We start from the raw sequence: 279,873 nt of genomic DNA on the forward strand, positions 1-279,873 counted from the left end.
CTCAAAGACTTTAGCGTCATCATCCCACAAGTAGATTTGCGAGAAGGTGTAGTCGCTTCCGAGCGCCAGGTAGTAACGTCCTTTGAAGGAGAACGGCTGGAGGATCATGGAGCCTCGGGAGGGCAACGCCTGGACCTCTGCAAACTGCTTCGCACCCCAACGCAGAACTTTGGAGTCTCCAATGTAGCGCGTCATAGCCAGGTAGAGTTCCTCCTTGATGCGGAAGTGCTTCACAGCTACCACGTCCTCCATGGCCGGGATCTCGCCCTGCAGCACAAACCTCTGGTTGCTCCGGCTCCACTGATAGATCACAGGCACCTGAGAGCGGCTCGCCAAAATAAGGTGCGCCTTCCCGTCCAAATCCAGGAACTCTGCATCTGTGTCGCGGTACCACTCGTGCAGCGACTGGAAGGAGTAGAAACCCTTGTCGTTCCATTTGTAGAGCGTGGACAGACCTGCTTTGGAGCTGTCTGCAATCACGAAGAAGTAGTCGGAGCCAATCTGGAACGCTTCAATGTCATTAGGTTTGGAGATCTTGGAAACCTCAATGTCCTGGAACTTGCTGAACCTGCTTTGGTCATCATCAAACTTGTAGATGTGTGATCCACCAAAGAGCTGAGCCACGATGACAAACACTTCATCCTGGATCACGACGGTCTTGCACCCAACGATAGACTGACCTTAAAGACAGAGAGGAAGAAAGGAACAGGGCGATAACGTAGCTGTAAACCAACCCACTGTTCTGGGACTGTTAAAACACAGTACCTGTAATGTTGTCATAAGTCCTGAAGTTCATTTCTATGTGGTCCCACTGGAAAACCATGCAGCTCTCTGTGCTGGGAGCAGCGATAGCCACATAGACGTCGTTTTTATAGCTGAACGTGTCAACGGAGAGAGACTCGGACGCCACCGACTGATGGAGGACGAAATCTGTGGACGGTGCATCCAGAACACTTCATGTGGAGGTCCCCTCTGCATCGCTTACTGAGTATATCTGCACCAACGTGGCTGAGGCCAGCTAGACGTGAGGCGGGGCCAGCCGGCTCAGCTGTCACTCACCCGTCGAGACGCACTCATCGTGCAGGCTGCTCATATCATTCAGGCGCTTGTCCTTCACTTCCTCCGGTGCAACGCACACGACATCCGACACCGTGGCGTTGGTGGTCTTCAACCACGTCATCAGCCACTTCACGCGACAGTCGCACTCAAAGGCGTTGCCTCGCAGGTCCCTGCAGGAGAGGAGAACATCATCGACAAGCCGAAAACAACATGGCGGTTCATCAGGAGGAGAATGGAAATGAAACACAGGAGGAATTCAGGAGGCAGATCACACAGATGTCACATAGTGACACGTACAGCTCTATCAGTGAGTCCAGATCAGCAAAGAGCTCCCTTGGCAACGCTTTGATGTTGTTGTTTGCCAAAGACCTGGAAAAGCAGCAAAGAGTCAGTTAAGGCAAAACAATCTGATATAAAAAAAGATAATCCCAAAATCTTTTTAAGGCTCAAATGAACTGTTGATTATTTCAACAGTGTTGTTACTAATCCTATAAACAGTTACAGTTGCTATATATTAACAGCACTGTGCAGATGTTGTACATGTTTAATATTTATTTATTATCATACAAATGAGTGAGGTCCCGGAGTCCTCTGAAGGCATATCTGGATACAGTCTCAATCTTATTACTCTCAATGAACCTGTGGCAGAAGAAAACACTGTTCAACATCACAAAGACAAACATGCCTACAGGTGAAAGTGAAAAAACATTTCTCAGGGTCAGAGCTAATCTTATGTTGTCTTTCACAAATCATATTAGCAATAAAAGTGTTTTCTTCAGTGAAGGAGGTCAATGACCGGGTGACCATCGTGACCAAATCCAGGTAATCAGACCAACAAAGCAGTTTTGTGAAGTCTGAAGGAGATTATACAAAATATAACTGGATTGAAACAATATTTGGAAAAGCATGACTGCACAAGAACTATTTGTTGAGCCACGTTGTGTTTAAGTCAGGATCCAACTATAATAGTTGCACAAGATCTAAGTTATTTTAGTGAGTAAAACCTCCTGGCTGTTAGTCATAGAGACGCCACCAGGGGGCGAACTGTTGCTGCTGTGTTGTGAGCTTAGATCTGATCCAGTTATATGTTCTTAGATTACACGCATAACATGTTTATTCATTACTGTTACAACACAAAGAAAGAGTGGAGCCACTTACAGATACTCAAGGTGTGGAAGGCCAGAGAAGGCGTCATCTCGAATAGTTGTCAGAGAGTTGGAGTTCAGAAGCCTGCAATAAAACAACACACACAGCAAATTACCTCACGATTATGATTCAGTTTGCACAATCAATGCAGAAGTGATGGCCCCCGGAGCGATAAAGCAGATGGATGGGTTCTGGTAAGTACTGTACTCCACTGAAAGCACGACGCTGGCTTTCCATTATTCATCTCCAGGTGTTGAAGCCTTTTAAAAGCCTCCTGCTAATAGCTCCACCGCTCCAAACAGCCCTAAAAGGTGCATTACTGTACCAGAGTTAGGACAATGCACGAGAAGAAATGAGTCACTGGACAGTTTCACCTGAGCAGCATCAGCCTGATTCATTCACGCTTTATCATAAGGAAAACAACTGATCTCCACCACTTTTTAATTGGCTTTACAATAAGAGACATGACGTGTTTAACACAGTATAATTGAGCGTTCTTACAGCAGCTGGAGGGATGGCATGTGAGCAAACATGGCCTCTTTGACCTCGGTGAACGTCCCGTTGACGATGCTCCTGCGGGAGACAAGCGGCAGCGGTGAGCGCGGAGCCACGAACGGCCGCTGCTCGGTTTTCACGGCGGCGAACAGCAGAAACAGCTGGAAGAAAAGTTCCGCGGCGTCAAAGGCCGCGCGGGAGGCTACTCACAGAGAATTGATGTCGCCGGGGGTGATCCGCGACACATGCGGGGAGCCCACGCATATGACGGACTCCTTGGAGCAGCTGCACGCTGAAGGGCATCGGAAGCCCTTCTTCACGTGCGCCGGCTGGGACAGGCAGCACAGCGACGCCGACAGCAACGCCCAAACCTTGAGAGCACGCAGCATCTTCCCGGTCGCGCGCGCATGTGTGAGCTCGGCTCGAGGCAGATGGCACCGCGCGTTTCCACCCTGCGCCATCAAATGCTGCACTGGCTCCCTGACATCAGCAAATCAGCAGCTCCCCTCCGACCGCTTTAATTATTTATCGCGCGCGCGCTCCGGGCGGTGTGTGTTGGTTCAACAACCACGCGCCACACATGACGGGACTGATGGGACGTCACAGCCAAGGGGGGTCCGCGAGACGGGATGTGCTGCGTTCACACACACGCTCCGGAGCAAACGTACGCTGCTCTATAGACACGCAGACCAACATATTCAGTCCTTCACAGTCAGATTTATTATATTTAAAGTCTGTACCATCCACATTGCGACCACAAACTAATTCTTTGCCCTGTGGGATGCAAACGGCGCTGCGCCGGACCCCTCCTCCATAACTGCAGCACCATGGACAGCGTCTCTGTGGCGGAGCACCTGCACAATGCTGCTGCATGTGAAGTAGACAGACCTGCATCAGTACCAGCAGCTGCACACACATACACAGAAGAACTGACATATGAAATCCTGAATAAATATGAATGTTAGATTCCCCTGAGAACATCATAAGGACTCTGCGTTGAGGGACTTTACCACGTGCTTCCTGAGTCTGACTCTTGTTAACGCTGTCCTTTGCTCCATCACGACTGAACTTCGCCAGGCAGCAGCCAAGTCACGGGTAAAAGGCCATTTGTCATAGACGTCCCTGCAGCACTTGGTACATGATTGAATGAAGAGAACAGAATATGGGTGTTTTTTAAAGGCAGCCTATTTTGGTGATGATGGATGATTTGGGTTTAAGGTAAAAGGGAACTATAATTACATCTCCAACTAAACACTGAACAATCAAGTAACAGGCTGATTACGGACCAGAACAGAAGACTGTGGGATGAGCTGGGCTGTGCGGTGGTTTCCAGTTGAACACTTCTTCTGATTTACACACTGCAGCAGACTAGATCAATAGACAAGGGCCCTTTAAGTTCAGCCCAAAACATTTTGGAAATTTGGCAAAAAAGGTAAAGGATTTGGGACCTGGACTGAAGAGGACACACTTGCTTATTAGTTGCAGAGTGAAGCCGTCCCTGCTCCACGTGCCACTGATTACATCTCAATTCTGAGTGAAGTCATCATCATCATCATCATCTACTGCCACCAATAAACACCGTACCAGCTCTGACACTTTATTCCAACAACGGCTCGGTGCTCGAGAGAAGCGGAGGCGTGCTGATACAGCACTCTGCAGATTCTGCTGCTGTATTGGTTGGATCTGCTGCTGCACATGTTCTGACCTGCAGAGAAACGGCGTAGCTGGAAAATGACCCTTTGCTGATGCCTGCGCAGCAAAACCTGAGCACACCTGGATCACACAGCTGCAGCAGCGTGTGCTTATGCAGCCACACACGCCCTGAGCCTTGATCATCTGCAGCAGGCGACTGTGAGGGCAGGAAGAACATTAGCAGCGCAGCATCAGATATATATTAGTCGTTGACATGCTCAGCTCCCTCAAAACATCTGAAATGAGCAAACACAGAGATGGGACTGAAATTTTGCTAGAACACGATTTGTAAACAGTTCCTGTTCCAAAGGAATTAAATGTTTGGACCTCATTAATCATCGGTTACTACTTTCTGCCATCTAGCTTGAAAACACACAAGCTAATCCGATACACCCAGTTTAAATTGAGTTAAGGACTCAGAGACGTTTGTATTACATTACAACACACTGCGGCAGACATAAGGCTACTGAGAGACTCCGTCCCAAAATAGAAACTGGGAATAACCGCTCATGCTAAAGTAGAAGCAGACGACATCCAGCAACTGCACCACAGAAACATGGCTTTAATTTGAAATAAAGTGATAAATCGCTTGTTATTTTCAGATCATTCGTTTGGTAGCGTCACATCACAGGTCCATGACCATATGCTCCTGCTTGTCTGCAGATTGTAATTACAATAACTAATGATTAGCAGAGGGGTGAGTTAATGAACCACATCAGCTCGTGTCTTCCTTTATGCAGGAAACACCTGTGCACAGTTCCACCGCCAGCTGTCGGTATTGAGCTCCTCATTGATAATCCATCAGCCATAACCATTCGATGCAAATCAGCAAATTCAAGCAGCGGATGAAACAATGTGTTCTTCTTGGAACGTTCTCGCAGCCGTATCATTCTCCAGCAGCGAGCTCCTGTCCAGACGGGGGAACCGTGGGAGCGGCATCGGCCACTTCCTGCTCCCTCCTCAGCGTCTTCAGGCACTTGTCGAGCCGTTTGATGCAGAGCGAGACATCCTCTTGAGTGATGCCCACGGCCGAGGCGGCGTTGAGGTAAGGGCAGGGGTACGACTCCGAGTGTGACATGAAGCCTCGGAACGTGTGGCCATTCACGGTCTGCTCATTGCCCAGAGGCACCACCCTGGAAACATGGAAGACCGACTTAAGACACTGGAGCAAAGGCAGCTTCCAGCCAAAGCAGCAATTACTTCATTCCTTCATATGGCACAAGTAATGAATCATAAAATAGGATTACAATGAGGTCAGATTTAGGAAGCTAGTGAGTAAGAACATGATCATGATCCGTTTTTATGACCTGATCTTACTGGAAGGATCAGATTCTTCAGTGATTAGTAATATTAGCACATTGTCAACAATTGAATCAGAGCTGGGTTAAAAGTAAAACTGGAACTAGTATCAAACTCTCTACTGTAAAGAATATGAATGACTGTAAAACATGGCACCCAGTCAGCACAGATCAGAGTCTGTAATGTAAAATCAATCACCGGCTCAGTAATAGGTCCATAGCAGGAGAGAACAATGCCCTGCAATAAAACAGGACAGGGGATGACTGTAAATGTAACATGTTTGTTCTCAACACTAATAATGTCGCTAAACGTGATCAGTGTCACTGAAGCATAATCTTGTTAAACATGTTCCAAAACGGAGAGATTTGAATTTGGGCCAAACTCTGACCTTGGAAAAAAGCTGGGTGGAAGGAAGCAACGCATGAGTGCGGCCTGTTGTTAATGTGAGGCTACATGTGCAAAGCACAACAAAACAAAGAAAACGTGACACAATGACCCAAATAAATCATTCCCTCTGGATTTGTAAAATATTTAAATGAAACACAGTGTCACAAAAACGCTGGAACTGAAATAACTGAGACAAGACAAAGCAACAAAGCAGAGTTTTAAAGGCTTCATAAGCTTCATAGTCCACATACTGCAGCTACCAGTGCTGCGGGGGAACATGGCTGCCAGAGCTACAGCACGTCAGGCCTTTATGTCTACTGTCCCAGTGGAGGCATCGCTCTGTGAATCCTAATGAAAGCATCCTGTTAAATCAGGATGTAACCTTGATAGGACGACCGGTCTAATCATCTAGAGTAGTTCCCGCTCCAACGTATGCAGCAGATCCATCTGCTTGATTGCTGATTTGCACAAGCCATTATGTCTGACAACGCACGGCTCACGCCCGCTCGTTAGTGAGGAATCACTGGGAGGTCCGACCGCGTCCGGGGCCTGTCACGTGTTCATACCTGGCTCCCGACACTTGGCGGGTGAACAGCATGGAGCCCAGCTGAGTCACGGCCCTGTCGCCGCCGGCCTGGACGCCGTCCAGAGACATGGCTGGAGGAGAGACGAGACACACCCACACACACAATGAGACGAGTGAAGGAAACGGATGAAGGTCACACACCAGACGTGCTGAACATGAGCTCACCCAGAGAAATGGGGTTATGAGGGGTGTGGAGCAGTCGTTCCCCGTGTGCAGAGGCCAAGCGCTTGAGCTCCTGGGCCAGAAACGAGTACAGCTCCTGTAGAAACGGAACAGGACGGAGCAGAGGCCCCACAGACACACACAGACACACACAATCTATAAATAACAGAACGATTCTTCTTTCACACACGGCCACAGTCTTATTTTAGCACCAGCAGCAGCTTGGTTTTTATTGCTTATGCAGCAAATCCACCCGCAAGTTGGCCTGGTCCGTGTTCAACCCCCCCCTCCCCTCAGCGAAACCAGCGAGTCCACTCCCTCAGACCGCCACACACCCACCCACCGCTGGGATCAATTAGAGAAGCGGGAGATGAGGAACACGAGCTCGGAGATTTTAACGTCCTCATGTATTAAACATGCTGACAAAGCGTTTAGTTCAGGGGTCTCAAAGCGAGAATGAACGACTAATAAGGATTATGAATGTGGAACGCAGACGTTGTGAAGAACCTCCAGATTCGTCAGTGCAGCAACACACACACGCACACACACACACACACGCGCGCACACAGGCACATCCGTTAAGGATGCACTTCTGCAACAGTGGGCGTGTGTCAGCGCTCTCTGCTGACTCATACTTTCCAAACCTTAAAAGCATCGAGAGGGAAAATATTTTCTGTCATGAGTCGAACACAAACGCCCCTTTGGATGATGTCAAGTGCACATCATCCACCTCTGTGTGTCCCTTGTTCTCCAATAACAAGGGCGGCTTCATAAGGAGGTGGAGGGGGGCAGTGGTGGAGACTCTGCACACAATGAGCGAGCGTGATGACTAACCCCTGTTTTGACCAAACCATAACCGCTTTTAGCATCAAAATGTTTGCTACCAACATTTAAAAGGCATTTCCAGGGGATACGAGGGAATCATTCACTTCTGCAGACGCTACGGAAAACAGGTCCTGCGTATTAATTATGCATCATGTAGAACGGGAGAAATCAATGAGCCTTTATGATGCGTGGTCACATGAGACCAGAGGAATCTCCGATATAAGCATTTCTGAAGTGGCCTGGTAGCTCAGTTGGTAGCGTGTCGACCTCGGAAGGCAAAAGGTCTGCGGTTCAATCCCCCGCCTCGGCATCAGGTGTGTCCCTGAGCAAGACACATTGCGCTAGCTCCCCGAGCTTTCTTTCTTTCTTTCTGCCGTAGAGTCACTTTCACACTAAAGGGACTCTGGGTGTTGTTCACCATCTTGTGTCGTTTTATTCCTACTCATAATTACAGAGAGCGAGTCATTTATTTGCGAGTTCTCCTGAGACCCGAGTGTCAGCAGAGACTCATGTGGTCTGGTGCTTTTACAGCAGTCAGGAGGTGTGTGAACGCTGCAGTGTCTCTGGTCTAAAGAGGCGGATGCTGCATCGTGAACCACCTGGGGACGTTCTCTGAAACTCCACCATCAATTCAATGTTGCTGTGGCGTACTCCCCCTCTGCTCACTGCTCGTCAGCGAGGCTGCAGGGGAAGCACGAGGCTAAATGGTGTCGACACAGCAGCAGCAGAAATGACATGAAACATATGCATGTTGACTTGAATGCACGGCTGATGGTGCAACCAGCGACGCTGCTCTGAGAGCATCAGCCTGATGCAACGACCCACCTCGCTGTGTGTCGGGCTCACTTCAGCCCTCTCAAAGACGCACGCTCTCACCTTCCTGTCCGACAGGAGCTTCTTGTAGCCGCTGGCGCCCAGAGTGAGAAGGGTAATGAGGACGTCGAGGGAGGGCGACGCAGACGCTCGACCTGAACACAGAGAGCCAGGAAGTCACAGGAATTAATATCACATGAGCTGCGAAAACCAAAAGACAAAAAAGCATCAGTACTTGAAAGGCTGTGAAGGTGAAGTCGTGTACGATCAGGTTTCTCTGATCTGTGCAGTCAACGATGACGGACCGGGCAGGTATTCAATTACAACTAGATATAGTAACACCGCAGTCAGAAACTCAAATATCAAAATTGGCCATTAGATGAAAAACAGCTTGTGTTTTTTTTTTTACTTGTTGACTTGTTTTTTTGTCAGTTTTTTAATTGAAGGACAGCTTATCTCCTGCAAGTAGCGACTGCTTGCTGATATTAGGTTACTGAATCAATATAATGTGTTATATTCAACTGGAAAATGAGGTATAAACACCTCAGACTTTTACACCATTGAGCCACACAACCACTGAATGTCTTCTGTAGTTTATTTGCTGCAGATCCAACAAATTATAAAATGTAAAACTCATTATACTCACTGATTTACATAACAGGTGCATCCAACTTGACTAAACGCCATCCATCATGGACAACCCCTCCCACCTCCTCCCACCCCCTGCACCACTGTAGCGACTCTGACCAGCTCCTTCAGCACCAGACTGTTACACCCCCAGTGCAGGAAGGAGCTACCGCAGGTCTATATATATGATATATATCTATATATATGACTATATATGACTGCAGTGATACACAGTGTAACTACACGGTGTGCTCCTTTATTTTATTGTTTGAGTAACTTTATGACGTGCAATATTTGTACATAAACTTTTTCCAAACTTAAGATTACCTATTACTTAATAATTGACTCAAATTTAATTTACACCTTACATTTTCTGCAGTTAATACTGTTGTTTTTGTTTTTTGTGCCCCGTGTTTTTGACTATTTTGTTTTTGTTGTGTTTTTGCTGCTGTAAAACAAAAGAATTTCCCCATTGTGGGATCCTAAATGTTTGAAATCTAGACATGCTGAAGACAAGGTAAAACATACAGGACAGATGCACTGATTGTCACCTAGTGTTTAAACATATTCAAAGGCTGAGACTTCTGCTTACTGTGCCTCCCTGACTTCATAAGCATGTACATAAATAGACATGAACACACGGCCACTCACCTGGGTACATTTTGCTTATCTCCTGTATGAAGGACTCGTCAAACCCTGCGATTATGGCGCCACCTACTGGAACCATGAAGTTCTTGTCCAAGCTCTGAACAAAGGCGTCGATCCTCCCTACACGAGCTCCCTGATGACGGACAGTTCAAGACAAAAGAATTAAGAAACCTGCACATGTCACTTGAAGACTGATTCAGAGCCCGGCTGTGGTTCCAGTCACGCATACTTGCTGTATGAGGTGCATGCACTTGGACGACTGGACTCCATATGCGTTGTTGACTATATGTGGAATGCTGTGTTTGGCACACATCGTGGCTAGCTCTTCAATCCTGCAACGACAGACGAAAAAAGTACAAACTAATATGAAAACTTATATTATCCAGTGGTAACACACACAAAGTCTGGATAGAAGCCTTGTGTTACCTGTCGGGCACCCGCGGGGCAAAGCAGGACGTCGTGGAGTGAACACACAGGATGTTCTCTGCTCCGAGCTCCTCGATCTTGTGCTCAATCGCTGCCAAGTCTGTCCTCAACTCGTCCCCTTCGAGCACGTTCTCCACCACCACCGGTTCAAAGCCTGACAATATCTGTCTGGTGAGTTTCTGTCCATTTATACGAAGCAGTAGCAACCGTGAATGTAATCACCTGCTGTGATCATGGCTTTGAAACAGGACTTCTGGTCGATGCGAGGCCAGATGATGTAGCGAGCCTTGGGCCTCCGATGGCGAAGGGTCAGGAAGCACAACGTCAAGCTCATCCCAGTTGCCATGGGAACTACAAAGCAGCTCGCCACACTGCGAACCCCTGTGAAGAAACAAGAGGTCGACGTCCAAACTTTGGAAACTCTGACAAGACAGAGTTGGACAGAGTTGTCTTCAGACTACTACAAACTACAGCTTTTATTAATAGGAACACTAGAACCTCGACTGTAGGCGTTACCTGGATGCCGTGTGTGGGAACGCAATTGGGTTTTACTTCCCTTATTGAGCCCGTCTAAGTCCGTTTGACTGACACACCTGCAATTTTCAGGATGTCCAACACGACTGAGTTGGTGAGCTTGTTGAGAAGACTGGAACCTGCAGCTTTAGGCTGAATGGCAGCGATGTCACCAGATCGACCGATGCCATGGATCAGCCTGCACAGAAGGACATCACAACGCGACACGTTAAACTGTCTGATTATAAATGCCGTACGATTCAAACACAAAGACAGTACTATCAGACGTGAACCTGTAATGTCGTCTGGCCACGAGGCTCGACGCCACCCGACCTTCCCGCTCCCCAACGCCACAGTTGCCCAGGAAGTTGTTGCTGTCCATCACAGCCAGCTCGCTGAGGAACAGCTCGATGGTGCCTTCGCTCCAGCCTTCCTCTGGACATTTCCCCTGCAGCGCGCAGACGCAGACAGTGAGACCAGCTGTGTGCAGTGCCTTTGAGCAGAGCATGAGGCAGCGGTGGACTTCACCTGCTCCAGCAGGAGTCTGATGAGCTGCTCATGGCTACGGCGCGCCTGGGAGCCCTGTCGGATGTAGGACGGCAGCACTATCTTCTCACTGAGGGCGAAGTTTTCACTGTTCATCGCAGCCAAACACAGAAACCTAACAAAACCATTAGATCAAAGCACAAAACGTTTAATGCACGTATTCATAGACGCTGTCTCTCACTGCTTTGACAGAAGTTTCATATAAACATGTTGGACTAATATTAAGCAACACAGAGGTTCAGTGACTCTATTTACCTTTCCAGGTACAGGTCAAAGGTGGCGACAAACACATTTACTAGGCTGCGATTAATCGGAATAACTTCTTTATATTATGTTGTGCCCGTCTCTTCATTTTATCTCTGTCAGCTGCATCACCAGCTCTGTTTCCACGCACAGAACGAGTTGTGGCGTTGTAATACCACATCTCAGCTCAGATAGCTGCTAGCAAACTGTTAGCTCACTCTGTTGACCTTAGCACTAGGGCCGCTAGCAGGGGTGCTAAGCTAACATCGCCACGCGAGGAGCAAGCACGCGCGACCGAGCAGCGTAAAGAGAAACCCGTTGTTCGGCTTCTTTACCTTCACGTCTCACGTCGTCAAACCGCCTCCAGAGGCTCAACAGGTGTGAGAGACGCGCAGCTACAGGAGGAAGCGCGCGGTCACGTGATCGCCGAGCGCTGGTCATGTGACCGTACGTCATAGCTTCAATTCATGCAGTTTCGTGGAAGATACCGTTTTCGAAAAAAATGTCATAATTGAAGAAAATTTCTAAATAATAAACGAAAACAAATAGTGTAAAACAACAACTTTCTTTACTCTGAAACTGTGTTTAAAAGTCTAAAGAGCATGAACACAAAAACACAGCAGCATTTAATTTTACATCAACCTATACAGATGTGTTAAGAAATAATTTGACTAAATTTTCACAGCTGTGTTTTTAGAAGCACCTGAAATGTTAAGTGAAGAGAACCAAAGCTACAGAAGGTTGGAAGCACAGACCAAAATTGATAAAGGGAATGTAGACACAAGGTCAGATGTGGGGAATTAAAGTAGTGCAAGTGCCGTGATTTTACACAACGTGAAGTGAACATTATTGAAAAGGAAACGTTCAAAGACTTGGAAAGTATTTATTGGAGGTATGCATCATGGAAATCACTCAAACATTCAATATCATGCTCAGTTTACTGTATGACGTACTCAGAAGGTCTCAGTATTTAACCTCCACCCTCACTTCCCACAACATAACAGAAATTATACAGTTTTTTATTCTTTAACAAAAACAAATGTGCTAATATTATTATCGTCAAAAGACCTTTCAGCACTGAAATAAAATACAATTAAATGTGGCATCAAGTATATCTTAAAAATGTGCTGTAACACATTTAATTCACTATTATTTAGAATATTTAAAATAAATTACAGCACTATTTCACATCACACTGTTGTGATTATGCTGAAATTCACAAGAAAAACAAATTTAAAAAGTACAAAATATGACAACAAGAAATACGTTTTTGAAAAAAAATATTTTTTTAAATATAAATTCAGCAACATCACGTTGTTTCTGTTACAGGCAGTCCATTCTTTTCATTTAAAGGTAACATGAATAAGCCCTGCATGCACACACCATGCGTTCAGAGGGAACAAGCAGAGTTATATCCGCAGAGAACCTTCTTCCAGTTTTGTTGACTTTTTGCTGCAAAGGGAACAGAAAGACGGCAATTTGATGGCATAGCAGGGCTTCAGACTCAACAGCTATGCCAACATCTTGCCTTCCCTCCAAACCCACGTTCACTCTACGTTTGCCCCTTCATGAAGTCAAGTGCACTCATCTTGTCCATTTTAAAACGCACGTGGCTCCACTTGAGACTGCAGCCAGACAAATCCACATTGATCCAACAGGTTGGTGCACATTTAAAGAGGGTCCCCGCCTAAAAACGTCAATGTAACTGCTTCACTCTGAAATACAACAATTATTCTTACTTTATTTATTTACGGTGAATCCTCTGCTTTACAATTACTACAACATACATTCACAAGACCCTAAATCAGGCGGACACCAAACAAGAAAACACAGCCATTATCTGATTAAATATTAATTTAACGACGACGTGAACCTAAAATTACCGAAATCTCCAATAAAGTGAGTAACGGTCAAACATTTGCAGGCGCGTGCCCGCCGCTTCATTGGCACGTCTACCTGTGGAGGTGTGTGGAACAGGGACCACGCGCGTTCGACCCTCGGCCGCTCGTCCTAGATCCAAGTGTCCCGGCGCCGGGCGTCAGCAGAATAAAAACCAGGCCGAGGGCGGACGACAGAAGTCCGCCTTTCGCCGCCCACTTCTGCGTAGACGCCGTGAAAGCGTGTGTGCCGCCGTTCACACGCCGGTAGGTGTGTTCGGGATCGGCCCCGCGGCTTCCTGCACCTTTACGCGCGAACCAGGAACGTAATTGACCTAATTTCGAACGTGCGGACACTCACCTCGGGCAAAAAGGAGACGGATCCCGCTAGAAACCTGTCAGGAATGAATCTCTCACCCACGAGCGTAGTGCTAATGATCCGCGGAAGAAGGGTCCAATTACTCACGGAAGCGCCTCAAAAGGCGTCTGCCTCGTCCTATTCATTAATACCGAGTGTTCACGCACAGGCTGAGCAGGCAACGCCCATAAAGTCACAATTTTCTAGTCATAGATCCAGTTCACCAGAACTCAGACCTGCTGATCCACACATAAAGTGCAGGATCTGCTTAACTTGTGAATCACTCCCAGTGATTCAAAGGCGTCTAGACCAGCAGCGTTCGGACAGGAAGCAGCGCGTTACGACCCTTCATCTGGCAGCGCCTCGTGCCAATGCGGACGAGGGGCGCATTATGACTGACACAGGTTTTCCCCTTAACATCAGCACGTGTTTCAGATCGGGTGCTGCTGGTTTTTCACATGGTGGCACGTTGAAGTACTTCACTTTGTTGATCATTCCATTATTTACCTAATGAGTCCTCGAAGGGGACGCTTTGCCCTTATTGGAAACCACTGAATTAATGTTAATCAACATTATGGTGGATCATTTGTGGTGAAAGGCTCATGCGATCATCTGCTGATGAACCAGTCGTACTGTTTTCCTTTTCCACATCTTGATGTTGGCCGCAGCACGTTTGAGTGAATGACTCACATAAGGTGTCAGCATCGGACACACCTGTCAACTCCCACAGAGCAAATAGTTCAAGATTACAAAAAAACGCACCCAATGACAGGACGCAACCGGGTTCAGGCTTCTGTCCGTACAGTGAACGCCTGTTTACAATGGTAACCGCACTGTAAACACAAATGGAAACACTATTTCAACCAAAAATATCCCAATTACATGTATTCTGATAAATTATTATTAATCTATGGAGCAATGAGAAAAATTTTGTTATTTGTTATGTTGTTTGGGTCATTTAAGCAAAAAAAACACCAAATTCTTTCCCTAAAAGTGCAAATGAAAGTGACTTTGGTGACAAAGTGAGTAAAGGAGACTTTTATGAAGCGACAGTGTAATACAAAAAATCAAAACAAGTTCCTGGTTTACCACAGTCTGACTTCATACTGCTAGACTTTCTCCTTATTTGGCTTCTTCTGTTCCTGAATCAGTTAAAAAAGTGTCAGTGTGTTTCATGACTATTACAGAGAATTATTCTCTTGTGCTGCAAACCAAAACCCTGCGCCAGACGCTCCTCGGGCTGAATCACGGCACCACATGTGCAGCCGTGACACAGATGAACAGGAGCCTGTGATGAGACGCCGTGGGCTCCACTGAGGCCTCTTTTGTTACAGAGTCATGGAAATGACTCCCCACCGACCCCCCAGAAACAGCCAAACACGGCGCTTTTGGTGATGACTGGTGCAGTCTGAGATATTTTGAAAGTGTCCTCTCACTGCAGCAGGACTCCACGCGTGGCCTGGAGTCTCCTCTGCTCTGTTTCTGCTGAGTCACACCCTGTAACAACGGGCGGTGAAGTCACTGAGCAAAGTCTGACCTGAAGGTACGTCAACCTGCTGAACAAGCGCTGCTGCGAGGCCTCACGGACATGTGGACTTCATTACCTGCTAGAAAGTGAGCTGGTGCGTTTGGCAAACGGGAGCTGGAGTCAGAAACCCCGCAGTCGCTGCCTGAACCCAGACTGATTCACTGATTCATTGTCCTGAACGTCCTGACTGACTTCCTATGCAAACATAAGCTCAGCATTCATTAATATTGGATCAAATTTCATGTCATGAAAATCTGAAATTAAAAAAAACTTCTGGAATAGAACTTAATCCCCTTTCTCTATTATTATGGTCATCTCATGTGTATTATTAAAGTTATATTAAAGTTATTAATAACTTAAATATTATTTTTACAAAATTTTAAAAGTCAAAATTAAAATTAAAATTAAAATTAAAATTAAAATTAAAATTAAAATTAAAATTAAAATTAAAATTAAAATTAAAATTAAAATTCATCCATCCATGAATGGATTAAGATTTAAATTTAAATTTAAATTAAGTAGTGTATAAAACCCCTACTATTAAAAAAAATTAATATATTTTTTTCATTTTTGGAGTCTCAGTTTCTAAATGAGCTGAGTCACCATTTACCTTTTTTGAATCATAACTTCTAAGAAAAAAGAAAAAACCTCTACAAAAAAGATCTTATATCTTATAAGATCTTTTTAAAAAAAATACTAAATATCTGTTATATGGTTGTGCTTATTTTGTGAGGAACAAACAAGATCTAAATTTATTATTATAAATAGGAAAATAATGCAAAATAAAAAAAAACACACCATAATATCTTTAATCTTAAAAATGTTGTTTATTAAAGGTAGATGTCAAGAAACCTCATACGCATGTCAACAGTAACACAAAGCTGGTGGAGGTTTAACCTAATCAATCCTAGTGATTCTATTGGGTCACTGGAGTTGTTAATGTGGGTGCTGGTTGTGTACTGTAACTGACTTTATCCACTTAACATACTGTTGTGTAATTTATCCTACAGAAACATTCTCTACTGATTTCACATTGTATTGAAATAAAAAAAATCTTATCTCTGCAAAGTCGTCATGATTATAAAGTACAAACGAGTATTATGTAAAGTAATACACTTACACTGCACAACTCAAATGACCGAGCACAAGCTACTGCTTTAAAGTAGAAATCTAACAGTGCATCTAGACTTGTTGAAGTCTAGACTAAAAACGCCTTGATGTGGCTTGAATTAGTGCTACACAAGCTTCATCCTACACACTGAGAAAGACTCACCACTCGTCCTCATGTCCATCCAGAAGCGTCTAAATAATTCTAGTGCTCATAATTGGCATGTGTGAGATCTGCTGCTGTTCCACCAGTGATGAGTCGGCTCGACTCACTGCAGCTGCTCCCAGCGCGGACGCACACGGGCCGGAGCTGCTTCCAGCGAAGTCTGGGAATGCTTGGAAACCTGAAATGTACCTGGGAGAAAAGATCAAAGATGCTGTTATGGGTAATTATATGGGATCTGGAAAGTCCTGGTGCACAATGTGTAGACAGGCAGTTTCTCCTGAAAATGTTCTCAAAGTGAATCGATGACTGAGAAGTGTGGGAAACTATGACGAAACACCTATTGTAGGTCACAGTTCGCAGGAAGCACCTGGGGGATTCTGTGTTTCCCTGGAAATGATGAGCCTCCAGCGGCCTTCCTTAGAGGAATTCTGCGCTTGTCTTATCAGGAAGCATTTTCACCCACATCAGTTGTGTCCCTTTCCAAAACCCACACTTCGCCGGTGTCTTGAGCGGATCCTGCAGCAGATCCAACACGTCACAAAGCTCCATGTTGAGTAAGTGCCTCCACTTTTGCCCTCCAGCCGCCTCTGGGGCTTCAGTGGTGCGATCTAAGAATCTAGAGATACTGTAAATGCTGAAAAGTCTGTAGTGAGTCAATGTTGAATCACAGATGCAGTCGGAGACTGGAATCCTACATCTCCTACAACAACATTATTATGATCCTAACACACTAATCCGTCCTGACCTGTCTGTGTAAAAACAGTCGTTCCGGGTCCTTTGGGGGAACCACCTAAGTCTGACTCATGCTGTGTGTTTCCAGTTAATTTAAGGGAACTAGAACAGTCTAAATATAAACTAGACACTGGTTGGAAAACAACCACATAAAATACTACGGAAAAGCAAAGGTTGTGTCATTCAATAGAAACCAGCTTGAAGAAGTGGGTGGATAAATTAGACGAGGTTTGCGTCACTGTTGCTCGTGTCACGTTATAGTGTCAAGACGTGGCCACAAGAGGGCGACACACTCCACGACTCATCCAGTCGACGCAGGAGGGAAAAGGTTAAGAATAGGTTGGATTTATTACAAAAAAGAATTATTAGTTGATATCAAATATTCATTCCACACGTAGTAATATTAAACAAACCAACACTTGTTTGCATATTTGAATTATCATCTTTATTAGTTTTATTATATACTTTCATTTTATTCTGTGTTTTTACAGAGACAGGTTTCTTTTACACATATAGATTATATGGTTAATTTGTATCTGTATATATGTACACTTTAAATAAATCTTACATCAACACCAAGAAAATAAAACATTTACAGTGCAAGAATGTTCATGAGTGGTCGACTTTTACTGTCGCTTACCCTGGTAAACCACGATTGAAGCTAAATATGCGAAATTCATTTGATTATTTTCTTTGTTTCCTTAACTTTGATGGTCTCACACACGTGTGTGCACTCACAGGGACGAGTTAAATGGCCAATGTGCACAGGAGAACTTCACGATGCACATGAGTGATGAGTGAATCCACGCGACTGGATTCAGCAATGATGAACTGGTTTAACGTAGTGATTTCAGTTTATACTTTTATTTTGGAAACTATGAAGGCAGCAGCGCTAAAGTCTAAGTTCGCCTGGAGGAGGCATTAAAGTAAATAAAGCCCTTGTTTTCCTGCCAGTAACTGATCAGACGTGTTCAGATTCACATGCACCACAAAAATCCTGATTATTCTAAAAATAGATGCTACTATGTGACTTTTTCTCCAACACGGTAGCAGTGTGATATTAAAGGGCCACAGCATTGTGGGTTTTTTCCATCCGCCGTAAAAAAAAAAAAAAAAAAACTCAATGAAAATCAACAAAAGAGTTAATGGTTGCAAAAAATGGGATTTCTGTCCATTTACAAAGAAAAACCAACGAGTTCTTGGTGCTTCTCTCGGAATGGATGCATAAGAGTGAACATACTGTATAGAGTTTGTCTAAGCTCAGCTGTACAGTCAGTGGGTAACCAGCCCAATCAGTGCATGCATTTGTTCAACACACATTCAGAGAATCTATATACTATTCATTTACAGTTAGTTCCTACGAAGCTGCTGTACAGGTAGGGTTGAGGTACGGGGGTCGTGGGCGAGCGTCAGGCTTAGTCAACTTCTAATGGGGGGGGGGGGGGGGGGGGGGGTGAACAGGCAGGAGGAGCATGGCCACGACACACAGGATATTGCTGTTAAATCAGTGGTTGCACAGTCTATGCAGCTTAAAGAGAGACCGCGAGTACAGTGTCTATTATAAAACACAAATTTGGTTTTCGCAGTTAAATGCAAAATACTGGTAGTATAAACACGACGGGTTAATTAGGTGTGAGAGACCGATGTGCGACGACAGACTGCACACATGCACACGAAAGCACCTCGGGTTAGAAAAGAAACCGCACGGCCTGACAGATACGGCTGAGCACACGCGATGTCGTCTACGCACGGCGCTGTGCAGTAAGAACGTCTATGAAACAGAGTTGGAAAAGTCTACATTTGGTCAACACCCGCTTATACGTCGATGGGGATTATTCGCCTCCAAGCGCATGGTTTCATGCAGGTGACTCCTTGAATCTACGACGGAGCCCCAGGAGCTGGACTAGTTCTACTGCACTGACTAAACGCTGCTGCGTCTCACGTTTTCTTCATGGAGCGTTCATGGGGCTGACGTTTCGCGGGTGTCGACGCTGGCGCTAAACGTCCTCTCCTCGTCCGTCGGTGCTCGTGAAGCATGAAAAACTGTACAATCAGAACCTCAGTGTGTCCAGAGGCAAAGAAAAGGGCCCTACGCCTACTAACACTGCTGCAGGACATCTAATGCGGCTGTTTGTCGTCAGGGCTCCAGAGACTCAGACACTGAACGCGACATTCAGCTGTGACAGCGACACAGGGAACCTTAAACCCACTCGGGCCAAGATCAATTAGCAAAAAGTTGAAAAGAAAAAAGACATGAGTCCATCTGGCCAGCGTCCGACAGGAGCTCAGAGAAAAACGTCCACCCGCAGCTTTCGCTCCTGCAGACGGTCGTTCTCCTCACCTGCACCCGGCGGTGTCTCCATTCCAGCTCATCTAGTGACACTATAGCATGCATAATGGTTATCTAACCCCAAACCCCCATTACCGCACAATTAATGATCATATTAAATGAAATCCACGCATATTAGGCCCATGTGAAGCCAGACAAGTCCTGGGTTAATGGCTCGCTTTTATAAGATCCACTCGTCCGGCTCTGCTCATTTTTCTTTTATTCTCGGGTTGAAGCATCACAGGGGTCAGGGGAGCGTGATGGCAGAAGACAAGGGTGGTGTCAGCGGCGATGAAGCAGAGGAAATGCGCCCCCGGCGGCCGTCAGACGGACACCGGGCAGGTGATGACCTTGTCCTCCAGCATGACGCTGACCACCACGAAGACGAAGTACAGCAGGAACATGATGAAGCCCAGCAGCTTGCTCATGCGCCACTTGCAGGCGGCGATGGAGATGATGACGAAGAGGAGCATGAGGAAGAGCAGCACGATGGCGCAGAACAGGCCGTTGGAGCTGACGGTCACCGGCTCCAGACCCCGGAACAGGGACCAGAGGAGCCAGGGGAAGGGCAGCCTGCAAACAAACGAATGATATAAAGAGTTAAAGGTTTGTCTGGGTCTTGTATGCGTCATACACAGACAGCAGACGTACCCCACAGTGATGTCAAAGATGTTGGATCCCACGGAGCTGGACACAGCCATGTCACCAAGCCCCTTGCGTGCAACAATAACGCTGGTGATGAGGTCAGGGATGGAGGTTCCAGCTGCTAATATAGTCAGACCCATAATCTCCTCTGTAATCCCAATGGTCTCTCCAACCTGCGTGAAAAGAAAAAAATCCAAGCTTTGGGGTAAATAAAACCTAATCTTTTGTTCCAGCTATTTTTAATTTCCCTGTGATGCCGCGGAGCTGATGGAGGTGACAAACCTCCAGCTCCAGACAGCAGTAATTGTTTATGAGTGGGTGGATTAAAGAAGCCGGTTTCATTTTAAATGTCAAGGATGGGAAATTGAGAATAAACGCGGCGGCTTCTTGCCTTTGTTTTTGGACAAGGATTATGTGAGTTTGAAAGCGTTATTGCGGCAGCTGGACTGGAGCCAGGATCACGTAACGTTCAGCTGTGTGTGTGTGTGTGTGTGTGTGGGGGGGGGGATACCTGGTGGGCCCACCACACCATTAGGTATGAGAATCCTGCGATCCAGGAGATGGCTCCCAGGAAGGTGATGGGGAAGAACTTCTTGGACGACTGAAACAGAAGAAGGGTTGAAGAGGCTTAGCTGTAGGTCCAGACTCGTCTAGTGGATGCTGCGTTTCCCCGTCCACCCCGTCTGCAGAGCACGCACCGCTTTCCTGACATCAGGCAGCGTCAGCCACAGCGGGAGGACGATGGGCATGATGAAGAGGTAGGTGAAGCGCTTGCGGCAGGATTCCGGCCAGGACAGGCTCAGAGGCTGGTCCTCCTCCTCCTCCTCCTCGGCCTGAGGGGAAACCATTAGGAAATATTTATCAGGAGAAACAACTGTTTATTTGTAGCTGTCACATGAGGGCGTGCACCTAATTTAATCTTCCATTTGGGGATAAATGTCGGGCGACGCGTTCGCGTGCAAAGAAATTCATTAGAATCCCAGCGAGTCCCTGGGCTTGACTGGCCTCATCTGGATACGCTTCTCCATGGCAACCGTCCCGAGAGGCAGCGCTGAAACGAGCACTTCAGCGCAGAGAGGACGGAGTCTGAAGTCTGGTGGCGGTGCCAGGCTCAAGGGCCCTGCCTCTCAGGGCTCATGGCTGCAGCCTGATTGGACCAGGAAACAGTGTCTGCCTCTACAACACTAACACTCCAGCCTGCTACTAGTGCATTCGTTATTACAGCAGCGCTTTCTAATCACGTCGCGGGTCCCTTTGTCTCCAATTACCAGCAGCCGTGGGGACTTCAGGGGACAGGTCCTTACATGTAGATCTGAGCACACACACTGATTGCTCTCCTGCCCCTTTGGGAACGATGCTAGCGAGGCTTAAAAAAGCAGAAGGGTGCAGGTGGCACATGCAGGACAGATGTTACTGACAGATGCTGCTGAGGAAGGCATCATTTCTACATGAAAGTCCCATCAGCCTTAATGACCTCGGCTGAGCGTGACTGAGAAGGAGGCAGAACTCTTCAAACATGGCTGCTGCATGAATCATGAATCGTGCATCACATGGAGCTCATCCTGCTGAGGCAGCGACTGCCGCTCAACGCTGCCTGGTAACCTTGGCGATCAGAGGCGCAAACAAAAGGCAGCGCGTGGATCGCTTCTGAGTAGAATAGTGATTACGCCTCGTCTGTCGGCTGCGCCGCTTCTCGTTAGACGGCCCAAAACGACAGCGCGAGGCTTTGTGGAGCTTTCCAGACAAGTCCAGTGCTTTTCAAGGAGGCCTCTGTTCCTGTGTTGATGCCAGAGCTGCCAAATACGTCACTACGCCGCAGTTTCTGTGCTGCGCTTTGATGGATATGTGCTCCCACAGCGCAGGTGTTCCCTTGGTGCCCAAATGCCAGGTCCTCGGGGGCCCCTCCCGCCCCGCGGCGCCTCGGCTGGCAGCGCCGCCACCTCCGAGCTTAAAGGCACTGACTTTTAGCAGGCACCGCGGAGCCGCGAGGGGAAGCGTGACATTTGAGCTTTTTTTCCTCATGCCGGAGGGAACCGAGCGCGCTGCCCTCTGGTACGATGCAAGGATACGAGAGCTAGAAGCAGTTAAAGCATGCTCACCAGCCTTATAAAGTGCTGAGTTAAACCTATGAGTTGATCTGAAGCTATAGGTTTGAAGTAGAAACTTTAAAAATGATGATTTCTTGTTGACGATGAGCACACAGATACTCAGTTCATCGGTTTTTACTTCCTGCAGCTCAGTCATTTCATGTATTCGTTTCAGTTGTGATAGAATACGTAAAATGAGTCATAAGATCCTGTCGGTTGTGACTTAAAGAAGTGATTAGACGCTTTACAGCCTCATAAATATTCAAAATGTGTGCTGAAAGTAGAAAATCCTCAATATGTTTTTGTAAAAGGACAATTTGTTGAGTCACTGACTGAATGTGCTCGTAATTCTTTATACAAAATGAAACATGATAGAATTAGCATCAGCTGCATGTTCGCTAACCATTCATATAGTGTGTGCTTTGACTGGCTGGCTGATTCTGAGCCTCTCAGCACAGTCCTCTAGTGTTTAAACAAGATATGAGCCAAGAAGCTGCTGCAGGTATTTTTTTGACCTTAACCGTCCCCTTGTTTCCCCGTCGTGGCTGCCAAGCATCCAGGAGGAATTGAACAATTAGCAAGACGGGGCCTCTGGCAGTATACGAAGGTGTGAGCTGTTCCCAGCTACTTCCTGGCTACCACAGACAGGCGCACGGTGGGACAACCTGCTAAAAATAGCAGCATGTGTGAATTAGGAAGGCCAATAATCGCTCAGCTCCTCCAACGTCGGTGAATCACCACCTGCAAGAGGTGTTTCTGTATCCAATCTATCAGGTTTCAAGGGTATGATGTCTGAAGGAGGATGCGCTGGTGCGGCTGTTACAGCATTAGGGGAGAAATGACACTTTCATCAGTATTATTAAACCGAAAGTAAGAAATGACACATATCTGGAATCATGTTGCACAGTGTTTTAGCAGTCCAGTGATCCATGGCTGCTGCTGAAAGGCTGTAGACCGTGTCATTTTAATCCTGTTGGATGTTTGGGAAGGTGATTACCACAAACGTAATAAGGTCAGACATTAAGATATTACAAATCATACAATATAGATCTGTGTGTCTTGTGGTGCACCCCAAGGCTTTGTCCTAGTCCCCATTGAACTGTCGGCACCAGGTTGAAGAATCAACACACTACACAGCTGACACTCCACACAACTGCCACTGAGTTTGTTGTCTCTTTAGTTGTTATGCTAGGAGCTCTGAAGAAGCTCTCTGTGAAGAACCTCCACTTAGACCCTGGAAACAAACCAGGACTTTCTCATGGTGAGGTCTCACCATTGCCCTGAAAGCTGTTCAGAGTTGACAAATTTCAACACTTAATGCCAGTAGCAAAAATAAATTCTTTTTATATTTATTTATATTTAAAAGACCCACAGCACATGGTTCTATCACAACTCTTTCCAATTACTGGAAGTCCCTTCATGTGGGAGTCAATCAGTCCTGTAGACTCCTTGGTGCCAAGAAGAGCCACCGTACTTTTGTTTAAACTCTGCATGAGTCGCTTTGACCTGTGTGACCCGTCTCCTCCACACCCAGAACCCTCAGATCCCCCAATCAGTTACTTCCCTTTGTTCCTTGGGCTCAGTCAGTCCATCCAAAACAGGTGTACGAGCCTTCTCTTGTTGTGCCCAGCCTCTCTGCCAGGAATCTATTACTGCTTTAAAACTCAGCCCACCTTTAAAAATCTGCCTTTCAGTCTCTTTAAATTTTAATGTCACCATAAAATTGCTTCATCTCGCCTGTTATAGCCGTATTTATGTACCTGTGTTTTTAATTTTTAAACTGCATTCCAGATTTTCCTCTGTGAAGCACTTTGGTCAACTCAGACGTGTGCTCTAAAAATACCTGTTCAGTTTGGCCTGATTTGACTTGTGCTTCCATCATTACATGAAGAATGGTCCAAGTTCTACAGCTTTTTTTAGGAAAACATATTCCTCTAGGATGTTTTCGTTCTTTTTATCTTAAGATGACAGGCAGGAGAAAAACTTCTGGAGGTTACGCTTGGTCAGGGTTAATGTAATGACCGGCGCTCCCAGCTGTTCCACATGCTTCCATCTCAGTGTGGAACTTGGACGCACTGCCCTCGTACCCCACGACCGTCTGCTGGCCCGGCTGACTGCTGCGTCCCACCCTCATCACTCACGCCGGCCCCACTGCTGCTGGTGCCACATCCTCCAGCGCCGGCGTCCTGGCGGCGCATCAAACGCGCGTGCACGCGTGTATGTGTGTGAGCGCGTCGGCTTCGAGCGCCCAGCGGTGGCGAGCAGCAGGTGAGTGAGGAGCGTGATTACAGAACTCAGTGGGAGTAGGCGGGTCTTTGGCAGGTCTGGCTGAAGATGGAGGAACTTCCCTGAGTGCATGCTGGGAAATTATCAGCAGTAGTGACCTGTGCCATAGCTGGAGCAACCTTTGCATCAATCACACTCAAGGTGGAACACAGGCACCGATGAGAGGTGTAAAATATTGACAAATGTCTCTTTAACTTTGATACTGCTGCCTTTTCATCACACAACCCAGCTAGTTAACAAGCAGTATTATAAACAGTGCAGTTTGCAGTTTGTCATGTGTATAAATATACGGGTACTCACCGCCTCTCCCTCCTGCCCTGCTGTGCCATTCATGGGTGGTGGCACCTCCACTTCCACACTGGAGCTGTTTGGAAGGTTCTTGTCTGCGTGAAGTTTTAAGAATAATGACAGTGAAACGCACTGAGAGGAGCACCAGCTGTTATTGCCTCAAATAGACATCGAGGTGTTAGTTGTTGTGACGTGGAGGGAGGTGAGCAATGGCAGGTTCAAGGTTAACCCTTTAGGCCCAAACTACGGAAAAACACCCTGCTTCAACACACACTGAAGTGTGACACACTGAGCGCTACTATAATTTGGCTCAACACAACTGTAGGTGTGGAGATGGAGATTCACCATTGTTTGCTAGTGACCCACTTCCCTTCATCAGAGGCCAGACACAAAGTATAAAGAGCTGGAAGCCATGTAATCAGATCACAATCTGTAATTGCCTTTATTCCAAGGCTGGTGGTGACACCTGAGACTCGTCTTGCCCATCGTCCAACACATGACATCAGTCCATCGCACGTATCCAACAACAACAAACAAGAGGCTCATCAAGATGCGTGACGGCCGAAGAGTAAACTACGCTGTGATGATTACCAGTCATGCACTTTTATTGAGATGCTAATATGTTAACGCTGCGCTGTTAGCATAATTTTACATTGTTAAAAAATATCTACGTCGGCTTTGATTCTGCTGCTCTGTCTACTCCCAGTGATGAAAGCGCTTCCTCTGGCCCCTTGTTTATCCTTTGGTCCAGCGCTCTTTGAAGTGGAAAAACATCTAAATTACACTTGGCAGTGACTGTGATTGATTCAAATACAGCTTGAAGACAACACGTAGAATCAGTCTGGCAGTTCTTGATAATGTCACGCTTGCTTAACTTCAGATTTGTAGCCCATGGAGAAGTTTACCTCAAAATTATAGAAGGAACATACCAAATTGATCTTTGTGATTAATACGCTGGAAATGAATAAAGAATGATTTTACATTTGGAAAGAAGTTTAGAGAAGATTCATGTGTCCCCAATATTTCTAAGCAAACTTTGGAGACAGCAGCCAATAAACAAATTGATGAATGTAGAATGAAGCCTCCTGCTGCTAAAACCATGGCCAACCATCACGCTACAGATCTGGATTGACTAAGACGGGTCGGGCTACTTTGAAAAGCTGCTCTCACCAGAAATGCAACTCTAAAGAGGAAGCTCTACGTTGATTCTCCGTAGCAACAGAAAGCGTCCAGGCTGCTACTAGAGACAGCGAGACGACAGCAGTTGCAACAAGCGTGAGTTTCTTGAAGAGAGTGCATGTACGTGTGCATGAGTGGCCGGCCCTCAGTCCACACCTTCCACTGAACATGTCAGGAGCAATGTGACGAAGGAAATCCAGCAGCGACGACTGCAGCTAAAGTCTTACTTCCAGCAAGACTGAGTAAAATTGTTACTATCACAATATAATAATAAGCTAAAGCGGAGGTACAGTGCTGCAGCCTCTTGTCATCTGAATAATGTTCAATGGAAGTTTTTGGAATTGAGTTTGTGCTTGCAACAAACTCAAACCAACCAAAGGAACATAAATCATCCAAGGCCTTTTACCTGAACAGCTGGCTACTCCATTGGCCTTCTCACTGTCCTCCACCTGGCATTTTTTCTTAGCAATCTTGTGAAGGATAGACGCCTTCTCTCGAAATTTGCCTGCAAGAGAATCGCCACAGGTGTTAAATAACGACAAAACGCTGCAGGAGGCAGCATCTTCAAAGCCCCTTGGCCTTGCGTCGGTCAGAGCTCCTTGGCCGTCACCTTTGACCCCGGACAGGCCACATTAGGGCGGTGGCTTCACACAAATCTGCAGTAAGTGTGACATAACGTATCATATACTGATGACTCTGCAATGTCCTGGTTCTGGGTGGAGGCTACGCCAGCAGGATGTCAGGTACACTTCTCAAATCGGAGACTAGCACAAAACGTCTGGGAAAAGCTTCACAGCAGTTAGAACATGGCTTGTATCACTAGCATCTGCATTTGAGCTGGATGCACTGTCCTGCCTGCATTTAGGTACAAGAACTTCGAGAACCTAAACAATGTGTAAAATCATCGCTTCAGTTTTGCTGATGACATTTATCGACTCCATATCGTCGGTCATGCTGAGACGCTGATGTGACCCAACAGACCGTATTGAATCCAGTCATCGGCTGAACATGACCTTGGGGGCTTACATAAGCAGCGGCCTCTTATTATAAATAATGGCTCACGCAACTCGTTTCCGCCTGTGTCGTAATGACCCGCGATGACTGACCACTGACTTCCCACCAGATCCCCAAGGCCTGAAGTCCCCCAACAACAACAGCACAACAACAAACAACAGTTTAATAGAGACGAGGAGAAGTCAGATTGAGACGCAGCCATCATGTGGTGCAGGTTTCACTGTTGATATGAGCATACGTTGATATTTGACGAAGGTCGGAGTAGTCAGAGTAGCTCGGGGGGCGTTTTTATTCAAAACCAGCCTCTGTCGCAACTACTTTCGGATCATTAGATGTGCTGTCATGAATCCTCATTTAATGTCCCCGGCCTCCTGTGCGTGTCAGTCATCGCATGCATGCCCTGCCTGGTCCCAATCAGCCCGCTACGGTCGATTGGAAAGATTTTTGTCCTTTTCATTTTAAGAGGGCACGGCTGATTTGTCGGTGGCTGACGCGGCCGCGCATCGATACATACTCCACCCAGCCATGTCAACACCGTCTGTGACCTTCTGGCAAAATCATTAGTCAAGCCAAGTCACTGCCATCCCTCCTCCTGACTCCTCACACCCGACATTTCTCCATCGCTTCGGCTTTTCGCACTCATCTATCTTCACCAAACACCATCTTCCTCTCACTTTGTCTTTTGGGTGTTTGGCAACGCGCGGCCCCTTCCCACGTCTCCCTCTCCCTGTCAGTCTTGCAAGAACACACATGCACACGCAGACACACACATACGCATCCTGTACGTTTTTACAAGACACCATCCCAAGCTCCGCTGCTTGACTTTCACCTTAGGCAATAACTGACACCCGTGTTGCGTATGGTGTTAGGTCTGATTATGCAAACATGGGCGTGCGATGATCTCTGCTTGAGTGTACAAGTAGCAGGGTTGGGCCTCTCGCTGTAATTATTCAATGGAAATTCTTTGATGCCAAAATCAACCCCAGTGTGAGGGTTGGAATAATAGCTGTAGACTACTGCCCCATATCGCTATGTTAATGAATGACAGCAGACATCAGGGAATAAAAATAAACATGACAAGACAAGCAGCTTTAGTTAAGACTACTGTGATTTAACCCAGACCTGCACCCTTTGCACCAACTGAGATGATATCACTTCTATGACGTAAAAATTAGCATCAGATTTTACTGCAAACATCATCATGAGAAAGAAAAAAGGGCAAAGCTTATTTACTAATTAAGAATAAATCTATTGTAATTAAAGGCTGGTTATTTAGTGTCTGCAGGAGAAAACATGGTTCGTGCACTTTTACAACCACCCAATTTGCATAATGATGCAGAGACTGGCCCTTCCTTCGCCATGTTACACAGCTCATTTTCCCTGTCAGCGCTGCCTCTTACGCAACCACGGGGCGGATGAGTCACCCCGGTTTGCCAAATTCAGCATCTTTCGTCTTACGCGTGTGCACCCGCTGCTGGTGCAAGTAGAACCCAAAGTGAGCGCCGAGGTGATGCATCGCTCAGCGACACAGATGGGGCCGGGGGACAATAAGAAGAGATGAAAACGAGTGTTTGCTTCTAGGGCAGGTGTGTGTGTGTGTGTGTGTGTGTGTGTGTGTGTGTGTGTGTGTGTGTGTGTGTGTGTGTGTGTGTGTGTGTGTGTGTGTGTGTTTATGAGGAGAAGAAGCGCTGGGTTTGTCACAGAATCAAATAAATTGCTAAATTAAAAAACGGAATAAAAATCCATAAAAACACTGAACACAGTAACAAGCCACACGTATGTACGATAAATGTTCTCCAAATAAAACGTTCAAATGACAATAAAAAGTACGAAAACGGCACGAGCACCATGATTTGCACTTATGTCAGTGAAATCTCAGAGAGGTTGTTGAAACGTCAACTCAAAAGTGTGCGAGCTGTATGTCACAAGCAAACAAAAGAATGGGAACGAGGTGCTTTCCATGAATAAAGGTGAAGGGACAAACCAAGAGGGATGACGGCAGCTGACGCAAATGTTCAAGTAGTGAAAACGTTCAGGCTTACCTTCCTCAGTCATTGAGTGATAATATTTTAGCTTTCCATAAGTCCCAAGCTCTACAACATCACAGCAAAAGGCAAGGGTAAGGCAACGAACACACAGAGAAAAGGAAAAGAGTGAACATGACAGAACAAGACAGGTCGGCTGCTTCTGTAGAACACACTGTACAAACACAGGAGGGGACACAGGAAGGAGCGTCTCTCTGAGTCGGCACTGCACCGGTGCAAAACAAATGAAATGCATCACCACCACCGAGTCTGAGGAGTCTGCCATAGTAGAAGAGTTAAGAAGAGAGGGAGGGGGGGGCGATCGATGCGCCGCCGACACAACAACAGGCGCTTTGTACAATGATGTGTTAAAAACAAACACAACAGTTAAATTAGAGTTTACTGGGTCGACATGCAACAAAGAGCATGAGTCCTCTTCTCCTCACAGGCCCGACGGTCCGGCCACTCGTTCCCACAGTGTAACCCGAACAATTCATTGGATTCCCTTACTGTAGCAGTTCTTTGTGCCACCGTAAACAGGCGGTCAGCACATCTGCATGATGAATTAGACAGGAGTTCAAAGCTGCAGCAACAGCTGAACAGAAGACGCCGGACCACGGGACTCGCCCTCCCACGCCGCACTCTTCTGCCTGCTTCAACAATAAATAACTAATGACTTCAGGACTTTTTAGCATTGCTCTCGTCTGTCTACGTTTGAGAAGTATGGTGTTATTCTGTCCACAACGAAATAAAAGGACTCTACGCTGCATCAGCGGCACAATGTGTGTCACCAAAACCTGTGCATTAAATCGTTACTGTATTCTAATATGTGACGTTAAACCTGTAATTCCCATAATCCTCTTCGGTAAATCACTGCCTCCACTCCACGAAGTCTAACTGCATCACAATGAGCATTTCTTCTGTGCGATGTGACAATTGCAAGAGAAACTTGGGCGAGTGCATCACCAACCGTTTGCATATCTTGAGACCACTCGACTCGCGGAGAGCATGCTGGTGAAACCAAACACTCTCCGCTCCGGCTGAATCACTGCCTCATCTCTGTAATTCCTGCTAAGTGGATGGACCTCGCTGATCATGTGGAGGCAGAATAATGAGCACCTTTACGGCTTAAAAGCTTCTCGGACAAACTTTCCTGTGTGATGCTATGCAACTGTTCCCTGTAGTTCAGCCATCATTTGTCTGCTCTGCACTTGAATCATGTTTGGTCATTTGTGTGAACTGGCCCTTTTCCGTCCACTACAGCACATGGTTCATGTAGTAGGTGTACAGTAGAGTAAGTACTGTGCATGTCCTCAGGCCCACATGCACTCACACGGAATCCAACAGAGCCCGACAGTGGGCGACCACTCCACTCGCATGTGAGAGGATTATGGTGTGAATCTCATGCCAAATGTGAGACTTGGCAGCCCTGCAAACACAGTCTAATGAGATGAACACGCATCCCATCGCGGCGTGTCGTGCTGATCTGCTGCACTTTCAGAGAAGCGCCTCGGCCCCGTGTGATTAGGTGATTTGGGTTTGAAGTGCACCATCGCTCGGCCGCCCCCCGACTCTGAGCCGCTCTGAGGGCAATTAACCCACGGCGCACGCTTGTCTCTTTGCCCTCTGCAGCCCCACAGAGGGAGGGGGCTCGTGTTGTTTACCAGGGGCCATCTTGTCCTTGTGGCGCGACCTCCAAACCTCTGGTGAGCCGCGCATGCCTGCTGCGTCTGCTGGGGGTTGGGGTGTCAGGGAAACTCACAGTCTGTGCCGGAGCGGAGAGGCTTTTAACATTGATCCTCTCCCCCCGCCGGCGCGGGGGGGCTCAGAGGGGGCGGAAGGGGCTGTGACGCCTGTGTGCTGTATGACTGCGTTCGCAGGGATGATGGGTGCCTGGTTACGTAACACACAGGACGTGAAGTCATCTAGCAAAACTAAATTATGGGGACAAGTTTTAGGGCGGTATCTGCTAGAGGTACTCTGAACAATGGAAGTGAAGTCACTCCTTTCAGCTTTCCCCGTCAGGGGTCGCCACAGCGAATCACTCGCATGATGGGCAGGTTTTTACGCCGGATGCCCTTCCTGACGCAACCCCTCTCTGAGGGGGTTGAACCCACAACCTGGGCAACAGGAGTGCAAAGCGCCACAGCCGGCACAAACAATGGAAACATCAGGTAGTAAAGATAAACGGGATAATTGAACGAAAGCAAATGGCACAGAATGTCAGCTCTTTACATATAAACATGAATAGAAATCATATTGGCCAAGTGGTTCTGTGGGAGGGTGGTGACAGTGGGTGCGTTATCGAATTATAGAGATCAATGTGGGCCTGGATCATCGCACAGACAGGACTGCAGGGAGGGCAGGAGAAGCACCAGATGAATAGATTAGCCTCTCACTGGTGCCACATACAACAGAGGTCAAGACCCGCTTCTCAAAATGAGGAACAGATCAACTTTTGTTTACGGCCTCTTATTGTGAAGTGGAGAGAAACCCATCCTGCCTCGCCTCACCCGTCTCACCTCCCCACGCCTTACCCTTGTGACCTTCTCCCTCTCCTCAAGGCTGCAAAAGAGGGAGTCAGCGAATGTGTCCCACTCTGAGCGGCCACGTGACGAGCAGCTCTGTCGCTGCATCATCCCCCACGCAGCGGCGATGCTCATACGGACGCTGATCGTTGTTCAAAGCGAGTGCAACTGCAGCTCTGGATGTGCATTTAGTCACCACCGAGCTCAGGCCCCGGGCGACAAATCTTATTGAAGGGCTTGAGCCGAAGCCATGCGCACAGCCTGAATCTGAAGGCTTGTCTCCGTCAGCCTGGGTGAGTTCAGACGGCAGAGTGAGAGCCGCCCCGCCCTCCCCCCTCCCGTCTCTCTCTGCAGTTCAATATTTGATGCTCCTCCTAAGTGATATTGTTTGTATCTCCACACTGATGGGAAGGATCCAGAACTAACTGTCCCAGAGTATTGCAATGCCAAGTATTTCTGAACAGACTCTAAAGGCTTATTAAGCATCTACTTCTTTCAAGGAGCATGTGAATACTTTAATTGCCAATAGTCTGGTGAGAACAGCTAATTGCAAAAGGCCATTAATTGCTCTGTCAAGCTCCTATTGACTCCAAGTCCTGACGAAGGGCATGTGAAAAGGGCTGAGGAAAGAGCAGACGCCTAGTCTCCGTCCTCCCACTGCACACATTCATAAACCAAGCACCGAGCTGTCAAGTTGAGAGAATTAGGTCATGATACTCCATCTCCCTCCTGAAACACGTGTCTATGTCTGCAGGGCGAACACGCCTCACAGACATCCCATAAAACACCCAAACCTCTAACTCTGGGCCTCCACGGGTTTGCAGAAGGAGTTAAGACAAAGCTAAAAGGAGTTCATAAGAGGAGAAAGAGGATTAGGGACAATGGGGAGGGGGGGGGGGGCGATGCAGAAATGGTCACAGAGGGATTCCAGGAAGAATACATCCACAGAAGCGAATGAATTATTTGCAGGAGAGTCTGCAGGGATGGACAGTACAGAGTTGACATACAGCACAGCGGCGCCGGGGACATGTATACATAGGGAACACGTCGGGCAAGAGCATTGCCTCCAGGCTGTTGGAATGAGAACAAACAGATTTTTGGGGGTATAGGAGATACAGAAATTTGAGAAATAACTCACCAGAGTCAGCAAATTCTGAGGAAACAGTAGAGGAAAAACAAATAGAAAGACAGAAACAGAGACAAGATAAATCCATTTTGTTTGATAGGAGACATTAAATCATCGATAGGCGTTATTTCAGTATGAAGGCACAAGAAGCTCATCTTCTGTCATGAATTTCATTTAGGGAAATCTGTGTTTTCCTTCTTGCTGGGAGTTGGATGAGTTGATTGAATCCACTCTCATCGATCATCATGTCAGCATTTGCATCCAGCTCTGATCAAGAAGGGAGACAATCATGTTCCCAAAATACCCCACTATTATCTTATGAGTGACACGTGCCGGAGCGCACACATACTCTGACACCCACAGAAACGAATCCTGGTTTTTCCCGCTCATAGAGTGAATATTCACGAGCTAGAAGCTGGATACAAGTGGCTTAAATGTTTGGCTAAAACACTAATTAATTTGAGTAAAAGCAGGAAAACGACCCAAACACAGTGACACTTACACACTCACTTTCTGTCAGACTATCACAGAGCTAAAAGTGTAACGAGTAAAACCGAACCCATTCCTGGCACTAAACAACGTCAGACTTCTGCTCGGAAGTGCAGGCGACTGTGTTTTGAGAGCCGTCGATGAAAAATGTATGGATGGAGTCCTGCCAGCTCCCTCAGGGCCCCGCTGAGCTACACTTAAAGCCTAAGAGCACGCAAGGACAAGCAGCGCCGGCTTTGTCTGCGATGGACGCACCTGTTCTACTAAATGCTCCTTTGTAGCAGCGTTGGTAAAATGTGGGAATGGGAACTGATAAACGCGATCCACACCAGTGCTGTCGCTGCATGTTCAATGGTTTTGATGCACAAATGGAAATTTACCAATAATAAATTCAAATGGAAGCGAGGTCTGATGTGTGCCTTTTGTTCTCAGCGTGGTAATTAATGCTGTCGTGGTGTCGTGTCTCACTGTGCTGCATTCGTTTGCAGAGACTCATCAGCCAAACGAGCGAACGCTGCGTCCTCGCGTTTCCTGCTGAAGCAGAATTTACACGTTTACACTGCGTTACATCACTTATAGGAAACGATCTCTGTTAATAGAGACCAGACCAGGTTGATTTTATGCACAATCCAGTCATACAGGTCCAGTCAGTCCACCCTCATCAATGCACTTTAAAAGCCCCTGAAAAGGCCCCATGGCCGCTAGCTCTAGCTAGCAGGGTGGAGTATGTATGACCCTCCGGTGCACGTCCACGACTGCTCATAGACACTTCCAATCCTCCAGCAGGCTATGATTTACATTTTAATCACCAAGATGGAAGGATGAATCCTCAGAGTCGGGGCGCCTTGGATTCAGTGTACGACAATGAGTCGATGCATGTTAATGGGCACTTTAAGTGTATAAATCCTCTCCTGAGCTGAGTCGCTCTGAGCTCGGCTTTCAAGGAATGTAACATTGTTTGGCGACCGCATGGCTCTGTTGGTTGTTGGCACATTTACTCTGTTTTGTTATGTGCATATAGTGAAAATGATGCTTTAAATTCAACCTACAATGATGATACACAATTCCAAGAAACCTAAAAAGAAAAAAAAATGTTCATGTTACATAATCCAGTAAGCTGGCATCCCATATTAATATTTATTTTTGGGGATTAGGTTTCATCACGTCATAAGATGTTTCTTCCACACCGAAGCTAAAAATACAAGAGGCTGATGACTAATTCTTCGAACCCTCCTCAGACCCGTTGCCCATCCGTATTAAGGCAGATTTTTCATTTTCTCTCGTATCTTTCCGATAGCGGGGACGCTACGCCTCCCCCTCGTGCATTAACATATTCATCGTCTGCGCTGAACACTGACACTGCCATTTTACATTTCCTTTAGCTAAGCTAATAGGCCTTCATCATGGATTAAAGGAAAATGATCTTCCAGCTCAGCTGTGCACTGACACAGCTCGCCTTCTCCTTAATGGACTATCTTTAAAACTGGATCTATCCAGTTTGTGAATGCACCATAGGGGCACGGAGCACATGAAGTACTCGCAAATAGAGGAGACCTGTTTTCATATGGATCCAGTAAATGATGATTAAAGGTGAAGAACGTTATATTAACTTCCTCCTTTTTGATTTTTATTGCAGGAATTACGTAATTTTCAGAGCAAAAGACAAAAGAGATGTTGAGTTTATTGCAAAATCAACCTGGAAACAGAAACATTTACGAACAGTAAACGTACAGCAGCTCCTTCCACTGTTTTACCTTCACTTAAAGGATCCAGCGTGTGAATCATGAGCTGGAAAATGCTGTTCCTCATCAGGCTGTTGTGCAGGGAGGCAGAACTACCTCCTCTCTGCAGCCGGGGCCTCGCCTGCCAAAGGAGAAACAAGGTGTCAATCAAACGCCCGACGCCCGAGATGGGGCTAATTATGTACGACATGTTTTCAAAGTCCAATAGCTGGTTCTTCAGGAGGAAAATGTGTCTGTTTAATTAAAACACTCCTCTGAAGCTATTTCTACACCGAGAGCCGGAACCGTGGCGATTTGTAAGCTCATTTATTTTACCACATAAAGGTACTTGTTCTTTGATCCTCACATGTTAATGACATTTAAGCTCCCACAGAAGGCTTCGCGTTGCTGGAACATTTGTTAATGCGTATACGATGCTCTACCAACTTCAGTCGTGCTCCTGGTCAGGATACGACTCCGTAATCCTGCTTTGCATAAACCCCCCTCGTAGCCCGGCTTCTTAAAAATATCCCATGCGTTTGTGACAGGCGTTCACAGTTAAGGTGGCGTCTGAGGCTTCTCCTCCCCAAAACAACCCCCCGTCAAGGTCACCCCCAGCAGCCGGAGCCCAACTTGAGAGCAGCGGGGAATTAGGCACCATTGCAGGTGGCAGCTGCTTGAAGTGTGTTCGCCTTCGGCTGCCCACAGGTGACACGTAGGCACAGGAGGTGTCGGCTTCTAATTCTCAGGCCCATATGGGTGTGAGTGTGAGGAGGGGGGAGGCTTGTGTGAGGTCTTGGAGATCTGGCTTCTCGGCGTGTCCCTGAAGATTTGTCCTTCTGCTGCTCGGTTTGATCGGCTTCCTTTACAATTTGGATGAAAACCAAAGCTTGCGCTAGGAGGCTCGGCGCATTGGCTCCTTCCTCGATTGTCTTGTGCGTGATGTGAAAGAGTTGCAAAAGAAAAATTAAGAAAGACACACGGGGCTTTTTTCACAAAGGGTGTCTGAGGGTTAGCGATAACGGAGTCAACACTTTGTTCATGACGAGAAAGAAGCAAGTTACGCTACCACAGCTACACAAACAGGGGGACCAACACAAAGGCAGACAGGAAGCGCCGATCCGACAGGACCTACCGACAGTTTGCCGTCATCCTCTGGTGCCCCGGGACTCGTCTTCTCATCCAACACACAGAAGAAAACATAAAAGGAGGGGGAGAGGGAGAGAAAGAGAAAAACAGGACACAGATGTGAAGCATGCTGCTCACAACCACACAGACGAAATGAAGAGACGCAGAGACACAGTTACAGAGATGGCGATGACTGACTGTGATGCGAGTGGACAAGACTTCGGGGACAGATTCCTCCCTCTGCTCTGTCTGACTACCGCTGAGCAAGAGCTGTCTACCTGTCCTCGAAAATCACTCAGAAATGTCATTTTGATTTCACTCACGTTAGTCAAGAATGTCACAAAAACACCTATCAGCGTTTTATGATGACACAAAATCAACTTTATAATTAAACAGGTTTGAGTCACCTACTGCCAAAACTCCATATGGTAAATATAAAACTAGCTAGTAGCTAGTAAGCTTAGCTTTGCACAAAGGAGGCTAGTCCATCTCACTACGGCATATTTATGAACGTGTTGCATATTATTTATTTACATGTATGTTGTTCTGCATGTTTACAACAGTAGGACTTAGTTTAATATTACAACAACTCAACTGGCTCAAACTCAAATTTTTCAATCTCCAATATTAGCTTATAGTAGTTTATTATCATTATTATTTCAGGATTATAAGTCACAGACCAAACAAATAGGGACAAGGGACCGAGTTTAAGGACAAGGACTAGTCTGACACTGTGGGACAGGACGTTAGCTTCACACAACAACCGGAAACAGAAGGAAACAGCTAACATGAGACGCACAGTAGCTCCTTTATATCGCCAAGGTGTATCACATGAGCGATAAGCTCACACCTTGTCATTTTTACAATTCTTGATAAATGCAAGAAGGAGATGATTATTACCTTCTACCTCGATAACTTGGTTTAACTCTGCTAAACTGTCTTTTACCTGGAGCTGGAACATGTTTAATCTTCTCGTCTAAAACACCGTCACTCCGTCTTGACGTGAATGGTGAGAATAACCTATAGCTTTGCTGAGCAGGTGTCGTTCCTGTCGGTTTTAATGTGCTAACTTTTGCTGGTACGTGCCAGATCACACCGACGTGACTTCAGTCCTTTAACAATCACTCGATTCTCTGCCATCAGCCTCAGCAGGCGTTTCTGGCTTCTGCAGCAGTAACTATTTTTGAAACAAAAGCTTTTCACTGAGCTGAGCGGCACTCACTCACTTTGTCTTCACAAACGTGTGTGTGTGTGTGTGTGTGTGTGTGTGTGTGTGTGTCAGTCACTTAAGGCCTCTAACACAAAGCTTTTGTTCAGATCTTAGCACCAGCTTTGTTCTGCAGCCCACAGACAGAAACGTGAAGGCACATGCTGATAAAATACACACAGACAAAAAGTGCAAAATGATCGGGTCTGAGCTTAGAAACGCACAATTTAAAGACAAGGTCAACCCAAAAAGACACTCAACTCAGATTTATAAGGTAAAAGCTTGCATGGATGATAAAATTAGATTATATTATTAAAAACATTTCATTTTTTGTGACTTTAGTTGTTTCTGCTTGATTATTATACAAAATGTAAACTAATAAAATCAAACCTCTCAGTTTCAGTTCAAAGACTGGTTTCACCTTGAGAAAAAGTCAGTGGTCGCCACTGTGTTACCGTTTCTGCTCAGCAGCTCATAATTTGCCATACATTTGGTTTGCCACAGTATAAATGCAGAATAATTACAGCAATGTGGGACCTAAAATTAAACATTTGCCAAAAAAAGGCTAAGCAGAAGCTGAGTTAATCCACAGATTTTCCACAGAGCTATTCGACTATAACCTCCTTTATTCCCCATTTCACATCTTCAGGGTAATTCCTCCGCACACTTCAAGTATAATTATTCTATTTCACTCCCTGTAACCCTCCTCAGAGGCAAGTCAGGAGGGTTAGGAGAGAACAGGTGAACGTGCCAGATAGAGATTACAGCGTAGGCCTCTCATTAAGCCAGCGTTAAATATTATGACTAATAATCACACGGGGTGATTAGTATGTTCTCTGGAGTTTGTGTGTTCTCTAATACCAGCGGATCTGCCTTCCAGTTCTTACGTAACGTCACATCAGGATCGTTCTTGGAAGCGGATCAGCTGAGAGGGATAAATGTCCCTCTGCAGCCGCATGCATGTAACAGCATGTTATGGAGAATTATCGATGAAGAGCGTGACATCATGCAAAAACACTTCCGCTTTCACCAGACTAATTGCCTGCGGCTTTAGGAGGGACTTTCGGAGGAATCTGGTGAAGGAGCTGAAAGTCCCCACATTCAGACATGAACAGTGGATTATTAAGTCTCCGCATATGCAATCTGAGAACACAAAGGAGTTCATTTCTATAGAAACTTCATTTTATTTCAAAGCTACATTTTATGTTAATTCTGAGCTTCATCTTTCAAATCATTAATATAATGTTTCATAAACACTTTCCTAAAGTTATCTACTTTAACTAACCACATACTGAAATAAACAACATCAGGTAAGTCCCCAAAACCCGAGTAACATGACTGGAAAAACATCTAATGCAGTGTTGACATCCAATAACGAGTAAACAGAAACCACAATAGTAAAATTAAACTTATCAGGAAGACAATTCTTATTTATGTATAAAGATTTTTTGGATTTGTTTTAATTTAACAAACCACTGATGTTATAGACTATTTTTTTACTTTACTAGAGTTTTAAGCAAAGTTATAAGCAAAAGTTAAACCAAACCAAGCTAAGCTAAGCTAAGCTAAGCGGCACTAGGCAGACATGAGAGCATAACACAGTATCGGCTGGTCTAATGTATGTGTGTCAAACGGTCACATGGAGAAAAATCATGCACACAAACCTAATATTAATCCAATCTAACAGGTGACAGCTGTTTGACAGAATTAATCGCACAGTAAAGCTGCAGTATACGTGCAAATGCTATAAATAAAGCATATGTCAGCTTGTGCATGTAAAGATCTGTGGAATGGAGCCGCTCTGGCTTGTTAGGCAAACTTGAAAAGTGAAATCTTGCAGAGCTCTGGGCGTTTGCCTACACATGCTTCCATTTGGCAGCCCGTCTGTCAGGACGTGACAGAACTCCCATCGAGACCCGTCCGTCTAGCTTCAAAACTGTTGAGCAGCATCTCTCTGTCTCCCTGGCTTCCTTTCCCTCCCTGTGACAATAATGACGGTCTTCGATGAAGGGAGGGGAAGATGCACCAGTCAAGAAGCCATCCACTTGCTAATTAGTAACCCCTTCATTTTTCTAACAAGCAGAACTAATTACAGGAGCTGCCACGACGCTGATTTCCCAAAAGGCAACGTTCACCAGGACTAAGTCAAAACTGCTTCCTCCTGTTTTCTGTGAACCAATCGCGCTCAGGCTTTGTGAAGACATACTGCTGTGTCATTTTGGAGACTGAGCAGAGTCACAAAAAGCTCAGTTTGATTGTACGATTGTTTTCTTACATTCCTGTAAGGTCCCTTTGACTATCTAACTAACCTGAATTAATACTATATTCCTTGTGATCCAATTTGCCAGATCAGAGCTGAGACTGCGTCTGCTGCCTTGTTCTTCAGACTGTAACAGACAAAAGTTTCTTCTGGGCGTCTGTATTATCATTCAGCAGCGTGTCTGCTGCTTTCATCATTTTGTACAGGGATAAGTGCACTGGTGCCGATTCTGTTATGATGTCCAGATCCCGTAGGACTTTTACAGTGAGAAGTGGTTCCCAACACAGATAACAAACCCTAAATTCGATCAATGACCGTGGTCCAAACAAGTTGCCCCGAGCCTTTTGGGCAGCGCTGCTTTTTTCCAGGTACCACTCATGAGGTCACATGTCTGCACCAACAGCTGTAGCAGCCTGGGTTAGTTTGCGTCCACTGATGAGGTTTGATTTTCGTTTCCTCCTACTGTACCTCTAGCTATTCAAGCTACCATGACGTGGTCATTTCTAATGCATCACACACTGGGACACTATTAATAAAGCAAAGGAGCACAGTCAGATGGAGTCAGGTCATTATCCGAGGTCGACATTCGTCAAACTGATCAAGACGTTGTGTATTTGAACAGAAACACAAACACACAAGCTGCTTTAACTCAATGTCCTACAGCAGTACAGTACATGAGCCTTTCTCGGAAATACAATAAAAAGGTTATTTGCTTCAGAAAGGCTCAGTACTTCTATATATATGGGTCCAGTAAAGCTGTATTACCCAAACACGAGTAAATACTGCATTTGCTTGGGAGTATTTTCAGCTGTGGATTAATACACAGATGGCGTTCTAGTGGAATTTACAACAGGAGGACTGTGTATGTGGGACTGACTCAAAATAAACAAGTGTCTGTGTTGATTGTAATGAAGGAACATGTCGCCCAGTGCAACAGTGTGACTCACTGATGTGTTTTTAATAGAGGAACAGTGGCGCTGAGGCGCAGAGGAATGAGATAGTTCAGGTTGTTGAAACGGAGACGGCACTTTTTAGTGGGATCTATCGGCTGATGGTTTGGATCTTAAATGAGAATAAAAGAAATACGGGCAACGATCAGATGTGCCCTTCAGTCCAGTGTCAACAGGCAGCAGCTGTTTGGGGCCAGTTCTCCCATCACTACTTCTTCACTTGTTCCCTTGCTGTTTATCTGCCCATCTGGTGCAAAGAGCACAAACAGAAGCTGGCGTCCCATCGTGAGGGGGTGGAGGTGGACTGGCTCTGGCGTGGAACAGGGTGTGACCTTCAGGTCACCTTGGCGCCGCTGACTGGGCTGGAGGGGGCAGCCGCATGCATCACTCACTCGTCAGGGGATGACATAACAACTGGTAACTCTCGCATGAGAACAGAGGAGGAGACGCTCTGAGCGGATTCGATGAGCCCCAGAGCATTTCCTAATTAGCTCATTAGAGGCTGTCTGATTGCAATCACTTCCATTTGGAGAGTTTACCCCCTCAAATTTGGTCTAAGATCCTCACGCGATGCTGCCTCTAACTCAGTGCAGACTTTGCCCTGAATTTCCCTATTTGCAGGTATTACTGTACGTGGTCCATGACTGCGCTGCTGCCGCGCTTCAGAATCCGCCCGAGGAGGTTTGTACGGTAAGACCCACCAGACCTTCCACATACGCCTTTTATTTTTAACTCGCCGGCCTGCGTGTGTCACTGTATACGCCCACGAGATAAGGATCCCGGTGCCCTTAACATGATGCTTTTACAGTGCAGTTATATTAGCTAATTCAACCCTGCCGTCAGAAATAGCCCGTGATCAATAAGGCTTTCAGTTTCTTGCAAGCCTCCACATTTCACCTTCTGGCTCTCCCACAGAGCAAAGCAAAGCAGCGCTCTCTCATTTCAGGCTTTCAGGAACTTCTTTACGTCAGCGGCCGACATTTCCGCCACTCGCACCTCGACCTTTGAGCTGATATATGTGTGGAAATAATTGTATCACTTGTTGTAGAGATTATAATGAAATAAACTGGGCACCAGCTCATTTATATCTGCTGATCTGAAATAACTGTTTTTGAGTGGAGTCAGCATCTACTGGAGATATTCAGGCTCTCACACGCACTCTAAACATTAAAGACAAGCACTCAACTGACCCTGTTAAGATAGACTCCTCCGTGTGGGCTGTAAAACGTGGTGGCTTTGAAAGATCTATTTCTGGAAACCACTCTGCACTTGTGGGACGACTCGGGTTTTGACCCAGCGCTTTCTATTTAACCCGTCCCTTTGTTTCCTTACATTACTCCAGGTTGGCCGCGAACGGAGTGGATGCTGGAACAGACGCGTGTGAAACCGAGGCGCAGCTGTGGTGCTACTCTGGAGGCTCGGCCCGTGACTGGAGCCGAGCAGAAGACGAGCGCTAATCGCACGCAAGAAGTCACAGCTTGGGAAAAGACGGTGAACCGGGCTAACGATGCTGATGGAGGGTTTTGCGTGTTCCATTAAAGTCCCTCGCTCAAGAGTAAAGTACAGTTCTTGTTATGTCTGTAGGTGATCTGTGACCTTTAACCCCTGATGAAGACCTACAGCTACAGGAACCACTCAGAATGGCATAAAAATCAGCTGTCAGACATGTAGACGACGACTTCACCTGGACTCAATGCAATTAATGTTCAGGAGGCTAACGAGTAAAAACGCTGCCGTAAGAATAACTGTAGACGATGACACTGGTTCAGTCCTCCCAGCTTCAGTTTGCTGTGTGGATTTGTTTCTTATTATATTTTGATTGTCTGCCGTAACAGCCCAACCTCTGAAACAGGCTTTACAGCAGCTCCGCCCTCTCCTCCGTCCCCACAGACAAGGAGCCACAGCTGGAGCAGATGCTCGTCGTCACCGTGGCGACATCAAAGGCGTGGGCTTCATGTGGACACGATTGGAGTCTGGCCCCGTTGATGCCGACTGAGCTCCGGTGCCAGAAAGGTTCCGTTTCCCGCTCTGCGTCGGGAGCTGCTGTAAACGTCTGCAGGGACGCGTGACCCGCTCCCCGTCAGCACACACTACGTTTCCACATTCAGCTATTGACTGCCAGCTCGTCTTCATTCAGGCGAAACCAAGGTCACTTCTACAACTTCCCTTCTAAAGCATAAAACCGTGAATATCCTCGCTGCTTTCATTAAGATACAGAGCACAAATCAAGGACAAGCCATGTGCATGTATAGACGTTAGCGGCTGAAATTCAATTTGAAGCACATCGAGCTTTTCTCGCGGTGAAAAATCCAGCTCATGTTTCAGAAACTGTACTTTGGTTCCAACCAGTTGCTCCAGGAATTAACTCGACAACTGCACAAAATTACCTTGATGTGCATCATAAAAGACGAGAAACCTGTGAAGCGTTTAAAATAAACAGCGCTGCCTGCTAATACAACACAGGAGGCTGAACTTCGCGGTGATTGTGCTGGTGAGAAAACAAAGGCGCCGCGAGTCAACACCTGCTCGTGACGGCGAGCAGCATCAGCACCGGTGCCTGGATGTCCAAATCCACAGGGAGGGAACACAAACAGCCTGCTCCCTCAGTAACTGATCTTTGAAGCGAATCCTGATGGAAGATCTCGCCTCTGTGACGCTATTTATAGCCCGGTAATGCAGGGGGGTCGCACCTTCCATCTCAGCAGAACCAGCATCTGCCTCCATGAACGGCAGCTTATCCAGGCGATAACAGGCGTCTGATGCTGCGGCTGGATGCAGAATTCTCCTAAACTCAATCCACAGACGCTCATTCCTTCAATGTGTGACACTTACTCGTCCAATGTCAAACACAGAAGGGTTTCACGTATTTGAGTTTTAGCAGATTATGTTCTGGTTCCCTTCAAATGACAAAATGACTCAGGCCTCGTTATCATTGCTGACAAACTCGCGGCCGGTGGTGGAACCACAGTTTACAGCGCTGGTTAATCTGATGTGACTGAGCGAGTATTGTCAAACGCAGCCAGTCAGTCCATCAGCCACACAATGACACAGGCCACAGGAAAACAAGATAAAGCTGCGCCGGTGGACCCGGGGAGGGCGGCCGTGCAGATGATGGAGGACCCCTCTAATGCCTGCACTGCCCTCTTTAAAAGGAAATCAGAGAACTGTACCAAAAAACAAAGTGGACGGGGAAACGGAGAGTGGCGGAGATGCCAGCGCCGATTGGCATCGTTCACTGGGAAGGAAAAGCAAGACGACGGGACGGAACGACAGCTCCGGCCTCCAGAGCCAACGCCGGCACACGCATCTGTTGCTTCCACGGCAAAAAAAAACCGACGGCTGAAGCAGAGAAATGAACCAGTGGAACTCACACGCCTCCATCTTGTGCGACCTTCACCTGTGTCTGTCGGAGGATTCACCGGCGAGGGCGTGGTCGGACTCCGGCCGGCCTCCCTCACACACACTGGACCCAGTAACCCAGTGTTCTGCCGTCAGAGCATAAGCCCTCACGGCCCCAGACACCAGACTAAGAAGCTTAGCGTCAAGAGAACGAGCAGCAATTAGGAGCGTTCGTACAGTTGTGTGAGGCCTGTTTGACCTTTGCACCTGACGAGGCCGAAGGTGCAGCACAAGCCCAACATCCGATGCTTTGAACACAACCAGATGTTTTGATGGATTTTTAGTAGATTTGCATCATTAAAAGAGTTTCAGTAGCCGACACCTGCTCACTGACGCGGAGGATCTCATCAGAAGCTGCTAAATGCAAATGGCAGCAGGTTAAATGTCGGAGGAGACGCGGTAGCAGAACCAAACCACGGTGCTGCTTCAAACTTAACCAGCAGCTGAGAGCTCTTTGCGCAAACAAAGGCATTAGGCTCCAACCAGGTCACAACTAATAGGCAAATAGGTCCCTTCAACGTCTGGAACAAATAACTACGTCAATGCTGTGAAGATGTGACCACTTCCAAGCTGCAGGTCAACAACACGTCTTGAACATTGTGAATAAACCCAAAGGAAACAAAGCGTGTTTCATTCTAGCTCAGTCACTGTTAACTGGATTACTGATTACTCTGATAAGGCTGATCGTTGAACGGCTGTTAAACAATGCTTTTCAATATCCTTACACATCATGGGGGGGGGTCCATCAAATAGTCATTCAGGTTCTGCCTGCACCATTTAGCGCTTTGCCTGGAAGCTGAGGTAATGTTTCCAAGAAAAGAAGAACCATCTATTTTTTACGCTGCCAACAGCTAAAAAAGAAACAGGAAACACACAGAGCAGCAGATACAGAGTGAGATGAAAGGCAGCAGCCCAATGGTGACTTCTAAATGCAGAGCATCTCGCTGCTGTCAATGTTAGGCTCCCAATCTAATTCCACGTGGTATTTATAGCCTGCGTGGTGGATGGCCGGCTTTCAATTACGCAGCCGGCCGCTGCACAGTCCTCCGCTGGTCGCAGCGCACGGCGAGGACGTCCCGCCTCCTCGGAGCCACGCGAAGCTCAGGGAAGCCCCGCGTCCTCAGGCCGCGAGCCCCGCGTCCTCAGGCCACGAGCCCCGCGGCCTCAGGCGTCAGGTGGCGTCCTGAGCGCCGCCCGAGCAGGGCGTCCACCTGAGCAGCACCTGAATGCGGCGATGCACCTGAACGCGACACTCCACCAGAACGTGGCGCTGCACCTGAACGCGGCGCTGCACCTGAACGCGACACCTGAATGCAGCGCTGCACCTGAACGCGACACTCCACCAGAACGTGGTGCTGCACCTGAACGCGACACCTGAATGCAGCGCCGCACATAAACGTGGTGCTAGACCTGAAAGTGGCGCTGCACCTGAACGCGGCGCTGCACCTGAACACTAGCTTCTTCTCCGTGTTTAACGTGTTTAAACATTCCCAGAGCCAACGCTTGATTAAAAGGCCGCTTTAATGATTGTCTTCTAATTATACTCGTGCCTTCAGAGTTTTATTCACCCTGCGCAACCACACACAAGCTATAGAGCAAGCGCCTACAGCAGCAGAAACAGACCTGGCCTCATTTTCTGCTATTTTAATTCTGTATTTCATGTGTTTGTTTTGGGAGTCGCACCCACGGAAGTGTTACCTGAAACGCAGAAGAGACGAGAAGCTCAGTCTGCGCCGAGCGCTGGGGAGATGAGACGTGATGGCGGCGTTTGAACAACTCATCTGTCGTGCACTACTCATCAAAAGTTGTTTGTCAGCGCGCGCACGCACACACACACACACACACACACACACACACACACACACACACACACACACACACACACACACACACACACACACACACACACTCCATTGCAGCTCAAGGTCACCTGATTCTCCACTTGCACTCAGCCCTCACTCATTTCTTGGCTCTGGGAAATTTATTCTTAATAGACACTTAAATGTGTTTTTGCCCGTTTTACCCTCTGCTTCCAGAGGAAACCGGGCCGTTGGCTTCTTTGCCAGTTCTTCCCAACATTGTGTAACCTGCTGTTTAAATACCCTTTATGTACTCAGACTAAATCCCGATTTAATGAAAGCTTTACAATACAACTTTCCCAAAAATTAATTTCCCTCTCATGTCAAAAGGAAATCTAAATCCGTCCGGATAATCTCTACACAGGTATCAAATTGCACCGCAATGTCTTTTGCCCTCGAGTGTCATTGAGGGGCAGGTTGTGATGTGGCGTCGTGCAACGACTTCTGGGATATTTAATGCTAAACAGACTGAGCTGAGTGGACGTACAGCGAGAACCTTCATCCTGAAACCACTGAACCTACAGTTTTCTTTCACACGTTTACAGTGTGCATGTGCAGAAAATAGATTTTCATAAGGATTTCAACAGACGGGACACAATTTGTGGAGCTTAACCCAGAATTACACATTTGAATGTACTTTAATAATCCTGTAGGAGAGCTATGCTGTGTGGGTTAAACCATGGTTAGACCCAGCGTGTCCCTCATTCTGAAGCTCAGAACCAGCTACAGCTGCCTTGGGTTGGTCAGTATCAGTGAATACTGATGGATGACTGAGCAATCGACACAGCAAACCTGACTTCACGCGATGACATTTGACACAAACTGGCATTTTCAGAGGAGATGGTGGTGGAAGGAGGTGGGTTTTGAACAGTATTTCTTGGGATCAAGACGCCAACTCACCTTTGGCTGTACCTCTACTTCTACCACTTGGTTCTTGTTCATGCAGTCCTTGACGAAGCCCTCCACCTTGCTGTTGAACTTCATGAAGATCACGTAGGTGGCGTAGGCCGAGAGCAGCGAGATACTTTCCCACACGGAGATAGAGTTATCCAGGAAGAAGATGATGAGCATGATCAGATCCAGGATGTAGAAGGACACGTCGCGGAAGAGCGGCCACCACGTCAGGTTGAGGATCTCCTTGGAGAAGATGGCGCACATCCCGATGACGAAGAGGATGTTGAAGACGGCGGAGCCCACGATGGTGCCGATGCCCACGTTGCTGTGGGAGATGAAGACGCCGATGATGGAGGTGAAGAGCTCCGGCGCCGAGCCGCCCGCCGCCATGAAGGTGGCGCCGGCCACGTCGTCCGAAATGGAGAGCTTCTCCGTGATGACGGTGAGCGCCGGCACGAAGAACTCGTCGCACACTATGGCTAAGGCGATGAACATGTAGATCATGCCGAACATGTGGAGCGCCACCGCTCCCTGGCGCCTCTGATCGAGGCTGAAAAGGTCCCGCGGGTACTCCCCCTGGCTCTCGTTGCCGTCCGCCGTGGATCTCAAGGCTACCGGCATGTCGGCCGAGTCGTTGGGCTCCATCTGCTGCTGGGTGAAAAGCAGAGTCCTGTGAGGGGCCGACTGGCGGGGCGGCGGCTCGCTGAGGCCCGTGGAGCTCCAGGTCAAGGCACTGAAGGAGACAGCACTTAGGGCCACGAGGCTGAAGACGAGCCCCAGGACTCGCACGGGCCTCAGCTTCCTGCGCAGGCGCCGGTGGCTCTGCCGCTTGCAGGCAGCACCCGGGGCCGCTCTTCGCTCCAGTGGATCCATGCCGGGCCCATCTGAACCCATCTCTGTGCAGCTTGTGGGATCCTCACGCGGTGGTTGGGTGTGAAGGAGGGACGACAGGTTTACCGGAGACAACGCATGCTGCTTCCAGGTTCAAACGAGCTGAAAAGGCTGTGGGTACTTTCCGGGGTCTGGTTTGCCAAATGATGTCTTCATATTAGCCTCTGTTGGCAAATATCAAAATAAAGGGATTATTAAGTAACATGGAATGGAAATGAACAGCAAAGCTGCATGGAGGACGAGTGACTGTGACACTAGACATCAGCAGCACGAGTCTATGTATCAGCCACATTCAGTCAAACATAAACAGGTTATTTTCTATTCCATGAAAGCGATGCATTCAATGACCACAATAGAAAACCCATATAATGCACAGTCCTGCTTTAAATAATGAATGATCAGTATTTGGAATAAACCACAAATGTTTCCATCTAAATTATCGTCTTAACGCGTCTATTCCCAGCGTCGGCTCCATAAATTCATTTAGTTTAAAACGCCACTCAAACTTCTTCGCTCGTTCGCTGCCGATTAAACAGTCGGACTCTGCGCCCGTCGGGATCCTGTGGAGATGAGTAAAACCCGGGAACCTGCTGATTTTACCTGCGAACGCATCCCGACCTGCGAAGGCCGGTTCACGGACATCACTTGGCCGCAGACAGGGAGACACGGCGGCGCTCAGGTGGAGACGCTGAAAACAGCCTGTCCTGTTTGCGCCTGTCGCTCTGCGCCCCGTCGCACAACTCTTCCCCGCCTGCCCTTCAGTAACGCCCGCGACCTCAGTCATACGAGGCGGACCACCACCCTGGAGCCAACTGCCCAACGCGAGTTTCCCCTTTGCGGTGCGGCGCGTGGCGCGCGGTGCGGGCGGCGCGGTGCGGGCGGCGCGGTGCGGTGCGGGCGGCGCGGTGCCGCGCGGTGCGGTGCGGGCGGCGCGTGGCGGTGTCTTACCTTGGACAGAGGCGAGAACACAGCCGCACGGCTCCGCAGCGGGCTGAAATTAGGAAATCCACTCCGGCGTCCTCGTGCTCTCATTGAACACAATGTGACCGGCGTCCGCTCTGCGACGACAGAGGAGGAGCTTTGGAGGAAAGAAAAAAAAAACAAAAGCTCTCCCAACTGCGCGCACCTCTCTCCGTCACGGCAGCAGCCGCGGCTGCATCAGCATCCCTCCGGTCTCCGACTACAGGGAGGAGAACAACACCGCGTTAATGTGGCACGAAGCTGAGCTGAGCTCGCGAGGCGCTGCCGGGCTCTCAGTGGAGCCAGGTGTCCTCTGCTGCTCATTGTTCACGCGATCCGGGCTTTGGTGATGTTGCATTTTGAGGGAGGAGTTGCCGTGGTTACACAGCAAAGGCACTATTTCCACAGCTTGTTTTTTTTATATTCCGGTGATGACGGAACAGGTGGATGTGCCTCAGCTCAGCAGCTGAATTCAGTGCAGGCTACGCCTTGGGTCATTTCAAGGTTATATGCGAGTGGTGGATCCATTAAAAAAGAGAGCAGGGCTGATTTCTTCATAAATATTTGTTAGAAGATAAAATTAGACAAGTTGGAATGTGTTAAATTGAGGGGGAATTCAGATTTATCTCCAGGGTCCAGCTGGTTAAATGTTCACACCTGGTCTCATGATGCCGTCGCCCCCTGGTTGCTGCTGCCCACACACCCACAGCATCTGCACAGTGTGGCCGCGTATGAGCCTGGTGCCATGAATAAAGGCTGATTGCCCCCTGTCCTCTGCTCTCCAGCCTCTCGTTACTCAGCAGGGAACGCCGAGGTCAGCGGCATCAACTGGAGCTGCACGGATCATCAATCTGTGACTGCTGCCTGTTGTGGTTCAGTGTTTCTGAGTCAAAAGTGGGATTTGATATTTCCTAGCCTTGATTAAATGATCTGAATGTTTTTGGCAGGTTAATAAGCGATTATTGACTTCTTCAACCACAGTGATGCCCACAATCGAAAGGCTGAGCCTGACCATGCACTGGTTTTCATACTGGGGTGCTCTAGAATCAAGAACATGAACGCACTGGAAATGTATGGGCATGAGTACGGAGGCGGCCTCATCAGTCAGACCAGGCTGTGATGAACACTAAAGGGACATTCCACCAGATTCACCTGTGACGATGGGTCCAGTTGTCAGGAAAGCTGTAGTCAGCCTGTGAATAGGAGCAGCTCAGCTGTTCAGATCATCATGTTTTAACAAAGAGACAGCCTTTGAAGCATCAGGTGCGCCATCTGACAGAAGCTGGAGAAAAGACATCACAACAGTAGCAATTAAAATGGCTATTATAATTATGGGATGTGTCAGAGTGGTCAGAGTCCACAGCTCATCCTATAAAAGTCAATGTCATTTTATGTTTCTTTAAGTCAAAAAATGTATTTTATTTCACTGCTCTGTTATTTAAGGATTCATTTCATGTGATAAATCAAAGAGTCAGTTTAAATAAAAAAGCTGCTTCTTTTATATTTAATATGATACTTTTGTTGATGTGCACACGGCTCCAACCAGACAGCCGTCACTATTTTGGCCTATCGAGATCAGATCCAGGCTGTCAGCTCTTTTCCCAACAATGGGCTCTGGTGACGGACACGGACCTCCCCTCATCCGACTGCATTCCAGGGACAAAAGTGATGAGTGGTCACGGCGGTGGCGTCGGCGGGCGGACGTGGTGGCAGCTGTTTTGATTTGGCCGAAATCTGTGTTCTGATGAAAACAGCAGAATTTTCCACCCCCCCCCTCCATCCGCGCTGCTCACAGCCCACCCTCACTTTAGCTCAGCAGCTAAATCCAAGCCTTTGTGTCCCACATAGTTGTATGGATTTGTCAGCAATAGGGCTGAGCAGCGGGGCATAGGTAGGTAGGCTCGTAACAAGCGTGTTCCCGTCAGAGAACTGAAGCACAATCAGCTGAAGTAAGATAGTGAATGAGCTCCATTAAAGAGGTATTTTCACTAATAACTGAAGCCCCTTTGTGCCTGTAGATATAGAAGAGGAAAGCAGTGAAATTGGAGAGTCCCAAGATAAGCTTTTTCTAAGAGACTTTCTCCGGATTAGATGTTGAAAGCCTCATATTAGCAACCCCCCTCCAACACCAGCACAAGTCTGTACAAAGAGGCTTGGACAGACCACCTGCCCCCAAGGAAAATGCGCTCGGCAAAACAAAACGGCACAAACAGCACCGGCCCGGTTCACCGGCTCCGACGGGAAACAGAGAGTCAGTGAAGCCTTTAAATGGTCCAGTGAAGTTAGCAAACAGGCGAAGGTTGTCCAGAGAGGAAACGGGGGAGATCCTGCTTCTGCTGCAGGCGTCCTCTGTTAAATGATCTCCACTGTGGTCCGGTGCTGCTCAGTGGGATTTGCTGGGTCTTTGATGTAGTTCTGTACAGTTCTACCTTTTCTTTTTGAAGGCTTCGTCAGACTGCAGCTGTGTTCGCAATAAAAATTTTAAACTGCTTGTCTTTTGCAATTATGACTCTCAGTCTTAGTTCATGTGTTGCTGTGTCAGATTATTACACTTGTAGCAGAGCCATGATGTTAGAACCACAGGTGGGTGTTCACCAGGGCTGTTTTTTGGCCCTTGGTCATTGAGTGGCTGCTTGTACAAACTTTAATAATATTTCATTCACAGGATCAGAGCATCATTTCGGGTTTATCCTCTGAGGACAATGAATGTTTAATAGTCTCATTTCCTGCTTCTGTCATTTTAAAACCCTCACCCTCTGTGACCTCATTAGTGGCCTCAGCCTCCAGTTATGACACTTGAAACAACGGTTTTCACAAACCTTTAATCCTAACATGCATATTTAATGAGTATTTTAAAATACTTTTTATCGTATATTAACACACTGGAATCCAAATCATTTCCCAACTTCATTTCACATGGTTTCAAAATATCATGTATTCTGGTATAATATAATATTTTTGTCTAAATGGATTTCTGCGTGGAGGTCATGAGATTAGCTGAAGTAAAAATGCAATCAGTCAGTATTTGCCTTTTGTGACCTCACAGCATTTAACCCTTGAAAGACAGCACGCCAGACAAAAGGCCCATCAGGACAAAAGAGTCGTATTGATCTCCCGCCTCCATGCCTCGTTTCACATTACTAACAGTAGGAGGTACAACATGTGCGTTATCCCTGTGACCCCTGGCAGCTGGGCCTGCTTTTTAATAGTTGATGTACTTTACCATACATCCACGACGGTCAGATGGCCTCATAGAAGCTGTGATGCTTCTGTTACAACAGCAAACGTTCTGCTGACTGGACTTTGCTTTGTAAATAAATGTAGCTCATCACTGTCAGTGGCTACGGCTACAGATGCCCCCCAAGAGGTCAGAGTTCACATCCACAGTCACAGTCGTCTAGAAAACAACCGTGTATAACAGTGAGTTACAGGTCCATCATGTGTCCATCCATCAACCATTCATCATGTGTCCATCCATCAATCATCCATCATGTGTCCATCTATCAACCATCCATCATGTGTCCATCCATCAATCATTCATCCTTTCCATCATTCATCATGTCCATCAATAATCATACATCATGTATCCATCATGCGTTCATCATGTATCCATCCATCAACTATCCATCATGTTCATCATCAATCACCCATCCATCTATCAACCATTCATCATGCATCCATCCATCCATCCATCCATCCATCCATCCATCCATCCATCCATCCATCCATCCATCCATCAATGATCCACATGTATCCATCTATCAACCATCCATTAATCATTCATCCTTTCCATCATTTATCATGTCCGATAATCATCCATCATGTATCCATCCATCAACTATCGATCATGTTCATCATCAATCACCCATCATGTTTCCATCTATCAACCATTCATCATGCATCCATCCATCCATCCATCAATGATCCATCATGTATCCATCTATCAACCATCTATTATGTGTCCATCCATCAATCATTCATCCTTTCTATCATTCATCATGTCCATCAATAATCATCCATCATGTATCCATCCATCAACTATCCATCATGGTCATCATCAATCACCCATCATGTTTCCATCTATCAACTATTCATCATCACCATCCATCAACCATCCATCATGTATCCATCCATCAATCAATCATGGGTCCATCATCGATTATGTGTCTATCCATTAATCATCCATCATGTGTTCATCATCAATCATCCATCATGCGTTCATCCATCAATCATGAGTCCATCATCAATCATCCATCATGCGTTCATCTATCAAGCACCCATCATGTGTCCATCTACCATGACACTTGCCTGTGAGGGGTCATCTCATCATAACCTTTCTAGCTGAGTCCCCTGAAGGTTTACTACTGTGTCCCTCTGTGGACATTCAGTGTCTTGTGGCCCCTGATGATATAATGTGATGGTTGTGATTAGTTACATCACTTTTATTTTGTTAGTTTCAGCAGATGAAAATAGTAAAACATGACCTGTTAGGTTACGACATAGTAGTAACAGTTGTCATTTTGGTTCTGTAAATTTTAAGTTGATTTAAAATGACACTTCAAAGCATTTTATATCTGCATCTGTACTTTTTAATTATCTTTAATACTATCATTGTTTCTGTTGTCTGAAGTTGCTTTGGTCGATTTGTGTTAACGTTGACGACAACAAGCCGACACTTCAGCATATTTGCATTGGTTGTTATCCGTCATTGAGAAGGCTGATGTGAAGGAGCACAGCATTGATACAGGGTGTTGTATTAAAAGGTTAATCCCCATGTCAGAGGCTCCACAGATGGGCCGACCTGCTGCGCTGCCGGATGAGTTTTGGGAACGGGGGGAAGAAGTTGGAAATCGCCCCCGCCTGCCTGGTTACGACATGTTGGAGGGAGGAAGGAAGCGGTCGGAGAAAAAGCCAGACAACTAACAAAAAAAGTCAAAAAATGCTTCACGCTCTGATGTCATTGGGAAAGCGAAAGCAGAGCTGTAATCCTATTTTAATCGCAGCCCAGTGGATTTATTAAACAGGAGCAGCAGGTTTAAATCTCAGCAGATTACATAGAAGGGCCCAAGGAGATGGGGGGGGGGGGGGGGGGGGTTGCGTAATCAAGTGCACTTAAGGTGATATGGCTGATCTTTGACTAGACAGGACTAAGAGGGAGGGAGGGGAGCATCTGTAAAGTCCGTTCAGATTATGTAAAAGCACCAATACCTGCCTTGGATTGATCCAATTAACGTTTTAATGAAGATTTGGCCTTTAGGGAGTAATTCAATTTGATTATGGTGATTAAAAGTGCAGATGCTGATTTTTGTGTCTCTTGGAGTCGGTGCAAATCTGCTTTTTTGTAGCAGGCCTCCTGTGTGGAACAGGTTAATCCCAGGTCACGTCACATCTGGATTTAATTAAACCAGTACAACACTGAACACGCATGATGGATTCATGTCTGGCACAAATTCTAAACCTGCGCCTCATGATGATGATGATGATGATGATTAGGGCTCAATTTACAGACACCAAAATCACATTTTCTTCATGTGAACACCTCTCACATGTGATCTACACACAGTTTACAACTTATAACTGAATATTTAAAGCTTGAAGGGTGTAAAAAGACCAACTATGAAAAGATTTTCAGACGGTGGGTTTTAACAAACTGGACGCGTTGCACTGAGCCTCGTGTTGCCGCTGAACTTTTGCTTTTGCCAAATGTTCCTTCTTGAGCGATGCCAAGCCCACCATCTGTTGGCTGAGCTTGGCCCATGCCTGTCGGTGACACAGCACCTCTTTGACTGGGAGACATTTTGAGCTACTTCACTCATCTTTTAAAGACACTGTGTTTATTGCAGACTCGAGTACTTGCTGTTCTCCGTCCTTTTTCCTCAGAAGGACATTCAAAGTCACAAACTGACTGTTTGCAGACGTTAGAAGGCAATGAGCCAGATTGTTTATGTTTAAAGAAGTGTGCAGCTTTCGTTTTTCTGATTATCTTTAACTTAACCTGAACTTGTCAGGATTACTAAATTTTCAATATTTATTTTTCTTGAGGTTTTTTTCTTTTTATAAATGTAGCTGGTGTGTTGACTAGAATGAAAATTATATGACTATATGACATATAGTATATGCCATCTCACAGGTTTCTAGTCATATACAAACAATTATCAATTTAAATAAGTCAGATGTAAGACGTACAGTGTAGTATAATGTTAGAGCAGATCCATGCTATATATTTAGTCCACGCTGCTGCTGCCACCTACTGGAAAATAACGTTATTATCGCTCATTCAACACTGTTGACTCTGATGGAGGTTACTTGTGGACCGTGTGGGCTTGAGTTGCTAATTAGACAGAACTGAGCCTTTCTTTAATGCGTCCGTGTGACTGGTCAGCAAGAAAAGCACAGGTGCAGTGACGCACAGCAGGTTCATTTATCTGTGTCAGCAAACCAAAAACAGCCCCAACGTGAAAATGTACGTTGAAGGTGTGTATTGTTACATCATGCATCACACCTGTGTTTCCAGTCGGGGCAAATGCACCAAGGTTCTAGATTTATCAGGAACACGAGCACCGCTTCCAAGCTCTGACCTGCTGAGCAGAAGCAGAAAAGAGTAACTGTACAGTGTCCCTCTGTTTATTTGCAGTGAGCAAATGTACAGAAGCTTTGAAAACACACTTTTACTTATGCAAACGAGAGAACAAACGCTGCAGCACACGCACTTAACACACACGCGCACCCCAAGAAGTAAAACTGAGTAAAACCGCCAGGAAAATGTAGGAGCAGGTGTAATTAAAGGCGGTGCCTGCAGGGGGAGGCATAGGAGAAACGGACACGGAGGCGCTTTAACCTTTCACACGCGCCCGGCTTCTTCCTCTTCCGGTTTCGGCGACAGCAGGTATGGCGGCTACCGCTTTGCTCTGAGACATTACCACCTAAAAATCCACTGTAATCCTACGTTTCAGATACAAAGCTAAGCGACTTTACATGTGCGTGGCGTTAATAACATTCACTAGTCTCTGTAGACGTGGTGATTTAAGTAGTTTTTATTTTTTAATAGATTATTTCAGATGGCCTATCATTGCTTCTCTGAGGCCGCAGCTTTTACACTGATGTTTAAGTAGAACAGCGACTGTAACTCAGCCAGTGCCATAACTGTTGTATTTGAGAGCAGACTTGTCTACTGTTTAACTCTGGGTGAAAATAACAAAATAGTTGGCCCAAGTTGGCCAGTGTTTTGGTTACTTATATGTAGCATGGCTAGCTAACGTAGCATCCTGGTCTCTTCACAGCTTCAACATGGTGCAGCGCCTGACTTACCGTCGCAGGTTGTCCTACAACACAGCCTCAAACAAAACCAGACTGTGAGTGCGCTTCCCATACCTCGCTCGTTGTGTTCCGCAGTATCAGAAAGAGCTTTGCTAAGCTACTCTTATTTGCTGCAGGTCCCGGACGCCTGGTAACCGCATTGTGTACCTGTACAAGAAGAAGGTTGGCAAAGCCCCCAAGTCAGCGTGCGGCATCTGCCCGGGACGGCTGCGTGGAGTAAGTAGACCCCTGTGGATGTTCGTGGAGCATCGGTAGCTGCAGGGCCCACATGTAGACATGGCGAGTCCAGAACTTGCGGGACACGCTGTTGGAGTCTTCCTGGGCTCTGGTTAGACTGGGCAGAAGCTTGTTAGCAGTAAAACGAAATACGCGCAGTTGAGTGATTGTACAAACCAAAAGTCCTTTTAGCTTATAATTGTTCAGCTAATGCTGTAGTTAAGTAGTATTAAGTAAAACCACTTTGCTTAAAATGTTAGGTTTCATTAGCTCCGTCACTCATTCATAAGGTCATTGCTTTAGCCAGTTAGGTTTCTTGATTAGGTTGTACAGATCTTGACGCAGTTGAGCAGATGCTATTAGTTGCTGTTCCTTTTGTTCTGAATCTGGACAAGCTGATTGGCTGAAATACAGGGCTGCCATCATTTTCCTTTGTGAAATTAGTTTTGCCTCCAATGCAGCTTATTGTCACTTGTCACTGTTCCTTTTTTTTTTTTTTTTACAGTTGATGAAACATTTGCATGCACCTTCTATGTTTCAGCTGTTCTACTGAACATAGGCTTAAATGAGTCGAAATGCTATTTACCTTGGATGTTATTATCAAATAAACTAGCTGGAATCAGGTGTAAGTAACACATGGTATATAATCTGGATGTTATTCCATTGTATAAGGGCAAACCAGTGTACAGCTGGTCAAACAAAACAGTTGATTTGTTAAGTTTTCAAATTAAGAAATCTTGAGATTTAATGTGTTCACTATTCACAACCACTGATTCCATTGAACCACGAATTTGTGTGTGGTGTGACCTGTAAAGTCATGATTCAGGAGGTTACTTCTCCCTTTGCAAATGCAGGGAAATAATAGATTTTGATTTTAAGGTTTTAAAAAGCACAGGTACAAAAAATACAGCTCTGTTTGGCATGTAATATTAGTCCTGCTGGTCAGTATTTGGTGACTGTTCTCATCATAACTTTTTGTCCTGCAGGTTCGTGCTGTTAGACCTCAGGTTCTGATGCGGCTCTCTAAAACCAAAAAGCACGTCAACAGAGCTTATGGCGGCTCCATGTGCGCCAAGTGTGTGCGCGACAGGTAAGAGGAACATTGTGTTGTATTGAGTATTTTTGGTTGAACAACTGGAATGATGCTAGTACTAGTCTACATGATCAATAGAAATGTAATTGTATTATGTTTGAAGCTTTTGGTTGACTGACCATTTACCTAAGTTGTTGTGTTTTGCTATCCTTAGGATCAAGCGTGCTTTCCTGATTGAGGAGCAGAAGATTGTCGTCAAGGTGCTCAAGGCACAGGCACAGAGCCAGAAATCGAAGTAAAATCTGTATTTGTATTGCTCCAATAAAAAGTGAAACAAATCTATTTCTTGTGATTTATGTTTACTAATAGATGAATAACAATTGTCTTTAGAACATAAAATTCTTACAGATATACAATTGGTAAAAATGTCCATTCATTTACAAAAAACATTTAACCTCATGTTTTTATACTAGTCATAGGTCAATTGGTTTGTTACGGTCTAAAGGTCAGACTTCAAAGCATGCAAGTTTTTTTTTTTTTATCTAACATCCTGAGTATTTTGAAAAAAACAGGTCAGCTGATGATGCTGCAAATCTAGGTCTCCACAATGTCCTGCGGCATCTGGATCTCCCTGGCATGTATGTTAGGATCTTGTTGTATGCTGTGGTCCTCAGTTCAGCCTTTAATACAATTGCCCCTAGAGTACTCAACCATAAACTGACACAGCTCACCATTCCTGCTCCTATGTGTCAGTGATCAGGAGCTTCCTTACTGACGTGAGGCTGAGCAGCATCAGATTTGGCACCGGCGCACCACAGTGATGAGTCCTCTCCCCACTGCTCTTCTCTCTCTGTACCAGCGACTGCACCTCAGGGAACCCGTCTGTGAAACCCCTGATGTATGCAGACATAAGCGTCATTGGGCTCATCCAGGATGGTGAGGAGTCTGCAAACTGACAGGTGGAGCAGCTGGTTTAGTGGTGCAGTCAGAACCAGCTGGAGCTCAACACGTTTGAGTTGATGGTGGACTTCAGGAGGAAATCCACCATCACACCACACACACTGTTTAAGCTCCTCTCCTCTGGAAGAACCACCAGACATACAGCCAGTTTCATCCGCCAGGCTGTGGCTGAGCTGAACTCTCCAAACACATAGAGCATGGAGTCAGTGCAATAACCCCACAAATTTGATGCGATGTGTTTAAACTTATGTAAATATAATAAATATGTAAGTAATTCATGTTTCTGTTCACGTTCAAAGCTAATTCTGATTTGTTTCTGATACTCGTGTATCACTGCAAACATATATGACTGGGAATGAAAATTCATTGTCAGCAATTAACAGACGGAACAGGAACAATATTGAATATCACAAAACAGAAGCCTAATTTTCTTTCAAAAAAGTCTTGATATACATACATAAAATACATACATACATTTGAAGTTATTGAACATGTTTACCCAAACCCTAAGTGTATTCTTTTTATTAATATAAATGATTTTACTCAAAATCTCGTTAGAATTTAAAGAACGTTATATCATGCATGGACACATTTTCTAAAACACAAATTCAAAAGCTGAATAAACTTAATTATTTTTTTAATTATTCAGTTATTGTGCGCCAGTGAGCGTATAATGACGTATAAAGCGTATAAAAAGTGTCGTACGTCCCCTTTGTCCATTAAGTTAGAAAATATGTCAAATTTTATCCTTCAAATTTGTTTTAAAGTTAATGTAGGTAAATAATAACTATTATGTTAAAAAACTCAAATTAAAATAACGCTCAAGAATTTTGTTTTGTTTTATGTTTTTTTACGCGACACATGTACTTCCGGGACACGTCACCAGAGCCAGCGGCAGCAGCAGCTGTACTGTAGCTGGAGCCATGGAGACTTTGTACAGTTTACCGTTTGCTGTGCTCGAATGTCCGAACATCAAGCTGAAGAAGCCGTCGTGGCTGCACATGCCGTCGCCTATGACCGTGTACGCCGTCGTTATTGTGTCCTACTTTCTCATCACGGGAGGTAAAGGATGTGCTAGCGCTAAGCTAACAGGGAAGCTATACATGGTACATATACCAACGCTGAAAGGAGCAAATGAGTTAATGCCCAAACTGGTTTATGTGATATTGGAATTATTTAGGCGTTTTAAGTTCTGGTTCCGTTTTTAAACCGGTTTGATTGCATTTAACGATCGGATGGTTGTGGGCTAGCTTCTCATCCAAGCTAGCAACATGCAGTACTAATTTAATGATGACTTTAGCTACCGGAGTGATTTTATCCCTTTGTAACGTTGTTCTAGTTCATATGTTTACCTTTAATTATTACCAAACTACTGCTTAACCTTCAATTAAGTAGTGTACTCATTACGCTATGTTGCCTATGTTTTGCTTGATGAAAACTCCTTTCTACACTCAGGTATAATCTATGATGTTATAGTGGAGCCCCCCAGTGTGGGTTCTATGACTGACGAGCACGGACACCAGCGTCCAGTCGCCTTTCTGGCTTACAGGTAACACAGTCATCACATGCTTGCTCATGTGGACACTAGAACTGGTTTTGCCTGCCTTGTTATTGCAGACCATTTTAAGAGGTTCCTCCAAAAAATGGTCCCTGAATAACTGATGGAAAACTCTGCTATGCCTCTTTAAAACTTAAACATTATTAGTCACATTCGTAGAGTTTTCTCAAAACTGCAGCTTTAAAATTACAATTACTGTAGGAGTTACCAGCTCTCTGTTTTTTAACAGTGTAATAGTTAAGTAATCTTAATGTGGATGGGTTTGTTTTTCAGGGTGAATGGACAGTACATTATGGAAGGACTGGCCTCCAGTTTCCTCTTCACCATGGGAGGCCTGGGCTTTATTATCCTGGACCGCTCCAATGCGCCAAACATTCCCAAACTCAACCGCTTCCTGTTGCTGTTTATCGGCTTCGTCAGCGTGCTGCTCAGCTTCTTCATGGCCAGAGTGTTCATGCGCATGAAGCTGCCGTAAGTCTGCATCCGCTCCCACATCCAGTCTGTCTTTACAACACTGGGCTGTCAGATGTTTCTTGTTGTCTTAAAATGGGTCTTTTTCACTTTCAGAGGATACCTCATGGGCTAAAGTCCCAGACAGAACACTTCAACATGTAGATCTGAACATAAAGAAGAACAAGTGGCTCAACAAAAAGAGATTTAGTAAAATTAGCAACAGTAAAGACTGAAAACACTGACCTTGCTCAAGAAATTAGACCCAGCTGATGTTTTTTTTTTTTGTAAAGGAATCATTGAACCGCTCACAGTTGCATTTTTGTACAACCTTGTGGAATAAATCTTCATTTCCAGAATTTCCTGAACTCCTTTAAACCTGTGTATTTTCTGTATTCTCCACGACTGGTTTCCACATTTGTCCAGAAGGTGGCGCCATAGATCTGAATTTACAGACATCACTGGATAGGAATATAGTAATATTTTTTTGGCAATTATTCTGTCACGTGGTGATTAAGTCTGTTTCATACATTTCTGTTAAATTGATTCAGCTCTCTAATATTAGGTGTGATGCTGAGCATTAATATGTGCTATTTGGTGCAGATAATGGAAGATTGTGTTCTTTGAATCTGTGCTCACCTCACAGTATTAAGGTTCCTGAAGACCAAGGAAGTTCAATAAGTTAAGACTTAAACATCCCAAATCTTATGCGAGGGCTCAGATAAAGCAAACCTGCACTTTGTAGCTGAAGTACAAAAGGTTCAAATACTGTTCACCAGAGGTCGTACAGTTCAAAGTTATTAATCAACACAGATAGCAACGGGAAACGCACCAAAATTCATATCAGAAGCAATAAAAGCAAACTGGATTGCACAAATTGCTGTTAAACACAAGAATGTATTTACTACTATTTATTATTTCCACAGAGTTGCAGGGAGTTAAAGTGACATTTGCATCATTTTGGTTTCAGTTTGCAGTGCACAATCGACATGAGTGAACATGCTGAGGCGTAGCCAGCATTTATCTGCTCTGGAGCTACAGTAAAGCATGAGGCCAGGCTTTGGGCCCGTTCCTGCCTCGTTCTGAGCCGCAGCCTCCCACAGCGGGAGCATTTCCTCCCCTCTGTATCTGCTGAGTGGATCACAGAACGCAGTCTGGGACTTTGGCCGAAGCCGCGTCTCCTGAGACCAGAGCGTGTTTTAGATCTGCTGTGGACGTACAGTAGTATATCACATTTACGACCATGCGCTCATCTACGATCACGTAACAAACTCTTAGTTTGGGGGAAACACGTCCAGTGTCTGTGGGTAAAGAACATGAGTACCATGGTAAATAATTGCAGACTTGGCAAACAGTGTCTGTGTTTGTTTGTTTTTGAGGCAGAGTGGAATAACACACCACTAGAATGCACAGTTGCATATTTTGACGTGAATACGTTTGTTTTATTAAACCTGACAATCAGGTGTTAAAGTTGGCAAAGTTAAATATGATAAAACTATGAGACGACTTAGTTCTCTGTAATTAAAAAGAGAACACTGAGAGCAGGATGTCAGTGGTACACAATAGGTGCCATCATTATAAAGGCACTTTCCCTCTCATGGTAAGTGCTGAGGTGTCGAGCAGCCTCAGGCCTTGATGTGTTTGGCGTGTTGAACGTCTTGGCTGCTTCCTCTGCTGTGTAACGAGCTGCTGGGACGCTGGAGAGTCAGATGAACCACAGAGACAAACCAGATGAGAGCCAGTGACAGCGTTCTGAACAGTCATCTATCTAAACATGTGCCCAGCCTCATTCACGGGTCCTACAGGCGTTGAGGTGCATCCACTCACAGTCTCCTACCTTTCTTTTAATGCTGTCATTCTCCATCTTGGCTTTGTTTGACATCTTCAAGCCTAAACCTTCCTCTAGTTCTGGGAGCACAGACACATGGGTGTTCAGTAGCTCATCACACACTCTGTTCCTTTAAATAGAGAACGAGCCGCTGGAAGCAGGGAAACGCGACGTACCCGTGAGGATGAGGTGGATTTTCTCCACCACCAGGTCCGCGTCCTCCTTCGTGAAGCACATCGGGGGCTTAAACTTCAGCACGTTGCGATGGGGTCCGTCAGCACTTAGAAGGATGCGCTCTTCCTTTAGCCTGACACAAACATTCTGGTTTTAATCTGTGGAGCCATTTAGGAGCTGATGCAACCGTAAACACGCCTGACGAATAGCAGTGAGTCGAACCCGGAACCCAGGTAGGCCTGGATCTGCACACTTACTTATATATGACGTGTTGAGCCTCTGCTGTAGCAGGAGTTAGCATCAGCCGGTCCCTCACCAGCTCCACCCCAACAAACAGGCCACAACCCCTGCAGGACGCAAGCAGTCACCTCATGCCTGAACAACGTGTGCAGGACTTACACATCTGGAAGTGGCCACTGGTTTGGTCGCCTTGCTCCTCCAGATGGCATCATCTCAGTTAGGAGCCGCCTCCAGATCATGTGTCATATTCCAGCGGGAGGCCGGATTTAACTTTTGTATTCAGAACCAGGACGGGCCGCGCCGGTTCCTGTCGGCGTACCTGACGTCTCCGACCAGCGGGTGCTCCTCCTTCAGCTGCTCCAGCAGAGCGCTGAGGTGCCGGCCCACGCACAGCGCTTTGCCCTGGAGGTCCTCCTTCGCGATCACGTCCAGGACGGCGAGGCCGATGGCACACGACACCGGGTTACCGCCGAACTGGGCCGTCAGAAGCCCGTTAGACGGTGGAAGGACGGTACCAGTAGAGAATAGGCCATCTGGCTGCTTACTGTGTTGAAGTAATCCATGCCAGACGACACGAAGCCCTCCGCCACCTCCTTGGTGGTCACTACGCATGACAGGGGGTGGCCGTTGCCTATGGGCTTCCCCATGGTGACGATGTCAGGCACGAAGTCCTCTCCCTGAAGCTGGAAGGCCCAGAAGTTGGTGCCGACGCGGCCGAAGCCCACCTGGACCTCGTCAGCGATGAAAACGCCCCCGGCCTCACGCACGTGTCTGCAGACAGGTGTTTGTTATTCAGGCGGCACATGCAGTGACTCACATACAGTGAATACGTGTGGAACGTGTGCTCTGGTCATCAGAGGCAGCGCCGGGGGCGCGGACACGTACTCTGCCACCTGCTGGAAGTAGCCGACGGGGGGAACGACCTGCCCACCGCAGCTCTGCAGTGACTCAGCGATAAACGCCGCGATCTGCACAGGAGACACGTGTGAGATAAGGACGAGCGAGGGCGTCTTTGACCCGTGGAGCTGCCTGTTGCATAAGAGCCTTTCACTCAGTCAGCTCAGACGCATAGTGTTACTGTAGTTCACAGTCCGGTGATAAACGCTACCTTCCGTCCTTCGGCTTGGACTCCGTCTATCAGAGCTTTGACCTCGTCCGCGTACGCTGTAGCAGGATCCGGATGGTCCGCTCTGTATTTGCCTCTGTACACATCTGGGCTCGGCGCCTGATTAAGAGACGATGATTACTAAAGCAGATCCACGGGCCACAGCTGCTTCCCGCTCCTGTGGAGTCTCACAGAGATGCTGTAATTTAGATTTACATCTGCAAAATGTTCTCACTAAAAAAGAACCTTAAAGTATTGACCTGCTGTGAAACATGGATGTAACAGAACTGGTCCCGGCTGATCTATCAAACAGACCGGACCTTCCAGACATGCGTGTGGGATTTATGTGAACATCTCCGATAAACACGCAGCTGTTGCCAAGCAGCCGGACTTTTGTTACCTTTGTGTTTGAGTTTCACTCGAGTTTCCAGCAGCCGAAGCGCCGTCAGCTGCTTCACGTGCATGAATAAAACATGGACCGCCTGAAACCGACTGGAGCTCAGCAGCGGCGGGGAACTGTTAGCATTAGCATGGAGCTAGTGGGGCTCAGAATATTACAATGACTTAAAGTACTGGAAAGTTAAACTGAACCTAAACAAAGGCATGACTATTTATTCAAGTAACAATAATAATTTTCTAATCTCTCTACTCGTGAGCTAAATTGCAGGTTTGCTAAAAGGCCCTGAGTTCATGACCTTTCACCTCTGACCCTCCAGCCGCGTTCCACGAACCATCAGGCGACTGACGGCGGAGCAGAGCCAAACACGGGTCCTGGTGCTGAGCGCAGAGCTGCCTCGGCCCGGCAGAGTCATGGCGTTTTAATAGCGTGCAGCCACTCACCACATGGACAAATGGGTTCCGCTCGGCGTCCGACAGCTGGTGGAACTTGTAGGGACTGATATCAATGAGCGAGGAGACGTGGCCGTGGTACGCACTGCAAACAGAGCACAGCAGCCGCTTTTCCACTGCGCAGAGCGAGGCGTGAACTTGTTTGGAGGACACACACGGCCCATCACCCATCGCCGCTCACGCCGTCGCCTCCGCTTCAGCTGCACTTACTTCTCCAGGGTGATGACGTCCCTGTGGCCCGTGTACTGGCGCGCCAGCCGCAGGGCGAGGTCGTTGGCCTCGGAGCTGAAGTTCAGAGGGTCAAAGGTTAGCAGTTACTGAGTGACCACAGAACACACAGGTGAGACCCAGTTATGAAGTCATTTACACTGTGATTACACAGTACATGGGTCTGAATCACGTCTAATCATTCTGGTTCTGGTTCTGTGGGACCAGGTCGACCCAGACTTTAACCTCTGGCGTGACGCGTCTGGAGTGTAAAGATCTGCCTGTGGAACCGACTGCGCCCATTTTAACGCAGCAGAGGGTCCGTGCGGCTGCGGCCCCTCACTAAAACGCGCCTCCTCCTCAGGTCCAGTCTGAACAGTGACCACGTACAGTAGCTCCTCCATCTTGTCACATCATGAGTGTCTGCTTGTTTTCAGGTTCACCTCTGACATCTTTATTCAGAGTTCATTGTGGAGGTTGAGGCCCAGAACCACGACATAAATGAGCCTCCTGCACCCAAAGGTTCTGGGGAGGTTTGATATGATGTTCTTAGTGGTTCGGTTCCTGCTTGTTGCTCCACTGAGCAGCTTCATTGAATCAAACCTAAATAAAGACCTTGCAGATGTAGAAGTGTCTACAGCACCACTAACACCGGTTGACTCCTGTTCACACTGCAGAACTGGAGCACGAGGCGTCAATTATTAACGACGGAGCGATCCGGTTTCATAAGTGGGCTTATTGTACCGTCTGTGTGGAGGGCAGGACGAACAGCTGAGTGTGCGTGAAGCAGTGCAGCGCTGATGATGAGCTCCTGTTTGTTCATCCGGACCACGATCGCCTAACGATAAATGCCGCGCTACCTGTACTGCCAGTTGTTGTTCAGAACATATTGCAACAGAATTGTTCCTGCTGTCGGGCAAATACTCCAGTAATTAAATTAGAAATTAAAACATCCAAAGGCCTCAACCTGCCTCCACCAGTTCCCCGTTGGTTACGGGAAGTGCATTTCCTCCACGCCCAGAGAACAGCTGGTGCTGATTGCGCTGTGCGGCTGTTTGTGGGGACACATACCCAGAGTTGACCAAGTAGCACACAGACAGCCTGTCGGGCAGCGTGGCCTGCAGCCTCTGGGCGAAGAGCACCAGGTTGTCGTGGAGGAAGCGCGAGTTGGTGTTGAGGAGCTCCATCTGCTGAGCTCCAGCCTTCACCACGTCAGGGTGACAGTGGCCCACTGCGCAGCGAAAGAGGAGGATGCTCAGACAAACATGAGGAGAAACCACATCATCGCAGCCGAAATAAGACTTATTTTATTTATTTATTAGTCCTGATATAAAATGAACGCGTTTCCATACACGTGACGTGACGTGTGTTTACCGTGCGCCACGTTGTTGATGCAGTCCAGGTAGCGCTGCCCCTTCTCGTCGTACATGTACTGGCCTCTGGCTTGAACGATCTTGATGGGGTCATGGCTGAAGAAGATCTTACAGGACGGCCTGCGGAGGAGCGCAACTTAACGCCGGCGCGCGTGCGTCACTGCCGCGCAGAGCTCATAATAATAACACGCCGCACACTGTCGCGTGTAATAAACTGTTACAGTGGGTCTGCGATTAGTCAACTACTGCAAATAAATTTAATAGCACTTAATATTATTTACTAAGATGTATTTCCCTATTTAAGTATAAACTGGACCTCACCCGATGTGTTTCTTCCTCAGGTCTAACGTTTTCTCCTTCTCCATTTTTTCCACAGACGTCCTAATGTTGTCCATCTGCAGGACGACGCTTCCCCGCGCGGACAACCCTGCGCGATTGAGACACATCCGCGCGCGCACGTAGACTCGTTTTATACTTTACGCGTGCCCGCGCGCGACAGTGGCAGAGCGCGAGCATACGGTGACGGAGATAGATTCCTGGAAACCCGCGGAGTGAATAACAGCGCGCGCGGTCGTCGCGTGCTGCCACCTAGGAGGCGTTTGACAGGCGGGACAGGTCGCAGGTGCCTCGGGGACAGTGACGTAGTCCGGGTTCGGTGAGCTGCTCGCGGATTCGTTCTGCCGCTGTCCGTGCGTTTTTACGGTTCTCCAGTACAGTCACATTTTTACTGTTCAACAGAGGAAAACTTAGCTTTTACCCTAGCAAACAACGTGCTAGCGTGTGTTCAAAATAAATGCGCAATAAAGCTCCTTTATCAACATAAAATATTTAAAAATCTGTATTTAACAAATTGTGCTTTCTTTCATTATTCCAATACGTAATTTTAAGCTGTTAAAAGTTGTATTATAAAGTAAAGCATTATTATATTTTAGTAGCACGCATGCTGTCTGCTCAGTAATTATCCACGACTGAAACCACTGTATGGTGTATTTGAAAGACTGTGTTTATTTGGCTCCAACAGTACAGTCATATGAAACATAGTGTGTGAACACAAGGGTTTTCAAAGAAGTGTCAATCAAGAGGGTAAAAAAATAATAATACGAATGCACACAGTGAACATAAAGCTTACCACAACCAAATAACCCAGTATGAACTCATATATGAACTCAAATACTTAATAAGTCTCAAAGCTGACTCAGCATTTTGCTCCTGTCTGCATGTTATTTTGGATTATTTCTTTTTTCCGTAAGGCTGCAGTGCATCGGAGGGAACATCTAGCTACGCTAAACCAGTGCGTTTATTCTGAACCGCTTTGATGAGTCAAATGCTGTGAATGTGTAGCTCCTCCTCAACGCTCATACTTTTATGAAAATAAACCTTTGAATAGTTTTGGCACAAATAAACTAAATTTGAAACAATAGGAAAACACAACCACCAAAACAAATCAAACGGAAAAACCGGTTTAAAAAAAACATAGCTGCACATGCTAAAGACACAGCACCTCGACAGAACCGTTCTGTAACAAAGGCTGGAAAAACATAGTAAAACACTTCACAATGTGAGATTGTGTGAGATTTGATGAAAGGCCTGTTTCATATGTGTCTGACTTGTGGTAGTGGTTCACAGCGTAGCACGGCTAACAAATGGAGCTACACGAGTCACACGTGTGACGCCTCCGCTGCATTTGATGCTACACACATTAACCAACAGGATAAATTGCACTTCTTGTCAAATGAGCACACATTTTAACAGTACATTAATAATCCACTATACATATATCAAACTACATTCAATGCAAAGAGAGAAAGAAAAGAGAAAGCTGCGATGCTGAACCGTGCGACGCTGCATTGGCTCAGGCCGTCGGTGTCGTATCATGAAACAAGTGTGTTCTACGTAAGTAACACGATTATTCACGTCCGACACGAGAAGCCAGAACCCCGAGAAAGGAATGCTGCTCAGACCCGAAATGCCTTCACTTAAGAAACGCTGGAAAAATAAATAATGTCACTTAAAATACTGGAGAAAATATATGCACAAAAATAACTTTCAGTTGTTACATACGTGAAACCCCAAGCAACAATAAAGAAAGCTGTTGTTTGAGTTGTGGCCGCTGGTAGAAAGCATCAACCGAGCACCATTGAACACTGCATACAGACGTGCATCCATTCTTTATAACGATGAGATGAGCTGTACAATCAAACGTAAAAACTTATGGAAATAAGAGTTAAACGACGTCTGGACTCCACTGTGGCTGCAGCTACATCACAACGACGCGTTGGATGCCTGAAGGCAATTCAAATGCATGAACACAGGAAAGATGATGAATGAACCTAGTGATTTCAGGTCGTTTTGCTCCATGTGCTAATGGAATGTGACATAACTGGCCACTAGTTAGCTTATGGTTCATCCACTGTCCGATTCAGCTTTAATGATATCTGGGTGTTTAAGACAATTGCTTGACGCCTGTGAAGCCAGCGACTTTCCCGCGTATGCTGATCGAACCCTGCGCAGAACAGAAGCTGCACGTTCCCGCGAAAAAATGCATTTTCAACATTTAAGAAATCCGTACGTCAAGAACTGTGCACATGCAGTGTACTGACAACACTGTACAAATAACGTCCCACACAACAAGTCCAGAATGAAGAGGGAGCAGAGTTTGTCTTTGAAAGCTACAACCCACACGCCGGAAAACCAATCTGCATGAAGACCAGTGCTCAGTGTTTTCCCCTTCAACCACCTCACAACACCTTTACCCCCTCTGAAATAAAACCATTCGTGTAATTAAAAATATGATGTAAAGTTGTACATTTCTGACAAAGGAATGAATAAAAGCTTGAGGCACCAAAGGCTATTATACACAAACAATACACAAATACACAATGTTTAAGAATGAGAGCAGAAAGAAAACATCAGAAAGAAAGAAGGTGATATCGTTCTGTTGACGCTCTCGGCGTCGCCTTTCCAGCTGATCTCGATGGAGACCACCCGCTCGCTCGCAGATCCGTTTCTCCATTCTCAACGGATCCCCGTGAGCCGGGCCAGCGACACGAGCCGCCAGGTTCTGGACGCAGCGCAGCGACCGCCGCTGCTAACAGCGAGCCGGTGAGAGCCTGCTGGCGTCAACCGTCTGCAGGCATCACCACAATAAAGCAAGAGTGAGCACCAGCTGGGTGTGAGGGGACGCTCAGGCCACCAGCCACGGTGTGACTCCCTTGAAAGATTGAAGGAAAGTAAAGATTACCACGTCAGAGCTCTTGGTGCTTTTCCCTTTTTTCTTTTCGTTTCTGCAGAAGCCATGGCGCAACCACGAAGCAGTGACACGTATGTACAATACATATAAATATAGTTTCAGTACACTACTCATGCTTTTGCAGGGTCAGTGGTGCATTTTCTGCTTGGCACAGTCTTTTTTTGAACTCCTTTTTAGAAAATGCTGCTGCACGAATGTGGCGGTGAGCTCGTCTTGACGACACAACACAAAGCAAACACTAGCGTTTGGTGTTAGAAAGCCAGTCCAGATCCTCCTTCCTCCTTCCTCCTCGGCGCCTCTCGCTGCTGTGAACGTGGTCGGGGCTGCGACGCCTCAGTCTGAGCCATGCAAAGACTGAAGAGACAAGTTCTGCCGCCAGCCAAGGATCTGGACTCCACCACTATGTGGACGTGAGAGCGCGGACACACAGGGTTTCCACACGGCGATGTGAGTAGAAGCGACTCGGGGCATGAAACTCAAGGACGGTTATCTCTTTTTTACCATTGTACACATAGACTTCTTTTCTTGTAGACTTTGTTTTTGTCATTAAAAAAAACTATAAATACCATAAAAGAAGCATTATTTACAAACTCCATGCGTGTCAGGTTAGAGTGATCACTGCAAAACAAAACACAGGAGAGAGAACGTGAGGGTTTTCAAGGTTTGAACCGAGTCCGTCTTTAATCTCATGGTTTGCTAATAACAAAAACATGCACACACAAACACAGCGAAGCCAAAACCCACAAGAAAGAGGGAACACTGACTAAACAAACGAAAACACTTAACATCTCTTATGAATGAAACAAACGGTGGCTCCGTTCCTCTGTCTCTGGATAAATAGGATGTCAAATGTGATCAATCCCAAAACTAGACCACCAGAGATTAAACCCGGTTTAAGATGTCTAATCACCCCCTAGAGGCCTCTCGTAATTCATGTTCATGGGTCTACTCCTAAATAAGAACACCGGTTCTCATCTGCTGGTTGTGGTTCAGGTGTTAGAATCGGCTGGAGGCCTGGTCGTGGTTATGCAGAAACAGAAGCAGCTGTAATGCTTTGCTCACTGTGAGTGCTACTGGTCTTACCTTCTGCCAGCACCCAGGCATGGGCAACCCGTCTGGACCCTGTTCAGAGAAGATCAACAGGGAAGGAAGGAAACTGAAGACTGAACCAGGTATGTTCACAGACAACACATGCACAAATCTGACTAAGAACTACACAATAGTTAATGAGTCAAACCGCTGAAGTGCTGATTCAAAAAGTCTCACTGATGTTAATCCTGCTCGTCTATGCCATGCAGCTACAGACAGTGTTTCTCTATATGGAGCCTAATGTTATTCTTTCATTCTTCTGAATGACTTTAACAAACACAAACATGATCAAAATCCCCAACAGTTTAAATGCATGTTGGCTTGTATATTTAATGTTTGATACAATGAGCCTCAGTAAATGACATGTTAATGATTGGTGCATGTAATCACAACAAAATGTCAGAATGTGTCATGCATGTCAACACACGTTGTCCACACTGATTCCCCAATAGTTGAATACAATAATATTCAATTACTACAAGAAAGGCAATACATTAATGTCATATGACTTAATGGTGATATAACTGCCTTCAATACAACCTGTGTCTCATCTGTCTATCATTTGGACTTTCATGCATCCCACAGCATCATAAATACGCATGTACAGATTCCATCAACTTGTTCCCTGGGTGTCTCGGTCTGGCCCAATTGGTACAAATAGAGGAAGGAGAAAGGGGAGTTAACAGATTAAAGGAGGGAGGTCCATGCGCCTGTGGCATGGGGAGAGTGTTAGCATCAGGTTAAAGGGAACTGAATCAGCTGGAAGGAAACCAGATATAAGCTTTTTGAATTATTAACAGAGGGTCTGAAAGTGTCCAGTTAGAGGGAACATCCCTTTGTCTGTATTTGCATATTTGTTTGTTACCTAGAAGAGGCTGCTTGCTGTCAGAAGGTTAGCGAGTGTTTCCTATCAAGTCATAAGTAGAAAGTAAAGAGTGGTGGACAAAATAAAGTGTGTTGGTGCTTGACAAGCGCTTGGGTCATGCAGGGCTTCGTCTGAGCAATGACTGAAGGTGAGTTACATGCATGGGTAGTAGGTGGAGGAAGAAGAAATACTGTACCAATTGGCACGGGGCATCCAGCCCGTCCAGACCTGGCTGCCCTGGTTCCCCCTTTTCACCCTTAAATCCCCGGAAACCCTGTTTGCAAAGATGACCTAGGAGTGTTACTGGGAGAGAGGTGGACGGCCTTTAACTCCTGCGACTGTCCACTACAACAGACACAGGCGACAGAGGAGCCGCCCTGTGGACTTGCTGATACCACAATCCAGCCCAGATTGACCAGGTTCCATTTTACAGCAATAAATCTGTGTGGGTCAATGTCGGTAAAAGATGTGTATGGCTCTGGGGGAAGCTGGTATCTGTTTAGTCACAGGGAAGCTCCCCCCGTTTGGGGATCCGGCTCTGAGCAGCCGGGAGATGAGCTCAAGCTCACGGTTGGGACATACCAATGGGCAGGGTGCATCTAATCCTGGGGCACCCTGTTCTCCTTTCTCGCCCTTAGGCCCTTTTTTGCCCTTCTTTCCCTTCTCCCCCTGTGGATACAATGGTTTGGTCAAGTTAAAAATCACTCTTCATTCTGAACATGGGGGACAACACTGCTATTAGAAGGGGAGTGATTAAATGAGGGAAGCCGTGGCCCACAGATGAGAACGAGACACGGTCAGTGTTAGAAAGGAGGGGATACCAGACAGAACTGGGGGTTCTAAAAACGTTCCTCAGGACAAAGGAAACGGAATAGTACAGTGGGAAGGAGAGTAAACAGCTAATCACCAAGAAGGGGTGTGAAGGGCACAAAAGGATGAGAAAGAGTAGCAGGGAAATAAAACCCCATCGAGACAGAATTAAACAGTAGAACTTCAAACTGCATCCCTTCAGAATAAAACACAGGCATGAGATGTTAGTTACACACAAATGAAAACAGAAATGTAACTATGGGAAAAGTTCATGTTAGCAGAGAGCATGTGGTGAGGTGAGATGCGGTTCAGTTAATGATTCGTGAACCATGTGGTAGCGTTTGAAACTCCTCACCCAGAACTCGCAGCGTAAAACAGTTTTTGTTTTTGTTGCAATCAGTTTTGATTCATCAAACTTATGATGACAGCTGTTGTCACTACCTGAAAGAGAAGCTGTGCGACTGCACAGTACGTTGAATAAAGTGGAATGCAGTTTATGACATAACTAAAACAGAAGCTCTGAGAGGCAAGTGAAAAGCATCCACTTGATCCCCTATAGTTCAACTATACACAACACAACTCTGGTGAGTTGTGCAAATGATTGAAGACACTGAAAGGTCAGACACAATAAACAAAATGTGTCCCATAGTTGTAAATTTGTTACTGGCTTCACAATGCATTCTGGGTAATGACATAGTAAGTGAATAGAAAGTACTATTTGTATAGAAGAAGGACTTATTTAGATGTTTAATTTTTTTTCAATATGACAATATATGGTAGAAATTTGAAAATTTTATTTTCAGGCGTTTAATAATAAAAAGGAATCAGATTTTTTTCCACTTGCCTCCAAGTCCTTTTGTAAGTAACTACAGTTATGCTACCAGGGCTTTGTGTTAGTAGGTGTGAAGACATAGAACATGTTACTAGTGACTAATAGAAACTACACAAGCAAGAGAAGAGTCGTCAACAGGCCCCAGACCTCTACAAGGTGAAAGGTGTGGATTGATGAACGTGCATGGAAACAACAGGCAATCAGCAAATGAACGGTAAGAGCCTGCTGTCAATGGACGGATTGATTTAAGATGGAACCACAGCTGGATCCTCAGAATGAGGCTGGATTTGTGATATAGAGAAATGAGATGACAAAAGTGCAAAACAAAAGCTGGTCTGACTGGGTGACACAGGTTTATGGGCTGTTAAGCTCCAATTGGTTTTCAACTGCAGAGGCGACACAAATGCTACGAGTTATGTTTGAAATATCTGCAAAATAAAAGCTTTTGGTTAGGAGGCAGTGAAGAGCGCCGGTGTAAATAAACAGGAATCTGCTTCATGTCGTCGACACTGTATTTCTCATCACTGTCCATTGACACCAGTCCTCTGTCGCGTTAACACCATTTCTACATCTACCTTTTCTCCTCTTTCCCCAACGTCGCCCTTCTCTCCCCTTAATCCTGGCAAACCCTGTAAAAGCACAACTTCGTTACTCTGGATTTTACTTTTCTTCATTTTGTCCTTACAAAATCAGGACCAAACGCAGCCATGGCTGATGGATGCAGGTGGACGCTGCTCAGCTCGTGGAGCTCAGCTTGTAATATTTAAACTGTTTTTTTGGAGACGTACATTTTGTCCCATTTATACAGATTTTTTTGCTGCATTTTGTCGCCTCCGTAAACTTGAGCTGATGAAGTTAAACGGACTTACATCCAAGCCTGGTGTCCCAGCAGCTCCCTGCAAGCAGAGAACACAGGCTTTAATGTCACACACCACCATCCAGCCCATAACCATGACACCTGAACTATGTGCATGCTCAGTGCTTCTTCTTGTGACCTATGATTACCCCCCCACCCCAGCCGGAACAGGCCGATGTCCTCCCACCCACCAATTAAAGGACAAGGCTGGCTGCAGACTGTTAGTGGCTCAGCTTTCTGTTCAACCTATGACACCTGTCACTATCCCCTCTAAACAACCCTACCCCAGTCGATCAGACAGATGCATTATTATATTCTGCAAGGACTGAGATGAATGCTGTTGTGATGTGCTTCTATATAAATAAACTGAATTGAATTAATACAAGGCCAAGATCCCGTCATGTCAAATGATTCTTGACAGTATCTTTTGATGGACTTACAGGTAGTCCGTACGGGCCTCTTGGTCCAGCCTCGCCTGGCGATCCCTTCTCCCCCTGAGAGAGGAAACCAATCAGTGTTGCATTCACATAAAGTGGCCAAAGTGAAACTCGTTTATGACAGAAAAGGTAAATAATACAAATCAATCTTACTATGTCACCCTTCGGCCCAGCTGGGCCAGCTGGACCAGAGGGCCCATCCATGCCCTACAGAGAGGAGCATTGTCAAGGTGACTTTACATCACTGGACTCGTAAGGTGTTTTTATAATCCAAATTAAACATAAATAAAGCATCCAGATACAGTACTGTATGTACAATCCTCCTAGCACACACACACACACACACACACACACACACACACACACACACACACACACACACACACACACACACACACACACACACACACACACACACACACACACACACACACCTGCTGCTAGTAACCATGCACTGGCCAACAGACACAACACTGACACAGTTGATGTATGAGTGTGTGTTAATGCCGAGTTAATGCAGCACAGGACGAATGGGGGCCTTAAAATGCCAGCGTGGTGCATGGACTCAGTGTGGCTCACTCAACTCATGACGACTAGCCAACATATACAAACCCACCAAAGTCTTAAATAACCTTCAGTCACAATGAAATCATCAAACTACATGGAGGATGAGCGGGAGAGCAGAAGACAGAAGCTGGGTGGCCACATGACACTCACCCTGATTCCAGGCTTGCCGTCCAAGCCGGAGGCTCCCTGTGTGGTTATGGAGGTATGAGTGACATGAACAAGGCGGGATTAGTACCAGATGAACACAGTTATTGGGACAGGTCGATGGCAGGGTTTACAACAACTAAATAACACTGTGAGTTACAGGGATCAGCATGACACAGAAAATGGGGAAGGCAGTAAAGACACACACACACACACAAATGCATATGCTCACTCAAACGTGCGCATTAAGGACAGGGCTCAAATAGAAATGAGGAGTGTCTATGGTAGGAGATGATGCGTGACTGGACTGTACTTACGGGGAGACCCAGAGGTCCGCGGTCCCCTTTGTGTCCTGGTTCTCCTCGCATACCTTTCAGTCCATGCAGTCCAGGTTCACCCTGGAGAAGTTATGAAACCAGACCACGAGATGTGACACAGATTATAATGAGCCTGAAGGTCCTTTATGAGGAGTAATGCATGTTTTTAGATTTACCTTTGGTCCAGGGAAACCATGAGGTCCCTGCAAATCGTCAAACCATGAAATAAAAATTAGTTGCTGATTCATCTGTTGAGTCTCTTCATGCAAATGCTGCTTTTGAACCGATTTGACTCCAAACAAATGAACCCACCAATACCACAAAAACTAAAAAGACCATTCACAACATTACAGAGTAGAAAGCTGAACAAAAAACAAAAACAGCAGAAAAACATGTCCAGTCCTCATCAGAATGAAATGCTTGATTGAAGGAGTTGACATTTTGTTAAAACCAGAAAACAGAAGGCGACGTACTGAGACGACACTCTAATACAGAGCAGACATGTCTCAGTTCATAATGACTGCATGTTAATGGAGATGAGTAAAGATTATTATACTGTACCACTCACCATGGGTCCTGGTGATCCATGGGGCCCCGGTGGTCCCGGAGGGCCAATGATCTGTCATTATACGGATTATCACCAAATAATGCTGAAGATGCACATTATATCATAAACACTAAGACACTAAGTCAGGACTCACTGAAGAACCTTGAGGACCAGGGAGGCCTGGATCTCCCTTATCGCCTTTGCCCCCATTGACGCCCTGAGGAGAAGACATTTGTTTCTGTAGTTAAGTGTATCAGGCATCTTTAACACGTTTGACTTGTTTGACTAATTCTTACAGGAAGCCCAGGCAAACCAGTTGCTCCTTTATCCCCTGAAGCTCCTGGCATTCCCATGTCTCCCTTTGAACCTTTGTAGCCCTAAGAGAAGAAAGCAAGAATGTACACAAACAATTGCAAAATGTTCACGTTCAACTAACCCAATAATGAACTCACTCTTTCTCCGTCGAGGCCAGGGAGACCAGGCATCCCGCGATCCCCCTGCAGCAGCAGACATATAGTAAAAAGCAACAGTAAGATACTTATTCTGGACAGATATCAATAAGTTTGTGTTCACAGATAATGTCAACATGCAGAGTAACCCTGAGCCATTATTTACCTTTATACCTGGAGGTCCAAGGGGTCCAGGAGGCCCAGGAGGACCCTGCACACAAACAGAAAAACAGTTTAAATATAACTTTACTCAAAACCAAGATCTGGTTTCAATGAGGAACAAGAATGGTTCGCTAACACCAGAAGTGACCACGGGGCACAACATGTTAGCGGTAAGTTACAAACATGCTGGAGTCTTCAACGTTAGCAAGGAAATACAAACACAACGCCACATGTTATGACGAGACGGCTCCATGATCAACTAGACGAGGCTTTGTGGGAGTAAAAACACGTCTGTGACTCACGAGACCGGGGGGTTGTAACAACAGTGATGCTTTGATTGTTGTTAGCATGATGCTAATAAGGCCATTATTATTGTGCTCCGCGCAACAGCGGCACTATCGTTTTCTCAAGTTTAAAACTCTTACAATATAAGTTCTAACAGAATGTTTTACAGGATGCTTTACACACGTTTAGGAGGCAAAACAGAAGGCCATCACACACACGCACAGGTGAAGCACTGGAAACTCTTTTACACACTGTTAAACAAACACGTCGCTTGGTGAGGGACAACAAATAAACTGGGTTGGGTCCATGCGATGACAGATGGATCGCTTGTGGAGGTGACACAACAGACAGAATGCACGGATCCGGGCCCAATTACCGTTACTGTAATAGTGGTAATCTTCTGCAGGGACCAAAGCAGCGGAGGAGGTCAGATCAGACAGAAAGAAACCCTAGTGTCAGCACATTTCTGAATAGACACATCCTCACAAAGAGCTGTTTATTAATGACTTCATCATCTCTGGGATAAGATCTGAACAGTGTTGCTTTAAGAGTTTAGCATTTTCTAATAAATGTAAACTCAGCATGAGTTTACATGAGATCTGCCACATGTAAAGCCGACCTGTAAAGCCTCCTGGATGTTCCCGTTGTAGTCGATGATTTCAGTGGATCCCTGATCTCCCTTCTGTCCTGGGGGGCCCTGCAAACATGGAGTAACGCATTAATACTGTGCACGCTTCGCCTTACGCATCGTCACACAAGTAAAGAGGGAGGTCAAGTTTGACTGTCGCCCCCTAGTGGTGGCGTGAGGATGCATTAGCTGAAAGGGGCGATTAAGGAGAAATAAAACATTGTACAATCATAAAAGAAGAAAGGAGGAGACTGATGGATGCAAACCTTTGGTCCAATGGAGCCCAAATCCCCCTTATCTCCAGTCTCCCCCTAAAGTGACGATAAAAACAAACAAGTCTCAGAGAACTGTCATTTATACTCACTACTTTCACTACTGTGAAAAACTATAGCAACTGGAGAGTATCATAAAAAAAAAGCACCCGGCAGGACATAGTAGGTAACTTGCTAATCCAGACAGCGGCGCAGTGCAGATGCAAGAATAGAATAAAATAATGCTCCACCACCATCAAGTTCTACATGAAAGACTGCAGCTGCAATGATTTGCAATGTTTGACTATTAATATGTTAAATAACATTCTTTTAACGATAAAACACGTTTAGCCGACATCTGGATGAGCGCATACGTTAAAGCCATTAGCAGTGACTTAAACAGGTCATCTATGAGGGGAAATCCAACATCTGGATCACCTGCAAACTCTCAGCGGACCATTCTTTGATGTAAACATGTCTGCCGTGCTCACCTTTGACCCCTTAGGACCCGGAGCGCCAGCCTCCCCTGGTGAACCCTGTCGACAGCACAAAGGGGACGTCACAGAAAGGAAACGTTAAGTGCTTAAGATATAAACATCAAACTGAGAACAGAGAGCAGCCACTCGTTATGGATTCAATCCAACAGCATCATGAAGAATTCAACGCAGCTGAAACGCGTATTTCACTGAGGACCTGCTGTCAAGCTGTCGCGCTGCTCCTGAGAGAACAACACGAGCCGCTACCGCCAGGCAACGGTGAAAGTGTTTATTTGAGCTGTGGCGCTGATAAAGGAGGGTGTCGCTCATAGGACGGGAAACAGATATGTGGGTCGTCCAAGTTTAGACTGGGGCTTAAACTACCTGCTGGGCCAGGACGAGACATAAACAGTAGTGAAGTCATTAGTATTTGGTTTACGTTGGGCAGGCTCCAGGGAAAGCCTTGGACTCAATACAGCTCCTAATGGTTTATCCAGCTGAACATTAGATGAACTTAAACCCCTTGAGGAACTGTGCTGTTTGCACTTAGATGGGTTAAACTCTAGATGGCAGCAGACATCCATCACCCTCACACAGTGAAGGAACCGTTATGAGCAATTACAGAGTAATTCATTGCACACATGCATCACTGACCTTTAACCCGACGGGTCCGACGTCTCCTCGTTCGCCCTTCCCTGGAGGCCCGTGGTCGCCTCTCTCGCCCTAAAGCAACCAGAGAAGACGTGGAACCACTGCTTTCATGACAAGTGCACTCTAGAAGCACCGTGAGCATCTTCTGGTCATGTTCCATTTATTTACTGTCATACAACTAAATGAAGGGCAGCTCCTACAGACTCACAGTCAACAGACATTTATGCTGACTCAGCACACTGTGCTTCTTTTCAGACGGCGATGTTTGTTAAGGTTGCGTCTACTTCGAAGAAACCCCGCCAATGTGCCTTATCCTGTGCATGTTTGTGTGTTTGACTGAAGTGAGGGCGGGAGGCCGATAGATGGAGATGTGGTGCAGCAGGAAGCAGAGCCCACACTTTCCATTACTTACTGCAGATACTTAAAACCAAGTTATTCAAGTGTGTTGAGTCACAGTGTTTTCCTTCTCACATTACCGCTCGCTAATGATAAGTCAGACGCAAAGAATTATGAATAAACTCACAAACGCGCTTCCTTGTGTTCCCATGCTTTTGTGAAACAGGCCGAGCACAAGGAGAAGCCATCAAGCGTGGTATTGTTTGTGTAGCGTCACCCTGACATTTGAAGACGCCCGCTGAACATTCATTCCAGCGTCTGGATTATCGCCGCTGGTGCTCAGTGTGATAATGTCACGACTCAAAGGGAGCAGCTGAGGATCAGCCCGTATGAGCCCGAACCCCGTTAATGACACCACACGGTCACTGATGACCACGCTCATGTTAGTCTGGAATCACTCGGACTTTATTAGGGACACCTGCACAGCCTAATGCCAATAACATCCCATGTAAAGGTTCAGTTATAACTGATTAATTAGTTAAAAGCACCCACCTTGGTTCCTGGGAGCCCGGGAAGCCCTGGCTCTCCCTGGGGGCCGAGGAATCCAGGCTCCCCCTGAAATCAAACTCGTGTTATTATATATTATATTACCCAAAGGGGGTTGTTCTGACCTGGCTGCAAAAGCTGTGATCTGAGTGCATGCACACAAACACACACCGACTGTCGTCCTCCGCTTTCACCTAACGGCACAGGGAAGTGAGGCTACTGAACGGGGGCCGGCAACATTCTTTGCACTTTCACAGAAGGAGCCAGGATGAAGCGCGATGCCTGATTGTGAAATCGATTGCTAAAACATGTGCAACCAGTGTTTCCCACCTACAGCACAGCAGTGGGGAAGAAGCGTGGAAGCCGTCGCAGAAGTAACGGACACTTGCTTTTCAAACGTTTGGACTCTGATTGGATAAACAGTGAAGAAGGCAGAGCAGAACAAAGTGCAAGCCAAGTTCAGAGCTACGTTAGCAAAATATTGTTAGAATCCATCAAGCGTTGAGGCCTCTTTAGTCAAAACAGGATTATATAAAATGTATAATGAAAGGACCTCTTGGTTTTACAAGGCTGGCAGATTACAAGCATTCAAAAAGAGGAAAAACAAAACCAAAACAGCAACAAGCATTATCTCATCATGCTTGTTTGAGCATTCCCTGCATTCACACGTTATATTTCAAGCTAATGATCCTGAAATGCACCAACGTGGTCGCGGCTCCTCCAGATTAAGATAGCAGTGAATTATGACGCGATGCTGGTGCGTGTTTCACCATCTGCTCTCGGCTTTTTTTATGAAGTGGCAGAAAAACAAGATCCTTAAGTAAAACAATAAAAGCCCCGTTAAAGAACTATGCAAATAAAAGGCTGACTTCCTCTTCTTAACAAGCAGTAGTCTTGACACGTCTCCCGCCACCACCTCGAGGAAGGGAAACGGCTCCAATCTATAATTCATAGCTCTCTACGCTTTTCATACACCTTAATGAGACAGTTTTCTTGCTGACTGTTTGGTCTTGTCAGTTTCCCTAAGCTCCTTTTCACTGCACCGAAGGCTCGGGCACTAATGTGCTTCCAGCTCTTACAGTCTAGGTACAAGCCCCACACAGCAAGTAAAGCAAGCGATGAGCCTTTAATGTGTCATGATAATAGGTCAGCTGGGCTTTGCACTGAATTCTGCTGAAGCGCGTAGACAGGGACAACACTGAGGAGTGACTGGGAGGCGGAGGGGGTAGAAACAGCGAAGCATTTACCTTTATCCCTGGGAGTCCAGGCAGCCCTGGAAGTCCTGGCTCTCCCTACACAGGAAAAGTGTGACACGTTACAGCCAAGCCAAGCTAAGCTAAGTCAAGCCTCATTTGTGGCCTCTATGGGGTTCTATTAGCTCTACTTTATTTCCAGTTTGCGTGTTTCTTCTGGCTGTGGAGCAGCTATAATGCGGAGAAGTGGCCTGACTGTCGTTTGCTTGCGGCAGGCACTAGAAGACACTACTGCACATGCACTCTGGTACCAAGTCATGCAGCCACGGCTCCACGGAGCGATTAGTGCTGGTTAGAACGCTCAGCCCTTCACACAGTGCGACAGAGTTTTGCTTTTATGACTTTATTGGTTTGGGCAGGTGTGAAAAGTTCTGGTTTCTGGAGGGGAAAACCATGGGATTCTTCGGAGTTGCAAGCGCGGGTCGAGAGCGCTGCGGTGCCTTCGAGGTCGTTAGAGCTTGGCAGCGCGAGCGCTCGATGTTGGCCCGTTGCTCCGCTACCAAGGTCGGGTCGTTGTCAGGTTGGGAGCTCCACACTACGGTCACATGCACGTCTGAGCAACACAGCTTGATTCAGCCGTGGAAAAAGCAGAGGTCAGGTCCCTCGCGAGGCCTGTGCCAGACTTTCAAAATAAATTTCTGACTCGAAATAATTTCACGCTCTATTAGGACCATTGTATTTATGGCATATGAAAAGAAATTATAAGCGCCACTGAGAGTATGATTAACTGTAATGGTGCTCCGGAGATCGGCGAGAGGCCTGTAAATATCCATTGTGGCTAATGAAAGCATCGTAAAACTAATGAATAAAAGTCTCTTTGTGGACGGCTGCTGAATGGCGTCCAGTGGCAGCGTTTGGGAGCAACAGCAGCTCACCATGGTCGTTCTGACGAGATAGTTTGTTTGTAAGTGTGTCAGCACAAGCACAACGACTGTGGAACGAGATAAGGACAGCAGTTAAAGAACAGCACTGCCTCTCGGTCTGGAAGCAGTTTGTCCAAACAGACAAGAGAGGGGAAATTAATGGGGAGCAGCACTCGGGATTAAAAAGTGTAATTAAATGGGGCACTGGTGTAATTTCAGCAGTGAGTCTGGTCAGGGACAAGAAGTGGCTTTAAGTTTGCAGGAAGTAGCTGATGGTCGGCTGCATGCTCGTTTCTGCAGGGCTGCTAAAACAACGCACACTTGTGAAGTTGCATTGGTGCAAAGCTGTCAATGACCCGGTTCTGCTACGGACGGAGCAGTAGCGACATCCAGAGGTGTTAGTGCGACACGGGCCCTGGATCGGAGCATCTGTTAGGCCAAGAAAAATGGAAGGAGAGCCAAAGCGTTTGTGTCCAGGACTCGTTCTGCTCACTGACCCCTCGGCGCCCACTTGTACCTAACAACCATCCAATTACACTCCAAAGATGGAGGTTCAACCAGGTCTAAAATCATTTGTCATAACTTGAACTTGGTGCTGCTTCAGCTATGACTCTACAGAGTTCAGACGCGAGGGTTGAGTCCTGCCAGGTCCAACATCCTCTAAGATCACGTCTGTTCGACTGACAGCTGAGGGTGTAACGTCTACATCTAGTTCATCTGCTCGGCTACGGCACCAGCCTGCCGGACGGCGAAGAGCTGTGGTAAAAGCCTTTACCTTCTGTCCACTACGTCCAGGTTCTCCAGGTTCACCCTGTAACACAAGGAGATCTGCATGAAGCTTATTACTTCACAATTAACGTTTATCGTCACAGTTTCAGTGCTATTGTTGTTGAGTGGGCACTAGATGAAGTAGCACCAACCACACTGTCCAACGCTGCTGCCACCAATACTGCAAATACTGCAGTATAAAGTACACGGTAGCATAAAGTGGCAATGGGGGCAGTGTGATGGACGCTACAAAGGACTATAGGTCAAATGTGGCAGGACCCGCTGGGGTCAGAGGTCAGATACGAGACTATGAAGAGGTGACTGATGAGCGAAGATGCATGAAGTAAGGTCTTTGTGTCCAACTCGTTTTGTGGCACAGCTTTTTCCAATTGCTGCAACTAACAATGTCTAAAAGCAGCTACTGAAAAAACGTTAGCCTTGTGTTAGCGCTCACCTTGATGCCTGCTGCCGAGGAGCCGGCATCTCCCTAGAAAAGCAGTAAAAAACAAGGCTTAGAAGCAGCAGCAGGGAAATCAACAAGGAAGGAGGTCTGAGCACCGCTGGGTCTGGCTGTCGGCTCCGTCCCAGGTCTGAAACGACCGTCTCACGGTTCCACACTCGACTGTAACAGAGCTCAGGCTGGAAGAGGTCCGGCAGAACTGCCGAGGCCGTTTTTCATTGCGTTACTTGTGGAGAGACGGGCTCTACATCACGACTGCAGCGTACAGTAAAAACACATAAAACAAGGGGCCAATGAGCGTAATTACGGGCGGTTGGTGGGAAAAGGGAGCGGGAGAAGGAGACGCAGCTTCAGGCTCTGGTGTGGTTTCGCTACACATACGCCTCACGCTCAGAAACTGCTGAAGGAATGACTCTCACCCTCGGCTTTTTATGGCCGTCATTACGATGCATAGCACACAAGGCGGATTTAATTGTGGCTTTTTTTTGCAGACAATAAACTCTTACTGTTTACAGCTGGGCCCCGCCGCGTTCTCAAAGGTACCGAGCCCCTGTCTTCACACTCATCGTTCCAGGTTTTATTACGGTTTCAGATCTGAGAGGAACTTTTACAGTTAGTTACCAAAACTGTAAAAAATAACTGAACGGCTTTCAGACATTTTTACATAAAATGAAATATTCCCATTGCTCATATTTTGCTCCATGTGATAAACCTCCATTGTCCAGTGTCACTGCTGTTGTTTGGTGGTTGAAATGGCTCCGAGCAAAGTTTTCACCTGTTGCTTCTTGGCAGCAGCGCCAACGTAGGAATGCTTCACATCTTTACTTAATCGCAGCATCTTATAGGAAAGAGCAACTACAAAAGACCCCACCTTGTTAAACTGCTTTTTCCTATTATTAATCTCAGCGGGATTTAAACCAGTGGGAGTGATTATGATGACAAACAACGTTTACGGCACAGTTAACGCGCCTTTAATTAAATCGCCATCTGACCCATGTGAAAACGAGCATCAGACGCTGCTACGCGAGCAATTAACACTTCACCTCCCCGCTGCTGCGCCGCTAAAACCCAACCGACGGCAGCAGGCGACACCGAGCAGGAGTCTGATGGAGTTCCTCCAGTCCAGGACGGAAAAAAGCAGCGGCTGGTGGAGGTGAGGCTGAGCCGCGGCGCTGAAGTGTCCCTATTGGGCCCATTAGCATAGTGTGAGAGCGTAGTGTGATCCGCGGGTCGGGGAGCCGTCGCCACAGCGCGCTTCGTCCCACGCACCTCGAAGTGTCCCTGCATATTGCACCTTTAGAGAGATCACAGCACGGTCGTCAGCGAGATACGAGTCAAACGCGGCCTCCACCGAGGCGTGCGCTGCACGGGTCGGCGCCGGGCGCTCGAGGCCCCACCCTCATTCATCTACAACAGTATCTACACGTTCCTTCAACACGAATGAGCACAATTAATTTCACACCTAGTTAAATACTTCAGTGGCAAATGAAAGAAGTAAATGGATCAGAACTAAAGCTTCAACTGTGGTAATGATTTGTTATAAGTGAGGCCAGAGACACATCAGACGTCTGATGGAAGCGTTTCAATTCATACTTAATGATAGTTAAGGAACACACACAGTTACTTACTGTGTGTTTGCTGCATATTAAATGACTCCATGACGGATCAGAAGCCGGAGCTGTTGTGAGCTGAGCATCTTGTTGTTCTGTTGACATTACTGTGTTTTCTGTGTGTTGCTCAACATGATGCAGTTTGACTAAACACAACTCCGGGGCAGAAACAACACACATGTAATCGATTACATCGATGACATAATTGCGCCTATTTGCTTGGAATGCGTCAGCGCTTTGCAGTGTTTACATTCAGCGCGGCTCCCGGGAACGCCGACATCGCGTCTGCAGCCCAAAGCGGCAGATGGGAGCGCTAACGGAACGCCGCTCGGCGGATCCCACGCGCGCTGGGAGAAAACATCCCGGGGCCGTGTGACGATCGCAGCGGGTGCAGCCCGACTGGAGCCGAGGAGCAGAGCGTGTGCAGACGCAGCAGCTCAGACCACTGAGGCCTCGCGGACGCTGACTGGGCTCTGACGTGACTCCACCTGTGCAAAACGTGTGAGCAGCCTCAGTCGTGTTCTGGGGAGATGTTAGCAGGCGGATCCTCGCATTAAACCATAAACTGTGGATCTGGACCTGCAGACTCAACACAGAGACAGACGATCTTTCTGGGCTCTGCCACAATACATTCTCTTACGTCTAGAACCAGTTGTTACTGGTTATAATAAAGACATGATGATGATGATACTTAATAAAACCTTAAGTTTAGGTCTATTTTACGGCGTGTGTCACAACACGGCGTCTTTGACATCAGATGCTTCTGCATGTGAGCATCTGAGTGTGTGCGAGGGAGAATGTGCAGCTGAGTGTGTGTCCTGTCATTTCATCTCCGTCACACTCCACAGATCTCCTGCCGTCAAAACAAGCTCCTTCTATAATGCAAAGTCTGAGCTTCCTCCGCTCACCAGCTCCAGCTTTCACAGCCTGACCTCGCGTGGGCTCCTGCAGTGTGTTACACCAAAGAGGATGCCCTGCTGAAGACTATGGGTCGAAGCGAAGGCTGCACCACACAGTCCTGCAATGATTCCACTGGAGCCGTCAGAGTCCCGCTGATGTGAACAGATTCAGAGGATGCACCCAGTGAACACGTCGCTTCACCTCTAATTGAAAACCCGCTGCCGTGAACACAAGTCCGTTCCCAGAGGACGTCAAACTCTCACTTCCACTTCCTGTTCTATTGCGGGACACGCGAGCACGCGTTGGAGGAGTGACAGGCGATCGGCAGCAGAAGTCTGAAATCCTCCTCTGCTCCGCTTGGCTCCATCCGTCGCTGGACCAGATCAAAGCGCTGCTGGAGCTGCAAACTTTTATCGCCCTCCGCGTTCCTCTTTGTTGGATCGTTTTCCACAGATGATATCCCATCGCATCTGTTTCCCTCACACGGTGTCTCGTCTGGCGGCCGCGTTCGTCGTCTCGCGCAAAGAAAAAACAACCTGAGGAGCCATAAAGTGCGAGGCTATCGAAGCCGTGCTCTGCTGAGCAGCAGTAAATTGGCAGTGACGTTTTGAGTACACTGCTTCCACTCCAGCGCTGCTCTCATCACTTATAGTTTGAATTTGTATCTAATGCCGCATCTGTAGCAAAAAGAAGCATTTCCAACTTCTGGGACCGTAACATCCCCGAAGTACGAGAAGCTGAGTCAGCATTTTCCACCCGTAGTTTGTTCCAATTCATAATTGTTTGCTTTTCAAATGACTTTGCAGTTTGAATCCAACATTTGTCACAGGTTCAACTGATACAAATGAGGCTGTGACCCATTATGTCCATGATGTTAATGTGCTGAGAAAAACACACAAACAAAAGCTCTTCCCCAAAATAAAAGCTCTTCAGGCTGAAACGAGGATCTATTACTTGAGCTGGACTCCATTTTGTTGGAAATGGATCACACCTTGATACATGAACGAATGCAGGAGGCATCCAAGCAGAGGCCGTAGCATCAATTAGAGCCACATTAGGCACAAAGGATGACGTGGGCTGCGCGGCCTTGGCCTCGGCTCTCGCTGCTGCTTCTCCTCTCATGACGTTTTTCTTTTTATGTTCCCTGGCCTCAACCAGACGTTGTGCCTGTGTGTCTGCGCCGGCTCCCAGACATAAACAAAGACAAAGACAGGGAAAGTGGGATCCACATACCTTCTCTCCCATTTCACCTTTGGGTCCTTCTTCGCCCATGTCGCCCTGTGACGGAAAGAACAGCACGTCTTCAAGTGGTTTAAGTTTTAATGTCGCTGCTGATAAACAGACAGATGTGCTAATGCAAAGAACAAGGTCCTAAACGTGACAGACGCCCATTACACACGGTAGGACTCAGCCCTCGTCCTCCTCCCCTGAGTGACTGCCCTGTAAAACAGCTTAATGGATGTTTGGAGAAAACGCCAAGAGAGCGGCAGCAAAGTGCCGTTAGCTTGAATCCACTCCGCTCGCTAACTGAGTCATCACAGGGTTCCATGATTGATTTCAGGTGATGTCATGCATTTTCTGTGGGGACTGTGCGTCAACGGGGAGTGTCACTTGTGAATCCACAGATCTTCAATCTTAGCAGGATACAATAGGTTCAATGTCTTTAGCCACGCTAGCAGCTACGACAGCGTCTTCCTGAGAAGTCCCATCGAGGGGTTTCAGCCTTTCCATGGCCAATGCACAGACCACTGCTCTTAATCACTAATAAACATAGGAATAATTTGCGTTTAGTGCCAATTAGCACATCTACGTTCATCAGATCACTGGTGCATCGACAGCCGATGGGTTTCAGCAAATCCAAAGATCTAATTGAGAAAGTTGTGTCAGGTTTTATCTGTTACAGGCCGGTGTTTTCTTAAATTTGCCTCCTGGCGCTTTAGTTGGCCCCCACAGCCAAAAACAACAGTTTATGTGAAATATCTGGCTCCCCTCAAAATAGAAGCTCGGGCTTTGGAGCGGCCTCAGCGCCGGCCTTGGCAGAGAACCGGTCACTTCACGTCTGATAAATCCTCGCCTGTGATAACTCCACATGATGGCTTGCAAATCACACGAGGAATAACAATTACAACCATTTGAAATCAAAGGTTGTGTCCTTGTAACCAATATTAAAAATGGCTTTTACGCTTGACCACACGTGTTTATCTGCGAGGCCGACTCGCCCGCTGGCTCTGTGGGCGGCTCACGCAGCCAAAAGCTTCAGTTTATGCTAACAGAGCCGCGCAGTCGGAAAAACAGCAGCGATTCCCAACCTGAGGATGTTGCAGGTCACTGAGATGCATATTTTAATGCACAATTTGAACTTTCTGAAACGATAGACAGCTAATGTGTCTGAACTCTGACATGTAACAAGGCTGAGGCGAGTGAGTGGTCATGTTACACTTCCACCGATCTTGACTAATAATCTAAATGCTTCCTGTAACTGTACACGGCAAATCAGTTACCTGTGATACCACAACTACGGTTGCTAGGAGACGCATTATTTCTCCAGTTTGAAGGACAGCGCTATTCGTCGACATCTCTGGACTGTGTCAGTATTTACACCTCCCACCCATTCAACAGTAAGTTATAATTGGAGACTGGCGAGAACCTGGTTGCTGTCGTGAGGTTATTGCACAGACTCAGTTTGTGATCCCTCATAAGACGTGACTCACTGCATCTCTGACTCACTGGCGGCAGATCTCAGAGGAGAACGGCCGTTGACAAACGAAGCCGGAGCGAAGGCGAGAGCGGCTGCCATTTTAACACATGGCGGGATGTCAAGGCTGATGCTAACAAGAATCTTTGAGGATCTGCATTTACACTTTACCTTTTCACCCCGAGCTCCCATTTCACCCTGTTGGGAGAGAAAGCAGCAGATTAAACACAGGAAAGCACAAGAGGGGTCGGCTCAGCCGAGGAATTACTGCAGCCGACAAGGGTCAGATCATATCTGAGCTTAAAGTCATGGCAGATAGTGGAAATTTGATGATATTATTGCTGCCTTCAAGTACGTTTTTCCAACTTGCACAGTTTTCACAAGATTAACAGACTCAACTACTACTTCACCAATGAAACATATAGTGGCACATAAACATCATGCAAAATGGGAAACATTAACTCAAAAGGTACGGACGTTCAAAATAAATCAGACACAACGAGAACCTAACGACAACAAAGCAAAAAGAAAGTTTCTGCTGGCGAAGGATGAAAAATACAAAACAAAACAAAACACGAGCATTAACTGGCAAAAGTGAAGAGCACACAGCACGTGAGCACCAGACCTTGGCTCCGGGGACACCGTCCAGTCCTGGGATGCCAACATCCCCCTACGGGCAGCACAACATACACACAATGTGCCGTTACAGCCGCGTGAACTCTGATTTCAGGTCAGCAGATACACAGTGGAGATAACCTTTCACCCGACAGAGGCTGAACTCTGCTGTGCACCACAGCTGCTGCGCGTTTGCAGGTCGGACTGATGACTGGACAGCGGATTTAATACACACAACAGGCCTTCCATTTAACATCACACTACGTACCAAGAATAAAAAAGGCACAGAATATAAAAAGCACAAGCTAAATCAGAATGTGGAGGGGATAAACAAGCTGATTAAAAGGCCAATTATCTCTGCCCTGGTTCTGGAGGGGAGCGAAAGGGGCGAAGCCAAGTCCGGCTGATGGATGGCAGTTTGCTGGTAGGAAACGCTGCTCGCTCCCAGAAAACAACCTCGGACCATCTGTTGCCAAAAACAATTAACCCCGCGACCTTTGCAAACCTACCACATCATTAGCCTTTCCGAAAAGTAGCAGCCATTCGTCATCCCACACGGACAACTTTAACTGGATGAGCCCCACCAATGTGTCTGAGATAGAAAATAAAGCACTATTGTCTGGATTATTTGGATTAAATGCACATTATTCTCCTTCCTTTCTACCCAATGACTTTTATGCTTCATGGCCTTTAGCGTGAAGCACTGGGAGAGTATCCGTGTGCGCTGGGAGTCTCCTGCCTACTGCACATTAGTGGTGAAAGCCTCATATACCGAAGGCTGGACTTGTGTATCATCTATCAGCTCACATATGGGAGTCATTGACGTGATGATGATAATATATTGCCATAACGATGATGGAGTCTGATTAAAAAACTCCGAGCGTGGAGCTGGTAAGGTTTGCATTAGCGATCGCTGCCTTTCGGTGGATATCCATGTCAGATCAATGTGATGTCTGCCAGTCAACCTGACACTGCTGGCAGAGCGGCTTTAATGTCTGCGCAGTTCAACTTTCTGCTTGAGCGACGCTTACATACCATAACAGATTCTGTTTTATAAATGCATGGCAAAGGATTGGAGCTCTATTTCATGCAGGCGACCCCCCCCCCACACAGGCCTCCGCCTGTGCTGTCACCAGCGCTAACTCCAAAATGGAGCCTCTTCTCTGGTTCCTATTACACCGTTCGTGCCTCTCCCCTCGTTTCACCACGCACGCGGACGCTTCCCAGGTCATCTCTCCATTCAGTCACGTCACTTAAACCCACGTTTGTGCCGAGGCGAATGTGCTTTTCCAATTTCCCCGGCTTGTGAAACACCTGCGCTGCGTCTTTGTTATTCACTGTGAAAATGAAACGCGCGGAGGACGGGCGGCCGCAGCGTGAGCAGATTCGCAGGCGGCTCCGGGCGCGACTCTGCGGTCGGTGAGGAAGCGATGAGGACGGACGGCGCTCTGAATATGTCACGACGAGGGGCGGAAATTCTACAATACCAAGAAGTGCAACATCTGGTAAAAAAGACTAATAAAAATTCAAAGTGTCCTAAAGTGTATGAGCCGTTTGAAGACAAAACACTCACAGGTGTGGGGGGAAATTACCTTAAGTCTTCTATTTGTGGTTTGTGAGGGACGTGAGGAGCTGCTCAGCGGAGCCGCAATACGAAGTGTAAGGAACTGAAATCTAAAACTGTCCAGCTGAGTTCTGGAACATTCTCCAGCTCAACTCTGAAATGCCGCTTATTTCCCCCCACGTGAAAAATAAAATTACACAACTAGAGGAGATTTTTATTAAGCGCAATCTTGCAGCAACATCTGTTTCGTTGCTAAAAACCAGTACGAGCAATCAGTAAACAGCCCCGAGCCAAATGTGCTGCTCTCATCAGCCGCCATGTTTGTGTGACTCACCTTGTGTCCATCAACGCCCGAGATGCCAGGAGGCCCCAGTGAACCCTGGGAAATAAACAGCAGAGACGTTAGGTGGCATTTTATTAAATGATCCCACTGTTTTCAGCTTTTAGAGAAACTCAACACTGTTACAAGTCAAATAAATAAGAGCGCGTCCATCCCAGCAGAGCTGCTCGTGTCCCGTCCCCATCACTTCCCTCAGTGTGCGCTGATCTGATCACACCAGGCCAGAATAAATACTGCATGCCACTTTTTAAGGTGCTAAGTTATGGATGATACAGACAAAGTAGACGGGTTTCAGGGCTGGAAGCTGAGAGACGTCTTTTAGCTCCTGCGTCTGCGTCCTCGGCTTTAGCTCGACGTGGAGGATGATTAAGACTCCGAGGGTGCGTGTTTTTAATGAACTTCCACTCTCTCGCCTGGTGGTTTGCTTGTGTTGCCTATTTGTGGTTCCCCTCCATAATAAAAGTGATTCATAGCTACCGCGGTCCCGTTCTGTGAACCGGCAGCCTACACACGACTCCACTCGTGCAAAGCAACTGATCTTCATGACACTTTCTACATATAAAGAAGAATGAATCACATTAGGGAGGGAAAGCTCATAAAATATTATTATTCCCACTTAATCGCTTTCGAATATATGATTCACGCGCCTCTCGTAGTGACACAAAATCAATCAGGGCCGTGAAACTTGAACGGACACTGGCAGCAGATCTAATTGAGCGGCCTGGGGCCTGGCCTTCCAGTCATTAACACGGCAGTGTGTCATCGCTGACCCCTCCGCCCCCCCCCCCCTCCTCTGCCGACAGATGACAGCGCAGACAGGAAGTGTCTGATTGGGTTACGCTGCACAAACACTGGCAGCTACCTGATGGCTGGATACGGCCTACATCTGTTTCTCACATCAGCGCCGCCAGGGACCCACAGCTCGTATCACAGCACTTAGCTCCAGGTTCTCTGTTCTCCGTCTCCTTCCTTCTGTCATCCGTTTTCCCTTCCCTCCTCTTCTTATTGGAGCTATAATTCTCATCTCCTGTATTTACTTGCCCTAACTTTGCCTCTGTACCACTATTTGCCAGGCAAACATATTCGCCTCCCAGCGTGTGCGTTTTACACCGTTGTGCACAATAGCTTTGACTCCAAAGCCAAAGTAATTGAGTTTCAGAATAAAAGACAAATGAACGTCATAAAAACTTTGCTTTATCAGCATGAAAAGTGAGAGCGGGAACCAGGAATCTCATTTATAACCTAAAACCAAACTGAACAAAAGCAGGATTTCGGTAACATACCTTTGGCCCCTGTGGCCCCTCAGGCCCCTATAAAGGAAAAGAGACAGAAAGAGTGAGTGCAGGAGAAATGGGAGCAGAAAAAAGCCCATGTATCATGAAGTAATACGATTTCCACAGCCAAGACGGTCACAGCGCAGACTGGCAGGGCTCCGGCAGGATTTCGTAGAGGGAGCACACACCCTTCAGGCAGAGCAGAATCACAATCCATCCCTTGTTTCACTCCTGAACAACGACTTTCATTGAACTGTACCATAAATAGGAATCTAACGAGTCAACGAATAACAAAATGATGTTTTAATGCTAATCTCTGTCCTTGGTCCGTTAACTAAACAGGTCAAAAAGCTGACATGTTGACATGTGTTGACATGTGTCAGCTCTACAACCTGCTGCTGATGCTCCACCAGAACCCGTCCAAACCAGCACAAACCAGCAGAGCCGCTTTGTGACCATGAATCCGAGGTGAACCAGTCCCTCCTATAAGTCTCATCACCACCTTCACGCTCGGCTGTTTTTGTGCAACATCTGTCTCACTGCGTTCAGGAACTACAATAAATGGTGCCATTTGGCCCATCCCATGCAGTTGGGTCGAAGCCACGCCGACCCGATAGCTCACAACCGCCTACAGCAGCGGCGTCTCAGCCTTATTCCACGCCGGTGTCGTACAGCTGGCACTAGAAATGATCTGGTCCCCCCATGAGCATAACACGCATGTGCCTGCGTTGAAGGTAGCCAGCGAGGACACATTCTGCCTGAACAATCTGACTGTCAGTGCAAGTTTCTGTGAAGTTGAAGTGGAGCCAACGGGTGCCTCATGGCCAAAGCTACAATGGAAGGTTGGCTTCGCTAAAAAGAACTATTATAATGACCATGTTTCTGGGAATCAAGTGTTTGTTCGATCTTCCCATGACTTCTGCAGTTTCTGTAGCCGAAACAAGGCGATCACCGAGCAACTCCTGCTCCAGTGGTTCCCGTCCTCTGCTGCCTGTTAAAATCCCTGCAGCAGCGCGTTCTCACATTTACAGAAACAGCTCGCACAGTCGCAGCCCATTTGTGGCGCATTCCATCCGCACGCACAACAAAAACCTCAATGAACGGCTCTCGTTCTTGCAGCCAAAGAAGAGAAAGGTTTTTCCTCCTGTTGGCCTTTAAAAGGCTTTGTTAGCTATCCTCAGTAGGGTTTGGTAAACATCTTTATGACCCACTAGGTATGTGAGAGCATGTGCCACTCGTCTCAGCGCTAATTAGCTTGGCTACATCTGAGAGCACTCAGGAGCTATTGGCTCTGAAGCAGCTTTTTCACAAAGTCAAGAGCCTCTGAGGAAGCCTCAGCCGTGCCGCTCTTGTTCCCAGCATTGGGCTCCGACATTGAAAATGAAAAGTCGAGTCAAACCCAAACCTCTCCATAAAGGAAGATTATCAGCAGTACGTATTTGTCAAGTTCTGCTGCTTGAATGAGCAGCTTCAAGCGGGCGCCGGCTGAAGCTGCTCATCGGAACCCCTACAAAGCAGTGAATGTTTGCTGCTCTCATTTGTGGCAAGGAAATGACAAACAATGGGGTGACTGCCGGGTCAAGGCCCGCTTTCAGTCTGAAGGGCTTCCAGAGCAAGCAGTTGTTGCTCAGCATTTCTGGGAAGAACATTTGGGCTGATCAAAGAACAGAAAAGACTGATGAGCATGTTGGAGCATGGAGCCTGTTCGCAGATTCAGGGGGTTTAAGGTTATGCAACAAAGTTCTGCTGTTTAAAATAACTGCAGTAACAACTACAACAACTACAGTATCTTTGCTAACAAAGGGAGGAATTCAGACCAGTGTCTCTAACAACAGTCTGGATGTTTTCTGGATGTGTGCAAAAGAAATGTCACTGTTTCATCAAGACCAATAACATTGATCTTAAACTAAAGTGTTCTTTCCAGAACAGCTTTAGACCATTTGCTGATAATATTGGTTTGGGTACAATTTCTTTTTTGGATCCAAGTCACCTGAATTTAGTCAGTTGTTTTCATGATTTAACCTGTAGCTACTCAGTTTGCAGTTTCTGTGTGAAAAATGTGACGTAATGGCCTCAGTCTTTCTAAAGATGGCTCCTGCCTCTGACAATAGGACACACGCTTAAAGAGAACAATCCTTTAGGAAACACAGATTTGTTCCACGCAGAGTCCGTTCTCTCAGTGGCCACAGCATTTCTGGAGTCCACAGAGCGAGTCCTCACATCTTTGCGCCTCATGTTTGGATTCACATTAAATGGAAAGAGAAACTTGAAGACACCAAAATATAATAATAGGTATGGTTTAATTAAAAAGGAGACATCCTGCATGCGTGCATGCTGCGGTATTTAAAGAACATCCACGGTGAGTCACTGCTGCATTGTGGGTAGATATGGACGGAGCAGGATGTAAATGAGGCTCGCTGAGCTTCTGCAGCCTGATTGGAAGTAACACCAGAAAGCAGATGGTTTCTTCGGCTACGCCACGAAGAGTACACCGCACATTTTCCATCTTTATTCTTTTTGAAGCAAAATTCAGAACGAAATGAGAACTGTGTGCTGAGGCTTCAAGCCACCTTTAGAAAGTTGAAGACCCCCTAATTTAGCCCAGAGAGACCTCATGGCACTGATGATTCTGAATCGAGTCCTGAAAATATTTCCCTTTTCTTCTTCTTCCCACCTCCCCCTCCTCCGCGCTGCTCCACAAGAGCTTAATCCTTCTAACCAGCACCATATGTCCTGGAAAGCTGCTGGAAAACTCTGGAATCCACTTCTGCCTCTTAAACAATAGCATCTACATAAAACACACACACACACACACACACACACACACACACACACACACACACACACACACACACACACACACACACACACACACACACACTGAGCTGTGTCAAGTGGACGCTATAAGGCATAAAACAAGAGGCAGAAGTTGTTTAAGGAACCTCTGACTCCCCGACTACTGGTGACCCGTCAGTGTGCCGCACGAACCCACCGGAGCCCATCAGTCTGCTTCCTTATGCAAACCTCATTCCTATTGATTTTCGAAGGCCAATCAAGGGTGTGGACGGATGCAGAGGTTGTGAATGAAGAACTTGTTTTTATTCCCACTCCTGAGGTTTAACAACCCTTATGATCATTTACAGAAAGGTTTCTCTCCAATCCATTATCTTATCTTAGCTTTTCTTTCTTCGTGCACAAACTGCCTTTGCTTGGAAACAGAAGCTTGTGTCTTTTTACAGCCTTTGAAGGAGGGGAGGGCTGATATCCATGACATTACTCCCTATGAAACCTACATTAGTGTCAACCTGCATATGTGCTCATGAAATAATGTCTTATTTCAGGAATTATAGCGAGCACTTGATTTCTTTTGGACAGAGCTGAGCTCACTCTCAATCCCCTTCACCATTTGAGTCTCGGAGAGCGAGATACTCCAGCTGCTGTCACAAAGTGGCTGTGCAGGCACTGAGGCGCTACTTTGCTGTTTATGCCTCAGTGAGCAATTCAAAAGTTAACAAAAAGCTGAAAATCAGCAACATTAAAACAAAGCGATGGGTACTGTAGCATGTAAAGTGATTAGCATTGTTAGCTTCAAACCCGTCTTGCGTCTGTTTCACTTCTTTCCAATTCCCCAGAAAGGTCCGAGGAGACGGAATCAGACATGGAGGCTCTCGATAACACCTCCTCTGTCAACTTCACTTATTGGACCCTGCACTTGTGAAAACTGACATCACAAAGCGTTTTGGCGAGTCACGTTTTTCCAACCCGGCTTTTTCACAGGAATTCGTCTTGACCTGCTCAAGACAGCTTTTATGAGGAAACCTTAATCAAGTGCTTTATTTGCCGAGCACCACAAGTGGTACAAGCGCTATCGAGTTTCTGTTAACGGGAACACCTCGTCCAGCGCGAGGGGGTTTGCTGGAGAAAAACGGTTTAGCAGGGCATCATAAAATGTGTTATTAATATTCACTACAGTATCATTAAACCTCCTTATGAACGTCTCATAAACAGAAATGTACATTTTAAAATATTAGGTGATGTATTAAGAGGCAGCGTCCCCACATTACAGAACTATTATAAATACCTTGATTTATAGCAGAGGAGAGACGTAAACAACAGACGGTTTTAAGGATGCACATTGTGTTACTGCTTGTCAACGGGTGACGATAACAAAGCTGTGATGGTGGAATAAATACAGTTTAAATCTATTTTAATGAGTTCTTACCATGGGTCCCGACTCTCCCGGCTGCCCTGAATCACCCTATGGAAAATAAGGAGAAGTCCATTTAATTTAAGCTAATACTTTATTTAAAGTCAAGAACATGAATAGATTTGAAAAACATCATCGTTTAGAGTCAAACACGTCCAGTTTCCTGGTAAAACAAAGCACTTGAATCTCTTCCTCTTTAACGTCTTTGTGTTCATGTTCTTGTCTGTTTCTGGTTCAAACTTGGCTCCAAAGTTGGACGTTGCTCCATTTCTTGGGGCCTAAATAAGATGAATGCCTGATCCATGTCCAGTGTCAAAGTCACGCCCAAACCTTTTCCTAGTTTTGCCTCTTTTGTGACATTTACACCTTTTTTATGTGAGACTCACGACCGGGCAAATAAATCATTAGTGAAATACCAGCAGCTCAGCAGGAGACGTGTAATTTCTTGGAAAAATGCAACAACTGTTGCAACTGTAACTGGAATGACTAAAAACAATCACCATCAAAAACTTGGAGAGAGGAAGATAAACAGCACTTAATATATTTGCACTCCCACCGCGAACTCTGCCAAGTCAATAAAGATCAGCTGGAGCCCTCAGAAGGTTTTATGACACAACATAATTGACAAGCCGTTTCTGTTTCTCCTTTGTCTCACAGGCAGCACACACATGAATTACTGCCATGCCAGCGACATGGAAAATGCTACGTCGTAATGAAAAACAAGCAAGTACAAACGTCGAGCATCCTCCAGGGAGCGCGGTCGTGTTTAGCTAGCAGAGGAATGAACTGCGATGTGGCTAAAGTGGGCTTCATTAGAAGGTTTTCAATGGGATAAACCTTTCCAGCGCTGACGCAAAGTCCAGTTTATGAACACGAAAACACTTTAACTCGCTCTAACCTAATGAAAGCGAGGCAGTATTTCCAAATGAGTGCTCCGGTAAACAAACTTTCCAGATGTCAGCGGGCGCTCAGTACTCACCGGCAGACCAGGTACGCCGCGGGGCCCGTCCTTTCCTGTGTCCCCCGGCGGCCCCCTCGGCCCGGGAGGGCCCGGCGGCCCCGGGGGCCCCGGCGGCCCTGCTTGCCCCTGATCTCCCTGTGTGGCGACATAACCCATTTTGACATCATTACTCTGGGATATTGTTGGACCCACCAAGACTGGAGCCACTGCAGATGAACGATAATGAAGAAAGAGCAACAGAACGGTGCGGTGGGTGGCTACGGGCTGCCTCCATTCATAAGACGGAGAGCTACAGCTAGCACACGACAATGAATTGTTTTGATTTATGGCAGAAATATTAATCCCATAACTGCATGCATTCCTAAATGGAACTCATAAGTTGAAAAGGGTTGGTGCATTAGGCACTTGCTGGAAAAAAATCGTATTTGTCAGTGTAAAGCTGCAACAATCAGGGAAAAAATATACTAAAAATGTGTGGTCCATCATTATACTGGATTAGAAGTAAGTCTAAGAAAACATTCAGCAATTGAACTTCATTAATCAAAGGGTCCTGAAAGTACTTTAAGCAGAGCCAGGACAGTATTTCATTCTACCTTAATAAAAGCTTGTTTTCCAAAAAGACATTTCCATATTTCCCTCTAACAATAACAGAAGAAGTACAAGAGTGTTTATGGCAGGTCTGCCTGTAGGCTTGCATGCAAACTGCAGAATGGCCAGACAGGAGTGGTTCAGTGGACAGACAGAGTGAGGACAGCCACTACCTTAATGAGCCGCCGCTTTATGAGCTGCTGGTCAGCAGAAAGAAAGCCATGATTGATCTTAGGGAAGACCATCTGAGCAGGTGTGTGAGGTCAAGAGGTCGTAGGTCAGAGGTGAGAGAAGGTTGAAGGAGGATGAGGTCCCAGAAGAAGGAGGAGGAGGAGGAAGGCAAATGAAAAAAGAAACAGACTTTGTTAGAAAGGCTTGTGTTCATGAGCCTCGGTCCATCGCCTTCACAGATGGGAGAGAAATCCACACTTTTCCAGCCTTGAGATGGTTCGCTTCGGAAGTCAGGGCTTTATTTTTGGAGCCAGGACCCATAATTACCACCTCAGGGGGTGTGAGGGCGCCACAGTGGGCTCACAGTCCCTGGAAAAATGGGAATTTCTCCTCCTCTGTGGAAGTGCTGTCATCATCATCATCATCATCGTCGCGCCTGCTGCTCAGTCAGACCCCAGGAGCTGCACACTCCCGAACCAGGGAGCTCAACCTGAGCTCAGGTCCAATGGTAGCCTCGCTCTGGGATCAAGCGGCTTCCCCCGATGCGTGGTTCACTGCGGGAGCGTGCGGCGGAGGGGTCGGACTGGACAGCCGGGCGGCACCACCACGACAAACCTTGACAGTCAGGATCTGATTGCTGTGCAAAGCAGCCAGTGTAGGGAGACCAGGCAATCCCTAGAAGGGACAAACAGCAGAACATGGCACACGCATGACATTCAAACACTGGCTGAACAAAAACAGTGGGAGGAGGAGGAAGATAAGCTCTCAAACAATGATGTCACAGATCCACAGTCAGCATCGCATTCATCCCTCATGCATTAAAGGATGAGCGTTTTGTTTCATTCTAACACAGTAGCACCGGGGCCGTCCTGCGTTTCCTGTTCCCCCTCCGCCACATGTGCAGACACAACATTTGTGGAGACGATCACAGCGCAGACGCTGAGCTGCAACATGCTGGTAAGTTTAAGGCAGCTATTGTTCACCGGGTTCACGGAGGAACAGTGGGGATTGAGATCTTCACTGGAAATTCAATCAAACGGTTTCCAATTCCCTTGTCAACAATTGCAATGACAAATGTGATCCATTCATGAAACGCGAATAAAGAAGAGAGCATGCAGGCTTCTGCTGCCCTCAGAGGAGACAATGCTTTATGGCTGAGTAGCAGCTTTAATCCGGGTCCAGAAACACACGCTGCTCAACATGCTGCTCAACCATTTCATTCATTTTGGAGGATATCGTCCATATAGAGACGCACATACTTCACTTTACTACAAACTGTACTTACACGCCTGTTGAATAAGGTCTTTGATCATCAGAAGACTTTTACAGTGACTGTGTCATATAAATGTCCGCTGTCACACAGAGTTCACTAAATTCCTCCCTGAAAACAAGAACTGTCTTGTGATGTTGTCAGACGTGGCTGAAACCAGAGGTCCTCAAGTCTTTATAGAGTCTGATGGTGGCACCAGATATCAAAGGGACTGGATTAAAGACAGTAACAGACGTTCGGCTCATTCAATAACCGACATTCCAGGTGACGTTAGTGTATTTAGTAAGTATTTAAGTCAGACTTTGATAATAGTGCGATGAAGTTTATTTGTCACAATCCATTTCTATGCAGGTTTTTTGTAATCACAATAGTCCAATAGTCCTTTAGACCCTTTTGCATGTGTTCAAACTATTTCCACTTTAAACCATCTAATAAATTTAAGGTTTATATCCTGCAATTAGCTGGTTTTCTAGCAACAGCAGGAAATAAAATGAAGGTTGTAAATTCAGGTGGAAACAACAGTAGCTGGAACAATTTGAACTGCATGCAGTCAAGGTCCAGATTAAAAAAACAAGATGCTTTAAAAGTACCTCATGTGAACTTTGTAGCGCTCTAACCTATCAGAGGCAAAGATGGCAGCGCGTTGGGTGCATGTTCTCGTTTACCCTGTGGCTGCAGCGTTTGTTCCACGGTCAATAACCAACCTGAACGAACTGGTGCAGCCTTTTCCACTGGCATCCTCACATAAACATGCCCCAGCATGAGATCAACCTTTCTCTACTGTCAAGATCAAGATAAGAATCATTTCCAAGCTTTTGCAAACAGGACTTTGGTGCCATCAGCCAGATTTTCTAAAGATAACACAACAGCATGACTCATTAGGAAGATCGCTTTCACGGCAGCCTGTTTCAATTCAGTTCTGCAGCAACCGTTACGCTTACGCTGCAAACAGTCGCCACGCTGTGTCACCGGGACCCAACAATCGCTACGATCTCAAGGGCAGAGACGCTGAACTGGTGCTGGATGTGTGGATCCTTCATTTTATTTGTTTGTGTCTTAATTGTGTGTTCTTGTAACTGCATCAAGGTTTGGGCCACATCTTGGCTCACTCCAGCGTCGGGTCTCACACAAACTGATGATTCTCTCTCTGCTGTTTTTTTCTTCAAGTCTCTAAGCCTAAACATAATTATCGAGGGCGTGTTGTGCTGTGTGTCTAGTTATGCGCAAAGTTGTTTTCCTTCATCCCATCTTCACGTCTTAGTTTCGATGCCTATAGCGATCAGCTGCAGCCAGGTCAACATCACACAGGCCGGTGTGTGTTCGAAGGTGGGGAAAGTAAAGCCGTTAAGCAGCCACATCTGCAGGAGGCGACGTCTCCGTGCTGAGAATCATGACATGACGGTTGACAGAGAATCCAAACCATACACAAATTGCTTTGTTTTGCTTTTTCCCCTTCAAAACGGATGTTGGTTATTTGGTGAGGCTCTCGATTTCCATGGATTTGCCTACAGCCGTACGACTGTAACTGTAGTAAACAACAAGCCAAATGTGAGGACAATCAGTAACAGCCTCCGTAGGACACTGGGCAGAACCGGCAGATCTGCAACCACACCAAACACACAAATCATCCCGAGCAGCTACGGGCTGTGGCATTTTCTGAATAGCTATATGTGGAGCGGATTAGCGACTCTACACACAGCTGGCTTCAATACGTTTAAGAGTGGAATACGTTCATTTAAAGCCGCAGAGCTGGCATCAGGCACATTCGTCAAATCTCAAGTTAAATTCGTGATTATAAAAGAATTTAGAAGCTCATGTCTGAAAAATCAAATCTGGAGATTACACAATCAGAGCCTCCGTGTGCAAATCACAGATGCAAAAACTAAGGATCTTTTTAAATCGCAGGAATGCTTCCACTAACTGTTGTTCGACAGCTGTAGCTGGTGCCATTCTTCAAAAAGACCACACACCTCTGGTGATTCCCAGTAACGCTCATTAGTTGTGTCCCACCAGCGGAGCTCAAAACGTGTCCAAACATTTGTTTGTCAAAATTGGCCAATTTATTATTTGCTGCTTAGTTAACCTGCGACGGGTGGATGTGACCCTGGACCTCGCGGGTCGACAAATGGCCGACCCTGACATGTGTGGAGCAGGCAGGCATTCTGCCGGCATGTGGTGCTTCTCAAACTGTGACTGAACAAACAATTGACCCTTAATCGATTCTGAACGTACACTCAATAGACCGCACGTCTAATACGAGGCATGAAATGAGCCTCGCTTCCACAGTCAAGGTCGGGCAGCACTCATGCTTTCACTTATTAGGGACCTGTTCTAATGCTGTTATACTTCACTTACCTACTAATGTACAAAATGTCATTCTGGGTAAATATGATGATCTGATGGAGGCCTCCACTACTTTCATGCCTCTGTAGCCCTTCACATGAGTGCAACCGTGTCAATTTGTACCTGTTAAGGAGCAATTTACCTCTAATAGGAAGTTAATGAAATTCTGCCGGGAAGTGGACACTTTATTTACTCTGCAGGAGAAATAGGAGCTGACTGGGTTCTGTTACGACTCTGCCGTTTCCTCAGTATAAATCATGTCACCCATAGAGACAGATGACTCCATTTCCTAGGTTAAAAGGGTACAAATTATGGGCAAAAGCCCCCAAATTGTAACCAAACGGGTTCATTTACACGCATCCATTTGTAAAAGAACCAGAATCCAGTGACAATCGTCATTATACATTGTCTGTCATTAAAAATTAACCCTGGGCATCACAGAGCTGGAAATATGTTTGTGGAATCTGTCAAAGTGTAAAAGCAGTCATGTCCAGGATTCCTGGGGGGCTGGCTGTCGTTTGACGAGCGCCCGAGGGCAACGTATGTCTTTCTCAGACCACTAATCAAATTTCACAGGGAAGGTCATTTGTATTGACTTCCAAATCATAAGTAATGCGGTGCTTTGACGTGCAGAACTGGCCTGGCACAGAGCTAACAATCAGCAAACTACTAATGTCTGGGCGCGTGCCAGCTCTGAATTGAAATCAGCTCCACATGGGAAATGGCTGGTGTTTGGTGACTAGAGGGTTTTCTGTGCTGCTGTGTCTTTTCGCCCTTGCGCTCCAACCTCTACATGCTCCCCGGCTTCAAAGGAATCAATTACAGGTTTGCAAAGTGACTGACTCCGTACGATCCAAGTGTGCACGGTGTGCATGCGCAGACTGATTCAATTAATGCGGCGCTGTTTAAACAAACCTGTACCGTCAACCGTCCTTTGAGAAAAATGAGGGCTGCGCTCGCTGCTGCTTGGAGATGGAGTAATTAATTTCAGAGGCTGTCAGGCACAGAAACCCACTCACATTATCATCATTTAGAAGCTGCACCCTTATAGAAATGTCAAACTACGGGGCTGGAAATGATTAAAGCTCTGAATATGCCATGTCACGTCAACGATTCGAGTGAATCACGAGTAATTATATAGACAGAGCTTTTGGCTTCTGATTACGGCTGAGATTAAGCAGACATGTTCTGCCAGCGCACTAAAGCGTGCATTTGTGTTCAATCTGAAGACAAGGACTTATAGAGAAGAAGGTACTTGATGTCGAAATAAGCAGAGCTCCAGTGTTTGTTGTATTTGGACGGATGTGAAGAACTCAATCCCAGGAATTTCATGCATCTCAAACCTTCTTTGCCCACAATTCTACTGGGGAAGACACACGGTCACATTCATCAGCTAATCACAAGAGGTTGTGTGAGGGAAGCACATACCCGCGGTCCCTGGTCGCCTTGATCCCCCTGCAGAGGGAGAGAAATCCACATTCAGCAGCTGAACTCACATGATCACACACGAGGACGGCGCTCAGAGCGAGAACGCGCCGATAAAGGGAAATAGTGGAGGAACCCTCAGCTATTCGATGTGGTCGAGATCGAAATCGCTTATGATAACATGGACTGACATGAATTGGGTACGAGAGGCGGAGGAGCAGTGGTGTGAGGTTTGGTGTGTTTGGTAAGAGGGGGCAGACTGTGGGCAACGCCGCTGCCAGCTCTGGGTGTAGATCTCTGCGGACGGGGGGAATTATGATTTCAAATGAACCGTCACGATAAAGAGCAAACCCAAAGTGTTGGACACTAGACTCTAACCTCAGACTCACATCTTTGCTCTGATCTGCTCGGCTACGGGAGCACATGTGCAAGCTGGGTACACAGTTTATCACAGGCTCAAACAAACGTTAATGTTACGCCTGAGCAGCTTCAAACAAAACAGTTCCAGGAGTTTCAGTCATTTTTCACTGGGCGGCTGATCCAAAACGGAATTTAATGGGAAAACGGTTGTGAATGGCCGCACTTTATTCGTCCTGGGTGGGAGCAGCGATCACGCGGTTGCTTTTCATTTGGTTGAACAGCAGATGAAGGCACGAACATGCGCTAACGTTACAGACAAGCTATCGTCTTACCCGTTCTGTGATTATGCGTTTTGTTTTTCGTTTTAAGTGGCACCAAATAAGAAATAAAATCATAATGATGACGCTGATGATTCATTACACCGGGCAGCAACAGCCACTAACGTCATCACAGCCCACATTACTAGAAATCAACAGTTAGCGGAGAGTTCAACATGACGCGGACGACATGTGGTCAGTTGTTTCTCCGTCTTTAGCTGGAGTTCACGCCCTCATGCTATTTCATTTTATTTGTTATTGCCTTTTATGGCTCAGTTCTCTAATGACAGCATTTCAACTGATTTAAAGGCCACGTTGACCCCTAGCAGCATCCATGAACCTTCTACAGCCACCTTGTTGTATACTGAATTCTTTATCAAGTTGGACGAGAATCAAAGGATCCCGTTTATCAAATCGAGGGCTCACATTCGCAGACTTGTAAAGAGAACGTGTGGCTGTTATACATGCTTCACTGATGTTTTATGAAGGATTGCTAAGTGAGGCGTTGAAGGGATTCATGCTCTGGCTGAAGCTCCCCGTTGTGGATTCAGCTGAATCTTAATAGACTCTGACAGTTAAGGATAACAGCTTGTTATCATCTATGGTTTTGTAGTTGGAAACAAATTTTTAAAAAGGCTAAAATCAATATTGAAATGTAACGTCTGCGAGGACAGAAGCTGATTTAAGCCTGATGGACTGTGCCACAGATCCCCATTGTTGATCAGTATCTAACCACTGCAGCCAACAGGTTTCTACATCATAGAATATGAGACGGGGGTCAAAAGGCTAAAGGCTGACAACAACCATTCACTTCCATTTCACAGCCCAGAATAAGTGCCGGTGGTTGAGAGAGTCGACGGAATGCATTGTTGCTTTTAGACTCTCCAGTGTGGGAGGCGTTAATGAGAATATAAATCTGGAAAACCACCGGCCTCATCCCTTAAGGTCAGGATGCCTATGAAAACGACACTTTATATATTAGCTTCCCACTGCAACGGATGCAAGGAGAAGCTGAAATATCAGCTTCAATGACTGTGTGGTGATGGTTTGCTCTATTCACAATGAAGATATTGATAAAAGGCACCACAGGCATCGCGTTTCTGCCGTTTGACTGACTACTTATTAAACAACACTGGTTCTAGGTCTAGGCTCTCACATTTAAGGTTAGAGGAGGATTGTGGGTCCAGAGAAATATTTAACCGTCTGTTCACACACAGCATGTTTATTTAGCTTTAAACAAACTGACAATCTTTCTCTAACCTTAACCAAAGTGCGTTACTTGCCTATAACCACAGCGGAGTCCACAGCGGAGTCCCACTGAGGTCTGCTGTTTCACACTTCGATGCATTTTACGCCTGCAGTCCACCTCAACCACATCCATGTACTGCATAGTTTTTGTTTTTTTTAGTTGTTATCAGTTACAGGTTTAGAAGTATTCTGACCACATGAACAGGACACATATCATAAAATAATCTTACCTTTTCACCCTGGGGGCCTGGGGGGCCCTGCAAAAACAAATACAAATGCATTGTTTAATATATTTTACAAATTGCAAATGTATAATCACATTCTAAAAGTGTAAAAAGGCTAAACATTGGTCAACTTAGACAGAGGTGCACAAATTTGGATGAATCTGACTTTGTGTAATGCAAACATCTCTTTCGGTATTTGATTAAAATGCACAAACCAGTGTCTCTTGTATTGTAGACAGCGTGACTTATACAAACACACAGTTACGACCCAGAAATCAAGCCTGTGTTTACTTAGAGGATCAAGTCCAACAGTCATCAACTGAGTATTGGCAAGCACATGATAAAAATGTGCCCTGAACAACAGGAACGATATTTTTTTAAAGCAGTTTTCATGAGGCAGCTTCCAGTGTGTGTCAGACGGCCGACGGGGCTCCTGGGTGGCCTCGCTAGAAGATCAAGGGTGAACGAGGTGTGCTTGTGTGTCTAAGCTTCTGCTACAATATAGCATGTTTAGCATTTCCAGTTCAAGGATCGAGTCCAGAACGTTGGCTTTTCCTGTGTCGTCTGAGGTCAGATGCTGGAGGAAGCTAGCTTTGGAAACATTCATTTTAGATCAGCGTCGGTGGACTGACTGACCACCCGCTTAGCAAGTTCTCCCGAGCCCCTGGAGAAACGGAGATAAATGACAGGGCCAGTAATAATCAGTGTTTGCTTGAAAAGCTATAAGGTTCTCATGGTCATAGATCAAGTAATTCAGACAAAAGCTTAATCTTTTACAATTACTTCAAACATTTGGCAAACCAAGCATTTCTTCTTTCATTAGCTGCCTTTGCAGCTGCCAGAACAATGTCCAGTACGTCCTCAGGTAAAGAGAACAAGCTGCGAGCTGTCACTACCGGATCTATGCTAATAACTAATACCAATCAAACATGCTTTGATTTTAAACAGATCAGATACACATTGATTCCCTGACACTAATCCACGGATTGATGAGATTAGTAGAAGACCTGTGTTGCTTGGAGGCTGATCCTGAACCAGCCACCTCCAACAGCAGGCCTGCAGACGCAGATCGCCCTTCACCACCCTGGCAGGTTAAAGCTAAACCCGAAATGCCCCAAACCTCGTCCAGGCTTTCATTTAGACAGTTTCTCCCACACGGCTTCAGGGGAAGCGAATCCTGGCCAGGTTTCTGCCTCCCTAATGCCTTTGGATGTTAGTTCTGATGCATAGCTAACCATCCGTAGCGGCGAGTTTACTTATAGTAGCACATGCGCTGCCAACTGGCGCTGATCTAGGATCGATTTACCTTGGCCATGAGGCTGCGGACCTGTACAGTGAGCATGTGTACTGCACCATACCGTTGACTCAGAGAATGAGGCATCTGTGTTTACTTTAGCAAGTCCAAAAAGCTGATGGGTGCTGCAGCTTTAACACACACACACGCACACACACACACGCACACACACACACACACACACACACACACACACACACACACACACACACACACACACACACACACACACACACACACACACACACATCTTGGGAGGTAGCTGCTTACTTGACTGGCCAAAGAGCCACAACACACTTGTAAACACAAAATGTGCCTTTAAAAAAACAATGTTTCCGATTGCGGTTGCCTGGGGGTGAATAACAGGCACCATGTTGGAATCAAATGTGACTTTTATTTTAATGATGATGTTACCAGAGTGTTCCTGAAAATGGAAGGCAGCTAAAGGAAATCAGTGGCGTCTCTGTTGTGAAAATTGCTTTTGGACAATAGGATGGTATTGACAAGCTATTACTGCAAACAGTGCTTTAAAAAATACAGAAATCTACACACTGTAGCTTTTTGCACAAGCCTGTGTAATGTATTATGTCTGGCATTGTAAAACACAAAATAGTTGGCACAAAAAGTTACTGGGCTAAATGACTGGGCACCAGAACTTTGTGGAAGGAAAGGAAAACTCTGCTTTATATTATTTAGCATTTCAATAAATCCTGATCGTTTCAAGAGAAGTACAGAAACACAGAGGAGCCTAATCAGGTCCATGTTGGACTTCTATAATAGGGCAAATCAGCAAGGCTACATTGTGTTTGTGAGGGATTAAATGGGAAAATGGGTCACAGGTGTTTCATAAACCATAAACTTAAAGTAACTTATCACTGGTATTCGATGAAGTTTTGACATAATACTGAGACTCTCTCCCTCTTTACCTTCATCCCAGTGAGTGAAGGCAGATGACCTCCCGCCTCCATCACTACCTCCTGCTCCTCACCTGAGTGCCTGTCAAACTGCTTGAACCTCAATAATAATGCCCCAACTCCACACTCACCTCTATTTACCAGTAGTACAGCTGCTGGTGATTGAAATGAGGCTTTGACACCAGTAACCTACTGTTCTTATCTCCATTGCCTTGTTTCCGGCTGGCATCCGTCTTCCGAGCATGTGGAAGTCATTCCTCTACACAGTCTGCACCTGCTCATTACACGGCCCGTCATTTGCACATCACTGCGACGGACAGCATCCACTGTGGAGGTACTTTACGGTGACTATTAACCGGCTCTCCTGCAAAGACTGTTTCAAAGGACTGGAGTCGGAGCAGAGCAGAACTACGGCGGGTGTCTCTGCTTTGTGCTTTCGCTTTGCCCGAGGGAAGGTTTCTAATCAGCACCTGTATATGCTTTTCACATATTTCCGCTGCTTCTGCTCTGGCTGCTTTTCAAAAGCGGCCCTCCAGCAGGTGCTCCACAGCTCATCAGGCAGCTTCTGTTTGATCAAACCTGCTCACGCTGCATTAGCAAGTTACTTTGTTCAGCGTGATTAACTCTCTACAGAAAACGCCAAGGCGCATCAGACGGCGGCGCGTGTTGAAACCGGTACCACTGGGCCACACTGAGGCTCCTGTTAGTGCGCCTGCTACGACAGTTAGCAGCAAACATTTGCTTTGCTGTATTAAAAAGGCATTTCAATTTGGCAGGGAGGAGAAAAACTATTTTTCAAATCTAGGATATTTCCCTGAATAGATGGTGTGGCCCAGTCTGGCAGCACTGACCTACGACGAGGACAGAATCACAACAGAAAGGCAACGTTGCAGCCTCCACATCCTCCATGAGCCGTTCAACATATTCAGATGTTAGTTTATGAGCAAGAACATTTTCCCACAGAGCGTCTTTAATGATTAGCCTGAAAACATACATCCAAAGCAAAAGCTCTATATCCACTTATTGAAACTGACTCTTATCCCACGGATGGTGAACCTCATGTTCTGCTGCCCATCGATGGGTAAAGCAACGTCAAACATCCATCACAGAATGATTTGTAACTCTACAATGTTGGTGAGTGGATGGTGGACCACTGGATTGGGATTAAACCAGTTTATATCCAGATATCTACATGTCTCCTCAAGCCAAACCGTGACCACTGTCTCCTGCAATGCCCCCCCCCCACCTTTTAAAGGCAGAGAGGGAGAAATATGGTCAGGTCTGCAAGGAAATATAAAACAGCAACAGGGAACTGGGGCCAAACCCGCAAGCAACACGAACATGGTCGTACAAATCTGACAATGCAGCTTATTTCACTTTATATTAGAAGGCAAGAGTAAAACATGTCCAGTCAACTAAGCCTGGCACCGAGCTGCACTCCATGGTTTAGTTTCACGTTAGGTCTTTGCTTGTACAAAAGTATGAAGATGATAATATATGGATCGACCAGTTTAAAATGCTGCTGTTAAACTGTCCTCCACTAACGTGATGTCAAAAGAATTGTTTCGCTGGTAAATAATTCATTTCCCTTATTGGAAATATCCAATTTCTCACTCACCCACATGCTTCTCTCACCTACTGTACCAACCAACACTCTGAAGAACTTTTCCCCACATTCTCCTGTAATAGTCTAGGAAACATGACTGATGAAAACTTGATGATGCTCGTCTGAGAGTGCGGCGCGAGGCCAGAGGGACTGGCTCACATCCACAGCTTCAGCCGTTGTTGACATGACAAAATAATTCTTGTGGGTTTGGCTGCGTGCAGCTGGTACAGTCGTGTGAAACAGGCCAACGGATCCAACAAGATGCTCAGAGTCGGGAACAAAGGATCTGGATGTAGCCTCTGTCTGGACTCTGCCGTGTCAGCGCTCATCACAGTGACCTGTTAAAGCTATCGAGGTCCACAAGGCAAATCTATCAGACGTTGCCTATGTGCTGGTGGTGGACGCTGAGCCAACCGAGCTGGCAGCGCTTGCTGCAGCTCGCATTGCATCCACATGGATCCAATCATCTCACTATGGAGCACTGGCATCTCTGAGACTCAAAATCTTTTACAACCTCGTCTCTACGGGTGTACAGTCACTCAGACGTACAATCCTGATTAAGGTGTGTACACAGAGAGTGAGGCAAATCAATCCTGCAAACACCAAGTGTTGGCGGGAACGAGTAAGTGAAGCAGGGGCAGGTGAGGAGGTGCTCACCACCAACATGGGAATAGAGTTTCACACTTCATGTGGTAAGAAGAGAAAAGAAAACAGCTTGAATTCAGTTGGAGATCGTGGTCCTTGAACGACTTACAGACAATAACAGATGAGGACAGTCTCTAAAATATGCGCACATCTGAGCCATGGCACATGACTTGTAGCACCCAGGTTGTGGCTGCTGCTGTTCCAGCTGTAGGTAGATGAATCAGGAGCATAATTATGGTAATATGGCCACTTGACGTTATTTCAGTCAGTTATTTCCTGAATAACTTGAAACATCTGACTTTTAATCATGGAACATTTCTCTGGGACCAAAGGTGAGGTTTGAAGTCCACCAGCAGACAAACAAAGTCAAAATGTCTCTTATGGACGCACAAGTACAGTATAACGAACTGCACCGATGCACAAGTGGAAACAGTGGTGAGGGAAGTGCAAAAAAGCCGTTTATCCATTTGCAGCTAAAAGCCTGCTGTGGATTGTTGGACGTGGAATCTACTTCATTTCAAACATCCACAAAGCTGGAACGGAATAAAAAGCCATGCTGTGAGAGTAGAAAATAAAAAAGTCACACCATATCTATATGTACACCTCCGACTGTTAGTTCTGCATGGAAAGCCTCCGTCACATTACTGTATGCCCCGGGGGACGTTTCTTTGTGAAGGGGAAACTAATGGAGGACAGGGATGTGAGTAATCAGAGCAGAATGGGCAGGAGCGGACGACCACAAGCGGTTGGTGCTCGTTGGTGGAATCTGGACGCAGAGGTTAGGCAGGGATAGGAAAACCACACTGGAAAATTGACTTGGGAATGGCATCTGGTTCCCATATCCACAGTGTATCACAATTAGCCAGCAGAAAATGATTTTAATGTGTGTGTTTGTGCGAGCGCGCCTGCTTATTGGTATGGGAGCAGGGGCGTTGTGGAGGGAAAGTGAAACCAGTGGGGCGATTGGTTGTAGGTGCGCACTGTGGCACGGGCAAATTAAAAGGTGGAGATTCCCTGTCCGCTGCTCCTGGGAAGGTCGCAGCGTTCCTGAGGAGAGGCATCCAGCTGCTGAACGACATGTACTGTAAGCAAATTTATGACTCACAGATACTAGAAAATGTTGAATAAGGAACGAGCTTCCAGTTGGAAATCTATCCCTTCCTCACTTCTTCTGCTTTTTCAATTAGAACCGCATATTGGCTGCTCTGCACGTCTCGTCATTCCATGTTACGAGTCGGCCACCTAACGTGGTATATTGACTGTTCACAGGGAGTAAAACTCTCAGAGGTCAGAGCTCTGATGGGAACGGTGTGAGCAGAGGGCCGACATCTGAAAGGTCAGCTCTTGATGTTGTCACATGCGATGCCAGGAGGCCTCCTCACACGCCGCCTTTAGGAGCTCCAACAAATGTGGTCACGTCACATAGATCCACTTGCGGCTCCTCACTGCCAAACCCTGTTTGTGTTCGGCTGGACGTGCAACAGAAGAAACAAAGTTTGGCATTGCAGACGCTTCCTCGCTTCAGAGTTCACATTACTGGTATTTTCAACCGCCTTTGGGGCAAAACGATCAAAGTCCACCTGGAATATGTTTTATTAACATGTGGGACTGGGGTGCACAGCAGATGAAGGATGAAGGCTAGAGGGCGCCTGGACTCCTGCGCTTCACCCACACATCACCTCTAATCCCTGAGCCTTGGCTGCATAATTCATACATGGTGACAGAGCGTCCTCAGCCTCCTCTCTGGGAACCACCAGATCGAGCAGGGAGCTGGAAACGACTTGTAAAATACAGAGGCGACCAGCGTTATTTGCCTCCCTGCTAACACACAGTGACTGGATTCTTGCAGGACTGGGACTGGCCTGGTTTGAGACTCCAGTGTGGTGCGCAGGCATGTTCAGCGGGCTGACGTTGCTTTGATGGTCCCAACGTTGTATCATTTTCAAATATTTCTCTTTCCATTCTGACCAGGTTTCAAAGCGAGCGAGCTGCTGTCTCTGAGTAACTTTGATTTAGTGCGGCATTCGCTACGTGCTATAAAAGTACCGTCGGCGGGTGGCGTTAGTGGATCCTCAGCCTCAGGGATGGTGTTTTATGGATGACTGGTGCTAAATGGTGTGCACACACAGTGGTGGGTGCTTGGGTTTGATGTTTTGACACACGCCGCCTTTAAGGGTCTGAGGATGTTGATGAAGAGAAGAAATTAGTGAAGATCCTAAAGCAAGAGGTGAATTCATCTCATCTCATCTGATTCCTCCAACAGTGGAGAAGGAAAGTGAGTCCTAACAAAGCACATCTCTATCATGAAGCAAAGAGAGGATCTCTTCCTGACGAGTTGTGATGGGGGAATCCGTGTCCGTCTGTCTGTCAGCGGGCGTTCAGGCCGTAACGACTTCAGCAGCGCTCGGCTTGTTTGGCTCCGTACAGTTTGCACACTGTTCCAGAGGCCGAGAAGCAGCTGCTGAATATTCATAGCAGGGCATAGTCCTCTGCCATGCGCAGGGTGGGCGCCGCCAACGAAAGACCACAAGAGCTCTGCTTTATTTTTTAGAGAAGACTTGCGTTTCAGAAACAGATTCTGTGACCGTTGCATGAGTCATTGTCGGATCGTTGCATATTTCTGAAGATTGGTCTTTTATTTAGAAAATCGGTCACCGGCACTTTTTTCGTATTGTAAATTACCTCCTTTGGCTTTGGACAGTGTGGCTCTACTTAAACCTGACTGCTTGGCCTAAAATAAACCAGAAGCTCTGCAATCATCTGCAGAACCTTCAGCTACAGTACCTGCAGTGCAATGACCTCATCAGGTACTTGTTGGAAACTGGACTTTCTCCAGCCAAATACCAAAAGAGAGGTGTCCGATGCGCTCACTGGAAAATCGGCCTCTCCTGCTAAATCAGAGACAACACGTCTTTGTCAGCTGCGAGGCCTGGTGAGAGTTTCAGAAGCGGGACCACCTGCACTTACTTACATTCAGGAACCCCAAGAGCGAGTGTGTGAGAAGGCTCAGAGGATTAACTTACAGCTTTTACAGCTCAGCCGGCGCACGCTATTATACCTATTCAATCACATGTGGATCTGGACTATAAATAATATTACCAGAGCGCTCCCTCACACACAAACACACACTCAGAGCTGACCCGGTGATACACAGAGTTGTCTTCAGTGCCGGAGCTTACACATGTACCGTACGTATGGCTTTGTCTTCATCTTTGGGAACACTGAAGTTTTCCATCTGTTACAGGGAGTGAATCTGTGATCACCCGGCAGCATAATGAGGTGAGATAATCTGCGCGGGTTCAGGACCTGGCAGAGACGTGGCCTGGTGGCCAGGATTTCACAAACCAGACCGGCCAGATGACAGGGAAAGGGCTCCATATTAGGGGGAGGCAGAGATCAAGAGATTATTTTAATAGTATGGTCAGAGTGTGCGGTGTAGCTGAGATTTCTGGGAGCAAATTTGTCATAATCAGATGTCTTTTACATCAATCGCAAACGCATTCCTGTTGTGTTTGCTTGAGCACTGTTAACCTTTTCATTTTAGCCCTTTGAGAACTGCAACCAACCATAAGTCTTTACTTAAATACCTCAGCTTGTCCCGTGTCTGCAGCTGTGTACGTCTGCGCTGATGCTAAGCTACATGTAGCATTAGCTATTAGCCAACATGAGGAGAGCCGGTAACTCAGAAACAGTTGACACTATTTCACCTCTACACACACTCTCGTTTGAGTAGGAATTTCCTGTTTGTGTAAATTATATTCAACTTCTGCTGCATTTCTCTAAGGCCTTTAGCTTTTAGCGGTCATGTTTCCCTTTTTTACCTTCACGCAGCCAGTCAGGCAGGATGAAACAGGCATACAGTACTTACAGGAGGTCCTGAAAGAGAAAAGAGAAAGCAGCATGTTAGTGTGTTTTCAATTTGCAACCAAATGAACTTCACCAAAACCACACGACCAAATGAGTAGAACAGGAAACCAGGTTTCATTCAAGGAGTGTTCTGTTCACCGGCCTCCACAGCCCACCTGCATATCAAGCAATGGTACAGTATTACTAAAAGGTTCCTATCTCTTTTCCATGCGGCCGTGGATAGTGGGCCTGGCCTCTGCATTAGTGAGTGGCTCTAATTTTACTAGTACAAGGGGTTGTGCGCTCGTTAAAACCTCCCCCCACGCATTTTGTGAGGTGACACTCGTCTTTTCCCCCCAATTACTTGCTCTGAGGACTGCGTGCCAGCACACTTCAGGGCTCCCCACAATCCTGCAAAGCAGCTCAGCTCCTTGGGTTCCTAAATTAAAAAAGGTACGCGGCCGCCGTGTCCTTGAAGCGTTCTTCCTGGTGACAAGGGGAAAGTGCAAATTGCTCCTGCAGCTGGGCATTTATGGAGCCGTGCGTCTGAGGCGCACTGGGCTGCACTTCTGTGGCGTTGTTTTATGGATCACAGAGTTACACTAGACCACTTAGCTTCTAATAAAGCGACTCCACGGTGCAGGGGCTTTTTGTTTTTTACATGTTCCACCGGGTCGAAGGGCTCAGCACATTTGCAGCCACCAATTATGAAAAATGCTGTAAAAAGCGTATCGCATTTAAAACTCAAGCAGTCGGTGGCTCACTTCCTGACGCCTCTAATCATTCCTTCACTCAGGACTCTAACAGCTCCTGGACTCGCGGGTACAGGTGCTATATGGGCCGTGTGATTGCTCACATAATGGCGAGAGTGGTTGTAATGCGCTAAGATGACACTAAAGTTCCAACTGCAGCAGCTGCAGTGTCGCCGCGCTGCAATTTGAAAGCCACCTTTTCAGGTGCACTTATTGTGAGGACATTCAGCTCGTCCCCATCGCCGGAGCGCCCGCTCGGCCAAATTGCTCTATTTGAGCATCAATTCCTCCTTTTGTGACAACGGGTACATGAGTAACAAGTGCTGATTATTCACAGTGCGGAACCACGTGAGGAAGCGTAGAAGTTTCCAGCGTGAGCACGAGCGGTGCGAGAGTCGGGCACAGAAACGCCGCTTCATCGCACACTGTCACACTTTTCCTTTCCATTTGTGAGCTGTAAACAAACGTGCGATCCTAATGAAGCGCCCCATTCATGTGTAACGCACAGGTAAATATCTCCCTGCCTTTTTTTCCGATTTGTTCCTTCTGCCAGTTGAAGCCAAGTCTGGGTGGAAGCTGCCGTTTGCCTTTGTAGTTGAGTAAACTCAAAATAGAAAATCCTGCGCATGAATTTTATGGGAAACTCGCAGCAGCTTAGTTACTTTTGGTTAAAGCAGGTCATGAATTAAATATGTTTCCCTTTAACATCCGCCAGTGTTGAGGAGTAAAAGAAAATTGGATTTGTTGAAGGCTCACAGCGCAGAATGCTGCGCGTCTGAGCTCGTCACAGACTGAATTCCTCTCGAGAAGTAATGTTTTATAAATGTTCCTTTCTTCCTGTGGAGAGGGTGCAGAGTTTGACGCCGGGCTCCAATACTGCAGCGCTGCGCCATCATATTTATTTGTTTTGAGTGCTTCTGCGAGTTGCACACAGAATATTACTCGGAACTCACCCAGACGGTAAATGTAGCAGAAATACCTGCAGTGTAATTGAATGCTAATGTGCAGAATCACTTTCACAGCACTTAAACTGCCAAAACTGAAAGTGACATTTTCTTTACAAGGACAACGAAAGCTGGGGGTTTCGTAATATTAAAATTACACAGCGGAAAGACGAGGAGAGAGAGAGGATCTGGGGAACGTTTAATCCGGATTCAGTTAAAAACAAGGTCAGAGACGAAGGTCAGCGTTGAAGCATTTGTTAAATAACTACAAAAACTGTTCTGAATGCGTTCGTCCATGCGAAAAAGCCGCTGGTGTTAACGTTCAAGTCGATGATATTAGTAAAATGCTCTCGTACAGAACGGCAGCGAAGCCTCACCCCGGTTTCATCCGGGCCTCGTTACAGAACCGGGACGCCTGTCCTCCCCATTGTTCCCATTGTGGGGCTTTAATAAACCAGTCCAGTCCAGTCTGAGTGGCTGCGATTGTTTGCCCGTTTCCCATTGACCGTGTGAGGAGGCCGCTCGCGCTGCCTCAGATCTGGCCGGCAGAGAATGAAGTAACTGTGCGTGGACAATGGTGGCGCTTGAAACGCGCTGGCACGCCGCATGTTTATTGGAGAGTGAAGCGCTGCTTAGGCACAAACAAAGCTTGGCGGCCGACCAGAACATGGAGCCGCTGTCCGTCGTTGGGTCTCTCCTTTCATTTTCCACTGGATGCTGGAGTCTTATGTAAATCACAAAGACAGGGAGGGCAGACGGCCACACCACACTGACCGCCGTCAGAACGCAGGACTCGGCCTCAAACCTGAACTATGCTCCACACACGGGCCTGACTACGAGCAGGAAGCTCCGTTTATCAGCCGCTCCTGCTCTCGGCGTCGCCGCCTCCGTCAGGTGAGACGTGTGCGGAGGCGGCTCGCTGCCGGCTACACGTTGTCGCTGTGCCGTCCGATGGCGCCTTTTCCCAGACACTGGAGGACCCGGCTGGGCCGAGTTGGTCGCGTCAGCTCAACAGTGACTGCGTCCTGGGTGTTTTACCCTGAGCTGTTGCCTGCAGGTGCATTCATGGAGACTAAAGCTCACATCTAGTGTCACACAAGTCTTTAAATGCAGGCGTGGACGTCAGCTCCAAGTTTTATTTCATCCTGACACACTTCTACTTGATTGTACTGTAAGTGCCCTGAGGTTTGATTATGACCTGCTGAATTATTCAGTCAGCGACCTGTGACCACACACAAACACACATACCAGGCTCTCCATCGCGGCCTCGTCTTCCTCGCTTTCCGGGAGGTCCTGCAGAGAACGAGAATAAATTAAAAGTCAGTGGGTAGCGTTCATAAGTTTGATATCACTCAGGCGCGGGTCGGCCCGACAGGATGAGGAAGACACTGACAAATATTATGCTTAGAATCCTCCGGTCCGTTAAGTATTTGAGATTTATGTAAACATGAGCGAAGGTGGAAAAAGAAAACAGGCAAAGGGGGCGTCACGCTGTCATCCCCGCGGCCTTATATATTTTTCCAGGCTCCGCTTTCAGCACGGATGCTCCGCTTTTTAATTTGTTTATCTAGAAGTTGTTTTCCCGTCAACACCATCAATCTGCTGAAGCTCAGCTGGAGGAGTGAAACAATTACACGCTTTGTCAGCTTTTACACGTCGAAGACTCGACTGGGCTGCATCGCGTGCAGGTGGGTCTCATCTTGGAAACATCTCTCATCTCTCCCAAACTGACCTCCAGCTCCTCCCACGGTGTGTGTGTGTGTGTGTGTGTGTGTGTGTGTGTGTGTGTGTGTGTGTGTGTGTGTGTGTGTGTGTGTGTGTGTGTGTGTGTGTGTGTGGCTGGAAACATGCCGTGGCATTTAGTTTGCTCTGCACATAAAAATAATTCTATGTATCCACAATTTATCCAGAGGGCGGTCAGACTAACCCCAGGTGGAAATTAAACATGGAGCGAGTTTAATCACTTGCATTGGGATGAATAATGTCTTGAAGAGAAAATTGCACTTTCCACTCAACATTAAAGAATCAGAAAGACCAAAGGAGCCTGTCAGGAAACGTCCAGATCCAGTTTCAGTCATCATGTTAGTTTGATGACAGCTTCTGAACCCAACTGACTTCATTTAACATTTGGCCTTCATCAAATCACTGCACAAACTCTAAACAACCATCCAATAACAGGCGCCTTTCCAATCCTGCACATCGTGAGCGACTTTCAGATAGAACCTATGAAACCACAGGAACCAGCGTGTGTCTCACTGATGCTGTGCACGTGTTGCTGGGTGCAAAACGCAGGGTCGCGCTGCTCGGCGCCGGTCCTCAGTCTGAGCCCACCGTGCATCCAGAACCGCGGCTTTGCTGCATTATCGCTCACTTTGAAATGACACTCGACGCCTCAGAGAGCGAGACTCCGCACTGAGATGTGACAACCTTCTGAATTCAGTTTTATCGACAGCTGCCGGGAACACGGGGCTCGGCGTTGTAGACAACATGCCCCACATTACTGTCAGAAACCAGCATTCATAATGTTCCTGCGAGGAGGGACTCCATCAGTAATAATGGAAGATTTATGCACCATATGGCAACAAAGGTCTCGTAACATCTCAGTTTATGGTGCATAAATGAAAGGGGAACTTAACAGAGCGTCAGGCCACTGAAACAGCTTCAATTAAGGCCCGTGGTCGTAAATGAAACAATTAGGAGCTAATCTTGTTTCCGAAGCGCCGAGAGACGTTTTAGCTGCTCCTCAAAAGCTCACACAGCCCTGCTGTTCTCTCCCACTGACCCAAGTTTACTCATGGAACGGTGGTTTCAGAAAAAAATTGCCTGGCAGCGGATTTCACGAGGTCAACAACTCCCAACAATGTGTTGAAGCCCTTTCAGCAGCTCGTGACTGTGAACGTGAAATAAAACAATGTGAACTCGATGTTGATTCAAGCGTTCGCTCGGACGAGGTTTGGGAGGAAACGGAGCCTGCGATGCTGCGCTCTGTGTTTCTACATTGTGTTATTTGGTGGCAGTAGCAAAAAGCCACAGGACCGGAGAGAACAGTTAAGCCCAACAGCTCTCACAGCTATGTGGGTTAACTGTCCGTCCCAGCAGCAGCTCTGTATTAATGACCACTTCTGCAGCTACTGGATCCATGGCCAGGACGCCCATGGCTTCACATAACGCCTCCTATGGACAGAAGGCAGCGTGGGTAAGTAAGCGTTAACTTTGTGTTTGAATGTTACAGAGCTCAGAAAAATGGTGACTGAACCCGTTCACTTCTATATTCTACTGTAGAATATGTTTTAGCCTCAGGACGGCTGTGGGGTTTTGACTAATTTACGATACCACAATCTTCATCAAGCAGTGGTAGAGAGTTGATTCTGTGCTAAACCTGCACATGTTTGAAGCAGAGGAGACAACAGCTCTGAAGAAGGGTTCAAACTTCTTCTGACGGAAAAAGGACAGGACGTCAGAGCAGCATGTGACCGTCACCACACCGCTGCTAAGCTACGCTTTGTGCCTAACGTGAGATTTTTAAAACACTTTCTAAAACACTGATAACAGACATTTTTAAGCTTTTCAAAGGATTTTCAAAAGCGTGACTTTCTGAAAGCATCTGCTTGCGTTCCTCATCACAACACTACAAAGTTACGCACTGTTCAGAACGACAAAGCGTTTGTTTATGCTTCATGCGTCCGTATATTTTACCGGCACGAAATATTGATTAGCTGCTATGAACTGACCCCAGCGTCCAGCCAGGCTCATCAACAACCGTAGCTTTGTTTCAAAGGCCGAAATACAAACTAGCACGAGCAGAGGCCTCGCTCTAATTAATCTTACTATTGCTCAGATTAAAATGACATATATGCCAGAAACAGCAATCTGGGCACCAGCTGCGCCTTTCAAAGCAAACCCAGCTCCACCTGCATCACTTATCACACATTATGAAAGAAGGAGCCACGAAACATCTGCCATGTGAACCGAAGCCCAAGCGGAATCATTTCACGTTTGATGCATCATTCATTTACGAATTTTCTATGGTTCAAGTCGAAGCCATTTTTTCCCTTGAACTAAACAAGCAGCCAGTTTCAGACACCAAACGCGCCGCATGCAGAGCTGACTGTTTATAGGAATGAGTCATAAAAGTGAATGTTTGGGAGAAATGTCACTGCTGTGACGTGACATTGTTTCGCTGGTGTTTAGGTTCAGTTATGGCAAATTTGACGCCAAGAGCGCCGAGCCAAAGCCATCTGAATGATCCGCTTCTACTGCAGTTCTCCCTCATAAACAGACCTCGCTTCCACTGCCCAGTTGGGAGCGATGGGAGATCGGACAGTGGTTTGGTCATGATTGCGGGGTTCCACGGTTTTAAATGTCTGCTGGCCAATTCAAAAAGGTCATTTGAAACATGCTTAAACTCTCATGTTCAGCATCATCAGTCTGTCAGTATCACGTTTACTGTGTAACACACAGTACTTAAAACTGATGAATGTATTTACAAGCATTCCATGAATTTGGGACGACTCACTCCAAACAGACTTTAATATAGTCCATTTAATTTCAAATCATGGACGGGGGTGACTTTATTAAAGCTGGCAGCGCTTCACATCCAGGTCAACGGAACTAAAGCTGCACGACGTCTGGCTTTCTGCTGCACAATCATTTGTTACTTCACAAGTACATTTTTGTGGACACATCTGGCAAAGAGCACAGACATTCTGAACCAAGATCCTTATTACTCTGCATGACAATGAATAAATCAATACATTCAATGCTAATTCGTGGTAAGACGTGTCCCTTATCCAGAATTAAAACAGAAAAAGGGGATTCAACCACAGCTTCATAATCAGCCTCATCGGTGAATGTCACTGTTCTTTGTTTTGGGGGGAAATGTGCCGTTGTCCAAGTATGAATTGCAAAATTTAACAGCTAACGCAGCGCTCCATAATAGTTGAGTCTGCAGTTTTACTTTGCTCCGAAACGTAAGCGCTCTGTGTGAAACCTGACGGGCAGGAATGAAAATGGCTTTTAAATGATAATAAGTCATGCCTCCCGGTTTCACGTCAGACCCACCTCCGCAGCTGCGTCGGATTAACTGGAGATCCTCCTCAACGCCAACGTTCACTTCAACAGCTCATCCATTAATTGTAATTATTTAGATTATTTCCCAATTGCTTCGAGTTTTTCCAACATTTCTCAATTAGTTTGGGACATTTGTCACTATTTGGCCACTTGTAGTGCCTTGCATCCACCAAATATATAAACCAGGTCCTAAATCATAGCTCAAAGCAGTAGACACTGTTGGATGAGCCAATTAATCACATGAACGTCCTGCATTTCTCATCTATTCAACCCAAACGCGTTCTGCTGCCAACTCCCACCATCTTTTCTTCCCGTGCACCATTCAGAAGCAAACTTGAGTCCAGTTTGGTGAAGGTTTACCTTCTAACACAGTGAGGAGATGCCAGTAGAACCAAACAGACCTGCACTGTGTCTCCGTCAGCTTCGGGGCCATCAGTCAGGCTCACTGACACATGAAAGTCCCCTTGTGACCCATCGAGCTGGCTCTGCACAGGAAGTCCTTGTACTGCTCCAACTCTCAACTACTTTCACTAATCCCTTAACTTCCTCAGAGCTTTTAATCTAGGAAACAAGACCATACAAAGAAAAGTCAAAGGGCAACAACGTCTCCGGCATCATACAAGGTTCCGGAAGCCTTCAAAACTGTAGTCAAATAGATCTCTACATGTCTTTGACTGGACCTGACAGAGTTAGCATGTACATCATGCTCTGATTAGCCATATAATGCACATAGTTAGTGCTCTATGGTTGAAAATACAACCAACTCAACCACTGACCTTCAAATGCAAATGTGATGTATGGATGGTAATGTTCTCCCAAATTCGAGTCAATGGCATTTCAAGTGCTGAAAATGAGATGCGAGTTTCCACATTCCTGCAACCTGATACAATGATCTGGCTACAGCTTGGTAGCGTGTGGCCTTTAGCTTCATCAACCTCCTTTAATGGCAGCAGTGTGCAAGACAGAAATAACTGAATTACAGTAGAGAGCATCTCGCGAACCTGTTGATACATTAAATTCAGAAGCCCAGAGTCTCGGCTCAGAGCTCCTTTGTGCTACAAAGGCTTTTGGCAGCATGACACAAACACCAAATTCTGCAGAACAGTTTGGTCGGCCGCTTTCATTTTCCCCAAGACCCACATTCAGGTCCCAACCCGAGGTAGAAAAACACCATTCTAAAGGAGAATTCACATTATTCTTTGATTCTATGGAATAGATCTTCATTACGCTTATTTCCAACTGCACTTAACTTCATTGCAACCATTTCCTGGATAAATAACATGATTATGGCCATTTCCTAAATAATTCTTGGCAATTATATTTAATTTGTTGCCAAGAAAAGAGACCATTGTGTCTGAAGTTAAGATTTACTCATCGTGCCTCATAAAACCTTGCCCATTTTCTACCTTGTGCACACACACACACACGCACGCACGCACGCACGCACGCACACACACACACACACACACACACACACACACACACACTCCCCCAGTTGAACAAAGACCTGACGACCTCCACATCCTTCTTCCAGAGCGTCTTTGTATTTTTCCGTTACTGATGCATTGTTGTTCCCAGTCAGACGTGTGCTTGCATTGCCGCCTATGACAGGATGATTAGTTAGCTGGAAGTTTACAGTGTGATTTATACAGCAGCTGTAAATCAAGACATCCTTCTGATTAGGGCTGGAATTAAAGTCTAACCAACACTCATGAGGGGTAATGAACAGTGACGCCTGCTCCACGAGCTCTAATGAAACATAGTTCTGCAGTTTTCAATTACTGTACCCGACATCATCAAGCACGCTTCTGATAGACTCGTACCAGTGGTGTCACCACGTTTAAAGTGAGAATAATTCACAGCAGCAGGAGGTCACTTCTTAATGTCGTCCAGTCTCCAGACATCAGGATTCATGACTTCAACTAAAACTCATTTCAGCAACTTGCTAAAAGATAAACTATGATGCGAGGGTCCATGTGCACAGACGATGCTATCAAGTGGGACTTTATGCACTTCCCCACGTCGTCTGATCAACGTGATGGATGGTGAGTGTGTGCTGGTTGTCCAGATGCCAGTTAGCGACTCACTAAACCATGACCATTAGGATGCCAGGTATTTGTCTGTCGCTGCAGGCTTCATTAACACTGCATCAGGCCCGAGCTACGATTAAAAATGCATCTTTATCTCCTCACTCCACCGGAGGAAAGCAGACTCGGCCAGTGCCGCATTAACTGTAGACGAGTCTGTGCTTCGGTTGTGTAGTTACAGTCGTACGGTTGACCTGCAGCTAAATAAAGACACGCACTCACTCACGTGCACTTTAAGGGCTTCAAAGGCTGAAAATCATGAAAGAACAAGCTTCCTGCCTGGTACTTTGTCCAGCGCACGCACACACACACACACACACACACACACACACACACACACACACACACACACAGAGCAGAAGATGAATAGCGTGAATGTGACCGTGGCTGGCAGGCGAGCGTGGATCATCTACGCTTTCGCTCTGGTTCAGTGTCGAGGCTGGAACGCGGCTCAGGAGGAAGCGGGGCCTTTGAGAGAGCCTTTTCATCACCTTCAGAGATCAATGTGTTTTCCTTTGGCAACAGGCTGAGTCCTGGGATACTCGAGACCCGCCCTGTACGCTGCACACTGCAATTATCCTCCCCGCAGCACTGAGTGCGGTCGCGATGGAAGCAGAACGCACTCCCTGACGAGGGGAGGCCAGTAATAAGGCGATCGATTGGCCCCGGCCCACCGCTTTGTGCTGCTGTTAAATTGGCGTGGGCGACCGTCCTGACGGCTCTATCAAAAAGCTGCGCTGCAGACTTGAGACGTCTCCAGAAACCGGACCTGCGCTCGCATGTGTAGGAGTGTTACCGTTGGGTAATGTTGTAATTATTTAACTAGAAAATCCAGAAGTAAATGAGAAAGGGAAACAGTAGGATGAGCCCAGTTTGGCTTGGCCGCGCTGGAGTGCAGTCCACAGTGTAAATTAGGGGTTTGTTTTGAGTGTTAACCAAGTTATTCTGTGGCGTTCGTTTCATGCACAGGACTCCACCAGATAAATACGAGCGCCTCCCGACATGCAGGGAGTCAGCGCTGGTCAAGAGTCAATCATTTGCACTCAGAGGAGAAAGCAAACCCCAAGCTAACATAACAGACATTGATTAATTGCAGCCATCGACCGGCTTAAACTTCTGACCACTCTGGAAGTGAATCAATAGCCTTAATTAGGCCGTGAGACGCTGAGAAGAAGAATCACCGCATTCAGTCGCCACGAGGACGAGGGGGTCGGAGACGTGAGGCCGTGGCCTCCGGACGGACGGCAGAGGGGAGTGGGACGAGGCCGAGGAGGAGCCAGAAGATGCTGCAGCGTGTGGTGGACGTCGCACCAGGAGGATGGACGCCGACGTGCAGACCTGCACTCCAGCGCTTGAGCTCCTGAAATAGCAGCAGGAGAAGCGAAGATGCCGAAGGCAACTGGGACCCGAGGAGCACGATTAGCACCCATGATGCCGCTCTTGTTCAAGTTCAAATGAAACACTTTATCTGTGTGTAAGACTCCTGTGGCTATTAGATGTCATTGAGATCACGCGCAACTCAATACCTGCTGCTAACGAATGACACGGCTGCTGGCTGAGCTCATCAGCACCAGGCGACTCAGCCGTAGCTGTGTGTGAGTGTGTGTGTGTGTGGGGGGGGGGGTCCAGACGTGGACCTGCCCAAGGACAGTCTCCCAGCATGACCTCACTGGAGCCGAGCCAGTCAGAGAAGTTATTACGGCACTCGTCTATTTTAATGGACTGGTTTAGTCCTGTCAGTCTGAGTGACTGCATGCTTACAAACAGCACGTACCAACAGCGCAGTCCGGCCCTGAAGGTTCTGTTAAATCCGTTGGTGCTGATGAGCTTTAAACTAATAGTCTGTGCACGTTGACATTCCCATGTCTTATGCTCACACTCCGTCACTGTCTGATGTCTGTATGTGTCAACCCTCTATCTCTCTCCTCATCGTCAAACCCTGGTGGTCTGGTCTAAAGCTGCTGTTTACTTCAGCACTGCTCCACCCGCGTTGAATAAACCCTGCAACAGTTTAAGCACACGAGCGTGACGGCTCCGGGCTCTTATGTCATACGCACACTGTCTGGTTGTCGTAATGAAGGAAAGAGAGATCTCACAGCAGAATCAGGAGCCTGTTGATGTATGAAGCTGCTGCTGAAACAAAACTCCCCTTTAAAGCTTTATCATTTCAGATGAAGGAATGGGTAAAAATGTACTTAAAGCCTGAATCTAGACTTTCATCAAACTGAAAATGCTCCACTGACCACTCAAATGCACCCACACTGAGGACGAGGGCCAATTTATCCCTCTGCTGAGTCCCAGCCTCAAAAATATGATGAATCTATTGATTCAACACTTAAGCAAATCATAAAATAATAGTGGAGTCCGTTGCGTGGTGGCAGTCATGCTAAGTGTGAGCTCCAGGTTTCCAGGAGGCCTCATCGAACCACAGGCCCAGAGACGCTGATGCTCCAGCGAGACAAAAAGGTGCACAGTTAGAGGAATTAACATATCTCCATCCTAAAACCAAACACCTGCACATGTGGTGACAGCACGAACCACAGGACTCCGGTGTCTGAAACACATCACGGATAGAATCCCCTCACAAGACGACCTGACAGCAGAACCTCGTGGCTTTTCCTAAAAACGTTAAATACAGTGGAGGAGTTGCTCCCAGACCAACATGGGTCCTGAGTGGAAATGAAAATAAAGTGTCATCACTGGGCCGTCAGCCCCAGACTCGCTCACTCAGAGTCGGCCAAGTCACAGTTTATTTTGCCAACACAGGAAAGCCCTCTGCAGCTCTGACAGAGATACTGTGTGCATCCAGCCTCGGGTCCAAAAGCAGCCCCAAGACATCTGAACCCAAGCGAAACGCTCTTATTAGAGATTATCCGCGGCCACGGAACACGCTAACCTCGCTGCTCCGGCCTTGGAACCAGGGTTTATCAGAAAAAGAGATGCGCAACGTACGCAGACGTGCAGTCGTCCCTTTAAAACACACAAGCCACTGCAGCCTCTTACTTTTGTCAGCCATTAATTCCATTTAATGAGGGCAATTTCTTTTCCTACAAAGTAATCACGGTTCGTAGCAGGACCGTCCTCTGACGACAACAAGCTGATATGCACCTTGTTGATTTTTACTGCAGGGGAAGCAGCTCTGCAGCCGCTTTAACAAGCATAGACTTTAATCCACTCCTACTTCAAAGTAACGTTTTTACATTGTTACTCAGAAATGGCCCAAAGATAAAACCTCTAAAAACTGCTGCTTAAGCCAGAGTCAAATGTGATGATCTGAGAATTCATACTGTATGTCTTTTTTCATCTTGTGGCAACATTGTTCCTCTGTTCTGCCGCCAACGTGGCCAACGAGAGCGCGTCGCAGTCGTAGCTGTGGAGTTAGCTAAAGTTAGCTTCATCGTTCCCTTTAGCGTTGGACATGAAGGTCGTCTACTGAACAAGTTCTGCGTCTCAGCTGAGTGTGACAGCAGGAACCCACATGGACCCGACCCCCATCAGACACGGCACCGTGCAAATACAATCCCAACATTTGGACGGATTAAGGTAATATGAGGAAAAGCGTTGGTGTGATTGTATTAACGCAGATATTTGGCGTGAAGTAATGGCATCGTGCATGTGAAAATGAAGTCATGTGTGACGCCAGAGGAGTTTTACACATATAACAGAGAGGCCAGACTGGGAACACGATCCCACATGAAAAATAACCGGAGGAGGTTTTTCATGACGCCTTGAAGTTCTAGAGCAAAGACAACAAAGCGATCAGGCAAAGTGCCTGTGCATCATGTTTCCTCACTAGGTGTCAGTCAAACTGACCAGGTCAGAGGTCGTCAGCAGAGGACGGGGGGTTCATCCTCTGGGGATCATTTATAATCCTGGCGGTTCAGGTGGTGGAGCTGCCTCTCCATCCGTACACATTGTTCTCATTACAGGTTCTGGCAAAACAAGCCACGAATGCCACGGTCTGCCCTTTAAAACACTGCAGCAGCATATACGTCCCCACATATAATACTTATAAAAGCAGTTTTTATAAATACTCAAGTATGCTTGCATATGATTTTATAGGACTTCTGGGCCGGCAGCCTATCCGTTCAAATCCCCAGACTCAAAATATATGTGCTGAGAAAGTGGCGGTGCAAAGCCAGACTGCTCCTCAGCAGCCTGATAAGAGACCAGGCGCCCGGTCCCTCTCTGCATAATATGAGCCTGACTGCTGCCTAACACCTGGTTCTGAGTGTCAGGTAGAATACATCCTACCTCCATGTTAAATGGACCAGTCGGACATTTTGAGAAATACCTCTTTGACAGAGTTCCTATGACTCAGCCAAGTCAAGCACAGAACCACTGGCTCCTCTGTCTCTGTCCAAAGCTTAACACAACTGTTATTTCTCTTTATTTAACATGCATTTCTTGGCGGTGCTGATGTTTTTCCAGGACGGACGGAGGAGCGGTGTCAATCTCCACTCGCTGCCTTTGGGAGAGGAGCAATAACCGTCTGGGACTGTGAGTCGGGCTTGTTAACGTGGGTCAACAGCGGCACATGGCTCAACAAATGGTTAAAGACAAGATGAACGGTGAAGTGTGGCATTAACACATTTCCAGGAAGGCGGGATGTTTGGACAGGACGTGGCGTGAGCAAACATGGAAAGTGACTCACGGCGCTGGACGCACGCTCCATCCTCCAACCCATTACCAAGGTGGACGGCGGCGTTGGCGTTCAGGATTCACTGCTCTTTATATCCTATTACGCTCCAGATCACAGACGCAGACTTTTAAATTGTATTCCTAACAGGCTTCCACTCGTGTTTCCCTTAAAGCGTTTTTAATGGCACAGGGAATTAAAACAAAGTTTTCATTTGGTCCAGCTGGCTGTGAAACGGCGTGGGAATTAAAAAGGTTATAAGAAAGGCTGCAGACGCTTTAAATGAAGCCTGACAGTCATCTCCTCTTACCGCCGCTGTGATGAGGGAGATTACAGGCGATCAGCCCTGAATCTGGTCTGTTCCTCTGATAAATCATCAACGAGGGATTCAATTAGTCCGGCTCGTTTGACCTTCACAGCAGGGAAACCGGACACCGCAGCAAATACCACGAGCTGCGTATTTACAGGAGAGACCGGAGGAGACTGGCTGCACCGGTAAATGGCAAACAAACTAATAACTGCGGCCCAAAAGGAACGGGTCCAGATTGTCGTTGGATAAACAGCGAGCTGAGCTGCTTTAACAGCTTATGGACGAACATGGAGGCCTTTTTCAGGCCACTCGTCTGTTCTGGACGAATCCTCCGTGAGTTCCTGGACGTGGAGGCGATGAAATCTATTCTTATTTAGCGAGAGTGTTCCGGCGCGGTCCAGGAGAGCGTTCTGCAGATCACCTCCACCCCGTAATGAGCCGCTGCACACACGGAATACGACGCACAGCAAAGGGACCGCCTTCCCTTCACTTCAACAGCTCAAACGCTGCATTTCTAAAGCTCCGCTTCGTTATTTTCTTTTCCCAAACGAGCCTTTCATGTCTGGAGGCCACTGAACATGTATGTTGCTGTCACCTCTCACAAACCCCCCGTTTAATCAAACTACAAAGCTTTTGTGAGACATAACTAGGCCACAGACGACTTTGGGAACGCAGAAGACAGAAAGTTTTGGGGTAAAGATGGCGTTTGGTCCAAATACAGTGACAGATACTGTAAGTGGCGTCTCCTTTGAGTCTCCTCCACCACCAATTTCCTAATGCTAATGGAAATGGGAGCCGGCAGCAGCACATGCTGCTTCCACCATAGTGGAACACCAGGCCCACGCGTGACAAGCAGCCACTTTCCAACCGCACAACGTAAGAAGGGCATTTTCCTTGAGCGCCTTGATGAGGAGGACGTCCTCAGCGATGCTGCGATAACCTGCACCTCCGAGGCAGACGACGCACGGTTGGACAGATTTACTGTTGACTTCAAGCACATCTCAGCCACAGAAGCCTGCGCTCCTCTCTGCATTGGTGAAGGGCTGCATTTCAGCCAGCCGTCGTCTGACTGCAGCTCTGCTGAAGTCAATTAGTCGTTAGTGGCGCATGCTGTTTGCATTAGGGCCACGCCGCTCACTGCTGCCCGTGTTCCACCAGAACCTGGCACTGAGCAGTGCCTGCGGGCGGCGGCGAGGAGGGAGGCTGTGCTGCATCACTGCCGCTGCCCCGGACGCCCCATTGGAGGACGCCCCGTTGGAGGACGCCCCATTGGAGGACGCACCGTTGGAGGACGCACCGTTGGAGGACGCACCGTTGGAGGACGCACCGTTGGAGGACGCACCGTTGGAGGACGCCCCGTTGGAGGACGCACCGTTGGAGGACGCACCGTTGGAGGACGCCCCGTTGGAGGACGCCCCATTGGAGGACGCACCGTTGGAGGACGCACCGTTGGAGGACGCCCCGTTGGAGGACGCCCCGTTGGAGGACGCTCCGCGCTGGAGTATGCCCCATTAGAGGACGGGGGACGCGTTCTTACACCCAGCGTTCCCTGCTTTCTACGTGCTCCGTGTCATTAGGCCTCGCAGTGAAGGAGCCGACTGGAGCCTTTAAGTGGAGCCTTTGGTGCCTGCAGATATGGAGAAACTGCTGACAGCTGAAGCATTAAGATAAAAATCTTCTTGTTTCTAGTTTTTATTCAAAATGTCCAAATCATCAAGACGTTGGGTTCTGTGGGCCGGTCGAAGCTCTTGTTGCTATGGTAACGTCGCAGCCTCTCTGGCGTCTAACGTTGATCACATGGAGGCTCCTCGTCACCGTTGACTTGTGCCGTTCCCCTTTTTCTATTCCGACAGCAGCTTGTGAGGAGATGCGCTCACTCCGCTTCCATCCGCAGCCGCTGTCTACGTGTTGTACAATAAACACATCAACGCACTAATGAGGACTAGTCATAACACACGGCACCACATGTGATGTAACACTGATGCGCTCATTGTAACGTTTAGGGGAACGTTTGAATGACATCATCGTCTGGCAGCACAACTGAAGCGGACAAATTGAAAGTGTGACGATGACTGGGAGTTCAGCGCGTTGATGTGAGGCCGAGCCGCCATGCGCCTCCACGTCCTTAGGAGGTTCTACCAGGTTCTACCCTGGTGTGGCTTTGGCCCGGCCCAGCAGAAGTCTCCAAACGCGTACACAGCGGATGTCTCCCTGCTCAGATCAGACGCTGCCCATTCGCCAACGCGCTGCCAGAGGCTCCTCCGATAACGAGCCGCTCAGTTTACAGCATCACTACAAGGATCCCGCAACAACGGCGTGAGCGGCCTTTACGCAGCACCAGCCTGGTACCGAGCTCGTAAACGGCGCTGGGTGGGAGCTGCCAAGCGTTACCTCACCGCGCTCCTCGCTGCTCAGACGCTCGTTTCAGGGAGAGAAGAAGACTTCACTTGATGCTTCACCTTAAAGCAGTTGAACCTTTAGTTGGGTGCGTTTGTGCTCAGAGACCACATGACCTCTGGACTGAGTTCTCACCATTAGGGGAGCATTTATGTAAACTGGACCCAGTGTGGTTCAACATCTGCTTACGTCACATTCATAGATCTTATGGTCTCAGCTTCAACAACAATGGCAGGAAAGAACTTTTGCATAATAATTTCCACGGGTTTGAGACAAAACATTCTGCTGACTCAGTGTTGTTGCATCTAAATGAATTTAACCACCCTGTGTGTTTCATTTACACTAAATCCTGGAGCTGGCATTTTATAGCAAGAAGCAAAGCGAAAAAAGTATTTTCACAATGTGGTTTCAAAGGCTCAAGACGCACACATCAGATGCGTGCGGGGTCTAAACGCCCGGGAGCTCCTCACCGTCGGCCACTGAGCTGCTGGAACGCTAAACACCGCGGTGCAGCGCACAATGAGGCGATTGAGCAGCGCCGTTGTGCGATCAGTAAACAGCTCAGTTGTTACGCTGTCACGTAACAAGACGCCAGGAGACATGACGCATGTGGGCGTTCTGGTGCCGCAGGGCGGCGGGAAACACCCGCGGCTCCAGAACGCGCTGCGCCGCCGTTGTTGTGGGCGCTGGCGCTGACATCACGGGCGCCGCCGGAGCCGCGCCGCTGCCAAGCGTATGATGCAAAGGAAAACGGAGGGTGTGGGAATTGTGAGCCTGGCCCGGATTCAACCCCAGCAACCTGTCTTCACTCAGCGCTCACCGGCCGCAGACGAGGAGTCTGGAGACAAGGAGGATGAGAGGAGGAGGATCTGCCTTTTATCAGCGCTGAGCGACGCCCCCCGGGACGGAAACGGATGCTCCTCTGCTTTACAGGACACCTCATCCGACGGGCGAGAATTACAGCTTCCTCACATCGCAAACACAAAGGCAATTATTGTACTGGAGGAGTCCAACCTTTAAATATAAATCACATGTAGAAACGACTTAATTGACCTCATCATGTTCCTGAATAATGGCCTTTTTCAGCCACTGACCCCTCTGCTGGCGCGTTCATGGGAGCAGATGTCTGACAGCTGACATTTCCCATACGAGAGTCATTTCCTTTCACCTCTAAACGGTCCTCTCTGCAAACGCTTTGTTCCTGTCTCGTCCGCGACAGCAGCGTCTCCGGGCGCTCGCGTCCCGGGAGGACGGAGGGGAAGCCGGGGAGACAGGTGCTTCCCGCGGCGCGGGGCCTGGAGCCGCAGACTCTTGTGGACGCGCTGGCAGGTGCTGACAGCTGCGCGGAAGCAGACGGCGTTTCAGGTCTCCCAGAAGCAGAGGTGCGTCGTGAGCGCGAGCCCTCAGACCGAGCTTCCGCTCCAGCGCTTTGCCTTTGTTGCTGCTCAAATCTACGGCTTCAGACAAATTACGCTCATATATGTCTGATTACATCTTTTCATTTTAACTCCCGCCCACTGAATGTCCGCGTCATTATGATTTGCTTTTGTTTGACTTGCAGTTACTGAACCAGAGCAGAATTTAATCAAACCGCTTTCTGCAGCTACCGAGGTAATTACAGCAGCCCTAATAATACAGCGAGGAAAGCCCCTAGAAATTAATTAAATGCTTATGAATTAAAAGGAAGTCGTTTTTTTTTTTTTTTAAACAGCGCAGGTCAGTCTGGTTTCTTCAGGCCGGTCAGATTGGTGCCAAATAAAACGCAGCAACAGTGTTTCAGACCTGCTGAGACAATTACGCGCTGGATTTTCACTGGGAAATAAAGACTTCAACATCTCACCAGCTTCTAAGTTCGGATGCATGACTAAAATCCAATTTCTGCTGCTGGAAATGTTAAACCTACCTTGACATTTCAATTCTCCGGGGTAATTGCTGCATTTTGTCTTAGCCTTTTTGCAGAGATAAGGCATGAGCTTGTGGAGCCCAGGTAATAACATGCCGGATGGCCCGTCCGTTCCAATGCAACAGGAGAGACCCAGACCCGCGATGACATCACACCAAGGTTGGACATCCTGCTTGTAACACAAATGAATTTGAAGACGAAGCAGCGCCGGACGCCCTCTTTGGAGCACAAGAAGCATGAGGGATTTCACTTTCCCCGTTTTTTCAGTAGCAGAACTGAAGCATGGTCTCCAAACAGCACACTGGGGAGGCGCATACTAATGCATGAGGACGGTTTGGCTTCAGACTCTGACCTGATGTCCAGCTTCGCAAAAAGGAGGTTCAGCCATTTGGACAATGATCTAAATAACATATGAAAGTTGGCAAAGTATGTAAATGCCAATAACAAAACTGTACATGAGTTTTATCTGCCACCTTGAGCAAAGGTTGCACAGCTGCCAAAACTCGGTTTTACCCCACACAGGGAAATTTTCCTGTGTTTCATACATATCACACTGTTTACAGCGTGTTTATGTCTGTTGCATTACTGTCAACATGAGACCTGCTTACAGCACTGCAAGATGAGATCTCACCTCCGCCGCCGCAGTGTCACACCACAATAGGAAAACAGGCCAAAACCAATTCAGACTGTAGCTGAAACACAAATCAGATTTATCTGCTATGGAAAAAGCATTTAGTGTCTCGATGTGGAGGCCATTGGGCAGCGTCAGCAGACGCAGACGCAGCAGTGTTCTAATCATAGGGCTGTCAGTCCACTCGCTCTCTTTCCTGTTGCTGCTGACGCCTTGAAGTGACCTTGAGCAAACATGGAGGCCCAACAACACAGGACGGAGCTGCAACATAGTCTAGCGCCACCTACAGGTCAAACACCGCACACTCAGAGCCGGGGCTTCACAGACGGAGCTGCTCAGTGTTGCAGAAATACAGAAGCCTCTCTTGTAACAGATCGGTGCAATCGCAGCGCTGGGACGTAAGCCGACGCTTCATCGCAGAGCGGTTTGGATGAAACTCAGCGTCCAGAGAATTCCTGCATCCAACAGCGCGATGAAAGAGCGGCTCGTAACGACACACGTAAACAGCTTAATCAGGTCCAGGCAGCAGAGCCAATGATGAAGACAAATATTTACTACGTGTTCTGTCAAATGCACTTGGAAGTTACAATAATCAGCGTGAGGCCGAGGCCTGGATCATATAACCTGCAATAACAACAGTGTTGAGCACAGGAACGCGGCATCCATCTTTTAGCGCCGCGGCCGCACTGTAAACAGCACATGAACCTAAAGGACAGAGAGTTGGTCGACCTGAAGCGCCTCAGCTCAAACCTGGCTTAAATTACTCCGGTCTGATTGACAACAAAGGCTACGACTGTACAGGAAGCCAATTAGTGCTGCGGTGTTAACAGTGAAATCGCACGCTTGATTAAACCCAAGCATGCAAGCGAGTATCGATTACAGTCGAGGGAAAACCCAAAGTCCGTCTCTCGCCCCCGAAGGAGAGGTCTGAAGGAGCCTTTCATCGAAGTGACTGATAGACACAAACAGGAGGAAATGGGGCTTCAACAGCGATGATTAGGACGCAGAGGACACACGTCATGTCATGTATGCGCTTCAAGCTTCGCCATCTTGAGACTCGGCTGGTAGAAATGCTTGTCACCAACATTTGGTCTGAACGCAATAATCAAAGCACAGACGTCGCCAAGCATCAGAGGAGACGAGGACGAGGGTCAGAGGAGCTAAACAACGTTAAATGGGAGCGTGTTTGCGTCCATCGCTAATGCTGTTGTAATTAAGGGGGGTTCCCAGCCAAAGTAGAGCAGGTTTGTGCTAACAGCTCACTAATGCCGCTAAACTCCTGTGCATGAGCTGGAGTAATGGGACAGACAGAGCGAAGGGACAGCAGGCTAGAAATCTGCCGAGCACTGAAGAGTCAGAGGAAGCAGGTCTGATAAAGCAGCAATGAATGAGTGTCCAGTTTAAGGGAAACTCCTTCCCTAATTACAACCTGCTGTTGCTCACGTTTCCTGCGTCGTATGAAGGAGGTTCAGGATGAAACAGGGTTCCACGGGTTGGAGACCAGCACGGTTCCCTTAGAAACCGACCCCTGAGCGTCCAACCTGCACCCGTTTAACACAAACCACCTCATTTATGAAGACGAGTGACAAAGGATGTTCAGGCAGACCATATTCTTTCCATTAAAGGTTATATTAAAGTATCTGCAAACACATTTAGAACCGGCAGGTCAGGCGAAACGGGGTTAATTGTCCGACAACGCAAAACGGATCCTAATTTTCTCACAACCACAACGTGATAATTGCAGCAAAGAAAAATGTTATTGTACTACGAGTCTGTGGGCGCACACACCGGAGCGCAGCGGCTAATTGTAGGCACCACTTACTCGCACAGCAATAACACTGAAGGACCTGTAGTAGTTAATTGGAGGGCAGACATGTGTTTGCTTTGCAAAGTGAGAAGGAGATTGGGAAATTATCGACAGGCAGGTCTTCTAGAGTGCAGACGCCCCCGGCCCTCGGCTACTTTAAATTCAGGGGCATTTGCAGATCATTACGGGAATAGTCTGCATCGTGTGGACAAACAGTCTGTGGGACCAAACTCCAGGCTTGGATGTGATATTTCCAGGCTCTCACTCCAGTTACAGCGTCGGCGGTGGTCTAGAAGCAGGAGCGTCCCAGGGCGTCCCTGTGTAAGTGGAGGCTGTAAACATGTGTATGAAGTGCACCGGCACCGTCCTTAATGACTTGGACAGGCAGCAGAAGCCTTTGCATCCACATCGCTTCCTAATTATTCGCCAGCCAACAGCTGCTGCTAAATTCCTGCACGGTGGACTTTAACCTTGCAAAATCTGCAGATGACATTTCCTACAATTACCAAATAAGCGAGCTATTGTTAACCTCAGCACCAGGGAGCCGGGGCGTCAGCCTCAAATCAGTCGGCGGCGACCTCCCTGACACCTGCGCAGCCCGCAACCATTACTTTCACATTCAGCCGGGGAGACGTGTGTTTGTCAAGTCTGAAAAAATAAAGGCGAGCTCCAAACATTCCCTGCATCTACATGCCTAATGCATGAGTCAGGCTCTGAGGGTCTCGATGTAATATGCATCCTCCAGTTTTATAACTGAGCTGAGCGCCAGCCATGTTTTGCTGAGCTGAATAAAATGCGGCTGAGATCAGACAGGCTGGCTGGGTCGGAGAAGTGTTTTGACAGGAGGCAAGCGTTGCCCCCCTTTCTTCTCTAAATCAGGCTCCTGATGCATAAAGAGATAAGTGCTGAAGGTGGAGACAGGCATCTCAGGACGCACCAACTGAAGGACTAAAGAAGCCCAACATACAGAAAGGCAGAACCACGTTCGCTGCATCATGAACTGCTTCCATTTTAGCAAGAAAATCTACTGCTGCAGAAACTTTTAAATCCTGTTGAACAGGAGCTGGATGGAAAACTCCACCCAAGATGGATGACAAACAATTAGCCACAGTGTTTTTGGCTTTCGTGGACTGTTTAACTCCAGGTTCTTAGTGTATACAGCCATATCTGAAAAATCACAATGAAGCCGAGGCAAAAATAAAGAAACGTCAAACGATTATCAAAAGAACAGAAGCCAAACGTTTGCAGGATTGACTGATGCACAGTCACAGAGCAAAACTCTCTTGTGTTAAACAATTAAAACACGGGACAGACACAGATAATCGAGATATGAAAGAGAAATGACGCTTAAATCTGCACTTGAAAACTGGGACATGACAGGCCTTAAGTTAATATAACATCATCGTCATCGTCATCATCATCATCATCATCGTCATCATCATCACCATCCAGACAGTTGCTGACTTTTAAATGGTGCTGTCTGAAACTCTGCCGTCTCGTCGAGGAACTGCTTTTGAAGCATCTGTTGGTACAAGTCATTAGAAGCCACATTTGAAGCTCAGCGCCGTTACCATTTCTTTTCCCTTGTAAAGATTCACAATAAAATAAATTTTGAGTCGTGTAATTGCCGGACAATTCTTCGCTGTTGACTCTGGACACAGAGGCAGAAGTAATGGACGGGCTCAGCGTTGGCTGTATTTATTTGAGCAGAGGGGCGGCCGGGGCACCATTTGCCAAAGCCTACCTCTGGAATTCCACCCTCCACATCTGGACCTGATTCATCAAGGTATTTGCACCAAACAGGCCTACAGAACACCCAGGACCTCCTGGCACGATGCAAAACGCTCCGGCTACGTGGAATAAACAAACAAACCAAATGGGGATACAACAAGCCAATTTAAGGTCCTATTTTTAAATCCAGATGCTTGTGGCCTCTAAAGCCAAGCCTTTAATGAGACTCGATGACAAGCAATGGAACCGGGTCAATCTGTGCTTTTGATTCGCCAAACGTTGGGTCCTTCCGACGGCCGACGGAGGAGAGGGAGCGGCAGGACTCCAGTGTAACGAGGCTTTAGGCGTTGCACGCTTTCACTGAAGGTCCACATCCTGTAACTGTGCTGACCCTGACCATCAACAGACACTAAACGCTGATAATTTAAGCATCAACTGTCAGACAAACATCTGCATTAATAGAGTAGACACTAATGCTCGTGTGTTGGGCCGGAGCTGTGGCCAAAAGCACGTTTTTCTTTATTTTCCATCGTCGCCAGGAAGCGATGTTGCCGATTTCATGGACCGCTGCAGAGCAAACTGCAGCACTGAGGGATGAACGTCAGAAAAGGTTCAGGGAGAAACCATGAAATCCCTCAGATAGAAGATTTAAATCATGTTGTCACTCAAACGGCCGCTGAAGACTACTTAGGAGCATTCCATTAAACCAATCAATCCTTGCATTTCATGCATGGACGTCCGTGGCCCAGCGGCAGCTTCTCCACAGCCTTCACATGCTTCCTATCATCTGTCTTGCCACACTATGAGGCAGATTCGCCCGGGGACTTATCAGAAATCTAATTTTGCATTCTGCCTCAGCCGTACCAAGAAATAATTGCAAACTAGTTTCCTGGACTCAAAATAAAATCATCACCAACTCAGCTTTTAAAGCTAAACATCTGTGAAAAATCATATCCAGGGTCTCTCAAATGGCTGAGTTTGCTCATTTCTTCCCTTCGTTATTGGGTTGCGATGGGGATGAAGGCCCTTCTTTCCTTGAATACAGCCTAATTACTCCTGATGAAGCGAAATGCCTTCCTGTCACAAGCCTTTTACATCTTTGACATGTTTTGGCAGTTGGTGCGGAGGAGGGAGTCGTCAGGAAGTTCCCAGATGAGACCACACAGGAAGTGGTAAGAGCGTACTTATTAGTCCAAACAGACACTGCTGGTGCAGGCGTATTAGGAAGAGCAGTCAAATAAACAAGAGAAGCACTTCCCATCAACAGATGCTCCAGCAGCAGATGCCGTCTGCAGCCTCCGAGCCTGAGCCGGGCCGAGCCGGGCCAACAGAGCTCTGCCGGCCGCCGCAGGCCGACGTCCAGGCAGCGCCGCCTCAGCTCGCCAACAGACCGGTGGCGTTTGGCCGCTAACAGGGTCCCAGCTGGCGCCCGCCGCCGCATGGAGCGCCGCCGCTCGTGTCTGCGGACGCTCCGAGCGTGCGGACGCTGGCACCGAAACACCAGAGGCCCCGCTGACGCAAGCTGCCACCAGACTACAGAGGCAAGGCGGCTTTGATTTAAACAGCTCGCGTCTGCACCGGGCGGAGCTCAAACCACACGCTCCAGGGCTGAAGTGACTGGGAGGCTTGGTTTTGGGTTGGAGCAGCCAGCTAGCAGCCAGCTAGCAGCCAGCTAGCAGCCAGCTAGCAGACAGCTAGCAGCCAGCTAGCAGCTCCGTCACTTAGCAGACGAGCTCTTCACGCTCTGATGCAGCATTTACTGCTAAGACTGTACATGAAACACTGCTTCTGGAAGACTGGGAACACGTTTGAATCTCTTCTCGTGTCTTATTAGAGTCATCTGACAGACCTCTGGCTTGTGATGCTTTTGATACATGTCTGTGGGAAGGTTTTTCGAAGGGATTATGGCAGAGTTCTAGCGAACGGGGAGAAAACGAAGTTAGGAAAGTCAGTGGAGCGAGAGGACTCTCTTTCTTATCTCCGAGCAGGAATGGATGGTGGGAATGCGTGGTGAGAATGCCTGCGGTCCTGGTTTCCCTCCCCAGACCTCGGTGGGTCACCAGCACCGTTTAATGAATCACTGGGGGCGGCTCGGAGTCAGAGCAGGCGAGTCCTTGATGGCACCCCACCGAACGGCTTCCCACCGCCCGCTCCTACACCGCCGCCCGCGCTCATCAGCCCCAAATGACAGGCTGCTTCAGCGCTGGAACCATTTCCACCCTGTATTTGTCTTGATATCTTCCCTGTTATCAGCGTGAACCCTGCGATAAATCGTTAGGCGCACGTTAATGTTCTGTTCAGCCGGACAGAGAAACACGCTCAATGTCAGAACAATAGACCAGAAGAATCCACGACACGCGTCATAGGAATAAGGACCAAGGCAGCGTTCACAAAGACACGACAGCCTCCGTTCTTATTGGGTCAAATGCACAAATGGAGAAGCAGAAGGAGAGTCTGAGGACGGAACCGAGTGAGTTCTGTCACTATAGCAGCAACAGGTCTGCACCACAGTCAATCAAGAGACAGTTGGCCCACTTCATCTGCTCGGAAAATCAGTTGCTAGGCACCAAGATGCACAGGATTCCACCAGCCTGCATCCAAACACCTCTGTTGATCGGGAATTCCCTGCAACTTCATGCTCAGTTCTCTCCTCTTGTATTTTATTAAGGTTTCGCAACCAAAGAGCACGGCGGCTTTTCTCTCATCAACGCATCATTCCAGCCATAGGGAATTTTGGGCGGCGGGTTCTTTCTAATCATCGCTGGCAGGATGAATGGGAGGTGACGGAGCCCATCAGTCAGAGCCTCCGCTCGTCTGCATGACTGCGTCTGCTCAGCTCTGCCACTAATGAAGCAGAGCGACGGCGACTCAAAACAAAGCAGAGAAGAAGATTCGTAGGGAGCGAAAGCATTCCACTCCAACTTGGCTGAAGGAAGACAGCAGAGATGCAGTCCATCCCCACATCAACTAGTCCAGATGCAACTTTAATTGATTTACTAATTAAGGCTGCGTTCACGGCCAAAACCACAGAAGGTGGGATCTCACCAACATGTACTATCTGCCCCACAATGCACCAGCAACTGGGATGAACCCATTCATTCTGGAGGAGACTCTTCCAGCTGTCAGTCACACATGACGTGACTCTGCTCAACCACTAAGATCCAGTGAAAACACCAATTTATAATTAAAATGAAAAGTTTCTCTTTTTTCCAGAGGGCGGGTTCACCACCAGCTTCCCATGTAACAGAGACTGAGAGCCTGATAAATGTGAGAACTGGTATAAAACCTACTGTACAGCGTCTGTGGAAGATGCTCCTGCTCCTGTTTGCTCCTGTTCATGGGAACATTACACTGAGACGGCCCTAAGCCACTTCATCTGATTAATTCAAACTAAGAATCACATTCACATCTGGATCCATTTGTGCACAGACAAACATTGTGAAGTTGGTCCCCAGCAGCTCCACTTAAAGGGCTCGAGGGAATAATTTAACATGAACAGCAGGAAGAGTAAGTGGCTGCTTCTAAAAATAGACCCTTGGCCTCATGTTGATAACGTTTTAACAAGAGGCCTTTTATCATCACTTCAGGGTTCAATGCTTGCGTGAGATGCTGTTTGACTCAGTCAGGCAACAAAGTTACAATCGGAAAATAATACGCTTCCACACATGCTCAGAGTCTGTCGCTGGAGCTGCTCTGCTTCCAACCGGCTCAGCTGCAAACGACAAAACGACTCTGATATTAAGCAAATGTGTTACTGTAGCTGAGTGGTCTCAGGCAAATAAGATAAGTCTGTGCTTGAGCTTTGGCTTGAGCCTGAACCTGAGCCTGAACCTGAGCCTGAGCCTGAGCCGGAGACTGAGCCTAAACCTGAGCCTGAGTCTAAACCTAGGGCTGAGCCTGAGCCTGAACCTGAGCCTGAGACTGAGCCTGAGCCTGAACCTCAGGCTGAACCTGAGCCTGAACCTCAGGCTGAACCTGAGCCTGAGACTGAGCCTAAACCTGAGCCTGAGTCTAAACCTAGGGCTGAGCCTGAGCCTGAACCTGAGCCTGAGCCTCAGGCTGAACCTGAGCCTGAGCCTGAGCCTGAACCTCAGGCTGAACCTGAGCCTGAACCTCAGGCTGAACCTGAGCCTGAGACTGAGTCTGAGTCTAAACCTAAGGCTGAGCCTGAGCCTGAGTCTGAGCCTAAGCCTGAGTCTGAGTCTAAACCTGAGCCTGAGTCTAAACCTGAGCCGGTCGCTTGCGTCGGCTGCCAGAACAGACAGAAGCCCAGGAGCAGGCAGACGCTGCATAATGGGCTTGTGAAGGAGGGGGACTCGGAGCAGCAGGAGCTCCCACCTCACCATCACCCTGCTCAGAATCCAATTAAGAGATCACTCAGCGAAAGAGGCGTCGTAGCCACGGGAGACAAGCCCGGTCAACGCGCTCCGGCTCCAGCATGTTTTATTCACACATCAGTCTGGAATTCATATCTACACAAATATGCACATCATCTTTTACTGCGTTTCTTTTCATTTGCTTGTAAAAGATTCTAAACGAGAGTTCCTCGTCCTCCAAGAAAGGAGGATGAGTTATGAGCAGCTCTGCAGCTTTAAGAGCAGCTGGACTGAACCGGGTCCAACAAGCTGGTTCTGATACCGAGCCAAGGCTCGCTCTCCTTATGTTACTGCTGTTTGTTTGTGTTGTTCCTCCCCGACCAGCACGGCGGCATGTGAAAGCCTGTGGAGCACCACTCAGCTGAGCTCCAGCTCAATAAAGAGCATTAGTTCCTGTCCAGCAGCGCTGCAGCTCGTATTCACTCGTTTTCACCCGGCTTCAGCTTCAGCGCGGGAGAAAATGTGGCGCAAGGGGGTAAAACTAATGAAACATTGATGGAGATAAAGGTTAAGCGTTGTTCTGAGGTACTTTTGATGACTAATTGATTTGGCAAATAGAACAGGCCGACGCGGCCCTTTGAGGAGGGGGAGGCGGTTCTGGCCCTCGCAGACGTATCAGCCAGTAATTAGCAGTGGAGCAAACGAGCCCTGAAGACAGACGCCACGAGGAAACGGCGGCTCTGTCCTCGGGCTCCGGCTGCCATTTGGTTCTTTATGGCTGGGCAGCGGCAGCTAATTAAGCAGGCTCATGATTTACCAGCCAGAAGTCACATCTGTTGCATCCACATCCAGTCGTCATCGAGCGAACTCCTCGTTCCACTCCTAATTCGCTGATTGTACATCAGATGCAGCGTGTGCTCGTTAAACCTCCGTCGTCTTATAAATAACCTCTCCCAGGACGACACCGGACCCGCCGGCACCAACTGTGCCCCGATGACGGGCTGTGGCATGAGAGCGGCCACAGACACCTCTCATTTCAAAGGCGCGGCGGCCGTTGTAGTCGCTGGGGCCATTTGAGAGGGATGACCTCTGACCCCGTTGGACCCGGGTCCCGCCCCGCCGTGCGTGCTCCGGGGGCCCGGCCCGCGGCCCGCTGCACCCTGCCCTCGGCTTTAAAGCGGGCGGCGTATCCGTTACCCAGCTCCTCCGCTGAGCATCGCCGCCGCCGCAGACTCCTCCAACAACAAACACTCCACCGCAGCTTCATCGCGTTTCCAACATGCTGCACATACGGCGTCCGCGTTTTAAAAATCACCCGGATCGCAAACGCACAAGGGCGAATGCAACAGCCAGCAGCTCAGAGAACCAGAGGCTGCTTTAACCTTGGCTGCTCCAGCATTCGCTCCTTCCCTTTCTGGCCCCACTAACTAATGCATTAGTCAGTGGGTGCCAGGCATAGCTGTCAGTGCAGGGCTGTGCAGGCTCACTGCTTCTGCTGGCCTATTACCAGTGTAATGAGGGCTCCAGCCCAACAGGTGGCATTATTTATAGCAGCCTGATGAGGATTGGACGCATCGTATTCACGCAGCGCTTTGGCTCAGACACGCGGAGTGCTCCGTCTGCGCCCCACTCCTTGTTGATGTAACACAGAGTGACAATAAAACCAGTTTTGCGGTTATCATCTGTCCACAAATGCACAACGACTCCCGACGCTATCAGTCAGCCGCATTCTCTGCAGAGACGAGCAGCGTCACCGCATTAAGAGTAAAATAAATCACAGCAGCGAGCGCTTGCTTTCACACGTTACACTGACTTACTGACAGTTACTCAAAGCCAACACAGTCATTGTTTTGACACGTGGGCCGCACACATTAGTGGTTCTCAGACGTTTAGTAACAGAAACATCCCGAGCAGATGAAATGCACTGAATATTTCAGATTAACAGGAAAAAGTCTCTGGATTAGATGCTTTACTAATGACCCTCCAGATTGATGAGATTGTGTTTCATTTTCTAGCTGTTGCTACTTGGTGGAGCCAGATCCCAGCAATTAAGACCCAGGATTACAACACGCCCCCAAATATGTGTGTGTGTGTGTGTGTGTGTGTGTGTGTGTGTGTGTGTGTGTGTGTGTGTGTGTGTGTGTGTGTGTGTGTGTGTGTGTGCGCGTGCGTGTGTGTGTGTGTGTGTGTGTGTGCGTGTGTGTGTGTGTGTGTGTCATGTTGTGTTAAGTCATTTCAAAGCTGTGATGAGGGTGAAAAAGGTAACGGCACTGTCTACTGTAGCAGCTGCAAAGTGATTTGACTTACCTGGTTCATTCAAGGCGAACCATCAGAAGGGGGGGTTCCATCCAAAGGAGGGAGAGAGAGAGAGAGAGAGAGAGAGAGAGAGAGAGAGTGGTTAGTGGTTTTATACTTCAGTTCATGGTGAAACTACCACTTTAAGTGTGAAGTGAGCTTCCTGAGTTCAGTGTGGGGTAAATGCTGAGCTGTCAGCGCAGGTCAGTGGGAACACGCTGGTCTCCTGCACCGTGATGCTGGAAGAGGCCGATGATGAAACACCCTCAGATCCGCACTAATGGGAAACGCAGGGCTTCACGTGCCACTTCCACACTTTAACCTCAGCAGCTTGACTCTCTGTGTTGTGATAGCAGCTAAGAACCGCAGGACGACTCCTCCAAGGCTAACGGGTGCTGGTCTATGTGCACATTCAAACAGGCTGCAGAGTCGACTGCAGGACAGAACACGAGGAACCCACGTGGCCGAGCTCACGCTTTATTCAACTCGAAATATGAAATACTGACCAACAGTTTAAGTGCTACACATACAGTACATGCAGACTCATCTCGCCTCCATCAGTCGCACACTCAGCGGGAGGCGTGTGTGTTGCTACATACTGTACATAAGCTTCCTGGCTTCAATTTCACAGTCCTTGAGCAGCTGCGTAGTTTTTGCTTTATTTGTGATGATTCCGTGGCTCGGTTCCTACGAGGCGACGCTGCAGCGTGTGATTAGCTGCAGCGTTTCCCCGCGTCGCAGCACTTTTCCGCCAGGCTGAGCGAGCTAATCGATGCAGGTCCTGCTGCGCTTTCACGGACGTGTGGGTGCAGAAAGGCATGAGCTGCTCACGCACGCTCTCAGACCAGAACACCTTTATTATCCTTTATCTAACACTGGTCTGTGCTTTACTTCCTGCTAATAACATGTTTATTTCCCATGAACCTTTACTAATTAACAAGTGAACTCCAGATGATGTTTAACAAAGGAAACATTTCTCCAGATCCAGAAGAATGTTCCCAATGTGCATTTCATCAATTGCAGATAAACTCAATAAAACCAAAACTTATTTTACTGAACCACAACTGCAGCCTGAACAACAATCATAAACTGTGTATTAATATTTAATTTTTCACTTAATGACTGGACACCGTCGCCCAAAGCAGCGGGTTCAGTTCAGGACGTCTACTGGTGGTGGGACGAAACCATAATCGCTGTGTTTCTATGGTGAATTACCATCAAACACTGGTTTTATTGGCTCATTCATGAGTTTTATGAAGCCAAGGAAGATATACAGCTATTCAATCTAACCTAAAATATAGATCAAGGTTTGAAGCGAGGATCCTAATGATTTACTGAGGTCAGGACTGGTCCAGAAACGCACCATCACCACTTAGTTCAGAGGCATCAGTGGTGAGTTACAGGTTCTGATTCATCCTCATCGTTTGACTTGAAGGAGCAAAAGAAAAGGCTAATTACTCTGAACTCCTACCTGACTGCTAGGAATGCGTACAGTCTCACCACAGCAGACCCCCTTACGCAGCGCTCTGAACGCTTGATCCTGTTCTTCAGTTTAATTTACCAGAGTGCACTGGGGATCTTCACATGTGCAGACGTCCCAGCAAACAGCCTGTTTAAACATGGAAATCTGCTCCTGAGCGTTTCGCTTTAGTCAGAATTCAGCCGCTCTCTGCGGAGTTAATTATGACACTTGTCAGCAGACTGCTGCCACACAGACAGGATTTGATCAGCCTCCCTCCATCTGCTGATGCGGAGAAAGTGATGACACGCGATAAAAACTAATGAATGAAAATCCCGTCCTGTCGCTGCCATAAATTCACAGAGGGGTCTAAACTTTCCCATGTTGGGCAACCAGCTCTCCGTGCTAGGAGGACTTTCATCACGCTTTGGTGACAGAGCCAGTAATTGGAGTGTCCTCTGGCTTTAAGCGCAAACCCACATGCTGCGGCCTCAGTCCGCTACTTTGATTTAAACCCCTTCATTCTGCACCAGCCCTGATCAGTGGGCGGAATTAACAGGAGAGCATCCACAACCCCTCATCCAAACTAGTCTGGGTGTCTGTAAACAGGAGGGGGAGGAGGCACGGCTCCTGCTCTCTGCACCACGCTGGTGGCCCTTTACATTTTCATACTTTCATACGCCAGCATCCACGGAGGGGGGATCGCAGCGCGTGGGACACCCGGGGGGGAGCAGCTGTCTTTGAGATTGCTCCAATGTGTGAGAGCTGGAGAAAGAATCCTTTTGTCTCCACGCGCTGCGCCGCAGACCTTTCATCTGCACGGCGCAGACAAAGGCCCCATGCATCTCACATGACGCTCCAACCTCAGCAGGCTCGTGCAGAAGCAGTAATGAATGGGGGGGGGGGGGGGGGGGGGGGGGGGGGGGGGTGCATGTAGAGGTGCTTTCATTAATCTACAGGAGGCAACGGATAAACAAACTGGGAGCAATGGTGACACTGGGAGCTGTTACTGCCTTAACGAGTGTGGGATTAGCAGAATTCATTAATGTTCACGTTTCTGATGGAGGCCGAGGTTCCTCTGACTCGTTGCTCCGAGCATCTTCAGGATCGCATCCACTCAAACTGAATCAGCGTTCTCTCTTAAAATTAAAACCTGATATTCCAACGCAGCGACTACCAAAGGAGAGCGGCTCCACCGCTAAAAACAGATTCATTACATTTCCAACTGCATTTCTTCTTGAGCCACATTGTTATTTCATACCAGAGCCCCAGCGAGCAGATAGTGTTACCCACTTCACCGCTGTCAATGTTCTGCATGAGAGAGAATCCCATCCATTGTCTGTGTTTGACCGCAAACGCTGAAGGGCACTCGGCCTGTGCAGCGCAATTACCTTTCAAATCGGCTCCACGTATCAGACAAAGTCACGCCAGTAAATTGTTGCGATTGTTTCTGAGTCTGGGATTTTAACTATGAAGTGACTTGTTTGCTTCACTAAGTCCAACAGTCATATGTCCATCTATTCTGTGGCTGATTATCACGGTCTGGACCCTCGTCCAGCTGTTTGTCGTCCCGCGGTGCAGGAGGACGCAGTGGTTCATCCGTCCGTGGAGGGCGCTCCAGATGTTGGCTGCTGCTCTTCAGCGGCGGAGGACGACCCTGATGTTTGTCCTTGTGTCTTGTTGCTGAACGATCTTTCATTTTGTAGAGAAACCGAACAGTTGGACGGCGACTTCCTGACGTGACGCTGCGACGCCAGGAGAATCGGCCTGGTGTTTATTCTGTGTTAGGGCGGATCCGTGTAGGTTTACGATCTCACACCGTGCTTTTATTGCGTATTTAACACAAACAGGCCATTGGACGCCTGGAAGCTTCACTGCAACACTTCACTGTCTCTTGTGAAAGATCGTCTCCCGCTGCAGGAACCACTCTTTATTATCTGACCGTTCAGCCAGGTTCAGCCAAAATAAACAGACGCCTTTAAGGACGTTGTGGCAGATGTCTTCATTCATTCTTAAATAAAGAGCGCTGCATCATGTTTACAGGTTTAAGGGTTCGTACCAAAGCAAAGGGCTTTTTCCTCCACACAATTGACAGCGAGCAGCGACTGGGCTTGTGTGGTGCTATGTCATCTTGCAGGCGACAGGTTGAAGTGGGAAACACATCTGCATGTTTGAGACCTTGACTCATGAATGATTAATGAATCCTTACACTAATAATGTTGACAGCAACAAAACACCCTCAAACTGAAAGCTCCTCAGTTGGTTGCTTAGCGATTTCTTCTCTGTCCATCTATTAGTTCCATTAGTCACCATATGTCGAGTGGGGACTCTCATTTTCTGATTTTAAATTCTGCAGTTCTAATGTGTTTCCCTTATTTTAAGAGCAGCAGGTGTCGGCAGCATTAAGCCTTAATAATTAATAGTTGCTATGTGGAAGCTAAACTAATTATATCTTATAATTCCAGTTAACCTGGCTAATATAAATTAATTTGCCCTGAGCTATATTTCAACTAGGGGGCAGTTACTGGTAGAGTACAGTCATCTCTCCGGTGGAGGAGCGTTACATGGATGCAGGGCGTGCGAGGACACAGCCGACGTCAACCTTCTACCTCTAGACTAAAGAGCGTCTCTGTTAGAAAGCTGGCAGTAAAAAGCAATAGACTGTAATGTTCTCGCCAAGATACTAAAACATCTTCAAGCCAGTGAATTAAACTGATTATGCGGTTCATATGGGGCAACTGCTGCTAAAGGATCGATAGTTGCTAACAAATAGTTGAAATCACGGCGGCCGTAAATATGAGGAATTTAAAAGACGAGGAGTCGACGGGTTATTTCCTCTCCTGAGATGCAGAGAATCACGGCGTCTTGTCACACAGCATTAACCAGCCATTTGTGAAGTGTCCCTGCTGCAAACATTTCAGTCCCTAAACCAAATGAAATGCACTCATGCTACGCTTTTCAATAAATAGTGGGGAAATAGAGGGGAAGCGGAGCTCTGAGCACAGCGGCTGGGGAAGCGCAATGAATGGCGTTTGTGGAGGGATTGCAAATTATTTCCCTTTTTGATTTATCGCCGTTTCTGGCGCACGAGGCAGCACTTAGTCAAGTCGGGTCTCATAGGAAACATCAAAGTGTCATAATGCAAACGGTTACCATAAAAGTCATGTCGAGCAGACGCAATTTGGAAATTTGAAGAAATTCTGGATGATTTAAACTTTCTTTCCATGTATTAGTCATAAGGGTGGCAGCTTGATAAGGTCTGGAGCGCTCAGTGTTTCCGTATCACTGCTGTTGGCGTATCCACTTCAATAAGTCTCTGATGGACTCTGGCATCAGTGGATCACGCCAGTAACGCTACAGGAAGAGTCTCCCGCTGCACAGCGGGTTCATCATTAGAGGTAGGAGCATATTGTAATGAATCACTGCAGCGTCTTCATGAATGCATTTATTATTATTCGCTGGCAACTGATCACCTGCCAATGACTCTGCTTATGTAACTAAGATTTGCATGGAACCATTTAAAAATGTTTTCGTCGTCCTGACACTAAAGTCGAGCTGATAATTAGGTGACCTAATTCATTCAATGGTATTTGTCCTTCAAGAAACAGGATCAAGCAGCTATGGGCAGATTTATTTTGGTATGTTGTATAATGATGGTACAGAGGATGAAGAATTTAATACGGCACTAAATAACAGGTGTGAATGCGGCCCGAGCCCGATCTATTCCAAACTCTGGCCTCTGATGTAGATCCAGCAACAGCACTTGAAGAGTAAATACATGCTGCAAACATAGTCTGTGTAACAGAATCACTTTGTCATAAATCAAAGCAGGCAGTTCTCTTGAGGTCTCGGTGCTGTTAGTGTCAGCAGAGGCGGTGATGAAAAAGATCAGGGGCCGTGGAACGCTGGTGCCAGGCAGGGTGTCATGCTCCGTCGACACACTGTGACCTGGGCTCACTTGGAGCTGCAGTCGCTCCAGGTCCGAGGCGCTCGGCGCAAAACCAGCACCGGGGACGCGTTTCTTAATGCCGATCCTCAAGTAGCAGCGAAGCGACGGCCCCTGATGTGAAACCCTGGAGACGGTCCCTCTGAGCGGCGGTCCTCAGGGGTCCCGCTAACGCTAACGCTAATGCTAGCGGGCGCTTCGTGGGAATGGGACATATGTAAGCAACTGGCAGCGGAGGGCTGACGCTGACAGCTTCGAGGAGCTTGAAACTGAAAACCTTGTCAGTCAAACCCACACTTGGCCCGAGGGGCGGCGGCGGGAAATAGTGGAGGCTTGTTGCTTTATTTTCCTTTCAAAAACGGAGCCTTTTCCTGAGCCCGAGCTTTGTGCCTGAGCTCAAGGTCCAAAACACGCGCTAGTACCGCTAATTCTTCTACGATCCCGAGCCTCACGCTTCACACCTGCATGAAACGTGACTCTTCATCGTTGAGCGCGACTTCATAATCCTTCACAGCAGTAACTGAGGAGTCTTGAAAAGCACTGAATGCAGTGAACAGGGTTTGATTTGGGCACATTTCAAATGAACAAGAATGTGGCTCTTTCGTTAATTGCCTCATTTACCATGTGACACAAGACAAACTGGTTAAAGGCCTCTGCGCTGCCTTCGGTCGATGCCGCGTTTTCAGTGTGCTCAGTCAAACGGACTAATTTCCTCTCTATTAATCACAGCAGCCATTGCGCTGACAGATGGGAAGACTCTCTGTGATCATGGAGATTAATGCGACTGCCCGTGTGTCTCTCAGGTCCACGTGTCTCCGGCTCGAGCGACGCTCGTTTCCTGCACGAGTCCGGCCACACGGCACCAAGTTAAACTGGTCTGACACCCAGCAAAGCCCCGTGTCCATCTGTCCACTATGAGCACCAGTGAAAAAGGAGCAGGTCCAGGATGATTAGGCCAGAGATGCTCAGCTTGATATGGCTAAAAACTGAAATTTTAGACTTGAAGTGATCCACTGGTCGCAGATAAGCCTAAAATGCAGCAGCAGGAATATTTTCCTTGGTCTCCACAATGCTTGTTAATATGCCCGAAGAAATCAAAACACACCTCCGATATTGCTAAATTACATTCAACTGGGCCAAATAAAGAAAGCTATATCACTCTCGCAGCCTTTTGGGATGCCAACAAAAACCTATGTTGAAGGCCAAATTTGCCTCATGGGCCTGAGACTCAGCTCTAAGTGCTGTGCTGCCAGACTAGACAGACTAAAAGTCCCAGCTCTGGGGGCGAGGGCCAGGACCCCACGGCGGCCATGACGGCGCACGCTTGACCTCTGCTCAAAACGCAGGCGCAGCGTTTGACTTTCCCCAAAACGCGAAACGCTCACAAGCTGCAAATGAGCGAAGCAGCGCATTCTTAAAAAAGTCAGAGTTGGGCAGAAACTGACCGACTGAGGATGCGGTCGGGAGATCCAGGCCGCTGCTTGGAGATGCCGCGGGAGACGGAGGAGCTGGCGCTGGAGCCAGAAGCCGCTCGCAGTGACAGGATCTCACATCGCTCCCGCGGTGAGTCAACAAACACGCTGTCTCACGGAGATGACAAGGCCCCATCAGACATATGCACACACAAAGGGATCTCTGCCCGGCTGACAATGACGGCCTTTCATCGCATGAGCACGGGCGCTTCAGCTCACCCAACGCTCACCCCCCAATGGACCCCCCAGCACCGACCCGTTGCTAAGGCGCTCGAAATACAGGCTGAAAAATGCCCGACGAGAGGGACACTGGAAGGTCACGGCCCAGAAAGACCGAGGGAACGGAGCCTGACTCAGTCTGACTAAACATGGAGGAGCAGAGAAAAGCTCCGTGAGCAAGGTAAGGAGGAGGAAAGACAAGGAGCCGCGTCAGGCAATAAATACACTCTTCAGCTGCACTTCTGCTGTTTAATTTCAAGCCCTATTAACTGCAAGCTGATGGGAAACAACCTGAGACTCTAATATCACAAAAGGTTTGCTGCTCGGTGCGTCGCGTTTATTTCCCAAAGTTATTACTTTTCACACTTTCCGGGTTAATATTCCTCAACTCCATCGCTCTCCGTGAACAATAGAGCTCCTCACACTTCCTGTGGGACCGCGCTGCAGCCTTCGGTGACGACCTGCTGCAACAGGCGGTAACGAGGGGACCGGGGTCAGGTCCTACGTCCTCCTCATGTGGTCTTGAAAGACATATTTGACCCGAGGCGCCGACGCCTGGGTCCCTGCGTGGAGCTGCTGCTGCAGCTGAAGGCCGGGTTGAGCCAGAGACACAATACTGCTCTCAGAGGCCGGGCTCCGTCTCACTGTTGGCAGGGCTTTAGATGTGGACACTTTAACCTGCCAGAAAATCTGGGTGGGCAGCTGGTAGTAACCTGAGCTGCGTCTGATCAGCGCCAAGTTCTAAGTCTGTGCTGTCCCTGGGGCACTATTTCTGCCCGTCCAGCCCGGTTCCACCGCCGTCCGCACGCTCCCGGCCGCCGCACAAAGACGCCACAGAGCCCTAATGAAGCGGTGACACCACAACGTGCTGCTACGGGAGAAAGACAAGCGCTGCCTCAGGATGAAAGGCTTTATTAGGGTCTTTGAGTGAACAGGCACTAGTGGAATGAGGAACATTTGATATTTCATTGGGTGAAAAGACAAAAATCTGTTTAAACCCCCAGAAATTAAACTCTGCTCAGCTCACGGGTGCCACTGTGAAGTTGGTGATGTGCACTTTGTCCAAGAAAGAAACTTTACAATTAATTTCTTAGCGCAGACGTGGACACAGGGGCTGGAGGCCGACGCTTGCTGTGGTGGAACCTAAGCACTTAAACATAAGAAGGGCCGCTGTGTGGAGCACTGAACATGCATCATGACAGAGCCGGGCTGTCTGAGCTAACCACCGCCTGGCTGCAGCTTCACAGTCAACTGAAAGATGGATGCAGGCAAATAAATAGGTTGCATGGACTATTCCTTTAAATATTTAACACAGATGTAAATCACATATATGCGTTTGAGCTAATGCATTTTGGTGACAGAGACCAAGAGGCTGCCGGCTCTGTACAGTATCAGCGCTGTCTGGCAGCGCTGTGGAGGGCGGGTGCTGCAGACAGCACACACTTTCTCTCAGGTTTCCTGTGGTATACAACTTTACATCCAAGCACAACACCGGGCTGGTCCCTGAGTCAGAGTGTGGCTTTGTCCGGCCTCCAGCCACTTGTGTTTACAGACAGGACTGTCCAATAGCATCGGCGTCCATCTTATGTCACGATGATGAAAGGCTTCGCAGGCCAGACTGATCTGTCTTTATTTGCAAAGCGATTAAAGCTCCCTCAGGGAAAATTTAAAACCCCCTCCTGAAATATTAATATTAGCTTAACAAGCCATACTCGCTGCAACATGTGGGTTTGATGCAGCAAAAAAGGAGCCAGAATCAGGTAAACATGTATTTGAGCCATTTTAGAGATTAATACCAGGTGTTGTTCTGTAAACCAGGTTATCCACCTGCCAACCATCTCTCAACAGCTGCAAGGCGTCAAGCCGGCTGCAGACAGAACCGGGTTTCAAACATTGGTGCGCGATGCTGAGCAACCGACTGCTACCGAGGAGAGCGAGCAGCTGCTACGAGCTCTGAACGATGTGAATAAAACATCTCAGTCACAGACGCCAGAACCTTCAGTGTCCAGACGCTGAGGAACCCGACGGCCATTAGATACACGTCAGGCAGAACCTGTTCATCCCACGGTTCTACGAGGTAGAACGTCCAGTGACCTTACAGAACCCCTCAGTCAGAAGTCCACTGGCCAGTGCTACTTCAGTCCAAATCCTCCTGTGAATAATTACCTTCACTTGGATCCCGTCCTCGAATTAACAGCCAGAATAATCAAATCACGGCTCAACTTGAATGATGCACTGATTGTGTGAATGTTAGGAAACACTGGCTGGACTTCAAGCAGCAGCGTCAGACAGTAGGTGTGGACACGGCTACTGTTTACTTCTGTCTGCACCTATTCCACGTCCCCCGCCTCCTTCTTAAAACACTTAGCAGACGGCTTTATGAGTTTTACAGATCATAATTCAGAGGGTTAGCACTGTGAGACGGTGAGGGTGTAATTAATTAGCTGTGAACACAGAGGGAATACTGGACGGTGCCTCGTCGACTTCAAGGACAGTAAATGAACGTATGAAATCATTTAGTGAGTAACACACTGATGAGGGAGGACAGCGGAAGGAATGAATGGTCACACACATCATCAGAAAACCTAAAAGCAGTGTTCACACTATGCACCCACCTATTAAACCACTTCGAGGTCTCTCTTTATCCTCACAGAGAAAAGACTGGATTTCATGCAAAGTATAAGATTTCACGTTAAGAACTGAACTGTTAAGAGGATTATTTTTCTCTATCGCCGACGTATGAAAATACCAACATTGCTGAGGGATATTTGTCATCAAATCTGCAGTAGTTTTGTTTCCTCTGCCAAACTGATCTCGGTACAGTCCCAGAAGATCCTGGCACTGAGCCCACTTGTTGTGGACTCGGGATGAAGCCAACGTGGGAACAGGTGCGCGGCAATTTTTACCGAGGATGTCTGCAGCTGAGAGCAAGCTGTGAGCAAACGACAACAAAAGGTACGCGAGGCTCTGATTTCAAGAAGATGATGCCGCAGATAAACACTTACTCTGCATGTGTTCCACTCATCAATCATCCCCATACGTTGGGGATTCGGGGGTAAAAGGGGGGAATCAGCTGCTGGCTTGGTGATTCTCAGATTCCAATAGCAGGTGCTGCTGAATGGGCCTGTGGGCTTGATAGCATCCAGGGTTTTGTGGCTTTTACATGCATGTGCCTGCAGCCGGAAACCAGCGCGTTGCAGCGGCTACAGAAATACCAGCGCTGGAATTAGAGGAGCGACACAGATCAGTCCTGCACGACAGGTTCCCTCATCGATCCCACCTATTATCGCCTGCTGCCTGCCGGCATCGATTACAGATGATACGTTCACACAGTGCTGACCTCCAGCAGCCACAGGTTCAAGCAGCAGCAGTTGGAGGCCTAATGTGCTGTAGCTGTGGCCTACACTCGGTGCTAGTAACAAGAACCTGATTATTACATTCCAACATCCGTCATGTCTTCAGTGCTAAGCTACATGCCGTTAGTAAACCCGTCTACATGTAGTATTACACTACAGCTGCCTCACTACGACTTCACCAATAGTCATGGAGCCACTAAAGACTCGAGGGTCTGAGCATGTGGGTCGAGGAAACAAAAGAAGTATTGATTACGCCTGGCTGCTAATAGCTCCCACATTGTAAACATTTCACCACAGGCCGTCACTGGAGGAAATGTTTCCCAGAAGAAGTGGCAGCCACTGGCACCCATCGATCCCAGAACACAGGAGTGCGCTTTTGGCCCGACGGGGAAAGTGGATGGCGACGACGAAGGGAATCCGTGTCCCCTCGGCTACGAGGCCCATGAACTGGTTCCACAAGATTTACAAAATGCTTTCTGGGCCAGGCTTTCTACCACATACACAAAAGAAAATATGATTAAAGACAGCAAACGCTCTATTTTGGTTTTGGGCAAAACACCAAGTAACACTTCATCTTCTATATAACCAATGACACTTATGTGTCTTGGCACATCTTGGCGGAGACAGAAACACTGGAATCTTCTGCTAGTTTGCTTGTTTAAGGCCATTTGCAGAAACTATATATCGTGTGCACCAGCCTGGACAACTGGGAACGGACACGGAGGAGGACGGTTTATTCTGAGCAGGCAAAAAGGTACAAATCTGACATCAGTGTTTATCAAAATTACCCGGTGTGCAGGGTTGACGAGGGCTCCTCTGGGGACCCAACGCCAGCTGGAGCCTAATCTCCAAACTCACACTGCCACCTCACCAACGCTCAGGAAAAGGAAAGCTGGGACTGCTGGTCATGTGTGTCATTCCTCAAAGGCTCCGTCCACTGGGTCTGTGAACTATTAATACGCTACAGAACTGTATTCTGTGTGTTTTACTGTATGTAGCGTGTGATTGAAAGACGCTGTCTTTATGACTGCACCACAGTCATAATACATTACAATGACGACGCCTGGAATAGTATTGTTAAGGTTTCTTTCAGCACCGTCTCACTGGGACTTGAGCATCACAACAGATGGGCAGAAATCTCATGTTTCCCCCATGTTACTATTTTAGTCTCGAGCCTTGTTCTGCTGCCTGCTTCACAAGTCTGACGCGAGCTCTCTAAGGTCAAAGGCCTCGTCTACTCCGAGGGCACAGGACCATAAACAAGTGGGAAGCCATTTCCTCAACTTCCCCCTTTGTTTGTCGGAGCCGTAGCCGATACGATCTGCGGCATCTCGAAAGAAGCCTTGCGGTTTGGGAAAGGCGCTGAGTGACAGATGAGCTTTGGGAGGCGTCGACCTCGGCTCAGCTGTCGCTCTCTGAGCCTCGCATGTGCCAGAGAGCAGAGCCGGCCTGTCTGCCTGCCCATTCACCCACCTGCATGTCCAGCAAAGCGTGCCAACACCTGGTGGCTGACATGATGGCATAGTGCTGTGTGCAGGCATGTGGCAACTGAGGCCCATAAAGAACCTAAATAAAACAGGTCCAAAGATTTTCAGTGTGTCCAGGGTTCAGGAGCCATGACTTTAGAGGCACAGCCTCCTTCAGTTCTGAGTGCGGAGCAAAGACCAAATAATAAATACTGATAAGAACTAGAACTGCTCCGTAGTTTCTCAAACCACCTACATTCTTTATGTAAAACTAATCACGGAGCAGTACTTTAGTGCCAAAACTCACAAGGCGCTGGAAGAAGCCGGGTTATTAATCGGCCCGTGGAGTTTGAGCCTGGTGTAAGAAAACACTTCAGCAGTATCCTGTAGCCAGTACATCGTAGCTTTGGATCCGGCCCTGATGCAAAAACCCTCCATGACAAAAAGCTTTGGAAAAGTCCTTAGAGAAAACAACGTTAGACTGTGCAGAGTGGAGATGGGAGAGTGGATGGAGGCCGTCGGGCTTGTTTAGGCGAGGACACAGTTAATCTACAGAATAAGTAAATGATCAATAAAAACAGAAACAGTTGCTTATTGATTACATTTGTGCACAAGAAGGAATACACTAAAAAACAAAAGATTAAACTATAAATCTTCAGATCTGCCACCGACAGAATGACCTTGTGGTGCAGACTTCTCCCAAAGCCATAAGACTGTCCCACACTGCAGCATCATCATCATCGTCATGAGGGTCAGCGAGCACAGAGGAGCTCAGCAGCTCAAGCCTCCAGATGGAGCTGCTGCCGGACGCTTTTGGCAAACACTGCAGATCACGGAGGTGCAGCAGCAGGTTGGGTACGTCGCAGCACAGGCAGAGCTCAGCTGCAGTGAAGGGAGTCTACACTGATGGGTACGTTCAGTGTCCGGCTTCGTTTGGTCACATGGACCAAGAGCATCACCAAGCACCAATAGGAACATACCCGCATTTAGCCAGTAGGAGCCGCTGCAGAACATAAAGGGAGCGTGTGATTGCCTCAGTTTATGACTGACGCCTGGAAGCAAAGAATGCTTTGAAGAAGCACCCAAATGGAGGAGGCATCGTCCACGTAGGTGTGTCTGAGCTCGTTGGCGTCCTTCACACACACACGCAAGCACCCGGTAGAACACGTCCATGTCATGGGAGGAGCCGGAGTTTGCTGGCTAGGCGTAATGCATCTAAACAGACACTATGCAGGGGGGTGAGGTGCCATCACTGGGGTTCCCAGTCTGCATTAGGCTTCACTAATGATACAATAACCAGCAAAGTGGTGCAAATGGAGGAGCGACACCAGGCTGCAACACGAGCAACAACGTGCGCAATATGGTAGTCATATCCTATTGACACCCCCGGAGGGGAAGCAGACGCAGAACAGAAGGAGCACTCAGGCCGGGCTTCCACCCCCACCCCCCCCCGCCCCCCGTCATCTGTTTTCTGTTTCACTGGCGCTGTCTTGGCTAAACAGCAGCAGCCGGGACGCCCGTCGTGGCGCAGCTCCAACACTCTCACCTTCTCTAATCCGTCCCCACGCAGCCGATCCCGGAGGCGCAGCGGACAAACACCTGCCAGCGGGGGGTCTGTTCTGCCTGCTACATGCACGGGAGCCAAGGAGGTTCAGGAACAAGGAGGTTCAGGAATAAGAGAGTTTAACACAAAGGGGTTTAGGAACCAAGGAGGTTCAAGAGCCAAGTAGGTTCAGGAAAAAAGAGGTTCAGGAACAAGGAGGTTCAGGAGCCAAGGGGGTTCTGGAGTCAAGGAGGTTAAGGAATAAGGGAGTTTAGACACAAAGGGGTTTAGGAAACAAGGAGGTTCTGAAGCCAAGAAATGTTCAAGGACGGAGGAGGTTCAGGAAAAAGGAGGTTCAGGAACCAAGTAGGTTTAGGAACAAGGAGGTTGAGGACAGGAGATGCTTGGGCTTTTGCAGTACCAACAGAACCTTGGGGGATCCATTTTGTGTCAATGAATTTACAGCAGCAATGTTTCAGGCCAAGCTCATTGACTGGAGCCACTTTTAACAGAGGAGCTCTGGTAATTGTAGTCGAACAGCGAGTGTGAGTGGAGCTTTAAAGACGGCTTTTTACAGCTGGACTGCATTCCAAGTGTGAGCCCTGGGCTTGTGTGAGCTTAGTCGACATCCATCCTCACCGCCGCCTAATTTTAAGGTAAAGTTGTTAATCCTGGTGTTGGCAGCCATATAAATAGGCTGGACATGAGCCACAGTTGTTCTTCAGACAGATCCGGGGAACATTTGGCCAAACAGCATGAATGCTGATACTTAAGGTAATGTGTCTATAAAACGGGCTAAATCAGGAAGTTAGATCATGGATTAAACTTTTCTGCTCCAGTTCACGTGCTGATTTAATTAAAATCATGTATCGTTGCTAATTACACGCAGCGCCTCCATGCTGCAGCCGCCGACTGGACTTTATGAAATAAAAATGCACGAACCGCAGCAGGACGCCTCATAAGCATCAGGCTTCTGGCCCGGTCTGATGATTAGTGTCTCTCTCTGCCCAAACAGAGCCGGGGTTGTTCTCAGCGACACGCTCACGTAATGAAGCGCCGACTTCCTTGCTCCCCAGCGCGCCTGCACGGCCTCTCGGACGGCTGCAGCGCGGGGAGGAAGGAAGGAGGCTGTAAAAGGACATTAAAACGGCTGCAGCAGGAGACGCGGGCCCACCGTTTACCAGCGCCCACTAATGTGGCTCAAGTGTGGCTGATGGGCTCTGCATGCGACAAGCTGTGTGACCGGCCGCTCCAAATCCGAAACCGGGCCTGAACCGTTCAACTGAGGAGTTTTCGAGGCGAGTACCTGCTGGAGTCAGGGCCCTGTTTTTCTATCTGTCCTCACAGTGGATGTACAGAAACCCTGATCTCTGACGCAGTCAAGACACCGTCTTGTTCTAGAGCCTCATGAGAGGATGGTTTGAATGAGCAGGCAGGAGCAGGAACAGAAGCCCACATGAGAGAGTCTGTGATGGAAATCCCTGGGTACACACTGCAAATCAAAGCAAAACCATGTAAGTGTTTTTCCACACACTTTCAGGAGACAGAGAGGAATGGACCCAGACACCAGCGCGCCTCGCTCTCCTGAGAACGTCCAAACTTGAATCGCACGCTGTGGACGAGGACGGAGGAATGCGTGTCGTGTCGTTGGGATCGAGTGAAAAGGTGTCGTGAGATCAGCGCAAAGACAGACGAGCAGACGGTTGGAGATATAAAGCTACGCTGTGTTTTCTGATGGAACGGTGGTGAACCGTTTGCTTTAGGGAACTGAGCCAAACTCCCAACATGATGAGATTCTTCATACACACTTCAAGTGTTTTATTTTGTACATGATAATAAAGAAGCTGCAACCAGAACATGTCACACATTCAAAGGATGCAGCTCACTGATTCTGACCCTTTCAGCTCCGCTCTCATTATAAATACATGAACCATACGGGTCATTAATAATAATTAATAATGTCCAGTGTTGCCTGCATACGGTTCCTACTGGCTCCTAAACAAACCCGTTCTGATGGAGTTACAGGAGCCGCTTTGATGGGAGTTCAAATATTGACTGTTTCCGAGCGGCCTGGGGTTGAAGGGGCGCAGACCTCCCCTGATCCCAGACCTGCTCCACCTGCTGTGGTCACACACACACACACACACACACACACACACACACACACACACACACACACACACACACACACACACACACACACACACACACACACCACGAGCTCGGCTTCGTACTCACACCTCAACCAACAGAACCTCACTGACACGTTCAATATCCTACGACACAAACATGGCTCCGGGCCCGACCTGCTTCACCTGTGAGCACATCTGGAGTCTCAGCGTCCTACAGGTAGAGCCCACGCATCCGTGACAATGAGGGTCAACAGTAAAATTACCCAGAATGCACCCTCCCTCGCCCACGTCCTCACAGCAGACAGAACAGTGAAGCCTTTAGCATCATCAAAGCGCGGCACACAGAGGGCGCACAGTCAACTCTCAGGCGCTGCTATTTTCATGAACCATTTAATGTGGCCTCCGAAGACGTTTTTATAATTTATCATTCTGAAGCGTCGCAGAAAATGCCTCTTTCAGCGCTGCTGCTTGTTTCTGGTGCTCCCGCCAGCTTCAACGCTTCAAAAGACCCCAGTAAATCCTTTCCTCCTCCTCCTCCGCCTGTGTTCGCGGGGCTTTGGTGACCTGTACCTTCTCGTGGGGGATCCGTATCAGCGGCGCACACAGGCTGCTTCGCTTTAACACATTCATTTCTCCGACCCACCAGTCGCCTCTGTGTTCGTCTCCGCTGCTTATTTTGGTCACTTTTTTTTGTCTCACCCGGTCGATAAATCCCGTCAAAAGCTGGAGACCCGAACAGCCTGCTTCCCCGAGCTCCACTCATTGAAACTGGAGAAAAGCCTTTGAGCAGAATAAAGACGCGAATGCCCAGAGCAGAGGAAGGGCTGTGTTGGTGGAGGAAGGGATAAATGTCTCTAGTGACTCAAAGACTGCTCGTAAAAGACAGCTTTGCTCCTAGTTGAAACAGCTCAACGCGTCTTTCATGTAGTGGCTGACAGCAGTGAAGGAGCAGCAAGATTGTTCAGCCCTCGTCAATTACACAATGGTTTATTCCATTTGTCGCCAAAAGAATGGTGATACTTAACGAATCCTGGCACAAAGAGCCGACTGGAGCGACCCGTTATCAGGCTGCACCGACCTGACTGGCCTGTGTCCACATGGGAAACACACAAAATTAATTAAACACGGGGCTCGGGACGGGCCTTGAACACCACCCATTTTCAACATCACTGAGCGGCTGCCGCTCTGCGGCGCGTTGGAGACGTCTGCAAAACCCCATTCATGAGCAATTCGCCTCATTTCAGGTTTCACCGCTGATGTGAGCGTGAACCTACAGTACATTTGTGGGGGAAGCTGACTTGTTGTGGGCTGCCGACATTAACCTCTGTGGCTCATTTTGTCGACTACAATAACAAAATGCCATTTTATTAAGAGAAACATCAGTGTCTGACCAAAACTGTAGCTTCGGGACAAAAGGTCAGAAGCACATTTCCCATGTGACGCTTCTCTGCAGTCCAGAGTATTTTTAAAGAGACATTTAGCTTGTGCCACATGTTTGTCTTGGATTTTGCTTTGGTGCGTTGTGCAACCAGCTTTTATTCCAAATATTTTCATTGTCTGTGGAGGAATCAGAGGTCAAACCCAGAACATGTCAGAGCAATCACACCCCCCCCACCCACAATGCCTCCAGGCGCTGCTCTCTCAGCCGAACGCAATCATTTACTCAACGCCACAGACATAAAATAATGCAAACCAATTAAGACCTTATTTGCTCATATTTGTCAAACTAACCTCAGTTGTGTGTTCAACACAAATCTTAAGGTGACCTGTCTGACACCAGATCTAGAGGGGCATTAGCGGCCTCGGTGCGAACGAGAGAAGTCGTTTCCCCACTTCCTCCCGTGTTGACTTTGGCCAGGCCACGTTAACCTGAGAACAGGCCAGAGGGGAGCAGCGTACCTGCAGCCAGTCAGGGAGGCGGAGAGGAGCAGAAAGAAAAGCACGGCCGATCTGAGGGACCCAGCCAACCACCCAGCAGCTCCCGCACTTCGCCAACGTGCTAACAGAAATAAAACCGTAGGTCTGGAAAACTCCAAAACACTAAATCACCACCGACTCACTGTAACGGCCTCACGTTCCTGCACTGATCTGTAGAGACGAACGCAACAGGACGAAACCTTTGCAGCTCTGACCTTCGCTAGCGGCGACACAGCACGTCAGACGCCGCTAATACGTTATGCTAGCAGCGCTAGCACATGCGTCGCAGCGGCTTTTCGAGCCGGATCCCAAGTCTCTGCTAAGTGGACGAGGCGATATGTTTTTGTTTCACATTAACGGCAGCATCGTTCTAACGCTGCAACTGGATCTGGGTCTGGCAACGCAGATTTACGGTCATGACATTCACAAGCTGGAGCGCCTCAGCTCCTATGGGACGGCGTCGTTCTTTGGTTTAAATCTTGAGTTGCATTGAGTTATGTTGTGTTGGTCCCTGTTCTCGCTCACACGAAACCCACACCCTTATATTAGCGAGATCAGACGCCAGCTGACCCCGGCCTCAGAGCGGCTCCGGGTTCATAGGTGTGAAAGCCAAGCGCGCGCTTTAAAAACAAGCGCCATCTGACTGCAAAGCCACACGTGAGCAGGACTTTGCCTCTCATTTATTTTACAGCATGAAAGAAAGCAGCTCGCGGCGGTCGTCGGAGCTGAAACCCAATAGTCAGTTTGAGCGCCCGCCGGCGTGTTTCTGAACGCCGCTGTGATGTTACACATTCGTCAGGGAGGCAACGACGCCGCCTGACGCTGCAGCAAAGACACACTGTCGTAGGTCCCGTCAGGTCGAATCAGCCTCAGCAGACGTCCACCGAGCCCCCACTCGTCTCCATCATTATTTCCTACGGCTGCTAAAGCGCCGCTAACGCTAAACAGTGGCGGCTCCCGCTGCGAGGACGCTGAGAAGGTCATTGGTTTCGCAGGTCAAGGTCACAGCGATGCGTCGTCACTCATCTTCTGCTCAGAGCTGGAGTCGACGCGATCTCCACCGCGAGCGCTGAATCAGTCACGCCGACGCGCTGCGTATCTGCCCGGGCGACACCCGCGATAACCTTGACCACACACTCCCAGCGTTCCCAGCGTTTACACTGAGCCTGACTGTTACTATCCATCCCTCAGCCTGTCCACGCGCGGAGGAACACGCTCGCTTCGGACTTATGACACAAGAAACTTTGGCTTTCACTCTTTTCAAACAGACTTCTTGTTTATCTCGTAGCTCAAATTTAAAAAAGCCTCAACTAAACTAAAAGCTTCAAACAGATCAGAGCATTTGGTGCATGACCTGCAGTAGCAGAGCATCCCATAATAACAGCGCCACACATTATGTGTGCGTTTTGTGCTCCATCACGCTGCCACCAGGCGCCAAGGTGCGACCTTCTGTGTGAAACGCGCTGCGGCTCCAGCCGTTCTAGAAACAGACCGGAGACGTCGCAGCAACACGTCACGCGCAGCTGGAAGCGGCAGCGACTCACGGGAGGCGGCTCATTAACCTGGACGCACGCGCGGCTCCCAGAGCGTGGAGGCGGTGGGGCTGCTGCTGAGGAGCAACGAGGCCGTCTCCTCTGCCACATTTGGCAAAAACAAAGCATTTTGTTTGCAAGGAAAATATTTAAACTGTGTGCGTGATCCTCTGATTTCCAGTCAGATAACATTTCGTCTCAGCGTGAAACCAGTCTAACTGCATCAGCTGCTCAGCATCATTCTGCAGGGAAAAACACTGAACACAGTACTGATCATTAAGAATTTACAGTTCTTATTAATTGACGACTAAAAATAAATAGAACCATGCAGAGTCGCTCATCTATTTCCCTGGTGATCAGCGATCAGGGATCCGTCCTCCTTTAAGAAAACACAACTTTACCCTTTTCATATTAAGAGGATATTTATGCATCAGTGTCGCAAGCCTGTGCATCCATCCAATGAAACAAGCGGCTACAGCCTCGGTGCCATTCATCATGCTGCCAGAAAAGACACTTTCACCAGCTGTCACACCATATCCAATGAGCGGCCAATTAAATGAGAGCGCACGGCTTGCTGGGTTTCCAGGCTCTGACTGTGGCTCAGCTGATTCGGCCCTCGTCCTCATCGCACGCATGGGGAGCGAGGTGGTCTGTGGTCCGAGCAGACCGTCAGGTGGCCGTTCATGTCCACTGGCCCAGACAGCGCGGATGCACCGTTCCACCGTCAGCGGGTGCACGTTCTGCAGTGACTAAAGTAACTAAAGGCAGAGAGTGCACGGAAACACAGAGCCAAGATGGAGCCTCGCGCTGACGCCTTAATTACAAAACCGCATTCCACACCATTTTTAATATCACAGCCTGTGGAGATAATTGAGAATGAGCGGCTTCAGTGCATTTACTTCATGATTTCATCCTCTTTATTTAGAAACCAGAGACTTCTACAACTTCGCCGCGGCTCAGGTTTCACGAGCTGCAGCGCAGAACGAGGGGTCGTCACGCACGCTGCACGTCTGCGAGGTGCCGTGTCTGCCTGCGTGCGAGCGGGACCGCTCACATGCCTTTCGATCCAGTTGTGACCGGGAGCGTGAGACGGCGGCGCGTGAGACGGCGGCGCGTGAGACGGCGGCGCGTGAGACGGCTGCGCGTGAGACGGCGGCGCGTGAGACGGCGGCGCGTGAGACGGCGGCGCGTGAGACGGCGGCGCGTTTGCCAGCGCTCGCAGCCTCGAACGCTTCTAGGCTGCGTGGCTGGCCAAAGTCAACACGCTCGTGTTTCACCTCACGTTTAGCACACCTTGGAGAAGGGCGGGGCCGGGGGGGGCAGGGGGGCCAGGACCAGGCCGGAACCAGGCGGGGGCCACAGGCGGACTGGGGCACGCCCGCCCGCACCATCTGAAGCCTGAAGGCGGGTGTGAACGGGGACAGTCACCGAACCCTGGGAGCATGAACCAGTCTGAACCGTTTGGCTGTTTGCTGTCTGCTGGAACCAACCTGTCTGCAGGAAGCAACCTGTCTGCTGGAACCAACCTGTCTGCAGGAACCAACCTGTCTGCTGGAACCAACCTGTCTGCGGGAACCAACCTGTCTGCAGGAACCAACCTGTCTGCTGGAACCAACCTGTCTGCAGGAACCAACCTGTCTGCTGGAACCAACCTGTCTGCAGGAACCAACCTGTCTGCTGGAACCAACCTGTCTGCGGGAACCAACCTGTCTGCTGGAACCAACCTGTCTGCAGGAACCAACCTGTCTGCTGGAACCAACCTGTCTGCGGGAACCAACCTGTCTGCTGGAACCAACCTGTCTGCGGGAACCAACCTGTCTGCGGGAACCAACCTGTCTGCTGGAACCAACCTGTCTGCTGGAACCAACCTGTCTGCGGGAACCAACCTGTCTGCGGGAACCAACCTGTCTGCTGGAACCAACCTGTCTTCTGGAACCAACCTGTCTGCTGGAACCAACCTCCTGGTGATGCCCCAGAGGACGCACACATCACCCGTCCAGCCTCTGGACGGACCCCGCTCGCCTCCATCAGTCTTTCCACTTTCAGAAATCGCACGGATCCCTGCCGTCTTCGGAGCGTTATGGATCGCTGGCTTGCTTTCTTTTCTGACTAAACGGCTCTGGAAGTTGAACAGAGGCCACTGCTGCTGGTTGTTGAGTGTGGTAGAATACGAAGACATGCCAGAGCGGGTCCTCAGACCCGGTCCCTCTGCCCGGAGGTCACGTCTGTTCATTTGGCAGCTGATGGTTCACAAATAGCACGCAGCTAAACGGGACGCTACCCGGCCCCTCACGCGCAGCGCTCGAATGAGGCCGCATTAGACGCCCTTAGCATGACAGACACATGTGTCCTCCTGCCGCGGCGCGCACCAGCCTGTTATTACTGGCCTGGCTTCATCTGCAGCGTCTGTTCTCGTTAGGCTGATGGAGAGCAGAGCGGCGGCGCCTGTGCCCCTCATCCCTCGTCCTCCCGGGCGCTGAGCCACAGGCGAACGGCCTGTGGGAAGCACCTCAGGGGTCCCGCTTCCCTTCGCCGGCCGGGAGTTTCCACGCGATGGGCGAGCGACGGCGTCATCGCGCTTTGTTGGTGACTGGAACCTGATGACAGGCGCTGGGAAGTCACGCACGCCATGAAAACATCTGGGGGTGGGACGTTTGTGGGAGGCGGCTGCCTGATGGTGGATGGAAGGAGGCCGGTTGGAGGACGTCAGAGCCCAAAGCCTCAACTACACGCTGAGGAGCCGCAGAAGAAGCCGCGTACGGAGCTGCAGCGGCTCCGCCGGCACAGAGGGTCCCCGTTGTCTGAAGGCTGAGGTTCGGTCAGGGACGGCGGCGTGGGCGAGCGAAGGGAGGTGAACGAGAGCCACAAAGGGCAAATTCAGACGACGACCACTGGGAGTTCACGCCGGTGTCAAAGGGGAGCGGGCGCGTGAGAGCGGCCCGTTGGAGGTCGGGGGTCAGGGCGGCGCGGAGGGGGCGCGATGCGTCACCGATACGGACGCCTCATTTGCATAAACTCACTCACTTCCTGTGAGTCTAAGGCCGCGGCCATGGAGCCTTCAAGCTTCAAGCTTTAGGAGCAGAGACCCAGTTCCTCGCAGCCTCTTCCTGGAGCAAATCCATGTCAGAAAGGCAGCGGGACGATGCTTTTGTTTGTGTGTGGGCTGCACCATCACACACTGATGGAGCCAGTGGATTTACAGGCGTCCTGCTTCGTTCCACACACAACGACAAGCAGTGCTGACGCTCCTCCGGTCCTTCATCCCCGTCAGCTGCTGCCGTGGGGTCTCTCCTCCGGAACCCGTCGTGCCCTCAGGTTAATGTGCAGTGAGAGGACGAGGGCGAAGGCTCCGCCGGTGATGAATCATGGCCATAAACGGCGTCCTGTTCGTATTGGGGTTGAGCAGTGATTTCCACGTCGATGCCCTTTCAGGCAGCGCTCAGGTCTGTCAGAGCCCATCGCAGTGGGCTGCAGGCGGCCGGACCTGCCTCACCGAGGCCAAAGCAGCCGGCGGCGCGGCTACCTGGAGGCCTGCTGCACTCTAACTAGCGCAGTCATTACAGCATTAGGGCGCCTCCCAACACAAACCACACACGGCTTCATGCACAAGCTGTCAGTGATTCATTAGCAGCTGCCCGCTGAGTGGAGGATATCTGAGGGGACTGGACCACTGTAACTGTAGCAGGCCGCTGGCTTTACACGATTAGCCTGAGAAACGCAGCTCCGCCTGTAAAGTGAATCAAATCTGCCAAACAGATATTACTGCATCTGCTTCTGATTTTGTTTTGAAATCTGAAGACATAATACGCCGTTTAAACGGCCCCGCGGCCCCTCGTGCGTGTTTGGTGGGAAAACAAAGGCCGCGACGTGACAAGGTGTTTGCTCAGGAGCACTTCGGCCGGCGATGGGCTGCCAGGCGCGGTGAGGGAGCTGCACCCGTGGGCGAGCGAGGGCGAGCTTGTAGTAGCTTGTAGTCGCTCAGAAGCCAGAACCAGAGCTGGACCGACGGGCGGCGCCAGTGAAAGCTCTCCTTCATTAACAGAGACGTACGTGAGCGCAGATGAAACGCGCGTTCTGTCACAGCGAGTTTCTCAGTTAAAGACGACAAACTTCATCTGCTTCAGATCTGACTTGGAGGACGTGTCCCGGCTGCGGCCCGTTGCTCCGTCTGCGCAGGCACTCCGTCTTCTTTGACAGCAATAAAGGGAAGACTGTGAAAAGCACATTATCGTCCTCCCTCACAGAAGAAAAGCGGCCGTCTCCTCCTCCGAGCGCAGGATAAATATTGAGTGAACCCATTCAACATTCGTGGCGCATAAAGAACGCCGGCCTGGAAGCGCAGCACGACGCTGCACGAGCGGAGCCACGTAGACACGCCGCGCATGTCGCCATATTTCAAAAACAAATCAAGAAGCGCCGAACACAAGCCCGTCTCCAGAGGCCGCGGCGCCGCCCGTTTCCAGGACCGCGCGGTGCCGCCTTTGTTGCAGCGGCGTCACGCTTCATTTGACCTGAAATGTTCTCGTTGCTTCAGCTCTGCCCTTTACAGTAATGCGGTGGGAGACAAATAGCAGCCATATGATGGAGATCAGAGAACAGAGAGCGATGATTGTGAGCTCCTCATTATGGTTCATTCCTCCAGATCTTCTGGCTCATTAATTCAGGCATTCGCGACTGATAAACCACGACTCATTCATGGGCACCGCTCTGGATGTGACTGAGCCTCGTCCAGGACTCACGTCAGCTTCAGAGGGCGGCCATGATGCTGCTCTGCTCCGGCCGTCTCCTGGAGGTGATTACACTGACGGGTCCCGTTCCCGGCTCCAGACCGACTCATCAGTGGACCCCGTGCCGGGTCTGGACCCCGTGCCGGTCCCGGACCCCGCGCCGGTCCCGGTCCTGGACCCCGCGCCGGTCCCGGACCCCGCGCCGGTCCCGGACCCCGCGCCGGTCCTGGTCCTGGACCCCGTGCCGGGTCTGGACCCCGCGCCGGTCCCGGTCCTGGACCCCGCGCCGGTCCCGGACCCCGTGCCCCACGGCCGCTCCACGCGAGGCTCGTCTGGAGATGCTGCCGATTGGAGCGCTGGCGTGTGATTTACAGGAGACGGACGACGACTCCAGGACTGGTTTGGTCCCTTTGAAGGCTGCCGAGCTTCTGGCTTGATAAGCTTTGCTATTCTGGAAACTGGTTATCAGTGAACTCGTAAACACACGGAGCTCAAATGGTTTCCACATGTAGATATTAAAATCAGGCACCTAAAGCGATTCACACAATCGCTGCTTGCTTCAGGTCACGGCTCAGCCTGCAGCTGTTCAAACCTTTGTTTAGTTTATACTGGGGATTTTCTTTAATGATAATGAACAATAATTATAATAAACGAATCTTCTGTCGGACACGAGAAGAACCCTAAACAGGAAACAACATTAATCAGCTTATTAAAACCATCTCAGTCCACGCAGACTCTGAGGCTCTGCTGCTTCTCTTCCACATCAGTGACATCAGTAAATCTGCGATGCCCTGAATTCCTCAACCTTGACTCGGACCCAGAGCGATGAGGCTGCTGAGCGGCGCTGCAGGAATAAAGGTTACCATCTACTGGTGGGAGACGAGCACTTCACGTGGCTTCATTCTCCAAATGCACGCAGACAGACAACACGCGAGTCAAACAACCTCTCAGCGCCTCTATGTATAGACGCCTGTTAAATAGCTTCCTTTCTGTTCAGCGCAATAGTCGCTCAGCTGTCTGCATCCTTCACGCCACGCGGCCCCGAACGATCACGGCTGAGAGTCAAGTGTCACGGCTGCAATGAAATCAACTGCAGCCCGATCACAAAGTTCTCATCCACTCCGTTAAAGCGCCAGCGTCGGTGCGCGCGTCCACGGGTCGCTGCGTAAAGGCGCGTGTCTTACCAGGAGGACAGTTGCATTCAGGGGACGCCTGCCTGGCGGTGCGGATCTTCACTAGGTGTTCATAGGAGCGCTGAAATAAAGAAACACGCCTGTTCATTGAGACGCACGGCTGATCGGTCCGCGGCCAATTAAGACGCTCAGAACCGCTGAGTTCGTACCTGGGAGAGCAGCTCGTCCAGTCGCTGTTCAATCAGCGCGTTGACGTCCTCCGTGGAGAAGCCGGGCGCGCGTGCGAAGCCGCGCTCTGCCCGCACGCTCTCCAAATCCGCCACGCGGGTCTGGATGTCAGCGGTGTACACGCCGAGGTGGACGCAAAAGGCGAGAGACGCCACCGAGCACAGGGACGAGATGACGTTCAGCGCCGTGGTGCGGCAGTGCTGTCGCCGGTGCGGCGCCGCTTGTTTCTCCATGTTTTCCACGCACTTAGACGCTCCTCTCGCCTCCGCGGTGTCCATTTATCTACAAGTGCGCGCGCCGCTGGGAGCGAACTGCATCTGGCGCCGAGTCACGAGCGTGTGGCGCACCGTTGCGCGCGAGCGTGTGGCTGCGACGCGGCGCTCACGCACAGTGGCTTTGCGGCGGGAGCGCTGGTTCTGGTTCTGGTTCTGATGGGAGCGCTCCAGCCAACGCGACTCAACCTGTCTGACGGCGGCTACGGGCTCCTGCAAACTTGTTGCCGCGAGCCTCGCGCGGGGAACGGCTGTGACGCGCAGTGAACGTGGACGGAGGCACTGGACGCACGGAAGGCAGCGCGCATGTGGCGCACGCAGCGTTGCCGCTCGCAGCTTTTTCCACGGTGCAGCCACGCTCCCCCTCATTAAGGCAACAACACGCCTCCGATCTGTCCCCGCTGATTAACATAATTTATTGACCTCCTCCTTTTGCGCTCCCACAGTCGAGTTCCATTCCCACTGGTTGACATGAAGTGCAGTAGTTATGAAACGGCGAAAGGCGCTGGATGCGTTTTGAATTTGATAATTCCATGCAAAGACATCGGGAGCGGTTTATTTCCATTTACTGTATTGCATTACAACGGTGACGGCTCTTCGGTCGCGTTAATTCCTGGATTGGTTGTTCGAGGTCCTGAACTGTAAAACACAATGACCTGAGGTCATTGACCTGAGACCGGAGCAGCGCTGGCAGCGGGGCGCCTGTTGCGTCCGGCGACTCTACTGTCCTCTAGAGACCTTGGTGCCGTGATGGTCGTTATTTCTATGGTGCAGTTAGTTACGATCACAAGAGAAAACTGGCAAAATGCATCCACAGACATTTTCCAACGTTCTCTTCCTATTTCACAGCACTTTGGAAAGCTGGTCGACACGCTGGTATTTACTGGGGTTTGGCGCCCCCTTCTGGCTCTCGTGCGTATCAGTACCAGTTTCCTGTTTCTTCGTTTTAATGCTGAAATGTCAAATATAAGTGATGCGCTTCTCCTTTACGCGTTGTGAATGAAGCTATTTAATGATCACTGAAATCACGTGATGTGTTGCTCTACATCGCTCACTCTGATTAGGAAGATGTTTTAGAGGAGACAGCTTTTCATGTGCACAAATTCTTAATGAGACTTTAAATATCCATAAGCCTTCTGTGACGCTGACTGGTCATTCTGAGGCTCTTTTGCATTTTAATGCTTGCCTTCACTTAGTGAGTGCATCCATAAAACCAGCAGAATATTTGTTTACCGTTTAACGTGTGTCAGCAGAAATATGCTGATCAGCCACATCATGGTCGTTTTAAAGTTGCTGTGCGGCGTCGGCAGGTTTCAGGACGCAGCTCAGAATTCCAAACAATAGAAATGCAGCGGAGACGTGAATGCGTCAGTCCACAATAACTGAAGATGAAAAGACACAACAAATTCATGGTAAATACAGAAACGGGATTTTAATGATGAGGTAGTTATAAAATAAAACAGAACTTGACTGACATTTGCTTCACTCTTGTAAAGTCAGGAGAAACTCGTCCACGTGTTTAGGATTGATAGGAATTTCTTCCATCACTGTTTCTTTAAATGTTGTTTCATGTTTTACGCTTGTTACTATATTTTAGTGTAAAATCAATGAAATGTAGACTAATCTTTTTAATCTGATTAAATGAGAGGTGGCGCATGTTTAAAACCATACTATGAACATTAGTTATTGTTCTCTTTACGCGAGTTTTTCCATCTAGTGTGTCACAATAAGTCAACCTATGAAATAAGTCGTGTTGAGCGTTAGGGCGCCGCCTAGTGGCAGGAGCCTTACTTTATTATGTGAATTATTGTTTATTAATCCGTCTTTAAAGCCTCCGTCACTGCAGCCGTCAACCAGTCAGTACATTTCGCTCCCTTCACTTTGCGGCGCGTACGCGTGCGCGCGCACGTCTGCGGGTTAAAGCTCCGGGCCGTGACTGCAAAGTGACACATGGGCGTCCGTGCAAAGCGCAGCGCCCGACCGCACCTCGCATCAGAGACAAAACCGGGCCAAACGGAGCGTCATCCCGCTAAATGGTTTTGCATCTGCGATTTCTGAGAAGGAGCCGCAGCGCTTTGCGCACAAATCCCACCGAGCGCTCACGGTCCGTTTTACGCGCCAGGAAAGCGCGTCCCCGCCTTGACAACCGGACGCATCAGAAATAATCCAGTTTATTTTTAGACTCGCTGGCTCGGGCCGCCGCGAGCTCCTGTCGCCCGTCACGCGCGCGCGTCCCTCCGGTCAATAATTCATATGCTGCGCCTGCAGCGGGCAGTGCGGCGGCCGCGGCCTCGACGGACGCAGCGGGTGGCGATGCAGCGGCGAAGCCCCGGGACGCGCGGCGCGCGGCGGGACGCCTCGCGACGAGCCGCCGCCGTGAGGTGAGGTCGCGTTTGCTGCCGCGTAGTTACGCCGTTCGGGGCTTTTCCGGACGCGGACGTGCAGGTAGTTGGGTGTTTTCTTTTAAATCTTACCTTCATCTTCAGCCTAAAGGTACGTTCAGAGGATGCGAGCTGTATCTGGAGTTTGACGCTTGAACTATAGTCAACTTTAAACTCAAACGTCACAGAACTTGTTTTGATTTGACTGTTTTGCTTTTTCTTTGATAACTTTAAAGGCTCCGTGTTAGAGTTTTTCTTGTTCAGCTCCACACAAACGGTTGAGCCTGTGTAATATAATCTGACCAGCGTCCAGACGTGGGCCTCCATGACCACAGAGTACCAGGACCGGTTCCTGCCTCCCTGCTGCCACAAGGCAGTGATCACGACCCAAACGCAGAGGAACCGCTTTCACCCCCTGAGGGGAACGAGCCACGACGTCTCCACCTACAGGTGAGCGCCGCCGCTTCAGGGTGACGACGGCGAAGCAGCGGTCACAACAGACCACCTTCTGTTTCAGGTCCGTTTATGTGACCCACAGACACTTAAAGCAGCCCAAGGCCCCGGATCCGACGGCGCCGCTGCCGTCGGCGCCGCCCACCGTCCGTCAGAGCTGCAGCAGCGCTGCACGCGGTTCGAAGGCCGCCGGCTACACGTCCGTGTACAGGAGTAAGTGGCTGCGGCGCCGTCAGGTCGGTGCATTCAGATAGAACCTCTAATCCTGCTCTCTCTCACAGAGGACTTCCAAGCGTGGAACGCAAACGGGCGGCGGTGGTGCAGGACGAGCGAGAGCCACAAGGACGCCGCTCAAACCGAGCTCGACTCCGAAGACGCCGCCGACAAGAAGGAGCGGCCTCCATTAGAAAGCATCACCAGCTACAGGTCCGACTACGTGGCCCACCCGCTGCCCCCCAGAGCGACCCGGAGGCCCGTTCACCAGGGTCCAAGGCCCGTTTCACAGCCGGGTCCAAGACTGGGTCCAGAGCCGGTGTCACAGCCGGGTCCAGGGCCCGTTTCACAGCCGGGTCCAGGGCCCGTTTCACAGCTGGGTCCAGGGCCGGTGTCACAGCCGGGTCCAAGGCTGGGTCCAGAGCCGGGTCCAGGGCCCGTTTCACAGCTGGGTCCAGGGCCGGTGTCACAGCCGGGTCCAGGGCCGGTGTCACAGCCGGGTCCAAGACTGGGTCCAGAGCCGGTGTCACAACCGGGTCCAGGGCCCGTTTCACAGCTGGGTCCAGGGCCGGTGTCACAGCCGGGTCCAGGGCCCGTTTCACAGCTGGGTCCAGGGCCGGTGTCACAGCCGGGTCCAAGACTGGGTCCAGAGCCGGTGTCACAGCCGGGTCCAGGGCCGGTGTCACAGCCGGGTCCAAGACTGGGTCCAGAGCCGGTGTCACAGCCGGGTCCAGGGCCGGTGTCACAGCCGGGTCCAAGGCTGGGTCCAGAGCCGGGTCCAGGGCCCGTTTCACAGCCGGGTCCAAGGCTGGGTCCAGAGCTGGCAGGACCCACGTGCCCAGCTTCTGATGGAGCCAATGAGCTTTTTCAGCATTTCCACAACTGCTCCCTTCAAAGCAAGTTCCACGGCGTGAGACAAGGCGACGCAGAACCCACGTTCCTGTCCACGACACACGCACACTTCACCGCGCACCAGTGCCAGCGCTTCAGGCCTGCGCTGCCTCCCGTGAGGCCCACGGGCGGCAGCAAGGAGCCTCTTCAGACCACCACCATGAGGGCCGAGGACCCGGAGCCCCGGCACAGCCTCCACTGGGGGTGTGGACCGGCGCCTGGACTCAAGCCCGAGTCCAGAACCTCCAGCCTCAGCTTCAAAACCAGCAGGACGGCAGCGTGCACCGGCGCCGACCCGGCCCGGCGGCCCGCTGCCTTCAGGAGCGAGTCCAGGATGTGCTGGTCCACCAGCCTGGACGGAGGCGGCACCAGGCCTGAGGGGGACCGGGGCGAGGAGCCGGCTCAGGCCCAGCGCTTCATCAGCTGCGTGGTCTCCAGAAGCAGCCGAGGCTGCAGATGAAGCTGCGTCACGTCTCCTCAGGCCGTTTTCTACTAATAAAGACAGTCATAGTACTCAGATTACGTAACAGCAGCTATTTTTAATACTTCCACTCAGAGTTATGTAACTCCTATTATTGAAGCTGGAGCGTTTTCACTGAAAGCTGCTGCTGAGGACGTATGGACAAACGTTACATATTCACTCGCTGGTCACTTTTAATCCAACACGGCGACTATTGGTTCACCTGTGAGGATTTCTCCGTTTTAAGCTGATCAGTCGTTTTGTCGCCTACAGAACCACATCTGTGTAACCAACAACAACCAACAAAAAGTTAAAATCATCAATCAAGTCATTTTTATTAAAAAAAATACCAGGACTGGGCCACATGCTGAAGGAGAGAACTAGTCAAACTCAAATATATTTACATTATATACACAACTGGTTCTTAAAAAGGCGTATTAAAAATGCATAGCAGCATAAACACAACGTTGGCTCCAGTGCTAACACAAACAACAGGGCACGACGACCCGTCCACCGTTCGGTTCTCTCCCAGCTAAAGGGACCACCGTCCCCAAACCTCCACTGGCTGCAGTCAGTCGTCGGGGAAGTGGATGTGCTTATTCGCCTCCTTCGCTCGGGCCATGATGATTTTCTCTGCTTTGGAAATCAGCTGGAGTTGGACAAGACAAGGAGACGTTGCATTTGGTTTTGGGGGTTTGGAGGAGAGGCACCAATTTAATGGAACAGATAAGAGATTCTAACCATGTGTTTCCATTTCAGTGTATTGAGGTTTGTGTTACACCGTCATCCACTGTAAACCAAGTGTTCCTGTGTGAAGCCTCACCTTCTCCGTCCCTCGCTTCTTCTCCCTGGGGCGGTTCAGCTTGCCTTGTCGGTCCACTAGGATCTTCTGCCAGTACCTTTGTTCTTGGTCACCTATGAAGGCAAAGCAACAGATTTTATAATGTTATGTCAGAAAGCTAATTATTGCCCTATCAGTGAGTGAGTGCTTCTATACAGCCTTCTGAAAACCTTTGGTCGCCGTTCCAATGAATTATTTTCACCATCATCAATTATGAAAAGCAGCTCAGTCGTCCTCTCCTCAGACTGCGGCTACAATATCATTGCCCAGGAGGATGACACACATGATGAGCGCGTCGTCAGTGAAGCCACGTACCGGACAGGATCTCCAGTTTCCAGCTGTGCTCCCTCTGCAGCTCCGCTCTGGCGTCGCTCACGGCTTTGGCCTCTTCTGGGCTGTGGAAGCGCACGTGGCCCTCGGCGTCTCCCTCCAGGATGTCCACGTACACCACCGCTGATATTTTGCCCAGAGCGTCCTGCACACATGCCAACACACGCCGAGCGCTGTAGTTTATGGCGTAGCTCAGCAGTCAGGATGCAGCAGCGGAGGTTTACTGTACTTTGACAAACTTCCTTCCAGGCAGAGGTTTGTTGTCCGTGATCTTCACGATGACGCCGCTGGTGAACTGAGGACCAGAGTTGACCGCTTTCTCATTTTTGTCGCTCTTCTCACCTTCATGCAGAAATAATTATATTAACATCCCCCCACACAAGCCTGAATGTTTCAGATCATTAGGTTGTTTTCATGTGGATGATCTTTACTCGAATTCCAGGACAAAGGCGTTCTCTTAATTGTCCCAACATCTTTTTGTGTTATCTAAAACCATTTTTTTCTCTTTGAATCAAGCAAAGTACAATAAAAATTCAAAATAAAAGTGTATGTATTTCATGTTAGACCTCATGTTTGCCTGAACTGGAGCTACTGGGACAAGTGGACACAACTCACCGTGTTCATGTTGAGCGTCGTTGTTGGTGTCCATCGGACCGTGATCCCCTTTGACGTTTATTTTATTCATGCACTTTTTCAGGGAGGCCATGCTGCGCTTCTGCAGGGTCAGATATTCTTGCTTCAATTTGAGCCACTGTTTCCTTCAGACAGAGAAAAGAGAAATCAAGCGCTTGAGGTCAGAGGGGGATTTTAGTTTTGATTCCATGATGCAAAATGGGGAAAAAACAAGACGTTGGCTCTAACTTTGACAGAACCCGGAGTGGGATGACTTCCTCCCCTATTTTTAGCTTCTCTTTGTGTTTCTTTTTTCTCTTCCTCTTTGCTTTGGCCATTGAATCGTCTCCGTTTTCTTTCCCTTCTTCGTCACCTTCCCCCGTGTCACTTTTCGCAGGCTCAGCTAGAAGGTGAAAAGCAGAGTTAACACAACGCCTCATCGTTGCATTGTTAGATTGAAGCGACGTCTGGGATCACGTACCAGCCATTAAGACTTTCTGCTTTTCTCCACACTCACTCGTTTTGCGTATCTTTGACGGGACTTCGCTTTCTGACGCCTGTGACCGTCGTCTCTTTTTCTCCGACAGTTTGACTGTACTCCGAGCACCGGCAGCCGCAGATTCTGCCGAGCGCTTCCTCTTTGGTTCCGACACCTCTGCTTCCATCACCTGCTCTTTGGTTTCTTCAGTCGACATCGGTACTGTGGCCCCTTCTTTCTTTTTCTTCTTCTTCTTCTTTTTCTTTTCTTCTTCTTTTTCTTCACCTACAAAACATAAATGTGAATTAAGTCACTTCCGAGCAGGTGAAGCGAAACATATTTTTTAAATCCAAATAATTCCTACCTGACGGATGGTTGTCAGCTGGAAAAGGAATTGGTTTCCTGCTTTTTGTCTTGGGGAAAATCCCAGGCTTCCTAGGAGCATCTTCGGGGGGGTTGTTCAGCATCTGTTGCAAACATCAAAATTTCCCTTGTGTTTCTTTTTCCTGCCAAATGGAAACTGGACTGACATGAATCACTGTCACATGTTTCAGGCAATACCTCAATGGCTTTCTGGGCTTCTTCCTCCTTCTCAAACTCGACAAATGCAAAGCCTTTGGGGTCTTTAGTAGAGTTGTATCTGGGGATGCTGATGTAAACCACATTCCCACATTTTGTGAAGACCCTCTCGATCCAGCTGTGGCTCACGTTCTTAGGCAAAAGTTCCTTGTGCAAAAGAGAAACAAAAATTTGCTTTACTTGGCAAACAAAAAAAAATTTTGGAAAAGTAATAAAAAACGTTAACAAAATCAAAAGCAAAAAAGTGTGTCCACACTAAGAGGCCTACAAGTAATGTACAGTGAGCAAGAAAGGCAAAGGCCATAGTGTTTCAAACTCTCTAGGTGTTTCCTGTAAAATATTTTAAAAGCTCTTCTATAAAGCTCTTCTTACCACATAGACTGTGCGGCTGTCTACATCACTCGGTACATCTGAAATTGGCAGCCGACGCCGGACTTTGTTTCCCTCCAGATTAACCTACAACAAACAGGGGCTTAATATTTTCTGTATTGAATGGGACACAAAATTAGACAAAATCCATGAATGTAGTCCAGCTATTATGGGTTTATGTACAATACCTGAACCACAGATGAATTTTTCAGAGCCCTCGCTATCAGCTTGGTGTCAGTCGTCAGCTTTTTCATTCGATTAAAGCTCGCCAGCACAGAAATGTCGACGTCTGAGACACAGTGGAAAAATGACATGTAACACACGGGTTGGGATCATTCAAGAAACCAACATGAAGCTGCAAAACGGGTCTTCACAGCCGCTCTGCTACAGCATTCAAAATGGAAAGCACTTACAACCTGGTTGTATTGAACCAGAAGAAAAGGTCTAAGCAGCCTGTTTTAGAAAAGCACCCGCGCTCATCAACTCACTGCATCGCACGTTTATTTTTATCAGTGGGCAAGAAACAGACTGCCCCAAAAACTTTGCGAAGCTACACACGGAACCGAGGCTTTTCACTGTGTGTATGTGGGATGCTAAGTTCCTTACATCCATCATCTGAGTCGTCTATGAGCTTTCTCAGAAACCGGTCCTTGTGGAGGTTCACGTCTCCGAACCAGAACTCCACCTGCTTCTTCACGTCTCCCAACAGCTGTTTGACGCGCGAGCGCTTCTTCTTTTCCGTCTCCTTGTTCCTACTGCTGCTTTGGGCAGCAGAGTCTCTCTCTTTGTCGGTCATCCTAACAGGGACACATCAGCGCACAACAGCATAAAGCATCTTTACCCACGGAACACTACAGGTTGGACCACATGAGAGAGTTTATATCGACGCATAACTGACATTAGTTGGTAAAACACGTTTTCGCACCTAACAACTTCTATCTATGCTGCTAGTGCTTGTTTAGCTGCTTAGCAACCGTTAGCATGAGAGTTCGCGGGTCCTGGAGTTTTAAAATTGCTGCAGCTGCGACCCTGGAATCTCATCTCGGTGTCCAGCTGAACCAGCAGTTCGCAGAACCGAACCCACCTGATGCGAGGACACGGCGCAGGCTGACGGTTAACACGCGCAGAACGACCAAACAGCAGCCGGCTGCCGAACTTGCAAACGGCACTAGTTCGTTCTAGGAAGCGTCGCAGAGCAATTACGTCATGTCACACAACTTCCGTCGACGGACTGCAAAATAAAAGGGATGTGCATTTTAATCTGTACGAACATTTGTAAATAAATAGTCAGAAATAAACTAAACTAAAATAGAAAAGGCAACAGTAGCAGCAGAGCAACAGATAAGTCCGTTTTAGTTTATTTGTTGACAACAAACAAGAAAAACATGATTAACAAGAAAACTGTTGGCATGACACACTTTTTACAGACAGAAAAATAATTTATTCTGAAGCATCAAACCAGAAGCACACATACATCACAGTCGCGGTGAAATATAGGTCTTTGTGTAAATTTGGTGTATAGCGACAGGGAAGCATGGCCGGTTAGCTCAGTTGGTTAGAGCGTGGTGCTAATAACGCCAAGGTCGCGGGTTCGATCCCCGTACGGGCCAATTACTGTTTTTGTTTTGTGAAATGTTATTTTAAGTCTTATTTCATTTAATAGGTTTTTAGTACTATATCAATTGTTTATCCCGTCAACAAAAATTAGATATTAAACCCGTTCTTCCATTGCGTGGTTTTGACCTGCTGAGACACAATGCCTTCATCATCTTTAAACTACTAGATGATTATACATGATAAGTTATAAATAAAAAGTGCTTTAGTGCCGCTCCACCCATTGTCCACAACAAAATATCTGTATTATTTTAGGTTCAAAATGCTCTCGAACCACTGGAGTTTCCTGCATATATCATCTTCAGTGCAGAGCTCGATCCTGTGCTTGACCAGCTTTGACAGCTCCTTGTAAAAGCTCACGGCCCACTGGGTTTCCAGGCAGTGGACCGACACGTTGCACACTTTGTGCAGAACCTTCACTAGCTTCTCGTTGCTGCTGACCTCACACCGTTTGAGGACCCAGGTGCCCCAGTCTCCCCACATGTCGCTGTCCGTGAAGCTCACAGTAATGTTTTGTTGGGTGCACAAGGACTCTGTGTCAGTCAGGTTGTTCCATATGGCTCTGTTTGGAGAGGGAACCAATGAAACGTTAAAAACACTTGAAATATAGTTTATAAATTTTGCTGATCAAGCTCAGTCATACTCACACAACTTTTTTCAGTGAGATCAAGTCCTTGAGTGACTGCAGACCTTTGTTGGTCACGTGGTTTCCCTCCATCCTTTACAAAGAAACATAGATACATGGGAGTTAGTTGATCCCTAGTTTATTTCCAGTGGAAAAAAAACAAACAGAACAAATACAAAAGAAACAAACAAAAGTCAGTCACCATAAGTCTTCAAGCTTATTCTTCATTCGTATGGCAGTGGACATAACCAAGAGTTCATCGTCACCAACATTTGACCATCCAATGCTGAAAGGGGACAACATTGTTATTATTATTATTATTATTATTATTATTATTATTATTATTATTATTATTATTATTATTATTATTATTATTATTATTATTATTATTATTATTATTATTATTATTATTATTATTATTATTATTATTATTATCGTCATCATAACAATCATAATAATAATAGACAACTTACCCTAGTTGGGTTAAGTTTTCAGACTCTCGCAGAACATCAGCGACGACTTGAACTGAGTCCATAGTGAGGTTGTTTTCTCCGAGCCTGAAAATCAGAAAAGACTAGGTCAGCGACAGTCACAGCACATATCACCTGCAGAGATTGGAAAAATCAGACAAAAACTCCACATTTAACTAAACTTACCAAAGACGCTCACATCTCAGCAGCAGGGGCTGGAGGTCACTCAGTGCCTCGCAGCTTATTCCAGTCCCCGTCAGATCCAGCTCTGAGATTTTACCCATTGAGAGGTTCAGGAAATACTTAATGGCATTATAATCCATCTGAGCGAGCGTTTCGTCGCTCACGTTAATCCTGAGCATGGCTGGTTGCACAGCGTCTACTAAGGAGGGGTTCTGTTGCTCAAAGAGGCAGTGTAGATGGTTGAGGATGTGGGCCCCGTTGTCACACAGCATCGTAAGCTCTCGGCTGATCTTCTGGACGTAGGCGTCCACCTTGTCTCTGCTGCAGCACAGCCCCACCTGCCTCGACAGGAGGCCGATGTTGCGTTCGGACAGGATCCCAGACAGGAAGCGGTTGAAAAGGTCCAAATGCCCACTGCTTGTGTGCTTCTCAGGGCTCTCCGTGTGCTTCAGTGCGTCGGGCAAAGGGTGATCAGTCACTGCACAGTACAAAGCAGCAAAGAACTCCTGGACCGTGAGGTGCGCGAAGGAGTAGACGTCCTCCGTGCAGCCGGGCTCCTGTGCGACCGTCTTGTCCAGGAAGGTGCTCACGAGGCCGCATCCCTCCAGCGCCGCCACGTCTGGGTCGCTGCTGTAGAACAGGGTCTGATGCTCCATCAGCTTCTGGAAGGCCAGTCGACCCAGCTTCAGCACTGTGTCCGACAGCTGCCCCGCGGCGCCCGGACCCGGCGCCGGACCGGCTCCAGCTCTAGCCTGAGTGTGAGAGCGAAGCAAGGCCACGAGGTACTGCACGTAGATATCGGTCATGGTCTTGGGAACGTCTTTGCCGAGATTCGTGCTCTCTTTGAGGATACAGCACACGATGTGGCAGAATGCAGGGATGTAGCACAGCGTCAGCATCAGTTCATTTGACGATACGACGGCGAACATCCTGCCGGCGAGGCCGCTGTCCTGGAAGTAACGCAGGAAGAAGTCTTGCACCTCGTCCAAGGAGAAGCCGGTGATGAGCACGAAGCGGTCGACGCAGCCCACGGGGATGTGGTTTATCGCTGCCGGTCGACTGGTGAGCACGACGGACGCGTTGGGGAGCAGCTCACCCAGCATCAGACTCCCGATGACCTCAACCAGCTCCGCGTCCTCATCCGGCTCAGTCACAAACACGTCCAAGTCACAGCTCCTGTAGTGTCTGAATTCATCGAAGCCGTCCAAGATGATCAGCAGCTTCTTATCGTTTGCCAAAATGTGATCCAGCTCCTTAGCAAGGTGTCTGTTCTTACGCAGGACCAGCTGCTGGAAGCTCGTGGGTTTGTCGATCAGGTTCAGGTCTCTGAAAGACATGTGGATCACGAAATCAAACGCCGGATGTCCTCGGTTTCTGCCAAAATCAAACAGCATCTTCTGGACCAGAATGGTTTTGCCGATACCGGCCACGCCGGTCACCAGAACCTTCCTGACCGGATGCTTTCCGCTTGGGCCTGAAAAGAGCTGGGCCGGTGTGATTTTCCTGTGCGCGGCCGAGTTCTGCTGCAGAGACAGCCGCCTTTGTCCGAACGTCAGCACCTCGTGTCTTTTGAGCTCCAGGCCCTGGTGTCCCTCCACAAGCAGAAGGTTGACGTAATGTTCAGAAAAGAGGAGTTTCTCTCCGTGCCGACTGTTGCAGGAGAGCATGCTCTCACTCCTGCGCCTCAGGATGTCTCTGTGCTTCTGCTTCACATTGTTGTAGTCTAAAAACACGGGATTAGGATATTGTGATATAGACTCACATACAGTAACTCTACTGGAAAAGCAACAATAATGTTTATGGGTTGATTTCATACCCACAGAAGGAGCCTGATGCGCGTTGCCCTCTTTAATGTGCACCTCGGACTCCTGCTGATGATGACGGATGACGGAGAGAAAAATCCTGGCTGCTTCTTCGCCTTTGCACCCCAGGATATCCAACACCTTTCGTACTCTGGCCCGGGGCCCCAGCCGACACAACACCTCCTCACGGTCATCACGAGTGAACACTTCCTGACTCACCATGATCTCTAGCAGAGAGTCAATCCTCCCTTCCAGGTCGTCCACGAGGGAAACACGCGAAAGCCTAATTGCTGTCAAAGAAGAATTACAACCATCCGCTTCCACCATTACTAATCTGAACTAATCCCAGCATGAACCTGAAAAGTCCAGTTATAATCAGCCGAATTTGCCACTGCAGTGTCAAGGTTCATCACTCAGAAGGAGTTGACGTTAGGAGCGATCCTGTGTAAATACAGTAGTAGTACACGAACAGCATGTTTTAAAAAGCGAAAAAGGAAGTGCTTTCGTTTAAGAAGTGTCTTCAGTCTCTACTTCTTGGTTTTCTGGTTCGGGCTGTTTCAAAACTTCCCGTTGCACAAGCATGTGTGAAATACACAGTAGGTGTGGCCGACGCGCTGCGGAAGGTGATGATTAATGGTATGGTAATGGCAAGAGCTTTTTTTCTTAAAGGAACAACATCAAAAACAAATTACAAAAGGAATGTATAGTTGTTTTATTTAATGAGAAACCAGGGTTGAGCAGAGATCATCACAAGTCACCAGCAGAGGGTCCCCATTGCATGCACAACACTATCAGCTGTAGGAAGTCACAAGTCAAATGCGACCTTTACATTATTTACAAAAATATGAACAGGAACACACATTCAAATAAATAAGAAAACGATAAGACAATTATCTACATAAGTTAAGAGTAGAGTTAATAATAAAAAAAAATAATAATAATCACACCTCAAAGAAAAAGACAGAGTCTCCTGCTAAGGTAGCTCATGCTCGACAGTGAAGCATTTTAAAACCCAGGACATACTGTAACTGCAAAAAGTGCAAAACCCACTACAAAATGTAAATATGGTACAATAATTAGTCCCCAACTGTCTTAAATTAGAACCAAACTCGACACGCAGACACACATATTTCACAAACACACATATTTTGTGTTCAGCCAGAACTGAAATTTGTCCAAGGCTGGAGACGTAACTTGGTTTTAGTTCCTCAAATGGTAATTTGTGACAGACAGGATAAAAAAGTCAGGGACAATTACACTGACCTTACTCATCTACTGTAATCTCCCAAAGTGGTTATAGCGACATATTAATTAACAAGGAAAATCAGAGTAAAAGAGAAAACTAAATATATGGACACTGGTACAATTCACAAACTAAAAGAAAACAAAAAAACCACAAGTCATTTTGTAAACAAAGACTTGGGTGAGTTGAGTGCAAACATAAGTGTCTTTTTCCAAAATATTGACTCGCTTCCGTCAAACCCCTCCATTAGTGCAAGCCTTGCAAAACATTGTGATTCGCTCAAATCTGTGTCTATCCTTATGTCTTCTCACCTTAAACCCCCTGAACAATGACTGCGGTCGACACCAAACGGGCCAGAACGCTCGCACACATCACAACGGCTCTCAGATTACTGGACCTGTGTCACTTTCTGATCTTTGCTACCAGTTTCAGACTAAATGGATGAAGCTACAGTATCTACACCACTGTTGACTCAAATTATGTCTTTAAGGAAATCCCTGAAACTCACTGACGGGTCTGGTTCCCCTTCATAAAAACACACAGTTTCTAGTCTCTATTTCTTACAATAGAAATATGTTTGCATAATTTAGGAACGCTGAACTTCAGACTAAAAATAAAAACAAAGTAAAGCTGAGATTCCATAAAATTCTGTCACAATATTTTCAACTGATACACAGCATCTTTGGGGAAAAGTCACAGCCACTACAGCTTATGGTCGTCCAAACATTCCTCTACACTCGGGTCTCCTCATCCGAACCCATCCTTGGCTTCAGGATGGGTCACAGACCGTTTAGGTCTGTGTTGGCACAGTCTTGGAAGCATCCAGGTTTCCTCCAGCCTCCTCACGACGCGGCCTCAGGTGTTCCGGCAGGAATGGCAGCAGCGGCTCTTGAACTGGGGCAGAGGGCAGAGCTCCAGCTCTCGAACCTTCTCGCAGTACCTGGTGCTGTCTCGACACTCCCCTGCTGGAAGGAGCAGAAGCCAAGTTCACACCTCCACGGACTGTTTGTGAGACAGCGGCCACCGCCACCGCTCCGCCGGGGCTCACCTCTGCCGCAGGGCGCGACGTTGCAGCGCTGCCAGCTGGGCGGCCGGGCTCTCCACATGCACTGGTGCTCCCGCGAGGCCCTGCCGGTGTGGCGGTGCGCGCAGGTCACCAGGCGCGACTGGAAGCCGTGGCGCCCACAGGTGGCGGTGCACTGCGTCCACTGGCCCACGCGCCACTGGAGGGCACAGGCCTCTGTGGAGCAGTTCCTGAGAGCGCTGGGCCTGCGGAGCGGAGTCAGATGACAGGCTGTGGACGGTGAAGCTTGTTCTCATGCTATGATGTAGACAGGCTAAATGTACCTGTGGAGCCCGCTGCACATCCTGTAGGGCACTTTGGTTCCATTTGTGTCTTGACAGTAAACGTGCCGGTGCTGCGTGGCCGTGCTGGGGCCCACACACTGACCATGGCACTGGAACAGGACAGTGGGTCAGAGTACAAGCAGGTTCTACTCTTTACAGTAGGTTTCAAATGACAAGAACAAGCTTTTATTTTATCCCCTCAAACTAAAATGTGAAAGGGTAAAAGTATATTCTGAGTGATTTCCCATCAAAATCAATCCCTGGACTGTCTCTTAACACATGAGGAATTATTAGAAGAGCACTTCTCCTTTGACTAACAGGGAAAACAGAACAAAGCTGCAAAGTGAAAACTCAGCTCGTTCACTGCCCAACGATTCCCACGTGACGCCCGCATCCATGTAGCACTGGTGTCGAGTCATGTGTTTGTGCTCCATTACAGGAAGACTCACTTCTCCCCAGGAGGTGCTACCCCATCGGGCACAGGGCACGAGGCTGCACCGCCGGGTGTCCGAGGGTCTCCGGCCGGTGCCCAGGCACAGCCGGCTCGCTACCTCTGCAGACCGGCCCCCAGGCCCCCGAAAGCAGCGCACGCTCCTGGTCTGAGAGCCTCCTCCACATGTGGCTGAACAGGTCGACCACGGATCTGTTTGCCACCTGGTTCACCACAGAACAATTCATTAATGATACCTCCTTGAACATTGAGTGTTTGGACCGAAAATAAGTGTTTCAGTGTTTAAACACTTGATGATGGGAGGATGGGCTTCAGGAGAATCCCACCCAAACTGATCAGAATTAACGTGTAGCTCAAACGGATTAAGGGGAAGTACCTGAGGGCGCAGGCCTGTCCATAGCACAGCTCAGCTGCCTCACTGCCATTAGTCCTCTCGGGGCAAATAAGGCCGTTTGCTACCACCCCACTGCCTTGGTCACAGTTTCTTCCTTTGCTCCCTGAAAATGCAATACATGATTTGTTTGCTTCTGAAACAGCTCCTGGACGTCTGTCTCAGACCATAAGGTTTGGTTTGTTCTGGGTTTTATAGGTTTAATACCAAGGAGCTCAACATCAAAGTAATACTTAGACAATCATTAGCTTAAACTAGCTTAAGCTAATGCAGGCTAAGCTAACACTGCGTTGGTTAGCGTCACCTGCGACCTGCAGCCACGATGAAAGGGATGCGGATCCAAAACGGTTCCTGGCGGTGCAGGTGTACAAACCCTCGTCCGCTTTGCTTGGAACCCAAATCCTCAGCGAACCGCTGGGTAACAGGCCCACCCTGTCCACACAAAGACACAATGACCACTGAATCTGAAGTAGTAGAAGACATGGAGCGGGTCAAACGGACTCTGTTGACGCTGTAGGGACAAAGGTTCCAACCTCCTGTTAAAGAGCAGCTCTTTTCCGTTCTTTGTCCAGGTCAGTGATGGTTCAGGATTCCCCAGCGCCTCACACCTCAGCTCTAAACTAGCCACTGGTTTCTCCAGCAAAGCCGGCAGCCCAACGTGAACGAGCATTTCGGACGGCGGCGCCGCTCCAACCTTTCTGTGCTGGATTATTACTGGGCTTCGTGGCCCAAAGCCGTGGGCTTTAACACCTGGTTTATGCAGCGCTGGTCCTCGCGTGGCCGATTCCGCAGCCTCTGGAGGATGGAGCGTGGACTCGTTGCTCTCCCCCTGTGTCACAGTGAGCTCGCTGAGCAGCTGGGCGATCAGCTGTTCTCCCCGTTGTCCTTCAGAGAGGCTGTGGACAATCTGGTCCAGTCTGTGGGCATCAGCAGCGAGGACTAGCGGCGAGGAAAGCCCTCCGCCCGCGCTCTCACCCTCCAGGGTTGACATGTTGTTTTTACCGACCTGTGGCTCAGCGATAATATCTTTTCCATTTTGGACAAAGTCTCTGAGTTCAAGCAAACGCTCAACTATGTGGTCATATTGGTTGAAGAGGACGGAAGCCACGTCTGCCGTCCCAGCGTTTGCTTGTCCGCCGGAGCGGAGCCGTGACTCTGGAACAGAGAGTTTCTGCTTGCTGCCAATGACGTGTAAGGCCAGATGTTCCCTAGCGCGCCCTGCGACACACGTGTAGACCCCAGCATCGGATGCGTGGAGCTGCTGAATCTTCACATATCCAAGCGGTGTGGTGGAGACGTGTGGGAGGCTGAGGGGCTTGCCCTCCTTCAACCAGCGGATGTGGACCTTTCGGAAATGGCGAGTGGGGCATCGAAGGACGACGGTTGTCCAGGGCAGGAGGTAAGCGTAGCCTCCCACCACCAACTGTAACTTCTTGCCCTTTTTCCATTGGATGGAAACCTTCCTCTGGGCCAGTATGACGGGATCAGGCTTGACTGAGTCTAAGGCAAAAACACAAGACGTGCAGTAAAACGCTGAATATCAAAGGGTCAATCATTAACTTGAAGCCAAACATGGAGCGTCTTACTGTCACAGGGCCTCAGATAGCATGGGTGGATTCTGCTGGGCTGTGCCTTCAGGGAACAGTTTTTAGGATCCAAAGTTTGAGCTTCCCCTCGTTTTCTGCAGACTGACTGAAGCCTCTGAATTCCATTTCCACAGCTCACCGAGCACTAGACAAATAAATAATGAGCAAATGAGCAAATGATCAAATGGTTGCTGTTTTAGACGCGCAGCCTGGTCACCAGTGGAGTGTTCACCTGGGACCAGCCGGTGATGACCCACTGGGGTGGGCACTCGTGTGTTGCGCAGGGCTGCTGCTTTGCGGGGCTCTTTGAGGGGCAGAAGGTGTCGGGCAGCTCCAGGACGCTGCCGTCGGCCAGACGCTGCTTGCACAGGACCCGCCTCCTTTGAACCCCGCCTTCGCAGCTCTGGGAGCACTGCAGAGACAGCAGTACAGAGTAATGAGCAACTGCAGCCCAGCGTTCAGTGGAGTCCAGACACGTCACTACCTGCTCCCAGTCCAGCGTGTGCCACGCAGGGGGGCAGTCGAACCGGTTGCAGGCCTGGACAGGACTGGGTTTGGGATGGCGGCAGTCCTCGGGCCTCAGAGGCTCCGTCTGGTTGCTGTCTCGCGAGGGTCGATGCGTACAGGCCACGGTACGAGTCCTCAGACCAACCCCACAGGTAGCGGAGCATGAACTCCACTCGCCTGTCTCCCACCTGGTAATGGAGTTTGACTCATTAAAGCGTGTCAGGTTCAACTGAACTTCAGACATTCAGAGAACATTTGAGCAAACAAATGGGAAGACTGGCTTTTAAGTTGTTAATCCTACTGTAGCTGCTTTCATCTCCTTATTCTGTGTGTACATGGAGCCCATCATGCAGCCTATGAAGGGGCACAGTCAGGAGGAGGTAACAAGGTGTGCTTAGTGTTTCTTTCTTAATCCCGTGAGAGGACACTCACAGCTTCATGAATGTGTAATTTCATGAAAGTGGAATTCTTTCGTGTACACTGGTGAAACGAAGGGAGTGATTCATGGGGCTAGATCCTGGCAAAGATAAATTAAACATCCCACTGAAATCACTGATATTTAAGAAATCCCTGCGGCTTTAGTCCCTGACTCATATGGACTAATATTCGTGTTTTTATAGCATGTAGTACACGGCATCAAAGTTGCACTGGCATTTTGATTCCAGTCTTAAAAATGATGTGGCATGTGTCTACGTAGCCTCCCTGCCTTTAAAGGCATCTAAAAGCTTTGGCTTCCACTAAGTTGGCAGCAGCTTCACTTTTTTGCTTGACAGATTAGGTGATATTTCAAAACTATTCATATTTACTCAAGGGTCCAGGGACTGAAAAGAATTGGAAATGAAGCTTGGTTCAGGACCGGTACTGTACTCAAAGCCAAATCTTATGGCTGCTTCCCTTCAGAGGCAACAGGATCCAAAGAGTGTAGCTTAATATGGGAAGGTGAGGGGGCCTCGGGGAGGGAGCCAAGGGCCAAAGGAAACAAGCCCAATACAGTGTTTGTTGTGCCTAAAAACAAGACTCAAGGCCTGGAAAAACAGGCCCAGGCAGCCTCCAAGCCTCTGGGCTTTCGGAGCAGGGTGTGAGTGGTGGAACACGGACCCTGCACAGGGTGTTAACTTGAAGCGTGTGGCCCACTGTGAAATCCACTCACCGTGTAGCCACAGACCGGTCGCGTTAAAGCACATGACGCTCTGTTGTTTGAGTTGGTATTTGAAAATTTTAAACTGTCTTCTGTCCATGAGACCTTCACGTCACGGCCTCACAGACGAGCCGCCGCTGACATCGGATCCTAATGTGTCTGTTTCTGACCGGGTTCTGCAAACTGTCCCACCTTCTTCATTTCCTGCCCCGGGCGACACAACCATCCGTCTCTGACATTGTCTTCAGCATCACCTGGACCCGAGTGACCTGAACGGACCCAGCTAGTTTAAGCAGAGAAGGATAATATAGGACCAGACGGATTCAAATCTGCGTCCAGCAAAACCAGTGATCAGCGGAGATGAACTGAGTCACCTAGTGTGATGTATGTTTTCAGTCTGCAAGCAGTTCCAGGTGACCCCAGGGTGCAGCAGGACGTCCAGCTTCACATAGCACATATTTATAGAGGCCGCAGCCAGACTGCAGTCCTGCTTTTAATTAATAACTCCTTCTTGAACGCGGCCAAGCCGTTATTACCGCATCCATCAATCTGTGAAGTCCATTCACTGTTAAGCACAAACCCCTTTAAAGGAGGCCTAAATGATAATGATGTGGCTGCAGGCACCTGGGCGGGCAGGCCTGCGTCTGGCAGTCCTGCAGGAGCTGCGGTGGGCGACGGGAGCTCACACACAGGCGCTGGTCCGCCGCCTCCCTCGTCTGCTTGTTCAGGCAGATGACCACGGCCTCCTGCACACCTGGGACGGATGAGCAGTCGCAAGGAACATCTATTATTCACAAAATACACATGCTCCGGTTTCATCTCATCATACATGGCAGAAAAGCAAACATGTTGTTCCTGTTAACCACGTTAGCGCGCTGCCACACATATGGAGCGCAGGCGCTGCAGGCGCACGAGCGGGAGGCAAGTCAAATATTAGGCCCCTCGCTGAAAGCAGCAAATGTGGCACCGGGAACATCAGAGGTCTGCGGCTGCCTGCTAAACGTCGCCTGAACTGTGGATAAACTCTAGAAGTGTGATGTCAGGTCACGTTAAAAGCAACATTAGCGCCAGTCTCCAAGTCTGCTTCTAATGCGGGGGACAATAACAGTGGAGCAGGCACTTCAAACGCCACAGTGTTGTGATGGTCCACAGGAGCACAGCCCTCAGCGTGAGCGTGGGACATCCGATACCGCTGTGTAATCATCCCTCAATGGAGCTTTGTTGGCTTTGGGTGAGCGCACACACTCAGACGCTGACAAAAGACTACACCCACGTACACAAATTGGGTAACGTACGACACCAAGAGGCGGCCGCTCGCCGTCCTGTGGGCTCGCAGGTTTAGACGAGGGGTTGGGAGATGAAAGTGGGCCTCGACGAACGCTGGCAGGATGTTTGGGAAGGTTGTCTGTGATGCATGCGGTGAGTGCGACCAGGGTTCAACTACTGAGCAGGTCTATGCAACGTCAAAGCAGATGCTGCACGGCTCCATTCATCTAGTGCCACTGAGTCTGTTAACGTTTTAATAGAGGGCACTCTAATGAGGGCAAGCGGCTCAGAGAAAATGATATGAACGGTGTTTGTAGAGAATGTAAGCAGCATAAAACCGTTTGGACGGCTCGTCCACTTATCAGCTAAGTGAGTGACAGCCCCGTTACAACGCCCTCAGGCATCGCTTTCCACAACCCTGACAGGCGTTCAGCGAGGCCGCTGGCTGGGAACAGCAGCTCTATGGACCAACTGGGTCAAAATGCAAGAAGGTCTCACGCACTAGTGAACAAAGAACTCAGTAGCTGGGTCAGGTCACAACATAAACGACAATTACTGTGTTACTACCAGTGACAAAGGCAGAGGCTCTGTTTCACTGCAATGGTCGCTTCTACCACTAGATGTGGCCAAACAGCAAACCGAGCTGTCCTCCGTTAGCATCCACTGTACTGTGGGTTATTCATCAGGTCGACTGCTGCTACCTCTTACTTTCCCGTTCTCGGTCCATACCTCCACCACAGCTCTCGGAGCACTCCGTGAACCCCTCGTACTCCCAGTCGTGCAGGTCCTCTCTCTCAGGCGTCTCCCCCTTCTTGCTTCCTCCCCCTTGGCCCGCCCCCGCGGAGCAGGGAGTGCGGTAGCAGGGCTGAGTGGCAGCGGGTTTGACGCCTTCGCACTCATCGTCAGGAAGGTCGGCCACCGTCTGCGAGAAGGACAGCAGCACTTGGCACTTGACGACCCGGCGCTGGCTTCCGGCGCCGCACGTCCGGCTGCACTGCTGCCAAGGGCCGGGGATGAAGCTGGAGAGGAGGAGCAGGTTGTTTGAGAAAGCACACAGGGGATGATTCATCACACGTTAATACAAACAGCACGCTGTTCATTCAGGAAGCGTCCATCACAGGCCTACGAGTGCTGGGCCTTTGATTTCTCCCTGTATTCCAGCAGTGTTGACTTAAAAGCTCTGTGGTCACAGGTTTTTAGCATTTCCCCTTCGTACAGACTTTACTCATTTGCTGCTAAGTTCATAAACTCTCTAAGTATTTATGAAACTGAGTCCTGCTGTGGTTAATTGAGCATCTGTAAAGCATTATGATCAGGCGTCCTTGGATAAATGGCTTTCACAGCACATCCTTCCCTGTCACAAAGAGCGGATCAGGAGAGGAAATACTTAATATGCTGAGGCCTGTCAAGGCTGGGTGGGACTGAACCCGGCGACTGAACTGTCGCCCCTTCAACAGCCTTGGGAACGTGCAAGAGAAACAATGAAAGTGGAAAGCGTGAGACGAAAGGCCTTTGGGTCTGAGCTGATCTCCAGGGTTAATTGACGCTCTCGGTGGGAGTCTAAGATTCTGGGCAATGTGCAAGAAAAGCCAACCGGCGAGAAGTGAAGCACAGCCCTCTGAAGGATCAAGGAGAGGAAATCCACATCACACTGTGTGTTCCAATATTTCCATTACTGTTCAATGATGGTGATTGAAGAGATCACCGAGCTTGTTTGATGTCAAGTCTTGCGGCCATTAAATACTCAAGACATTATTGCAACAGAAAGAGGACTCAGCATTTTGAACGTTATAGCCGATACTCCCTGAAGGCCCCGAGATATCCATCTTTTAAAAAACCATTATGGCCGCTCGCTCCAGAAGGCTTTGACTAGATACCGTTGGTGCCCCTAGTTTTAAACCCGCAAGTTGAACAGCTGGAGTTGGATCCTGTGGGTCGGAGGCCTCAGAACATGTAGGTCGATCAGTAGTTTGCTTCAGTGGTGACTCTAAACGGTCCCTGGTGACCCTCCAACCCAAGACCTGAGCCCAGATGTTCCGCTGAGTCCAGTGGGACAGGAGGTCCAGACACCTCCAGCACCAGCAGTCTGAACTGATGCTCCCGACCTCCTGCTGCTTCATAAGATGCCTCAATAAAGAGCTCATAATTACAGCACACTCAGCTTTTTATGAGTCTGTGTTCCAGACAAACAAATGAATCACTGGGAGTTCGACCTTGGAACGGTAACAACAAAGTCAACACGCAAACCCACAGAAATGTTTATCTTCATGCGCAGTTAAAGTACATCTGTGGTTTCAAAACAAGCCGAGTTCATTCAAGGAAGAAAACAACACATTTTAGTGTTATCTGCCAAAACCTGTTCTAATCATCGCAATTAACTTCCCATCAATGGAATTAGTTTATTTATTCACAGCAGTGGTGAGGAAAAAATGTTGGCTAAGTACTGCATCGTGTATGGTTTGATTTTTCATGCTGTTGTACTGAGGCGTAATGCCTGGCAGTCGAGGTGCAATAAGTCTGAGGCAGGAATTTCCCATTCACATCCGGAGCATGGACCCATATGTGAGGCAGACAGTGCTTTTGGCTTGTGCACGGCTGTATATTATAAACAGATATGTATGCGCTGTGTTGTCTGTTTTGATGCTTCTCTTTCCCCAAAAAAAGTCAAGGTAACAAATGTTTTGAACTAGAAACATGGTTACTGAAGAACAAACACAGCAAACGCTGGTCGGAATCCAGCCGCCGTCCATCTTCACAGGACAGTCGTTTCCACATCAGGAGCATCTGAGAGTTTGCTGATTTTCCCATCCGGCCTCATGTGCTGCCGTAAATAACCTGATGCCTGCTCAGATGCTGTGTAGACTAAATCTTTGAGCCCAGGTGCTAAAACAAGCCTTTGGAGTCCCATGGTTTAAGAAGCAGTGACAGTGTTTTACTTAAATAAGACCTAATGATGCACCTGTCTCCGACACAGTGAACACAGTGATTTGTGGGTACTCACGTTGGCTCCTCGGTCACTGAGACTTCCTCCTCCAGCTCGATGGCCTGTTTATGCCACACTGGTTTGGCCTCTACTGGGAGCGAATCTGGAGAGAAGCAGCCAGATGACACCAGGTTTGAACATGAACAGAAGTGTTTGACTGCAGTAGTAAAGGCCTGATGACGAACCGATGGACTTGTAGCAGGGCACGGTGACCAGACACTCTTCCTTGATGTGGGGTTTGGTGGTGGGGTTGCAGCCTCCGGTGTGGAGTCCTCTGTGATCGATGCATAACACCACTCTGTAGCGCAAACCCTGACCACAGGTCACCGTGCACTGTGGAACCAGAGCAGGCGTCTGTTAATGGCACAGTACTGTTTTACTGCCTGCAGCTCCTTCGTCTGACCTGCCACGAAACAGTAGGTGAACGTCTTTGAGGAGGTACTTTGTACAAGTTTGGCTGCTTGGGTTCGTTTGTGCCTGTTGAACTAGTGCAGCTAAGAATCTGCACGCTTACTGTACTGTTCATCTGCCAAATGAATGTGCTGAGCAGCACAATAAGCTTGATCCAAACGCACCACAGCACAGAGCACGGCTCATAATTAATGACCAGAGTTTGGTTGGTGTGTTCCAGAGCAGCGATGGTGAAGGACGCAGAAACGAACGAATCTGACTTCTTCCAACTCCTGAGGCCTAATGTGTAATGTTATGGCGGGCCACAGGCGTAACGGCCACAGAACTAATGAGGGTTAAGTCCATCTTTGTGGGGACCCAGTGAAAGCTGCCTACCGGGGACCACTCCTGTGCCAGCCATGTGGGGCAGTCGAAGGCGTTGCAGGGCTGCAGGATGGCGGCTTTGGGCGAGTACAGGCACTTCCACTCATCGGTGGGCGTGATGGTTCCCTGCATATCCTCTTCCACGCAGGAAACGGAGCGGCTCTGGATGCCGCCGCCGCAAGACAGGGAGCACGCGGTCCAGGGACTGCTCTCCCATCTGACAGCACACACAGTTACATCGAGTGACGTCAAACGTCAAATTTACTGTGGTCGCAGGCAGGAACTCACCGGGGCAGAGGGTGGTACAGGTCATAGGGCATGATTTGCTTGTAGCCGTCACTAAAAGGCATTAATTATGAAAAGGTTAACTATCAGACCCACAAAGTGCAGGTTTGGCATCAGATCGTTGCTACCTGGCCAGACAGGGCTCCATGTTGCACTCCTGCAGCTTGGGTTTAGGTTTGACATTCTCCGGGTAATAATGGCAGTACTGGTCCACGACCACCCGACCCGTCCGAAGGTCAAAGCACTCTGCAGAGGTCAGCTGGTACCCTGCAGGCAGAGAGAGGAGGCCTCAGCGTCCGCCTGAGCGCCGCGGGTGCAGCCGGCGCCTACTGTACCTCCACCACACGTCACAGAGCACGGGAAGAAGTCGGTCTCTCGCCAGCGGTGGACGATGGGCTGGTAGTAGATGTACTGGACCACGCTGTCCGCTCCACCGCTGAACTGCACCTACGGAGCGGAGAGCAGCGCCAGCACCAGGCCAGGACGCCCAGAGTCAGATCGTCAAACAGTAACACCACGGCCGACATGATTAATATTAGGATGAGGCAATAACACCTCCAACGTAAATAACCTCCTTCAGCATTCATTCACATTCACAGTTTTCAAGGCTTCTGGCAGATCTTCAAAATGATTTTCCATTTGTCCAAACACTGCAACAAGTGCTGGCTTCGTGCCTTGTTACACATTTGAAAGATTTTACATTTACAGCTCCTCGAGTTCTTGTCTCCTCAATTCCAATTTATTGTCTGATCGTGACTCGTGTTTATGAGGAGGGAAGTTTGCGCAGGTGTTTCCCAGCCGCCGATCTCTAGATCATTTTATGTCTGCTCACCGGCCAGTTTGAGAAAGAGCTGTTCGGTGTGAAAGTTTGTAGAATAACACGTGAATTTATGTTCATCTGACATATTATGACCAGACAAATGATTCTGCTTCTTTGAACTTTAATACAATTTGCATTTAGGAGCGAAGCAGCCAAAGGCATGCAATCTCTTTGCATATATTAAAATAAGATATATTACATTTGTAGTTAGTTTTACCTTTTGTTGGGACATTTTTAGGAGCTTACAGCAGTCCGGACCAAAACGATCCAAGCTAAACAGAGTCATGGAAATAATGCTGCTGTACGTGTCTGTGGAGGCTGATGAGACGTCTCAGGTGCTTCTCATGACAAACATACGTTAACGTCCTCTTTGTATACGATCTCCTTAGTCCCGATTCACAACCTCTCTGGTCCCCAGGTATCTGCAGGGCCTTTCCTTCCATGCTTTGGAACCATCTCCCAGCTGACGTCAAACAGCGTGGTGTCTCTCTGGTCGACAGAGGCCGATGGCCGCCCGCCCTGAGCCCAGTACTACAGCGCTGCTCAGTAGGAAGTCTTAGGTTTCTATCACTGAACATTTAGGTTCATTTAGATGAAACGGCTTCAGTAAATGAAACTCAGTTTGCCTTTAAGGTAATATATTGTGATGTTCTGTGATATGAATTGAAATAAATCAAGTGGTATTAATGGTTTGGACACGCAAATAAGTTGAATTGGATTAAATTATATTACAAATATAATAGATGTGGAGCCGTTTGTGTGTAGAAGTGCTGCTGTCGAGATGTGACACCCAGTTTCCCTCAGTGAGAGCAAGTAGACCAAGAACATTGTTTGTGTTTGATATTTAAATTACTCTAATATACTGTGATCGGTCTTAGGTGAAACCTATGAAATCAAATCTGTTTTGAACTCTGCGTGACACGAGCAGTTCACTGGCAGTTCGGGGAAACAAGAACCTTATCAGCGGCCAGTTTGGCTGGGACGAACTATTTTCAGAGTTTTACATTGCTAAAACCACAGTTTTGAGTTTAGCTGCAGAGGATACAACAAAAATGTCCTTGTAACATGAGCTGATCGGTTAATGGAACATGACTGACACCCGTTTCAGGGACCGGTCCGAAGGCTGCTGGATTCAGCCTGTTGATGAAGTTCCACTGAGCGGATTCAGACCAGTATGTGGAGTAAATGTATAAAGACAACTACAAGGTCCCCTTCATAGCCACACACTAGTTTCCAACTGAAGCTCTTACTTTGACAGTGAAGTCCGCTCCTAGTGGGCCAGCGATCCTCAGGACCTCCTTATCAGAAAGCCTCTGGTAGTCCAGACTGGTGTTCTCCAGGTGGTACTGCCCTGATGTGTCTACGAGCAGTTCACCTTTCACCCCTTGTAGAGTCCTGCTCTCCACATCTACAGGGCAAACAGAGAGCAATGAACGTAATACAAACGTAAATAATGAAGCCAGAATAAGCTGAAACTCTATGGTAAAGAGGAGCCAGGCTGGCTCGCTATCACTCGCTCAGCAACCAGCGCTCCAGTGAGCTTTCCACTTTTTGACCTGGCTTCAACCTTGGCCTAACGAGGTCTGATTCCAGCATGAACATTTAAAAAGGGAAACACGGGAACAAGCGGCAATCAGCAGCAGTCAGCATCTGCCGACAGATGGTTACAATTTGAATGCCCTCTGCCAAAAAGAACATGGGAAATGAAACCAAAGTGAAAAATCTGTCCATTCAGGAAAAAAAAAACGGCTCCTGGACCAACTAGAGCAAAAGATAAGTGCAGAAATGGAACACATGTATCGATCGGACCCGGGGGGTTTGATGCCAGTGCCTTGGCATCAGTCATCGTCACTGGAAGTCAAGTGGAGCGGGGGCAAAGTGGAACAATAAACACCTCCTCTGCTTCTTCTGCCTGAAGCTACTTCTAAAGCAGTCTGAAACGTAATACAGTTTATTTAGCCACTATTTAAATGACGGCTTAATTATAGGTTGATGCTTGGATGAGACATTTATAGAAATGTTTATTAGAGAGGACTAGAAGCGTGACATGCTCAATAAAAAAGTAATGACCTTTTTCACCACAAGTCATTAAAACACAACATGACCTGCAGTAAAACTCCCAGAACAGACTAAACAATATGTATTTGGCAATTTAAAACCCCCAAACAGCCCAGTGTGAGAATGATGCTCAGCTGCTTGGGACGGAAGGGCACCCTGGACCTACCAGGACTTACACAAGTGATCCGGGCCTTTCAGAACCAGACGCACGTGGCGGCTCTTATAGGGGATGATGGCCACGGTGTCCTCAGCTGGAAGCGGACAGAAGAAGTCGCTTTAGCCACGCTCACCATCACCTTCAGGCTCAACGCTCTAAACTACAACGCTTTACTTTTTCCCGAGGCATGCTGGGACTTGTAGTGCCCTCGCACGAGCCGGCAGGTGGATCCGTCGCCGTTGCAGATGCCACAGTTGTCCTCCTTCGCTGTGCTTCCCAGCTCGTGATCGCAGCCTACGATCTGAAGCAGAGCACAAAGAGCTCAGCCATGAAAACAACAGCGGAGACTCGACTTCCTGCCAATGACCCTAAAAGGACAGCGTTGTTACAGGAAAACGCAGAAATGAAAGATACTGTACAATCAGATCAACTAAACAATCTGATGTCTTCCACATTTATACCATGTCTATTGTTTATTATTATTAAGCTTTTATGCAGCAGACTGTTGAGCGCCTTCCAGACACTGCTCTCCGCCCTTCTCCAATAAACTCATCTGCAGCCATCCGTGGCTGATTGATGCAGGTTTTTTGTCAGACAACAGCAAAACGAAGAAAACAAACACTAAAATCCTGCGTTTCCATGGGAGGTAATTCAAGTGGGGACAAACGTCTGTTGTCAGTTGTGCTCGGACCCTGGTGTCCTGGATGTTGGTCAGTCCAATCAGTCTCATAAACCCTTTTCATATTGGCTCAGAGAAGCTCCCAGCTGCAGTCGATCGCGTCTGCAACAGGACGTTACGAAGCCTCGGGCTGATTTGAAGTGAAATACTGGCATCGCACTCGCCTGCGTGATGGATGCATTAAACTTCAGACCACGGCTGTATAATACTGGACATTTTAAATAACAATCGACTGTTTTTGGAAATATGGCCATAAAATGTTATCCAAACAGTCCTCATATTGGTGAGCAACATGTGGATGTGTTCCAGCTAAAATGGTAAAAACAAGTTAAGAGCAAGGTTGTACGAGGTTCAGACGCTCCTGAGGGAGTTATTATTCGCTGTAACATGCAGGCTAATAATTAATGTCTACAAAACAGACAGACAACGAGCTGTGTCCGACCTGGCAGGCGCCGCTGATGCACATGTCTAAGGACTCGGTGTAGCAGCGGGTCCCGTCCAGCACCTTGGGCGCCAGCTCCACCACCAGCCCGGAGCCCTTGGCTTTGCATTTGAGGGCGCAGGGGTTGTCCGGGTCGTTGTACACCGGCAGCCACTCGTGGTACTGGCCCTGGTAGCGCACGTCTGCGTGGGCGGAACACTGCTGGGCCCGGAAGTCCCCGGCCTCTGCAGGGCAGTCCTGGAGAAATGTGTGTGTGCCACAATCATACATTTACATGTCCTGAATCACTGAATTCTCACTATACTTTCCCTGCTTCACAATGTGAGTATTCGAAAAGACAAACCACTCACCACATTACTGCACGTGCGATATTTGATATTCTGTCCTTCGCAGGTCCTGAAGGAGGAAAATCAGATGTGGGTGAGTTTGCTTTAGAGGACGCATGTACACAAACACAATGCACACACTGAGTGGAGGTGTGGGTATTTAAACCACTGACTGCATCCTCTGTTGACTTGCACACTCTCTGTTGACTTGCACACTCCCTGTGACGTGTGGTGCCTAATGTTTAACCCTGGAAACATTAAAACATGCTTTGTCTCAGTGAACGGAGTCTTGCTTTTCCGGCCGTTGGGTGGAAGACGGAGCAGAGGCCTCTGAACTGAGTCTGCTGAACAGATTGGAACAGTTTGGATCAGGACTCTCTTCATGACAGGCTGCAGCGTCTTTGCCCAAATTACAGAGCTAACCACTTATCGAAAATTAGGATTCCTTTGAGTTTGATGCCGAGCGATGATAAACCACTGATGGTGACTCTGATTGGCCAATTATCTGAGACCTCGGTGGAAAGTAATCAAAGGATGTTCTTTGGAGTTTGGGAACATGAGAGGAATTCCACTGTCATCAGCCCTTAGCTAATCTGGAATCGTGATTGGAGGCAACGCGGCAGAGTTTGGGCTCACGGTTGAATTAGGGCTTAAGGATTTCTAGAATAATATTCCAGAGACGGGACGTGGAGCGCGTGGCATGGCAAGAACATTAGTCGCCGCGACGGTTCCAGACAGTCCCCTCTGCCAAGCCAAACAGCAGCTCCAACAAGTGGCTTTCAAAGCCTCGCGTGAAGAGACAGGTAGCAGAGGCCGAGACCGGGGTGGAAAAATTACACAGCGACAAGCAATATATAATGTGGACGTTTAGAGAAGGGAGCTAAATAAATTTCCATTTTCATTTCCTTTTGACGTTGGAGGCTACAAAAGTGGAGGATAAGCAGAAGGAAGGCTGGGGTTTCAAAGCGCCATCGTCATTGGATGAAGAACCAGGAATCAGGAGCACAGAGCACATAACTCAGGGACTATGACCTCGCTGGCGCTGCCAAACGTACCTGGAGGGAAGCGACCGTCCATCACGCCAAGAGGCTTGTTTTCTTACAAGAAATGAATTAAAATCTATAGCGGCCATAAAACATTTATGCTAATAGCTGCATAGAATACTGGATGTGCAGTAAAAACGTCCCTGCCTCATATTGTCCATATATATGTCATCAGCTCCTCCATCTAGATTGAATGTAATTGTAAGCAGGGCTCTACGACTGATGCCACAACTGAGGCGAGTCTGCGCATGAAAATGTGGTTAATTTTGTAATCGCACAAATATGCTCCAACGCTGAGCTCTGCTGCCGATCGGCCGACTCGTCTGCGGAGGGCACCACGCGAAAGCAGCAGAGGACGCGGCTTTTGCTGGACCCCGGCCCAGAAGAACTCCATATGCATCCAGCCAGTCCACCTCCACACAGTTGTTGTCCTGCTTTCTGGCGAGACGTGGGCTCCAGGAGGTGTTTCTGAACAGCAGCCACACAGTCGCGGTGCCAGCACTTACTGCCTTGAAGGAAATACCACTTAACTGCCTTTAAACTCTGTGGCAAGGCTTTAGTTGAGCCTCCAGTGTCACTGTGATCTAAGTATTTAGCTAATTTAACCTTAGTGGCTTCAGAATTGGGCCTTTCAGACTAATATGTAAAGTGTTTGGCCTCGTAAAACGCGTCGTCGTGCAGTGACACCCAATCCATACGTCCACACTTGCTTCAGCCCCGTTGGGCGTTAATCACTGAGCCGGTGATCAGGTTGGTTCCAGCCTAATGAGGACCAGGCTGCCGCTGTTTACTCTGCTCCTGGGACGTCCTGCAGTAGCAGCGTGTTTCTGCTCGGGAGGGTGTCGCAGGTCTGAGTCCACCCTCTCACACACACACACACACACACACACACACACACACACACACACACACACACACACACACACACAAACGCACGCACACACATGCACACAAGCACACACACACACACACACACACACACACACACACACACACACACACACACACACACACACACACACACACACACACACACACAGGGGCCTGTGCTGCTGTTTTAACGAGCTGCCGCCCGGGGCCTGGCCACCGCTCCCTCGTTCCCACGCAACAGCAGGGTGGGGTGGGGGACGGGGGGCAAACGTCACGTCACTGCTCCCACCAAAGGGTTTGTAAACAAACCCGTCAAGAGCTACGCGAGCACGTAGGACTAAACATACACGCGTGGCCTAAATCCCACACAGAACTAAAACCCCAGACACCTCTTTATATGTCAGTGGCTTCTGCAGCCAGTAATACTGTGAGGTTTGCCCGACCAGAGGAATCTGGGCAGGGAAGGAGAACAGGCTGCATACAGAGGGGGTCGGGTCCCAGCCCCTCCCCGTGCTCCTCAGCCTGATTCCCAGCGCCGGCGCAGACACATTCATGGTGCTGCAGGGCTGATGTTGAGTCTTCCTTGTTTTACGGCCTCCCGGGCTGCTGCTGTCACTCCTGCTGCTCCTTCAACCCCCCCACAGAGCCACAGAGGTGAGCCCAGTAAGCGGAGCTCGCTCGCTCCATCCATTGTGGGGGCCGTAAAGCACAGGAACGCAGTGAAGTCACCGCGCAAACATTTCTCAGCCTGTAAATGTGACGTTTCTGAGCAGAACGTGCCCTCTGTCTCCTCCTGTCTACTTTTCTCACTGATTCCTTAAATCCACTTGAAATTGGACGCTTGGCTTTGAGCTTTAATCCCGTAGCCCACTGGGTTATGGCTGGTCTAACCATCCGCTCCACTTTGACACAGCTTCCAACTGGTTCCGTGAGCTGAGCTGAGATGATGAGCAGCGGGACCACAACCTGTGCACGCAGACCCTATTATAGACAAAAAGGTGTCTGGGCCATCGTGAAACATCAGATCCCAGGTTTCTACTAAATTGCTCTCGTGGCTGTCGAGACCTGATGTGCTCTGAGTTGATGCTGTTTGAACATCACACACGTGTTTTTTGAGCTCAATAATTAGACGGATTTAATCACATTATGAGGACTATGAGGATCTCACCTTTCATATTCACATTTGTGATTCCTACAAGCTGTGATAGCTGTTCTAATTTAATGGGAACCAGTTCAACTTCAATCAGGTCTCTAAATGAGATTATTCAGGTGGAACACACAAACGTCCTATGGGATGTTTCTATTTCTGAAGTTCAGTGAGGTTCAAACTTTACGATCTTGTCATTTGCACTTGTTTCTGGGTCTATTATAAACACTGTTTTTTTAATGCTCACATTTCATTGGCATGTTAATTAATGCATCCAGTGAATACAAGTTGTAATCATGTGAACTGGCTCAGGTCATGATCGGGTGCATTAGTGCACAATCAGTCATACAACTCCAGTAAAAGCTCAGTGGATAGAAGAGAAGAGGGAAAACTCAACACAACAGCTGGTTTCAGGAAATACAAAGGTTGCCACACCTTCACACATTCATCATGTTGACTCCGTGATCTGAACCTAATCTCCAGTTTTAGCAAGAATAAATCTCTGCTTTAATGTTTAAAGGAGGAAAGGAGATTGTGTCACTGTGAGCAGGATGAATATTCTGGCTAAGAGGTAAACGAAGGTCACACGATGCCGCTGTGCTGCAGGAACAGCGCTGAACTTCACTACCTCTTACAAACATTACACACGGGGCTGATGAGTTGGCCCAGCATTCATGCATGATTTGAAGCAAAGCGCGTCTATGTGCGACGGCCTGACCTGGAGCTGAGGCAGCGTCTGAGGGAGTAGGAGGCTCCTCCTCCACAGGTGCGTGAGCATTCGCTCCACGAGCCCCAGGCGTCCCACAGCGTGTCCCTGTCCTCCTCGGACCGGGCCGTCCGCGAGCTCTGGACACAGGTGATGGGAGGAGAAAAGGACATCAGCCAATCAACCTCTTTATTGGCAGCTTTGCGTTGCGTTGATCTGAGCCGGACGAGAGCTACTGAAAATGAAACCAAGGTGAATGTGACAGGACGACAGAACAGAAAGCCTTCGCATATTTCCCCAAAGATTATGAAACAGGGGTCCACTTAAGCTCCTGGCCGTACTTGTGCGACCCCTCTCTGTTAATTGCACTGTGCTGCATTTGGCAGTGGAAGCAGAGACATTAGCGCAGCGTCCAAGATCAATATTATCAGAAGACAGATTTTGCAAGTGCAGGGAGACAGACACGAGCTCCTCTCAAGCCCCCTGTCCTCCTCTCCTTTAACTCTTCATTATTGTTCAGTGCTCTGTCTGAACTCTACTGTTTAGATCAAGGACACCTTAAGTTGGTGGAGGAGGTCATTTGCCTAAAACGCTGCCAGTGAGACTGAGCTGAAGGAAAGTCTGTTTCTGTACCTGCTGCGTGGATGAAAATGTGGAAAATGGGAAAAAAGAATCTTGGAACAAACACTGGGACTAATCACCTCTCTCAGAGAGCAGCAGCACTGGGGCTCGAAAGGCTGGAGGTGCAAAGACGCTGAGCAAAGTCTTTTGCTTCAGAGAAAATTATTCCACAGAAACGATTGAAACAATGAAAGAACATGTTAATAGGCAGAAGTTTTTGACAGTGAACAACAAATCCCACAGCCTTCAGATTAACACCGGAACCTGCGGCCCAACATCTCCACCCGCCCCCAACGCAGGATAAGTGGGCTCTATGGGAACTTTATGTGTAACACCTGCTACTGGGTAAATCTACGTCCACGGGGCTGATAAAGAGTTTATAGTCAAGGTCCAGCCTGACATCTAAGACACGCAGGGAAACGTCTGCCAAGTTCTTTGGGCCTCGTTGGCTGCTTCTCCCAGCAGCATGGCAGCGGGCTCCATCTGCAAAGATAAATGGATCCTGCCGAGGAAAGCGGATACGAGCAATAGCACCGCTGATTATTTTCTTTGGGTCACGGTAGCAAAAACACCCGCTGTCGCCGCAGCGCGGGGTGATGAGTTCACGGTAATAAGGGAGCTCGGGGACGGATATAAATGGCCGTCGCCGCGGATGACGCCTGCGGAGCTCAAGGCCAAACGGATCAGCGGCGCTGCCTTCTGCACGGGCCCAGCTCTTTGGTGTCTGGGTCCACGGTAAATAAACACTATGTGCTCTGGGCAGTCGCACAGCGCACCACCTTAATTCCCCTTTGAAAAGCAATCAGTGATTTTTGCACTCAATTACGACTGGGAGCTGTGTGTTGCAAAGCCAAGAGAGCCGGCGGCAAAACAAGGCTGGTGAGGAAAGAGGAGACGGGGCTAATGAAGGGATGGAGGGATGATGAGTTTGGCCGACTGTGCTGCTATTGTTCTCCTTGAAGGCGGAGGAGAGGAGCGAGGCTCCGCTCGTCGGACAGCGGTCCTGCTGGGATTTGGATCCAATAATCAAAGGGCTCGGATATCCACTCGCAGGCTGTCTGACCTTCCAGCTAGCGTCCCACCTCGATCCCTTCAGGGTTTTATTTGCTCTGGACGGCTTTATGGAGGAAGCAGGCACACTTCATGTCTCCTCGGAGATGATTCACAGCACCTCAGCGCCTGCAGCAGCGCTATCTAGCAGAACCCCGGCTCCTTCACACTGAAGAGCAACAGACCCCGGAGCTATCGCCCCTCCCAGATAAAAGAAGGAAACAAGCACGTGATAAAAGCCCACACATCCAAAGGACTCTATTTAAGTCACCTGTCAGCGGCTGAGCCGGAGGACGCTCTGGTTGAAGATGGAAAACTCCTGGACAGAGGAAGGAAACCTGACGCCGGTGCCTTCTTTTGCAGACTATGTCAATATACATTCGATGGCCTTTTCAGTTGGCAAGACACATGATCTTTGCACATCTGTTAAATCCCTTGTCGTCTGCTCTGCTCGGCGTCGTGCCGCGAGCGTGACGGTGGCCGTAACGTAATGGGGCCCCAGACAGAGCGGCCGGCGTGCGGCTGGCAGGTCTACGTAGACCTCCAGGACGCGGGATAACAACAACCAGAAATACTACACAACTATAAATACACAAAGGAGACAGTAAGGAGCTGATCTAAAGCCACTGTACCAGGATGAGGAGCGCCGTGAGCAGCAGCCTGACGGATGAAAGCCGTGGCTCCATGGTTCAGGGAGCGCGAGGCGGCCGCTCCGCTCCGCTCCGCTCCGGTCCGGTAATGGTGCTGGTGCTGATGTGCGATGCCCTCGTCCTGTGTCCCACCCGCCTGCCTGCTCCTCTCTGAGAGGCTCCCCTTCGCACTGGGGGAAGTGGAGGAAGGAGAGGGAGGAGGTCTGGGATTGGGTGTGTGGGGGAGGAGTGGGGAGGGGGTCCTCAGCTCTGCCACACCGGTCAGTCAATCAGTGCATGAGTGAGGGGTGGGTTCAGTCGCTGCTTCTCCTCCTGTTCCCTGCTCAGTTTGTCTCTTTTTCCCTTTCGTGCCGGTCGCTCTACTTTTCCCCATCGCTCTTGCTCATGCCACTGTTTCTCATTTCTGTGTTTTTTTTAGCCCTGGACCTCTTTTCTCGCTGCTCTGCCAGCGCTCTGTTATGGAAACGTCAAACGCTCTTGTTCATAGTGTATCTTTAGAAATAAAAGGACTCCTAACCATGCCGGCCACAAACATACATCTAAATAAAACCGAGGCGTATCTGGAGCTCGTGACCTCATGTCCGGCTCCCGGCTGCGCTTTGCTTTATGAGGAGCTGCATGTGAGAGCCCTGTGTAAATCAGATGACATCGTCTGGTCAGTGAAGCTATCGGGGCAGACTTCTCAGCCACCGCTTCACGGGCTGCTTCAATGGAGCCTTTCATAACATCTGGCAGTTTGAGCCAAAGCACATTTGCGATGTGGAGGTGGGGAGCGAGCCAGGTGTCCCCTGCAGGGAAAAACAAGCAGTAAGATGCAATATACAAAACGCTGGGCGGCTCTCCAGGTTCAGCCCAATGAAAAGACAAGACAAAACAGAGGTCAAAGAAATGAAAGCGTAGTCGAAGTCAGCGCCGACCGACGAGCAACTCACAGCTCACAATAACAAGTCTGTGTCCTTCAAATCGTCACATCCACCTCCCAATCAAACGCTAAATCAAAACCCACATAATTACTATCAATTAAGGCTGCAGGGAATGTGCTGCACTGCAGAGCAAATAGTCAGCAACCGTAATCACAACCCTGGAGCGGATGTGTCTCACACAGGGACCCGGTCTGCGGGTGTGAGACCGGCCTTGTTTGACTGGGAGGCCGTCCCTCAGACACTGCTGGGCTTCACGGAGCGGCACCAGAAACCACACATCCGAGCGCTGATCCACAACCTCCTGATATTTGCTTTCAGAAGAAATCCCTCACTATTTGCAATGACAAAGAAAAGAATGGTGGCATCGGAGTTTAAAACCAAACGCCCCGCATTAATTCATGAAGACGATGAGTTGAGAGGAAATCTCAGCACAATGTTACTTTTCAGACTGGGATGTTGGGCTGCACCGAGCGTTTGGGAGTCGTCTATGGACAAACACATGAACTGCTCACAACACAGGTCGTATTGTTGCACTCCTGGCCACCATTCCATCAGTTATGACAGCATTGTGCGGCCCATAGCAACCGCGCACATCTGGAAGGGTTCACTTCAGATTGTGCACAAGCCAGCAGATTAGCTGGAATATGTAAACCATTTTATTGGGAGGTAAAACTCACTAAGCACATCCAAATGTTTAGCAAGACCTCGCTTGTAAAGGTAGAGAGGGAAATAAAAAATAATCTGCCATGTTAGAGCATGACCATGATGTAAGAAGGCCAAACGCTGGTGCAGCTCCAAGTCCAAGTCCAGCCAAATGCAGAACAAAAACCCAGTAGAGCTTCTGCTCCACGCCTTTTATTGAGGATGCACTTGGAGCCCAGCTGAGGAGCCAGATGTCGTTCTCCGTGTCCTGATGCTACAGTGGATGTCATTTACAGGATTTACAGTTGAAAAAAATCAAATTTTTCTGATTCATTTGTTGTGGTGATCGACAGTTTGCCAAAAAGACAAACTGCCACAGTGCAGCTTTTCCAAGAGAAGTTGACATGATCCTTTCCTACCTATCTTCTGCAGTAGATTCAAACACATAGATGAACGGAGGTAACGGGGCCCTGGTTCTCAGACAGAAAGACAAGTGAAGCGAAAGTTAACAGGGTCCGACATCAAGTTACACTCAAGAGCTGCAACCCTGGGTTCCCAGAAGGAGCCTTAACCGGTGGAGGCAGGATAAATGGAAGCCTCCCACCACCCGCACAGACCGTGCATGTGCTCCAGGCGTGATTTACACCAAAGCCATTGTTTGAAAAGCTTTCTGGGCCGCGGTATAAAATGTTTTACCAGGACATGGGTTTTACGACCTGCAGCTGAAAACCAACCATGGACCCTAGTCACCGAAACCAAAGATTAAAATAAAGATGTAATTCCCAAACAATCAACTAAATCCAATCTAAGCCAGATGGGAGGTGAATGACACGTCAGCAACTCAATGAAAGCATATCACAGCTACAACCTGTGCTTTCAAATACTCCTTAAATATTTTCTTTATTCCTTAGTGTCTTTTATGACCAGTTAAACCTTTCTTCCTGTCATCTGTGACTTCACATCCAACTTTTTCCCATATAAAGTGGTTATTTACTGCTATTTAATAAGTAGCACGAAGACTTGGTCAATCATATTATTCAAGCTTGAAGTGAAAGCAATATCTGTTTTCAGCATTTGGTGGTGATCTGAAGATGATGGATTTATAGAGTCATAAACACACCTGTGAACGCGGAGGTGTAAGTGCAACGCTGCATTCAAGGCCACTTTAGGGATAAATAATGTGCTGATGGATGGATGGATGGATGGATGGATGGATGGATGGATGGATGGATGGATGGATGGATGGATGGATGGATGGATGGATGGATGGATGGATGGATGGATGGATGGGACCACTCTATCATGATTTTATCATTTTATCTTAAATAAAATTATTTTTATCTTAAATAAATAAATAAATTGAAATTGAATCTTTGTCACCTTTACCCGTTCACCGTTAACCTCCACAGGCTAAAGAGGATTCCTCTTAAGAAAGTACAAATCCACATAGTTGCTGTACCACTTCAACCTCGTAGTTTGAAGGAATCATAAAAATGCGCAGGGTCATGAATTGTGTACCAACCCATGGAGTCTGGATGAAAGCAGAGCAGCAGACAGATGGCATTGTCGTTCCTGGAGCCCCACCGGTGCCATGGCTACCATTATACAGCCGCTCAGATCAGATATTTCATAATAATGCACCGCAGGCTTCAGACTATGGTGACATTTGGAATAAGTCAGTAACCACCATCTGATCCCGACCGAGCACGCCTCTGAAACTCCACATGAGCCCACAGCCGAGGAGGAATAGAGCACGTAATTAAGAATCAGCAGTGACATTTACTGCTTCCTGAAAGTGTGTTCATACGTTCCCCGCGCCGAGCTTTTCCCATTAGCACGTTCAGGAGAGTTCACATGTTCCTGGGAGCGCACCGGCTGCTCTCTGACTCCATCACCCGCCCTTTTCAACCCAACCACCACCGCTGTGGCATTTTAAAGACAGTACGACAGGACGGGAGAGGCGTAAATCAGCCGGCGAAGCCGCTGGAGTCGGCTAAACTGCGCGGCCAAGGTGGGCTGAAGGAAACAGGGAGCGTGGGACCTGCATCCAGATCCCAGCGGACACCCGGCAGCTCGTCTTATTTATGAACTCCTAGCCGGCACCGAGCTTCACAGATCCCCTGCGCTTTAAAATGCAGACCGTGCTGCCGAATCATCTGGGCTTTGGAACGCGTGGCTCATTTTCCAGGAAGGCAAACACAAATCTTTAAAACTAGCTGACTTTACTGCAGCACGTGGGCTCGTAGCGTCTAGTTCAGAGCCGGGCTTTCTTCTCCGGGTGGGTTTCCTTCCTCCCACGGTCCAGAGACCTGCAGTCTGGCTGCGTGAAGCTGTGACTGGCTGAATGCAGCGTTGGTGATGGGCTGGCGGCCTGTTCAGGCTCGACCCAAGCTCAATAACCAGCCATTCAAAATAACAAAACAACCCGTAAACAGTCCCAACACAAAATGACTGACAGACGCTCTAACTCTTACCGTCTAAACTACTTCCTGTCTGAGTGAGTTTGTTTTTGGTTACTATAATTTCAAAATAAATGATTCTCTCAATGCACCTCTACCCGCTCATTTAATGCTACACATCTGTTGTGGGAGCAGAGACAATGTGGGACTTTTATACATGAAATCACTAAACATGAATAATCTCCTGCTCGCTCAGTCTGATCTCGCTCTTTTTCTATGTTAAATAAATAGTGTCCGTTAGATGTGTGGAAATGCTTGATGCCTACAATCATATGGGAATGTAAAGCAGCTCATAAAAGAGTCCAATATGTGTGAAACACTGTACTTTTCCACTTAAATCAAGCGGCTAATAGAGGAAAGAGTCCAGAGCCCAGAGACCCAAACCGACTCTGCCAGATCTCTGGATCCACAACACGAGAAACTACAGTAAGTTCAAAGCACTTCATCGCAACGTGGACACGAAGCAGACGTTCTTGTTAACCTCGTACATAATTGCATAACGAGACACAACAGACAGCGGAGACACCAGGCAGCAACCCCCAAAATGAGAAAGACGCCTGCTTTGCCTCAGCCGCTTATTGTTCACCGCGCGTCCATGCCGAGTTTTCAGGCGAAGCCTCTGCAGTCGCACGAAGACGCGCCCGATCTGTGCAGCGTGAGCTCCTCGCAGCTACGGTTTCAGCTTCTGACCTCCAAATTGAGTCACATCGCTAACATGTGTTTTTCATTGGCACAAACGTATTGTGTGTTGTCTTTGGCGCCGAGGCCAGCACAGAAAGTGATAGTAATATGATGGAGGTGGTCAAAGGCGGCTTCAACCCTCAGAGCGTCCTCTGAAATCTGACATTTTGCACTTGGTTAAATAATGATGCAATAACAAGGAGAGCACAGGGGCGTGCGTGCGGCAGGTCCTTGATACGACCCGTACCCGACCCACAAATATGGAAAGGATTACAGCTGAAAAACGGATGATAAAGGCCAGTGGCTGAAACGTCTTCTTCTAAAAAGGTCCAAGATAGTTTTTGAAGTTTGGAAGTGGGTCAGGTGAGATTGGAAATGTGGCCTTTTCCAATGGAAGCACAAAGTTCCCACACTGTGCGAGACCCTGAACTCCACTCAGTGATCCTCCCACATTCCTGAGTTGTGCTGTTGAGGTTTTGGAAATTATTTAAATCGCATTGATCCGTATTTGATTTTCTAAAGGGGATTAGGCCGCACAGTCCACGCCTCTGTCTGTGACTTTCCACGGTGCTGGAGGTGCTGACAGCTCATTCAAGCAGCCGCTCTTCAGCACATCCACTGGGCTTTGTCCTGCAGCACCCACGTTCGCCCAGAGGAAGCGATCCATCAGCCGGCCGCAGCGCAGCTCTGTAATCACCCATATGCTTCTGTAATCAGCTCGGAAAGCATGAAGGATGCGACCGTGCTGCAAAAGGCTACGGCGGGTCTGTTCAAACGTTCACCCGCAAGCAGCATCAGAAACCCATCAGCCAATCGTTTAACCGGGCACACTTTGAAACTTAGTAGTGTAAAAGGAAAGGAGGCAGAGACAAATAGTCAAAGCGCAGCAGAAAGTAGAAGAGTGGAAAAAGCGCACATGCAGTGAGTCACTGGGCCGAACACGTTTCCATTTCATCTGCATTTTCTCCCTCTCTCTCTCAGTGTCACTCCATCGAGGCTTCTCTTCTCTTTCCATCCCTCGGCGTAGCTTTTTCTGGACAGCGCTTCAGCTCAGCCTGTCTGAACCCAGTGAACAGATCACAGGTCTCCACAGAGAGGAGCGCTCACATGCCTCCTGCGCTGCCCTCCACCGTAAACACCGGCACATCCGAAATCGAGCCCTCGCTGGGAGGTCAACGAAGGAAGCGCAGCCCACGGGACGCGGCTCCTGACAGCGAAGAGGAGCTTAAAGGCCCGAAAGAGACAAAGGTCACGGAGCTGGTGAACAAACAGGGCTGAGTTCAGGAAGCTGAGAGTAATGGACATAATGACAGACACTGGCGGCTGATAGCGCCGCGCAGGCCGAGGAGGCGACTGAATGCTTTTTCACTACAACCCAGGTTGAGGCTTCCATTTCTTCCATTTTCCCAGGAGCCTCTGGGCTCACGGCTGCCTAAAAACGCTGCTGCAGCCAGGTCCCGACCAGCGAAGCGTGAGCCCGTGATGCAGCCAGCAGCACAGGTGATTATGGGAAAGGAAGTGGAGGCAGAACAGCAGCGGTTCCTGCGATCGGTCACGTCTCTCACACGTGATCGTTATCATCACGTTTCACAGAAAGAACTAACACAAAGACTGTTTGGAGGTGAAGTTAGCACCGAGTTAAGAAAAACAAGCCGCTAAAATTTCCGATCATTTAAAGCTCAAGAGCAGCATCTTGTGTCTGCAGAACACTACTACAAGTGATTCAAGCTCTTCAGGTTTTAAACTGAGCCCATGGACTTAAATAATATCACAGTATGAAAAGTGTCTCATTGCAAAACTGCTGAAGTCTGTCAGTGATTCAAGAGACAACTTATTGGCTTTAATAGAAAGAAAACAGAATCGTTCAGAAACTATTTCTATACAGAACAGGAGGAGACTCACACAGGCTGCATCAGCGACTCATGGCTTCATGGCTCCCGGCATCAGACAAACACACGCGCTCACGTTTTGAACCATTGGCCTCTGTAACAGGCCGAGCTCGTCCAGCAGCGCTTCACTCCACGCCTCCATCACAGCGGTGGCAGAGACAGGCTCCACGGCCTCTCTCATCACGCACCTCCCTCACCGGCCGCTCCGTCAGGCGTCATCCCCCTGTCATCACAGCCCTGAGCTCATCCTGGAAAAGTCAGGGCTTCCACCTGTAAACCCCGCGGTGCCACAAATCATGCATCCCACGGAACACAGCGCAGAGGTCGGGTGGAAATGAGTTTCTCCATTTGAACTCATACAAATGAGCTTTGTGTAAAATATTAATGAGTTTTTTTGGGATCAAGTGATAGATGGCTGCAGATATTCACATTTGGCTGCACGGCCACGTGAAGATTAACGGCATAACTCACAGCCAGACTGTCTTCACACAACGTGGACGTTTCACCAGGGGGACAATGGAGCGCAGGCCCCAATAAGACGTCTGCAGACGACTAACGTCCTGGCTCCCGGCCCGAGGTCTCCAGGCAGCGTTTGCAGGCAGGACCTTCGTCGGCCCCATAAATCTGGAGCTTCCATCCTCCGCTGGCTCTGCTTTCATTGTGATTTGAGTAGAAACTGATAAAAAGTTAATGACTGCAGGAAGTTTGGGATCGTGTGGGAGGATGCACATCCACTGAAGCCCAGGACGCTCCTCTCATACAGACGTTACAAACAGGACTTCCCTTCAGGTCTCAGTCTGACTGGTTTAAACACACAAACAAGTTTTCAGTTTTAGCCAGCTTCTGCCTCATATGTGCAACATCATGTAACATGTAACAGCCACAGAAGCGTCGACCAAGACGTGCACATTAAAGTCTGATAACGTTCAGCAGCTGCAGTGTTTAGTTCTGATAGTACTGTAGATCTGATGAAGGACACACACATATGCTGCAGCTTTGGTGCCACTGGGCCACATGAGGACTCCATCTTGGCACCTGATGGCAGGAAGGACGCAGACCCGGCTGCCTCTGTGCACGAGGACTGGGCTCATAAGAGACTCAGGACAACGTTAGCAGCACGGCGGCCTCTGCTGCTTCATCTCCTAAACCGTGCATGTAGGAGAGAAGCTGTGGGCCAGAGAGAAACTCGTAGCAACCTACAAAGATCCTTAAATTATGTTAATTTGAGGTCAGAATCCTGCCTCTGTGTTGTAAGAGCCACTCTAAGTATGGCTTCTTATGTTGCAGAAGAATTGTTCACTATTCAGCTTGGAAGAGCATCAGGCTCATTTTTCAATTTTGTGGTTTGTGAACACATTACCTTCTCTCACAAAGCTCCCCAAGAGCGAAAATCATCTGCGAGCGAATCCAGAGTGTGTGTGTGTGTGTGTGTGTGTGTGTGTGTGTGTGTGTGTGTGTGTGTGTGTGTGTGTGTGTTGGGACTTTCTCATGTTTAAGCTCACAGCGTTTACCCTGGATTGCAGTGATGGGCTCTCAGTGCGCACCAGAGGGAGACCAAACCTTCATCAGCTGCCTCTAAGTCCAGTGTAACCAGAGAAGTCCAGTTGAACATTATGAGACCCTTCAAATCTCCCACGGCCCACAAACGGTCCGGCTTCATTGTTTTTTGACCCACGGAGAACAAAACTACGGTTTGCAAAAGCAGCTTTAACCGTTGCAGATGCAGATATTTATTCATTTAAAAGAAACACTTAAACACTTAAACATGTCATATTCTTTCAGATACCACAGGGGACTAAAGCCGTTTGTGAGCGATGACAATTTAAATGATGAGATGTGAGAACCTCAGGCTCCTCCTCCCTCCAGGAACCCGGCGGCGGTGAGTGTATGTTTGTTCTGCTGCTGTAGCGGCCGTGTCCGGGCCATTAGAGCCCACATCAAAGGAAGCCACCCGTTTCGGGTTGCACCTCGCTGCAGCTGAACTGTGCGGAGCACGGGTGGCGCCGATCCTTCAGCAGCAGGTAATCACCGCCGTAACACTCTGCTTACACTGGATATCGGCAACATGGTGCCAAAGCTGCTGAAGCTTACGTTGGAGTGCTACTGAAGTTAATAAAAGGCACTAACAACCACCCTGCACTTTGTTCTTGTTTCAACACAAGAACCACAAAATGGAGCGCAGCTTGTCCTGGTTTATTTTAAAGCAACATCTTTATTTTTTTCCAGGAGTCTAGGGGGTGGAGGTTAGTCAGACTGATGTTATTCTTTGGCTGCAACGTTCTCTGCTCAACAAAAGGCAGGCGACAAACCTTCACGCTGCTTATTGAACTCTTTTTTCAACAAAAAAGGCTGTGGATGATCTCACACATGTGCCCAAACACACATCAAGAACCAGAAGGTAAGAGGCCTATTACTAATAGTCACCTCCACTTGGAAGCAATTACCACGCGCCGCGCCAAACGCCGGAGCGAAAGGAGTTCCAAAAATTCCTGGATGAAATTGTTTGGCATTAACACAGGCCTATTGTGCGAGAGCGCCTCTGTTTGCCTACGCCTGCGCACGCCTGCGTCGCTGCAGGTCCAGGTCCAAACATCTGCGCCGGAGGGGGCGCGACCAGAAATGTAAACAATTAGAAATCGATCAATCGCCGCCGAGGGGCGCGCATGCCTTCACACGCCGAGGCGGAGCAGACGCCCAAAGGCTGTGGCCACGCATCACCGGCCCGGTTGGAGGCCGCGTGCGCGGGACCACGCGGCGGCGGAACCTGTGAACACGCGCAGGGCTGTGAGCCGGGCTCATGAGGCCACACACATACAGTAGGGAGAAAGAGGAGCCGAGGGGGGAGCGCGTGCAACGGCAGCACACGCACAACAGCTGCACGCGCCCACACACCCACATCAGTGGCGTTGTGGTGCGGTGCTGTCCCTGGTGGTGTCATCGGAGCGGCGGCGCTCAGTGCCCACAGCGCCGGCGTGGGACCGCAATGAGGGGCGACGCTCGCCGTGGCACCGCGAGGGTTGATGGAGAAACACGGGGCGAGAAAGCGATGCCCAGACCAGAGCCACGTGGCTTCACACCACATTCACCAGCACTCAGCACTTTCTCCCAGCGGCGCTGGGACCGGGCCTGCGGGCGGCGCTGGGACCGGGCCCAGCACCAGCGAGGCAGCCAACGCGAACAACTCAGCAACACGAGCGCCTCCAGAGCGGCGCTCGCCTGCCGGTGCCGAGGCCTCTCTGTTCCCGGCGCACGGCGGGCTTCGCTTGTTCCGCTCACAAACAACTGTGAGTCGTTACAGCGCAGTCTGTCGGATTGTTGGCGACGCAAACGCAAACACCGGCGTTCGTGGCTGACTGGCGCCACGAGAACGATTACTGGACCCAACGCGCTCCCATCCATCTGCAGCACCAGCAGCAGAACAGAGGAGCAATGATGAACAACTGGACAACGAACGGAGCGACGGCTCGAGGCGGAGACGGAACAAAGCGCTGTTATGACCCGCAGACACAGAATGCAACGGGAACGGAGCCAGAGTGTGAGCATCCTCCCTCGCTGCCAAAACTAACATGCCCACGCTTTTAATGAAGACAAATGAGGTGCTCAATTGTGCAAGACCGTTGCCCTTTCCACTTTGCGCAACACGTAAAACATCTGCCAACTCGATGTGCAGCTGAGCGATGGGCCCCTCTGGCTCCTGGAGCTCCCGCTGCCTGGGCCGCTGAGGGCCACCCGCCGCCCGGCCGGCCCTCGGCCCCACTCTCCCGCCTCACTTACTCCGAGCCCTGACACGGTGCCAGAAGGCGGAATCGTCTCGGCACTTGTTCACCGTGAAGGCCGCCGTAAAGGACAAAGAGCCTCCGGCTGTTGCTGCCTGGGGTGCAATTGAGCGTGTAAAAACATTTAGGCCCCGATTGCTTGGCACGTGATGAAGTGAGGGAGGCAAAGGGCAGAGAGGACGAGACATCTAAGGAAACATCTGAGGAAGAGACGAGAGGGGGGAAAAGGTGCGAAAACCACAACCATTCCTTAAGACGTGTAAAGACCGGCAGAACCCGAGTTTACTCACACTGGGCCTCAAGTCATTACTGCAGAGTGGGGCCCTAATAACTGTCATTACCACCACTTTAGCGTCACAACCCATAATATCCTGGCCATTCTTGGGCAGCAATCAGTGCCCTTGTACAGCATCAAGTGAGTTAAAGGAGCGAATTAGAAGCACTGGGTGTGTGTGTGTCTTTGAATTTACTGTGAACATGCAGATTTGTACATGTGGGGATGAGAGATCATATTATCTCCTCGAACATCTGAAATCAGAACCAGCACCCAACTCACGTGTAAGTAGGCAGACGAGTAGGTGCTGAACGCAGACGAAACCAAACCAGAGCATGTTTTCACATCAACAGCGCTAAAGAATCCATAGCAAATGTATTTTAAGTGACAGAACCACAGGTACATCACCAATGAATTGCTGGATTTATCCTTGAGAGAAAAAAGTGACATGTTTCTCTTCTTCTGTCAAAAAGGTTCTTTCTCCCCATTTATCTTTCCAACAATAATTCAAACGAACTTGTTTAAGTCGTCCTGTAGCTGCCACCTGTGCATCTCCCTCCAACTTTAAAGTGTTACAGACATAAATAGTTAGGCTTTCGTCGTCTCCCTGCAGTTAAATAAACCTGACCATTTAGCAAAACTCAGCTGAAGGTTCGTCATCGCGTTCAAACGCTTCGCGCAGGTTCTGAGTGAGTTACGGCGCCGCGACTGCAACGGATCAAACTAACATGCTGGAAAGTTTCATTCAAGGCCAAACAATGAGTGGGAGTAGTCGGCGCTAGATTTATGAGCAGCTCTTCTGTTTATCTTCACAGTCATTCAGTCATATTAGGGAGATTTTCTCACTCGGCAGCTCACAGCTCCACCGTCAGACCCCCCACACGCTTTGATTCAGGAACTTCTCAACCGAATGGGCTCATTTAATATTTGTTTATGAAGCCTGACGTTGTTGAGGCGATACAGTGCCATCACGTAATAAATACAGGTTAATTTAGAAAGGCATGCTAGGCCTTAGCTGCTTAAGACAGCTTGTGCGGTGGCTGCCAGGAAAAACACTTGTGGGAGTGAACAATTCATCTGTGGCCCTCATGGGGGACAGGGGAAAGGTGCTGGGGAGGTCAGGGGTATTGCCCACCGCCCGACCCTGGCACATTCTCATGAAAGTTAAACAAGAGAAAACGAATACTCTTTGGAGTCTGGGCTCCGTCTCCTGGGCCGCTTGCTAATTAAGCTGCGTTTGTCTTGGCATCGCTTCAAGCCTAATATTGAGCCAAGATCCAACATGGAAGTGAAAGGAATCACAAGCGCGGCTCCTGGAAGTCTGAGGGCCCCTCATACGAAGACACACTAGCATCATACACACAGCAAAGGGAGGCCTCCGTATCGCTAATCAAATGTGGGAAGATCGCATATTTCTCTTAAAGTATGTGTCTTCACACACTACAAGAATAATGAAGTAAGAGTAACACAGAGCATAATAAGAAAGGATGATAATAAATAATTCCATTATAATGGCAGATAAGAGTGGAGCACCTGATGACAGCGTGAACAGGGGCAACGGAGCCGCTAATGTTCTGAGGGCATAAATACAGCATGTGGAGAGAATGAGCCGTGTCCTAACTCTTGGGTTTAAGTCACTCAAAAACTAGCTGATGCAAATTTAAACATTTGCTTGAGGTCAGAGCATCATAAATCACGCCACTGCTCGGTTACAATGTGAAATCCAAATTCTGTAAAGATAGTTATTTGTGGTTTCTAGCTGCAGTGCTGCGAGCATGTCCCATGATGTTTAAATTCTAATACGGGGATTATATGGTTTTTCCATTAAGTCTGACTTACTATATAAAAATCGTGAATAAAACCAAGTAAATCCAAAGTGCTGTCAAATTCACAGTATACACAGTGTATTACTAGAATGTAAGCTCCATTTAACATTAACACAGAAAAAGGATTCCACTAACGCGTGAGCTTTCACACAGTCCGTCATTATCTGGTGTTAAAACATGACGCTGGACTTCCGGCATCCCTGATGTTTTGAAGGCAGTAGTAGCTAGCTTAGTTTACCGTTTGTTAAGGTCAAAGGTCACTGACGAATGAACGTTGCATAGGAATTCCTTCTCACGTTGATGAATTCTGGAGAGGTCACAGGAGTTTGTGTTTAGGTGTTCAGGAAGACGTGATCAGTTTAAACAGATCCTGCTGCACACGAGCCCTTGAACCCGTTCTCCCACCCGATTAGATGAAGCGTCTGGGTGAGCGATCGGCCTGAAGGAACCACTACAGTCATGTATCAGCAAAGCTGATGACAGAGTGGGCGAAATGCGATGCACAGGGCCGCCCCACCCCAGAATGTGTAGCATGTGTGTTCATTGGAGTGCTACACTAAGTGTGTGTTGCCCTGTATCCTATCAAGCTCGGTCGGCCTGCAGTCAAATTACACCTCAGGTCCCAGCATCCCACCATCATTATTCACTTGTATTCATCTTTTCAGTTCTGGTGTGGAGTCTAACGCAAACACTGCAATAGATTTATTGGTGGATTTCAGTTGTATGGCATTTCAATATGTTGCAATAAAAGAGAGTTGAACGTCCTGTGAGCGGTCAGTGCAGTGTCTCCTGAGGGGGAACTTACCGGGTCTTCAGCTTTTTGGCTGCTGTCATGAAGAGGCTCCTCGTGGAGGTGGTCTCGCCGAATCAGAGTGAACTCTCTGATGAACACTGCAGCCCCATCGTCAGCCCACACGGCAACCTGAAAAACAGAGGGGAAGTCACAAACAAACTCCATGTGACGTGTGAATATCCTGCAGTCCCAAAAGAGGAACCTCTGCTGGTAGAATGGATATAAGAAACACCACGAGACCATTAAGACTAGACTATTTCCTATGGTCTGGTTAAAAAAGCAAATCCAAGTAGATTTAGGCAACGGGTTTGTTTCTTTGATGAAAGTAACCATGACGTGACCTGAAGGAGTATTTACAGTACTAAAGATCTGATATCAGATCTCAGAGGCAGAGAGTGACGGCGTCCTGGTCAGGGCCCATTAGCAGCACAGCAGGACCCGCATCCTCGAGGACAGAGGCCCTCAGCTGCCGTCCGTGAATCCTAACAGGGGATGTGGGTTTGGGATACTTAACGGCTGCAAGTTTTTCTGTTGGTGGGCAAGAAAAATGCTGCTAAGCAACTGCGGCAAAACTCACTGCAGCTTTCTGTGGGAATGAGCCACAGAGTGGACGATTAAACAAGACAGATCAAGCCTGGTCTAAAGCCCAACACTCAGCAGTGCTTAGCTGCCGTCATTTAGGCTGCGGAGGCATCTGTAATAACATAAGTCACTGCCCTGAAATGTGGGCAAAGTCCTCAGATGACCAAGGCCATATTTGGATATGGACCCACAGATGAAGCAGCTCTTGGGCCATATCTAAGATTTTTTGCAGCAACACTGACAGTTAAAGAGCTCCAAGCAAGGATCTGACGCAAGAAGCCAAATGATTCCTAATACGTTTCCTTATCAGTTTGAAGTTAAAATCCATTACCTTACATGATGTGTGGGAGCCAGAGAGCTGGGGCTAAGTTAGCCACATGCTATCAGCTAAACATCCTGCATACCCCCACTGGACTGAACCATTAGGACCTGGCACACAGCACCATTTACCCACAATATTTGTAAAGAAAGCCAAGGTGCTGGGCTTTGCATCCTTTATCGTATTTGCTTTTCCAAGAAAATATGTTTAGATACTACAACTATGCAATAGTATCTGAAATATATTTTCTGCCTGGGCTAAATTTGTTGGAAACAAGTGGAAGTGTGACATTCCTGACTTGAATAGAAATAGTAAATCACAGAAAACCAGGATTAGTCTCATTAGCCAAACGAGTAGTCCGCCAACATAAATGTACTAAAAACTGAAGAATGGGTTTCTAAAAAACAAATTTAGATGTTTCGTATTTCTAGGGGACAAACTACTGGACCTGTACCTCAGCAACAAAAGGCTTGACAATCTTAGGTTAAGGCTGCTTTAGTCTGTGTTAGGCCACTACCTGATATATCTTCTCTGTGAAGTGAAGTGATTAATTTTCTATAAGTCAATGTTTGAGCTTATTTGGAATGAACTTCACAAGCTTTATAAAAACATCCCCTTCTGGTCTGTGGAGCCACCTGTGATTGAAAGAGCCAACTGCTTCCGGTTCCCCCAGTCTCCAAAGCTTCACTCACACGAAAGGATCCTCAGATCCAGTGTGAGTGTCAATGTGACAAAAGTCAATGGTGGAAGCAAAACCGGGCCCTTGATTTGTTAACCTCAGAGCCGGGTTGAATCTCAAAGAGCTGGGAAGAGCAGAGGAAGTGAACAAGTCAAGTCTTCGAAATCATAAAATCAACAGTAATAACACTGAACCTGATATTATAATTGAGCTTTCCTATAACATGATGCCAGCTTCCCCTGTCTGGGTGGAAACTGTGAAAAGGCCATTAGGCCAAGACTCAGGCTTATGTTTGAGCACTGCTGCCTTTGATGAATAAAAGTTCATTCAATATTTGGATATTCTCAGGACTGGTTCCTGTCTGAATGCAACCTGAGAGGAAAGGACATTTTTCTGAATCCACTTCTGAAGGGAATCTTTCACGTAACACATCTGGAAAGAAAGGTGTTTTTCTCTTCAACCACACCTATCGATGTGCTGCAGGATTTTATCCACTGATCCTGGATGAATCATGCCATTACAACAAACCCACAGCTCCTTCAGGATTCCTAACTGATAAAGGTAAGCGTCACAAAGGCCATGACAGAGTCTTGGCATGTCTCAGGCAACAAGACACCCTTGAGTGTAAAAGCTGAAAACATGGTTACTGCAAAGGTTGTTTTAAAGCTCTCTGGCAAATGAAACAACCACTTTCATCACGTTCTCAGATTCCTATTGGATTATTTAGGTCTTGTTCCTCCTCTTGGTCTTTGAAGATGGACCACATTTCCACCTTGTCTGCCAGACTCCTCTGAACATGAAACACTGACCTCTGTGTCCCCAAACTGCAGTGTGTCCTGGGACTGTTATGAGTGACATGAAGCTCAACCCCATCACTGTCCTCCTCACATCCTGCTACTGTACTTGTCATCTAAAGTACAATTAATGAGATGCCCCAGAAAAAAAACAACTACCACAGACAGATGAACCGTTTTAAGATGAACCTGGCTTAGTCATCGCATTCGTTGGCGTTTAAGTTCTGTTACCCTCATGTTTTAATGTCCCATAATGATCCAGGGGCCCTTCTTTGACAAGGACTCATGCAACAGCACTTTACCAGCATTATTAGACGTATTTCCTCTTGAAAGACGATACCGACAGGACATAAAGCAGATCAGCTAAAGGTGAGAATCGGATAAAAGCTTAAGTGGAAGCTGGTGGGAGGAGGAGGATCCATCAAACATCTGTCAAACTGATGTTTTGATTTAGAATAAATGCTGATTAGTACAAGGTGAGTGAAATAAATGGACTCCTACAGTACAACATAGTGCACTTAGCTAATAGATCAGATATTATTTGGTTCCAGAAAACGAAAGCCTTTAATGTTTTAGTGGTAGTAAAGTCGTGTTTGCCACCTGATAGTTCATGTGGAGCCGTCATTATTAAGGCTAAAAAGTGTTTGTAGTAACCCTCTCTCTGCTTATTAAAACCTTAACAGACAATAAGCACTAGAATCTTGAATCGCACGCTAGCGTCTTAGAGTTTTCTACAGTTACTGTGTGTGACGGTTTCCCAGTACACTGGAACAGGATAGCTCATCATAAAGCTTAACATCAATCTTTTCACACGGCAGCTTCCGTTCATTTGTCTTCTCTGTTCACTGGTTTCTGGAGAATCCCCTGTGACTGCATGCTGTGCAAACAGACACCAAATACTGTACCTCTCACAGCCTGCGCCCTCACAATAAATCACAACACTTCTCACTAGAGCCGACAATAAGCTGATGGCAACTTGAGCGCTCTGGCGATCTGAGCATGCAAAATTAGCAACTAGCGTGTTTCCTGTTTAGCAGGCAGGTTAGTCCACCTGCCGACCATGTGTGAGGCCACAGCAGCTCATCAAGATGTCGATGAGCCGTCTGGTTCACAGGCGGAGCTTGGAAATGTACTGTGGAGGCCTTTGGATCCCATTATCTAGCTAACAGACAATCCTAACGCATACATAGCTTCAGCGCTAAGGTTAATTTAACGCTAACAGTGTGGTTTCCATACTTAGGTAATGGCTGCCATTATATTTAATGTGGAGTTTAATGAGGCTTTCAAAAGAAAGCTGACAGAACCGTCCCACAACAGCAAATACAAATCAGACAGACTTATGCTAATTACACATACCACAGCTGCTGCACTGACGGCTAGCTGAGGAGTTTACACAGCAACACTCCACCCAATCTGGATCCATTACAAGAGCAAAACCCCTTGTTTTCCTGATTGCTCTCACTGCCTATAATGAATGACCTCGGCTCGGTCATATCCCATTTCACGTAAACAGGCAGGAAGATTGAGCAAGAGTGTAAAACTGGTGGGCAGCCATGATCACACTGTGTTTTCAATGGATACACCAGGTCTATTTATGCTGGTCTTGTAGAGATGAGTAACCCGCAGTGACGTGGACTCTACTAGACCTCTGGAGATGCCCAACATTACGAGGTGCTTCTGGAAGTTGGGAGGAGGAACTGCAGCACAAACCCATAATTATAATCCAGCACAAAATTAGGATTCAACGGTTTGCTTTACTCTGTCTAATACGCCGTATTGAGTTACACAAGTAATAAGTGTAATTAAATGTGAAACACCTGCATTCAGCCATGAGAGCATCGCTGGAAAGCATCCCCACCGCATAGTGAGACTAAACACTGGGCGCTATCACATTAGCGTTGGCAGCGGTCCAGCCCATCGGACGCAGACTACGAGGAGTCTGCAGCAGCTGCGTGACAGCTCTCCCTCACAGCTTTTCATTAGTCGGATCAATCCATGGGTCCAGCAGCTCTGTCCAGCGGCGTTAAGCAACCGTTACCGCTGGTAATCGGTAATGACGCCTTGTGTGAACACAGGACCTCCCATCCTGACCACAGCTCCAAAGATTATGCTGGAGAGTGTGTTTGAGGGAGCAGTGGATTCTGCTCCGTAGCCGAATGTACTACACATGAATACAAACATGTGTCCCCCCTCATCACATACAATCGTGGAGGGATTTAAATTGACAGCTGGGTGGCACCGTTTCAACACAATGTTCCACACATAGCGGCCAACAGGTTCAGGGCTCAGCGCATGTGTGCGACCGATTCAAAACACCAGCTTCACTCATAAAGGTGACTGTCACTGGATGATTGATGGTAATAGTTTATAGGGGCTTTAGCAGAGCTGCTCCGCAACTTTTATTGATGTACTTGAATTTTATAAAATGCACAAACACAGTCGCCTCATTTAAGATTAGGGCAGCAGCAGCTAATGCTGATCAAGAAAGAAAGTAATAAAGACAAAATAAAAGCAAAAACACACATAAGGCACCATTTATCATTATTGTACTTAGCAGAAACCCATATTGGAGTTGTTCATCTAAAATGTAAGGATATAACAACTCTACAGTTATTCATTGAGATTCCTTTCATAATGTCTCAACAGAAAAAAACTGTCTGACTATTGACCTGTGGTTCCAGTGATTTCTGTTCAGTTGTACAGTAGCAGCGGTTTTTAACCTAAAGGAGTGATACGTCCACTTATATCAGATCTCCTTTTAAACATCTGCACATGTGAAGGTGACGTTGCCCCTAAGATGCCAGATCTCCCAGATGACCAGTGATCAGCTGTGAACTAGATGAAGATCAAAGCAGGCAGGTTTTTGGCCTGAGTCCTGACCACACACCACTGAACGCCAAACAAACACCATCATTACAGGTGCGAGCAAGGAAATTATCACATCACAACTAATCCGTTAGTCCTCCAGAGATCGGCTTCACTCCCATGTGCCGCCTGCGGTTAGTGAATCCCTGTTGCAGTCCTGCTTCCAAATGAACCGCCCTCATTTTCAGTTCCTGGCCATGGAGCGATCTTCATTTCCGTAACCTTAGCATTCTCGGACCCTGACCTCATCAGGCTGGCAGCAAGGCAAACAATGCGACGCTGGCCTGCCTGCAGCCATTCAGCGCTCTGCTTAATAATCCCATAATTGTGCTCTGTATTACTGGGAGCCAGCTGCACACTGGGCACAAAGTGGAAAGAATGTTGGATGTTTACCAGTAAGCAAGGTTCTGTGTGTTTCTTAGAGCTTACGCATTTTCAGCCACATCCCTAAACATTGGTAAGCTGCAGCCATGTGTGTCCTGTAAACTGACTGGAATGAATGTTGCAGATTTAGCTGATGTTATGTTTATAAGTGATGGCAATCAAAGCACCGATTTATAGCCCAGAGGGATTTCCTTTAAGAACCAGTTTGGTTTCTGAAAGCCTTCTTGCCATGACTACAACATCCAGGCTTAAAAGCCTAGAATCATTTGTATTACATAAAGCCTGTCTTTCCTTGTTCCTGCTGTGCTGCAGTTCACACAATAATTCATATTATATATTTAACTTATTATAAGAATTGAATGTTTGAGAGAACCTTCTCAATAAATGTATTTATTTTTGCCCAGTTCGTCACTCACTTTCACAAGCTGGGGCTATTTTCCATCACTCTTGAAGGAATTCCCACATGCTGAGCTGCTCCTCCTTTACTGTGTGGTCCAACTCAACCTCATCCAGCTCCACTGGGTCTCAGTCAGGTGATGTCCAGGTTATGCAGTAGGATGCAGGAGAACCACACACAGGCAGGAGCTTCTGGTTTCTGGTTATTGGATTAAATAAATGACCGCCGCTTTAAGAGAAGCTTTACGCTTTAGGTCCACATGTTACGATGGAGCGTTATTGTTGTACACAGTCGCTGAACTGAGCTATTCGTTACTAATGTGATCCAAGCAACACATAAATGAATTAACACACTTTGTCCAGGTCCACTGCCCTGACATTACACACTTTATCACCTTAGAGCCTCCTATAGTTTAGGAGGTAATTTATATTTTTTAATATTTATCTGCAATGCAGGAATTAAACAGAATCTCTCAGTAGAATAACTTAAATAACACGTAGAGAAACCATGAAGTCTGGACTGAATTATTGGTGAATTATAAAAAACTGTTAATATGCATCAACCGAATATAATTCTATTCCTGCAGTTTCTGACAAACTGCTATATGAATATTTTCCCAGCTAAAGTGGATAAGATGATATCACACAAAGAAGAAAAACAAAATGAAATGAAAAAATAGAGTTTACTCTGGCACCTAAAGCTACAATAGCAGCTTCTCCTCTAATTTGAAATGGATTCCTAGATGTGGATCAAAGAATAATAAGTTAATACTACGTGAATCTTGAATGGTATTTTGTAAATATTTATTAAATCAGGCATTTAGAGCATGTCCTTATGTTTCTGTTATTAGTTTCAGACTGTCGTACACTAAGAGACAAATGTTTGCAATAATTCTTTTCACTTTAAAGAAGTGTCCTGGATTCTGTCAGAAGCTCCCAGACATCCCCACTTGACCTGACAGACTGCAGCCAAAAAACCCACAACATCATCCTCACGACACTGACACACGATCTGGGGAAACCCGACAATTTGTCTGGGCTCCTCCAAATTCAAGTAGCATCCCGTGGGAACTATATCTGAGACATACGCTGGAGATCAGAGACAACAATGCACTCGTGTATCCCAGACCAGTCGATCATGACGTTGTGTGACAGCTTAATGTTTTCCTGTCCTTGTCTCGTCAATATGCTGAGATTCCAGAGGCTGCGATTATCCCACAAGACAAAGACAACAAGCAAAACGGACGATAACCATCTCAGGAAAAGAAACAGTCAGCCCTGAGCCTCGATAGTTCACGGCGACAACGGAAGCTGATAGACTCAGATCGCCATGACAACGACAGCCCGTCAGGAACAGTTATACAAACATCCCTGTCATACGTGTGTAGTTGCTGTTGATGAACGACGTTCCTGCTGTTTGGGCCGCAGCCAAAGCGCCTTTTGACAGAAGGGGAGAGCTGGGTGGGAGGTGGGGGTGACGGGTGAGTTGGCACATTTCAGTCCCCACATTCCCTTTGTATTAGTGAGTCAGATCGGAGGCGCCATTTGAACTCCCCTCATGCCACAGGAGATTCTTCTGACATGATGTGTGAGCCCATTAGAGCGGCCACTGTTTGTGTGACTTCATGCACCGTGTGCGCATTTGCATTTAAAAAGCTAAAGTTGGTCTTTTCATTTGTTGTTACTTTTTCCTCACAAGTTTGCTTGCTTTGATTTAATGTGCCTGACTGCAAAGTTCAGGACCTTCCGTCCACGGCAGGTCAGGCCCATAAACACAGAGATAATAATAGACAGTGAGTCTTGTAAAATCATTAAGCTTCAAAGCAACAGCTGTTATGAGTAAATATTCCTTTTATCTGCTTGAGTCTGTAACGAGGTTGTAGCCACTTAGATGTCAGCTTTATCAGCTTTGAGGCAATGAGCAACAGTTTGTCTGAATATCACACATGTAACAAGACATTTCTTCACACTGATATCAGTTGAGAGGTTGCTGATCCCAAGCTCCCAAGACATTCATGAGTCTCCATGTGCTGAATTACGCAAATGTTTTAGCTGGCAGCAAGTACAAAAATTAAAGAACAGTTTTATTAAACAGTTCCTCCAGTGTCTTAGTGCTTTAGTTGATTGGGCCTTTGACAGTGTTGCTGCATCTTTTAATGGTTGTACTATAAAGAGAGCAAGACTCAGCGGCATAAGTAACGATCAGATCAAATTCCACCTCTAGTTCCATTCATAATCTGCCTCACACACCAGATCTGATGTTGAAAGAGTCCAGTGGTTCTTCTCCTGCTGCAGGAAGATGAGTCACTGACCAAAGTTCTCATTATCATTGTTGAACTTGACATGAATCAGTTGAGTCCAAGTTGTGCGTTGACTTGTCAGCACCACGTACAGTAAAAATCAACGCTAAGGCGTGAGCTAAAGACCCCCAGAGATCAACATCACTGTTTAAGCCCATATGAGCTGCGCAGTCACTGACAAAAACAATGCCTGACAACCACAGCGAGTGGCCTGTGGTTCCACCTTAACTAAAAGCAAACCAAGTGTCACAAAGCAGAGTTCTGGGATGAAAAATGAGCAAAATGTGTGAAAATTACCCGAATGTCACTGGGACAGAGGAGAAATGTTCAATGTGCAGTACGTGCTGAGGAGGAGCTCAAATTAGACTAAAAAAGCAAAGCGAAGGAATAATTGGATTTGGCACAGCCTGAACACGGGTGTGTGCTCAGAAACGTGGCTGTGTTTGCACAGCTGGAGGTCGACTGGGCCGGGAGCAGGGTCTGGCACTGGCTGGCACATCCGCACACAGAAGACAGCTGAAGGATCCCTGGAAGCGTCCCTCTGCCTGTGCCTCCCCCACGACAGGGCTCAGTCTGGGCCGGCCTGACCCGGCTCTGCCACTCCGACAGGCCCCAATTAGCTCACACACCTTCTGCATTCACTGCTCGCATGCAATCGCCACATCTACGCGGCTATCGAATGTACTGAAAACATTACTCCTGTCTTTGCTTTGAAGTGCTAGTGCAGACAGAAACATCCTTAATGGTATTACAGAGTCGTTGCCTTCCCCAAAGAGCGACTAGGGTTGCACTCTAAATAGGACAGACTTGACAGGTTAGCTGACGAGGGCAGGTAGGTTTCTCCCTGTGAGATGTGGGATCCGTCTTTTAGAGCGCGCTGGCTGTGGATTCAGTTTGCGTAAGGACTGTTATTCTTTCGGAGTGAAGAGCAAACCCCTGGTGGCGTGAAATCCAAGAGCGGCAAAGTGGTTGGATGCTGCTCCTCAGCAGCGCTAGGATTTACACAAGGTTTACTGTCAGGTGGAACAGGTTTGTCACGCACACTTGCAGGAACAGACAGTTCGGTGGAGATACATCATGCTCGGCTTACAGTGCTAACACACGCGACCGCGGGATCAAGCGCGTAGCTCAGATTGGGTTTCACGTACGCAGTCACAAGTACAAGAAATATCAAGTTAATAAAGCAGGAGCCAGCGTGAGATGGAGCCACTAGACCTTAAAAACTGAAAATCTGAAGGTCTATTGAGTTTTGGACAGAGCAGATAACAGAGCTTCTAAAATTAATGGAATAGTGTTACATCGATTATGGAAATATAATATGATGCGACCTTATCAAAGACCTGAGGGTTCAGCGATGGAGGCACACGTCTCTACTCGAGACATCCGAGACACAAAACCTTCACAGCGGCTTCATCAATTCCACTGTGATCGAGAGTCCCTTTTTTCCAACCTTAAAATTTGCTTTGAAAACCCACAGCCCTCCTAGAAGGCCCTGACAGCACCGACTTGCTCTGGCATCTTGAGTTTCAATCTGATAGCTCCAAAATTGCTTCTGCAACCAAAACCTTTCAAAATTCAGTCCAAGTGGTCTTTCCATTGTTGCCGGCGTGTGTAATGGAGATGGCCTCGCATTCTGCGGGTTTCACGTTCGCAACAGATACCCAGGTGACTCGGGGAGAGACGTGGAGTCATCGGGGAAGATGAGGTTAATGACGGCTTCACAGCTTAGGAGCAACCTCCAGCCGGTGGTCCACACAGCTTCACATTTAGTGGTAATCTTCACTACAGTAAATTCTCAAATGGACACAGGTGGCTTCCCAAGATGAACTATAGCAGTTCTAATAACAGATCCCTTGGAAATTAAACAGCCTGCCCTTGGATCAGCTCCTCTGTCTCTGTTTCGAAGGATTAGAAACCAACTGGACCTTTGAGATTAACCCGGCGCTGGTAAATGTGATGCCTGGAGCAGGTGGACAGGTAGTGAGAACTCTGTTAATCTTTAGGAGCGAGGTGAGCAGGAAGCAGGGATTTATGGGTCATGGAAAGGACAGGGAGGCAACCACGTGCAGGTGACTGTGTTTCATTGACTTTTTCTCCACCATCGTGACGGGGACAGCTGTGCAGCCGACAGTAATTGGTTCAGCAACTTCTAGAAAGAAAAAAGTACTTGACGGCTGACTTTCTGTACGTTAGCTAAAGCGATGCGACGTATTCTTGGCAGGAAGCACAGTTTGAGTTGGACATGGCCTGTGTTTATAAGGAAGAGGAACAAAACTGTGACAACAAGTGGTGTGACACAATTTATTGAATGGACTGAAGGCAAGGAGCCAGAATGAGAACCTGACTGGTGAAACACACAGAAGATGAAAGAGACTCAGATAAAACCATACGTTGGAAGGTGAACTGCTGCGTCGTTCTGCCCCGTCCGTTTCTTTGGGCTTTGGTGAGAAACCTCATTTAAAACTCATTTGCAGTGGTCACATTCTCGCGGACCAAGAGCTCAATAAATTTGAGAGTAAAAAAATATTTTCCAACTGCTGAGAAAAAGACATTAATAAGTGAAGAGTGACTTTGGAACCGCAAACTGTGATATTTTCTGGTTCTGGTTTCTAAATTTTAAGCTATAATTACTCTGGGGAACCTATTATTACTTTGGGACGGCAGAGCTGCTATGTGCCCAACGTACGCAGCCACTTCACTACACTCACATTTCCATTGTGTGAGCACTATTCAGTTGTTCCTGTTTAGCTTTTGCTTTCTCGCTTCCTGAAACTCGGCACCAGTGTCACAGCTGCTTTGTTCTTCACTGATGAGTCCAACATGCGACGGTACAAAAGCTGGACAGTAATTAGGTGTTAGTGATAAAGCATGGGAGCTGCACACAACAGCACAACAGCAGCTGGGTGTGTCTTCTGTCAGCGACACAAGCGAAGGATCATCCTGTTTCACTTGCGTCATTCAGATAACTGGGGCATGCGACTTGGCTCAAGGTCCAGTTGAAGCCCTGGACCTGCAAAGGCCTGTCGGGCTCCGCTGAGTCCGTGAAGCCCTGCAGCACACATGCATTGTGTGCCTGCCTTGTCCTCGGTGGCCCATGCTCCCGGCCCGGCCCGGCCCGACGGTCGCCTCGCTCTCCTGCAGGAAGCCTGAGAGCTGAGTCGGCTCGAGCCAGGAAGAGGGAGAGGCCGTGGATGAACCCCAGACCCAGGAGCAAGCGCAGTGACTCAGGCGTGGGCGGCGGGCACGACAGGCCGTCAAAGACTCGCACTAGGAAATGAAACGGGGATACACAATTCATATGCATGTGTGCGCCGCTCGCCAGGCTCCTAATAAGCTGAAACAAAGACAGACGCGGATCAGATATGCCAAGGAAATGAATCCATAACAATAAAGTCTAGATCTGGATCCAGACGCGTGAGCTCACACCTTCTGCAGACAGAGATAACGGCATCCATGTTGGAGCAGGCATCGGCGCTGCCGCCGATAACATCTGATTAATAAGAGTTTGGCCACAGTGTGTTGAACCTGTGACGCACCTGTAGCACCAGCTTATATAACACACTGTATTAGCAGATGCCAACGCTAAACACGCTTTGATTCCTTGGACTCCTGCTTTAAGGCTGAAGAGAGTCATTACACAGCTGCTGTATGAATTATCAGCCTGCAAGCCGAGTCTGGTTTTAGGGGAAATATTTCCCCTGCAAAAATATTTGTTGTCAGCGCCGAGTGAGCGGCTGCAGTAACGAGCCAGCGAGCGCGCGCCGCAGGACGAACCAGAGCGAGGGAGCGTCAGTCGAACGCGAGGAGAGACGCTGGCGACGCGTTCGCTTTGGGGAAACGCAATAAATTCCAGGCGTGTTGTGTAAAAAGATTAACAGCCGGCGACATTTAGGTGGGAAAACAACCTGCTCAGACTAAACGCTGAGCGGCTTCTGATGGACACACAATAACTGGCTGCTTTCTGCACGTTGCGTAATCTGCTCTGCGCTCAAGAGCTTTTAGCGCCTTCTCCTTCGGACACATGGCTCTGTTTGACTGCAGCAGCTGAAGCAGTCGAACCGAATGCTGGGCTGCGCTGTCTGTGTAATATTTCACTTCATCCGTTACAGGACCCAAGGGAGCTTTTTATTTTCTTTAATTACATGATAAAACTATTTCGGTCTCGGTTATTGATGCAAGTTCAGTCCATAAACGAGTTCGCTAGTTGCTTCATTTTCAACAACATCTGTGTGAAGACTGATGGTTAAAACATAAGACATTAGTCACAAGCTGGAGATAAACATAAATCAATCAGGAAGGAGGAAAACTAAATGTACTGAAGGCTAATAACTGCAGGTTGTCAGAATAAATGACAGGAAGTGGTGCTTAAAATGGATTTAGGGGGTTTTCCATGAATACTTTATTAATGCAACTGGTGGCGGCATCGCACAGAAACCTGCAAATGATAAAAAGTGGCAGATCAGAATCCAGATGTTTGCAGGAAATTAGAATTCTTTGAGTGTGATCAGATGACGTGAGGCTGGTTGTGCTGCAATGACCCGCGCTCCGAACCTGCTTCACCCTCTGATCCCTGATCAGCGATTCTCATGGTTATTGCTCGGCGTCTTCGTACACACATTCCTCCTCTGTTTACGAGCTGTCGCTCTCAGCTCTTCGCATCCACATCTCCACTATTCTCCAGCGCCGCGCATACTTGGCACAGGCGTTCGCACCACTAATCATGTAATGATTTGCCCGTAACGATTACTCTGCGGTGCGAAGCGGGAGCAGTTTGTACCTGCAGCCAGACGCATTCCTGCTGCGCCCTGGTGCCAGCAGCAGCAGCGGCCGCCAACGCGCTCCACTGGCACATCTGTCACCGGCCGGCGCACTCGGACCCACAAGCATCAGCCGCTAATGTTGCTTCTGCATCAGCTCAACGCCTTTTACCACCGTGATTTCCCCATGTTTGAAGGAAATCCGTGTGGTGGCGAGGGGTGATCGTGATGTAATGTGCACCTGAAGCAAATGTTGCATGAAATATTAAGTGTGACATGCGCACAGACAGATGTTTCCCTGCAGCAGCTTAAAATGTCAGCAGGTTTACCAAGTGAGATGTGGCTGCTCCTTAGAGTTAAGGGTACGAATCAATGGGCCCAACTCTACTGATGGGAGGAAGAAGAGCGGAAACCTAAAACATGGAAAAAGGACCTAAATCATTTCAGATGAGACGAACCTGGCCTGATGATCAAAGAGTGTCCTCCTACGCCGAAACCTACACAAACACGGAAATAATCGGGCGCTGGTCTCTGAGATTTATTTATGAGGCTATTTCACCAATTTGTCAGATGCAGTACTTCAGGCTGCTCTCGCGTTGAGCGACGCTGTCAAGAACTGCATGACGAAAAGTCAACATGCCATGATCCAGTCTGAGCGCCGGCTCTGCGTGGCCCGTCAGCCCGTCTGTCTATCAACGCCGAACCTGAGTGATGGCAGCGCCTGCGTCGCTAGCAGAGGGAGCTCAGCGCCGGCACGGGCCACCTGGTCACCAGGATCCAAAGTATTCCAGCTATGAAGCCCGACATGCTGAGATGAGAGCGCACTGATAACGCAACAGGCCTCGTTTAAGGGAGAGTAATGAAGCAGAGGAGGATGATGAAGGCTCAAAGTCAGATCAATCACTGCATGCGTACGACATACCAACACGCACGCAAACATGCACGCTAGCAGAAAGGAAGCGCTCGTATTTATGAAGCGGTACGTGGCCAAGTGTTTCCGCTCACAGATACAGTTGCACTCAAAATTCAATCCCCACTGCAAATTAGGTTTCTGGCAAAAATGTGAGGACTTTCAGCTGTTTGCAATGAACAAATCAAACAAGAACAATTTCACTGGCTCAACACAACTGACGGTACAAGCAATCGGTCCAAAGTCAACAGAAGATGTAACTTTTAATGACTACTGCAGACTCAATGTTATTCAACCCCCCGGACACAAAGAGCACACGCTCCCAAATCAGGATTTGTGTCAAGACATTAATACCTTTCACAAACAGACAAAAGGAAAGAGTAGGATGGCAAAGACATGCTGAGAACATGGCCTAAAGGAAGAGGAACGAAGCTGTGAAGGCTGTGATTGGGTCAGACCGCACCAGTGAGGCTGTGGGCATCTATGTCAGAACCCAGAGCGGTTACACCTCAGACGAGCCAACGTCCCATCAAGAAAAGGGACCGACGGACGGGCAGACTCCTAAGTCTCTTTAAGCTGTAGATTCCCCCAGTTCACATCTGATGAGAGAAGCCCTCAGTCTCCTCCGGCGGCTGCAGTGGAGCAGGATTAGCAGGCGAGCAAACACACTGTGAGAGCATGCATGATTACTGTCGCCACTCATCAATCTGCTTCTGTGGGCGTACGCATACTAATCCTAATAACACATCATTTGTAACAGGGTCTCCAGTGTTTAGTCACGGCGGCCCAGCGCTCACTCAAAGCACATGTGGCCACAGGGGGAAGCAGATGTAGAAACCCCAGGAAGCCCCATTAGCCTCACAAACATTCCCCGCAGCCATGCATGGAGACCCGACCCACGGCAGCACGCAGCCCCAACCCCCCCCCCCCCGACGAACCCACTCGTCCTCCTTCTGTCCTGGAGCCGTGGCGCCGCCTTGAATGGAATCTGCGAACCCGGATTCGTGCATGTCCATTTGAGCAGCTCCGGTTGGGTTCCTGTCCAACATGGTGGTTCTGTTCTGCAGAGCTCCTTCTCGGCCTTTGGCTCCCTGCACACGCTTCACACAGCCCTTCGCACCCCATTCCATCCGTACTGCTCTGTTTTCACCATTCCTAAAGATATCCGTGTGTCTGCACATGGATTTCTTCTCCTAAATCCCTTCAGTATCACCCCATAAATATTCCACACTTCCTCTTTTACTTTTAGTGAAGCACTGGCTTCCATCTTTGCCTCTTTAAACTCCTCTTTTATTATTGACTTATTTGATGGTGCAGGTTTTTTTACTAAGCTTTTCACCTTTCAGCCTCTTCCAACCCAGCTTCTTCCTCTCCCCCGGTCCTTCCCAGCACTGTCTCAACCCACGCTTTCTACCTGCCCCCCCTCTAATTAGGCTCGAGAGCTGCTCCTCTCCTCTCGTTAACACCACTCCCCAGCACTCCTGCTGCAATTCCACCCTGGGATCGGATCTGAGGTCAAGGCGAGGGCAGAGCCCGACAGACAGGACTGGATGCACATGCTCAAAGCAACTGCAAGGGTCTGTGACTTTCAAAGCTGTGCACAATCTGCAACAACAATGTGCAACAACGATGTGCAACAACAATGTGCAACAACAATGTGCAGGCCAGATGATGCAAAGGTCGGCCCGGCTGCTGCAAATGAAGCCGGAGCCGGCGTCCAGGAACACACAACAGGATGAAACAACAACTCAGTCACACTGATGGGAGGGGACCAGGCTGCAGATGGAGCGCAAGATGTTTTATCAGAAGAAGAACAGGATGCCAGAGGCTCCACTTTCATGATAAATAAACCTTGTGATGAAGGAACAAATACATTCGCCAGGGACCCCAGAGGAAGCGGAGAGGACGAAGGGCAGCCACCTGCGCGATCACAATGGAGATGAGTATCAGCGATGGGCGTGGGAGCCGAGCTGCACACAACAGGGCCCTCTGCTGTAATGTTGCCATCTGCTGGCAGCTTGTGACCAGCGCGTGGCACCAGCTCTGACGCGTCTCTGCCCTAAAACCCGGTCGGCAGGTTCTACTGCCGAAGCCTGGACGGCGTCACTGCCAGGAAAGGCGCTGACTCGGTGGGCGTCCGTCCACAGCCTGGCATTAGAGCCGGCGACGCAACAACGGCATCACACCACAACTCAGGGCTGACGCTCTGTTCTGCCTTACCTCCTATAATCCCAGCTGTTTTTCATTGTGTTCTGATGTCCAACAAATTTGATGTTTACTTTACGTGAGGGCTCCAGGAGGTTTGGGTTTACGTTAAGCTTTAAATGGGTCCAGAATAAATAAATCTGATAGAATTAGTTAACTGGTGAGTTCTAATAGATGAATGTGACTAACATTCTAACATTCTGTTTTAAAGGACAGCGTTGGGATTTACACAGGAAAAAATGGAGCAAATACTAATTAGTGATGAGGGGTTGGTAACAAACACTGAAACGGATCTTTCTTTCTGACTCGGCGGCCAAAGGAAGCTGCCATCTCTTGTTCGGTTAAGTAGCAGCTTCCCTTCACTGGCCCATTGAGGATTGTGTGAAGGCTCGTCCTTTCAGAGAAACATTTAGGGATGAATGGCTACTCTTTGGATGTGGAGGCTTAGAGGAGCTGCAGCCCCCACTGCACCTGAGTAGCTCACGCTGTGCCAGCACCGCTCTGGAGAAGTGAAAGACGTCTTGGGCACCTGGCAAGTTGAGCAAACGCGAGCACCAGGAAACTTGTGCTTGGACAATAAGCACCAGTGCAGACACACATGCGCACACACTTTGTCTCGCTGCACAGATTAAGGCCAGATGGGAACAATAAGATGAGTATGAAGCCTTTTGCTGCGTAACTGAAAACACTGGCTCTTGTTAACACGCTCCAAAGCCGTGCTCCATCCATCCATCACGGGCCAGATGTTCTCTGAAGCAGTTTCTTCTGCTCGTCAAGTGGGACCGACCCCTCTCAGAATTAATTCACTTCCCATTCCACTCGCGTCCACAACAAAGGGCCTCGTGAAAGCTAATTGGACGGTTTGCGGTCTTTGTGATCGAGCCATCGGGCCGAGGAGCGTTTTGCCGAGCGGCAGAAGTTGCTGCAGACGGACGCTCGCTCGGGAACGTTTGCACGCCGTGACCCCACTTAATCCCCCATTAGACCCCAAAGCTTCCCCGTCCTGAGGACCTCAATGCTCCCGGCTCGCCGCATTAGGGATCTGAAAGGGACCATTTCCTTGAATAAACACAACAATCTGTTGCGTCTGTGGCAAATCTTCTCTTCAAATCCGGCTAATTAGAGGAAAGGCATGCAGCGAGGCGAGCGTGGCGGCCAAAAAATGCGATCAAGTCCAGCAGCTGACTGGCATTTGTCAAACGTTAAGGAGCAAAACACGCGTCGCCCCTCGCTAACTCCCCAAAGACGCGACCTCTCACACTCCTCAGTTAAAACCGTCAGTCTGATGGTGTCTGTGTGGGTCTATGTGTCACCGCTACACGCCTCCTCCTTCAATGCTTTGCCGTTTATTAGAGGTAAAATCACAATCAAATGCTCCCGACTGATCTGTGCTGGGAGAAGAACCACACACTTTGTTCTTACTCATCTCTAACCTTTAACGTCCCTTCAGCTGTTGGTGCCAGTTGTGACCTAAGTGGGTCAGCAGCACCAAAAAGAAGACGTAAACGACCTCAGACAAAAGCCCAATGAGGCGAATCCGTGTGGTTGTTTAGTTCAATATGGTTTATTGTTCTTTCTTGGCTTGTATATAACGTCTGTATGGATTGATGTTGACTCTCGATGTTGAAATCATTCAAATATTCCTGATTAAATAAAGCAATTAACTCAAAACTTTGCTTGTATGAACCAAGATGACTTGAGAGCCCAAGACCAGAAATAGTTGAAAGAATGAAGCGTAAAAGCAACAAGAGACTCAGGCGCCAAGAGTAACACCAACGAGAAGCTTCCCTCCAAATCCTGCTCCTTTGACGGCGCTATCTCCAGTGATCGCGCAGATGCTCGGTGGCTCACGCAGCCACAAACCCTCTGCTAAGTCCCTCTTTGCTGCTCACAAAGACGGAGCGGAGCGAGAACAACGGGCCCTCCAAGACTCGCTGGAGGTATGTCATTATGTGACCCACAAAGGCCGGCCTATTCCATTTAGAGTCGCAGCCACGGGCCATTTGGCCCACACACAAATCACAGCGTTTCCAACAGCCGTACGCACAAATATAGAGGCTCATTCTTTTGTTAACGGGTAATGCGCAGGGTTTGACCCAGGAGCCAGCATGAAAAGGAAAGGCCAGGCCGCGACAGGGACCCAGGAGGCAGCGCTGCTTGATCCCTGGTCCCAGACAGCAGGAGCCCCGGCCCGGGCAGACACACGTCCAGTGCTGATTCATGCTGCGCAGTCGCTCCTATGCACAGATGGGAAGGTCCGTCGTGAGCCGGCCAACGCTCCCGTGTCATTATTCAGCGCTGCTAAACAACCGACGCCAGAGCGCCCGTTGTAACACGGGAGTCAGCGCGAGGGCGGATCCTTTCTGTCCTGGACACGCAGCTCAACCCTTCATCAAGTCCAATCATTTATAATGAACTTTCATCGCAGACAAGTTTCTGATTTACACACGCCCCTCGAATGATGAACACGTTAAACGAGTGAGTCAATTCACAAATGTCGCTGGCATCGAACGCAGCCTCAATATTTTCTTCTTTAGGTCAGACTCCGACGGCCAGTCTGTGGCAGCAGACTCAGGGATCCTCCAGCCCCAAACACCGATGCGTCGTACCCTTACAAATATGATTAATGTGCCATTTGGTGATTTGCCTTCCAATATTTAAACTGCAACACAACCAGGCCAAGGCTGGACAGTGGCCTGGAAAGAGTTGCACAGCCTCCAGAGCTTCTCTGTCATTGGCATCCACTGATTACAGTGTGGACATGCTCAGCTGGACTAGAAGCCAGTCAGGGTGTCTAAACCCCCAGAGCACCTTGAAGTGCCATTAGCACCTGTCGTGGTCATTTACACGCGCTGACAGTGGCCTCGAACGTGTCTCCAGGCCAAACAACTGCTTTGTGTTCCACTGGAAGCGTCCTGCTCAGCGGCGGCAGCTTTACGCAAGCGTTCCTGCATTCATGAGCTGTGGGAGGTAACGTGGAGGAGGATTCCAGTGGCCGACTGATTCCCACTGAAGGTTTTGGTAAATAAGCCATTGATGAGTCGCACTATCTGTGTTCAGGTGCGTCCGTGAGGGCTGAGCGAGGTCTCTGCTCTGTTAAAGGCTGTGTGGACTCAGTTCATTCAGATAAATTAGGGAAGGCACTGGTTATCTCTGACTTACTGTTGCTTCAGACTGGGAACCAGTAGCACACTCTACACCTCACCCACTGCTCCAGTATCAGTGCAGAACCATGAACATCTTAAACATCATTTGTTTGTCAGTGATTCATATTTTACTGCGTACATCTTTTCCAGCTTTGTTTCCAATTACAAATTCAATTATAGGTGGATGTTATAAAACTACTCAACATCCACATTACGCGCCGTTACCATAGTGATCTGATTCAATTAGAAACATCAGACTCTTCTAGAAAGTTAAACATGATGTAGTGACGCGCCCTCCGCTCAAATGGCTGCTGAAGTAGTTTAATTGCTGCCACTTACCTCCACAAACGCAGCCAGAAGCATCACTGCGGGCGTCCACAAATAGGACCGCGTCATCTCAACGGCTCTTAAACGCAACGTGTTTTCAAACTGTGCCGGGGCGACAGCTCGGATTCCCGCTCTCTCGCGCTCTCACCCCCCGTCTCCGTCTGCCGTGCGTCCCGCTCCGTCCGGTCGCTCGCGGGGAAGAGGTCCGCTGTGCTCTCCGCGCGGCGGCTCCGGTTTCCTCGTACGCCGCACGCACGCAGAGAATCAAGAGGTGAACGTCAGGCGAGAAGCGCCGGAGACGACATGACACTTGTTCCCCAGCAAACACGTTGCTACTAAATTTATGTTTGCATACCAGGCGTGCGTCAGGGAAAAGGGGCTCACCCACCTTACATTCTTAAAGAAACACGCTCCCGGCTCGTGGGGCTGCGCGCTAACGGCCGCGCCGCGCGCAGGCGCGCGGGCACGCGGGGCCGCTGCTTGGCGCCGCTTTGCTGGACGGGCCGTGGGAGAGCGCGTGCAGGGCGCGAATTCAGCCACGGAACGTTTACGCACCGCACCTGCAGCACCGCACGGTCCGCGTGCGGTTCCCCGCTCTGGCGGGTCGCGTCGCACGCGCGCACTCTGTCTCCAGAATGACTCCAGACCTGTGTGATTCTGCTGCTACTTGTCTCAGCCGCTCACATTCAGCCGTGTGTTTTTACAGGACCGCGTAGCTCGAGCAGGACACACGTAAACAAGCCGTAACCCAGTAGCTGCACTCATGTTTATATTCATAAGGATTGTGGCTTTAGACAAATATTCTTGGAGGGGCCTGAAACGACCTGCCGCTGAGGCACCAACTCACCAACGGGTTCAGATCCTGGAAGAAAACCTCCGGCTGCTTTTAAAATGTGCCTCTGAGAATGTCCGGTTGTTTTATTAATGCGGGAGGTTCGTCACATCAGGAACCAAAGAACCATAGAGCCTCCTTATGAGGAGAACAAACCTTTTGGGTTTTTGTCCATTGATCAAAAAACTGAACCACATGGCACCGATTCCATCAATATTGCTATTTATTAACTGTGAAGACCCACTTTGATGAAAAAATAGCTAAGTTTTATTACTTTATTAGAGAAAGAGAAAGGTTTATTCCAGTATTTTGATACTATTCATGATAATAAAATGTTGCATTTGGGGAACACACTGTGCTGCGCCGGATTTCACCTTCCTCTACTTCTTTTATTGTTGGCCACTATGAAATGCCTCGGCTTCTTTGTGCCATTCGGGGTCAGGAAGAGTTTATCTGCTGGTGAATGGAATGAGGCGTTCGTGCTCCTGCCTTCGCTAGCGTTTGATTGAGACCCGCTGTTGCTCCTGATTTACCTTGATGAGACCCATGTCGCTCCTTCCGGCTCCAACCAAAACAAGGGCTGGTTGGTTTCCACTCCTCTAATGACCTAATGACGGGCCTGCTCTGTATCTCTGCACATGGAGGCCTCCTCCGCTATTAAGAGGAGCTCCAACCAGAGTGGAACCTGGCCTGGTGTGCTTTCAATTTGGGAGCTCAGTAAATGAGTTGTATCCACAAAGTGTAACAGAAAACGCCCTGTGTGGTCACTTCTAGGATATTTCCAAGCAAACCTTGTCCTGATTCAATCACTTAAAGTATTGCTCTTCATGTCTTCATCAGGCGCTGGAGCTTATGCCCATTAGGACGCGCTTGTGTCCACTGTAATAGCTGTAACGGCTGAGCCGGAGAGGAGCTTCTGAGGGAGATGCCCCTCGAGAGCCACACAATAGAGCAGGTATGTGAGGTATGAGCTACCTGAACTGCTGCCTGACACGCAGGTCTGAATTCAGCTCAATCTTTCTCAGCACAGCGAACGCAGGAATGTAAATGTTTATGCAAACCGCTACCTTAGCGCTACGGCGGCGGTTAGCGGCCGCGTCCCTTTCCACCTCAGGACTCCATTAAGCTAGCTTGTTGGAATTCAAAGCGACTGCGCCGCGGCGCGACCTTTGACCCGCCCCGGCGCACGGGAGCGCCGGTGCGAGCGGCGAACGACGCTCCCAGACATGAATAGTTTACATTGAGTGCGAGCGGCGGTGCACAGCTAAAGCACGTGCTCATGTTACACTGATGGACAGTGGGATCGCTCGCTCCGCACCCCCGTCAGCCAGGTGCTGAAATCACCCCCCCCCGGGCACCGCCGCCGCTCCTAGGGGCTGCACGGGCTTGAATAGCGTCTGTCAGTGCGAAGGCGGCGAATCCGACAAATAAAAGGTTCCGACGGCAGCTAATGACAGACCTGCAGCTCAGATCCTTTGTCTGAACGCGGCCGCGGCCCGTTTCACACGCACGCACCCTCCAGCACACAAGGCTGACGTTACATGTGACAAACAGGGCCCAGTGTGTCGGCTGCATGTGCCGGCTTCCTGGCCGAACCCCCACGGAGCCGGCATTCCCCTCCGTATGAGTAAGCTAGCTGTCTCCCCGAGCCGACACCAAACATGGCTGTTTGATCAGCCGCTCAAAGCGCTGCTTGTCACATGTGTTCAAAGAGAGGCCAGGAATTTGCCAAATACCAGCTAAAGAAAATGCCCTTCACGCGGCACCAGGCCTGTTGGGCCTTCAGCGGCTGCAGCAGCTTCTCGCTTTGTGTGACACCTTTCTACTGCCCCCCTGGATCCAAGCCACTGGGTGCCGGCCGGACCCGGCTGCAGGGCCCGGTGCCTCGGCCCGCAGCCGCCACCGCTGCTTTCGCTGCCCGGAGGATTTTGGCACGCTGTCTGTTTGTACGTGCGTCTGCTCACGCTCGAGGCTCCAGGAGACACCAAAGCACTGGCTGCGGCGCCCTGAACGCCGGGCCGCTGCAGGGCACGCTAACCTGTGCCGGATCCGGCCCGGCTGCACCGTCTGGAGGCACGGTGCCACAAACCGCCAGCTGAAATATGCAGACAGTGGGCACAACACTCCTCCCAGCGCTGCCAGTGATCAGTCAGGGAAATATCCTATTACATGCATATTACGGCTGAGGCCGGAGCTAAATATACACGCAGTGTTGGTGAACGTCCATAAATGTGTCTGAAGTATTTAGGGAATAATAACTTTGGCATCAGATTACCTGCAGTGTGATTAATCATACTTCCCCGATCTGAACGACAGCGTGTCCTCATCAGACTCAGCGCTGCCGAGCAGCCGCGCGTCCTGTTGACTTGTGCCGTAGATGAGCGTTTATTAGTGCAGCGAACCTGATTTTCTGGTGGCAGCGAAATTCAGGCCACAGAGAACAAAAACATCCTCTGGGGTCAGTTTCAGCAGCGGGGATTGGGCAAACGGAGGCCGAGCACATTCCTCCGCCTTGCTACATGTTTCTTCATCTCCGCTTTATTATTATTTCCTGGAATTGACAAACAGGCTGTTATTAATTGCTGGGTGCAGATGTTGAGCATCCGCAGTCGTGGATGTGTGACGCTGAACTCCTGCCCTGAGGCCGCGTGGGGTTTTGGCCGCCTCGGCGGGGGTCCGACCCAGACAGACAGAGGGAGACATTAGCTTGTCGTTAGCGCGTCGCTGGCGGCCAAGCCCCGCCCCCTTTGCTGTGCCCCGCCCCCGCTCGCCTCAGGTACCCAGAGGAGCAGCCAGCGTGAGAGCGAGGCTGCAGAGGAGAAGCCCAGAGAGAAAGCAGGAGTGAAGCAAGGCTCCGTTTCCCACGTTGTTCTTGGCTCCTGAATGCCTCCGAAGACTTCAGCACAAACTTCCAAAACAAAGATTGTCTGTGTAGGTGCCCGGAGGGCCGACCCACGCATGTATGCTCACTTGCACATGGACAGAGACGCACTCACACGCTGGGACAGAAAACAATGTTATTCTAATTCCTTCAAGTGCCTGTTGAAGCAGCTGTTTTCTGTAAACACTCTCCAGCAGCACAGCTCAGGCGTTTGGGTTTCACCTCGGTCTCAATCATACGGCCATCACTAGGACTGGGCCCGGGGTCCAGCTGTGATCCACCGCCTCTGGGGTCAGCGCCGCCACCAGCACCGTGCAAGAAAATCATTACGGAGCATCATCATCATCAGGGCGGAGCCTGTTTCAAAGGCCACACGCTGACCCTTTGTCACACGTTGAACCCTGTACAGCTGTTGACTCCTTGTCTGACTTGATCCTCCCAACAGGGAATTTAACTCCAGTGTCTTAGCTAATGAGCCAGAGTCATTATTTGAGGATTACATCTGACAGGTGCACAGAGGCTCCTTAACCTCACTATTGTCTGTGTTCTCCTGTGAACACATGTCTAATCAAGGGCTGAGGTAATGTTCATTTCCAGAGAACAACAATCATCTAGATGTAATTAATTCAATTATCAGTTTCTATCGTGTATTTGTAGAAATAAAGTCATTCAACTTAAAATTATGATTGCAGGAAAATGTAAAGGAAAATGTAAATAAGGAGTGAGGAGATAGTTTAAAATTAAAACTATATTCAAGGCACTTTACCAAGTAGTGGGGAGGGTGGGCGGCCATCTGCCTGTAAGGGGGGGGGCACAAACAGGCCACAGTCAGGTTGGAGGGGGCAGCAGCTGGTCCTCCCTCCACTCAGGCCCAGAGGGAACATTATAATAATGCGATGAAGGTGAATGGTTTGATCTATGACTCACAGCCAAACCCAAGTGGAAAATAACGTGTGGCAGATCTTCAGGGGGCACGAGGTGAATTATGTCCTTGGCTGGCGTTCATCCCTGTAACTGAGCCTCAGCCGGTCTGATGGACAGTCTGACAGTAACCGAAGCGTAGCTGCATCACGTCACCGCGATCCTGAGGCCTCATCTGTGTCCTCGTCGCCTCGTGATCCAACGCGTGTGCCGCTCCCCCTCTGTGTGTGATCCAGAGGTGTGACACGTGCCCAGTGCAGGTATCTGTTCCCAGGTGGGAGCACTGGAACGCCGCCCACAGCAGAGCATTAAAGCCTGTTAAATATGAGTTCACATAATAAATGATTGACGGACGTCATCTGGACACTTGACGATCACATCATCATCAGCCTAGTAAAATAAATTACATTTAACCAGGAGAGCAGGTCATCAGTGGCAAAGACACAGTCTGACGCAATAAGGTTTCTACTGCAGCGACATCTAGTGGACGGACTGTGTAAACACTAGGACGCGAGCCAGTAAAACAACCTGCGACGAGCAGTGACACAGAGGTTCTTCTAGGTTTTCAGTCTATTTTAATTATCTCATTGTGTTTTGAGGCCACTTTCACTTGTGGACACAAAAGCAGCTCCTGAAATTCATTTTTTTAAATGTTCCTTTCTGTTAATGTTCTGAGGAAAGCATGCCCAGTATTTGGGGCTTCTGTTGTGAAATCCTCGTGTAACGGAGTTAATATTAATTCCACTTGTGGTCAGCTGAGGGCGCTGTCTTCCCCCCTCCGGGGTGGGGTGTCACCAAGAAGACAAGGGAGAAGAAGAGGACTGAAGAGTTGTGGCGGGGAAGAAGTCAAGAACGACGCCTGATGACCCCACTGAAAAAGTAGCGATGGCAGCGTGAACGGCCAGACTGTTGTTCAGTCCAGGAAGTTTGTTTGAGTGTTTTGCACATGCGTATTGTTCTCTCTTTTTGGGAAAGGTTTTGGCTTCAAGGATGCTAACTGCATGGAGATGAGTACCTTGTGCTAGTTTCATAAATAAACGTTACAACGTGAACAGACGACGTCCTCCCGACCGTCATTTAATATATAAAACACAACGCAGAGTCACTAAAGGAGGGTTGCTAAACTAACCGGTTGGACGCAAAGTTCAATTGAGTTAGTTACATTGGTGCCGTGACCCGACGTCAAGATCATTTTTTTTTCGGCGGAGGGATTCGTCTAATATCTGGCGGTTTCTGGCGCGACTGAGGAGACAGGACCTTCCAGCGGGACTGTACTGTTGGTGAGGAGCTCTGCATTCCAAATTATCATCAGTGACACCAAGTACTGAATCTACAGGGACACGACCGAACTCATCGGCGCATATCGAGTTTTCATCGTGTCCGCGCAGCAACGGAATCGACGACGGACTTTGGGTGCAGTACCGGCTTCGGTCACGAGGGGGTGGTGTTATGCCACTTTTGAGAGAATTGTGAAAAGACACTAGCTACGGTATCCTGCCCGTTTCGTCTGGACAGTAAGGTTGGATATGAATGTTTAACTTTTTTTCCCTTTTAGGTGCAATTGCTGTTTACTTCCTGATTGTCTACACATTGACTGTCACAGTGTAGAGTATTAAGTTTCTTTTTTTTGATAATTGCACAGTAACATTAATCTGAGACTCAATATGGCGGGTAATGGAACACATGGTAGGGGGAGAGGACAGGTGACGTTCAGCCCAGTATCGCCTGTTGGCCGTGGCAGAGCAAAATTTCTATTTTCTTCTGATTCATCCACTCCTAAACCAGTTTTCGATGATCTAGCTGCTAATGAAAACATTACAGAGACCCCACAAAGTTTTTCCCCCACTCAAGGATTAAACAGTGAGGGCAAAACAGAGGAATTTCTGGCAGGCATAGCATCCCAAATTGGCCTCTCCATAGGAGAAAGCATAGCATCTTGCATTGAGTCACGTTTAGGCTGTGGGACAACTGGGGTTTTGAGAAACGCTTCTATAGATCCATCTCTGCTGAATGTAATAGTTAGGTCAGACATCACAGAGCCAGTAAGTTTTAAAGGGGACAGCCATGACACCCATACTGTTCAAGAGTGGGAGGCGGTGATGTTGGCTTACTTGAAGAAGAAGGGTGTTCCCGTGGCTGAACAAGCTGATGAAGTGTTGAGTAAGATCTGTGGAAGGGCACGTGAGGTGGTTAAAGTAGGCATACGGAGTAATCCAAGCCTGACACTGACCACAGGCCCAGGTCCCATCTTTGAAATACTAAAGCAGCACTTTAGTGACACAGTTTCATCTGGGATGCCTCTAGCAGATTTCTATGCCACATTGCCGACCCCAAATGAACGCCCTTTTGACTACTGGTTGAGACTTAATAGAGCTATGGAGGTGACAGAAGACTGCCTAAAGAGACAAAATAAGACATTTGACAACCTGTGCCTTGACCTTACTGCCATGTTCATCCGCCATTGCCCCGACCCTGAACTATCTCTCTTATTCAAGTGCAAGCCACTACAGCAATGGACGGTCACTGATGTACATGAAAAGCTTGTTGAGCATAGTAGGGACCGGAGGCAGGTGTCCCAGCTGAGAGGGGCTACGGCGATAACTGCCCAGCAGCAGGAAGCGGAGGCCCACACATGCAGTGTGAAACCTGTCACTGAACATGTTTTAGCCTCACCGCCGACTCAGGGGAGAGATGGAGCAGCTGACCGCCTTGACCACCTAATCACAATGCTGGAGCGGGTGCTACAACACGGGCCACTTCAGCCTGGACCAGTTAGTAGGAAGGATGTGAGAAATCAGCCAAGCCATAAAGCCAGGGTCAGACATACAGTGTCTTGTAACGTCTGTGGGGATGTTGAACACACCACTCACCAGCACTGCCGAGCTAACCACCTGTGTTTCATCTGCTATGCACCTGATCACACACGCAGTAGCTGTCCCAACGCTATGACCTCAAAGACCAGGGCTTCTAATCCCACACTTCAGCAGGAGGAAAACTAGTTGGCCTGCATGGGGTGGGGGGAAGTGCTAGGCCTGACGAGGATCCCCTGGTGATTGGTAGTGAAGACTCTGAGTCTGTCCATCAGAGCTTGTGCGAGGAGAGAGAACTCGGGCGATGTCCCGTTCTTCAAAACATACAAAGACTGAAACCCCATGACAATTTGTTTTATGAGAACGTAACTTTGGGTGGTAAAGTGTCAGTCAAGGCTATGCTTGACAGTGGGTCTATGGCTTGCACATTGAGTTCTAATGTAATCCAAAGGCTGTTACAACAGGCTGTTATAAAGACCCCCACTCTGGAACCCACTGATGTTGTGTTGATTGGTTGTGGTGGATCAAAGACGATACCGTCAGGAACATTTGACTTGGAAGTTGAGGTCTGTGGTTGCAGAGCGCTTGTGCCAATGTTAGTGGTTGATGGACAGAGTGAAGACCTGATTATTGGCAGTAACCTCCTGAGATATTTGGTTCAATGGCTAAAACAGGAGAGAGGTTCAGTGGACTGCACCCCAAGAGTGTCACGTCGTGGTAGCGACAGCCAGACAAAGTTGATAAGTTTAATGGCCGAAGTAGATAGGTCTCTGGATGGCCTCCCTGGCAAAGTTGGGACAGTTAAGTTAAAGAGAGCTGTCACTCTGGAGCCTATGACTGAGCACTTAGTATGGGGTAAACTTGAGCATACAGGTGATGTGTCACCTGGCTGCACAGTTGTGATGGAGCCCACTGGTGCTAGGACAAGACCAAGGTCAGTTATAGTAGGAAGAACCGTGGCAGTGATGAGAAGCGATGCGTGGCTGCCCCTGAAAGTGATAAACCCCTTTGACAAAGCCGTTACCCTGAAGCGAAATGCTAAATTGGCTGATGTGTATCCTTGTGCAGCAGTGGAAACATTTAACAGTCCCAGAATGGCCGCTCAGCAGCAAAGTAACTTGCAGCAAAATGCACAATGGTCATCCACCAGGCCTATGGAGTGCTACGATGTGCAAAGCTTAGCTACAGAGGCGTCCAGCTTACCTGATCATCCTCCGCTGGAGGAACACAGTAGCCATGCTGACTCACCCCATCCAGGATTGCACAACATAGGTTTGTCCGACATAGATGTTGACTCCTGTGAGGTGTCGTGTGAGGGCAAAGAGAACCTAGTAAGACTCGTAACAGAGTTTGAATCCATCTTCTCCAGAGACAGGCTGGATTGTGGGAAAGCCACAGGCCATCTCCACAGAATCCGTGTTGTTGATGAGAAGCCATTTCGGTTGCCATGCAGATGTGTACCTCCCACTCAGTATGAGAAACTAAGGCTAGCATTGAATGAGATGGAAGAGAAAGAAATCATAAGAAAATCAAGCAGTGACTTTGCTTCACCCTTGGTGTTAGTTTGGAAGAAGTCAGGTGATGTTAGGATCTGCAATGATTTCCGTTGGCTCAATGCTCGAACCATCAAAGATGCGCACCCACTTCCTCATCCAGCCGATGCTCTTGCTGCCTTGGGTGGTAATGCCTTTTTCTCCACCATGGACCTTACCTCGGGATACTATAATGTGGAGGTCCACGAGGAAGACAGAAAATACACAGCTTTCACATCACCATTTGGGTTATATGAATATAACCGCATGCCACAGGGGCTGTGTAATAGTCCTGCAACATTCATGAGGATGATGTTGACTATCTTTGGGGATCAAAACTTCCTTAGCCTGCTGTGTTACCTGGATGATGTCTTGGTGTTTGCTCCCACGGAAGACCTGGCACTGAAGCGTCTGGAGATGGTATTTCAACGGCTCAAGATTCACAATCTCAAGCTCGCACCTAAGAAATGCCATTTTCTGAGGAGGTCAGTGAGGTTTCTGGGACACATTGTGAGTGCTGATGGCATAGCCACTGACCCAGAAAAGGTAGCAGCCATCACCTCACTGACTGAGGCAGATCTCATGGAGCCGGGAACTAACATCCCTTCACCAAGGAAGGTCAGATCCTTCCTTGGAATGGTGGTATTCTACCAGCAGTTCATTGAAGCCTGTTCATCAATAGCCAGACCACTGTTCAGCCTCACAACTGGGACCAAAAGCCCTCGTGGAAAGGGAAGAAAGCGCCAGCAGGTTCACAGGAAACTCACTGCTGCTGATTGGACAGAGGAGTGTAGGGAGGCATTTCACCAGCTGAAAAAGGCCCTGTTAGACCATGTTCTTTTAGCCCACCCGAACTTCAGTGAACCATTTTTGCTCTCAGTGGATGCATCTTGTAATGGCCTTGGAGCTGTACTGTCACAAGTCCCAACTGGCGAGTCAACAGCCAGGCCCATTGCTTTTGCAAGTAAGTCACTCAGCTATGCACAGTCTAGGTATCCTGCTCATAGGTTAGAGTTTTTCGCTTTGAAGTGGGCGGTGTGTGACAAATTCCACCACTGGCTGAGGGGACACACGTTCACCGTATGGACTGATAACAACCCTCTGACGTACATACTGTCCAAAGCAAGGATAGATGCCTGTGAGCAGAGATGGATCGCTAAATTAGCTCCATTCCAGTTTGACATCAAATACATACCTGGTCCTAAAAATGTGGTTGCGGATGCTCTGAGCAGGGAACCCTTTGTGCAGCCAAGTACATCTCATCGGCTAACAAGGGTGCCCTATGCAAAACTACTGGCCGAAGCTGCCGCAGTGTGCGATCAAGGTGTACAGGAAGCGTTCCGCTGGTCAGCTAATCCACCTGATATGCCCCTTGAGGACAGCCAGCTTATCTCCAATCAGTATGCAGCTGTGGCTCGACCGGGAACCGTGTCATCACAAGAGGTGGCAGCGGTTCTCCAAGTCCATGATCAGCAGGATCCCGACGTGTGTCAATATGCACTTTTACTGCCACAGTTCCCACAGACTGTTAAGACATCGGAGTGTGCTCAAGCGAAAGTGCTATCACATGATGTGCTCTTGGAGAAGCAGAGGTGTGACACTGTTCTGAGCAGAGTGATCTCCTTTGTAGAAAGAGGACGGAGACCATCAAGGAGAGAGCGTGACAAAGAAACAGCTGATGTCATTTTCTTTCTCTCCCCTTGGGAATGAGGTATTTTACAGTTGTGATTTGTGTGAAATGTGTAACGGGCATGTTTTTCACTGTGTGTGGTGATGGGGTCTGGCCAACCTTGTCTCATACTGATTCCTTGATGGATGGTCTTTTGATTGTGATTGCACTGATAACTGTAATTTGGTATATGTAACCTCATTAATGCGAATTGTTTTTTTTTATTATTTTCGTTTATTGTTGTCCTTGTCTGCCTTGTGCATAGTTGTGTTGTTCTCTGCCTGGTATGTCATCTTGGTCATTCAATTTTCTTCTCGTCATTTTTTTCTCTATTGCTTGTAATACAAGTGGAATTCAGCAGGGGGGAATGTAACGGAGTTAATATTAATTCCACTTGTGGTCAGCTGAGGGCGCTGTCTTCCCCCCTCCGGGGTGGGGTGTCACCAAGAAGACAAGGGAGAAGAAGAGGACTGAAGAGTTGTGGCGGGGAAGAAGTCAAGAACGACGCCTGATGACCCCACTGAAAAAGTAGCGATGGCAGCGTGAACGGCCAGACTGTTGTTCAGTCCAGGAAGTTTGTTTGAGTGTTTTGCACATGCGTATTGTTCTCTCTTTTTGGGAAAGGTTTTGGCTTCAAGGATGCTAACTGCATGGAGATGAGTACCTTGTGCTAGTTTCATAAATAAACGTTACAACGTGAACAGACGACGTCCTCCCGACCGTCATTTAATATATAAAACACAACGCAGAGTCACTAAAGGAGGGTTGCTAAACTAACCGGTTGGACGCAAAGTTCAATTGAGTTAGTTACACTCGTCTGTGTTGGACTGAAGTGTCGACCTTTTCCCTTCGTCTGACAGACTGCGGGACTTTCAAGCGATGTGAAACAAGCTGAGTTAGGACACTGAACCAGAATGACCCGCTGCGTCAGAGCTCTCACATAGAGCTGAGTGTGGCGGTGCTGTGAAAACATGTGATAAGACGTCCAGATTAGGATCAGCTCACTGTATGTGGGGCAGGTCCACATAATGAGCAACAACAGTGATGCTATGTTGCATTTCCCAATGACTTTATGGGTCCACAGAGATTCCGGTTTGGGCTCTGGACCGTGATATTTCCCCACTTTCCCGTTTAAAGGACGTTAACTTGCCACTTTCTGTGACGGCTGCTCGTTTGCCAGCTCCAGTGCCACAGAAACAGCGTAAACTTCACCTCGTGCCTCCAAACAGCGACGGAATCACTTTCTCATCACGTCATCCTCATGAGTCATAGTTTAGGATCCGCTAGTTGCACTCTGATTGCACATAAAGGCAGACTCAGGCAATTAAAGGGATATGACGTGGACAATAAAATATGATCAGATCAATGTCCAGCACGACGTGGAAGCATAGTCATTTAGTGCTTCAATTCATCCAAACTAACTTAATTTTCTTTGGATTTTGTTCAAAATCTTATTAAATATTAAGGTCTGTGAATTACCACAGCCAACATTTTCATATGGGCTCTATTTGGATTACACAAGGGCTGATAAATGGCTCTCAGGGGGATTATCTACAGGCTCCAGGCCCCCAATGTGTTGGCCAAGTGGAGAATCTAAACTGAGCCCATGTTTCCTCATATGGCCTCCAAGTGTGAAGCATCCAATGAGTCTGCATTAACACTCAATTCACATCTTGAAAAACACATTCAGAGATTCAAACGAGCACCGACGCGCGGAGAAAATACAGAGAAGCTCCCAAATTAGAAACAGGGACGCACATCTGGTTCTGATGAGGCGCTGGCGAACGGGCCCGCTGGACCGCTGACGTATGGTACTAATCAGGCCGTTAAAGCGAGGAATCAGAGGTGTATTAAGAGAGGTGTTACTCTGCTCAGATTTCTTACATTAATTTCAAATTCACATAATCTCTCTCGTAAATATTGCGAGAGCAAGTAAACACAGCCAGACTGACGTTATTGACGGGTGAGCAAATGTGAACCAACGTGTAAATGAACAGTGGCGTTCACCACACGCCATCTTCCCGTTTCATTATGAGAGCACAGTGTTCTCCTGTGGTGGAAAGCTCATCTCCACGGCCAGAAACGCGCTCCCTAATCCATGAAAGCTGCTTCACTTATGATAAGTCTGGTTCAGTTTCATGTGGAATAGATGATTCAGCAGCAGCGCGTCATGGAATAATGACTTTGTGGTTCTATTCTACGTGTGTGGATAATGTTGGAATACCCGCGCTGCTGTTCATTAGGAGCCCAGCTCGCTGTCAACCTTTGCTCCTTTCACTTGAATCACTCTGATAAGAAACTGCCCCACGTCGGCTCATCTCTGAGCGGTGTGGGCGAGTGCGATAATCACCCTGTCACAGGGTGATTATCGCACCATGTATAATGACCCATCTCCTGCAATTACAGGGACCTAGAACCTGTCATGTGGGTAGTCTAAAGGTTCTCCAGAGCAAGATAACCGTGTGTCTCTTCACAATTATTATTGAACACACATTTAAAAAAGAAAGAAAAACCCACAAAAAGTGACTTTAAATGATCAAAAAAGAGACTGATTATAAAACAAAAGTAAACAAAAAGTCTGTCTCCTTTGTACTGGCTTTGCTTTTCTTTCAGACTGCAGGAGGGACTATCAGGAGTATTTAGGAATATTTATATTTTATATTTACTTTTACTTCCCCGCTCTTAACACTGACAGACTGTATATGATTTTAAAAGGCTTCCAAAACTTTCCCCACTTTCAGCTGCTTCCAATGAAAAACCAAACAAAAGCTCAACAACGAGGAAGTGTTTCTGCCAAATTCAACACAAAATGCAACTTTTACAAACTCTTAAAATGATTGAGCCGCTTCAGGAAAAACCTCTTCAGCCGTTAGCAAAGCGTAAATCCTAAAAAACCACACTGAACAATCAGCCTGCTTCTGGCAGTGTTACTGATAAATCTTCTGGGTTCTTTAAAGCATCTTCTTCAAATCACGTCAGGTGACTGTGACTTCCACCACAGAGCTTTCAGGACTTAGAGGTTCTTGGGACTGTTGTGTGGTTGGGAGGTAAATAGCACTCGTGTTTCTCACATGACATTTCCTCTTGTTACAGTGGTGGAGAAGGCGAAGCAGCCCCAGAGCATCACCAAGCCAGCACCAGGCTTCAGCAGGCAGCGCTGCAGAGCTGCTGCACACTGGTCCTCCTCCTGTGGCCTGTTACTGACACTCACACTAGAGGCCACTTTACACAGTCCAATCAGCCTAAATGCATGTTTCACCATCACTGGACAAAGATGCAGGAACAAGGAGAACGTATGAACTCCACACAAAAAGGCCCTGGAGTCGAACCCAAGACCTTCCTGCTGTGAGGTTACAGGCTACACCACATAGAAACTCATTAAAAAATCATGACATCAACTTTAACAGTTTATCTCCCAGTGTGTTCAGATTTTTTCAGGATGAGTGAGGGACTTAATGTGTTACTTTTACTAAAGGATTTATTAACAAAAGTCCTTGATCACTTTTTGTTATTCAGATAAACAAACTAATAGAATGATGATGTCAGCCTGACGCAATCAATACGTCCCAAGAGTCTAGACATGACGTTATATGTTTATTTGTAATTTTATCTTTATTATAGGATGGTTGGAGTTTTAGCTAAACCTGCAGCTAAGCATGAAAAACATCCTTCATGAAAAAAGGAGTGAAGGATGTTTTAGTTCTAATTGTCGCTTATGAAACGTGTAGAAATCCGACCGTTGTAACGTGTCGGCTGATTTCACGGGAATTCCCCGACCAATTCTTACACCTTTCACCTTTGACCTACAAACTGCACTACGTCACAGCCACGAGGCGACATCTCGCGATAGTTCGGCGGCATAAATACAGCTGCCGCGGGTCTCGCCGTATGAATCAGTTCACTGCTGGAGTCTTCACACACTCATCAGTCGGTGAGTTCCTACCTTTAACTGTTTTTTTTGTACTTTTTAAGCGATGTAGGAACTTTATAGTTCAGCTGGGACCGTTTTACATGGACCCATGAAAACAGTTATTGTTATAGAACTGTAATTACGGGTTTTAACGCGGAAGCAAAGTAACAAACCTGTTCTCTATTGTTGTTTTTTGTAAATGTTGTTGCTGTAATTTTGCTTCTTTTCTCTGTAGGTTTCTTGTTTGACACAAACATGGCAGCAGCTGCAGTTATCACAAATCAGGTGACACTTTGAACTTTGATATACAACAAGGCTGATATTGATTCTTTATTACTTATTTTTTGCTGACTACTGACGTAAAAAAGCAGGATTCCTTATAAAGATGCCATTTATTTTTCGTTTCCATTTGATTTGGTCACATTTATTTCTCTGTGTTTCCCCAGAACCTGGTGGACAGGGTGACCAGCCTTCCTCTGGTCAGCTCCACCTACGGCCTGGTGTTCAGCGTCTACTCCAACACCAAGGACCAGCACCCTTACATCAGGTCCGTGTGCGAGGCTGCGGAGCAGGGCGTGCGCAGCATCACGGCGGTGGCCCTCACCACGGCCTCGCCCATCATGGACAAGCTGGAACCTCAGAGTAAGAAGCGTCCTCTTTAGTTTAATCTGCGTGTAGACAAACAACTGAGAGTATGAGGATAGGTGTGTGATGACCAGCTGAGTCACACGGACAGAGCTTGAAACAGGAAGTTCAGGCTCTTACTCATTGTGATCTTTCACCCAGTTTCACTGTTGACTCACAGTCGTCGTGTAATGAACTTTTAATACAGCGTAATAACTGTTTGTGTAAGAGGAAACCTCTGTGCCATTTCCTTTTAGCATAAATGAGTTTTTTTGTGTGTTGTGTACAGTTGCTGTTGCCAACAGCCTGGCCTGCAAAGGTTTGGACACGATTGAGAAAAAACTACCAATTCTCCACCAGCCGTCTGAGCAGGTAGCAAACAAGCTGAATTCAAAATGTCCCCAGTCTCAGTGTGCTCATCAAGGGCTGAGCCGTGACCCATGTCCCCACTTTCTCAACCGCTCATCCTGCCCAGATCGTTTCCAGCGCCAAGGACGCGGTCAACACGGCCAAGGGCACCGTCTCAGAGACCCTGACCAACGTGGTGGAGAAGACCCGGGGCGCGGTGCAGGACGGGGTGGAGAAGACCAAGGCTGTGGTGAGCGGGAGCGTCAGCAGCATGCTGGACAGCCGCGTGGGCCGCCTGGTCAGCAGCGGGGTGGACGCGGCGCTCAGCACCTCCGAGAGCCTGGTGGAGCAGTTCCTGCCTCTGACGGAGGACGAGCTGGGTGAGAAAGCTCAGCATCCTGAAACAAAAGCGTATGAGTTGGAAAGATCTACAGCAAATGAGATTATGCTTCTACAACAACACGTATCAGCGGTTGGTCACCAGGCAGCTGGAATGCGTTAATGATGGATTTGTTCAGGTTCCTGGAAAACAGGGTTTAAAAGATTGCCTTTCTGAGAATGCTTGGTCAGCGCCCTTTTCCCCCCATCATTAAACCCCCTCACACACTTCACAGAAGTTTACACCAAACAATCCAGTTCAGTGACTTTGCTTAAACTGATCCGTTTTAGGACTTGAGCAGAGATTCTCTACATTCTTTATGGATTTGAAGCTTCCAGCCACAGCAACATGCAACATTCGACTGAATATGAGCGTTTGATTTTTGAGTCGCGTCCCTCAGAGTTCCATTCTGTTTCTGTTTTCCATCACTGCATCCGTGTTGTGTTTTTCCTCTTTTTTAATTGGACACTTCATGTTTCGCTCCCTTGTGACAGAGCTGGAGGCAACAACGGTTAAAGGCTTTGATAAGAAGGAGCCAAGCTACTACGTCCGCCTGGGTTCGGTCTCCACCAAGCTGAGGAGGCGCGCGTACACCAGGGCTGTGGCCAAGATCCAAGACGGCAAGCAGCGCAGCATGGAGTTCATTTCTGAGCTCAACACCACTGTTGACAGGGTGGGTCTGCTTATCATTTGTTATTCCTGACAACAGTAGCGCAGCGAGTGCTTTCTAAAAGCTTTCTGTTTCTCCAGATTCAACGTGGCAGGAAGGAAACCAAAGAAAACTCTTTGGTGACGTGGAGGTCCAGTAGTTCCCACCAGGAGGACGGTCACGGAGCAGAGGTGGGAGCTGGAACCTACCTGAGGCCACACAGACAGTCCAGCGCTCACATTAACCCGTCCCCTCTGCTCTCAGGTTATTGAGTCTCGCACCCTGGCTCTGGCTCGCTCCCTCACCCAGCAGCTCCAGACAACCTGCCTGGTCCTGGTTTCCAGCCTGCAGGGCCTCCCAGCACACGTCCAGCAGGAGGCGCTGTCCCTCAGCCGCTCCGCCTCCCACGTCTACGTCAGCTTCAGCAAAGCCAAGGCGCTGGGAGACCTGCCGGACAGCGTGCTGAGCAGCTGCAAGGCGCAGCTGGGCAAAATGAAGGACTCCCTGGACAACGTCATGGACTACCTGGTCAACAACACGCCGCTCAACTGGCTGGTGGGACCCTTCTACCCCCGGATGGCCCCCGAGCAGAGCGGCCGCTCCAGCCGCGCCTCCACACAGCCGCCCAGCGAGGTGGAGATGGAGTCACTGGACTCCCAGCAGCAGCAGTGATCCATCGGCTGAGCGGAGCAGCACCCGCCACTGCTCCGTGTGGGTGGAGAGCGACGTTTAAGATGAATGCTGTGATTCGCTGATGTAACCAACCAGCTGTTTTTTACATTTTATACATAAAATATGCTTTGATCACGTTACTTATCTGCTCGCTATAAAAAGGTCATGAATCAAAAAGTCCCATTGCCAAAACGAATCCTGTGCTCATTTCTACATGAATATTAAAGTAATTTATAGATACTGGGTGTTTGTTGTCATAATGACCAATATTCCCTTTAAAATCACTGAATACACTCACTTAACCAAACGAGCTTTATTTTTTAAAAACAGACATAATTATTAATATTGGAATTCTATATTACATTGAAAAACACATGCAGAGAAAATGCCAGCGTTCAGTGACTCGGGCCTCATCGCTGGCTGCGGCTCTGTCTGGACAGATGGTCCATCAGGTTCTGAAAGATAAAGGGTCGATAAAACAACAAAACCTTCCACCATGAACGGTTAAACATTAACGCTCATCACCCTGAGCTTCTTAATGTGGCACAAAGCCACATCGTCCAGCAGGTCCCAGTTGATGTCGTCCTTGTTCTCCTCAGAGAAGCTGACGGTCTACAGACGTCACAGGTCACACACACGTCAAACAGCATCTTCATCATCATCATCCTCCTCCTCCTCCTACCTGTCCCAGCCCCGTGGTCACAGTGATGTGTGCAGCAGAGGCAGCAGCCACTGAACAGTGAAGATCACCCGCGGACACAACAGACCTGCAGCAGCAGCGCATTCACGGTCACGTCTCAGAACCATCAGAACGTCCTTTGAGCTCCAACGCTGTAGATCACAGCCACTCACCTGAGCTTGGGTTTGACCGGCGCCGCCAGGTCGCTGGCCTTGGACACGCGGCTCTGACTCACTTTGGCCGTGGAGCCTCTGTGGGAGTCACAGCAACGGCAGCGCCTGCGTGAGCGCCTCAGACACACACACACGCCACATCACACGCAACACACACGCAACACACACACACCTGAGGTTTCCAGCGCTGCTGCTTCCTGCCAGCGCCCTCGCCTTCCTGTTCCCCTGCACAGGAGCAGAGTGAAGGGTGAGTCAGAGCAGAGTGAAGGGTGAGTCAGAGCAGAGCTCCTGCAGGACAGGACTGAAGGACAGATACCTTGGAGGTCTTGGATGAGGACCTTTGGACTGCGGAGGACTGTACGGGTGGAGAATCACTCGAATGTGCTGCAAAAACAAAAGCACGGCCAGAGAAGGTCATTGGTGCGCAGCGCCCACCGCTGCACCTGAGCACGTGCTCTCCTCCCACCTCGTCGACCGGTCGCCCTCCGGAGCGGCTGCTGCATTCTGATGGACTCGTTCTGCAACGAAGGAGAGAGTCTGACACGAGCCACATAGAAACAGCAAAAGAAGTGACGTGAAGAAGACGCACCTTCATGGCAATGGACACGTCACTGGCGGAGACTTCCTCCTCTGAGCCAAAGAAGACAAGTTCAGGTGACGCGTCCCAGCTGCGAGTGGGACTTAAACAGCAGGAAACTCGGACTCACCGCTGATCAAGTCTCCAATGAGCGTGTTCTGCAGCGACGGAGGCAGCTTCATCAGCTCCACGTCGAACACCTTGTCCACCGTGGACAGCATGTTCTCCAGCTTGTCCTCCAGCTCAATCATGCGCTCCTGGGCTGAAACGGGGACACAGTGAGTTGCGCACGCGGAGGCGGCAGGACGACGCAAACAGAGGCGCAACGTGCGGACCTTCTTTCTCAAACTGCTGCACGAGCAGCGCCAGCCAGTTGCGGCGCCTGTCGCGGTTCAGCTGCGCCTTCGCCGAAGCGCTGCCCTCGTTCTTCGCTCGTCTTGTCGGCATCGCGTCTGCGCCCGCACTCTGCGCGCACGCGCACCTATAAGCGCACCTGGCGCTGATGAAGACGTCAGCGCGTCGACAGCTGGTGAAGGACGCGAGACTTCTTACTCTACCGCAACAGGAGACTGTGGTCCAAACCTGAAGACAAGTTGTGTCGAGTTTAAATACACAAAAGTTTTGCTACTTAAAACGGAAAATTGAGGATTTATGTAATTAATAAAATATTCATTGGAAGTCCAACTGCTTCCGTGGTTGTTAAGACACAGGATGGATTACGGCATCGACCCAGTTACTGATGTGATCACTGTACGGTGTGATAAGACATGGTAACACAGTAGATACTAGGAAAAATACATAAGATAACAGAAAATACTCAAAGAATGTAATGTCCCTGCCATTAGTGTGTACCTCCAACTGTGACAGTGATCAAAGTGTGCAAAATAATTTATCTCTGGGAATAATGATGTTTGAATCTTAAAAAAACATGCCAATGGGTCTTTAATAATGTGAGCAGCTCTCATGCAGGCGTTTCACAGACTGCTTCACCGTTTTGTGCAGCCTGAACTACTCGCACCAGGTCTCAGTCCTCTGCAGTGCAGCTGTACCACGCTGTGATGCACTGGCAGAGGATGCTCTATTGTGCTCCTGCAGAGGTTCACCAGGAGCCGAGATGGAACCTTGGTCTTCGAGCTTTTTTTTTGTTATGTGCAGAGCCAGGAATGTGACACGGTTGACTCTCTCCTCCTCAGCTTTTGTGTGTGTGTGTGTGTGTGTGGGGTGGTCCTGGCTTTGGTGGTGAAATCATTGTCCTCACACCATTCAACCAGATGTTGACCTCTTCTCTACTATGTCTCATCATCGTCTGTCATAGCTGTGTCACCAGTGAGCTTCACTGTGGTTCCACAGGAGTGAAGGTTTGCGGTCGTGTGTGAAAAGGGTGAAAAGAGCTGGAGAAAGTCCAGGATCCATGAACAGAGTGTGGTTCTTTTCAGGTTGAGGGGCAGCATTGAGTTAAATGCAGAGCAAACATCTACACATTGGGGAGATCCAGATGACACAGGCTTGTATGGACTGATCTCCCTCTCAGCCCAGATGATCACAGTTTGAAGCATGTGGATTTATTCTCATACACACACCTATGAATATTACACTTCATCATAACGCATCAGATCAGATGAGAAGTCCAGAAATTACAGATGGTTCCAGGTAAAATAATCACTGAACATTAGAGACAATAAAATGGACAGGTTTAGTTTTCACTCAGTTCACAAAGTCATTTATTGCAGCACACGTACGTGTAGACATTCAGTTCCTTTCCACAGGACGGTAAAGACTTAACCTACTGCTAAAGAGTCTGTGCTGAATCCTCGGCCACATTTACCAAGTCAGAACAGGGGGATCCCTTAAGACCGTACGAAGGAGAGGGGCTCTGTTAGTCATTAAAAAGGAGAAAGTTACTGTCTCTGCATTGCAAAGGTCAATAATACAAAAATAAATAATTGAGATTTCGTTTTTGTCTTGGAGGGAAAAAAAACAAAAAAACAACAACTAGTGGGTGACGTTTGTGATCTGCTTCCCCAGATCAGGATTTCATCAATGCAGTGCAAATCAAATATTATACATCATCTCATCTGTACAACTCAGCGAGACTCTCCACAAATGTACAACATAATCACCGGCACCCAGTTTCCCAATAGTCCATCACAGCTCGACGTCCGCGTCCTGATTCAGCATTTAGTGGAATGTCAAGAGAGACTGTGTCTCAGTATCAGCTGAAGAAGCCCTTCATGGTATGAAGCTGCTGTGTAAACCATAAAAGCCGTAATATACCCAATTTAAAACGCCTTCATTCCCTGCGGGAGGAAGGAGCAGCCCAATGAGTTACAGTCCTAATTCATGGTTCCAATGAGGTGCTACTGTTAAAAGGTTAAAAACGCAGCAGGGGCTGGAGGACGCCTTCAAAACGACCTCCAAGCTCCGCCGCTGGAATGTCAATGTTAGTGGCTGATCGTTAGTGATTGTCATCGACGGTCGTCCCCCGTGTACACACGTGCTGTGAACACGCGTTCACACAGACATTCAGTAAGACTCGAGTGACGCCTCCAGTCGAGGCCTCGTCCCACATAAAGTTCCCCCGTGTAAAAAATATGTACAAAAATGTTACGTGATGGTTGGTTGGTTCAGAAAGTGCACAAATGTGGGTTTCATTCTGACAGATGTAAGCGACGGCGATGATCACACACACATGTGGACCAACGAGCCCACAGGTCCTGACCCACGGACGCTGTGCTGGGGAAGAAGCAGGAGAAGTACCATGTTTGTTAGCTCCAAGAGTGGAGGGCTGCACACAGTCCACCCCCAGGCCTCAGATGACGGGGGCTCCGAAGCACCTGAGGCACCACTGCACGCTGGCGGTGGGCGGCTTGTCCAGGCGCTGCAGGGACTTGAGCTGCTCGGCGCTCAGCTCGCCGTAGGCCGAGAGGTACTCCCTGTCGAAGGCCTCTGCAGAGGTGGAGGCAGGAGTTAGGACGGAGCGTCGTCTGAGCTACACTGGACGTCAGAGCAGGGTTCACTCACCGACATCGATGTTCTCACGTCCCAGAGCCACCAGGGAGAGAAACAGGATTTCTCTGTAGACACTCCTGGAAGATTTAATTCACAACACACACCTAAGACACCTTTTCTCTGGTTGCAGCAGTAGCAATAAATAAGATTCAATGAGCGCCCACCTGTGTCGTTTGAGTCCCTGTGAGCGCTGTTTGATTTCTCGAATCAGCAGGTTGATGGGTCCGTACACGTCGTTGGTCTGGATGCTGCGAACAATCGTGTTGAGGAGAGTCCGAATCTCCTGGTGGTCAGTAGGAGCCAGAGTTCCCTTCTTCTCCACTAGAACACACACACACGAACACACACACACACACGAACACACGCGAACACGCGAACACGCGAACACGCGAACACACACACACACACACACACACACACACACACACACACACACACACACACACACACACACACACACACACACACACACACACACACACACACACACACACACACACACACACACACACACACACACACACACACACACGTTTCCTTTAGCCAAGTCTGTGTAGGTCTGACCTCTACCGGTGGAAACCGTTATTGCAGGATGATTGTGTTTTGTGTGTTGCGTATGTGAGAACACGTACACAAGGACCTCCACTGCAGGTAGAGCGGATCTTCAGGATCCTGGTGCAGGTTGATGTTGTCCCACAGAAGCTGCACATAAACCTGCTTGGTGTCCTGGGACAGCGACGTCAGGGGCAGCTGCAAAAAACATATAAAATCAGCAAAGACAGTGACGGAGTCTGCTCCACCAGCTTTGTCACACTACACATTCAATGAAGACTCACCTGCACTCCATTGTTGCAGTGCTCAGAGTTCAGAATGAGACCAGGCAGGTGAGTGGGCAGGTCCAAGCGCCGGAAATACCAGACCAGGTTCCAGAAGATGATGGGGTGCTGGCTGAGGAACTTGTGGGTGTAGATCACCTGGACGGAGGAGGAGGAGGTGTTACCAAGCGACAGACCTCCCCCAGCTCCAGGCACACGTTTCTTACCTGATCCCCTTCGTTCTCCAACAGGGTCTCCAGCTCCTTGCGCAGCACCAGAGGGCTGAGGTACGGGACGGACACGGGCTTGGGGTTGGGCCGTCTGGTCCCCATGCCGTCCTGGCAAACACACACACACACACACACACAGTCACGTCACACACCGGCACTGAAGCCTGACCTGCAGCACGGCGGCGTGTGGGCCACTCACCGACACCTCCTGCAGACTGCAGGGCAGGCTGGTGGTGGAGACGCCGTGGCCCGGCCTCTGGGAGTAGTCCAGGCTCTGCAGCAGGCCGCCGGCGCTGTTGCTGCGAGTCAGGGACGTCCCGCTGCATCTCTGCTGCTTCCCTGCAGACTGGTGCTCCAGGAGGCCCAGCGGGTCCGTCTGCACCGGGCCTGGAAGGCTAGACAGGGAGGAGGAGGTGGTGATTCCTCAGCTGGTTGCATGTGGTCTGCATTCGGCCGGTCGCCGTCTACCTCTTGTTTGCAGCAGGAGTCGTGTCCGGAGTCTCCTTCGCTTCCTCTTCAGCGAAGCTGATCAGGTCGGCTGTCTTCACGTCCGTGGAGCTCCTGGCTGTGGGGTGGGCGCTGCTGCTGTGGATGCTGTCTCCTGAAGCACTGGGATTCATATAGAAACTGAAACAAACAAAAACACATTGAAACCTCCCTGAGACCTGGTTTTCCACTGAACACGCCTCAAACCCGCGTCCTACCTGGGGACTGTGCGCATGTCGTGAAACTCGATGTGCAGCAGCGGCAGAAAGGCCGTTCGGCAAAAAGGACAGTTGGTGTTGAGGTTGGAGTCGTCGGCCGTCCATCCGGCCATGATCTCCTCGTCGTAAACCAGGCACTCGCAGGAGCGGCACTGGGAGCAGCTGGACATCAGCACCTGTGGCGGGGAGACGACTCAGCACAAGGACGCGCTCAGCGTTGCAGCGCTTGTGGAGTTGAGCCTCACCTCCAGCATGACGTTCTGGTAGATGCTCGAGGAGGACGCGTGGTGCGAGGAGCTCTGCTCAGAGTCCGGGCCTCGGCCTGCTCGTCCGGGCGTCGGATCTGCGGATGGAGACACAGTCAGCGGATGCTCCCACGGCCGCCGGGCGCATTCACACGGGGCCCGCTTACGCGTCTGCTGCGTCCCGCGGCCGGTGTCGCTGCTGCCGCTGCTGCTGCCCAGGCTGGTGCAGCTCCGGTTCAGCCCGTTGGCCACCAGCCCTGGGATGGTCCTTCTGCCCGGCCCCTCGTCCAGGTCGTGGGCAGACAGCATGTGTTCATCCAGGTGGGTGGGGAAGCTGCCCCCAGCACGAGCCTCTTCCTCCTGCACAGACGGACGGACGGACGGACGGACGGACGGACGGACAGACAGACAGAAGGACGGACAGACAGACAGAAGGACGGACAGACAGAGACTTGAAGCACAGCAAACCAAAGCGTGGCTCTGCCTGTGAATGCTTCAGGACGCTCACCTCATCGTCTGAGTAGGCGTAGGCTGACGCCACTGCCCCCCACACTTTGCTGGCCACATTCGCCGCCTGCTTCATGCTGGACTTCAGCACATCCATTTTAGGTCCCGACAGCAGCGTGTCCATCTTGATGCCTGAAATGGAGTTGATGACGGAGCCCAGCGACCCCCCCTGCGAGGACTTGACCAGTGCGGTGAGCGAGGACGACCTGGGGCCCGGGCTGGCCGCCGCTTTGGCCGGGCCCCGCGTCTTCACGGCGAAGGTTTTGGAGCGGGTGACGGTGTGGGGGCTGCGCTTGGGCGTGGCGCTGGGGGAGCCGCTGGGGGTGTTGACGGGAGGCACGGGGAGGCTGGACCTGCGCTCCAGAGGCTGCTTGGCCTGCGGGGCGTCGGTGGCGTCTCCCTGGGTCTGCTGCAGCTCCATGCTGGAGGACTTGGCGCCCAGGGGGCTCCGCAGACTCATGTACATCTCGATCTCATCTGCCAGCTTGCGAGACACCACCGCGGGCACGGAGCGCGGCGGCTCCTGACTGCTGACAGACGCCGACTCTTCGCTCTCGGACGCCAGGAGGGACAGCGGATCGGCTCCCACCTCCACGTCGGCTCTCTCTAGGACGGTCCCTCGTGCCCCGGGCTCGTCCTCGTGGGCCTCTGTGAGCTTCCTGTCCCGGGTCCCTGCGTTCGCCCCCGTCTCCTCCTTATCTTTAGCATCAGCCTTCCTCTCATCCGGGGCTCCTGGCGGCTCCTCCTTCGTCAGCTTTCCAAATATCAAGACCTTGTCGTCTTCGGGTTCCTCCTCCAGGTCTTTGAACAGTGTCTTGGACACACTGCCCGGCGGCGGGCTCTGTCCTGCACAGAGGGCTGCTGCGAGGATCCGAGCGTCGGCGCCCATCTGGCTGGCCATGTGGTCCACGCCCTTCTCCAGGAGCATCCCAGCGCGGGTCTCGGCGCTGAAGCTGCAGCTGCGCTCGGAGAAGGTTTTCTGCCGCTGCTGCTGAGGCAGCTTGGCTCCGTCAGCTGCCGTGAGCGAGGCCTTATCGTCAGCCAGAGACACACTGTCGTTTTTGCTGTGTCTTCTGAAGAGCTTCCCTGAACCTGCCGGCAGAGTTTGAGTCGCCAGGTTAAAACGCTCATTTCTGGAGGTGGTTTTATTCTTTTAGTCTCTTCTCCCTCACCTGATTCACCATCAAAGCTGCCGGTGGACAGCCTGACGATGCTCGGCCCAGGTGAGGGCAGATCAGTGGGAGTGGTGGGTTCTGCTGCTGCAACAGCACTGTCCACTGATCCAGCAACGTCGCCCCCTGGTTGCACATTTTAGCATTTAGCACATAAGACGTGTCGAGCGTGAAGTTACCGGCTCAGAGCTCTTACCGTTATGTTGTGCTTTAGCATCGTTTCGGTCGTCAGTGGAAAGAACAGCCTCCTGATGCAGCTCGTCCTTGGAGCCATAGCCCTGATCGGACTGCCGGCCTGCGGATCACACAGACATGCTGTACTCACAGTAACGACGCTGAGGCTGAGCAGCGTTAGAGGCAGTACCTGTGGCCAAGTGGTTGTCCGTGGTGTCTTCCATGCTTTGACCGTGAGTAAACACCTCATTGGAGCTGTCAGCACTTCCATGACTCAGACGGTCCGTGTCAGTGGCAGATGATCCTCCCATTGGCGAGGCTTCAGAAGGAGACACAGAAGAGAGCGGGGGTTGGAACACAGGAAACAGAGAGAGCAACACAAACAACAGGCGCCTCATCACCTGCTGAACTCAGCGTAGGCCCTTTATTGGAAGCTGTGCGGTGCAGAGCGTGCTTGAACTGGGCGACTCCCCGCACCACGTTACGGAGCTTGGTCCACATGAAGAGGCCGCTGCGGTTCCGGCTGGGCCACGGACTCTCCAGCACGGCCTGCAGGGACAGCGGGGTGACAGGAGCGTTGCTTCAGGAGACGCCGGTCCGACGCTGGTCTGACGCCGGTCCGACGCCTTACCTTGTTGTAGTATCCATACGTGATGGCGTTGGGCTGCACTCCCGCTTTCTTCATCTCAACCAAAACGCGCACAGCCATCACAGGAAGACCCCACACGCCGCACAGCTGCATCACCACTCTATAGCACACCTAGTAGCAGGGAAACACACAGCGTGACCCAGTAGCAGAGCCGGAGCTGTCCTGTCATTACGGGCGAGCGCCGCACCTCATCCAGCACCTCCACCTCAGTGGCCCTCATCTTCAGCAGCACGTTGTACGCCTGCTGCATGGCCCGGCTCTTGGACTTGGCCAGCCGCATGGACGCGGGCAGGCAGATGAACCACAGGCTGTAGCAGTGGCTGAAGAGGCAGCGCGCCCACAGCTGCGGGTCGGAGTAGAAGCGCTTCGCCATCTTGTAGGCGAGCTTGATTTCCTGTGGGACGGAGCAGCTGCGGTTAGTGCAGGACGTGCTGCTGCGGCGGCGACAGGCAGAGTGGACTCACCTGCTTCGTCCTCTTTGCCAGCAGAGCCGGGCTGCTGGACAGACTGGCCCCGGCTGCTCTGCTGCTGAGGGCCGGTCGTAGCACTCTCGGACGGTCGAACAGGTCCACCTGCAGCCTGGGGAAAGCTTTATACCTGGAGGATGACAGACATGACTGCTGCAGCCTTCAGGTCGGGCACGTTTGACCATGAACTCTCTCCTTGGCCTTACATGTATCGATGAGCGGGGTCAGGTCCGTTGTCAGACGGCGGTTCCGGAGGCATGACAAACACCGTGTGCTCACTCTTCTGTGACTCATCCAGCTCCAACAGTCTGGTGTCCTCACACGACTCTCCTTCAACCTGCAGAGAGGAATCCAGAGCATTACGGGTGTGGAAATCTGAAGTCATGAAGGGCCTTGTCTGACTGCAGGAAGCTCTACGAGGTATTCAGGCAAGTAGCCTAATGTGATTGGAGGTTAGAATTTAAGGACAGAGAAGCAGGAAATTAAACAACCGTTAAACAACATGAGGAAACCCCTCTCAGGCGTAAATGATTACCTTGGTGCCCTTGTCCATGATTTTATCAGAGGGAAAAAGCTGCAAGAGGAAAGAGAGCAAAGGAAAAAGAATGAATCAGAGGAAATTTTGATTTCCGCAGTCCACTGGCAGACAAACATCATTTTCCGATCGCCTGCGGTAAAACAAAGGCTGGTTCCTGAATAGAAACGCCCGGAAGAAGAAAAAAGGAAAAAGATGCGACCAGCGAGTTAATGTGGGATCAGGCCCACGCTGAGCTGCTCATCACCTTCTCCACGCAGTCGTCGAAGAAGGCCAAGCCCGTGTCCTTGTCACTGACGAAGGTGCACTCCTCGATGAAGCGGATGAATATCTGGGTCTTGGTGAGCTGGGAGTAGAACTTCTGGTGGGTGCGATCTCTGCTTTTGAGAAAGCCTGCAACAAAAAGCAGCAAGAGCGCGTGGCGTCTATGAGCAAACCCTTCGTTTTTACAGTCGTCAACAGTCTTAAAACAGGCTGTTATCGACTGTCAAAATCTGGTCTCAGTGAAACTTAATATAAATGACCTTCCAGTGATCTTAATGTAATCAGATTTCTAAAATCAGTCATTAATAAAGGAGATGCTCCTTGAAACAGGGCAGTCGATAAAACAAAGCTTGGCTGACTGACAGAATCAAGGCTGTACGTGTCAAGGCCAGTAAGCTGGCCCTGAATCAGCCTTCATTTCCCACACGTTAAAGCCCGTTACTGTAAGACTAAGGTATTAGCGCGTGGCGCTGACCTTGCAGATCGTAGAGGGAGTCTGCGGCCGTGGCCTTCTCAGAGGGAGCCTGCGTGATGGGCTTGAGGTAGGAGCGGTAGCCCTTCAGGATGGAGGCCATGAAGCGCAGGAAGGCCTCCTGGATCTCCATCTCCAGGGACGTCTTTTTCCTGGTCCAGGTGAAGTCCACCTCGATGGGGGTCATGTCCACCGCTGAGCCTTCCTGTGCCGGCTGATGGAGGGAAACTGAAAACAGGAAGCAGGGCTGAGCCTAAAGCTTCTTTCTCGTGCCAGGTTCACATGGTTCACTGCTGCTCCTACCAGTGGCCAGCTGATGGTGCAAGTTGCTCAGTGAGCTAATGAGGCTCTTGCAGGGCTTCTTGGGGAGGTTCTTCCAGTTGCCGTGTCGCTTCTCATCAGACCTGTAAGGCACAAACCAGCAGGTCAATATAACACATGACATTTCCAATCCCACAACATCCTTTGTCCCAGTACAAAGGAGACCAGCAGCAAACGGCTGTAGCAGGTAAAGCAGCACATACAGGTAGATGGTGTTGGTGTCCAGGTCCACGCAGACAACGTCTGGCGGGGGGTCGTACAGGTCAAAGTAGCGCGAGTCCACGCCCACGATGAACGGACAGGGAGCGTTGAGCACGCCGGCTAGAGACAGCGGGCACAGGGGGATGTAGGGACACTGCCACTGGAAGGGAAAGATCATCTGAGGACAGACAGAGGGAAAATCATTACCAGGCGGGTTCATGAGTAAAAAAAGAATTCACACATGACATGGAGCTGATCCGAGTGGTAGAAAACGTAAACGGATGCCTAAGAACCACCAGGCTAAAACGAATGGATGTGAACCGATCAGAGCTAAGGCCGTCAGGCCTCCTGTAAAACAGGTCTGAACCGAGGATGTGGAGATCCACCCTTTTAATCACACCCCTACGTTATAGGCGTCTGAACGCATCAATTACAAAAAAGGAATTACATGCCCTCCAGAAAAGAAGCTTAAATATTGTTTGGGCCTTCAGAAACCTCACTTAACAGCCATAACTTCATTTATGGACTTAGAGAGATTTTAGGCTCATCACAAACTTTTAAAGCTTTCAGTAAATTGTGAAATAGGCCTTTGTAGGTTCATTGTTTTATTTATTTATGCAAATGATCCGGTTGCTCTCTCGTTCATGTAGATCTCGTCACCACTTGCACCGCAGCTCCATGTCAGGCCGGGTACTCACAGCCACCACGGCCTCGGCCACGCCGGTCAGCACCGCCGGCCGCAGCGAGTGCAGCAGGATCTTGCTCTCCTGCAGGACGAAGTGCAGCAGCGTGGCGCAGTTCTCAGAGCCCAGGTTCATCAGCAGCGTCCCGTAGTCGGCGCCGCTGAGGAAGGGCGTGAAGATGAGCTCATGAACAAACATTCAACTACAGAAGCAGCAGAGTATTCGGCAGTAATTTAATTATTAATAAGAGAACCTTTGTTAATTGTCGTTTGGCCAGTGTTGCCAGGAGACAGTGTTTGCTAATTGTTTTCTGATGTTTGTATATGATGACACGCTGTCTGAGAGCTTTTTAATAACATAACCGTTCTAAATCACAGACCAGAGGCAGCAACGGCAGCGGCTCGCTTCTGGGGAAAGGCCAGTTAACAGAATTTCTCAGATTTAACCACAGACAATAAATCCTTTACAGACTAAAAGTGAGTTAACGTTAGAGCTGCTTATGACATTTGCAGCAAAAGGAAATTAAAGAGTCTGTTTTTATCGTACAAACTACAGCCTCATCCTGTCATAGTTTGGACGATGTCTGCACTCAACCAGACTCTACACATCATCAAGGAGTGGCAGCAGTATACGAGTCTGCGTTCTCCTACGCAATCCGTGTGCCATAAACGCCCCATAAGAGAGCCAATCCCTTTAAAAATGAATCAAAGGTATTCAACTGTGCAGATGCTGCTCATGCCGACGTACCTGAGTGGTAACGGTGTGCACACGGGCTGGGACAGGGTCAATGTGTCGTGTGCCGAGAGCTGAGGAAAAAATGTTTTAACATTAATAATATTTTTTTTTTTTAAAAACAGTAGCCATTTGTATTTACGGGTTTAAAGATCTGACCTGGACCAAGATTCTGGGTCTTTGTGGGGAAGGAAACGACACATTGTGCATGAAGTGTGAAATGTGCCTGTAGAGAAACACAGAGCAGCTTAGCAGAGACGCTCCTCGCTACGTCGCTAAGCTCACGGTGATGCGAGCATGTCGGCAGCCTTACTTCTCAATGGGCAGAGGGTGCGGACCCGAGACGGACAGCTTGTACAGGAACAGCAGGAACTTGCGGAAGGACTCGAAGAAAGGCCAGCGGGACAGGAGGCAGATGCATTTATTGGTGTTGACGGGCCGGTTGGGGATCATCTTCTTCTCCACCGTGGTGAGAAGACCCAGCTGGATCTTCTGCTTCTCGCTCAACAGATCCACTGAATACGGCTCATAAAACTGGATGGCTGATCCGTACACCTTCAAGAGACGGACAGCTGGGTTTTCATTTCAGGTCCACCATAGTCAACACGCTACCGACTGGGAACTGGGACTCACCTTTTCACCAGAAGAGATGGTCAAGACAAACGTTGAGAAGACCGGAAGAGGGTCTCTGGTGTTTGGGGCCCAACACTCGATCTTGGCACCCATGGGCAAACAAAACAGAGGCACTGACTCCGATAGAGGAAAAGACTCATAGTCCTCTTCTGGGTAGCGAAAGATCAGACCTGGAGGGGACAAGACAGTGATGTGCTCTGAAATAATTACTTCATGTCTGGACAAGCTAATGTTTGAGAACAAAGAGCCTCCACGAATGCAAATGTCACCATTAAAAAACCAACTACTCAAGTGTAAATTGGAGAGAGTATCTTCTGACAAGACAAAAACCAACACGAGGCAAAGCACTGACACACAAAGGGCGTGGCAGGAAGAGCCGTGGTCTGATGAATAAACAGCTGGCTCACAGGAAAAACACTGGGCAGCCAGATAAAGCCTGTGTGTGTGTGTGTGTGTGTACACATACGGACCCTGATCATACACTCACACAATGACTTGCTCCAAAGGCCAAACCGGTCGTCACGTAACTACACACACTAATGATCCTCGCGTTCCTCGTGTCTTCAGGATGTTTGAACTAGAATTAACCTTTACTATGAGATGCACAGACGCCTAAATACGCTTTCAACTCAACTCCTTTTCAAACTCATTTAGAAAAATAACTAATAAATGCATTATTATGCAAACCATAAAGACATTCATGCATCATTAGTACATTGATGGAGCCTCGTGTAGGCAGACAGGCCGCGAGCCATCTTAAAGGCATCAACTAATACCATCGTAGTGTATAAATGAAAGAATGACGCTGCCAAGCGACAGCTCGGCGTGATGACACTCAATGTACAGAAAACACTCACCCGCTTTGTAACTGATGGAATTGGAGGCCGATACTGACTTCTTGTAGCACAGGAACACATTGGAGCCCCACTGAAAGGTCCAAAACAAGGCGTTAGAATGTGCGCGGCCCCAGTGTCGGCCGCGGGCGGCGGAACCCAGACGCACCATGCCACAGTTGAGGTTCTTGTCCACCTTGCAGAAGGTGTGCGGCGGCGTCTCGCCCTTGCTGGTGACGATGACGCAGATGTCGGTCACGGCCAGCGAGTTCTGCGGCTGCACGGGATGCGCGCGGCGGAAGGTGATGAAGATGCGCTGGGAAGTGGCCGAGCTGTTGTTGACGTTGGCGCAGCGGCCGAACGGCGTGGCCTGGATGACCTCGCAGCCCTGGATCAGGCGCTCTTTGCCCTCGTAGAGAACGCTGGCGGGGAGAAACAGGCCACAAGCAGGTTGGACTGAGGATTTAGGCTTTAACTCACCTGGAGCCAAAAGGCAAACATTCCTTTAACAAACTGTGCTGCCAGAAGGACAAATAAGTCACATTCTAATGACGCAGATTCACTGGAAGCATAAACAAAAACAGAAGAACATTCAAGTCGCTCTGTCTGGATCAGAGGACGCAACCGCTGCCTTGCTGCTCTGCGGCAGCGCAGTGGCAGTGAGGCGGCTCAGGCTAATCTCTGGTTTTCCTGCTTCACAGGGAGGATCACCCAGCGGTCGACACCGCCGGCTCAGGTTTCCCTCTGGGCCCGTGAGAAAGTGACTCAGACACATGCCAGACAACAAATACACACCTGCGTATCAGGATCGAACTCAGTGGAAGCACTGTAAAACTGTGGATTGGTGCCAAAGCAATCTCCCATGGCTGAACCCAAGCAAATCAGAGGCCACAGGGCAGACGTGACAGATACAACAGTCCTTATTCTGAGAGCAGAGCAGAGCTAAAGAGGCCAGGAGGACGGCTGCCAGCCAATTCTCATTCAGGGCGACCAAAACAGCACTAATGGGAGAGAGCCCCGGGCTGAAGGCTGCCTTCACTGACAGAAGGAGCAATGAATGATTTACAGGTCACCAGAACATTCTCACACTATGTGCCTCATAGTTTCAACAAAACAAAATATAATAAGTGAACAGACTCAACCAGAAAGTGATTCTTGCTTTAACACAACTCAGACAGAACGTCAGTTCAACATTTTACTGGTTGCAGTGGTTCAGTTGTCATGACGTCTGCCTGCAGCACATTCTGACACAACTGGAAACTCCTGTTTGTTTGTGGAAGAGGCACAGAAGCTCCAGGTTTGTGAGGAAGTGAAAACTGTGGCCAGTTGCATCATTGTTCTTAAGAAAACGTTCCACCTCATGCCAACAGCTGCAGGGCGAAGGAGCTGCTGGAGCCACAGGTGAATAAACGGCACGGAGCCCTTAGGTTCACTCCACCTGGTGCAACAAATCACAGCGTTCTGTCGTAGCATAATACAAGGAAGTAGGAAAGACCAGTGGACGGGAGCCAGGAGGGGCGGCTCAAAGATGAAGTCATCAACACACCTATAAAGACGTCCGCTGAGAGCACAACAACCTGGAAATCTCACACACACTGATGTGTGAGACTCTGAATGGGATCGACACCCACACATCACGTGACCCTAGTAGAACCTAATCTTCCAGCTTCCCATGGGTTCTACACTGCACTAAGGGTGAAGACAGAACGTGGGGGTGAATGACTGTGAAGATCCCACCTCACAGACAGTCCAGTGAGTGACTCACCCGATGTCGATGAGCGGAGCCTTGTCCCGCGCCCTCTTGTAGCACAGGAACAGCTCCGGGCTCTTGAGGCTGCCGTGGTTCAGGTTGGCCGGCTGCCCGCTGTACGTGCTGTCGATGCAGGTGAAGCCCTCTGGCACCGTCTCGCCGGCCGAGCGGTTGATGACGGCCAGGTCGGTGATGGGCGCCTTGGGCCCGCTGGACTTTGTCTCCGACAGGTCCTGCTCCAGTGGCGTGGACTTGTCGGTGAGTCCGGCCACCACAAAGTAGTCGGTCACGCGGTGACCCTTGTCTTCAATCATGGCTGGGTTTTTCCTGGAGGCAGAGAGCATGGCATTATAGTCCGGACTGGGCAGTGAGCTGCACGTTAGCGACTGTTGGGATGAACCACGCGTGCAGCTAACGTGACACTAAATGAGCAGCATAATAAAAGCAGCCTTTAAGCTGCGGCACCAACGGAGCAAAGTAACGGAGGAAACACAAAGTGCAGTAAAGGGCCTGGACGTGTCGATGCTCACAAACACCCCCTCCGCTGTATATCAGCGCTCTGCTCCAAACATACGGACAGAGTTAAAGCTCCGGTGGCTTCAGAGAGCCAAGGGAGAGCAGCCGGGGCCAAAGGAATGCAGAAAAATGCCACCGAGAGCGTGAATCAAGCAGACACCACAAGCCCGAGAGGCTTGAAATGCGCTCGCCAATTAGCTTAAACCCTGGAAAAGGCAGCGGCTGCGAAGAGGCCTGATACAAGAGCCTGCTTTATAGCAAAGCAAAGGTTCCTGTCAGTCAGCGAGCATCACTTCCTATATGTAGATGGAAACAGATAACAGTCTAAAATGAACTTCCTTTATTGACTTGATAAAGCCTTCATCATCGTGACACAGGCAAATGTTTGTCAAAAAAGAAAAGCGCTGGTGAAAAACCCTCCTCGTCTGGACCAGAAGCACCTACCCCACAGAACCAGAGCAAGGACGAAACAGGACCCGTGAAAAGGAAACTCAGGGCAAACGTGTCTTCAAAGAGCTGGAACCCACGCAGGAAGTCAGATTTTTCCAGCGGTGAGTCAGCTGTGGCCAGACAAAAACTAAATAAATAGGACGGCTCATTGTGGGGCAGGTCCAGACGGCAGCGGACGCCACCGGGGGAGCTTAAACCCAATGTGCTGCACATTATTAGGAAAGGTTCTAAGTAGAACCTGAAAGTTCTTCAGGTCAGAGTGGCTTCGCACCAAACCTTCACGTTGGGTTCTCTTCACCAGCGTTTTGTGCTGTGACCCGTCCTCGTGAACACGCCAGCATTGGTTTGTGTCACGAACGCTGCCAGGCTCATGGTCCAGGTACCTCTGAAGGGCTGCGTCTGGACCCGAGCCCAGAATCTGGCCCACTTCTTCACAGCTGTCGACAAACAATGTCGGGAAAACTCTAATCCAAAACAGTCCAATCCAAGGAACGTTCGAAAACAGGCGGCAGCAAAAGAGTGTGAGTGGGAACTGACACATTGTCCCATCACTCCCACAAACCTCTCACTGGGATCTGCTGCTGCAGGGAGGTAGAAGGGAGAGAGAGGCATCGCAGCAGCTACTGGTCTGAGTGGGGGGTAGCGAGTGCTCAGATCTGACCACTTTCCAGACATCTGCCCATTCTGTGGCATGCCAGACATTTGGGATAGTGTTTGTTTTTGCAAGTAAAATCCCTACAAGCAAATTATTCCAGATGCGGCTTGTCACAGCACCATGAATAACGCCCGTCTCCCTCTGGTAAAAAGCTGTGCTCCCTTTGACTGGATCCAATTCTTGTTTTATGGCACAATCTAGAGACACAAAGCACCGTATCCATGGTTACGCCTCAGCGGTCAGAACCCTTTTCAAACGTAAAAGGCCGTTCCAGGGTTGTGTTTGGTTTATGACAACCCGCATCTTTCAATGCGTTGTCACCGCTGGACTGTAAATGGACTGTGCTGCTTCAGCCGGAGAGTGGGAGGGGCCAAAAAAACCCCAACACACACACCATTCATTACGTTTGCTGTATCTGAGTCATTATTGACGGAGGTTGTCAAGTGCAGATGCTACAGCAACTTACAACGTTACCACAGACGGAAACCCAAACCACAGGAGCACGACCGAAGTGGGAGGAAGCTGCTGACGTAGCCGCCCCACGTCTAATGAGTTTCTAACGACCTGTAGAGTCGCTGTGTACCTGTATGAGTAAATGTACTAACCAAATCCCCATCAACAACAACTTCTGTTACGGTTTGAAAACTGAAGTGACTTGTGCCTGATTCTTTGGCTTAGCGGGTCACAAGTCAGCAGCAAAGGATTGCATGTGTGCTCACTGCCTCTGAGGCCGGCTGGAGGAAGGAGAGACGTTTCTTTGGTAATCTCTTCACTCATTGACTGGCACATTCTAACCTCGGTCACCAACATCAGCCTCCAGTGTTTGCATAAAAACCCTGAAGTGCATGAGCTTCTGTGCAACACGGGTACGTATTAACCCAGAAGGAAAAATGAATGGGAACAGACAGAAACTGGGGAAGACCAGTAGATCCGATGGGACCCTCCTGGTCTGTGAAACCTGCAACTAGTCCAACAAACTGTTATGATTACGTGCTACCCATGTACTACTTCAAGCCACACGAGGTAAAAAAAAAAAGGCCGAAACACCAGACAACTAAGTTTGTGGTAGGAAGAAATAGCACTTCATGCAGTATTGCTTCTGTAAATTTGAGAGGTTACAGTAACAAAAGCTGTTTATAGCTCAGCCCTTGAACTCGTTGCGTTTTATGTTTTAATTTGCCCTCTGCTTATACTTCACTCATCACTGTTTGCAGCGTCGTCACGGTGTGAACACCCCACCACCCACAACTACACAAACACCTCCTTATGACAGTGAGTGGTAAACAAGGCGGCGCTGCCACGGCAACCGAGCCCTAAACAAAGGCAGGCTGCACGACCCTGAGCGCCGCGTTACTAGTGTTACTGCACCCGACGAAACCGATCCGGCCTTCGAGTAGAGGACGGGCTCTGCTCAGCAGCAGGTCGGACCCGCCGGCTGCCGCGCTCAGCAAGTAACAGCATCTGACCGGCCTCGCGTGCAAATCAAACAATGCAGCTGCCTTAAACTGCGACGGTGTTGACACAGGGGTAGAATAAAAGATTTGACTCCATTGTCAACACAAGTGAAGGGTTTTCTGCAAGTCACCGCTGCCCAAACACAACCATGAAGACGTGGAGCTGCAGGCAGAAGTGTCCGGGCTGCAGGATTTCATTTCCACAGTAGAAAGTGTGGAGCTGTAACCTGAGCCCCCGCCTCGGCCCCACCCTTCCCGTGTGGAAACCTGTTCCTCCTGCGCCCCCATGATCCAGTGTCGCTCTTTGTCTGGGCTGCATTCAGGGATTAAGGTCACTGTGAACCATGACAGGAAGCCATTATCTGACAAGGTCGTCAATTAGGGCCAGGGAGGAATCCCAAGATCAGATCTTTGTGGACATTTGCAGCCTTTGACCCATAACTGACCGTGAGAAGTTTTGTGCTGGTGTTTCCAGGATCTGATCCAGATACAGATCTAAGAACCTAGTGAGAACCGTCTTTAGGTTTAGACACCAGCTCTAAAACAGGTCTATTCCAGACCAGAGCCTCACATTTGAATGCTAATTACTTGATTATTTGAGATACAATTCACTAGCAACAATGAAAACAACTCGTGAGCTGACTGACACACAGCAGCTGATGAAGCCTCATCAGGAACCGTTGAGGTAGCGGGAGAGATGCCGCTGCAAGAGGGGCCACAGAAAACACTGATATGATCAATGGGTGCTCATTCTTTATGAAAGCGCTACAGACGAATACATTAACATTTCACAGTCAATGACACGAGGTGCACTTCTCAGGCAGCCGACCAGGGCCTTTGGAGGCATCTCCTGTGGGGAATCCACATCTGGGGAAACGGAGCCTGTGAGGACGTTTAGCTCCAAAGTCCTGACTAAGCGTCCGGCTCTGGAACGTCTGGCTGCTGCTAACACGCGTGCAGACGTGACACAGGTTGAATGTGCAGCAGGACGAGGAACACTCCTCAGCCGACCCTTCAACCCAAGGCAGCATCATGGAATGTGAAGCTGGACCCCCCTCCCCCCGTGGGCTACCCCACAATGACCTCATCCCCGTCTCTCAAAGGAGCCTGGAGGCCTGTTCCCCAGGGCTGCACGTGTGTTTGTGAGTAACGCCGGCCAGCGGACAGAGCTGCGACTGTCTCCGTCCGTCCGTCTTCTGGACCCGCTGGACTCAAGCGTGACGCGGGACCGGCGTGTGCCGTCTGCAGAGGGACGTCGCCAGCGAGTACCTGCCACAGACCGCCGCTCAGCAGACAGCAGGTCTGACAGCAGCGATGCGACCAAAGGAAGTGGTGGATCAAGGGGCACTCATCAGACAAAGCGGGCCCTGCCACACGTCACCACCGCGAGCCGCTGCCCGTGGGCTCGGACACAGACTGAACTAAAGCACCAACCTAGCAGCAGAACGAGGTGGAGGGCGTCACGTCTGAGGCTCAGCTTCACTCTGGACACAAAACAATGCTTCACGTCTCTTCTGACATCATGCTCAGTTACAGGGGACTGAAGCAGCTGCCGCCAGCGAGCGAGCGCTGCAGCGTCCACGGCCCCAGATAAGCGCTAGCTCATTAGCATATCTACAGGGCGACGCCTCCAAGCGCTGAACTCTGCTCCTGTTTGTTTAACCCCAGCGGCCGCTTTCCACACAAAGGCGCTGCCAGAGTGTGATGTCACTGCCACAGACACTCATGTCTTTGGCCTCCGCCAGCAGCCATTCATTTATGTTCTCTATAGTCTGGTCTCTTCATACGTGCTTCATCGTCTTTCTGCCACACTTGTTGCTTTGTGATCTTTTTTTTTGGTGTCTGGACATTTTTGGACATTTTACTTCTATTTGATTACGCCTTTTGTGCTCATGTAAAGATTCTGTACCACGTACTGGCGTTTTTAATGTGTTTCTCCTTTGGGGTTTATTATAATAACATGTTTCTGTGCTGTGCAAGCATCTATAACCTCTGGTCCCCTTCAGTGTTTTCCCTCTGTAAATGTTTGGTAAACCAGCAGCGCTGAGTCCAAACCTCTGAAGCTGCAGGTTTGAGACCCGAGCGCGAGGCAGGTGAGTCATGGCGCTGATGGGGGAGAACGGGGGGGAAGGTCAAGGTTCCAGAGCGCAGCAGGACGCAGCACGGAACAACAGCGCAGCCAAATGCTAACTGCCCGGCGAGAGGAGGCCTCGCAGACCGAGCCGAGCCGCTGGAGGTCAGACGTGGAGCAGCAGCTCAGCAGCGGCGAGTCTCAGCTCAGCAGCTCAGCAGCGGCGAGTCTCAGCTCAGCAGCTCAGCAGCGGCGAGTCTCAGCTCAGCAGCTCAGCAGCGGCGAGTCTCAGCTCAGCAGCGGCGAGTCTCAGCTCAGCAGCTCAGCAGCGGCGAGTCTCAGCTCAGCAGCTCAGAGCGGCGAGTCTCAGCTCAGCAGCTCAGAGCGGCGAGTCTCAGCTCAGCAGCTCAGCAGCGGCGAGTCTCAGCTCAGCAGCTCAGAGCGGCGAGTCTCAGCTCAGCAGCTCAGAGCGGCGAGTCTCAGCTCAGCAGCTCAGAGCGGCGAGTCTCAGCTCAGCAGCTCAGAGCGGCGAGTCTCAGCTCAGCAGCTCAGAGCGGCGAGTCTCAGCTCAGCAGCTCAGAGCGGCGAGTCTCAGCTCAGCAGCTCAGAGCGGCGAGTCTCAGCTCAGCAGCTCAGAGCGGCGAGTCTCAGCTCAGCAGCTCAGAGCGGCGAGTCTCAGCTCAGCAGCTCAGAGCGGCGAGTCTCAGCTCAGCAGCTCAGAGCGGCGAGTCTCAGCTCAGCAGCTCAGCAGCGGCGAGTCTCAGCTCAGCAGCTCAGCAGCGGCGAGTCTCAGCTCAGCAGCTCAGCAGCGGCGAGTCTCAGCTCAGCAGCTCAGCAGCGGCGAGTCTCAGCTCAGCTCAGCAGCGGCGAGTCTCAGCTCAGCTCAGCAGCAGCGAGTCTCAGCTCAGCTCAGCAGCAGCGAGTCTCAGCTCAGCAGCAGCGAGTCTCAGCTCAGCTCAGCAGCGAGTCTCAGCTCAGCTCAGCAGCGGCGAGTCTCAGCTCAGCAGCTCAGGGTGGCGAGTCTCAGCTCAGCAGCTCAGAGCGGCGTCACAAGACCAGCTCCCTCCCGGAGCGTGACGGGCAGCGGACGGGAGCATTCCTTCCACTCCGAGGAGACGGAGCGAGGCCTTCACAGCAACTACTGGAGCAACGGAATGACGTTCTAACGGGGGTTCACCTCAGTGACTCCAGCCTTAGTGTGTGTCTATTTGCAAACAGGCCGCTGTGTAAAACGCACTGCAGGCTTCAGTTCCGGCTCAGCAGGCGTGAAACACGTCTGCACCGAATGCAGGGACTCCTGACGGGCGGCGCCGACGCCACGGCGGAGGGATGACGGCCGAGGCCGCGTCCCTGAGCCACACGATGACCTCAGGGACGTTATTGTGTTACTGACAATGACCTCAGGGTCTGACTGGAGGACGCGTCCTTCAGAACGGGCCCAGAAGCTGCAGGACACGCAGCCGTTCACAGGTAAAGTCAAGCAATGACTGGTTTGAATCCGTCCTGACGGAGCTGGTGAGTTCAATGCAGAGTGCAGCGTGAGCCCCTTTAGAGGCGCTGTGCAGCCTCCTCATTCCCAGCGCTCCCACTTTCCACTGGCTCACTGGCCAAGGGCACGGAGGAGGTCCGCAGCTGATGCAACCCGCAGCAGCCGCTCCAGCGCCTCCTCCGTGACTCCTACGGTGTCTGCGCTGCTGGAACCACGAGCGCAAAGAGGAAGCGCCTGCCGCGAGTCTGCTGGGACTTGTGCCCGCGCTGTCACAACAGGACCGTCACACGCACGCCGTGAATCACCGGGGCAGGAAGGACGCTGCTGCCCGCGGGGCTCCGCATTCCTGCGCTGGGGCGCAGACATGCGAGCTCCTCGGCGCGGGGGGCGCCGCGCGCGGCTGTGGGCGCGGGGGGCAAACCTGACTCACGCGGAAGGTTCCGGGATGAAAGCGAGCCGCGTGCGCGCACGGCAGGTTAACGTCACCTTGAGGCCACACCGGCTCCGGGAGCGCGCGCATCCCCGGGGGGAGAGGAGCGGGCGGGGGAGGGGGGTGTCACGTTCCCAACTGTTGCATCCGAGCCACAACTAGGTCAACTTTGATGCAGGAAACGCACAACGACGCGGATAAAACAAAAGAAAAGTGCTTCCTGCGGTCAAGCAGTCAGACGTGGCGCAGCGCGCGCACCAGGAAAACCGCTTTGTAGCGAGCGACTTCACTTGAAAACAGTCAAAGCAGCGTCCGAGCGGAGAAGCCGCCGCGCCGGACTCGGTTCAACGGCCCCAACGCCTAATGTGCGCACTTACCAGCTGTTTACGCTGCAGACGCGGACAGTGTTGACATGTAGGCAACTTGCTGCGTGTAGCCGCTCGGTACCGTCCGCAGTCTCAGTTTGTGCCCACGGAAACGGCTCGGACCCGGACGGTGCGCACGAAGACAAACGAGCCTCTCCGAAACAGTCCCCGGAAACTTTACCGTCCGCACTTTCATCTGAAGTTGTCGGCGGAGGCGGGCGCCATGTTTGTGTGCGCGCTCATGGTTCTCTGTCGGTGAGCTCGCTCTCTAAACGTCTCTCCCACGATGGAACCGCCCAAAGACGAGACAAGACGAGGTGAGGCGAGACTACAGCGGCCGCCGAATCCGACACTTGTCCCGCAGCGCACGCTACGCCGCCATCCGGGCGAGTCCTTTCAGAGTAAAACCCCTACCGGCAGTCAAACTGAGCTACTTTCAAAATAAAACAAGCTTTTCTCTGAAAAGTATAGATATAGGAATTTGAATTAAGAGACAAATACCGATTTAATACATAATCTGAACATCACCTTTAACATTAAAGTGAACAGCACATGATTTATTTATTGTAGAATTTTCAGCTAATGCAGGGTTTAACTGAAGTGATGTCTAGAATTCAGTATGTTCACTTATAAATGTGCTTCCACTTTTAATCATTCATCTTCCGACGTCCCTCTCCTGGAGCTTCCGCCAGTTTAGCCCCACTAGCATGTCCTGGGTCTTCTTCCTGGTCGGACATTTGATATCTTCCCGGATTTGCTCCTTTTTTTTGTCCTGTATGCATGTCCTTTTATCCTCAAGATAGAAAACATGTATAAAGTGAGGTAACATGTCCATGAAGACAAACTGGTCGCACAGAAAAAGTAAAAAAGGATGCAAATCCAGCACCAGGAGGTACAAGCCCAAAACATCCCAGTGGGGTGAGTACCTGCCTGTGTCTGCTGCCACAGCTGTGTGATACTACTTGATTATGAATTGGCCATTTGGAAGTGAAACACCAGTATATACACATGCTGATGTGGATTTCTATCTGACATTAAAACAAGATAAAATCCAGCTGCATCCACCAACATAAACGTTTTCTTGTCCTTTAAGTTTTAAATTTTTTTTTTTTAAATTACTAAATCACTAAACATCATTAAAGGTTAACATCAAAAGTCTCTTCATAAAAGGCAGCAATGTTGTGAGATCATATATTTTTTGTACTTTAGCATAAATGTATTCTTTCCACCATTTAGTTTTAGTGGAAACCAATTGCCAAAATTGGTTTTATTTCTAGCCCAAAAACAGACTTGGTCTTTTTGTGAAAGCCAAATCATCTTCCTGTTGGACTTTTAACTGACAGTGTGTCTTATTTTCCTTTTAGGCTGGTTTTACTAAAGGAGTGATTGTTAAAAACATCAGGTTTCAGCTCTAAATGTTTCCAAACAAATTTGCAGTCTGGACCAAACTTTCCACTACAGCATGCAGTCAGTGCAAATAGCTACACAAACTACAGTCTGGTTTTGTTTAATGTTAGTATACAATTTACAAACAAGAAAAACATTTTACACATTTATTCATCAGATTACATTGCAGTCTTTTGAATGAAAGCATGACGGATTCAGGTAAATTTACAGCTATGTACAAATATTAGCTTGTGGTTTCTACATGAACACAGTTAATGCTTCATGTCATCAATTGGAGAGAATGTAATCAGGCTCGGCAGGCTGTAAACCTGTTTCTCTGGGGGCGAGTATGTCCCAAGGGCATCTAGGTCCAGTGAGAAGACCTTGTCCAAGGCTTCCACTGGAGTTACAGGCTCCTTTGGCCATTGCTTGCTCAGACCAGAAACCGACTGAGCTGACAAAAGGCATTCAGGCGTCTTGTTCCGGTCTTCTATTGAAAATCCATCTAGAAAATCTATCTGACCAATATGAGGAGTGATTAAGGGCGACCGCTTTGCTCCAGTCTTTAGTGACGGCACGACAAACTCCACTTCACTCTTCGAGTCCTCGGCTTCATCGTCGTCGGAGCTCAGTAGACTGTCGCAGCTTGGCAATTCAGGGAGAGTTTCGTGTTCAAGACTGAAGTAGACCTCACTGCTGCCTGTGCCGATCGAGCTGTCTGGAACCTCGCTGTTGAAATTGTCCCACGACAGAGTGGATTTGAGTAAATCCTCCTTGTGGCAGACAGGAGTGTCGCTGAAGGGAACATTCTGGAAGGAGGGATCGGGGCTCAGCAGCAGATCACGCGGCTCCTCGAGGGGTGAGAGACGCCCAGTTATACTGTCGTCGTACTTTAATGACTGACGAATTTTCTCTGCTTGATCTTCTTTAATTGCCTTCCTCCAGGAGCTTTTTACATCCATAACTTGAATGAGAAAACACAGCAAGTAATTTAACTCAGACTTCCTAAAACGAACACCAGTTTATCTTAGAAGTTAAATGATTATGTATGACTTACTCAGGCTCTCCGGGGTACGTGGCAGCTGCTTTCTGGTAGAGAAGGGGTCTCCTTGAAGCGTGCTGAGCAGGCCTTCCAAGTCCGCGTCTTTGAGCCTGCCTTCTACAGGACTGGTTGTAGTTACAGCAGCTGCGAACTAAAACAGGCGCTTTTCAGTCATGACAAAAATTTTAGCCACTAAGTTTTCCAAGCTTCACTAATGCAGCAGGTCTATACCTGATCAGCAAGGTTGTCGCACTCCATGTTTAATATCTGCGTCTTGGTTTTCACAGACACAGAATGAATGGGAGTCGTCTTCCTCACACTGGCCTACATACAAACATGTTAAATACACATTCATGCAAGTTCAAAGGGGAGGTAAATTCAGTAGATAAAAAAAAAGTTTATTCCGAGACTAACCTGAGGTGGCGGGGCAGGCTGAGTCCTCGGAGGGGAAGGTGGTGTGTCAAAAAGCCAGTCAAGAGAAGTATTTGCTTGTGATGCTGGCCGAGTTGTGACAAGTGAATTTTCAGCTCTTTCAACCGTTGCAGGCAAAGAGCTGTTTCAGGAGAAAACAGGACTTTAGTACATTTCCTCATTAGTAAATATCAATAGAGCTGCTAAAATGCTGCCCTGGTTCTAATGGAATCAGTCACGTTGCCCTGCACTTGTTTTAAAGTTGGTAGCTGTGGTGAGTGTAGTGTCATATACAAAGTCAGTCTACACTCCATGTTTTCTTTTGTCATGATAACGCAGCTTAGAACAACCCACTCAAAACATTAGCTGGGCCCTACTCAGCTCAGTGAATGAATACAGGTCTACAGAAATTAAGTGTCTGCTCCGTATCTGTCCGTGGCGATTTCCCTCAATTCGCCGCGGTCATCAGAGAGCATGGATGCTATAGGGAGGACTTGTGACGGACAGGGCACTGCTTAGGACTGTCCAGGTATCTGCCTCCCAACAAATTACAACGCCAAAATACCTAAATTAACAGCTGAAGTACCAGTATTTTTCTACAGCAGTTGAATTACCTCTTCAGTTTAGAAAAACTAGGACTGCCTCCTTCCTGTGATTTATTAACCACTGGTTTTCCATCTAGGAAAAAAAAAAGTCAATTTGACACAATATACCATTCCCCATCTTAATGCAAAACCCAAATAATCTATTTTTTTCTTACCAGGAAGCTTAGCTGGGTACTGAGAAAATACACTACTTTTGTAAGTAGTTTCAGCAGCTGGTTCGAATGAGAGTGGAGCCATTGGTGACAAGAAGCCAAGAACCTTTAAAAGGGAGAGAAGTAAAACTAAAGTTACTAGTGTTACTACAGAGGGAAAAAAAGCTTTAGTAGTATTAATCTGTTCTGAAAGCATGACAATTTGAGTTGTAGGTACTCACAGAATCTTCATTGAGAAAAGAGACTAGGGGTGTGTCTTTCAGAGCATCCATCCACTTCCTGTCCCAATCAGCCTCCAACTCCCTCATAGCTGTCTTAATCGCAGGCATTTCTTCCCTGGATATCTTCTGTCTGGGGGGTTAAAATTAAAACCATCAATATCTAGACATTCAAGATTCAGTCTGAAATATAGTTTATGTTCCATTTGCAAAGGCAATTTTTATCAGTCGACTGGAGAATGTACCTCATGAGGTGGAGGTCCGGTAGCACACGGGCCATCTGCTGACGCTTCTCTTGCAGGTGTTGTGGACTGAGCTGGCGTTTGGGAACCTGAGAGACTTTACAGCGCTCTTCTCTCAGGAGCTGCAGTGCAAGGTTCGTCAGCTCCAACACAGACAGTAGGTTGAGCTGGCCAGCCTCATACACGTTCCCTGAACTCAACTGGGAAACATGGAT

At 48.6% G+C, this 279,873-nt stretch overlaps 15 protein-coding genes and 2 non-coding genes across 39 annotated transcripts in view; 5 read left to right on the forward strand and 12 right to left on the reverse strand.

The window, feature by feature from the left end:
- lgi2a (leucine-rich repeat LGI family, member 2a) overlaps window positions 1–4,801 on the reverse strand; it is a 6,153-nt gene extending 1,352 nt beyond the window's left edge. Inside the window, exons 1-8 of the mRNA XM_029171917.3 lie at window positions 2,911–4,801; window positions 2,707–2,778; window positions 2,218–2,289; window positions 1,627–1,698; window positions 1,357–1,428; window positions 1,060–1,229; window positions 766–930; window positions 1–680 (exon numbers count right to left, since the gene is read on the reverse strand). The exon at window positions 1–680 is cut by the window's left edge and continues 1,352 nt beyond it. Coding sequence (XP_029027750.1) covers window positions 1–680; window positions 766–930; window positions 1,060–1,229; window positions 1,357–1,428; window positions 1,627–1,698; window positions 2,218–2,289; window positions 2,707–2,778; window positions 2,911–3,161 — 1,554 coding nt within the window. The 5' untranslated portion in view covers window positions 3,162–4,801. The remainder of the gene's footprint in view (window positions 681–765; window positions 931–1,059; window positions 1,230–1,356; window positions 1,429–1,626; window positions 1,699–2,217; window positions 2,290–2,706; window positions 2,779–2,910) is intronic.
- Window positions 4,802–4,934: 133 nt separating this feature from the next.
- On the reverse strand, window positions 4,935–13,724 carry sepsecs (Sep (O-phosphoserine) tRNA:Sec (selenocysteine) tRNA synthase). Of its 3 annotated transcripts, none has more exons than XM_029172186.3 (12): window positions 13,706–13,724; window positions 11,207–11,339; window positions 10,972–11,126; window positions 10,759–10,877; window positions 10,388–10,546; window positions 10,166–10,319; window positions 9,969–10,071; window positions 9,743–9,872; window positions 8,528–8,619; window positions 6,830–6,923; window positions 6,645–6,735; window positions 4,935–5,525 (listed from the first exon to the last, which is right to left on the reverse strand). In XM_029172186.3, the coding sequence occupies exons 2-12, from the start codon at window positions 11,318–11,320 to the stop codon at window positions 5,279–5,281; spliced, it is 1,458 nt and encodes a 485-aa protein (XP_029028019.1). In that variant the 5' UTR covers window positions 11,321–11,339; window positions 13,706–13,724; the 3' UTR covers window positions 4,935–5,278. The 3 variants fall into 3 exon arrangements, with proteins under 3 accessions (XP_029028019.1, XP_029028002.1, XP_029028011.1); XM_029172169.3 differs by lacking the exon at window positions 13,706–13,724 and adding an exon at window positions 11,803–11,946; XM_029172178.3 differs by lacking the exon at window positions 13,706–13,724 and adding an exon at window positions 11,480–11,732.
- A 3,930-nt stretch (window positions 13,725–17,654) lies between these two features.
- Window positions 17,655–48,900, reverse strand: LOC114868289 (sodium/potassium/calcium exchanger 2-like). Of its 10 annotated transcripts, none has more exons than XM_029171765.3 (12): window positions 48,488–48,899; window positions 46,655–47,703; window positions 36,087–36,125; window positions 34,985–35,093; window positions 32,754–32,768; window positions 29,106–29,156; window positions 26,456–26,554; window positions 24,883–24,965; window positions 20,908–21,042; window positions 20,721–20,810; window positions 20,216–20,382; window positions 17,655–20,137 (listed from the first exon to the last, which is right to left on the reverse strand). In XM_029171765.3, the coding sequence occupies exons 2-12, from the start codon at window positions 47,540–47,542 to the stop codon at window positions 19,888–19,890; spliced, it is 1,926 nt and encodes a 641-aa protein (XP_029027598.1). In that variant the 5' UTR covers window positions 47,543–47,703; window positions 48,488–48,899; the 3' UTR covers window positions 17,655–19,887. The 10 variants fall into 10 exon arrangements, with proteins under 10 accessions (XP_029027598.1, XP_055369495.1, XP_055369499.1 ...); XM_055513520.1 differs by having other exon boundaries at window positions 36,087–36,133; window positions 46,654–47,703; XM_055513524.1 differs by lacking the exon at window positions 48,488–48,899 and adding an exon at window positions 48,140–48,359 and having other exon boundaries at window positions 36,087–36,133; window positions 46,654–47,703.
- Window positions 48,901–55,331: 6,431 nt separating this feature from the next.
- On the forward strand, window positions 55,332–57,403 carry rpl34 (ribosomal protein L34). The gene is made up of 5 exons (XM_029173963.2): window positions 55,332–55,385; window positions 55,780–55,851; window positions 55,933–56,032; window positions 57,019–57,122; window positions 57,280–57,403. The coding sequence occupies exons 2-5, from the start codon at window positions 55,787–55,789 to the stop codon at window positions 57,362–57,364; spliced, it is 354 nt and encodes a 117-aa protein (XP_029029796.1). The 5' UTR covers window positions 55,332–55,385; window positions 55,780–55,786; the 3' UTR covers window positions 57,365–57,403.
- A 1,480-nt stretch (window positions 57,404–58,883) lies between these two features.
- ostc (oligosaccharyltransferase complex subunit) lies at window positions 58,884–60,392 on the forward strand. Its single transcript, XM_029173811.3, has 4 exons — window positions 58,884–59,087; window positions 59,481–59,574; window positions 59,857–60,054; window positions 60,151–60,392. Exons 1-4 carry the CDS (start codon window positions 58,949–58,951, stop codon window positions 60,167–60,169), a joined length of 450 nt encoding a protein of 149 aa, XP_029029644.1. The 5' UTR covers window positions 58,884–58,948; the 3' UTR covers window positions 60,170–60,392.
- A 1,054-nt stretch (window positions 60,393–61,446) lies between these two features.
- etnppl (ethanolamine-phosphate phospho-lyase) lies at window positions 61,447–66,365 on the reverse strand. The gene is made up of 13 exons (XM_029172091.2): window positions 66,131–66,365; window positions 65,811–65,929; window positions 65,508–65,667; window positions 64,440–64,514; window positions 64,221–64,314; window positions 63,384–63,500; window positions 63,161–63,243; window positions 62,821–63,046; window positions 62,595–62,749; window positions 62,293–62,382; window positions 62,038–62,168; window positions 61,871–61,941; window positions 61,447–61,730 (listed from the first exon to the last, which is right to left on the reverse strand). The coding sequence occupies exons 1-13, from the start codon at window positions 66,253–66,255 to the stop codon at window positions 61,659–61,661; spliced, it is 1,518 nt and encodes a 505-aa protein (XP_029027924.1). The 5' UTR covers window positions 66,256–66,365; the 3' UTR covers window positions 61,447–61,658.
- A 426-nt stretch (window positions 66,366–66,791) lies between these two features.
- On the reverse strand, window positions 66,792–167,877 carry LOC114868150 (collagen alpha-1(XXV) chain). The gene is made up of 38 exons (XM_029171566.3): window positions 167,062–167,877; window positions 166,904–166,973; window positions 116,013–116,057; window positions 113,091–113,098; window positions 104,770–104,796; window positions 102,618–102,644; window positions 98,192–98,251; window positions 96,836–96,952; window positions 95,872–95,907; window positions 91,659–91,685; window positions 90,370–90,414; window positions 88,482–88,526; window positions 88,028–88,054; window positions 86,395–86,439; window positions 82,646–82,678; window positions 82,199–82,234; window positions 80,555–80,599; window positions 79,314–79,376; window positions 78,429–78,497; window positions 77,790–77,834; window positions 77,314–77,358; window positions 77,039–77,116; window positions 76,796–76,819; window positions 76,139–76,183; window positions 75,976–76,020; window positions 75,820–75,900; window positions 75,678–75,740; window positions 75,545–75,595; window positions 75,153–75,179; window positions 74,977–75,057; window positions 74,666–74,701; window positions 74,102–74,155; window positions 73,952–74,005; window positions 73,525–73,551; window positions 73,231–73,284; window positions 71,596–71,682; window positions 70,143–70,181; window positions 66,792–69,020 (listed from the first exon to the last, which is right to left on the reverse strand). Exons 1-38 carry the CDS (start codon window positions 167,356–167,358, stop codon window positions 68,994–68,996), a joined length of 2,085 nt encoding a protein of 694 aa, XP_029027399.2. The 5' UTR covers window positions 167,359–167,877; the 3' UTR covers window positions 66,792–68,993.
- A 1,166-nt stretch (window positions 167,878–169,043) lies between these two features.
- Window positions 169,044–171,809, forward strand: LOC114868571 (translation initiation factor IF-2-like). Of its 5 annotated transcripts, none has more exons than XM_041073332.2 (5): window positions 169,044–169,733; window positions 170,040–170,183; window positions 170,272–170,399; window positions 170,468–170,810; window positions 171,207–171,809. In XM_041073332.2, the coding sequence occupies exons 1-5, from the start codon at window positions 169,606–169,608 to the stop codon at window positions 171,748–171,750; spliced, it is 1,287 nt and encodes a 428-aa protein (XP_040929266.1). In that variant the 5' UTR covers window positions 169,044–169,605; the 3' UTR covers window positions 171,751–171,809. The 5 variants fall into 5 exon arrangements, with proteins under 5 accessions (XP_040929266.1, XP_040929268.1, XP_040929269.1 ...); XM_041073334.2 differs by having other exon boundaries at window positions 169,048–169,845; window positions 170,251–170,399; XM_041073335.2 differs by having other exon boundaries at window positions 169,048–169,797; window positions 170,251–170,399.
- A 251-nt stretch (window positions 171,810–172,060) lies between these two features.
- On the reverse strand, window positions 172,061–176,203 carry larp7 (La ribonucleoprotein 7, transcriptional regulator). 2 transcript variants are annotated; one of them, XM_029171960.3, is made up of 13 exons: window positions 176,044–176,203; window positions 175,566–175,756; window positions 175,148–175,248; window positions 174,963–175,046; window positions 174,573–174,737; window positions 174,376–174,478; window positions 174,051–174,296; window positions 173,783–173,936; window positions 173,537–173,679; window positions 173,151–173,263; window positions 172,907–173,066; window positions 172,574–172,665; window positions 172,061–172,399 (listed from the first exon to the last, which is right to left on the reverse strand). In XM_029171960.3, exons 2-13 carry the CDS (start codon window positions 175,753–175,755, stop codon window positions 172,322–172,324), a joined length of 1,629 nt encoding a protein of 542 aa, XP_029027793.1. In that variant the 5' UTR covers window position 175,756; window positions 176,044–176,203; the 3' UTR covers window positions 172,061–172,321. The 2 variants fall into 2 exon arrangements, with proteins under 2 accessions (XP_029027793.1, XP_029027785.1); XM_029171952.3 differs by having other exon boundaries at window positions 174,015–174,296.
- Window positions 176,204–176,295: 92 nt separating this feature from the next.
- LOC114867994 (NLR family CARD domain-containing protein 3-like) lies at window positions 176,296–180,205 on the reverse strand. Of its 2 annotated transcripts, none has more exons than XM_029171238.3 (6): window positions 179,668–180,205; window positions 177,855–179,574; window positions 177,672–177,755; window positions 177,401–177,484; window positions 177,221–177,292; window positions 176,296–177,135 (listed from the first exon to the last, which is right to left on the reverse strand). In XM_029171238.3, exons 1-6 carry the CDS (start codon window positions 179,978–179,980, stop codon window positions 176,820–176,822), a joined length of 2,589 nt encoding a protein of 862 aa, XP_029027071.1. In that variant the 5' UTR covers window positions 179,981–180,205; the 3' UTR covers window positions 176,296–176,819. The 2 variants fall into 2 exon arrangements, with proteins under 2 accessions (XP_029027071.1, XP_055369395.1); XM_055513420.1 differs by having other exon boundaries at window positions 179,672–179,805.
- Window positions 176,496–176,569, forward strand: trnai-aau (transfer RNA isoleucine (anticodon AAU)). Its single transcript has one exon. It is a non-coding gene; the product is annotated as a tRNA-Ile (tRNA).
- A 145-nt stretch (window positions 180,206–180,350) lies between the features above and the next one.
- adamtsl3 (ADAMTS-like 3) lies at window positions 180,351–235,695 on the reverse strand. 5 transcript variants are annotated; one of them, XM_029170799.3, is made up of 26 exons: window positions 235,133–235,666; window positions 215,469–215,585; window positions 199,885–200,012; window positions 196,131–196,176; window positions 195,781–196,017; window positions 194,834–194,960; window positions 194,679–194,753; window positions 193,695–193,852; window positions 191,960–192,071; window positions 191,753–191,891; window positions 191,628–191,678; window positions 191,352–191,556; window positions 190,751–190,898; window positions 190,584–190,668; window positions 188,312–188,601; window positions 186,941–187,070; window positions 185,156–185,366; window positions 184,904–185,083; window positions 184,672–184,816; window positions 183,619–184,585; window positions 183,390–183,517; window positions 183,071–183,191; window positions 182,693–182,897; window positions 182,244–182,353; window positions 181,945–182,165; window positions 180,351–181,858 (listed from the first exon to the last, which is right to left on the reverse strand). In XM_029170799.3, exons 1-26 carry the CDS (start codon window positions 235,187–235,189, stop codon window positions 181,752–181,754), a joined length of 4,500 nt encoding a protein of 1,499 aa, XP_029026632.1. In that variant the 5' UTR covers window positions 235,190–235,666; the 3' UTR covers window positions 180,351–181,751. The 5 variants fall into 5 exon arrangements, with proteins under 5 accessions (XP_029026632.1, XP_029026625.1, XP_029026667.1 ...); XM_029170792.3 differs by having other exon boundaries at window positions 180,351–181,861; window positions 235,133–235,662; XM_029170834.3 differs by lacking the exons at window positions 215,469–215,585; window positions 235,133–235,666 and adding an exon at window positions 202,176–202,461.
- Window positions 235,696–249,600: 13,905 nt separating this feature from the next.
- plin2 (perilipin 2) lies at window positions 249,601–252,587 on the forward strand. Its single transcript, XM_029172099.2, has 8 exons — window positions 249,601–249,696; window positions 249,911–249,960; window positions 250,122–250,317; window positions 250,589–250,671; window positions 250,775–251,027; window positions 251,521–251,699; window positions 251,777–251,866; window positions 251,940–252,587. The coding sequence occupies exons 1-8, from the start codon at window positions 249,654–249,656 to the stop codon at window positions 252,345–252,347; spliced, it is 1,302 nt and encodes a 433-aa protein (XP_029027932.1). The 5' UTR covers window positions 249,601–249,653; the 3' UTR covers window positions 252,348–252,587.
- A 58-nt stretch (window positions 252,588–252,645) lies between these two features.
- On the reverse strand, window positions 252,646–254,314 carry cdca9 (cell division cycle associated 9). Its single transcript, XM_029173097.2, has 10 exons — window positions 254,112–254,314; window positions 253,907–254,038; window positions 253,789–253,829; window positions 253,666–253,717; window positions 253,516–253,583; window positions 253,372–253,424; window positions 253,200–253,277; window positions 253,030–253,114; window positions 252,873–252,959; window positions 252,646–252,802 (listed from the first exon to the last, which is right to left on the reverse strand). The coding sequence occupies exons 1-10, from the start codon at window positions 254,221–254,223 to the stop codon at window positions 252,758–252,760; spliced, it is 753 nt and encodes a 250-aa protein (XP_029028930.1). The 5' UTR covers window positions 254,224–254,314; the 3' UTR covers window positions 252,646–252,757.
- Window positions 254,315–255,468: 1,154 nt separating this feature from the next.
- dennd4c (DENN/MADD domain containing 4C) lies at window positions 255,469–276,027 on the reverse strand. 2 transcript variants are annotated; one of them, XM_029170771.3, is made up of 34 exons: window positions 275,615–276,027; window positions 268,188–268,499; window positions 266,592–266,844; window positions 266,447–266,516; window positions 265,590–265,759; window positions 265,270–265,511; window positions 265,116–265,182; window positions 264,972–265,030; window positions 264,240–264,384; window positions 263,544–263,719; window positions 263,323–263,423; window positions 263,023–263,247; window positions 262,531–262,676; window positions 262,284–262,322; window positions 261,955–262,085; window positions 261,746–261,878; window positions 261,469–261,675; window positions 261,264–261,392; window positions 261,034–261,181; window positions 260,823–260,951; window positions 260,655–260,753; window positions 260,459–260,584; window positions 259,288–260,378; window positions 258,947–259,139; window positions 258,780–258,877; window positions 258,535–258,710; window positions 258,299–258,457; window positions 258,030–258,225; window positions 257,828–257,938; window positions 257,622–257,759; window positions 257,418–257,535; window positions 256,950–257,106; window positions 256,798–256,862; window positions 255,469–256,722 (listed from the first exon to the last, which is right to left on the reverse strand). In XM_029170771.3, exons 2-34 carry the CDS (start codon window positions 268,484–268,486, stop codon window positions 256,586–256,588), a joined length of 5,733 nt encoding a protein of 1,910 aa, XP_029026604.1. In that variant the 5' UTR covers window positions 268,487–268,499; window positions 275,615–276,027; the 3' UTR covers window positions 255,469–256,585. The 2 variants fall into 2 exon arrangements, with proteins under 2 accessions (XP_029026604.1, XP_029026612.1); XM_029170779.3 differs by lacking the exon at window positions 262,284–262,322 and having other exon boundaries at window positions 275,615–276,026.
- Window positions 276,028–277,093: 1,066 nt separating this feature from the next.
- haus6 (HAUS augmin-like complex, subunit 6) overlaps window positions 277,094–279,873 on the reverse strand; it is a 5,113-nt gene continuing 2,333 nt past the window's right edge. The window contains exons 9-16 of the mRNA XM_029171311.3: window positions 279,662–279,858; window positions 279,420–279,549; window positions 279,202–279,304; window positions 279,056–279,119; window positions 278,445–278,583; window positions 278,262–278,354; window positions 278,046–278,181; window positions 277,094–277,952 (exon numbers count right to left, since the gene is read on the reverse strand). Of these exons, the coding sequence (XP_029027144.1) occupies window positions 277,261–277,952; window positions 278,046–278,181; window positions 278,262–278,354; window positions 278,445–278,583; window positions 279,056–279,119; window positions 279,202–279,304; window positions 279,420–279,549; window positions 279,662–279,858 (1,554 nt within the window). The 3' untranslated portion in view covers window positions 277,094–277,260. The remainder of the gene's footprint in view (window positions 277,953–278,045; window positions 278,182–278,261; window positions 278,355–278,444; window positions 278,584–279,055; window positions 279,120–279,201; window positions 279,305–279,419; window positions 279,550–279,661; window positions 279,859–279,873) is intronic.
- On the reverse strand, window positions 278,854–278,984 carry LOC114851591 (small Cajal body-specific RNA 8). The gene has a single exon (XR_003785206.1). It is a non-coding gene; the product is annotated as a small Cajal body-specific RNA 8 (non-coding RNA).

Source organism: Betta splendens, chromosome 2 (genome assembly GCF_900634795.4).
Source record: "Betta splendens chromosome 2, fBetSpl5.4, whole genome shotgun sequence".
Classification (NCBI taxonomy): Eukaryota; Metazoa; Chordata; class Actinopteri; order Anabantiformes; family Osphronemidae; genus Betta; species Betta splendens.

What these genes read in the sequence shown, in the direction of transcription:
- sepsecs (XM_029172186.3), bottom strand. Translation starts at nt 11,320, where the DNA reads ATGAACAGTGAAAACTTCGCCCTCAGTGAGAAGATAGTGCTGCCGTCC. An exon ending in GGACATCCTGAAAATTGCAG is followed by an intron (nt 10,547 to 10,758) that starts GTGTGTCAGTCA and finishes GTTTCTTCACAG; the next exon opens with GGGTTCGCAGTGTGGCGAGC. An exon ending in CAAAGCCATGATCACAGCAG is followed by an intron (nt 10,320 to 10,387) that starts GTGATTACATTC and finishes AGATATTGTCAG; the next exon opens with GCTTTGAACCGGTGGTGGTG.
- LOC114868289 (XM_055513520.1), bottom strand. Translation starts at nt 47,542, where the DNA reads ATGGGTTCAGATGGGCCCGGCATGGATCCACTGGAGCGAAGAGCGGCC. An exon ending in TGGAGTAGCCAGCTGTTCAG is followed by an intron (nt 24,966 to 26,455) that starts GTAAAAGGCCTT and finishes AACTTCACGCAG; the next exon opens with ACAAGAACCTTCCAAACAGC. An exon ending in TGGTGTGGTGGGCCCACCAG is followed by an intron (nt 20,383 to 20,720) that starts GTATCCCCCCCC and finishes CTTTTCACGCAG; the next exon opens with GTTGGAGAGACCATTGGGAT.
- rpl34 (XM_029173963.2), top strand. Translation starts at nt 55,787, where the DNA reads ATGGTGCAGCGCCTGACTTACCGTCGCAGGTTGTCCTACAACACAGCC. An exon ending in GCCCGGGACGGCTGCGTGGA is followed by an intron (nt 56,033 to 57,018) that starts GTAAGTAGACCC and finishes TTTGTCCTGCAG; the next exon opens with GTTCGTGCTGTTAGACCTCA. An exon ending in GCCAAGTGTGTGCGCGACAG is followed by an intron (nt 57,123 to 57,279) that starts GTAAGAGGAACA and finishes TGCTATCCTTAG; the next exon opens with GATCAAGCGTGCTTTCCTGA.
- ostc (XM_029173811.3), top strand. Translation starts at nt 58,949, where the DNA reads ATGGAGACTTTGTACAGTTTACCGTTTGCTGTGCTCGAATGTCCGAAC. An exon ending in CTACTTTCTCATCACGGGAG is followed by an intron (nt 59,088 to 59,480) that starts GTAAAGGATGTG and finishes TTCTACACTCAG; the next exon opens with GTATAATCTATGATGTTATA. An exon ending in GTCGCCTTTCTGGCTTACAG is followed by an intron (nt 59,575 to 59,856) that starts GTAACACAGTCA and finishes TTTGTTTTTCAG; the next exon opens with GGTGAATGGACAGTACATTA.
- etnppl (XM_029172091.2), bottom strand. Translation starts at nt 66,255, where the DNA reads ATGTGTCTCAATCGCGCAGGGTTGTCCGCGCGGGGAAGCGTCGTCCTG. An exon ending in TCCAAGCCGAAGGACGGAAG is followed by an intron (nt 63,244 to 63,383) that starts GTAGCGTTTATC and finishes TCTCCTGTGCAG; the next exon opens with ATCGCGGCGTTTATCGCTGA. An exon ending in TACTTCCAGCAGGTGGCAGA is followed by an intron (nt 63,047 to 63,160) that starts GTACGTGTCCGC and finishes ACCTGTCTGCAG; the next exon opens with ACACGTGCGTGAGGCCGGGG.
- LOC114868150 (XM_029171566.3), bottom strand. Translation starts at nt 167,358, where the DNA reads ATGGACACCGCGGAGGCGAGAGGAGCGTCTAAGTGCGTGGAAAACATG. An exon ending in GAGGCCCGTACGGACTACCT is followed by an intron (nt 73,552 to 73,951) that starts GTAAGTCCATCA and finishes CTCTGCTTGCAG; the next exon opens with GGAGCTGCTGGGACACCAGG. An exon ending in TGCCTGGGTGCTGGCAGAAG is followed by an intron (nt 69,021 to 70,142) that starts GTAAGACCAGTA and finishes CAATCTTTCAAG; the next exon opens with GGAGTCACACCGTGGCTGGT.
- LOC114868571 (XM_029172328.3), top strand. Translation starts at nt 169,606, where the DNA reads ATGCTGCGCCTGCAGCGGGCAGTGCGGCGGCCGCGGCCTCGACGGACG. An exon ending in CTACACGTCCGTGTACAGGA is followed by an intron (nt 170,400 to 170,467) that starts GTAAGTGGCTGC and finishes TCTCTCTCACAG; the next exon opens with AGGACTTCCAAGCGTGGAAC. An exon ending in GTGTCACAGCCGGGTCCAAG is followed by an intron (nt 170,811 to 171,206) that starts GCTGGGTCCAGA and finishes GCCGGGTCCAAG; the next exon opens with GCTGGGTCCAGAGCTGGCAG.
- larp7 (XM_029171952.3), bottom strand. Translation starts at nt 175,755, where the DNA reads ATGACCGACAAAGAGAGAGACTCTGCTGCCCAAAGCAGCAGTAGGAAC. An exon ending in ACAGCCGCACAGTCTATGTG is followed by an intron (nt 174,738 to 174,962) that starts GTAAGAAGAGCT and finishes CTTTTGCACAAG; the next exon opens with GAACTTTTGCCTAAGAACGT. An exon ending in AGCTGACAACCATCCGTCAG is followed by an intron (nt 174,297 to 174,375) that starts GTAGGAATTATT and finishes TATGTTTTGTAG; the next exon opens with GTGAAGAAAAAGAAGAAGAA.
- LOC114867994 (XM_029171238.3), bottom strand. Translation starts at nt 179,980, where the DNA reads ATGGTGGAAGCGGATGGTTGTAATTCTTCTTTGACAGCAATTAGGCTT. An exon ending in CTGAGATGTGAGCGTCTTTG is followed by an intron (nt 177,756 to 177,854) that starts GTAAGTTTAGTT and finishes TCTGATTTTCAG; the next exon opens with GCTCGGAGAAAACAACCTCA. An exon ending in GAAAACTTAACCCAACTAGG is followed by an intron (nt 177,485 to 177,671) that starts GTAAGTTGTCTA and finishes GTCCCCTTTCAG; the next exon opens with CATTGGATGGTCAAATGTTG.
- adamtsl3 (XM_029170792.3), bottom strand. Translation starts at nt 235,189, where the DNA reads ATGACGCGGTCCTATTTGTGGACGCCCGCAGTGATGCTTCTGGCTGCG. An exon ending in CCAGCATGCCTCGGGAAAAA is followed by an intron (nt 194,754 to 194,833) that starts GTAAAGCGTTGT and finishes GTCCGCTTCCAG; the next exon opens with CTGAGGACACCGTGGCCATC. An exon ending in TCATCACCGGCTGGTCCCAG is followed by an intron (nt 184,817 to 184,903) that starts GTGAACACTCCA and finishes TTATTTGTCTAG; the next exon opens with TGCTCGGTGAGCTGTGGAAA.
- plin2 (XM_029172099.2), top strand. Translation starts at nt 249,654, where the DNA reads ATGAATCAGTTCACTGCTGGAGTCTTCACACACTCATCAGTCG. An exon ending in TCCACCAGCCGTCTGAGCAG is followed by an intron (nt 250,672 to 250,774) that starts GTAGCAAACAAG and finishes CATCCTGCCCAG; the next exon opens with ATCGTTTCCAGCGCCAAGGA. An exon ending in TCTGACGGAGGACGAGCTGG is followed by an intron (nt 251,028 to 251,520) that starts GTGAGAAAGCTC and finishes CCCTTGTGACAG; the next exon opens with AGCTGGAGGCAACAACGGTT.
- cdca9 (XM_029173097.2), bottom strand. Translation starts at nt 254,223, where the DNA reads ATGCCGACAAGACGAGCGAAGAACGAGGGCAGCGCTTCGGCGAAGGCG. An exon ending in GCAGCAGTTTGAGAAAGAAG is followed by an intron (nt 254,039 to 254,111) that starts GTCCGCACGTTG and finishes TCCCCGTTTCAG; the next exon opens with CCCAGGAGCGCATGATTGAG. An exon ending in AGCAGCGCTGGAAACCTCAG is followed by an intron (nt 253,278 to 253,371) that starts GTGTGTGTGTGT and finishes TGACTCCCACAG; the next exon opens with AGGCTCCACGGCCAAAGTGA.
- dennd4c (XM_029170771.3), bottom strand. Translation starts at nt 268,486, where the DNA reads ATGATTGAAGACAAGGGTCACCGCGTGACCGACTACTTTGTGGTGGCC. An exon ending in GCTCCGCTCATCGACATCGG is followed by an intron (nt 266,845 to 268,187) that starts GTGAGTCACTCA and finishes TCTCCCCGCCAG; the next exon opens with CGTTCTCTACGAGGGCAAAG. An exon ending in CCTGCAGTGGAGGTCCTTGT is followed by an intron (nt 257,107 to 257,417) that starts GTACGTGTTCTC and finishes TGTGTGTTCTAG; the next exon opens with TGGAGAAGAAGGGAACTCTG.